Source organism: Dermacentor albipictus, unplaced genomic scaffold (assembly GCF_038994185.2).
Source record: "Dermacentor albipictus isolate Rhodes 1998 colony unplaced genomic scaffold, USDA_Dalb.pri_finalv2 scaffold_23, whole genome shotgun sequence".
NCBI classification, from domain to species: Eukaryota; Metazoa; Arthropoda; class Arachnida; order Ixodida; family Ixodidae; genus Dermacentor; species Dermacentor albipictus.
In genome coordinates, this window is record NW_027225577.1 from 2,286,920 (window position 1) to 2,521,230 (window position 234,311).

Genomic DNA, 234,311 nt, shown 5'->3' on the forward strand with positions numbered 1-234,311 from the left:
CATCGGCCAACCAGCTACGTTCCGCAAGCTACAAGAACGCTTCTGGTGGCTGAAGATGCAAAGCAATGTGAGCTCTTACATCGCCAGCTGCGAAGCGTGTCAACAGTTTAAGCGACTGCCGCGTTTTAAGCCTGGATTGTTAACGCCTGTGGAGATACCCAAAGACATCTTTCACGTATACGGCTGGCATCGACTATACCTATAGGGCCGCTATCCACCACCACTGCTGGAAACTGCTACATTGCAGCTGTGGACTATCTCTCCAAATACGTGGAAGTGGCAGCCGTACCATGCCTGGCATCCGCTCACTTAGTCAATTTTCTGAAAAGCAGGTTTGGATGGACGCATAGCTTGCCAATGAAATTGACATGAGATCGTGCTAAAACATTTGGCAGCCTGGAACTACGAAAGTGCCTTTCCACGGCGTGGGTTCAACATCATTACACATCCCCAAGCAAACACCCTTACGGAGCGAACAAACCAGATCCTTCAGGCAAGACTCGCTCCGTATACAGAAGTACATGTACAACAGAAAGGAGGTGCCGGTTGGGACGTCCACCTTCTGGCAGCTGGCTATGCGGTTAACACAGCGCTGCACACGTCTACCGGCGTGACGCGCCACATGAAATCATAAATGGGAAGCTGCCCCAGCTGAAAGCGGTCCTTAGGCTAGATGCTCCCGTTAGCGCCACAAGCTCTGAAAGTCGCACAGTCGCCTGCTGCAGATGATAAGAACGGCGGCGAAGCAAAAAGCCACGCAAGCGCAAGAAAAACAGGAGCGCTATTATGACCGTCGCTGTCGACCTGCCCGGGGACACCGGGGACGAGGCGTAGGTGTGAAGAGACGGCAACTGTCCGGGCAAGAAGCTGCTGGCAAAGTTCGAGGAGCCTTTCGCCGTTGCCAAGCGCGTGGAAGATAATACATGCCGCGTTAGCACCTCGGATCCAAGCGTCGGACTCGACTGGGTGAAAAGAAATAACTTCGCGGCACACGTGTCGCGCCCCGAAAGATTACGCGAATTAGACTCAACTGTCGTTCCTTTTTTGTTTGCCAGGTCCGCAGCGTGACCGAGTGTGAGGTGGAAGAACGGCACCGGGGCTTGGCGGCTTTTCCCCTCACTTCACGCACATACGCTTATTTCCTGTTAGACACTCCTGTCATGCTAACGCATTAAAAAGAACAACCAGAAATCGCTTTGCTTCGGTATCCCCTGCGGTTACGCACCATAGCTAGAGAGATTGTTTTAAAAGGAAGTGAAAGACCTGCTGACCACACTGCAACTGTCGAGAGTGCGTGGCAGAGAAGAGAAAGGAGGATGCAGAGAGGGAAAGCAAGGAGAAGGGTAGAGCTGGCAGCTGTGCTTGCTGGAGCAAGCCATAGCGCACTAAGTGCGCTCGGTAAGAATGCGGAATTCGAGAAATTCCGCTGCGCGAACCGTGTCCATCTCGCCTTTACGCAAAATGTTTCCCTGTTTGTTATCGCTTAGGGTGTTGTTGATTCATTTCCTGTCACTGTGGATGAAGAACCTTGCGGCAACTTTGCATCCCCTACTTATTATGCGCAAAAATTTCACGGACCGCTGACCGTAAGATTTTCGTTTATTGCACTTACCGATTTTGATTATTTGGAAACAAAAAAGCCGGCAGATCCCACGCCCTGTGAGAATTGATGTTATGCAAAGCAGTGTGCGGAGAGCCTGCCAAGTTAACGAAAGGACCATGAGAGTACCAAGACGTAGGCGGCTGTTTCATGACCTACATGACACGCATGTCATGACCTATCATTTATGTTCGTCACACACTCTTTTCATACTATGCCAGTTTCCGTACATACCAAGTTAATGAACCGACAATGAGAACACCAAGACGTAGGCGGCTGTTTCGTGATCTACTATGACACACATGTCGTGATATTCATGTTGTGACCGATCGTTTATGTTCGTCATACACTCTTGCCATACTATACCAATTTTGGTACATACCAAGTTAACGAAACAACCATGAGAGCAGCAAGACGTAGGCGGATATATAGATAGATACTGTCAAAGTGGCAAATATTTCCCAAGAAAAGCTTCGCAATTAATATAACGAACATGTTAACTCAGCTCTATTAGATCCATGCTTTGCGTAAATGTACATACCTCAATGAAAACAAGCGTCCCGCTTAGCTTTACCCACACGCGCATCCCGGTGCTAACTTAGGCTAGCTTAGCGCTTAGCTAAGCTAATAATCCAACCGTTTCTTGGCCAATCCCGCATAGTGGGCATGAGCCACGCGTTGGGTGGACAGCAACAACGACTTCTCAAACGCTGTTCAACATATACGCGGCTGATACATATTGGTGGGATGCAGCACGCAAGGCAACTCCTGCTGGGTAAGCTGGGGATAGCAGGCACAGCGCCAACTCAGCTACAAAACGTCCCGTTCACGCGAGAAATCCTTAAGGTTGTTCGATTCCGTCTGCTGAGGCAGGCGTCCGCGGCCTAATGTTTGAAGTATCGGGCTTCTGTGCTAGGGGACCTTTGCTCAAATCCGGCTGCCGGACAATTTTATTTGTGCTATTATACTCATATATATTCGGAACATCACGGCTACGGCAGAAATTATCCCATAGTATCCATGTATACAATTGATATTGCAAAAAGAAAAGGAAAGCCAGTATATGCCGCATCATTCTCTTAAACGTAGCTAGCGCACAGTGTTTCGCGTGACACGGCACCTATATCGTCAGTAATCCTCCTTGGGCCTGCCTGTTATGAATTGACTTGGCACAGAAACGACACCTCCGGGGTTGGCTCAAGCATACAGCAGTTTGAACGGCACGATATTTGTGGGAACGGAATTAAATAAGTCTAAAGTATACGTTATGTTGGTAACACGTGCCGGAACTGGTCAGTCGAACTATAAACGATGCATCACGATACGACGCTGCCTCCGACTAAGAGGAAGTGAGCTGCCTTGCATAACCTGATTGTGCTGAAGGCTTACGTCGTGTCAAGTAACTTTCTTTCTTCGCTGTCTCGGAAACACGTTTCTTTATCGACTTACGAACAAAACTTGTAGTTCAATAAGACAGCAACATGTAAACCGGTCCCTGATACCAAGGCTTTTGAGGAAATAAAACTGAACTCAGTATTGACATGGGCACTGGGTGAAACGCGTAGTCTTCGCTTCGGAGCTTCGTCTTGTTGTCAGCGACATAGTAACGACACACCGCCATCAAGGCGAAGCTTCGAAGCCAAGACATGGCCGCCTACAGAAGATTTGATGACGACACGTAACAACAACGGCACAATGCGATGCAACCATGATCCGACACCGCGACCTAACCGTAACGCAAGACAAAGAACCACTGACCTTGACGTGCTCCTCGACGGCCACGGAGTCATCGCGTTCGTGTACACAGGAGCCGACTACTCCATCATCCGTGAACCCTTCGCCACCAAACTGAAGAAAGACTGCGTGGGAAGGCCCTCACATTCGGACCGCCGACTGGAATCCGCACGGCAAGGATTACCGTTCGTGACCAGACGTATGCCCTGCCACCTTCGTTATCCAACAGCGTTCCCGAGACGTCATTCTCGGCATGGACTTCTTGAACGAACAGGGCGCAGTCATCGCCCTAAAGTCAGTCAGTAACGCTATCTGAAGATCAAGCGATACCGCCGGAGAGCGCTCGTATAGTCACCATGCTCGAAGATCAAGTCAGCATCCCACTTCGCTCCAGCGTTGTCATTTTCGACGGTGCGGAAACACCCGCAGACATAGAAGGCGTCATCGAAGGCGACCAACGTCTACTGCTAGCCATTGACACGTATTCATCTTTCTTGAGTGACCGCGTTTCACCGTCTAACAAATGTTATCGCTTAGCGCATGACGCGCCTTAGTGCATCGAAAGTTTCTCGAATGTTATCGATGGTTCTATCTGCTGCCTGTTGTGACCGAACCTTGTGTAATCTCATTACATGTATGCGCGACGCGAACTGTGTAGCACTTTATGGAAGGCACGCGGGCACCAGCGATTACTCTGGAACCTTCGATGACATTCAAGAAACTCCCTATACATGCAGGCGCGTCCTGAGCTGCACTTTAACTGTACACCCTTTGGATGTATTACGCCACACAACAATAATCGCCATCCGTCTTGCTTGCATTTCCTGCCTTGAAAACGCTTTCCTGTCGAGAATGCTCTGTCATGCTGATAAAGGCCGATCCACACGACGGACCAAGTCCGCGGGCCGCTCGGTCACGTGATGCGACGTCACGGCCCGCCGCGGTCCGGTCCGGCGCAGAGCACATCCACACGGCGGACCGCCATAGCAGACGGCAGAGCAGGCCAACCAGCTACACTCTCGGCCAGAGTGTTATCATTGTTATCATTCCGGCTCGAGTCCCACAAAGCCGGGAACTGCTCAACGAGGTATACAAAATGAAAAAACCTCCTCGTCACTCCAAGAGGACACGGTGTTTAAAAAATATATCTGCTGCACGCACGTATGGGCGGAACGGCGGACATAAAACGACTGGCTTGACTGGCTTTTGCTGAGCCGAAAACTAGGTTGGATTTGGCTGAAGACACTCCGTTGCCGGACAACATTCGTTGGCTAAGCCAAAATCGCTGCTGTTTGTATGCGGTCCGCCGCCAAAACGGAAGCGGGAAAAGCCTCGGCGATTTGTTGGACCGCGAGGGCCGCGGTCTTGCGCGGGCCAATGGCGGTACGCACCAACTGGTGACGTCCTATCCCGTGATGCGCGGACCGCGGTCCAAAAGAGCAATTTGGTCCGTCATGTGGATCGGCCTTAACACGCATGCCGTTCGTGACTTGGAAGTACCGGCCTGACAGCGTTAAAAAAAGGAAACGCGGACAAGGCAGATGACGATTATCGTTGTGTGGCAAGATAGGACCCAAAGGGTGTAATCTTGCTTAAACGTTTGAGCAATAACATTCGTTAGACGGTGAAACGCGGTCCCCCAAGAAAGATAAATAAATCCATGGTCTAGTATTTAAAGCGCGATAGTGCTAGTTAATAAACCTACACATGCTACCTGAAGGCGTCAATGCTACTGGATTCGAGGGATCGCTACGTAATGAAAGAGAACAAACCGAGGGTCCGATTTTTATTAGTCATATCATAAGAAGCCTACAAATAAGGACACCAAAGACAGAATACGGGTAATTAGATGTCCATGGTATAATTACATGAAAGTGAATAGGAAAACAGTGCCGCGATTGCTCAATTGATAAGATCATCGCACGCGTAATGCAAAGACGTGGGCTCGTGTACCAGGCATTTTCGTGTCATTTCAACAGACTCCCATACAACTCTTTTGTACAGGCTTGTGCTGGATTCATCGAAAAGTGGGAGGCTGTGCTGTCCAGCTCGGACTCGCGGGACCAGCAACAGCTGGCGTGGTGGGCCCGGGAGGCAGCGAAAGCCGCAGGAGTTCTGGACAGAGGGCCCCTCCCAGGCGCGAGTATAGGACGACCAGACGACTTGCGTTTCTTTAATTGTCATCTAATTCTCAATAAAATTATTTCATCGTCGTCTTTCTCCTCCTCAACTGCCGCTAAAGGTTGTTGAATGGTTAGTCGTGATTGGACAGGTTGGCCTAATATCACGCACTCTTCTCTCGTGCGCCGTTTCTAACCACTGCCTATTGATTCTGCTCGTATCGATCTTAATGTGAGTTAGACGGTGATACACATCGCTTGAACACTTAGCTGAGTACTTAGCATTTGACGTTTCATCGAAGTGAATGGCTTAGTCAGAATTATGGCTAGAGTTCATTTCCAAGCATACTTCTTCCTGTATATAGATACGCTGCCTGGCCCTGCCCCTTGCAAAGAGAAGAACGAATGTCTACCCTTCCTCAGAAAACAGGCGTAAGTATATAAATGTTTTGATTACATTGTCATTCTGTCAGACGATAATCGACGCTCATACCAGAAAGTACGACTTATAATAGTCCAGAAAAAAAGGCAAAATACAAGTAAGCGTAAATTTGGAAGGCTGAACCCGCCTTGCTGCCTTAGTGCCTTTGGCGTTGCCCTACTAAGCACGAGGTCCCGGGATCGAATGCCGGCCGCGGCGGCCGCACTTCAACGGGGGCGAAATGCAAACATGCCCGTGTCCGTTGCATTGGGGGCCCGTTTAAGATCCATTGGTGGTCAACGGCATGCCTCATAATCATCTCGTTGTTTTGAGATGTAAAGCCACAAAATGTGCTTAATTTTTTTTTTCTAGAAGACTGAGAGAGAGATAGCCAGGGAGGTCAACCAGACAAGGTCCGGTTTGCTACCCTACGCTAGGGGTAAGGGGGAATACAAAGAAGAAAAGAGGAAGGAAAGTGATGACTGTGTGCGCAGTGAATCACCGTGACACCAAAGTGGAGTTCCACAGCAGGTGACCTGCGTCGATCACATCACGGACGAGTGGGAGACTGAAGCTCACACTATGCAAATGCTCTGAAGCTCGTCCGAATTCTTTGCGAACGGTGTTACCATATACGTATGGAGTGACGTGCACATCGTCTTCCCTCTATTGTCAGCGCTGGTGGATGTTATTGCGCCGCCAGACAGGATTCCTGCGACCCACGTGGCGGACGTAGTTGAACCGTATCCGAATGTCTTCGCAGAACGCGCCGATCGCATGGCGGAGACCGAGATTGCTCCGAGCGTCATTGTCTTTCGCGGTTGCCTCGACCGGGCAATTCGTACGTTCCGAACGTCATTCCCAGCGCACCGCTCTCGATGGGTGCTCCAAGCACATGGCCACCCATTGTTGTTCCCGGATGGAGCATATATCCTGTTATGACTCTAGGACCCATAGGCCTATCCGCAGTGGCTCCTTACTGCTACCTTTAATTTCCTCCCAGCATATCTGATGGCACGTGTGGTCTCTTTCGTTTTATTTCGTTTGTGGCTGCTTCGTTCGCCGCAACCAGGCTACGTAACCTTGCAATCTACGCAATCAGCTCACATCGTAGTAGCCTCTATCGAAAGTCTATCTGGCAAGGGCAGTTCGGTGTTCTTTCTTTGTGGTCGGTGGCGAGCGTCCAATACGCCATTCTGTCGGTTCATATCGACACAGCTGCAACACTAAAAACAAAATAATAACAATGACTTAAGTGTGTAAATGAGCGCCAAGCATGCAAACGGGCGCCAACCTGTACTCCACCGCGGTGGAGTATAATTTCATGGCTCCAATTCTTGACCATGGTGACCGCATTCCTACGTGTGTTAAATGCAATAACACTCGTGTGTTTCGATTGGCATTTGCGTTGGAGAACACAAAGCAAATAAAGAAAGCGTGTAGTCCTTCCACTACGGCGCTGCTTATAGTCCAAAGTGGACCTTCAGCTAAGAAAGCCTCATCAGCAGAGATTAGATGAGTTTTCCAGAAGGAAGAAGCTGCTCTTACCGTAAGGACGCCATAATAGAATCCATTTCTCGCACCTCCGCACCTAAGCATCTCAGTCGTATTGTTCTTCACCTGGCGGGACTGCGCTCAGTGAAGAGCGAGGATTCTCACTATTTTCCCGGTTGAGACATAAAAAAACAGCTGACCCCTGTTTGACACGCGTTGAAACCTGCACGCGTGATCCCGCATTCTGATAAATGTCAGGCTTTGTCGCTAGAAGAATCGTGTTGCGAGAATTGTCGTCAAGCCAGTTCTCACGAACCTTCCTTTCTTTTTTTTGCCGGGACGGAATGTCGTCACATATTTCCTTTTTTTTCATGTTTTTTTCTGCTGCTCTTAATGCAGATGATTTTACGCATTTAGTGAAGGATAAGCGCTGTGGAGAACGAGGCACGTAGGCATAGGCAGCGTCGAAAGAGATCCGCACGCTACAATATAATAATAATAATAATAATAATAATAATAATAATAATAATAATAATAATAATAATAAACGATCGCTATTGCCTGTAGGCTTTAATACTTCATTTATACAGGATGTCCCACATAACTTGAGCCAATAATTTAAAAATGAAAGGCGCGTCCGAAGCGAATTGAACCGAACGCATACCATTCGCAATAGCCTATAGTAACTCAGACAATTTTCTTGTTTTCCCCATAGCTTACTAATTAATTAAGTTTAATTACCCAACTTTTTAATTATTGGCTGAGGACTCCAAGTATGATAGGAAGATTTCTAGAGCACCTTCAGAAACCACCGATCGAGTTGTTTCCTTTACGGTACGTCTCACGTAGTCCTTCTTTCCGGGTTGCAAAGAGAGCCCGCGAAATATGAAAAATGCCACGTGACGGAGCGTTAGCGCCGTGGTATTGTGCTGCTCTCAAGCGTGCGTTCGGTGTACAAGGTCGGCCCCATCGTGACTGGCGACGACGAAACGGCAGGGCGTTATCTCATCGGCAGCGCTCGGCCAGTAGCATAGCATGCATTTTCGCCGTCATCTGACGGGAACTAGAACGTACTAGAATTATCGATACGTTTGCAGAGAAAAGCTTGCGATGGCGGGCGTCCGTCGGCTTCTGCAAATGTGCAGGTAAAGTTGAATCTATCTATACGCAAAAGGTCCGCAAAAAATTGCTTTATGAGGGCGGAAATAATAACGTGCAATGGTCACTTCGGCATGGACTGAGAAGGGGGGGGGGGTACCTGGGGGGGGGTCCACTAATCCCCCCCCCCCGGTCGTTAGTGGACGAGGAGGGATGAAGTGAGCGCGTTCTAATTAACGAGAATGGGAATAGAAATGGCGTCCAGAAGGAGGCGGGCCGTAATGGCGGCATGATAATCTTTCGCGGGGAAATTTTAACAGCTTCACCGGGCTTTCCTCAATCACATTGCCAAGTCGCTAATGTGTGTTAGGTGTTTTACATTTCTATTTACCATTCTCTATAAATCTGCTGTCGTTATTAGTTTACAGGGAAACTGTTAGAGCGAACTAGTTAGAGAGGGTTTTCAAGGCGTCCTCCGAGAACTAGACCGTCCGTTGAGTTTTTATTTGGAGCGAATAGGGTCAGGAGTAACCTGCAGGCAAATTTTGAGATGTGGATGGGTTAATTAGGGGCTAAATAAAGATTGCTAAACTCTGCCTTCCCGCCTATTTAGAGACGTTAAGTGGAACGCTTACAAGGTTTATCCGCTGCCCTTTGATATTCAAAATTGGCATCAGTTTATGATTAGACAGTATGGGGGCCATGTCATGGCTGACATGTACCTAAAGATATGTGTATACTGGATTGATTACGTGCAATAAAAAGAATTCCTGAATGCTCATTTCACCCCTAGTTTTATTTGTTACATGACGACTGTAGTTGTTTTTCCACGGTCTCCATTGTGAACTAAACAAGGCACATTCTTTGTTTCATCGAAGTAGGAAGCATGTGATGAGGACAACATGCAAAAACGCCGTGTACCGTACATCGCGTTCACGTTAAGGAATCCCAGGTGGTCAAAATTAAACTGGAGTCCACCATTACGGCGTGCCTCATAATCAGATCGTGGTTTTGGCATGTAAAACCCAAGAATTTATAAGTTTGTTCTTAATTTAGGAACGATTCTTTTGTGTGATGTATGATAAAGGTTTAAAATGCGTAGGTTAATTAGTGTCTGTATAAAATTAGGTATGCAACTATTCCGTTGTTTTATGCGCGTATTCGGACCGCGTGCGAAGTTTGCCTAGTATCCTGAAAGAACTCAATGGGCCACAATGTTGAGATTTCGGGACAATGTTATGGGCGATGTGGGAGCGAAACTTTAAGAGCATCAGAGCTTAACTCCTTGTGTAATTGCTCGAAAGCGTTATGCGGCAGTTATTCGCAATGCTTCCCAGTGTCCTAATAGAACTATTCGTAACACCGAGTTCCCCACTCGGTGAGAAATTTGGTGGTTACATTAAAGATAACGAGCTGATAAAGCTAAAGCTTTCTGGCTTTAAAGTTGTGAGCTTTGCAAATAATTACGGAATGCTCGTTGACTCCTTATTTTCATGCATTTCTCGAGAAGCGCGGTAGGTTTTCCCGGTGTCCTCGGTGAACTAATCGTGGCACGTTGTTTATATTTGGTGAATATAGATGGCAGGCTGGAATAACTGATAAGCGTTATTGCAATAACTTCCTTAAGCATGTGCTGGAAAGCAATATACTGAAGCCGCTTTGTGCAATGTTTCCAGTGTCCTGAGAGAAGTACACGTGACACCGAGTTCACGTTTCGAGGAAATGCAGGACGTGTTAGATGTAATGCGTGGCAAAGATTAACGGGGTCTAGCTTAATTATGAGCTCCGGAAGTAGTTACTGAATACCTGTTTTCTCCCTATTTTTCTGGTGTTATACAAATAGTGCAGAATGTTTAACCACTTTCTTAGGATAACTGAGAGTGGCACAGGCTGCATATGTATTTGATGGAAACAAGGGGGTACGTTATGTCTGACGTTCGGGCAATGTTTAATGCGTAATCGTGGTTTATTCACGATGTCACACAAGCATTATTTGTATGCTTTCCCGATGTTTTGAGAGAACGAAATCGGACGCCGAGTTTAAATTTGCACGAAACGAAGTTCATGCCATAAGTCTTATATATGCAGGCAATCTTTTAAAGGTTGGAGTTTAACCACAGGCAATTCAATTCTCTCATGCAAGTGCTAGAAACAGCTTCCCTAGATATTGGACTGTGATTCTGCAAGCTCGCATAATGCTACGCCTCCTCCACTCCCGCCTCTGTTCACACTCTTGAGATGCCATGCTATATGAAATTTGTGTCGCCCCCTTTCCTTTACGTGAGATGCATCATCTGCTACTACTACTACTACTACTACTACTACTACTACTACTACTACTACTACTACTACTACTACTACTACTACTACTACTACTACTACTACTACTGCTACTACTACTACGACGACGACGGCCACAACGATCACGACCACGACCATGACGAGGCGAAATGCTAACGTGGACACAAGGCAGAGATTTCGGTTCACCGTGCTTGCGCAGTGGCGTCAGGCTCATCGACCGTATAAGTTCGCATTTAATCGAAGTAAGTCACCTCCCATCTCTCGTCTCGCGAAACTGAACAAAAAGTTGGCTTCACGGCACGGCTTTTCTCTAGTGCAAGCAAGCGCGCTTCCTTGACACTTTGAAGATACCTTTGTAAAAAAGTAAGACGTGAAATAATGCATGGCTGTAGACCCACGAACTTGCTTGAAGCAAATGAGCTTGCTCGTAGCTCAGTAATTTATGGTAATGCAGGAGTGAGTTACCATCACGTGTCACTAGGAATAAAATTGCGTGATTCCACCATTTGTTATAACGTGGAGACAGAAACATACGTATCCTTCTTTCCTATTGTTCGCAGTTCTGAGCTCGCCGCCTAGACTTCTGCACAACCGAAAGCATGTCATTTCTGTCGTAATTACAAACTTACAATCCTGTCTTGGGCCAGTATGCTGACATTTCAAAGTGCTTTACTGGATGTGGCTTAAAGCCGTCTTGTCTGCTTCAAGCCACTTTTGTCGTACAGCAACAGCCCTGTCTCTCCTACAGCCCGGAAGTCCTGTTGCTATGACGAAACCAGTCCTATTCCAATAAAAACACATCATCTGTAGGGCATCAAAGTCCTAATTTCTATGCACTGCACCAAAAACGAATAAGAAATATGACGCCATTCTAATTTTGGGTATCCTATCCGGTATGTCCCAAAGATATGGAATCTGGACCTTACTAGGCTTGCGCATTTTGGTATCAATAAAAAGCTCGCAGAAAGGCTTGATACGTTCAGCTTCATTTTGAGAGAGATGGGTATTCCGGTGGGTTCAGTTAATGCGGAGCCATCATATCTGCAGCGGATATTAACACCATACATCGCGTATTTTCCGACAGTATTGAGTTCAGAACTTTAAATAGTCTATTACCACGCATGTGCTTAGCGGAAGATCTAGAAGACGCGGCCAGCCTAATACGTACAGTTCGGCGTACATGCGTGTGCCCAGATGCCATGTATTTGAACTCGTTGAGTGACCGTACTCCTCACACAATGCGTCCTATGCAAACGCACTATTCAATACTAGCTTTCTACCAAGCACTATGCAAAAAAAGGGGCTCAGGCCTACCCATGAAGTGTACTTAGCATGTTATTCAAGCACATTCGCGTAATGTCGACAAAATGCGAAAACTGCGTCTAAATGACTGTGCGAGTGATATACGTCCACTGGATGCATTCAGCTCATCCCTGGGATATTTATATTGTTGAATTGGATGTCATTGCGGTCATTTTGTTCACAACTTTCGAAAATTTCACCGTTGTGATAGGTGTACGATGACGAACGCTATAATTTGTGGCTTAAGGATTCACCCTTTATTCATTCAATTGCGCAATGCCGTAAGGTGCAACTCTTGCGGTAATCCATGCAAAAGCATTGCAAGAGCCTGATTTTTCGGCCCGGGACCATCCCGGGCCCCCTTTACGAAACCTGAGCCCAACCCGGGCCCGTGATACCAAGCCTGGGCCCAACCCGGGTCCGTGATACTAAGCCCGCGCAAGTTGTTTATTACTAAGCTTTGCCAAAGGCCACGTGTGCATGACTAGGCCCAGCCTGTGCACGCTGGCGGAAATTTGTTGATGATGATTATTCTTGTTGGTTCCTTACCCTTTGCAGCGGGCGATCAGACGGAAAATCTGGTGCGTGCATGACGTTGATCTACCCGCAGTGGCAGCACAGCGGTAAAGCTGTTGCGCTGCTAAGCTCTAGGACGCGGGTTCGATTCCCGAACATGGCGACCGCATTTCGACGGGGGCGAAATGCAAAAACACCCGTATACTTGGATTGAGGCGCAAGTTATAGAACTCCAGGTAGTCTAAATCAATCCGGTCCCTGCTATGCCGTGAATCGTAATCGTATCGTGGTTTTGGCACGCAATACGCCGGAATATAAATGAAATGTTGCATATGCGGTACATGAAAAGTCATTACAATAAAAGTACAGCACTAATAAGGCATATCAAAACGTTGTTTAAAAATAAGTGTTGAACTATAATGAAAAAGGGGATGGAAGCAGACCCAGGGCATCCTCTTTAATGCTCTTGTCGAGCACTTCATGTTGGAAACAAAAATGATTACAAATAGTTTCAAGAAGCTCCTGATTAATAATTTGTTGCGGAAGATAAAAACAGCTTAAGGCTATATATGGGTAACAGCAAGCAAAAGCAGATGAAATGTAAATCTTTCATAGTCTGACTTCGTCACTATAACGCAATCACGACGCCCAATACAAGTGACATAATCAAGCTGTCACGCACCATGCTTCTGCAGGCTATCCCAGATAAAAGGTTCCTCCCTTTTTTATGAAATAAGGATAGAAAATAAGCTTAAATTAACACGCAGTTACGCAAACAGACTTCACCCCGAAACGATGCCACAAGAATTGCGAAGGCCAGCAAAACGCAAAACTCTACATGTTCTTGAGTAAAAACATCAGGTTGTCCAGGCACTCCGGCTTCAAGCAGGTCCTTCTCTCTTGGAGTACGTACCCAGCTGCATTAAAATTGCGTTCGCTACTTATAGAGTGTACCGTACATTTCAGCCTCACCTTTTCGTGGTCCAATCAGCTACAGTGTGTAAACAAGAAAAGACCGAAATGGTTGTTTCTCTCATGGGAACATCGGTGATCTGGCCCATTGCATGTGCTGTACTATTCCGCTGGTGCGCATGCACGTTTGCGTTGATAATACTATTTCGTCCTATGAGGCCATTTAGCATGCGAATATATATATATAGATTGTCGGAAAATTAGCTAGCATACAACTTAAAATAAACGCTTAAGTTGAACGAGACACCTTTGCGTTGCGCTAAAATAATATATTAGTATTGAGGTTGGTAATAGAGCAATCCCAAAAGCGGTAGCAGCAAAATGGTATGAAGAGCGGTTCTTCTTTTTTATAATTCATTTTTCCTTATTGGGAAACAATGCTCGTATTTTTTGGGGAAAAATAAGAACTTCATCCATTTTTCTAATTTTTTACTAAGGTATACTAAGAGCAAGCGTTTTGCACGTGTCACTTCAGCTTGGCACAGAGAGCCTTGAACCATGCAGTGCATAACGTTCACGTGCGCTCAAAGGCCGACTTACGCCCTTTAAGAACTGGCCTTAGTCCGGCTCGGGCCCATGGCTTCAAGCCTGAGTGCGGCCCGGGCCCGGGCTTTCGGGTCGGCCTGGCCTCGTGCAGTGCTCTAATCAACACACTTGTTTGTCACACCCTACTCATCTCATTGATGATAAAACTACGTTACGCAATTTGTAACCAGCTCTCTACGAAAACTCAATGTTCCAATATGGTGTTTTCAAGATTAGCGGACGTTTCTTTTGCACTTCTGGCAGTGTACGCGGCCAACATAGTTTCGTTCTCGTTTAGTGGCCACAAGCTACAACTAGGCGGATATTCGACGTTTTCGTGGAACCCACATCCCGTAAATATTTGACCCTGCCTGTACATGCCTCGACAAAGGTTGCTTTTGCAAGAATTTGGAGTTTTTAGAATTTTTAATGACGAATATACCTTTACATCATGGGATCTTGTTTGTTCGCTGCGAATATAGCGCAAATGATATGTTGCTACGGGTCTGCAACCTGTTTGAATTACGACTAACGGCATGTGCGGGCTACATCACGTACAACACGTGGACTGGTGCCGCCACCTATTGGGTTCCGTCAAAACAAGTGCCGTCCTTCGTTTTAGCGTGACCCGTAGGACGGCGCCGCCGTCTTTGAGACGGGAAGCTTGACGCTTCTGCGCACGACAGCTAAAATCGGCCGATCATCTCATTTCCCGTAAATACCGCAAGATCTCGGGCGCCTCTACCATTGTATTATAGGTTATGACAAATTCACTACAGGCGCACTTAAAACGCTACTTTCCGCTCTCTACATGTCGCCTAAAGCCAGATGTAAGAACAACGTAACAAGAGAAATCGCCATGGAAACTGACAGACGTGCTAGGCTTTTTCTTTTTTGTCGTGACCTGTATACAGGTCTTAAGCATACTGTCAGCCCTGGATCATTCTGCTGAAATCGTTTGTCATGGATTGTGCAAAAGGCCTAAATACGGTCTGATATTTGCAATGGTTAAAAAAAAACTGTGATTTCAAAAATCTGGCAGGCCCAGTCAGCTCGAACCTGGAAGACCAACTCTGGGCAGTCCAGCGGGCCAAGGAAGCCGCCGAGAGGCAAGAACTCTTGGCCGTAACTCGGCGGGTGCCCCAACCCACTAACTCACCGGACGCGAATCGTTCTGATTCAAAATAATGTTTTCTCACTTACTCACTCATAAATCTGCGACGGAACATTTTGTCAAGCACTTCATTCTGTCTCAAGACTCTCCACAAATCCACCTGAGAGGACGGGCATACCTAGAACATTTTCTTAGAAATTTCTTCCAGATATCCTCAGGCCGAAGACAACAGATTTGTACAGCTAGGTTTACAACTTTATATACATATACCTTGGAACTACTTCATTTTTTATTTCTGTCCTAACACGCACATCCAATGGTGGATATCACCTCCCAGTATCAGTAGCAATTATTGTCGATTGCCATGCATTTTGAATGGAACGTTGTATAGTAAGTAACCAATTGTATTGTACATCTTATGTTGTATTTGCGAACTTGCTTTTGTTAATGAATACGATATCCTTGTGTTTTTCTTCTCGCAGCTAATATTGCATAAGCAACCACTACCAACTATTTTCATGTATTATCTCGTATTAGCCGTTCCTCTTTGTTGTGTCATTTTACCGTGAGGGTGTTTAAATAAATAAATAAAATCCTAAAACCTAGCAGCGTGTTCCCGATCTCCTCTCCCCTATCACTTCGGTCTCCGGCACAGCTAACACGTCGAGGTCCTCGTCGGCCAACAGGCGGCAGCCTTCTTTTACCGCGATAGCTCTGTGTTACAGCGATAGCTGTTAAGGGCTCACTCCACTAGACGTATTGATGTCCACCGCTGGCGCCGATCTAATAATACACTCTAGTGCTGGCATTCACCGATATCCGTCGTATACTTAATTTCTTTGTGAGAAGATTGTAAGGAAAGAAAATGCACAGTTGTGCGAGTGGATTCGAAGTCGGGTCCGACAATCGGAGGCTTTAACTCTCAGCTACTAAAATACTGCGCCTGGAGAGAGCGGTCACTTCACTAGTTGTTATAAGAGGCCGACGCCGCGCCAGCCGCTCGCCTATACATTGGCTACTTAATTTTCGGGTAAAACCTATTATTTCTCGATTTTTTCCCCGCGAACAAGTTTTTTTTAAATCGTTTTAAACCTCATTTCACCTCGAAGTACAACGCGTTCGTAAAGAGTAAGATGAAGTGCAGTCATCTAAAAATCGGGCCTCGTCTCCGGGCCACCATTCTGCGTTGGAAACGAACGAGTCGACGTGGAGTTGTACGTGCTGCTCCATGGCGCGAGGAACGAAAGAAAAAAAAAGTAAGAGGGAGCGTGACGTCAGCTAGCCTGCGTAAGGCAACTTCCTCTGACAGCGTTCTCCACCTGTTTTCACTCGCCCAATGCGGGCACGGAGTGCCTAAATCCTGGGAACAGCACACCGCACATTGTTTCCAGAATATTCGCTACGTTGTTTAGACCGTGGTGGGTTTTAGTCGTTTAAGTAGCACGGAACGCCCGAGTCGCCACCGCTACATGACACCCGCTTTCGACTGAGCCATAGCAGGGGCATGCGGACCAGGACATGGGAGCGAAATTTCCTTGAGAAGGACATTAATCAGCTCAATGCATGGCAACTCGCGCAGGTTTTGGATACCTTTCGGAAAAGCCAGTTCAGTGAATAATTAATCGATGACGCCCCCTCTGCTGAACTAGTCCAATACTGATGTGTCGTTCTTTAAAGGATGCATATTTAAAAAATACCATCTCAACACTTCAACTTGGGCTTCGTCCATATGAAGCTCACCCATTTCCTCCTTTGCTGCTGGCTCTGTCGCGCTCGCGTATGTTCTTGCGCATTGGGGCTCGTCATGCCCATGGCGACGGGCAGAGTGCACTAGGGTGGTTGCTTGGGCTAGTTGGTAATTCATGATCAAAAATAACGTACAGCGCAAAGGACAAGGACAGCGATAGACGACATGCACAGCGCTGATTTGATCATGAATCACATACACAGCGCTATTTTTTATCATGAATTACCAACTAGCGCAGCGCTGTGTATGTCGTCTATCGCTGTCCTTGTCCTTTGCGCTGTACGTTATTTTTGGGCAGAGTGCGCAGCGAAGAACGCGACATTCATGCAGATATGTCCCGTGTTGCGGCACCGAATACAAAGCGTTGCTGTGCCTGTTGCGACGACGAAGGCCTGATCCGCCACGACACGGAACAACTACGGCACGTCATCCACTGTCGGGCCTCTCCGCAGAACCAAGTTTGGTAATAGAAATGAAATTTGAGTTTATTCACTCACCAAACAAACACATAAATATAGTATGCAGACGAGGATACCAAAAGTACGAGTATTAATACTGAAAACGGGTCCTTCGGTGAGGAGCCACAACAAAATTGTATAATTGTTGGCAGCATAGCAGTGAGTGACGTTACAGTACATTAGATCCGAGAAAAACAAATGTTAATAAAGAAAACTCAAGATACAATGCTCTAATGCGATTTAGCGTAACAGAAATAACAACGGAAGTGTAAAAAAATTATACAGTTTTTAAAAGTCAGAACAAACAAGAATGAACAAAGCAAAACAAATAAAGAATCCGCGGCGCAGTATGCACACTGCAAAGACAAAAAAAAAAGTTTTGTGATGGGGGTACGAGGCAGAAATAATAGTACCTACTTAAAAATATAAATATTTATTAGGGGAAATGATCAGAAGTGAGCAGAAAATATTTTAGGGAAATTTGAAACAACGAAATGTAGGCAGTATTTTGAGTGAAGCAGGAAAATTATTCCAGAGTGTAATGGTAGCGAATGCAAATTTTTTTTTTTTACCATAGTTACTGCGAACGGATTATAACAAAAAATATATGTAGTTAGAAGCGATACTAGTGGCATTGAGATTCCTAAGGTCGCTACTTTGAATGTATTGAAAAGACATTTGAAATTAAGTAATTTATAAAACATCGTTGCTAAATTCTATTTAAGTAACACACACACACACACACATAATTTTACACAAAATTTTGTGCGGCTCAAATATGGGGAGAGCATTAGAACGGGGTGAACTGTGGGTGATGCTTGGTTCGTATTGCTTGATCTTGTATATACTGTGCTGAAGAGAAGCAACATAGATATCTATCAACCCAAGTGATTAATCCGCAGTTAGTGTGCGAAAGAATGAACGCAAATCAGAGTGAAAACATCGCACAAGGAGAAAAGTAGTGGCGTCCTTTGATAAGCCCACAGATACCAAAAGCGCTCTTCATCTTGGAGATTGGAATAGAATCATATTAGAATAGTTTTACGTTATAGGGCCCAGTGTTTACAAGTTCCTTTAGGAAGCCCCATAACGGTAGTTCTTGAGCAAAGTTTGTCGGGACAAAAAGAAAAGGGAGGTGTGACGAAAGACGTGCTCGATTAACTGCGAGAAGGAATGGATGACGGACATTTTTAAGGTAAAATAAGTGCATGAACAATTGTCGAACAAACAAATGCACAAGACCCAAGCCTCCCTTTTAAAGCGGGAGAAAAAGGTTGTCCCTCCTCATGACTTCCCATGATGAATGCCGAATAAAACATGCAAATATTCTATGAAATGCCTGGACATGGACATGTGAGCAGTGCGAGACCTGCAGAACATAAAAAAGCTTAGAAGCGAGAAATGTATTGCATGCCTTAGCTCTCCCAAAAATGGAGAGATCACGTCCCTGCCGGGTTGTCAACTTTCGACGGATAGTGGTTATCGTGGACGTTCAGTGAGGTCCACTATTACGGAAGTTATCGAGAGGTACTCCAAGATATCGCAACGGAGACTGATTCCAATGAATATTCGCGAATACAGAGGGATTGAGCGCCCACATGCCTAGCCAAAAGCCTCTACTTTTGTCAAAATTTACAGTAGCTCCTGAATCTCACAGAAACGCAGGGTAGCGTTTATTGCCCTGGCAATGCTTGGCTTATCGACGCAAAAGAAGGCAATGTCATCTGCATAAGCTAGCACGTTCATTTCCTCATCGGCATACCTGTACCCTTTAATGATCGAGTCGCAAAGCACGCTTAAGCAAAGCGGTTCTAAGTATATGGCGAAGAGTAAAGGCGAAAGCGGACAAACCTGACGAACGAATGACTGTACTTTTATTATATCTGAGAGGGTACGGTTCACAATTAACATTGAAATGCAATGTTTATAACAAAGTGTTATACCATTGTATAATACATCCCTTAACTGAAGATGTCGCAGTAATTGGAACAAAAATTCGTGTTGAACCTTGTCAAAGGCTTTGGCGAGGTCAATCTGGAGAAGAGCTACTTGATCCGTACTATCATCTATGCACTCAAGGACTAAACGTGCGATATGAACATTTGTCTGTATAGAGCGGCCTCGAATTCCACATGTTTGATGATCACCTACTAATTTAGTAATGACTGTCTGCAATCTATTTGTCAGTACTTTTGCAAATATTTTGTAATCCACGTTACATAACGATATCGGCCTATATCCGTTTACCCTCTTTATTATTTCATCATCAGGGCTCTTTGGTATTAAGGTTGTGTGGCCCTAATAGAAAGATGGAGGAAGCTCACCATATAGATAGGCTTCCTCGAAAAGCTGCTCAAAAAAAGGACCCAGGAATTCCTGAAATTTTGTATAAAATTCAGCACTAAGGCCAACAGGACCAGGCATCTTGTTCTTCTGCAGCGTTTCGACGGCAAAATTAATTTCTTCTCGCGTTATTGGCCCACCAACGCTGAGTCGATCATGTTCTTCTAAGTGTGGCATAAGCGAAATAAACTGATCAGCGCTTTCTTCGTATCCATTCTGAGGCTTAACTGCAGTGAAAAGATCTTTATAATGAGCTTCAAATAGGCTTATTATTTGGGACGTTTCTGTGTATATAGACCCACCAGACTCAATATCCAATATTTGCTTGGAAAACGCGTATCGCTTTTCATCACCGAGAGCCCTTTTTGTGGGCTGCTCCTCTGTGAAGCGAGTTGTGCGTGAACGCACCATTGCTCCTTTGTACACTTCCGTCTCATATTTCTGTATTTGTGCGCGAACTGCATTTATTTCATCGCTATACAACCCTGGTTCCTGGCTTTCGAAAGCGTGCAGCTTGTGAAGTAGATCATGAAGGTTTTCAGCTTTTTTCCTTGAGACAGCTCACATGAAATGGCAATCACCTCATTTTTTACTCTATTTTTGAACATTTCCCATTGGGCAAACAATGGAAGCTGTTGACATAGCGCTATTTCTAGCCATAATTCTTTCACTTTGTTTACAAAACTTTCCTCTCGCAAAAGTTCTGTATTAAGTTTCCACACTTCCCAGTTTGGAGCAAACTTGCGAAATTTTCGGGGACCCTATGAAACAGCTACTAAACAGTGGTCTGTGAAAAATGCAGGCTTCACGGCGTAGTTGTGAATGCGAGACCAGAGATTCGTCGAAACATACACACGATCAAGTCGAGCGTGGGAGACACCTTCAAAGTGCGTGAACCGCACCCAAGAATGTGTGTAGGCTCCCACGTCTATTAGATTGTCCGTGAAAATGTCGAATGAGACTCAACAAAAGAAATCCTTAAGGAACACAAAAATATACGCGCATTGTGCCGGCCAGGGATCGAACCTGGGACCTTCCGCGTGTTAGGCGGATGTGATAACCACTACACCACAAGCACAGCTGTGTGCGAAAGTGTCGAACGAGACTTAATAGAATAAATCCTTAAGGAACACACAAAAGAAAGAAACCGGCATTGTGCCTGCCAGGGATCGAACCTGGGACCTTCCGCGTGTTAGGCGGATGTGATAACCACTAAACCACAAGCACAGCTGTGTGCGAAAGTGTCGAACGAGACTTAATAGAATAAATCCTTAAGGAACACACAAAAGAAAGAAACCGGCATTGTGCCTGCCAGGGATCGAACCTGGGACCTTCCGCGTGTTAGGCGGATGTGATAACCACTACACCACAAGCACTTTTTTTTTCTTTATTGCCGACTTCAACACGTCAGTTTACAAAATCAGTCCGCGCGAAGAACACAACACGTATGTTAAAAATACGTCACCCTCACTTGGGGTTACGTGATGAGATTAAAATTCACGCATGTGTAGCAAAGCTTCCATTCTTGGAAGCCACTCAGGCACTGGGTCTTGTATCTTGTATCCTTCAATAGCTCTGCTAACAGATTCACAAAAATACTGTCTTATGGGCCTGGCATCAATGTCTGCGTGGCTGACCGCCATCCTGGATCGCCAAATACTGTGCAGGCCCAATATCATAATCATGTCAAAAGGAATCCCGTCTTCACTCTCGACGGGCAGAAATCTAATTCCGAAAGCATCAACCGGTAAGTCTTTTTTAATCGTGCGTTGGAGAATGTCCCAAAAGAAAAGGGCTTCCCAACAATCTAAGAAAACATGTTCGATAGTTTCCGGCTTCCGGCATATGAAACAATGATTTCCCCAAGGCACAAAGAAACCCTTCGCTTCCAAATACGTCTTGACTTCAAGAGTGTTCGTATGGAGCTTAAAGAAGAAACTTTTAACTCCGCCTGGTACAGTCATTCTTTTCACACGTTTTAGAACTGACTGCCATGGACCTGCACAGTACAACGACCTGTACAACGGTACCGGCAGAAAGACCTCACACAGGTCCTTATAAAGTTTCTTTCGCGACACCACTGACAAATATTCAAACGAAAATCGCACTTGCAAGACGCGACATGCCATGTACACCTCTTTAAGGAAGCCAAAAATGCTCCCTTGCATACTCTCCGAACTAACAACCAAATTTGGCAAAACCCTGCCCAACCTAACCTGACACACAGTTCGCAAAAAGGGGTCATTCGTGTCACGAAAAAACATAAATCGGTTAACCAACTGGCGCAGATATAGATGGGCCAAACCTAGTCCTCCAGAGCGGACGCGGTGAAACAGATTGGTGCGTCGTGTCCGCTCCCAAGTGCTTCCCCACACAAAAACCGCAAATACACGGTGCAGCTTCTGCACATTGACGCGAGAACAATGAATTGCTTGCAAGACATACCACAGCTTGGTTACAAAAAAAAGGTTACAAATTGTGGCACGCGCGAAAATAGACCAGCTGAAGCCTTTGAGCCTGTCGGCCTTCTCACGCATTTCAGCAACTTGGCATTTCCAATATGGCTCACTGTCGCGATAATTCTCCAGCGGCACTCCTAAATATTTTACTGGGGTTGCTGTCCAAGTCATGTTTGCGAAATTCGTTGGGGTTAAGGGCCAGTCGCCGTGCCAGAACCCCAAACACTTAGCCCAGTTCACAGCACTCCCGCTCACAGAACAAAAGTCTTTCACAATTTGAACCACAACACGAACGCTTTCGTAGTCAGCACAGAATACGGCAATGTCATCAGCATACGCGAGAATGCGGACCTCCGCCGCATGCAAACGAAAACCATGAACGCTGTTGCTTTCAATAACGCTCAAACAAAAAGGTTCAATATACAAACAAAAAAGCAATGGTGACAGGGGGCAACCCTGACGCACAGAGCGTTGCACTTGGATGCGCGCTCCCACCCCCTTATTTACTAACAACCGCGTCGTGCATCCTCTGTACGCCATGGTTACGCCTTGGCAGATGACTAATCCAACATTAACGTGCTCTAAAACAGAGAACAAGAGGTCATGCGGCACCCTGTCGAAGGCTTTCTCTAAATCGAGCTGGAGCATTGCGATGCTTTCATGCAAAGCATCGCAACACTCGAGCACGGACCGGGCTGTGTGTATGTTGGTATATATGGTGCGACCTTTGATACCACAGGTCTGATGTGGTCCCACTAATTCTTGCATCACGGCTTGGAGTCTTTTAGCCAGAATTTTCATGAAGATCTTGTAGTCTACATTAGTCAGGGATATGGGTCGGTAGGCGGTAACCTGTCGCAGTCTAGCTTCATCTTCGCTTTTTGGTATTAAAATTGTATGGGATGTTAAAAATGAAGGAGGAAGCATATCCTTGTCATAAGCCTCATTAAACAGTGTAGCCAAAACCGGTGCTAAATCATCTTTGAATGCCTTATAAAGCGGTGCTACTAGCCCGTCTGGTCCTGGGGACTTTCCCGGGTTGAGGTCTTCTATGGCTTTCCGCACTTCTTCTGTTGAAATGGGCAGTTCTAGCCGCTCTTTCGTATCATCACTAAGCCGCGGCATTAAAGAGAGGAAACGGGTCTTGAAGTCTTCGGTTCTTACTTTGGTGTAACCAAAGAGCCCGCTGTAGTGTTCATAAAAGGCCCTTTCTATATTTCCTTTGTCTACGTAGATTACACCGTTCCACTCTATTTTTGGTATGTCATTCTTGCGGGCGTGCCTTTTTTCCAAGCCGAGAGCACGTTTTGTGGGCATTTCGCCCGCTATCAGCCGCTGTGCCCTCGCCCTCACGATCGCTCCTCGATATCGCTCCGTATCTATTGCCTCTAGTTTCTGCTTGACGGTGCGCATTTCTTCGGTGCAAGTGCCTGGCTGCTTTCCTTCTTGCATTATCAAAAACTTTAGGTCATCTCTCAGCGTGTTTTCCTGCAGCCTTTGCTTTTGCTTTATAGCGCACGATCGTTCAATTGCCATCATTTTCATTGCCTGCTTAAATCTTTCCCACTTCGCTCCCAGAAGTTCGTTGTCCGCCATTGGCAGTTCGTGTATCGCCGACGTAACGCGATCCACGAAGATATCATCGTTTAGAAGCTTCTCATTAAGTTTCCAGTTTTCCCACACAAATTTGCTTTTCGTTCCTTTTCTTTTACCTACATGGAAGACAACAAGACAATGGTCACTGAACGGCACTGGTTGTACGCTGTATTCGCCGCAGTACGGTATCAGTTCAACAGATACGTACGCCCGATCCAGACGCGCGTGACTCGTTCCTTGGTAATGGGTAAACCGAACGCCAGAACCACATCCGAGACAATCACCAACATCCTCTAGATGACAGCGATCAATTATGTCACTTAAACAGGCTGTACTCGCATCTCGGTAGGGCGTCGCACTGGTTTTGTCGCGTGCCATGCTTACGCAGTTGAAATCGCCAAGTAAGACAAGCAGACGGTCTGTGTCACAATGGTTGCCGACTGTCTCAAAAAGGTTTCGCCTCTCTTCCGTGTTAGTGTGTGCGTAAATACAGATAATACGCAATTCCACACCAGCAAGTGTGATGTCACAGACAATCCATCGACCGAAAACGCAAGTCTCAACTCTTTCCACAATCGCTCCCAGAGACTGGCGAATCAACAGCATGCAACCTGCCGAGGTACCCACGGCATGAGACACGCAAACATCATACCGACTACTGAACGAGAGCACCATTCTGTCGGTCTGGTCTTGACTCTCGATTTTGGTCTCTTGTATCGCTACAATATCCAATTCCTGCTCAGTCACGAGTCTCAGCAGCTGATTTTGCCTCCTCCTGGATGAAAGACCCCTGACATTAAGCGTGGCTACAACGAGGTGTCCTTCAAATGCCGCCATCGTTAAGCAAGACCAGGCCGCCAGTACGGCGCTTACCTTCATGCGCACAACGCCGCGCCGTGTAGTGCCGTCCCTCCATTATTAGGTCTTCGGGTTGTCGTCGCGAGGAAGCGACGACGATCGTTGCCCGCTGGTGACACGCTGCTTTTTCCCTTCACCTACGCCCCACTGGCGGTCTAGGCGACGCAGTCGTTGCTCCTGGCTCATTGCACTGACATCGTCGTGGCGTCGTTTCGCAGCCGCAGGGTCAGACTCCATGGGTTCCTCGTTGCTTTTTTCAGAAGGGCGTGGAATATCTTGCGGCGAATTGGTATCCATGCTCGTGGTTGCCGACTTGGGGGTGCTGGGCGCTGACTCACGAGTCCCAGGCATGGCGCCTTCCTTTTCATCGCTCAGCGCTGCGGCCGTTGGGCTCTCGACCACTGGGTTGGAGGCAGCTTGCTCAGCTTCACCCTCGTCCATGTGCAGCTCACTATTATCGCCGAATGTTCCTCGAGTCGCGGCGCGGGCGTATGACTTCGTGCATTCAGCCTCTTCATGCCCGAAGGCGTGGCACTCGCTGCACTTGGGCACCTTGCAGTCCCGCCTAATGTGGCCTGTGTTGCGGCAGCGGAGACATATCGGCGCACGCCCGGGCACGACGACTAATACTGTACCGTTCCCGATACGCAGCTGATGGGGTATGCGCTCGAGGCTTGCACCTTCTCGAAGAACCAGCCGCACACACGCCGACACAAAAAAAGAAACTGGCATTGTGCCTGCCAGGGATCGAACCTGGGACCTTCCGCGTGTTAGGCGGATGTGATAACCACAAGCACAGATGTGCTTCAAAGTGTCGAACGAGACTTAATAGAAGAAATCCTTAAGGAACACACACAAAAGAAAGAAACCCGCATTGTGCCTGCCAGGGATCGAACCTGGGACCTTCCGCGTGTTAGGCGGATGTGATAACCACTACACCACAAGCACAGCTGTGCGTGGAAGTGTCGAACGAGACTTAATAGAAGAAATCCTTAAGGAACACACACAAAAGAAAGAAACCCGCATTGTGCCTGCCAGGGATCGAACCTGGGACCTTCCGCGTGTTAGGCGGATGTGATAACCACTACACCACAAGCACAGCTGTGCTTGAAAGTGTCGAACGAGACTTAATAGAAGAAATCCTTAAGGAACACACAAAAGAAATGAACCGGCATTGTGCCTGCCAGGGATCGAACCTGGGACCTTCCGCGTGTTAGGCGGATGTGATAACCACTACACCACAAGCACTTTTTTTTATTTATTACCGGTTTTCAATATAACATCGTACATATGAATTTCACACTCATGACACAAATGCAAGCTTCTTGCAAGAGCAAAAGAAGGCAAGAAACAAAAAGCGCTACAAAGTCCTACAAATCCGCATAGGACTGACGTTGTCAAATTAAAATTCCTTCATGACTGTCAGAGGTTCGAGCCTCGACAGCCAATCCGGTGCACACTCTTGAATTTTCTGCGGTTCAATAAATAAGGACATAGACTCTCTGAAATATATACGCGCTGGCCGAGCGTCGGCGTCGCAATGATATCCGGCCATGCGAGCTCGCCATATAGAGTGGAGGGCATTCAGCATAATGAGATCATACGGTACTCCGTCTTCATCTTTAATTGGCAGATACCTGATCCCTTGGGGGTCCACCGGTAACTCCTTTTTCAGCGTTCGCTTTAACACGTCCCAAAGGAAAACAGCCGCCCAGCAATGCAAGAAAACGTGATCAATGGTCTCCGGCTTCTGACAGATCAAGCAGTGGGATCCCCACGGCACAAGACAGCCTCGTTCTTCCACAAACGTTTTCACAGAGAGTGTTCCTGTGTGGAGCTTAAAAAAAAAGGTTTTAACCCCTGGTGGCACCTGCATTCGTTTCACCCGTTTAAGGACGTCTTGTCCTGGCCCTCCACTGTATATGGTTCTGTATAACGGCACTGGGAACACAATGTCGCACACATCATTATACAGTTTTTTCCTTTTAACTTCAAACAGATAATCATTGGAAAAACGTACTGACAGGAAACGCACGCTGTCGACCACTTCCTTAAAGTAACCTCGAAGTTTTCCGGTGATGCTTGCCGTACTAACAACATATGCAGGCAATGCGTCGCTCAACCTGAGCTGACATACGGTGCGCAAAAAAGGATCGCGCACATCGCGAAAAAACAAAAAGCGGTTGACAAGCTGTCGAACAAAAAGATGTGCCAAGCCCAGCCCCCCTTCCTTCACGTGCCTGAACAGATTTGTTCGGCTACACCTTTCCCAGGTAGAGCCCCAGATAAAAATCGCGAACACTCTGTGCAGCTTTTGCACGTTTACCCTTGAACAGTACAACGTCTGCATGACATACCACAACTTCGTAATAAAAAACATGTTACACACCGTTGCCTTAGCGAAAATGGAGAGGTTGATGCCTTTCCACCTTTCTGCTTTTTCTCTAGTTTCTTTTGTTTGGTTCATCCAGTACTCGTCGCTATTTTTGTAACTGTCCATGGGAACACCTAGATACTTGGTCGGGGTTTTCATCCAGTTCACATTTGCAAAATGGTCCGGGGCGGAAGACCACTCTCCGTGCCACAAACCGAGGGACTTCCCCCAGTTCACTCTACTGCCCGTCACACCACAAAATCTTTTCACTACGCTTATCGTTTCCGTTACACTTTGTTTGCTTGTACAACACACTGCGATGTCGTCTGCATATGCTAAGAGCTTGACTTCTGTGTCTGCCAAATTATACCCGCGTATTTGATCATTTTGAATTATGGCCAAACACAAAGTTTCTATGTCAATTCCAAACAAAAGAGGACTGAGGGGGCAGCCCTGACGCACAGAACGCATGACGTTAATGGGGGCCCCCAATGATTTATTCACAATTAAGCGTGTTGTGCAGTTCTGATACGCCAACGCCGCTCCCTCAGCGATGATGGAACCAATATTAACGTGATCCAAAATGGCAAACAAAATCCCATGCGAGACACAATCAAAGGCTTTCTCGAGGTCGAGCTGAAGCACTGCGACTCCGCCTAAGGTGACGTCGCAGCACTCGAGCACGCACCGCATCGTGTGAATATTCGAAAAAATCGACCTTCCTTTGATCCCACATGTTTGGTGATCTGCGACAATTTCCTTTATTACACTTTGAAGTCTGGCTGCCAAAACCTTCATGAAAATTTTATAATCTACATTGGTTAAAGATATCGGCCTGTAAGATGTCACCAGCCTAAGTTTCTCTACTTGATCACTTTTAGGGAGGAGTATGGTATGCGCTTTGCCAAAAGAAGGTGGCAAAGCTTTGTTCTCATACGCATCATTAAACAGCCGTGCTAGCAACGGTGACAGTTCCTTCTTGAAAGCTTTATATAAACAAGCGCCCAGGCCGTCAGGTCCAGGTGATTTGCCTTGATTCAAATCCTCAATTGCCTTTTCAACTTCGCTTTCTGTTATTTTCTCTTCTAATCGTTCTTTTGTGTCGTCACTCAATCGCGGCATGCGACCGAGGAAGGCCTTTTTGAACTCGTCTACATTCGCTTCTTGAAACGCAAAGAGGGACTGGTAATACTCTAAAAACGCTTGGCCTATACTCTTACTGTCGTCGGCAGTTGTGCCATTCCATAGAATCTTATCGACGTGATTCCTTCGATCGTGAGCTTTTTCAAGTCCAAGCGCCCTTTTAGTGGGCGTCTCTCCAGCTACTAATGCATTTGTTCTTGCGCGCACAAGCGCACCTTGATACCGTTCTTTGTCGAGCTGCTCGATTTTTTCTTTAATGGTTCGCACATCTTGTTTATACGCCCCTGGCTCTTCGCACTCAAGCGCTATCAGCTGCTTAAGTGTCTTTCGCAAGCTCTTTTCTTTCATTTCCTTCTCAAACTTTAAGCAGCTCGATCTTTCACAGGCTTTCATTTTTACGTTTTGTTTGAACCCTTCCCATTTCTCTGCTATTGTTTGACTGTTATCCTCACAAACCTCCCTAACGGCCTCATGAACTGCCTCTACAAATGGTTGGTCTTGTAGTAGTAAGGCGTTCATTTTCCATAGGTCCCAATTAAAAGATTCTCTCTTCTTCTCCGTGCCTATGTTACATTTCACCAAGCAGTGATCTGAGAACGATACTGGTGCCACAGAATAACTATGGCACTTTGGAATCATTTCTTGCGATATGTACATGCGGTCTAACCTCGCATGACTGTTACCTTGAAATCGCGTGTATATTACTTCCCGCTCCCCCTCCAGGCACTCGCAAACATCGTCCAGTTCATTTTCACTTATTAGTTTAGTCAACACCGTGCTGCTTCTATCACGAATACCGGCATTATTGGCTCTATCCCGAGCACTCAAAACACAATTAAAATCCCCCAACAAAATCATGCACTTATCGCTGCACATATACTGAAAAAGGTTCTCAAAAAATAAGGTGCGCTCTTCTACAGAATTCGGCGCATATATGCACATGACTCGAAATTCAATTTCACGATAAACAAAATCACAAAAAAACAATCCTTCCAGACTGGCATGAAAATACACTTTGAACAACAAGATCGGGCAACTTCTTTACAAACAGAACACAACCGGCGGACGTCCCTACCGCGTGACTCACGACCGCATAATATCTAGTCGTGAAACGCCGCACCATGCTCCCGGTCTGCTCCTCTCCATCAACCTTAGTCTCTTGGACGGCTAGTACGTCTAGGTTGTGGTCAGTGATCAACCGTAAGACCTGACTTTGCCTACGACTAGCCGCCAACCCTCGCACGTTCAACGTTGCAATAATAAGGGACGGTATCTCAGCCATCTTAAGCTATCGAGAAAAGCAGGCCCGGAGCATGGTGCTTACCGTTCACGACTAGCCCTCGGCTAGCCGCCTCCGGGACCTCCCGGCTTGTTCGTGTCGTTAGGCGAGACCGTTTTGCCCACAGGCTTCCTTTCAGGTGGTACATTAGGCTTTGGCTTGTAGCCCATCCGTCTTCCTTGTGGCGTCTTCGTCGGCGGCCCCTCGCTGGTGCTGGTGGCACCACCGTCCCTGTCCTTAGTATCGTCGTGGGGTCGTTTGACTGGGGCACCAGGAGTCCCAGTCCGCTCATCGTCGTTGACTTCCTTGTCCTGCAGCATTGCCGTCGTGTCGTTGTCGGATGCGTCTTCGTTAACGCCCCCCGTAGCAAGGCTCACTGCAGGCGGGACCTGCACCGGTTTGTCCGTCTTTTCGTCAGCCTCAGCCACCATGCCTTCAGCACCGGCGGTAGATGACCCTCTGAGTGTCCCTGTCGAAACCGAGTCTCCGGTTCCTTTGGCGGCGTCTTCCGTCTCGACCACGTCCATGACGTGTTCAGCCGCAACGTCCCTCGCTGTTGGTCCTGTCACGGCGGCGTAGGATTTGACCCAGTCAGCGTCAACGTGCCCGAAACGTTTGCACCTGGAACAGCGCGGGACTTTGCACTCTCGGCGGACGTGCCCCGTGCCTTGGCAGCGCAGGCACTGCATGGGTCGACCGGGCACGACCACCAAGGCCAACTCTCCGCCGACGCGGACCTGATGAGGAAGGTCCTCAACTTTGACGCCGTTCTTTAGCTTGAGGAGCACCGTCCGCGTGGTCGACGTCTTGTTTCCCATGCCTTCGACTCGCCACCGCTCCCGGCTCACCTCCTCCACCTTGCCGAAAGCCGCGAACGCTGTCCGGACGTCCTCGTCGGCAACGCCGTACAGCAACCAGTGAAGCCTGAGCTTCACCTGCTGGTCCTGCGGGTCCACGATGACGCACCGTCGTCCCTTCACTTGCAGGTCCTTTAGGGAAACTAATCTTTTCGTCGCAGTCGCATCATTCAGGGTCACCGCCCAGACGTGGTTTATCTGGTACGCCCCTATGCATACCACGTCCGGTAAGAGGCCAGTCGGCAGTAGGGCGTCCCTGAAATCTTCGACCTTGTATGGTCTCGCACGCACATCACCGTGCAAAAACACGGTGTTAATCGCAACTCGTCCCTTAGGCAGTTGAGGCAAAATGAACGGATATTCCTTATCATCTTCCGTAATCCTGTTTCCGCGACCAAAAGTGGCCGCTGTCGCTGCCCCAGAAGAGGCCATGACCCTACGATCCGAACAGCTCTGCTGCCGGATGCAGAATGCTACACCACAAGCACAGCTGTGCGTGAAAGTGTCGAACGAGACTTAATAGAAGAAATCCTTAAGGAACACACAAAAGAAATGAACCGGCATTGTGCCTGCCAGGGATCGAACCTGGGACCTTCCGCGTGTTAGGCGGATGTGATAACCACTACACCACAAGCACAGCTGTGCGTGAAAGTGTCGAACGAGACTCGCTTGGAGCCCGTTCGGCAGCGGCGTCTGCCTTTGCATGACCGGTCGAGCCGTTCTGAGAAGCGATCATTGCAACGTGCCCCGTATTACAATGGATTAATCGAAGTCCTTTCACGTTTTGAAAATCGATATTTTGTCTTAGGAGCGGGGCTTCCTCTCAGAATCGCCGCAATTTTTGCTTGGTATGAATTCTTTCTGTCCTATATAACTGATCGCAGTTTTCTGACAAATGGTCAAGTGGTCTTGTACGGATAGAATAGGTAAGTAATGTATCCAGCACCCGCACTATTCGCATGCAGTTCATACGTATCGCAAAGCTGCTGCTCGTACAGCTAGGCCCATGTTATGGCATCACTCGTAGTTAAATGCGTCTTTGTACGGAAATGTGTCGTACAAGGACGTATCCATGGCATATCTATGGTTAAGATTCGTCCACGAATCTCGACATTAAAGATTCTGCCGTCAAAGGTTTCCGTGGTCGTGTGCGCGGGTATATCTATGGCCTCAGGGAAATAGCACGCTCACTCACGCGAAAGCTTTGTGGTTGACTGTTTACGTGCTGTGGTCCGTGGTGGCAGGCTGTGTCACGTTTCCTCGCCGCCTGGGCTCCCGATTACGATACAATTCGCCGCCAAAGTGCTCGACGCGTGTTTCGTCTAGGCGCGCCGTTTTGCTTGGAGGGCTGCCAGAGCTTCGCCTAAGCCGATTCTCACAGTACGTGGTATCTGCACGATTTTAATGCCAACGATGGTCGGAGGAATATCTGGCCGCGATCAAATGAACAAGTGGCTACAAGGCTTTCATCGCAACATGAGCACTAGAGCCAGTAATTAAGGTTTAATTAGCAATGTTATTAATTGAGTGGGAAGAGGCTCGCAGAACTAATTCCGCAAACTTAAGGTAGAACTGCTGAATGTCAAATGTACACGCGAGCTTGCGCTTGAACACTTCTCAGTAACTAAGCAGTAGGTCGTGGGATCGAATCCCGGTCACGGGGGCAGCATTTCGATGGGGGCGAAATGCGAAAACACCCGTGTACTTAGATTTAGGTGCACGTTAAAGAGACCGCAGGTGGATCAAATTTCCGGAGTCCCCCACTACGGCGTGCCTCATAATCAGATCGTGGTTTTGGAACGTAAAGCCCCATAATTTAATTTTTTAACTTCTCAGTAACTCTGTTACACGCACAGCACGCATACTATAGAAGAAGTAGCAAATGTGAACTAAACATAGGCACGCCCACAGCGGCATTTTGCGTCCTTGCCGAATTGCACTACAATTCCCAGCGAAGATGTTTCTTTCGAACAACTGCATTAATGATTTCAATTGCCCGTAATTAAACCGCACACAATATAAACGTTGCCCATATCTATTATTCGTGACATGTACCCCACATGGACCTCGAAAACATGCGGATTACTTTTCTGTAACACTGTAATTAACTAATGTGTACATATTAAACTTTGAACGCATACCAGACACAACGTGCCACCATTTACGTCAAAGAAGAAGTCAGTGGCACTCTCAGTTCCCCGAAAACAGACGGCAAGCACATTAAGTGCTCGCCTGAATATGGAAAGGAAACGAGTATTCAGTAATTATTCGTAGATTGCGTAATTAAGTCAGAAGCTTTAAACATCCACCACACATTAGCCATAACAGCTCTCGCTCCACCTTTTCCACCAGATACATCTCTCTCAAGGCAATGCGAGATGTCGCGGGTATAATGGCCACACAAGGCTTTCAAGCACAGACCTAAGGGATTCATTTTTCAGAGGCAGTAAATCACTCACACACATTTAACTTTATATGCACATCACACACGCCATTCTCTCTATTTTCACCAAATTTGATCTTGGTGGCGGTTGTATTTCTCCGACCTACAGGGCACACTCAGCCGGGTTCTTAAAGAAATACTTATTAATACCCTGGAGCGCTTACACAAGAAATTTACTGCAAAGACTGCAATTATCCCACGCACCATAATCCTCACCCATGCATCACCCATAACCTGCCATCTGTTTCCCCTACATATAAACAACGTGTTTAATTTAGTTCACTGAAGACACCAGGAAAGTCTACTATGTATCTCGTATATAGCGCGAAAAAGGAAAGAAATAAAAATATTCAATAGTTATTTGCAAACCCCGTGATTACAGAAGCGTGCGTCGCATTTGGACTGGTTGATTTATGGCGAGAGTAGACACAGCGCAAAACAACAGGAAGTTGGGATTTCACTCCTTCCGAGGGCAATGTCATTTATGTGGGAGTGATTAAGCTCGGTGTTACTATACCACGCATGCTCTGTTTTCATATTTTCCCATTTACTTGCGAACTAGTACACTGTATGTGTGTATATATGTCTAGAAAGAATTCACAATTAGTTGTCAGTCAGCGCCGTTGTGCGTCCTTCTTTCGCCGTCCTTTTCTTTCGCGTTCTCTCTGCTCAAGCTAATGATAAAGCCACAAAGGTTAAACTTTCTCCCCACACCGCGCCTAACATGTATCCCCCCATTTCCACCGAAGGGGAATTTCGTGCCACGCACGGTTGACCTGTAGGACACTGGTAGACTCTGTGAATAACGGCCATGTGACGCTTTCGAGTCGCAAACTGAAGCCCGTTGCAAACTGACGCTCTTGAAGCTTTGCCCGAACATCGCTCATAAAATTTTCCCTGTTCCTTCGAAATGTAAACCTTATGGTACCTCAAGTTTTATTTCAGTACATTGGGCAAACGCGTACTTACGCGATTACCAAAATGCTCTTGCAATGTTCTGGAACATTTGCACAAGTAATTTTCTAGAAACTATACAACATGCCTAAACTTTGAACTTTGATCGTAAATCACACAGCATGCTCCCTATCCTAACTGAACATAAGGAAGGCACCCTCATTAGTTCACCTAGGACAACGGCGAAATCTACTACGTGCCTCGTCTAACGCGTAAATATAGCGAACAAATAAACACTCAGTAAATATTTTTGATGCTCATAATCATCCAACACACGGCGCCCACCGCTCATAGCATTACACCCATTATGCTAGAAACAAAGCTGTTGTCACTTTGGTTCTCCCAAACAGCGTGAAACCTTTGTAAGTATTCCATATTATGCATTAAAACGGGCAGGATATGCAAGTTTAGTCACTTTCCTACATTCAGCCCCTAATTAACCCACACGCTTAAAACATTGCCACATATCACCCACTGAAAAGCCCCTCGGTTTCTATTCTTGTGAAATATAAGCTCGGTAAATGATCTCTTTCTTCCAATGCACCTGAAAAACACCCATATAACGTTCTCGAACGCTTATAATCGCATTAATAGCTTCGCAGAAGAAAAATATTACCCAGTACATGACCTCCACATGGCATGCGATTGTGCACATCTGGAACCATGTTGCAGGGACTTATAGCGTCGTTCATTCGACCCGCAAGCTGTCGCTCGCTTGCAATGAAAACTTAATAGGCTCTATTGTATGCAGTGAGCGTATGTCGCCTCGAAGAAAAGTCAATTTGTCCGAAACGTTGCCTCCTGATTTGATCTTTTTCACGTTTTGCTCATCGTCTTGAATTTCCATCTCCCGAATTCCCCATGTTTTTTTTTCATTTCATTCATTTGGGCAACACAAATACAAGGTTTGCCCGCAAGGTAAGGCAAAAGGAGGGCGTAATCCTTATGACTAAGGCCTTTACCTCGCTAGAGCAGCAGAAGTAGCAGTCTACTGATAAAACAAAGTACAATGATGTTTTCTCTTGATTGCTATTGTATACAGATAGATGACCGCGGAGGTTGTTAACTAGAATTCCTATGTGCTAGATACGTTCTCTGTGAGCTACCTGCCTTGCCGAAAATCCCACGAAGAGTGCAGACGAAAGCAGTGGGAAGTCTCCCGTCGATTCCTTTCAACGTAGCTTATAGTTCACTTTATTGTCTTATTTTTGAACAACGGAGCTTCGCTTGTCCGCCACTGTCATAAATGAGGTTAAGATCTGTAGGAGTCAGTTTCTTCCGTACTCCTACCTCACCCCCCCCCCCCCGCGCTTTTTCTTTTCTTTTTCTTTTTTTTTCAGAAGAGGACTCCACCGTGACTTTCATTGTGCTGCGTCAAGCTAACATAGTAAGCTCGGGACAGGGCTACGCAACGCTGTCACGTAACCAGCGTAACCGACGAGGCGCAACCGAGGAGCAGCATAACAGTAGGCGGTCTATCTGTGTGACGATTCATGTGTGGCAATCATAAAAGCCTGCACTGGGAGGCTCGTGTCGTAGGTCGAAGCGATATCCGTCTCACTTGCAGTGAACTTTTGATAGACAGACACACCGCAAGCGATGTGAGTGCATCGGCACTAATTTTACTTTTCCACTGAAGAGCTGATCGTCAACGACAATCGCTCATGCGCTTATAAGCATAAGCTAAGCGATTGAAATAAATACATAGCGACCAGCCGTTCATTGGTGAAAAAAAAATAAATCTGACAAGCAAGCAGCAAGTCGGCACTCTCGGATGCGCGTTTTGGGAAAGACATGTTGTTGCCTGCCATAAGTTCATAAATGGAGCGCCGGCAGAGCGTCGCTATTAGCCACTCCTGGATTCTTCAAAGCTGCATTGTTCAGGAGGGATAGAAGTACATACCAGTTCGCAAAAGGCTGCCCACATGACCTGCAAGAGCCCCATGCAGCAAAGACATGCGTGTGCAGCTACTCTTCGTTATTTTTAGAACGAGACCGAGGCACACTGATGTACTAGCTGGCTAACCACATATATTTGAATCAGCAGTGCGCTATTGTATAGGTATAGACAGGAATCACTTGGACAGATTTTTAGATTTTTCAACTAGGGTATATGCTTATCGCGGCGCTTCTGAAGAGTGACCTCATGGACAGTCTGTTGCTGCGACAACTTCGTCAAGCGCATCGCCGAAGCGCTTATCTCGTGTCTTCGCAAGAGGAACCATTCTTGTTCACCTGCGAGTACAGTATCTTGATGGTGCACTTGTAAACCCTGCCACTCACCACTGTTCTCCAATCCCTAATCTGTCCACATGACGAGAATGCGCTGACGTCGACCATTACTCGTTGATGTGCCCCGAATTGGGACAACTGCAAGGAAGCTTTCTTACACGAAAAGATGGCATGAGCATCACAGATTAACTTTACGAATATAGGGTTCAAGAATGCCAACGGTTCTTCAAGACGAGGTGACTCATTGAATCCATACTTATGAGGGACTAGAAAGCTAACAGAATACGGAGGAACTAGGTTAGGCGGTTTGGCTGAGGCGGGATGAACATTATGGAGAGGTGATACCCAATCCACTTGGCCCACTCCGCTTTTCTTGGCCGTCTTCCTTTGCTTCATCTCTTGCATTCGTGGAGGTAGCCTACAAAGACCATTTTCTCCTTGTGTCTTATGGATCCACAGCGTATACTTTGCACTTTTGTGTCGAGACACGTTATATTATGCCATTGAAGATGAAATCCACCAGTCATCAGAATTTCTTAAACGGAGAAACTCCATAGTATTGGCACTAAACGAATAAAAAAAAGTACGGCACTGTTGCGTATGACTGGGCTAGTACTCCCGGTGTGGCACACACAGCACGAGTCCCTGCAAAACCACTGCAGAAGAACATCATTGGAGGAGAAAAAACAGCATCCATGCATTTGACAGCTCTCGTAAGTCGTGGTGCGAAATCACCACGTCCAACTTGAAGGCTCTCTTGTGGTGAGCAGCACCTCTCACATTCATTCGGTTGCCACGCTGGCGGAGAAATTGGCGCCATCGCCTTACACGAGGCAATATCCGCTCACAGCTCGACACTCTCCACTTGCATTAGTCAGTGCAAGCACACATGTCCTGGTACATCCTTTCATATGGCTAACGATAGCACATAAGCTATAACGATCATGACAGTGCAGGTGGCCACTACGTCGATGGCTCCAGCGGTGGCTCTGCGCAGGCGCGTGTCCTGTGGCGCCGTGAGGGGAGTCAGAACCGAGGCGACACGATCGGGAGAATCGAGAATGGCCTGGCGAGCACCTTCCCACGAGTGGGGCCCCTCAAGGCGGAACTGGTAAGGCAGGCAGGGCCCGAACACGCACCGGCGGTACAGCACCGGGTCGGTGATCGCCAAACGGCTCAGGTTGGGCTTCACTCCGAGCAGACTTGCCAGTTCGTCCATGTACGCGATCCAGTGAACCTGCGTGGGCAGATGAGAGCACACGATACGAAAGCAGAAGGATGGATATATTCGACTAATGTTGCTATTTGGCTTATTGCCGTCATCTGTTCGAGCAAAAAAAGGCAGCGCGTCTCGAAAAAAAGACAAAACTAAGAAGTAACTGAACGCGCTGGACACGCAAACGAAAAAAGTAACTGTAACTTGTGCCAAGTGTTTCTGCTCTTTACTGTGTTCACTGACAGCATTATCGGCATCAAAAGTCAGCGGGGAGTGGTACTCAAGAAAAAAAGCTGAACACTTCCGCGGCCCTGGGCACGTAGCCTGGTATTCGGGTTTTCAGTATATGCACTAATATATGCCAACAACACGGTTTTGCACTGTTTTGTTATACAGGCGGCGAGCATGAAATGTTCGGAAAAGGAACTTTTTTCGCAGAACCTGCGACCCAGTAAACTATGAACATCGACCGTACATTTTTAGTGAAAGCATTGCTGGGAAAATGAAACACGAAGAGACTGGGGAAAGCGCTCGTGCGTTTGCGCTCTTATTTGTGCCTCGTTGCCTAATCACTACATTCTCCCTTATAGCAATGCCGACACCGTGCGCAAATTCTGCCATATCTTCATTTACTACAGCATCGAAACTTCTCGCTGTAGACGCGTTACGGATGTCTAAACCACAAGCTTGCATGCTCGGAAACCCTGGGGCCCATTCTTGGGCGGCTTTCTTTCTGATGTCTTATACCCATTTTACTGCTTTTCTGAATGATCTGGGTAAGCGTAGGAGTCACACAATGAAGAGAGAGAGCATTTATTCGAAGGAAGTCAGAGAGGTCAGCCTGATCTAGATGCTTGTCACTGCTTCGAACTGCAGCACCTTGAAGCGCCCGAAAACATGGTCACCGTAAGTTTCGCGAAGAGTTTGCACAGCGAACGGCTTTCTGCTCAACCAACAAGTGGCGAATACAGGCAGCTCAGCCGTTCCCAGAAACCTGACCACCAAGTGGTGTCAGATAAACTTAGAGTGGAAGGAGCAACAATTACATCAGGCTGTTTGTGAGGTAATTAGCATCGGAAAAGTTATGATTGGATCAATGCTATGGCGAATAAATCGCCGCCCACTCCTTGTTTTCCAGGCAGCTGCCACGTTTATATTCCTAAAGCAAAAAAAAAGAAAATATGCAGACTAACATCGTGATTGTGTTGTAGGTGTGCTGCGTGAGCACGTTGTTTCTTTAATAACTTTTATTTAAAGGAGATGGCAGCGCTTTTAGGTAGCGCCGGCTGTTCCTCGTAGCAGAGCGAACAAGAAATGGATGCACGCAAATGAAATTTCACGAAAACAATACGTTTATCGCTTCGCGGAGAACCAGATAAATATGTAAGCCCTGTGAGAAGTAGCTGCCCTGAGCAGTGCCTGCTCTGAGGAAAACAAGTTTATCTAAATGTATCCAGTGACATTTCTTGTTTGACGACTTTTGATCATCGCAAGTAGTGCGAGGTTCACAAACGTGCTGTTGCTGGCGCGTACTGAAAAATTACGAAATTTGAACATAAATGCACACAATGGCGTATTTCACCGGCACCAGATGGTTTTGTATATGAGAGAGAGAGAGTTGAAGATGTCAGCCCTGCTACATGCAGGGCTTGAGTTTTTTTAATTGACATGAATATACGTGAAAATACTATCACAATCGCACTTGCAAACTAATAAACTGCCCCTTAATAAACTGGTGCATGCAAGTCCCACAATCTTAAGATTCCAGACTGATGACTACACGCCATTTTTGTGACAACTGTGCAAATGTAGTCTATCTCGTACACAAGATTGTATTGCGTTCTCAGCAGCTCATTCAGGTACGACCCGGTTAAGCTTCCCGAGTTCCCTTCCCCTTCGCTTTCCCTATTATTCGTGTGTTACCGAATCGCGGTCTAATAAAGTGCGTCTTCAAAAATGGGGACCTATTTTTCCCAGTTGAGCTGCCTTTCCATTGTTATTGTTGCGGACAAATTGAGCAGCTTCCGTGCAATGTCGGGGGACGTCCAGATAACTTAAATGTGGTATAATAGATGCATGGCGCAAAAGAAAAAGAGAACAGAACATAAATCCGCGCAAACTATGCCAACTAGCTTAGGCATCGCTAATATTGTATGCCGTATAGTCGTCGCCACCTTGATGACGCTCTGAGCTTCTTTTGCGTGGAGGATGAAGGGCACCACGCTCTGCAGCAACGCCTTCGTCCCTTTTGCCCGCTCGCAGCAGCAGCTAATGTCATGCACAGCGTCAAATCTCTGCCTCTAGCATTTCGCCGTCAAGCAACTGCAGCCAAGGTGAAGCGTTTTCGTTGAAGCCGCCAAACGAGGCTTATTTTGCTCCACACGTACCTGCACGGCGTAGCGTGCGCTGTCGACGGCCAAGGCGGACGCCCTGCGTGCCGCCTCTTTCCTCTGTCTCTCCGCGTCGGGCAGCGGTAGCTTGCCGGCGAGCACTCGGGCCACGCAGCGGGCCTGCATCTCGGCCACGGGCCAGAACCCACCGATGGGATCCACCAGGCCCACGAATGCGAGGCTCGGCTCCCCCACGGGGAAGATGAACTTGTAGAGCTCGACGTGCTCCTCGCGCACGTATGGAGCTACCTCGGGCGGCAGGAACGGGTAGTGCTTCAAGTATCCCGTCGCTACGATGACGTCGTCGATGACCGCGCGCGAGCCGTCGTGGAACTCGGCGTAATCCGGGCCCAGCCGAGCCACGCTGCCTCGAATCTGTGATGCCAGAAAAATATACTGACCGCCACTCTATTGGACGTAGTTACGAACACCATGAAATAAAACTACGGGTTAGTATGGTGAGTAGTTGTACATAACAACGCACGATGTTTTATCACATACCTCGAGGACGAGAAAGCTGTAGCAGCGAAATTAGGTGCATTATTATTCGTCTCTCTTTTTTCAAAGTAAAAAAGAAAGTTACAGCGTTCAACTTAAGAGAGCGGTTGAGCCCTTATTGTAGGTCTTTTGCACAGAAAAAATAAAGAAACCGATCAAAACACTTTACACCGAGCCCTGTGTGGTTAATGCAGTCACATGTGTAGTCCGGATCACGACCTTTATGCACAGAGCCACTACTAACCTCCCATGCGTACGTCATTATTAGCTGCCTCTACATAAATCCCTATATGCTGGCCATCCAGCGAGCATCATTTGTACTTACAGAACCGCCTCTATTTTGTGAGTACCACGACGAAGTTTCCTTGTTTCGTTTTATTCTTACGAACAAGGTCGTGAACTGTAGCGACAAGAATATAAAACCTGCCGCAATTGGAGTAATGAGAAAGAAAGCCTTATTGGCATCCAGCGTCACCTGCACCGTTCCGGTGAGAATCCGGGAAGGGAGGACGTCGTTGACGAAGAGCTGCTGATTCGTGGCGTGGTGCGCCGGCTTCAGGCCGTACATCTTGTGGTCGAAGTGGCCGTTGAGGACCCGCTCGAAGGCTCGAGCTCCGAGGTCGAACGGCAGCAGCGAGCGAGCAGTGTTCTTAGCCCTGGTGCACATGGTGACGTCCATGGGAAGGCCACCCGGCGCCAAACGAGGGGCCACCCAGGTGCCCCGACGAGTGCTCATGTACACCTGCGTCCGCGGCGTGTGCCCATGAGTTCGCTTTTGAGTGGACCGTGCAATTTTACAGAAAGCGCGTACCTTGCTTTCTACCCTAAAGCCTTCCAGTGATTCGCGTGTTGCGCGGTAAGAACCACTTGAGAATGGTCAAAGAGCGACACACTTTCTGTTACGTACATATGGTATGACATTCGGTGTAAGCGCGGCAGTCAATGCTGTCATACCGAATGGTCCAACACTGCCAACAGCGATTTTTTGAGGGTATGGCGGTAACCATGACGTGTGCCTTAATGACCCCTAAAAAGTGAATTATGTAAGTGGCACGGTAACGAGAATAAATGCATTAAATGCTGTTCATAAGGCAATAGTGCGTAGTGCAAGGCAAGTTCTTCGCTGAATCTATATAGATGTACTGAAGAAGGCCGCCACATCGCAGGAAAAGCCATTCCCACCTGGCTGTTCGAAGAAGAAAAAAAGCGACCGCACACGCACACGAGTGCTGACTGTATACAGTTATAATTAACACTGTTGCGCAGAGTGACGATGGTAGAGGTCTTAAGCGAGAAAACAACACACGACACCTGAGCGCAAACTATCAACTGGTTTATTTTTATTATTGTGTCGTGTGGTGTTTTCTCGCTTAAGTCCTCTTCCTTCTTCGCCATGTGCAATAGTGTTAATTATATAGAACGAACTAGCCCACTGCGGAATTTTCCTTAATTACATACAGTTAAATGAGTGACCAGTGCGCGATAATATACAAGACCGGGGGGTAAAATATATACTGTGCGACGCAGTACAGTGCAGACTTGTACGTAATGCATTACATGTAAAACTTTACTTGTAATCAATTATATTCCTTTGTATGTTTATAGATGATGGATTAAATTATTTTACTCGGTAACGCTAGCTTTAATTCAATCACATTTTTCAGTAACTAATCACAGGTAAGCAGTTACATTATTGATGAAATAAACTGTAATGGTCAACGAAGCTATGAGGACTTCAATTTAACGGAAACTAGAGCAGAACGCTTCGGTTATGCCACGCAGCAACATCGAGGATGCGCAGGTTTGGACATGCACCATCGGGCGCTCAATATTTGTTTCACCTTGAAGCTCCGCCAAATGTTGGGCGCCGAATTCAACCAGTGCTGTTTGGATCCATTCTTGCGCCAAATAAATGGATGCACCGGACTCTCGAAAGATGGCGCTGGTCGCGTGCGACGATCATCATCCTCCTCATCATCGTCATCAACAACAACAATAGCAGCAACAATAACAGAAACGGTGGCGAGGGGTGGTGTTGGCTTCCTCACCGGCCGTCTCTCTTTCTCTCGGTGTACGATTATCCTCGAAGGGAAACGCTTTAAAAAAGGAAGAGCTGGCCGATCTGGAGAGGAGCTGGGTAGTTAGCTGCACCAGGGAAGTCGAGGCACGACTATGCCAGCCAATCCTGCGAGAGCCGGCGCAACCAGCACTCAGTGCAGCGTAGACGTGCGCAACTGCGCCAGAGGTCCACACACGTTACCACCAACGAGCTCAGTATGCGTCGTTCTTGGAGGCAAAGGTAGCTCGGCCGAGGCACGACCCGCCAGGCCGTCTGCCCCACCCCTCCTAAACGCCGCGTCATCGATCGACAAACCCTCCATTGCTACAAACTACGGTCCCAATGGAGGGGTGGTCGGTCGACGACGCCGCGGCGGTTAACAGTGGTTTGGAGATGACTTCTAGTTTATTGCTTTTAAGTTAATTCTTTTTTTCTTCGTATCTATATGTGAAAAGGTGCAGCCGGTGCCAATTAAAGGCGGCGACACCTTCTAAACGCCATATAATAGAAAAAACTACAGTCCCAAAACAATTAACTAACAAGTGTTGGAGGTGCGGGGTGCTGCAAGCGCTAGTCATTCATCTGCAGAGAAATTGACTCGCCGATACAACGTTTCCTTGATGAGACGAAAGGCTCTTGCCATTCTTGTAGCCTTCTTTCTAACAAGCTATTCCGGTTTGTGGAGGTGGTTATTGACTAGCCATAGGAATACATCCTCGCTTTGGAGTTTGCTAATATCATCTTGAGATATCATGAGGAGAAGCAGTTCCTATTGTTGAGCTGGAGCCGGGCCACAAGGTGACTGGGTGAGTGCGTGTGCGTTCGTGTTCTTAAGCCCTGGTAGGTGTTTCAGTGTGATGTTAAATTCCTGCAGCAACGACCTATACAGCGTATAAGCCGGCCTTAGGGTTATTTTACTGTCATCGCGGCCAAGTGAGGCTGGCCAGATCTGTGATGACCGTTTTTTGTGTGCCGAATATGCATGATCCAACTGTTTCGTTGTGCAGACGACGTTTAAACATACTTGCTCAGTCATACAGGAGTTCAATTCTGTTTTGTTCAAATGGGCACTTGCGTAACCGATGACAAATTCTTCCGTACCGTCTCTCTGCACGAACACGGCGCCGATCCCACAGCCACAGGCGCCTGTGTGCATCTTAATGCGTAGGTCAGGGTTGAACAATGGGAGAACCGGTCCACTAATCAGTCGATTCGGAAGCGTCTCAAAGGATTTCCCACACGCCAGGTTCCAGCAACATTTCATGCCAGACGTGGTGAGCTCTTTTAGTGGTCATGCAATGCGTTCGAAGTCCTTGGCCTTTTCATGTGCTGCAGAAACTATTGGTCCGGAGGCGACTTGATACGGTGACTTGCTCCGTCATCTCGGTTCCTATAGCCCCCCCAGCAGATTCCAAAGTTTCTCTTTCTCCGGTATCCCGTCGTTTACACGGGCACGGAGCTGCAGAAAGCCCGAGATATATTCTTGTGGCGTCTTCCGGATTGCTGGCGGCGTTCTCAACAGTGAAGTTCTCCTACAGCATCTTTCGACAACCGTCCCTTGTTTCTAACGTCTTTGTTCGCCAAGTCGTTACGTACTACCGTTCTCGAGCGCGAATGCCGAGTTGTCAGCCTTTCGCGCGTCGGCCCACGCCAGTGATAGTCCGTAGCGCTAGTCAAGATTTAACGAGCCGTCTAAATCTTCCTCGTATTTTCCTCGGAAAACGGGTGGTGGAGCGAACGGTTGTCAGTGCAAGGTAACTGATATTAATATCTCGTTATCGTCGAGATCCGACTGTACTGTCCGATTCCGCAGTCTCCTTTCCGGCACCAGCTACTTATTAGCGGCGATGTGCTATTCACAGAGGTGGAACAGGCGCTCGAAAACATTGCCCTTTGTTTTCCTCGCCCTCTACTGCGTTCCTGCCCTCTCTGCGCGTCGTTGGTTTAGTGGTTCTTTCCTCCCCCATTGTGTGCGTTACCCGGCACCTCCCCTCCAGATGGGCGGAAGCAGCAGCGACGACCGAGATGAAGGTGGATTCGGTTGCCAAGACCTTCTTGGACACAGTCGCCCTTCGGCATGTTTCACCGGAACGCATCGTCACTGGCAGAGGCCGTCACTTTAGTGCAGCGATGCTGGAAGAATTTTTCCGGCTAACAAGTACCAACAATCCTCGCACTACTATCCAAGAGCCAACCGCCTCTTCGGGAGATTGAACCGTACCTTAGCTGTAATGACTAGCAAGTATGCTTCATCACACCACCCAGACGGGGACCCGTTTCTCCAGTACTTGATTTCCGCCTATAACTCTTCGGTACATGAGACAACAGGTGACAGTTCGTAGCGCTCGTCAAGATGTAACCAGTCGTCTAAATCCTTCTCATATTTTTCCCGGAAGACGGGTGATGGCGCCCCCCCCCCTTACCCGGCCTCCAAAAGCACAGAGGCATAGCCTCCTCGCTCATCTTATAACATTATCAATAAATAAAATCGTCATGCGACTCCCTTTTTGCTCCTCCATGGAAGAGAGCCTACATTTCTCATCGGCGTGGCCATCGGACTCGGGGCTTCGAACTGCTGACGTCATAGAACGTAAGCGTTGCAGTGCGACAAGAAGAGGTCAGACGACTTGACACCAAGCGATATCTCCGGAGTAAGGAAACGTGTACTGGGTGTCACGGCGTAAGCAACGGGCACAGAGCTCCTTCTCACACGACCTTATTCAGGTACGAATGCCAACATGGACGAGTTGAAAGACCACCTAGTTCCTACACACATATCACGGACCTTTTCGTGTAGTGAGGCAAACTTCGGCGAATGACTGGGAAGCTGAGATAAGACGACAGCGGCGGGGCATAGTCAACGTGAAACAGCTGAACCTGTAGGTCTCCAGGAAATTTGGAAATTCGGTCCCTGAATACACTTTAGATAAAGCCGAAGGCTAGACGACAGAAGCCATGCAGGTCGTCAACAGCACACGCGCGAACGACGCAAAATTCGCCAGCAGAAGCCAAGGTAGCAGACGGAGACAACCGGGAAGCTCTCAGAGCAACCACGAGGTCGAGGAGACAGGCCTAGCCCACAACGAATAACCCCGCAAAAACTACCGAGAATGCCGAAACCCTAGTAGTGCGTGAAGGCTCAGCGGAGCAAATCAGTGGCGATACAAGTGCCGGCGAGTCAGTGCGTAAACGCCAACCATCAGTGTCAGTGAGCGCTAGCTTGATAGTGCTGCTGACCCAGAATGGTGTAAAGAACCATAAGCGCAAATCAGTGACAATGCCAGTGCCGTGAAATCAGTCTCATCAAATCAAACTGACGATACCACTGAGTGATAGTGATAGTGCTGCAGCGTTGACTATCTGTGAAGAGGCATCAGCACAAATCAGTGATAACGCAAGTGTCGCAGAGCCAGCGCGTGAACGCGAACTAAGTGACGGTGCCACAGAGATAAGTAATTTTTTAACGCAGCTGACATCATCGCACGGGCACCAGTTGGGACTGAATAACATAAATGGACACTAGGCCACGCTGGTTGTACAGAAAGCCTTGGCATGAGGATTTTATTTATTGATAATGTTATAAGTTGAGCGAGAACGCTCTGTGCTTCTGGAGGGGGAGGGCGGGAGGGGGTGATGCTACGCGAACTGCACAAACTCTCGAAAGATGGCGCTAGTGGCGGGCTACGATTATCATCACCATCATCATCAACAACACAAATGGTGACCAGGCGCCATTGCCTCCTCACCGGCCGCCCCTCGTCTTCTAGCTATCCAACTGTCCTATAAGGGAAACCCCTTAAAAAGGAAGCGTTGACCGCTCTCGAGAGCAGTTGGGGAACTAGCTCTCATCAGGAAAGTCGATGCACGACCCACCAGCCAATCCTACGAGAGCCGGCGCAACCAGCACTCAGTCAGCGTATAGTCACGCGCCACTGTGCCAGAGGTCCACGCACGTTACTACCCACGAGTTGAGTACGTGTCGTCCTTGGAGACAAAGGTAGCTCGGCCGAGGAACGAGCTACCCGGCTCTGTGCCCTGCCACTGCTCAACGCCGCGACGTCGACCGGCAATCCCTAAGGTCTCACAATAAAGAAGCAGCACCGAATTGATGGCCACTTCGGACGTAGATGCGAGAATATCACACAGCCTAGGGATGTTTTGTTTTTTGTTTCTTCAGATCTTCATTAGCCTTAACAGGAGCGTTTTCTCCGGGCCACAACAAGAGTGAAACGCTACGCTTCACAGAGTGCCCATGTGCCAGAATCGAGGCGTTGATTAACCGCAGTCTTCTGCGCAAGGTGTTTGTATATTGCAACACCGCTCTTCCCTCCCGCGTGCACGTCTAGCGAGTTTTGAGTATCGGTGCTGGTGTCCTCACAAGGAAACGAGAGAAGATGACCAACGAAAAATTTTAAAAACAGTTGTTAATGAAAATAAACAACTTGCTAATAGCTCGAGATGAAGCTCTGACAGAGCTAGGTCGACTCATTCTATTTACTGGATTTGTGCAATATTAATAAATATGAAAGAAGTGACGTAAAAATTATCGATTACAATTTACTAATTGCTGAACTACTTTACGGGCAGTAATTCATCACTTTAATCGATAAAATTTTGCATGAAGTAATTGTAATCACTTATTTGCCTTTCTGAAACGTATATAAGTCTAATACAGTTGGATAAGGTTTGTGGAATAATAATCTTGCCGTTATAAAGCGAGTGTAAAGGGTTTGCATACCAGAACCTAGCTTTAAAGAAGATACGCTATCATATATGAAAATTATGTGTGAATAAACTGGATGGCTAATATCCAAGAGAATCATTTCCAGCAGATAATTTCAACAGAATCATGGCAACACTTTACTTCAATCAACCAAGAGAACAGGCTAGCTTGAATCATTTCCATGTCATTTGAATCATTTCCATGTCAGGAATCAAGTAATTCAGAAATTTGCGGAGTACAATCAGCCGGTTCAGGTGGCTTTCATAGATTATGAAAAGGCGTTTAAATCAGCAGAGATACCAGTAGTCATGGAGGCATTGCATAATCAAGAAGTACAGGAGGCATACACGAATATCTTTGAAAGTGTCTACAGAGATTCCACAGCTACCTTGCTTCTCTACAAGAAAAGTAGAAAATTATCTATCGAGAAAGGGGCCAGGCAAGGAAACACAACCTATCCAATGATATTTACACCATGCTTAGAAGAAGTATTCAGGCTATTAGACTGGGAATGCTTACGAGTGAGAATCAAAGGCGAATATCTCAACAAATCAATTTGCAGATGACATTGTCCCGTTCAGCAAGGATCAGTCGCAACAAATGATTGACTACCATGACTAAGAAAGTGTAAGAGTAGAGTTAAATTGAATTCTGGGGTTTTACGTGCTAAAACCGCGATTTGATTATGAGGCACGCCGTAGTGTGGGTCTCCGGGTTAATTCTGACCACCCGGGGATCGCTAACATGGCCCCAATGCACGGGACAAGCGCGTTCTTGCATTAGCCCCTATCGAAATGCGGCCCCCGTGGCCGGGATTCGATCCTGCGACCTGGTGCTTAGCAGCGCGACACCATAGCCGCTACGCCACCGCGGCGGGTGCAAGAGTAGGGTTGAAGATTAATATGCAGAAGACGAAGGTAATGCCCAATGGCCTGGCAAGGGAACAACAATTTATTATTGCCAGACATTCTCTAGAGTCTGTGCAAGAGAACATTTATCAAGGTAAATTACTCACAGGGGGCCCTGATCATGAGAAAGAAATTTACAGAAGAACAAAGTTCGGTTGAATTGCATACGGCGGGCATTGCCAAATCCTCACTGGAAGCTTACCACTATCGTTGAAAAGAAAAGTGTACAATAATCGCATTCTACCAGTGTTAACTATGGGGCAGAAACGTGGAGGTGATTGGTAAGATGATGAAATTAGGAAACTTGTAGGAGCAAGTTAGAATCAGCAAGTACAAGATCGGGTAATTGGAGATCGGTAGGAGAGGCGTTCGTCCTGCACTGGACATGAAACAGGCGGTGATTATTATTATTATTATTATTATTATTATTATTATTATTATTATTATTATTATTATTTAATATATACGTTAAGGACATGTGCAACGTGCTATCTGTCTGCAAGTTATTTCAATATGCAGACGACACTGCAATTTTAGCCACACATGTGAATTTTCCAGACGCATTCTCAATTCTTCAAAACGACGTCGGGAAATTAATGGATTATTTTGGTGCAAATGTAATTGACATCAATCATTCTAAATCAAAGTTGGTTTGCTTCCATAGCCCTCTGAAACGTGTTTCACTTTCCTCTTCACTTTATCTGCACAGTTCTCGATGTATTAATTGTTCCTGCCGTCCAATAAACTTTTCGGACTCTGTGAAGTATTTGGGCATATGGTTTGATTCTAGTCTTCTTTTTTCTACTCACTTGTCTTACATATGTGCCAAACTTCGTAAAATTGTCTGTTTACTGTACCGCATCAAAGTGTTTTTACCCTTGTCTGTTAGGAAACTTTTGGTCCACTCGTTAGCCTACAGTGTGCTCAGATATGGTATTACAACATTTGTACATTGTTCTAGTACCTGGCATCACCGTGTAAATAGGTTGCTAAAGTGTATGTTAAAAAGTGTTGCTTATGATGTACACAGACCACAAGGGATGAACCTTTTTCAGATGCTAAAAATGCCGAATATGCGCTCACTGTTTGTTCAAACAGTGGTATTGAAACACTTCTGGTCCGATACCTTTAAAATCCCCACTCTGCCTTGCCGTCCTTTACGGCGTGCACCTGCTTTTTCAGTTCCTCACACACGAACCAGATTTGGCAGATATACTCGAGCCTTTTATGTTCCAGATATATTCAATGCACTTCCTTCTGAACTTTCTTCCTGTAAGTCTGTACGCGACATTCGCAAAACTTTAAGGGCTTTGTACACAGAATGATTATAGGTCTCGTATTTTTATTTCTCCTGTCATTGTTGAAACATGTTTTCGCTCTGGTCGTTTCTTCGCTTCTCTTTTTCTTTGTTGTTGTTTTTTCGTGATTCTCTTCTTTTTTTTTTTTTGCCTTGTACTTTATCACTCGCTACCTTAGTTTTCAATGTCTTTTTGTTTTGTTTTTCTTGCAAAAGAAAGAAAACTCAGTTTTTGGGTGAGTCTTGCTATTGACTGCCGGGTTTCGCGTGACAAGCCACTGTGATGGCTTAGGCGAACCCGATTTCTGTACTTACACTTGCAGATTTGATAATAAATTATTATTATTATTATTATTATTATTATTATTATTATTATTATTATTATTATTATTATTATTATTATTATTAGATGGATGCATAGCTATCTTTAAAACAAAACACCCACATACCCGATACCAAGACTCCGTATAGATCAGATTGATTATTATGTACAAACATAATATTCTATATTTTGAATCTTCGACATGTGTGATCGCATGGTTATTACTTGTTAATATTATTGGTGTATATGTAGCCGCATGAGTCGAAGACGAAGTGGTGTCAGCGGAGCGAACGAAGAAGAGAAAGACGTTTTTGTCCCGTCTGAGGCGATCGTCTTAAAGCCTATTAAATAAATTCCGTTCATTTCGCACCGTAACAATATATTCCGTTATTCGTATTTGCATCTGCAAACCTTTTATCGCTAAAGTGATCATGTTTTTGTTTCCCGCTTTTTACTGTGACAGTGGGTCCTGGGACGCCTACAGTTGTTGAATCATGGGACCTTCTACTGTATATGTAAACCATATGGAATGTTTCATGTAATCCTTTGAAAATGCTATCTTTGAAACTTGAAAAAAAAGGGGGTGCTTTACACACAGATAGTAAAATGCGAGAGAAAGAGAGAGAAATAAAGTTCTTGTTCTTGTTCCCTAGTGAAATGGCGCAACCCACTCGGGGGATCGGCCATGAATCGGGCGGTGAATGAACTGTTAACTTTTTTTTTTCTGAATACATTAGAGTGAAATGAAATAAGTGTCTAACCATAAAATCACCTCGTTAGTTAAACCCTACCCTGGGGGACAGGGAAAGAAGGAACAGAAATATGAGCGAGAGAAAGAAGGGAACGATTCATTGAGCGCATGCGCGCGTGCGGTGAACGTGGGAAGCGTTTTTGCCTTTCGCGCCCATCGAATTGCGACCACTGTGGCAGGTATCGATCCCGCGACCTCCAGCTCAGCAGCGCTACCCCATAGCCACTGCATGGGCTACCGCGGTGGGTTGACCACTGTTAGATATGGAGCTGTTTCCTGCGATTACTTCGAGTTCCCCAGACCACATCGAAACGCAGCACAGCTAATTGAGGAATGCAGAAGCAGGAAAGCACATTCCAGAGGAGCGGCCGAGCAAACAAGTTGAAGGCAACAAGTTCACGTGCCAACAAGTTCGTACGCCGCCGGGATTAGAAGGGGGCCTCGGACAATGGAGCATGAGCAGCCCTCCCCTTCTCCTCGTTAGAAGAAGTGCATTGCCAGTCTGCGAGGCAAGACCGCAGAGAGCCGCCAGGTGTGACACCGCGACACGGGCGCCTGCCATTGGCTGAAAGTGGCGTCATCTGAGCGGACTCTCCTATTGGTCAAACATGACGTGACTTACAGTGCTCGAAGGGTTTATAAGAAGCCTTCGAGAGAGACCTGAGCATTCTGGAACATGCCCTGATTCCCTGATTCACCTCTCTCGAACTTCTTGCCGCGGGCCGCAGCGTCCGAGTTGCTGCCGGCCCGTAATGACTGTACTACTGTTACTTGTCGCTCACCTCTCTTGTACATAATGTAAAATAAATCCTCCCAAGTTTGGGTTTTCATCCCGAAGTCCGTCCTTCAACCCCTACATCTGGTGGCAGTGGTGGGATCGCCTCCGAATGCATCAGCTGGTGGCAGCGCTACGGATAAACCTTCGTCGAGAGAGATCCTAAGGAACCGGGAAGAGCGAAGAAGAGAGAGCCTTCGTCGAAAGAGGTCCGAAGAAACTGGGAGTAGCGAAGAAGGAGCGAGCCTTCGACCCAGGGAGTCCAGAGGAACCGGGAACAGCGGACAAATGAACCGGATGGCAGGGTGCTGCAACCGTAAGTGAGCGCGTGGTTTTTTTCCTTATGATTCGCCAGACTCAAAGGTTGTGTGTTCAATTTTGATAGTTCTGGGAATCGGGAATTTGTTGCATTGTGTGTTTGCACAAGTTAATTAAGGAAAACAGTTTTAACCACCTGTCGGGGCAGCTGCCATGGATCTTAGAAGGTTGACGAGGTTAGACTTGTTGTTGGTGTGCGACGATTTGGGAGTTGAGGCGGACGAACGGATGGAAACGGCAGCTATCATAAAGGCGATTCAAGATAGTGGCAATGATGATGAAAGCATTAGGCTTGCTTGGGAGGTGATACAGGAGCCACGGGAGCGTGTGCGTCGTGTACGTTTGCGGGAGCGTCGTGAACTTAAGAGTAAGAGTAGGCGTGAAAAACGCGAGAATGAACGGAAGCAGGAGCTTCAAGAACTTACTCTTAGGTGTGAGCGTCACGTACGTGAGAATGAACGCGAACGGGAGTATCAGGAACGTAAGCTTGAGCGTGAGCAAAAGTATGAGAGAGAGAAGGCAGCACTGATCAAAGAGATACAGCATTGTGATCAGTTATTGGCACAGAGACAACGGCTGTCTGAGAATTCTGTAGGTAATACAGAGCGAAAGAATGAGGCTGCATCGAGCGGATTTTCGCCAGAAGCCGACGAAAAGAGTAGTGCCTGTGAGATTAGCTGCAGAGTCATAAGTGAAGGGAAAGGGCTAGCTGCTAACGATGCCTTAGTGGCAACAGAGGCCGTTAAAGGCCGTAGTGAGAGCGACGAGGTGCTGTGCCAACAGATGACTGTAGAGACAGCTAGGCCAGCTGCGAACAAATTGGCACAGTTACCGCGTGTGTGCGTCGCTGGTAATGTTAGCGAGGTTGCTAGCGAAGAAAAGGGTACTGCTGACCCGAGGGAAGCGTGCACCCATGTAGAGCCAGATCTGCGTGCAGAAGTGAAGTGCGAGCTGGACGATGCAGTTGAGAATAGTTCTCGGGATGGCGAGCTCCGTAGTCCACGAGAGAACAACTGCATTGTTCAGGGATCGGTGCGGCTCTCCGCCAGTCTAGATAGCCTAGATAGGGATGGTTCAGTTATCAATCATTCGGACTGTGCGCGTGAGACAGCGATCGATACCGACGGGCTGTGTGCCGATGCACAGCGTGAGCTGGGCAATGTAGTAGAGGGCAGTTCGCAAGAGTGCGAGTTGCATAACTCGAGTAAAGCCTGCTGCATTGTTCCAGAGTCGGTTGGGCTGTCCGCCAGTCGAGGCAGAGAGAGGGTTGATTTAAATGTAAATCACTCAGACTGTGCGGGTAAGAGACCGATCCGGGCCGACGAAATGTGTACCGGCCAGCACGAGGCACGAGAAGGCGACATGAAAACGAGTGCAAGGAGAAAGCGCCGTAAAAAGAAGCGCGGTAAAGACCGAAAGACGGTAATTAATGTAACGCCGCCAAAGATGGCGAGAAACCCAAATGGGCAGGGCGCGAGGAAAAAGATGCGGTCGTCTCGGATGATGTTGACGCATCGAAAACGTTCAAGCCACCGGTCAAAGGGGGACCGCGAAGAATGTTCTGCACGGACGCGGACAATGGGCACAAGGCAGTTAAGCTCCTCGTCGTTCCGTAGTTCTTTTCACAGCTCAGCGTGCAGTTCGAAGAAACGCAAGGTGGTAGGACGAGACCAGGTGGGGAGTAGCGACGCGGTCAATCGAGCTTGTGTTGAAAGCGGGGCGCGGGGACGCAAATTGGCAGGAGACCGTAACGTCTTGGGGGAGCTGTTAGTGATTCAGCCCTTTTGTTGTTCCTCCGTAGCCAGAGTAGCTTTGAAACGGCGACCGCCTCGGGGACGGCTCAGAGTATGAGTCAGTCGTAAGCAATCGGGAACGGGAAGCCAAGAGAGCTTCCGGAGAAGTGAAATGTTATTTTGTTTTATTTTTGAGCATCGGAAAGTTTTCGCGATTTGAGACTAGGATTTCTTTCAAGGTGTAAGGTTTCAGCTTTGTTTATGTTTTTGTTAGAGATGCTCGAGCTTTGAAAGACGCGGTTTTGTGTAAACATGTAGTCTCGCGAGATGCTCATTAACAAGTAGATAGGCTTTTTTTTGTGTGTGTGAGTAACCTGAAGGTCAAGGTTATCGTTGAGAGGCCTATCGTAACGCGCGTGTGTGTTATTTTAACCTTCTTTCTTTTTAAGTGTTTTTGAATTTTGTAAGGTTAAGCGCGTAGGTTTTCAGTGAGTGCATGATTTGCACGGAGAAGCGTTCTTAGTTCCATTAGCGCGTGTCCTGTGTGGACGGAAGGAAGCAGATTTATGACTGGGTTGCTAGTGTGTGTGGAGGGCAGCCGTATTCTGACTTCTTTAGTGAGCGTGCGTGGAAAGAGTTAGTAGAAGACGCATCATTTTAAGAGTTCTGCGGAGTGTGTAAGTCCCGCGAGTTTAATTGTTCGTTTAGGTCACGTGTCCTGTGGGACCTTCAGGAAAAAAAAACGTGAGTAAGCGTAAATGCAAAGTTTGCCTACAACGCAAGTACGCGTTTTGTTTAGTGACCACAAGGCTAGTGCGCTTGTGATTACGTACTTGTGAGGTTGACCAGATTGTTCAGTGGCACCATTACGTGCGATAAGTACGCCACTGCGATAGATTGAAAACATGCTGTTGGTGTAGTTAGGCCACTTAAGTTATGTTCGGCTGTTTTCATTTGTTGTTTGCATCGTCAACGACCCTTTTGTTTTGCAACAACAATAGTACTCTGGTCTTGTCGGCATTCGGGGAGAAATGGATAGCTGTTTGGAGGGGTGGTTGGAACTGCTTTGTCAAAATTGGGGAAATAAAAGATCAGGGTTCATTTTGACTCAGTAATAGCCTGGCGAGTCAGGGGTGAAGAGCCTGCGCTTACACGTGGGGCAGCGCTGTGTTGTTTTGTTTGTTTGACGCCTGTTCTCCAGGGCCAAGGATCCCGAGGGTTGTCAAACGAGGCTCTACCCCAGTACCCTGCAGCTTCTATCAGCGTTCCTCATGGCCAGCGAATTGAGTTCACCGACCATTCAGAACAACCGGGGCGAGGACGAGCTGTTAGATATGGAGCTGTTTCCTGCGATTACTTCGAGTTCCCCAGACCACATCGAAACGCAGCACAGCTAATTGAGGAATGCAGAAGCAGGAAAGCACATTCCAGAGGAGCGGCCGAGCAAACAAGTTGAAGGCAACAAGTTCACGTGCCAACAAGTTCGTACGCCGCCGGGATTAGAAGGGGGCCTCGGACAATGGAGCATGAGCAGCCCTCCCCTTCTCCTCGTTAGAAGAAGTGCATTGCCAGTCTGCGAGGCAAGACCGCAGAGAGCCGCCAGGTGTGACACCGCGACACGGGCGCCTGCCATTGGCTGAAAGTGGCGTCATCTGAGCGGACTCTCCTATTGGTCAAACATGACGTGACTTACAGTGCTCGAAGGGTTTATAAGAAGCCTTCGAGAGAGACCTGAGCATTCTGGAACATGCCCTGATTCCCTGATTCACCTCTCTCGAACTTCTTGCCGCGGGCCGCAGCGTCCGAGTTGCTGCCGGCCCGTAATGACTGTACTACTGTTACTTGTCGCTCACCTCTCTTGTACATAATGTAAAATAAATCCTCCCAAGTTTGGGTTTTCATCCCGAAGTCCGTCCTTCAACCCCTACACCACGCACAAAGGCGCTCGCACACGCCACTCTTTCCCCAAAAAAGCAATGCCCCCGACGATCACCCGCCCGAAAGGCGCGCAGGCACTTTTTTTTTTATGCGAATCATATTACTAGAGCTCAACCCAGCTCCTCAGGCGCGGCGGTGTCGCCTTCAATACTACGTGACACCGTGACGTCACGACAGAGGAGAAACGGGGCTCCAACTCGCGCCGTCGCTCGCGGCGTCGCGGCGGTATATAAGCAGCTGCGCTTGCCTCTGCTAGACACTCACGAGGTGAGATGCCTCCTGGAGACAGAGCTGCTCGTTGGAATGAGAAGCGAAGGTTGCGGCGTGCTACAGAGACTGTTTCTAGGTGGCTTTGCTACGGCGCAGCGACTACGCGCCCCGCATCGGACGCGGTGAGCGTCGAGCAACGCAGCGTTCGGCGCGACAACGAAATGTGCGCCTGAGCAAGCGCCGCAGGCCTGAGCCGACGCCGACGACACCGGCTTTTCTGCGACACGAGCTCCTTAACGCTGTCGCGTTAAAATAAAGACTAGTATGCTTCGCATCCTGGGCTTAACCTTAGCTAAGCCACAGCCAGTTTTTTTTAGAGACAGTGCTTGAATACTGTAACAGTTTCTACTGAGCTCCCGTGCATTCTCACCTGTGGGCAGACGTAGCTCAGCTCGACGGCGATGTCCCCGCCAGAGTTTCCCATGCCCACCACCAGGACGCGGCGGTCCTCGAACATGGACGCCTTCCGGTATTCGTGCGCGTGCACGACGCGGCCGCGGAACGTGTCTCGGAGGCCCGGCAGATCGGGCCAGTTGGGCACCGCGTGGTGGCCGCTGCACACGACCACGGCGTCAGCGTGGAGCGTGAAGTCCTCACCCGTGGTCGCCTTCCGGCCGGACACTGTCCAGCGACGCTCTCCGCTGTCGCCAACGCCGTCAGTCTTGTCGACTCCATCCGCCGACGTTCGCCGCACGGACTCCACCACGTGGTTGAAACGGATGTGCGAATCCAGGTCGAAGTGCTTGCTGTATCGCCTGCAGTCAGGAGTGCACGTGCACGCTTCAATAAAGACAACGAGAATGAATTCCATTTTTAACACTTAACCGGTGTTCTTTTAAGAATGCGTGATCAGCGTTACTGCGTGTAATGTAACAGAGAACTTATCTTCCGCTTCAAACGCAAACAAGTTATATCCGCTAAGGTGCTCGAACATGAAATTACGAGCCCACAGTCAGGAAAATCATATCATGGATGATCCACTAATGAAAAAAAAGTGTCCTGACACACCGTCTCCAGAAGCAGTATGTGATGTGGGTTTGTCCTCCTAAACAATGTCCACCCATACAATGCAATCTGGGCTGTGATGAGGGAGGGGAATAAAATTCCGCGTTGGCGCCACCAAACGTATTGTCATCTTTCCCGCTGAAAACGCTACTGCCCAAAGCGCCCATCACCTTCCCGTCGTCTTGCCTTGGCTTCGCCGGATTCCTGCCACAGGCCTGCCACCGTGTTAAAGAGAAGCAGCAGCGCCAAAGAGCGTCTACTACGAAAGAGAAGCGGGTCATTGCTCTTACTAGAGAGATTTCGCAAAGATTACCGCTTGCTGTCTCCGCTCCCGCCGCGATAATCCGCCCGACTCCTCGTCTACTCACCTATCGGCGATTTTTGTACGTACATGTATCCGCCGTAGTGAAGATGAGGATTAGCTGACACGCGCAAATGCTGGCAGGTAGCCATGATGGTATTGATAACTGTAAGTAACAGCATTACACGCCTATTAGTTTGTATTTTCCCTTTACTATTTATGCTCAAGGTTTCTTCTTCGTCCTGATGAACCACTGAAAGCCACCATGCCACTCCCATGCCACTCCCGCGTCACAAATTGTGAGCAGCTCCATATATTCGGCAGTGGCCTAAGTTTTGTTCCAGCTGCGCCAGGTATATGTCTACGTGCGCTTAATATATGCCTTGCCATTGTTCCCGAAATACGCGCTCACAGAACAATGGTTTCTCACGTGTAACTCGCATGCTGCACCCTGTGTAAGTTGCAACTGTAATAAATACTCAGTACTGAGCGCGCATGGCTGTCAGCCATACGCGCTGAGCGCTGGTATTTAGACTGGAAGCCCGTTAGCACGAATGCGAATACTTAGTTCATTTTGATACTTACTATATAGTTTTCTTCAACAGATTTTTTTTATTTAACAGCTTTCGTTGGAATATCTTAAGTCTTTCAGATGGCCCTCATATGTTTAATGAGCATATGATGATAAACGGACTTCGTCGGAACGGAAATTTTACCTCGAAAATGGCTCACAACGCATGAAACCTTCACCTCAACAAAAGAGAGCTTTATTATTTGCTGCACTGATTATTCATAAAGACTGGTCGTAGTCTGCACACAGCGCGCGATGCAACCCGTACAGATCATAGCGATCAGAACACGGCGTCCTGTGGCCTAAGGAGACAGCGATCTGTCCAGAAAAAAAAGAAACCACAAGAAGCGGCATTGAAGGACGTTTGTCATCAAAATATGTCCGGTATGAGGCATTTAAACAAGCATGCTTCTGACAATTCCCACATAAGAACCCGCTGTATACTGTGACATTACCCTCTCAAGTTTGCATAACTTTTCTGTTTAACAGGCACCACGCGTCGGCGCCGTCCACACATGCACATCGCCTTGGAAGATTTATTTTACTTTACAAGGTCGCCCGCTACGCCTCACAATCGACGTCGCTCATCAAAGCGTCAGCAGCATGGCGCGCCTGTCGCGGTGAAGCAGCCTGCACAGCAACGCACGCAACGCGCTTAATGCCGGCTTCGTGAAGTGTAAAAACAAAGTTTATGCAAGTGCGTCGGCCAGTGAAGAAGTACGACGCTCGTTCAGCGACGAGGCCGCGGTTCTGCAAACAGTTGAAGCGGATGGCGACAGATAACCGCGTGGGATAACTCAAGGTCGTTGGTGAACGATTAGAAGGAAAGAACGGGAACAGAAGACGAAATCAGTTGTCGGCCTTCTCTCAAAACGACCCCTTTTGCTTGCCCAGCCGCGAGTGCTAAATCGATAACGGAAAAAGGAGAAAAGAATAAGGACTACTAACCGGGTCGTATTGTGTCATTTCACGCAAAAGTTTCCGGTCGGTTGCAAACGGCTCCAAAAGTTCTCTGTGCGCGGGCTGCTCGGGATGTCTGAATTGTCGCGCGGTTTCGGCGTGCAGCCCGTGAAACAGGACAGGAGTGGGTTGGTTGCAAATATGAATCCATGGGTAGAAACAGAGCGTTATGAGAGCTACAGAGGCACCTAAAGTGGTCGTGGTACTTATTACATCTGCACCTCGTTTGCATAATCTCTCGCACCATTCTTCCTCGTTGACACGGCGCGCTCCAGTGGCAACTGGTAAACATACCTTGAAAAAAACAAAAGAAAAAGAACGGGAATGCAACCACTCGGGAGAAAGCTGGAAAGGGAATCGGGTAACGGAGCCGGTCGAGCTCGCTTACGTGAGGTATTCCAGCATGCCGGAGTGGTGCATGAAATTCGGGCTGTCGGCGTGCGGCGGGAAGTCGCTGTAGGCCGAGAACTCCTTGGAGCTGTTGAGCATCGTGTTGCGCGCCACGCTGCCGCACCCTTCCACGGGCTCGTCGGTGTAGCGCCACAGGCCGCCCACGGCGCCCGTGCGCTCCAGGCACACGACGCGGAGCCCTTCCTCGAGGCACGACTTGACGGTGGGCAGTCCGCTGCTCCCGGCGCCGATCACCACCACGAGCGGCGGAAGGGACTCGCAGGGCCCGCTCGAAGCTTGCCCTTCCACGCTGGGTGCCATCTTGTCTCCCGCGACTGCGCGCATACACCGGCAGAAGAGAAGCTTTTACTTACGTAGAACGTGCACACAGTGTTACTTTCTACGCCGGTATAATAGCTCCGGGGTTATTCCGGTCGAAGCAACGATAACAAACGAGTCAAAGCTGCTCTCGTATTGCACGTCGACTAAGGTTACGCAGCCATTCGTGAACTGCAACAGTTAAAGCACCCCCTCCGGAGCCCTTGTAGCTTCTCGTCGGCATTTACGGGATGGGAGCACCCTTCGCACCAAGTGTGGTTCCCGTTATGAGAATATGAGTATACCTTTGATTGGTTCCTTTCAAACGCGCGCTGTTGTATGGTAGCACACTGAAAGGGCTTGTGAAGAGCGCAAGATGTTGGAATGCTTCACGTATACTTTGATCACGAATCGCCGCCCTAAAGGGATAAGAATTTGAGTTGTGTAATCTTGTCCAGGTTCGTTAGGAAATTTACCCGAAAGTGTAGCAAGGTCTAAGCACAGAAATAATCCCCAGGCTGTAAGCGACTCGAAATCCGTTCAGTTTAAGGGTCTATCCCAATTTGATTCCCGCTATACGACAACTGAAGTTCTCAGGTCCTCATTGACCACGTCCACAGAAAAAAATGTCACAAGTCTGTTCTGAACAACAATGAGTAAGGTATAGAAGCGACGCTATAGCGGCATTCTCTTTGTGAACTAAAGTCGCATTGTTATTACACTTGCGCAACAATTACGCGCGGATAACTTACACATTTACAGAAAGCGTTGTGCAGTGAAGACCATTACCTTTCTGCAGGGCAAAGCAGATGGCACTCACGCTCTAGCTGTGAACTTACGAGACGCTCGAAAGACCGCCCGACATCTCCAACCCTCAGAAGAGGCCCTGGGATAAGACGATTGCGCGGAAACAGGATCCGCGATTCCCCAGCGCGTATGGACTGCAAAGCAAGTGCTTATCGAATCGCATGCCCTGAACCCGTGTCCCCGCAGCCTACCAGCGCCTTATCTCTTCCGCTTGCATCGTTTTTCTTTCTTTTTGTGCATTTGGATAAACTGGGAAAATATAAGACACGAGCTGATACGGTAACTGCGATAGGGCATACTTGAAGTGAGCTTGTTCACTACAAGAGTCGGGTCTCGACAAAGGCTGCGGCAATTGAGCCTGTATTACGAACCCCGTGGATACTGAGGAGTCATTAGCTGTACAGTGCCGTCTACTGTTAAACCAAACAGTCTAACGTGGAGCCTTCACTCTGCTGGCGCTACAGCCGAATGCACCGGCATAAGTTATGTCAATAGAACGAACAGGTGTGCACAAAGTTGCCAGCCCCCCCTCCACCTCCCCCCCCCCCCAAGCAAGCATCACCTGCAGTAAGGCCGTGCGGTTTACGTTTGCCAGAGACGAAGCAAAAAATTAAAAAAAATATGATCACAGGTGTTAATGTGTCTTCTGTAACAGTGGACTGCAGTGTTATTTCCTGTTACCGCCCGCTATAAATTGTGCGCTGTCGTTATTTCGTGTTCTTCTACGCATTTTGTAACTGAGTGTTTAACTGACCAGGTTATCAGTATGTGCGTGAATATTACGATTATGCATGATATTGTTACGTGTGGAAAGACACAGATGACAGAGGCTATAAACAGACTATTTACACTGGAGCCAGACCACCAGGCCGACACTCGCTCGCGCCAAGGGCACAGACCCACTTCGTCGTCGTTCTCGCGGCGGCTCGTCCCTTGAGCATTGCTCGATGATATCGTAATACTACCCCCCGGCGGGAAAAGCGCCGTCACGGTGCTGTTAAATATCCAAGGCGCGTGGAAAGTTGTAGGGTTTGACTCGGGTGACGTGGAGAATGTCACTGGTTGTCACAGCGGAGGACGTAGTGGGCATGGCTAGAACGATTTCGTAGGTGACATCGGTCACTTGGCGGAGCACGCGATATAGGCCTGTGTAGCAGGAAAGCAGTTTTTCACAAAGACAAACTTTACGCGATGGTGACCAAAGCAACACGAGGGTGCCGGGCACGAAATGAACATCACGCTGACGGAGGTCGTAGCGTTGCTTTTGTTTGGCTTGAGAGACTTGTAGACGAGCGCGCGCAAGTTGGCGAGCATGGTCAGCATGGGCGATAGCATCACGGGCATAAGTGCTAGTTGAAGCTGTGGTGAACGGAAGCACAGTGTCCAGTGGTAGCGTCGGTTCACGGCCATACAAGAGGTAGAAAGGCGAAACGCCAGCAGTTTCGAGACGGGATGAGTTGTACGCAAAGGTAATGTAAGGTAGAGCCTGGTCCCAGCCACGGTGGTCGTCTGAAATCTATTTGGATAGCGTGTCTGTAAGGGTGCGGTTCGAATGCTCAGTTAGGCCGTTCGTTTGAGGGTGGTAGGAGGTGGTAAACTTATGTTGTATTGAGCAGGCACGCATGATGTCGTCAATGACTTTGGCTAAGAACGTACGGCCATGGTCTGTTAGCAATTGACGAGGAGCACCATGAATCAAAATATCATGCAGGAGGAAGTCTGCAACATCAGTTGCGCAACTGGTCGGAAGAGCGCGGGTTACGACGTAGCGGGTCGCGTAGTCTGCCGCGACTGCAACCCACTTGTTTCCTGATGTAGATTCCGGAAATGGGCCGAGAAGGTCTAAGCCGACACGATGGAAGGGCTCGGCAGGGATGTCGAGCGGCTGCAGGTAACCAGCGGGGAGCTGGGAAGGCTTCTTGCGTCGTTGGCAAAGTTCACAAGCGACGACGTAACGTCGTACGGAACGGGCAAGGCCCGGCCAGAAAAAGCGGCGACGTACGCGGTTATAGGTTTGAGATACACCGAGGTGTCCTGCCGTTGGTGCGTCGTGAAGCTCTTCTATAACGGTGGAGCGGAGGTGTTTAGGTATTACAAGTAGGAACTCAGAGCCGTCCTGATGAAGGTTACGACCGTGCAGAGTACCGTCGCGGAGGACGAAGAGGTGTAGAGTGGTGTCGGCCGGAGAGTGTTCAAAACGGTCGATGAGTCCTCTGATGTAGGCGTCACGACGTTGCTCATCGGCGAAATGAAGCAGCTGCGACACAGAGAATATGCAAGCAGCACTGGTAATATTGGAGGAGTCAGGGTCGTCAACAGGGTAACGCGACAAGCAGTCAGCGTCTTGGCGCAGGCGGCCAGACTTGTAGACCACGGAATATGAAAATTCTTGTAGCCTCAAAGCCCATCGACCAAGCCGGCCTGTAGGGTCTTTTAGCGATGAGAGCCAGCAGAGATCATGATGGTCAGTGACTATACGGAAAAAGGGCGACCATAAAGGTAAGGACGGAACTTCACAACCGCCCAGACTAGAGCAAGGCATTCTCGTTCCGTAATGGAATAGTTGCGCTCCGATGGTGTGAGGAGGCGGCTCGCATAAGCAATAACCCGATCCTAGCCACGCTGACGCTGGGATAAGACGGCACCTACGCCACGACCGCTGGCATCTGTACGCAATTCAGTAGGGGTATCAGGGTCGAAGTGGGCGAGAATGGGTGGTGAGGTGAGAAGAGTGACGACACGAGAGAAGGCGGCGGCTTCTGCAGTACCCCACGAAAATTGTACCCCTTTCTTCAAAACATTAGTGAGGGGTCTAGCAATTGCCGCAAAATCTTGAACAAAACGACGAAAGTACGAGCATAGCCCTACAAAACTTCGAACGTCTGTGGCTGTCTTCGGAACCGGAAAGTCTCGAACAGTGCGAGTTTTGTCAGGATCAGGCTGTACTCCGGAAGCGTCAACGAGGTGGCCCAGAACAGTAATTTGGCGGCGACTGAAACGACACTTGGGCGAGTTAAGTTGCAGCTTCGCCTTTCGAAATACATCAAGTATAGCTGTTAGACGCTCAAGGTGAGTGTCGAACGTGGGCGAGAAGACGATGACGTCGTCGACGTAGCAGAGACATGTGGACCATTTGAAACCTCGGAGCAAGGAGTCCATCATACGCTCAAAGGTGGCAGGGGCGTTGCATAATCCAAACGGCATTACTGTAAATTGGTTAGGCCATCATGTGTGATGAAAGCGGTTTTTTCTCTGTCCATATCGTCAACAGCTTACTTATGATGAAGGATCGCAGAGCGTTAGTTGTTCTTCTCGTGCAGTAGTATGTGGACAACTAAAGACATCGAAGCTTTCGCTTTTACGAGCAAGAGGGAACCAAGAAGGAAAATACAAGCTGCATTGGCAGTACGTAGACTTTCGCAGTGATCGCTGTTAAGCCTGTTTATGACAATGCAGTGAAAGGGGCGACTGGCGAGGGCGAATTCTGTGGCACACGTCGTGGGTATCGAGCACCATCGCGTTGCTTTGGCAATATAAATCTCCGGAAAGATTCTCTTCCGTCCTCTAAGTATTCTATCCCTCGCATGTATATAGTTAGCGGTCGTGTTGTCCTCTTGCTCACCGCTGCCATCGTCGTGATTGTAATCATCGTTACTATAGATCAGTAGATTTATTTGATGATATTGAAAATGTTAGAAACTTTTGCCGCCGGCCTCTCCCACGTACACTTTATTGTCAAATGCGTTATTAGAATGACATGAGGAGGCAAGAAAATGAAAGCACGCGCACGCTAGCACATGCATACGCACACTGGAGCAAAGAACAATTCATGTTTTCATTTGCTTGTTCGCTTATTTATGTTTTCCAGCATACGTAGTTTGTATCACGATTTGTATCACGCATCACCATTTCTGTACATTATTTGCGCGAGTGTCGAGGCTTCCCTAGATTTGTTACTGATACTTACATATTTATGGACCACCATTCTCTTCAACAGCTTGCCTTTTCTGCCTGAACACTTAGGTGCAGGCTCCGCAAATTGTCTTATACTACATTGCTCATCGATTCGAGAGCGTCCTTGCCATTCTACCGTCGTCTTTGTCGTCGTTGTAGCTACAGCGTCGTTATCGTAATGTCTTCGCCGTCGTTGTCGAACCAACTACAAGTGTTCTCGGTGGCATCTAATTCTCAAAGAAAAGAAACAAGATCAAAAGAACTCAAAGGATCATCGTGTGGGTATTGCGGTGCACAAAGCTATGGTCATTCTAGACCACCCCGGTCGCAAAGAAATAATGAATGTTCGCCCCGTCGACAACTTCAGCGGACAGGACGTCCTGTAAGCGGTTAGGTCTACATGAGCGTCTACAGGAGACACGAAGTGCTAAAGGCAGTGACCTGTGACTATCGGATGCCAAACACAGATATTACCATTATCCCGCTCGAATTACACGTGTAAATTATCGGTAGAAAGTTCGCTAAGTTATGCGAGATGTAAATGACATAAGGTGAGCAGCTCCTGATCCGTTTATTATTATTATTATTATTATTATTATTATTATTATTATTATTATTATTATTATTATTATTATTATTATTATTATTATTATTATTATTATTTAAATCCATAATTGGTACCGTTCTCGACGCGCTCACTTTCAGGGGAACCGTTTTCTTCCTGCATGTTTCCTGCAACAATAACGGCATGTTTCTTGCTGATAACCGACCTGAGCACTTCCCATGCTACATCTTGATCAGACTGTCGAAAGCTCGGGACGCTGGGACATGAGAACTGAAATCGCGCAACTTTGTCATAATACGGAGGAATCAAGTTACTCTAAATCGGAAATTCGTATCTACGTTTCGCTAAACGGCTTTGTCATCCTTTACATTGTTGATCTCTTGAGCAAACGTCTATAACGGGTCATTGGTTACTGCTGCGACAATACCTTATCACACTAATCCTGCAAGATTTGCATGAAAAGTACGCCATTACCAAGATCGGCAGAAACAAAGGTGGCTGGCTCTGACGTTGCCGCACGACTATCACGGCGCAAAGCTGCGCAGTTTTCGGCGATCCCCTTGTCCGATATATAATAGTCCCTCTTAATAGCTCACCAATTAGCGTGAATGGCATCACATGCAAGCTAAACATGTATAGCGAAGTGTGCGATCACTTGCCTCAGTGACGTCACATTGATCTAGCTGCATTCCTAACAGTAAGCTAAAAAGAAGTATGAATTATGTGGGCTTAACGCTCCAAAGAAACACACAGGTTATGACGAACTTCGTATAGCGGGTGTCTGCGGATGAATTCCAACAGCTTGAAGTTCTTTAACGTCACTTCAATCGAAGTACGCGAGCGTTTGCGCGTCCCGCCCCCATCTGAATGCAACCGACGCGGCCCGGATTCGAACCCACGGTACCATGCTCGGACACAAAGCGCATGAAGCCAATAGAGAGTTTTACATTACGGGGACGCAAGCATTTGGGGCCCCAAGCGCTAGGGGTCCCCAAACAATGCCATCCTCCTAATCTGGAACTCACTGATAAGCCACTGTGGCGGGTCCTCACCCCAAAAACACAATGTTGTAGAATGTTCGGCAACAACTGCAGCATGTCGTCCAACTACTACTTTGAATGCGATTACAAATAACTCACCGGTTTCAGCTGGCAAATGAGTTAGGCAAAGGCACGTGTCTCTAAAGGTTGCGCGGCAGGCAGCCTGCTCCCGTTCCGTGCCAAGCCCGCGACGTCGGTGTTGGGGCTGTTATTTCGAGGGAGCGATTTTTTTTTTGTCCCCGAGGGCCTTGGAGGCTGCGCCGAATACACCGCGTCGACGGGGACTCCGAGGCGGAGGAAGGCACCTCGCAAGACAAGTGTGCGGTCCGAAGACGAGGGTTCCCATCGCGTCACCGTCGCCGAGGCTTTCTTTCGCTATGGCGCGCGAGGCTTGAAGTGCTTTCGTCATACTGGCGCCATGCCGCTTGAGAACTTAGGCGATTCGGCGCTGAGCAAACACGAGAGGCAGGGAGCGTCGCGCGGACACCTGCAGCTTGCACGCTTGTGCCAGACTGGCGGGGAAGGCGTGCTATTTGCCTGGGCGTCCTACTTCCTTGGCACGCACCTGTGACGCCATTCCATGCGTTCAGAGTCAGTTATTTTTATCGCAGAAATGGGTTTAGTTTTCTTTTTAATTCATACATTTCACTCTCCCGCACTATTTCTCTATTTTTCTTTCTCTCTCTCACGTATGCATCAAACAGCTTCCTCTAATTTTAAGTTTTTTAATGCTTCTCCACTCCCAGCTTTTAAGATATCCTTCCTCCGTTTTTAGCTAGCAAGCGAGAGCTCCGCCATGAATTTCGTTTATCTGCGCTGCATGCTTGGTATGCATTCCTCGCGCAACCATACGTCCTAATTCGCTTCATCTCCTTGCTTCTCGATAATCCTTTTATTTAAAGCTATACCTGCGAAGACCCTCTCACGCGTTAAGGTTTTGTTCAGAGTGCAGTCGCAATTATTGCATAGTATAGGTAAGTGTTGCAATGAACATCGTTTCAAGAGTTCCCGTTGGCACACACCTACATCCATTTCTTAAAGAAGTTGCGCCAATGAAATAACCGACAAACGCATGAGGAAGCAGCGGACAAGCACAGTTCGTGGGCGTACGAAGGCAAACATTCATAAGGCAGTTGTAATCTTCCGGTGGCGTCTACTATACAGTGCTTGCGTAATTTTTTTTTTAATTGCGAAAGCGTCGAACGACCCATTGAGCAAAAACGCCTGCATCTGCGGTCTTTAGCAGCGAAACGGGACGCAAAGTACCATTGGCTGCGACACCACATCACGCGAGGCGCCTCGACAAAATCCCATTGGCTGCGAAGCGACGTCACAAGCGCGCCTCGATGAAGCAGAGCGGGGGAAAGGGAACACCTTGTGCCGGCGTTAGCGCCAGATGTTGCGCGAGGGAAGAGGGCATCGCCGCGACGCCACGTCACCCTCGCTCTCGCTCCCGGAAACAGGCGCGCAGTGCCCGAGCCAGCACCGCAAGCTGTTTTGCTTGTTGGCTCAGGCAGCACGTAAACTGCTATCGCCTGCCAGCCTTGGTGGCCCTTGCTGCTTCCTCGGTCTCTCGTCGCGCAGTACGTTGGTGACATGCGGTGTTGGCAACGCAGGCTGCTGCTGGCTCGGGCAGCACGTACCACTGTGATACATTACTCGCAGTGCAAAACTCGAAGGACCGCTCAACGGCGTTCCAACTGGAAATTAAAGCTTTCGCATACATAACTCGTAAGAAGTGCTTAGCTGTCCTCGGATATTTTTTTTTTATTTCGAACTTGTTCTTTTCTCAAGGAAAGCCCAGAGACGTTACTCAAATTACGTGCACTACAGATAAACTATCTGCCCAGGCAGATTCGCAGGAAAAGCCAAAGCAATTCATTTGCTAATGAAACTAATTGTATTAGCATCCTAGTTACCAACTTTACGGCACATGTTTATATTTAAAAGTAGAGGGAAATTGTCATAGAAATCTAATTCAGTGTTTCTGTAACTTCAAGTAGACACTTAGACCTAAATCATCATCATCAGCAGCAGCAGCAGCATCAGCATCAGCAGCAGCAGCAGCAGCAGCAGCAGCAGCAGCAGCAGCAGCAGCAGCAGCCTATGTTCATGACCACTCCAGGACTAAGGCTCCCTGCGCTCTCCAGACCGAAATTAATGGCGTTAAATTATTCGTCGAGTTTGCCTGATTGCGCACGCGGAAATGCGAAGCGTGGTTCTCTGTCCTTTCACTGCAAAAAGCGTGGCGATCTTATTCGATCGTCACGCTTTTACAGGGATCTTATTCTGATTGACATTGTGCTCAACACCCAATGTACGCATAGTAACTTTAGCAGCAGGGGCGAAACGAAATCCTTTATGATGCCGTACAGCCAAGCTTCATTTTATGCCGCTAAACTACGTCACAGGCGAGCTCCACTGGCTACGAGGCGTGCTTCAAGGTTATGCCTGCGTAATCGGGTAAACGTAAGTTATTCCGGTCTACAATGGTCGTTATGAAATGCAGAGTTACGAAAGTGGACTTTTATGACGATTCCCTCTAAGATTTATAACATGAACATGTACCGTAAAGTTTATAAGAAGGTGATAAATGTAATTATTTTATTATTTAGTGGATTTTTACGATTTTTTTTGCAAGTGGTGTTCGCCTGGGGCAGATAAATAAACTGTACTGATGTGGTTCTAGTAGATTTTGTGGGCTTCTTTTTTTTTAACTGTTCCACTAGAAGAAGGAGAAAAAGCACTGTATATCTTCAACACGCCGCTGTAGCGTCCACAGCCCGAAGCGAGTTTGTGGGTTGAATTCACGGCTGGTGATGGGCCGCATTTAGACAATACAGAATGTGAAAATACCCGTGCATTGTTACTTCTGTGCCCGCAAGAGAATCTCGACAAGCCAAAACTAATCCGATGCCCTGTACTATGACGTACATTATGTATAGTTTGCGCGTTTTATGGAGCACGGGGAGTGCGATGGCAGAGAGAGAGAGTGAAATGAAGAAAGGCAGTAAGCTCAACTAGACATTATTCATGAAGGGGATGGGGGAGTGAAATAGTCATGAGTCTATGTCAGTCCCGCGCACTAAGCAAGGTGCAAAGTACCTACAGACTGGCGCTCTAGTTTGCCACCTTTGCGTATTCGGCAGTACAGTCGGTGTGGCTTTCTGGGCTGAGGAGCTGTGAGCCCAGGCGCTTATGACCTTCGCTTTGGTAAAAAGACCGATTGCCCAGTCTACTAACGGCACACTGGAGAGCCTGGCGCGGTTTGTCGAAGCCAGAGCATTTCGTCCAGCAAATTTTGCCCGTGCAAACCCTTTTGCAGGTTCCTAACTAATCTGCACGCATCCAACCAAAACGTTCAAGGGAACAGTCGAAGAACGCAACTGTCATGCCCTGCCATGAGTGACGTCACTGCTCGCGGCTCGCCGTCAGGAAGTATGAAGCGAGCGATATTAGGGCATGAAAAAGACGCTCGCTATCGGTTAAAAAGATAATTAGTCGAATGAACACACTTTTTCGACTAATTACTAAACTGAGTCATTTTCAAATGTGTGGTTCTGTGGTAAAAGCAATCCAGAGTCAATCATTTGAACACCTTTTCCTATGCTTAGGTAATTTCAAACGCATTTCAAGGACACCCGGTATATTGAAAAGCTGGCCATTGCTTCGACTTTTTCTGTGTCCTGCTGTCAAAACTGTGAAATTAGATACACCGCGACTAGAACTGTGGATATCCCCTCTATGCCACCTTCCATTTTAACCAAGCCCCTCTTTGTTCCGACTACCGCTGCATGTTCTACAGTTTCGCTTAACTATAGGTAAATGAAATTCGAGCGATAATCTAGGTCGAGTGTAGTGGCCTCCATCGCCGCATTCTATCTCTATTCTTTCCCTTTCTCTTTTACGAGATAATTGCCTATCTCACGCACGCACGCGCTCTCACGCCTGTGTGTCTTCAGATACGGCTTTCAAGAGAAGACCTATTTTCCTCTTGCGAGTATCGCATGAAAGGCAAACCAGGAATACCTCATCTTTTCGTTTCATGAACCTTGCTTTCTCTCCCAGATCTTCGCGGAACTCATTAGCTTAATCTGGGCACAGAGAACTCCAATGAGTGTCTCGCTGTGCCTGCACCGGATGGATGGATTTTATGAGCGTCCCCTTTGGAATGAAGTGGTGGGTTGCGCCATTAGGTAAGCTCTTGCAATTATACTGCCTAATGTCCTACCTAAGTTAAAAAAAGAAAAAAAAAGCACGATGAACTCCCACAACCACATTTTCTGACCCCCTACTGCGAAGTTTGCTTTTGTACGTCTTCGTTTCTTGTCGTTTCCCTACTTTTCTTCCACCAATCTTCCAATTGCCTCTTACCGATGGCTGGATGGATGGGTGGATGTTATGAGCGTCCCCTATGGAATTAAGTGGTGGGTTGCGCCACCAAGCTCTTGCTGTTATAATGCCTATTGTCCTACCTAGGTTAAACAATAAAAAGAAACACTATGAACCCCCCCAGCCAAACAATGCATCTACAGCGCTCTCTCTCGTGGATTTTCGTTTTACCCTTGCAGGAACGGTCTCCTCGTTTGAACACGCACAGCTACGGATATTGCTCTAATATTAGCGTCACAAATGACTGAATCCGCTGCTTAGTTATAAAAACTATTTTCGGTTGACAGCCAGAGAACGATAAGAACTAAGAATTCTAGCAGAACCGATAGTATAGTATAGCATAGCGTAGCGTAGCATAGCATCGAGTAGCATCGCACGGCATAGCATATAAGCAACGCAGACAACCTGGTCGCAGTAGCGGCTGGAGGTTTTCCTCATGCATCTCCAGCTGTTTTCACAGTGATCGCCCGCGAACTGCGCAATTGTAAGCCTCGCCACAACGACGGCCTTGTCTCTAATCGACGTGTGTCCCATTAATTCCACCCTGGGCCACTAGAAGCCCGTCAAGAAATGTCACGTCCACACGCATACGCACAGACAAAGACGTACGCGTCTCCGCGGAAAAATACTAGCACCACACTCTCATCGAGGTCGTCGCTGGAGTCGCCGTAGCGCGAAGCGTGGAACCCGTAAAGAACAGATTTTTTTGTCTTACTTTGCGCGCAGCGCAGCTCCTGGCTTCGTATAGAAGAAAGCCAGCTTCCCGCAATTTTGTCGTGTTCGATAAACGAAGGGCCGTCCCATCGCTCAACCGAAGGTCGGGATGCATGCATGAACGGGAAGGCGTTACGCTCTTTCCAGACAAAGCCGCATCCAGCACCCACGGGGCACGCTTCACGTCGTCTTCGTCAATTCCCGAGGAGTCAGCGAACGCCGCGAGTAGGCTCGGCGCGTGCACGCAGAGTGGCGGCGCCTAATTTGTCACCCAGCGACAGACGACAGAGCCGCAGCTCCAAAAGAAGGCCCGCCGTCAGAGACGGAGCGAGATGGCTGCCCACCAGTAAGTATCATTCACGTAATGAATATCGGTGTGCAGAGTGCCGGAAAACTGACAGAGAGGGAGAGTGGGAATAAATATTTAAATGATGGCTCTAAAATTTCACTTGCCCGAAAGAAAGAAAAGAAAGGCTGAATATCGGTCGATCGGGGGTAATTAATGTTGTTTGCATGTTATGGAATGCATTTGCATCGCGCAAATACTAGTGCAACTACTGCTGAAAGGCGGGTTAGGTATTATGAAACATGGGGCGCTGTAACGTAAAACTATTGCAATCTGTTTTATTCCAATCTTCTGACGCCAAATTTGCGTAACCGCCGACGCAAGCACTGGACGGTGACCCGCAGCATTGACTGAATAGCCCAATCAAACGCTCTCTCGCTTGTAGAAGGTCACATACGTTTGCTTTAAATACGAATCACATTGCCTATACATTGGGCGGTTTTTCTTATCTAATCGCTGACAAGAGGCGAGAAGCATGCTCAAGTGGAGAGGGTATCGATGAGGCCGAGCCAGTGCAGTGAAAATAGATAACTGGACGAGGAGGGTGGTGCCGGTGTGTGCGATTGGTCCGCTACCCCTTAATTTTCTTGCAGTGGCCGGTCGAAAATCGCGGCGGCATGCAACGAACAGTTAAGAATGCTGCTAAAACAGATCCTCCGCAAAGAAGAGTTGGCAAATTGACACTTGTTTATACGTGCTTAAAGGGTTCGCTAACGATATTATGCCACATAAAAAGTTTTATTGTTTTATTATACGCAAATAAATCCATGCTCTACAGCATGTGCGAGTAGGCAGTGCCTGAGCGATCGGAGCGCAGCCATCTTCTATTTCCTTCGGAACAAGGCAGTGTCCAGCTAATCAGAAAAAAATAATTACCTTTTGTTCGGCATATTAATGCATCTTTAACGCGTACACGTCACTTCGACGCAGTCAGTTTTCGCGGTCTTATGACGTCGCGTGACAGACAGGCGAAGTGGGCGCAATCCGAAAACTTTTGACCAATATCAGATGGCTGTAGACAAAAGTGTCAAATCGGAAATAATATTTTTTTTCTTTTGTTCGACCTAACCATGCATAATCAGTGTGCACATATCATATCTGATGGGGCGTTTTCGCGGTTTTCGTGACGTCGCGTGACAGACAGGTCAAGTGGGGGTGGCCCGAAAATTTTGTAACGAATCGTGAAGGGCTGATTGCAGAATTGGAATAGAAAGGTTTGGAATAGCTTTACATTATAGAGCCCATGGTTTGCAGCGCTAAGAAATACGAAACACAAACCCAAATCGCACAGGACAAGCGTTGAATCCAGCAACGTGCATTTCGTGTTTGTGTTTCGTACTGCTTAGCGCTGAAACCTTGTTTTATAATGCTTACTGCAGAATGATCGAAGTGTTTGCTTATCAAACTGGTAAAAAAAAAGAACGCTTCACACGTAACCTTACGTCCATGCCTCCCGAAGACAAAATAGGGAAAAAAATGTATATTAAGTAATAAATCAATGTCGCCACCATAAATTGCGACGCTGGCCCTAACGTGGCTTTCCAGCTGTCTTTCGACAACAGTTGTAAATTGATAACAACAAAATTGGTCTGCTGTTTTGAGCTAGGAGCTAAACCATCAGCCACAATGGTAACCGATGGAAGCACTTAGAGTGCCTTATTATTCATGTCATATGAGTCATATGCCATCTGCTGCAGTCACAGGAAATCTTGCGCTGTTTTCATTGATTTGTACGCTTTCTGAATGTCAGTAGTGTCCACTGCTAAAGAGAACACACAATTAGTATTTACTTACTAATTACACTTAAATTAGGGCGTGAATGCAATTCTCAATACGTAAATGTCAGATTGTGATGTCAGAATGGCCTCCTATCTGCCATTCTTTTTCTCTCGACGAAGTAGAACCGTGTCACTTATATTGGCTTTATTACCAGGTAGGCGTTCTTAGTGGATAGTGCTGCACATAGCGATGTCTTTTAAAGTTGTTTACTAAGTTTTACAAAAACATGTACATGAGGGGTTGCTTTAAAACAGAAATGTTCACCTTTTTTCTTTCTCTTTTTTTCTCTATTTAAAAGCCGTTTTATAGCGCTAGATCATAATACGCGATCACGTTCTCTCAAGCGCGAAATGGAGGCATCTATTGACGCAATTCCACAATGTTGTTGCTTATCGCACAAAGAATAACGACGCCAATCTCTAATATAGAGTCAAGTAGCTGTATGCTAGAGCGTGTGTCCTTTCTTTCTTTTTTTTCCTACGGCGACAAACACGTAGCATAAGCTAGACGAATCGTTCGACATTGCCACTGGGACTGACTGAGGGCTGAAAAGGCCCTCGATCTTCAACAGGTGCTATACTGTGGGCTGGTTTCAAGTGTGTGTTCAAGTTCAAGTTTATTCATCAGCGATGTCAGTTTTACAAAGAATTGTATACAAAATTAGTACTACACAGGGAGCCCCCAAAGTTAGAAACTTCATTCCAATCATGCAAAGAAAAATGCAAAGAAAGCTTCTGCGATAAACAAGCAATGCAAGTTTACAGCACAATAAAAGTAGGAATAATTTAACATGTAGTGTTATAGCTAAGTCAATTATTATTACAATCACAAAAGTCAGTTGTTAGGATGAAGAGAGTTGTTGCATAAAATCTGTCTTAACTTGAGTCTTGAATATATTATCTGTGGGTGTTGATTTAATGGTATGTGGAATATAATTCCACAGTTTGATTTCGGCAAATGTGGCAGTGAACTTACCATAATTTGGGCGCACTTTAGGTAAAAGACTATTATCGAGTTCAGAGTAGCTAGTAATGTTAGTATTTACAAGAGTTTCAATGACAAAGCCATCTATATGTGCAATAATACTAAATAACTTATATATCACGATTGTTAACTTAAACTGAAAGAGCTGATGAATACGATGAATGTTTAAACTCCAATAAAGTGGCGCTGCATTGGATAGGAAATGGCTGTAAGTCATGAGACGAAGCACCTGATTCTGCAGGCATTGAAGTTGGCTGAGGTGTGCGAAGTACGTGTTATCCATACTCCTCCTAACCAAATACACTGAGATTTTCAGCGTTTCTTTTCTAGTATAAAGAAAGAGAAACTGAAGACTTAACTTTCATCTTTATTGCTTTCCATGTGCCTTACGTTGTTCTCAGGTAGTTATAGTTGTTTACAGTTTTGCCCGACCTCAGGCCCGTATGACCTGTTATGTACTAGTCCGTGACAGTCTGCGGCTCGAACTATAGCAAAGCTGAGAAAAGCTGATCACCCCAGCTTCTAAGTGAAGTATGCCAATGAGGGCGCCTCCAGTAAAAAATGAGGGAAACCTTCACATTTTATTCTTCTTAAATATAAACTAAATGGTTCTCTCCGTTTCAAGGGCTCCTGCGTGCGTTCTTATCTTGGGGTTTTATTTATCAGTTCTAAGCTTTATATAGCGCTATTTTGCTGATACACAACTATGTTACCACATAATGTGGTCCCCGGTTCTATACATAGTTCTTAACATTTCTTTTTTTCCCTCTTGAACACAATGCAAGCTCTGGTATAACGAATTGCTCCGTCACTATGTATAACAAATTGTTCCGTTACTACGTGCTTTCAAATAGTCGCAGATAGGGTACACAGGCACTGAGTGCCTCGCCGAAGCAACGTCAGGTTACAACCAATGAGAACCGTCATGGCAGCGTGTTTAGATTTTCGTCGCGTAAGGTTACAGCTTCGTTAGCTCACACAATTAAGAACATTAGAGCTGTGAAATTAACAAGAAACACCAAAAAGTCTACGAAGGCGTATTCACAACGCGCGCAGTCACATAGCATAGTGGCTATGACGTTGCGTTGCTACATGTGAGGTCGCGGGATCGAATCCCGGCCGCAGTGGCCGCATTTTGATTGGGGCAAAATGCAAAAGCTCCCATGTCCCATGCAATGTGGGTACGTTAAAGATACACTGGTGGTCAGAATTATTCCGTAGTCCCCCACTACGGCGTGCCTCATAATCAAATTGCGGTTTTCGCACGTAAAGCTCCAGAACTCAATTCATGACATAGCAGGGGAATCCTTGCGTGATATTACTCTCCTAAGGCCACCAAAGGACTTCATCGAAATGTTTCGACGCTAGTGCTCAATCTCTCTAAAGACTAACAAGTGGAAGTGTATTTCTGTGCAAACTATAACTTTAATAGCGCCAGTGATATATAGGACGCAAGGCCGGTGACTGGTCATGCCTGCGCCACGTAACTTTTCCATGATGCATAATATCACTTCATCTTTCCCCAAAAACCTTTCCGCGCCAGTTTCGCATTTGGGGAACAGTTTCTTCGACCTAGTGTCCTCATACAAAATAAAATCTCGCTTCCTTATTTTTTATGGACCTGCTGCCTAGCATGCCACTCGGAGGCGAATCCACTTCGCTCTGAAATGAACTCACTGATACAGCGGCATGATACCGCCTTCTTTCATACATATCCGACAAGATGTTTGTTTCATGTCTTCATTCGTGCTACAGACGCTGCAAGCGTAGCCACTGCCACTTTCCCCAACGCGCAAAATGCGGCGCATGGAGATTCGTGGTCGTTGTCAGCTACTGCTGTTTGTGACTCTCCTAACTATATTTACACATTACTTGTCAATGCACGGCCTATTCTTATACATCACTTGTTAACGCGTGATGCATTGTGCTCAGTCAAACGAAAATGTTTCTTAGCCGTAGTAGTAACTGGTACTAAATGATCCTATAACTTAAACAGTGGAAACATGACAAAGCGCGTTTCAGTGAGCATGAGAAAAAATATAATGGTCATGAGTCAGCCTGATGCCTGTGCTGAAAGATGATGTGTTTATTAGAAATTCGTGTATGAAGACGACATGGACCGGATATTGCTTCGACAATCTTCAATGTCAAGTCGGGCTGTGAAGGTAACTGTATCGTGTCGTGGCCGTTTTTCACCTGAAGCTCTGCTGCGCACAGAAGTGTATTAACGAATAATTTACAAGTCAGAGCTCCTCACCTGTGTCTTGCTACGCGCCCTTACATTTTATCATTTTCTCACGTTTATGCTTGAATGACCCCACCTGACTTTGATTTCATACATTTTATCATACTGCCGTGAGATGATGATGATGATGAAAACGTTTTATTTAAAGAAAAAAAAGGGAGAGGGGAGTTAGGAGAAGGGTGGTCGGATTCCTATTCCGGAATTCCGTTGGCTAAGGCCGCCGCCCTAGCTCTTTCCACGAGGGCTCGCTGGTCCTTGAGGGTTGAGCTGGACAGGGCTGCCTCCCATCCTTCCCACGTTGGCTGTTTTATACTTTCTAAGAGACTATTAGCCTGGCAGGCCCATACCATATGGTACAAATCTGCTTTCTGCCCGCAGAATTTACACTCGGCCGAAAAAGATTGTGGCTCAATAGCATGTAGCTTCACTAGGTTATTAAATGACAGGGTTTGTAACCTTCGTAAATGGCATTCTTCTGATTTGTCTAATCCCTTAAATGGGCCCGGGTATTTTCGTCGCGATAAGCGCAAGTGTTGTAATACGTCTGCATAAGTTATTAATGGCACTGGGATGTCCGAGTCTTCGGGGAGGGAGGAAGAGGGACCCCGGGGGAGAAAAGCTCGGGCGGCAGCGTGTGCACGCTCGTTTCCCTCTATACACCCTCATGACCTGGCACCCAGACCAGCTCTTTGCGCGAAGCGAAGACCCCAGATTGTTTGAGGATCCTGCAAGCTAGCGGTGCAATTCGGCCCCGCGTGTAATTTCTATAGGCAGTTTGCGAGTCTGTAATGATGTATTCTGAACTTGGATGCGAAGCCGCCATGGCGATCGCCGCCTCTTCCAATTCTGCAATTTCCCCGTGCCGAACAAATAGTCCATTGACCGTCTGCCCTTGATGCACTACCGATATTGTGGAGACTCTTCCCACCGGACCCGCAGCATCCACGAAGAAGGCCCCTCTAATTTAGAATAGATCTGGTCCATCTTCTTGGCTCTTGCCCTCCTCCTTGCTTGATGATATTCTGGGTGCATGTTTTTAGGAAGGGGCAGTGTCGCGAATTTGCCCCTCCACTCTTTCGGAATGTCTTGTCTTGTTGCCGTACAGTAAGGACAGCTGATATTTAGGTCCTCTAGTACCTTGTGTCCTGTTTTCGTTCCTGCCAATCTGGCATATTGACTTAATAGGTGGGCCTCAATTATCTCATCTGTTGTATTGTGCACCCCCAACTGCAATAAGCGCTCTGTAGATGTTTTGACCGACAGTCCTAGTGCCTTCTTATATGCTGTTCTGATCATGACATCGAAATGTTTTAAATCGCACCTCCTCATCCGAAGGTACGGAGCTACGTACACAATTCTGCTGAGTATAAAGGCTTTGACCAACCGAAGAGTGTCGTTCTCCACCATCCCTCTCGTTTTACTGGTGATACGTGTGATCATTCGCATTACTTGTTCGCATGATGTACGGAGTTGAGTAATCATTGCTGCGTTGACACCCTTGTTGTTAACCAGTAGTCCCAGGATACGCACTGTCTCCACTTCAGGGATCGCAGCGTCGTGCACCCTAATTTTGACCGGGGCTTCATCTTCTCGTCTGCGCATGATTAGAAGTGCCGATTTTTCCGGAGAGCAGCGCAGTCCGCACTCCTCAGCATATTTTTGGACTGTCGAAGCAGCCTCTTGGAGCGCCTCTTCCATCTGCCCCAGACTGCCCTTCATCACCCAGACCGTGATGTCATCTGCATAGAGGGCGTGCCGAATTCCTTCTATGCGATCGAGTTGCTCAGGCAAATTTATAAGAGCAATATTGAAGAGCAGAGGGGAGAGGACGGCTCCTTGTGGCGTACCCCTGGTGCCCATAGGGATTGGCTGGGACCTAAAATCTCCGATTTTTACATGAGCCTGTCTGTCTAGTAGGAAGTCTCTGATGTATTCAAAAGTCCTTCTTCCACACTGTGTCTTCCGCAGGTTCTCCAGGATCTTTGAGTGCTTCACATTATCGAAAGCGCCCTTGAGATCTAGGGCTAAGATGGCTCTGCTACTGCGTGTGTTGGGTGGGTCAATAACTTCCATCTTGAGCTGCAGCAGTACGTCTTGCGTGGATAGGCGCTCCCTGAAGCCAAACATGGTGTGGGGCATGTAATCGTTTTCCTCCAAATACGCTGAAAGTCTGGCATGCACTGCTTTCTCCATCAGCTTGCCGGCACATGACGTGAGTGAAATAGGACGGAGGTTGTTAATATTTACCTCTTTGCCCGGCTTAGGGATAAAGCTGACGTCTGCCGATTTCCACGCCAGGGGCAGCTTGCCAGCTCTCCAACACTCATTGATATAATCCGTCAGCTGGCCTAGCATCTTCTTGTTCATGTTGGCGAGCAAGCCGACTGTAACTTTGTCCTGTCCTGGCGTCGTACCTCTTCTCATGGTTAGTAGCGCCGCCTGTATTTCTTCTACTTCGAAGTCTCTGTCGAGTTCTGGATTATCTTTGCCTTCATACTGCAGCACAGGCTCGTCATCTTTGGTCGTACAGAGGTATTTGCTCGTCAGGGCTGCCACCAGCTGCTCATCCGTACCCTCATAGCCGTGGAGGGCTCTCTTGAGGTTCCGCTGCTGCTCTCCGCTCGTCTTGCTGGGTTCGATGAGGCATCGCAGTAGGCTCCACGTAGACTTGACGCCAAGCCCACCTCTTAATGAGTCGCACTTGATTAGCCAGTTGTTTTTGGCTAAGGTCCACGCGTATTCCTCCGCTTGTCGTGTAATTTCAGCAATCTTGATTTTAAGCTTGCGATTGTGTTTTTGCTTTTTCCACCTTCTGGTGAGGCCTCTCCTGGCCTCCCAGAGGTGGAGAAGGTGGTTGTCGACTGCCGGGACATCCTCTGAGGTGTGTAGCGTTCTCGTCACTTTCTCTCTGGCAGCTAGAAGTGACTCAGCCCATTGCTCATAATCCTCAATAGGCGAGTCGAGCTGAGGACCCTCGAACTCTCGAAAAAGCGACCAATTCGTAAGCCGAGCTTGTCCCCTGTGTTTACGATGCTTGTTGTGGTCTAGGCAAATTCGGAGTATATAATGATCACTGCCTAAGGTTTCGTGCGTATTTTGCCACTCGCAATTTTTAACATTTTTGACTAGCGTTAAATCTGGGCATGTGTCCCTTGAAACGCTATTGCCTATTCTTGTAGGATGCTGCGGGTCCGTCAGAATAGTAAGAGCCATATCCGATATTGCTGCTGCCAGTTTCCTGCCTTTTACGTTTTCGTTGTTGTAACCCCAAAGAAAGCTGTGCGCGTTAAAATCCCCCACTATAATGAGAGGCGCAGTTTTTGCAGCCTCCATTGCTTTTCAAAAAATTTCGTCAAAGACTGCTGTCCTGTGTTTAGGGCGGCTGTATATGTTAAGTACGTACGCCCCTTTACTGGAACGAGTGTTAGGGAGGATACGAATAAACACATGTTCTATTTCAGCATTAAGTTCGAGGTCTACAGTTGAAGCCGTACTGTCTTTATGTACAAGTATGCAAGTCGAAGTGTTAGTTTGATGCGTACTGTACGACCTGAGTTTAACTGCGGCATTAACGTCCTGTAACGCGATTACATCCGGTCTCTCATCTAGACAGTCCACATAGTGTTGCAGAGATTCCCGCTTACGTTTAAAACCCCTGCAGTTCCATTGTAATATTGTTAACTTAGTTTGACGAGCCATATTGCAAACTGGAAGAGGTCAGTCCTTGTTCTTTACTCAGGTCAAGCGCATCATCAGACATAATCTGCCTGGTGCCCATTTTTCCTGTCAATCTGGGTGTCTTAGTGCGCGAGCATTCAGCGAATTCTTGTAACTTACGGTCAATCCTAATCTCGTAAGCATGGAGTTTTGAGAGATGCGGCTCTAACATTTTTTGAATTGTCTGCTCTGTCATTCCTTGTAAGTTCTGCTCAATTTTTTTGCTTAGCGTCTCTTCAATTCTTTCTACGCTAGCCTGTAGGCTTGGTAGCATGCGACATTCCATTTTCTCGATTTCCTCTCGCATGCGCTTTTCCATGCTTTCCATCCATGAACTGAATTTATTTGTAATTGCGTCCACATCTGCGCGTGTGGTACACTCCTCTGTCGAGGGTGCAGCCGCCAACGCTACGCTGCCGCCCGACGCTCCTCGGCCGAATTCTGACATACGAGGGGGTGACTTAGTCGCACTACCTGACGGCAGCGGGGGAGGGTTGTCCTCCTCCATCGCCTGAGCTGAGGGTACCTGAAGTGCTCTAGAGTTTCCTGTATCGTCCGCTGCCGTCTTCTCTCTAAGTTGTTGTATTACTAGTTTGAGCCTTTCGTTCTCAGCCCTAAGTCTCTCATTAGCCAACGTGAGGGGAGGGGAGGCAACCACACTGGCCCAGCTCACCTTGTTGCTGCTCGTTTTGTTCCCGGGACTGTGTTCTGGCTCTGGCCCATCGTGCTTGTCTGCTGGACGACCGCCTCCTTTGGGGCCCCCTCTGAAGGCTCCTGCATGCGGTCGAGGCGAAGGGGTCGCCCCCTGCGTCCGAGCTTGCAGGTCGGGGGCTTCGCTCCCTCCAGCGTTCCTGGAGTGATGTTGCTGACTGGCTTTTCCATGGACGGGCTTCCGCTTGGTCCCAGTTCCAGCACCGCCTCTCCTGTACTTTTGCGTGCACTGAATTGATCCCGTGGCATGAGGGCCCCCGCAAATGAGGCAGCTGGGTTGACACTCGTGGCCCTCTTCTATATCCGTCTCGCCGCAAGCCTGGCATCGACCGGCCTGTGGATTAGGGCAAACATCGGCGCGATGTCCGATCGTGCCGCAGCGGGGACAGGCTGGCGTCGTCTTGCGGTAGAGCCGAACCGGCACAGCTTCGCCCCAATAATAAACGCTGAAAGGCACCCTCCGGCCCTCGAACGTGATCGCTGCTACGTTGGTCTCTCCTAATTTTCGGACTCCTACTACGGGAGCCTCTGGCGAATAAATGGCTTGAGTAATATCCGCTTCAGTGGCTGTGGGATCCACTTGAATAACACCACGGCTTGTGTTGTCCGATGACTTGAGGTAGGCTTGAACCGCTCGGGCCTGTCCTCCGAGTTGGAGCTGTCCGATCGCAAGGACCTGACGAATAAGTTTGGCGTTCTTGATGCCAATAATAATTATATTCTGGTCCCAGGCCGGCCAAATTGCGAGATCCTGCGACGCCCGCGGAATGCCGGCAGCAGCGTACGTTGCTTCCCCGATCTGGTTGCTGCCTTTAAATTGTGCGAGGTTCAGCGTTCCCTTTGGCTTGATGAAGACTACAGCGTCTTCCGCTCCGAATTTCGGCATGACCTGTGGCTTCCAGCGCTTACTTTAAGCGTGCTTGCCAAAAGCCAGAGTGTTGACGTGGCCGTCACTGCCGCCACCGTGGCTGCGTTGATGTTCGGAACGGGCGCGCGTCGAGGTTGCACGCTCCCATTGTTCTAACTTTTTCTGGATGGTATACTCCGTAGTTTCATCAAAAACTGGCGTCTCCGCGGTCGAAAGCTCCATTTCTCACATGCTGTCTGGGTCATAGCCCCGTACGAGAGCCATGGAGGTCGCGTCTGGTGCCGCGTCCGCGGCTACCGCGCCTACGGCGTTCGCGTGGTTGAAGAAGAGAGTCCCGTAGAACTGCCAAAAATTGGCCCACCTGGATAATAACGATGTTCACGGGTTCCTGGTGATTTCACGGATGTAGTCCAACTGGTTTCGGGCGGTGCAGAACAAATTTTTGGCGGCAGGACATGGATTCGATGGAGCCGACGTGAAATGCGTCCACTCTCCTTGACAGCTCGCAGCGCCCCCCGCCGTGAGATGAGAAACTTCCCAGAGTTTTATGACCCGTTTGCAACTGTTCGCTTTGAGCCCTGCATCCAACCTGTTGTGTACGGTTATGCTGCCTAGTTTTACTGTCCTTTATTATTTTTGCCTTGCGTACACATCTACGCTTCCCGCAAATTCATTCACATACGGCTTGCTCAAGCAACAAGCTGGGTATCTGAAGTTAGCAATGCGAACAATTTCCTCTCGATCGCCCACGCGCGCTTCAAGCATAGCTGAAAACAGGCTGCGTTGTGGTGCGCATCAAGAAAAAAAAATCGTCTAATCTTCAGTTTGATGCTTGACGCATTCGACATAAGAGTGCAGTGCGACAGTTCTTCATACACAAGCGCACAAAAAAGAACAAAAGAGGACAACTATCTTCCTTTATATTAGCGAGGATTATTTTATATACAGTTCGCATCAAAAGCGGCAAATACGAATGCGACAGCTCAAGCTCTCCGCACACTTTGTGAAATTTCTTATTATTATTACTTTTTTTCCTTGAAAACATATAAACATGGAATAGAAAATAAAGAAAAGCGAGCTGGCATTTGTTTATTCACACGGACATTCCCTGTTTCATTCAACTGTATTTAACCAACATGTGTTCAACTTGTTTTATATATTTTACATTTAAATATGCTGTTTCCTACATCCCTCAGCTTGGGAATGTGCCAGTGCCTCATCAGGGACTACTATTATACTCTGCTGCTATACTAAGCGCGAACATAAAACTTCTAACAATATAAGCTATATGAATTGTACGAAGTGTAATATAAAAAAGTAAATGACAACGGCCACTCGATCAAAGGGGAAAAGACAGAAACTGAGGAAGTGGAAGGCACAGGACAACAAATCACACGCCGACACTAAAGCAAAACGTCCGTATTCTGTAAGTGACCTCTTGTCGTCCGGATTGCGTTTCTTTCTCCAAAAGGCAGAAAGAGAGAGAGAGAGAGAGAACAACTTTAGTGAAAATGCCTGCAGAGTTGGTTAGACTACCTCCACGCAGGAAGCACAAGCTTTTACCGCGACGCGGCCACTACGTCAGTCTCGTGCATTGTGCTTCAGAAATGCAGAAACAAAAAAAATAGAAATACAAAAACAAAAATGCGTTCCTGTATGGCCGATTAATAATTTACACTACGTGAGCTCCTTCAGGCTTCGGTACTATATATAGAGTCCGGTAGGTTGGTGGCCGCGGTAAGTACGTCCTAGGACATTTCTGCTCGATCGCTCTACAGACAGCGTAAACGTAGAGAAGCGCAAACAAATCTCCTCCCTAATGCAAGGTGACAGCCGCTCTTTTTGCGTTCACATTACGGATAGATGAACGACAAGCGGCGTGCCTTAAGCAGGGAATAAGCTAGCTCCCGAAAGTGCACGCACCCACCTCCGTTACTCAGTGGCTTGGATTTCCTGGCGCCGTCATCCCCGCGTCGTCAGATGACCAACGGACTCTCTTCTGCGCCGTGCGCTCCCAGGCCGTTGACCACACGGACCCCACCGGGCTCCTGCGAAGTCCCGTTGCATCGTCGGCCTGATGAGATTCCCTTGCACCTTCCTCTGCCTGGAAAGCAGGCAAGGGGGACAAGTATAAGCACAACACCAAAGTTTCAAAGAGACGGCAGTATAAAATAAAAGAAGAAATGAAGAAAGCATCAGTATGGTGACGTGAGGTGGGAGGGAGAAATTGCGCACTCTCACTTTTCGTGATCGGGTAGTGAAAGTGAGAAAGCGAAAGAGAGAGAAAGTGTACAACTCGAAGGGAGCGCAGACCAAGGCAAAGCGAAAGAAAACAACCGGTGGGAAGTGGAAGGAGGAAGCCGGTGGGAAGGAAGAGACGGGCAGAGTGCGTTGGTAAACAGAGTGCGGCGTGGTATAGTGCCATCGCCCTCGCTGACTTGACCCAAATTTGGGCGGCAGCGGCGGCGGGCCTCCTCGAACACTTTCACCCTTGGCCGCGGCGAGTGGGCCGTTGCAGGAAGGGAGAGCCCCGGACGAACGGTCGGGTCGACACTGACACGCATCGCCCGGCTCGTTCTGCCTGCCAGAGTCGTGGTGTTAAGTTGCGCGCCTCTGTGAACGGTTAGCGCTATCTTTAATTACTGGTATTTGAAATTTCCCGCACGTCTTCCGATCTTGAAAAAAAAAAACGATGTCCCGATGGCAGTGTCAGCAACATACGTGCATCTACAAAACTGCTTGCACGTGGTTTTGAGCAACTTCTTTGTCCCGAAATGTTCTGAGTTTAAGTTGAGTGTTCCGGGAGACTGTGCCAATTTTTTATGATGCTTACAGTGATGAAATAGAGTCGCTTGTACTCCCTTTGGCATTCGACTGCAGATAATCTTTTGGCAGGGAGCTATATTGGTTTCCTCTGCCCATGTCTCCATGGTGTCCGAATCAGTTGCGCTGTAAACTGTCGTTCGCTGCTTCAAAATTGCGAGAACTTCGAAAGTGCCACATTTATTTCATGTGCATCTGGCGTCGCGTGCCACAGTGGTTCGTGACGGGTATGCGTCCGTTTTCAGAACAGTTCTTCAAGTGAAAGGTCGACCTTATCGCAACTACATAGTCTCATTTTCGTTCCAGGCACCCACCTACGAGACGTCATAGATTTGCCGTTAGTCCATCCGACTATTTTTTGCATATTGGCACACAATATATTGTGTCCTGTATGTACTGCAGTGTATGCTACATGGAGTTCACCTATATCGGGGCGTGAATTGATGCAAAAGCTATCGACGGTGCTGTGTATCGAGTCTCACAATGTTGCATACGCCAAGCCCATATGCGAGAAACAAAATCAGCATTTGTTTGGCTCCTTTACAGACTTCTTAGCTCTTCCCGTCCGATCATTATATGCGCTTGACGTGTGCCGTAACACTTATGCGGCTTCTGGGCCTATTGATAAGTATTGGAGGCCGTAAACAGCATGAATTGGCGTCGAGGCGTAGATACACATATTATATTCTGTTGCAGAAAGGTTGAACGGACCTTCTAAATTAATACTTGCTAGGAAAGCTACCATTGAATGAATGTGTTCGCCAAGAACAGTGGATGAAGATTATGACTTGCATATAAAACGAGCACTCACGATTTTACCTTTCGTCTCTGTAGAAGTGGAGCTCTTGTCCTCGAGCCGAATTGCATAATATAAGAAAGGTGGAAGACACAGGTTGGGCTAGCAACCACTTGAGGTGTTCTTGACAATTTAATTCGGCAACAGAGAATAAAAAGAAGAATGTGTTTACCCTGGTGGTTGAAATGATTCCCGAGACCCCCACTACGCCGTGCCTCATAATCAAATCGTGATTTTTCTACGCAATACCCCATAATTTAGTTAAATAATTCTGACTCTAAAAGCGACCCTGTCACGCGAGGAGACACAACGCGCATATAGGGACACGTGCATTTGTATGTTGGCACAGATTGACTGACGCCCGCTGTGCCGCATAATTTTGAGACACAGTATGCATACGTACATTATGAAAGGGCATTTGATTCAGTAGAGATACCAGCAGTCATAGAGTCATTGCGTAATCAAGGTGTACAGTTTATTACCCCTTACCCTTCCCCCAATGCAGAGTAGCGAACCACAATCTTTTCAGGTTAACCTCTTCTTCCTCCCCGTTTATCTCTCTCTCTCCCCCTCAAGGAGCACGGGAGGCATACGTGCAATCTTGGGAAATATCTACAAAGATTCCACGGCTACCTTGATTACCTACAAGAAAATTTGAAAATTACCTATCAATAAAGGCTTCAGGCAAGTGTTGTGTTTCGGCGGTAGCCGCAGATGAACCACGAATACAGTCACGGCCGCAACGGAACTAGCCCTCTTTATTCAGAGGCATGTATATATACAGGTGGAAACACTGGCGCCACTGGCGGCGTGTAAGGGCAAACAGAAACTGAAACTAATATACTACATATTCCCCTCCTTACAAGAACAAGGTAACAAGAACAACAAGTTACAAGAACAAGGTAACTAATAATAGATTAGTGTTGTTACACATATATACAGTATTTGCAATTAATTACAATTATCTTCACTATACATGTCATGTGCTCAACATTAATAATACTGTATCGAATAATTATACAGCATGGCCTAGGACAAGCAACGCCAAAAAGACAAAGCAAAAACGACAAATTGCTCGCAGAAACACAGGCATGTGCACATAGTTCGTGCAGCACTCAAGTTCTGACACTGCACCCGTCTGCACCTAGCACCCAAGCTACATGTGGTCCCGGTATCGATCTGGAGGCCTTCTGTTCCTCGGTGGTTGGACCCGACGTTGAAGCACACGGTCATCCGGCATAGCTGACGCTGGAGCTCGTAGCGTGGGCGTAGCTGGTGAGGCTTCGGGACGAGCTGTTGAGGCGTAATCGTTGGATTGCCGAGATGCCGACGACGGAGTCACGGGTTCGGAAACAGCATTATGCGGCTGATTCCATGTGGCTGAAGCTGCAGGTACCCTGGATAGCTTCGACGCGTTCCAGGTTCGTCCATCATCAAGCCGAAACGTTGATGGACCTTGTTGACTGATTACCTTTCTCGGGTGGCTAAACGCGAGGTCTCCCTTAACCGATATTCCAGGTTTTCTTATTCTAACGTAATCACCAACAGACACTGTTGTCTTCTTCGCGGCCCTGCGATGGTCTGTGTACTCTTTGCTGTAGTCTTGCTTGCTCTTAACTCGTTGGCGCAGACGATGAAGTTCGGAAACAGGATCGCTGAAGAAAGCTGGTGACGGGTGACCCACAACGTCAAGGCGTGTTCTCGGTCGCCGTCCGTGTAGGAGAACAGACGGTGGAACTCCCGTAGTGGCATGTGGCGTGCAGCGATATATGCCCAAATACTCTGTAACCGCTTGGCGAAGCGGACGCTGTTCCAGCATAGCGACCTGCACAAAATTCTTGAAGACCCGGTTAAACCGCTCGACTAGTCCGTTCGCTTGGGTGTAGTAAACGGAAGAGTGCACAAGGCGGATGGCGCGATCTTTGAGGAACTCAATGAACTCCCTAGATGAGAACTGGGGCCCGTTGTCGCAGACCACCACGTCCGGATAGCCTTCACGGGCGAACACGTGAAGCAAAAAGATGATGACTGTGCGGGAGGATACTTCACTGCAGAATTGAACATCTGGCCACTTGGAAAAATAGTAGATGAGCGTAATGGCATATCTGCAGTCATGTGGGGCTCTCTCTATAGGGCCGACGATGTCAACAGCAAGCTTCTGCCATGGACGCTCTGGCAGGGGTACTGGCTGCAAAGGGGTGGCAGCAGTCTTCGTACTTTTGTCAGCCATCTGACATATGCTGCAGTTCTGGATGGAAAGCTCCACTTGCCTGTCCATGCCTGGCCACCAGTACCGTTCTCGTAGCCGAGCTTTTGTTCGAACAATACCAGGATGAGCTTCATGGGCAGCAGCGATTACCTGCGGTGTGAGAACCAAGGGAACGACGATTCGTTCGCCGCGCAGGAGCAGATTGTCAACGACGGACAATTCTTCACGTACCAAGAAGAAAGGCTGAAGTTCGCCCGAGAGCGTCTTATGTGCAGGCCAAGATGTGGCGACATAGATCTTAACTTGTTCTAACATGCAGTCATCACGAAGGGCCTGTTGAAACTGCTCTTTAGTGAGGCACGGTAACTCAACAAAGGACACAACCTCATCAAATGAGACATTTTCCTGCGGAGACGGAACTGGAAGGCGGGAAAGGGCATCCGCCACCTGGTTTTGAGACCCCTTCCGATACTCTACTGTATAATTGTAGCGAAGCAGCCGTTCGGACCAGCGTGCAATGCGAAGGGGGCGGCGCCCAGTGCCTTGAGAAGAGAGCAGCGAGACCAAAGCTTGGTGGTCCGTGCGCAATGTGAAATGCCGTCCCCACAAGTACGTATGCCAATGCTCACAGGCCCAAACACACGCCAGCGCTTCACGCTCTCCAACTCCGTATTTCTTCTCTGCAGGTGAAAGTGTGCGTGAAGCAAAGGCAACAGTTCGCAGCATGTGGCCATCAACCTGCTGGAGAACAGCACCCAGTCCGCAGTCGGACGCGTCAGTGGACACTACAACCGGAAGGGACGCATCAAACATGTGCAGGACTTTGCTGGAAGAGAGCAGAAACTTCACCTGGGCGAAGCTGGCGTCTACAGCATCATTCCATATGAATGGCTGGTTCTTCCGGAGAAGAGCTCGCATTGGTTCTACCACATCAGCAAGCCTGGGAACGAACTTGGCATAATACTCGATCAGTCCGAGGAAAGAGCGCAGACTAGTACTATCAGTGGGCGCCGGAGTATTCATAATGGAAACAATTTTCTCTGGCAAAGGAGAGATGCCTTGCGATGTGATCCTGTGTCCCAAGAAGGAAAGTTCCTGTACGCCAAATACGCACTTGTCATTCAACTTGAGCCCTGCTTCCTTGATGCCCCGCAGTACAGCGGTCAGGTTGGCCAAGTGTTCCTGTTCGCTCTTCCCGAAAACAATGATGTCATCGATATAGAACAAAACACCAGAACATCCTTGAAGGATTTTCGACATGATTTGTTGAAATGCAGCCGGGGCGGGTGCCAACCCGAAGCAAACGCGCTTGAAGCGGAAGAGGCCATCGTGAGTTATGAAAGCTGTCAAGTCACGGCTTTCAGGATCGAGCAAAACCTGGTAATAGGCCGACGCGAGGTCCAGCTTCGAAAAATGCGTTGCCCCATAAAGACTGTGGAGGAGTTCTTCTGTGTGTGGAAGAGGGAAACTATCCGTCACGACAGCTTTATTAGGCTCCCGTAGGTCCACGCAAACACGAATGCCTCCATCCTTCTTCTGAACAACAACAATCGGAGACACCCATTCTGAAGCGTTAATGCGCTCTATCACGCCCAACTGCTCTAGCCGACGAAGTTCCTCAGATACCCGAGCTCGGAGTGAAAGAGGAAGGCGGCGAAGTTTTGCTACAACGGGCGGAATCGAGAGCCTTACTTTGACACGATGCACAAACCCATTTGCTAGGCCGAGGGCGGAGTCGAAAAGACATGCAAATTCATAGCGCAACTGTGCTGGAAGACGTGCAGATGAAACCGGTTCCTGAACTGGAACTTGTACGTTGGTAGCACTGCTAGTTGACGTAGTAGTCTCAAGGCAGCGGAGGGACGAGCCATCAATCTGGAAGTCAAGAGCCATAATGGCGTCGATACCCAGAAGCGATGTACCTTGGGAGACAACGTAGAACAGAATGGACGCCTCGCGTTCCTTGTATGCGACTTTCGAAAGAAAGGACCCTCGCACTGGAATAGGCTTTTTTGAATAATCTAACAGCTGCACACGGGGCGCGGACAGCAGCACCAGTTCGGCAAAATGTTTATCAAAAAGATCCCCCGCTAGAATGGAGACTGAAGATCCCGAGTCGATAAGGAATGTTAAAGTCGTGTGACCAACTGCTACCTCCACTAGAATTCCGGCGCGGCCGGACGCGGTCACACATAGAATGCTCACAGCTTCATTGTCAATTTCACTGTCGGGCAAGGTTTCATTGTCGGGCAATGCCTGTTCGCTAAGCTCACGAACCGCAACGGCCCGTCGCTTCTTGTTGCATACCGCGCTGAAGTGACCAACGAGACCACAATGATAGCAACGTTGGCCTTGGGCTGGGCAGCGGGCTGATGCGGCACGGTGCTGGCGCGAACCACAACGATAGCAGTGAGAGGACGAGTTGTATAGGCGCAGATACGAGGCAGGTTGGCGGCTGTCGTGCTGCAGGCTCGCCTCGGTACGAGGTTCACGCAGGGGCGCGTCGTTACGCGGAGTGTGGCGCGTTCCAGTGCTTCTATGGTCGTATAGCGCCATGCGAGAGTGCCCTGATATGCGCTGCACATTGCCGGAAGCAAATTCTCGAATGTCCTCATTGGCTTGTTCGACTTGTGAAGCTAATGACACTGCTCGGGGGAACGAGAGGGTCGAGCCCTCAAGAAGAAGGCGTTCGCGAAGATGCTGGGACGCGACCCCTTCCACGAACTGGTCACGAAGCGAGTCTTCCAGAGACACATAAGAACATGCTACCGCGAGAGCACGTAGTGCAGCAACGTACTCCTGTACAGACTCCCCCGGTTGTTGCATACGTCGGCGAAACCGGTGCCTTTCCGCGACGACATTGCTTGTGCTTGTGAAATGTTGCTTTAAGGCTTCGATAGCTTCGTCATAAACGGAAGGCTGAGCGGCGTCTTCGCTCTCCTTACTGCGTTTACCGCCGGCAGCTGACTCACCGCTCTGGGCGGCATCCGACGTAAGCAGTAGGCTGGAGAAGATACGTTGACCCTCAACGCCGAGGCTGTGTATCAGCAGGGCCTTGCGACGTTCAGGCTTGAAGTCGGATGCTCCTGATGCCAGCAGAAAGTTCTCGAACATCCGGTACCATTGCGGCCAGGGAACAGGAGGGCGGCCGGGTACAGGCAAGAATGGGGGCGGCGGAGCGAGCCCGATACAGCTCATGGCGTAGTAAAGTTGCAGGCGCGGTTACGCCCCTCGAAAAGATCCCATCTTCGTCGCCATTGTTGTGTTTCGGCGGTAGCCGCAGATGAACCACGAATACAGTCACGGCCGCAACGGAACTAGCCCTCTTTATTCAGAGGCATGTATATATACAGGTGGAAACACTGGCGCCACTGGCGGCGTGTAAGGGCAAACAGAAACTGAAACTAATATACTACAGCAAGGAGACACAATCTCTCCAATAGTATTCACTGCATGCTTATAGAAAATGAAAAATGAAAGGCCTTAGACGGCAAGCATACTTAGAACAAGTATTCAAGCTATCATACTTGAAAGGCTTAGGAGTGAGGATCAATGGCGCATATCTCAGCAACCTTCGGTTTGCAGATGACATTGTCCGGTTCAGCAACACTCGGGACGAATTACAGCAAACGATTAAAGACTTTAACCAAGAAAGTGTAAGAGTGGGGCTGAAAGTCAACATGCAGAAGACAAAGGAAATGTTCAATAGCCTCGCAAGGGAACAGGAATTCATGATCGCTGCCCAGCTATTTAATCACAGTCAATTACTCACAGGAGACCCTGATTATGAGAAGGAAATTTACCGAAGAAAAATAAGTTGGAGTGCATACGGCAGGTACCTCTGGCAGCTTACCAAATCCTGACTGGGAGCTTGCCACTGTCGTTGAAAAGTGTACAATCATTGCATTCTACCGGTGCTAACATATGGGGCAGAAACTTGCATAGCAACAAAGCAGCTGTATAACAAGCAAATTAACGGTGCTCCTTGAATTTCAACTTGTCAGCCTCAACCTCTTGACACGGAATAGTTATAGACATTCACTTGAGGTGTCTCACTGGAAAAGGGAATCACGGGGTGGTGCCTTGACCATGCGCCGCGAGCAACTAAGGCAGCCTCACGTTTCACTGTGGATCACACACAATTGCGCTCCTTACGCGGACATGTTGCGCCATCTGGTAATCTTGCGGAACTCCGAAAGAGGCTAGACAGCCAGTCACCTGCAAAAAGTTTTGTACAAGATTGATTCCCACAATGCGTGGGATCTGCGTATTAAGACATCTTGCAATACGCAGTACGCGTCTACGTGGGGCGTCATCTCTCATATGGAGGCTCGATTACACTGAAAGCTATTCGCCCAACAGTGCTCCTGCCACAAGGTCTCTCGTCCGATCTCTGTGTATGTGGCACATGCAACTTTTCACGTGCACCACTGTTGCAGCGCTGTGGGGGAAAACGGTATTGCTAGCACTGAAAACTATCGTGACACGCGCTATGAATCGGACAGACAAAACGTGACGTACTTCTACAAAATATCACAGTGAGCGATACTGCCTTGGTCTCGTCACACAGAATTCGGGACAAATTAGTGGTACTACAATGAAGCCGAGAGTGTGTACTACCTGTGCACCTTCTTGGGAAACCATGCCAGTTACTCTATATATAGTGATCTCAACGGCATTTTACAGAGAAGATGTTAAAGGTAGCTTCGCAGTCGTTTTCGTGCGCTGAATGCGGGCGTGGGGTGGCGTGCTCACTAGCGATCAGCAACGTGACCTGATTTAAAGTGCCATATGATTAATTTGAAAAGTGATTATGAATGACTATTAAATAAAGGTTAGCTTGCGTACACAAATGAGAACACCTTATTAGCGCGATTTTATTATTATTATTATTATTATTATTATTATTATTATTATTATTATTATTATTATTATTATTATTATTATTATTATTATTATTATTATTATCATCTGTTGCTTTAGCCACTAATTTGTAATTTTTCTTTCTCACGTCTTGTGTTACCGGCTCCCAGTTGGATATCAGCTAGGCGTCTGCACTGTTGCGGTGGTAAAGAGCAGCACAGCCTCCGTGGTATCCCCGAAGCGGCCGTATATATGACCAGGGCGTCGGTGATGAACCATCATAAAAGCCGCCAACAAACATCCCTAGTACTCCTGACGAAGAGTGTAAAGACTTGCTTACATACTGCTTCGCTGCCTTTGGTGCATGAGTTGTTCAGATTGACTTACATCTGCGAAAGGTTCTTTTTTTATGAATATCGCTCCAAACATTGCTCAAAACTCTTATAAAGCTCTCGAGATGTTTCAGCAGCACCCCATGCATATTTCAGCGAAGCATCTGTAATGCAACGTGCAGGTGGTGCAATTTGTCCCTCTCCGTCGGTGTCACTGTCGTATACGGTCTCTCGTTTTTGCAACTCGGGGATTTAGGTTTCCTTCCCTGTGCATGGTCCCATCGCGTCCACCTAGAGAAGCCCGCTACAGATTACCTTGACAGCGACAAAATATTTCTGCACGTGTAATGTGCGATGGCATGTTGTCGCACCATGGAGACTCGATGACGCACGAAAATCGAGCGCAAGAGACACTGGAATTCGAGAAGCAACGACCCTGCTTTAAGATGACGAAAGTCATATATCCTGCCGCAGACGCCGCAAAGCAAGGGGTCCGTCGTCTTCTGGCTACGCCTGTACATCACGCCATCTTCCGGTTGCACTCGGAGACAGCATTTCCCTCTCTGTTACCAGCCAAGAGCAGTTTGCGAGGAATAGGCATTCATGTATACATTGTGCCTTCTCGCGTAGTTTCGCAAAGGCCTGTCTTGCGCAACATCATTGTGCGAGTGATCGATGTTCGTGAAGGACGTCGAGGTTGCACGGTGGCTCACTTGGCGGCAGGACCTGTGTCTTGTTGCGCTGCCGCGGCTTATGAACCAGCGAAATGCTAGTGTTCTCGGACCTGGATGAATGCCCACGAAACAGAGCCGCCGAACCGCACACGTCGACGTAAAAGCATCGGAACGAGCAGGCATGACCATTCTTGCTCCATACACAAGCGCAATGACATCGCTCTGAAGAGGCGTCGTCACAAGCTGCGACCGTAATAAGGGAGTCGTAGTAGAGAGGACGCCCTCGACTTCTCTGAATAATTCAATCTTGCCCTGCTACCACCTCCAGGTAGCAGACAATCGCATGGTATGAATCGGTGCACAAAAAATTAAGTGCTGCGAATTTATGTGCCGTAACTACGACGTAGTGGGACGCTGAGGACTAATTTTGAACACCTTTCCCTAACGTGCACACAAAACTAGGTACATGAGCGTTCCTGAATTTCGCCCCCATCAAAATGCGGCCGCCACGACAGGAATCGAACTGGCGACCTCGAGTTCAGCAGCGCAAAGCGGTGTTTCGAATTCTATGCACTGTAAAAAGAAAATATTTTTCCATAAAGAGAAGGGGGTGACAATTTTATTAACAAGCCTTATCTTGTTCTTCTGGTTTTCACATGTTCTTTAATTTTATTAACATTTTGCGCTGATTGCTTTTCCCGTCATTTTACACAAAATGCTGTTACACAGTTTACTCTCTTATGGAAGTAACTTTACTCTCCTCATGACTGCATCTTTCATCTAGTCGAAAGCTGGGACGTGGTTGTGCAGATAAGCACACTGTATATAACATCTCAGATGTGACAAGACACTCGGGGACAAGATAACTGTGACTACGCGACACCATCTAAGCATCAATTCTATCTGCTTATATATATAGCTATGCTCTGAGTGGCATGACTCTTTGTGAGGGCAGCTGTATCTTTTTTTAGAAATTGAGGCCAACTAGCTGGCTCGCGCATACAAGATATATCTACATACCCTGACGTGGCTGGTGTAGCGCCACACATATGTTAATTGATGATAAAAAGAGACGAATGTCATTTTGCCGACAGTATTGATGACAATTTGTTTCCATCATGCTATAGGGATTAATTATATTATGGTAAATCCAAACTGTCTTTCAGCATAAATGCGAAAGAATCGTTTTCTAAAGAACGAAATCTAGGTTGTTGTTGTTTTCCTATTGAAACTTTCTTATGCTAAAAATACACGCTTTTCATTTTTTAAATCCTTTTTCACATTTATTGTTTACAGTGTGCACATGTTAGACTAAATGCGAGAACTGCGCATGAGCACCTCAACAGCGAGAACGGCGATATACCGGACTGCCGCGTGAAATTTTGAGATTCGTGTCAGTGCCGCCAGGCATGCAGTCCGAGCTAACTCTGCCTGCATCGGTCGGTGCACAGCAATCGACACCCTGTGACACGATAATGGGGCGCTATAGTTAAATCTGCAGCTGGCGTCAAGCGATAATGAGCGCGATAATGCGATAGTGATGATACGAGCGGAAATGGCTCTGACCCGCTGTATGTAAAGAGGCTTCGTGGACAGCGCTTGAGCTTGCTTGTCTGTGAAGTCTCCCTAGTGGTGTAGCTTTCGTGGTGCCTCTCGACGGCTGCTGAAGAAACTATTTCTAGTGTCACGAGGCAACACAAGGCTCTGGTGTGCGCGCTCTGAATTCCCAGCTGACAGCATTGGCCTGCTAGCATCACCGGAAGAGGATACGAAGCATTCCTTGTCTCGTACCAGGTACAAATTGCAAACATTGTAATCTAGAAAATATTTTAGATTGCAATTTTGTGAAGGAACCTTCGTTTCTCATGGCATGGATAGCTTCTACCTAGAGGATAAAAAATGCGTTGTTAAATGTTCACATTGCTTCTAGAATTTCTCTACAAGTTTTTACAGTGAAGGCGTTAGTACGACTAGCGGCACCCAAAAACGTTGTACGCGTGTTTTCACAGTGCCCTGCATGGGAGACTAGAGATTTCACGGAGCTTATATTTAGAGAGCATGGTGGGAAATGTTAGGAGTGATGCGCAGAGAAAAAAAAATTCAAGTCTGTGGGTTAAATATATGCTAAATGAAACTTGCTGAACCCTCGTGGTCTTTTTTCGTTTTTATTTCGGTCTATTTAAAGACTCTATTGAAAGGCTTACAAAGTTCCTTCGCTGCACTTAGAAAATCAAATTGAGTAACAATTCAATATATTCAGAATTGGGGCCATGTTGCGTGACGCGTGCCGAAAGTCTTTGTAGAAAATTGCTTATACAAGCGTTCCAGAGCTTTACAAACGAATTGAGCAGGAATTTGGCCCAGGAGACAAAGGAGGGGAAAGACAGGGAGGTTAGCCAGTGTAAGTACCGGCTGGCTACCCTGTGCTGGGTAAAGGGAATAAAAGGAGAAAGAAGAAGAAGAGGAAAAAAAGGGAAAAAAAGAAAATTCACACAGTAACGCGAACCTACGCTCTACAACGTTCAAAGGCGGTCACACAATTCGCATGTCCTTAAAAACTTCAACAAAGCCCTTAAGGCCTTGAGTGCCGAAGCCCGTCTGGACCAATGTCCTAGAGCTTTTTCCTCTGTAAAGGGGCGATTGTCCAGTTTTGCGAGAGCGGTCACAAGCACTGTTCTTCGCACTGCGTAACGGGGACAGTCACAAAGGAGGTGTTCAATCGAATTTGGCCCAATGTCCTGAAATAACTCAATGTGCCACATAGCTATCATTTTAAAGCAATAGGAGGAACCTTATGCGCGATGGATGGGCAAAGTTTTAAAAGCGTCCGTTAATTACAACTTTTGCAAAAAAAAGTTCACTAACCAGGTGCGTGAATGTGCTATATGGCCGCTATCAGCATGTTTCCCAGTGTCCCGAGGGAAATGAACGTCACAATGAGTTTATATTTGGTGAAAATGTCGGCAAGTTAAATTCGTTATTTGGCGAAACTTCAGCGTTTCTGGCTTGTAAGCTTTGGAAATAATTACTGAACCCTCGTTTTCTCCCGGTTTTCATTCGTTATATACGAAGTTCGTGGTCGCTTTGCCCAGTGGCAGTGATGAATTAAAGAAAGTACCTTATCTATAGTTGACTAAAATGCAATGAATTTTAGGAGTAATGTGCACGCGAAGTATACCATAGGTGTGTGTGTTATCTACAGTCTTTGCAGTAAAATACGTATTCAAGCGCCCTGGAGCGTCATAGGTGCGTCACAAATGGCTCAGAATTTAGCCTGCTTTCCTCAGAGAACTGTAATTGTCACCAAGATTAAATTTGGTGAAGATGGGGGTAACATTTTGGCCAATGAGCATGGGAAGTTCAACGTGTGTAGTTAAATAATTTGGAAGAAAAATTCCTTTAACAAGTATTTGAGAGCATGAGTCGAGCCTCAATCGCAATGTTTCCCAATATTCACCGTCCTAAGATAATTGTACATTACACCAAGAGAGAGAGAAAGGCAAAGGAAAGACAGGGAGGTTAACCAGAGATTATCTCCGGTTGGCTACCCTGTACTGGGGGAGAGGCAAAGGGTGCGATAGTTGGGACAGAGAAATGGATTTTAAAAAATGGGAAAAAATAATGAGAAAAAAATAATGAGAAAAAAACGTACACACACACACACACACACACACACACACACACACACACACACGCACACACACACGCACACACACACACGCGCGCGCGCGTGCGTACACATGATACACACGAACGGTTTCTGTGGGCGCTGTCACGCAGCCTGCAAAAACGTTCCTAGAGTTACGCAGTGTCACTGTACAATCCTACATCACACATTGTACAATGCGTACACCAAGTTCGCATTCAGTGGAAATGGAGGCCATGTTTGGCGGGATGTGTTGGGAAAGTTTGATGTTTCTGGCTGAATGATAGGATTGTTGCAAGTAATTACTGAATACTCGTTTTCTACCTATCTTCACGCGTTCTGCGAGACACGTCTACTTGACGCCTTCGGGGCCGAGAAACTTGGTTTGTGTTTGTTGAAGATAAGGGTCAATGTATGGGTAAATTTGCATTATTGTTAAATTGGTGGCACGATATAGGTAACGTGTATTATAGCTCTGCAATGGCTCGGGCCTAACCGAAAGCCCGGGCGAGACCCAGCCCTGAGGCCAAGCTTCACTCTAAAAGAAGTTTGCACCCGTTGGGCTGTATTTTGTCCCCAAACAACAATCTTCATCTGTCTTGTCCGCATTTCCTTTAACATTGTGATCCCGGTGCTCCTTATAGTCACGAAAGGCTTGCGCGTTATCAGCTTGACAAAGCACGCTCGACAGGAAAGTAGCGAGCGCCGAGTTTTCAACAGAGGAAACGCAAGCAAGGCAGACGACGATTATCGTTGTTGGGACAAGATAAGCCCCAAAGGGTGTGAACTCTTTTTAGAGTATTGGGCCGGATGAGCATGGTTCTGATGCGGTTCGATTCTCATGCGGTTCGTCGAAAATGGGCACAAGCATTACCCCGACCTGGTTCTCGGTTGTCTTCCGCGGTGATAGCTTGGCAAGGTGCCTGCGCCCTTAAAATTCCGTCTAAACCATCGAGGGCGCAAACACGTGACGGTGGTGTTGTGTATTAAGGAATGCATGGATACACACGCTAACACAAACCGCCGGCCAGCTGCCGTTCCGTGCTTGTGCACGGGTGCGCGCGCCTCGAAATTATCTTAAACTGCACCGATGGCGCAATTACGTTTGTTTCATGCACGCTTCAGCGCAAACCAGAAAGGATGGGGCAAATCGCAGTGCCCCGTCCTTTCTGTCTACGCCCGCGTGTAGTTCGCGCTGAAGTGTACATGAGGCCGTACCAACTAGTCCAACAGCCTTTTGTACATGTGTGCGCCGTTATTTTTTAATATATCTTGTATAAAACCCGCGTCATTGAAGTAACACTTTCCCGCCAATATATGTTTTGTACGATTTATGCGCTCTACAACAGCTGTACATTACAAAGTGATGTTATTTCGTTATCTCTTAATTTAACAATTAACTGAAATCTAGCGATTCCCGTTGATTTGTTTTCATTAAATCAAGAAATTTGGGAAATGGCCTAAATTGCAGTTGTTCTTCCATCAGTCACCACATCGACTTCATCTCTTAGATGCAATAAGGTTCATTCGAATCGGCTTAATCGGTATGCTGCTTAGATTTCATGCGTTCCACACGTATTTGAAGAGAAAAATCAGGGCGTAGAGTGCAAGATTGATTGTCCGGGTTTTACGTCCTAGCTGAACGGGCTACGAGATGCTGTTGATTTCAAGTGCCTGTCATTCGTTAATATCTTAGCGCCGAAGCGTTTCTGCATTGTAGCGCAACCTGGTCGCAGCGGCCCGGGATTCAAACCCGCGACATCGCACTCGGCAGCAGAACGCGCGCCATAGCCGCGCAGACAGCACGGCGTGAACGCGACAAAGGAACGTGTCGTTTTCTAGGGACCGAAAGCCACGATTCTTCTTTACGCGCAAGCATACATGCGCCATCTGCGAAATGGGAGAGATTAAGTCGGAGGCTGCGGAGCTGAAAGAGCGAAGCGAGCGCTGGAGGAGGAGGGCACATGGAGGTGGAGAGGAGAAGCGCACGCCAGGGAAGGCACGGAGAAGCGCTCGGCGGAGGGGGGAGAAGGAAAGAGGCAGAGAGTCGCGGAGGAGGAGAAAGGCAGAAGCGCGCTAGGTTCACGTCCTCTGGCAGTTGCTACGGGCTCTGTGTGCGCCGTGTATGTACCGGGTTCGCCTGGCAATGGAGCGACCGAGCGAGAAGGACCGAGCAGCAAAGCAAGCGGTGGCATACAGCTGGAGCGCGAGTCAACCGACTCCCGAAGTCGTGGGCAAGCACCGGGCATCTGCTGAACAAGACCGGCAAAGTGCGTGGGTTAGGCGTGCTTACAGTGGCTTCGACCTTTTCTAATGGCGCTTAACACTATACAAAAATAAAAAAAAACGGACATCTAACCTACAGAATAAAAATAAGCCTTAGAAAACGGCAATATTTACACACAACCAAAGCATTTCTAAAGCATTCTACGCGTAATGCACAAAAAGGTAACACCATCCATGCGCATGTACCTGACCCGCTTTCACGAAATGAAACCTAACTATACTTTTAAACTGACACGCGAGGTCTTCGAGTCTTCAGTTACAGTGAAGACAACAAACACGCGTGTGAGCCAAGCTTCCCTGATTTTGCACGATAATGAGTTGGATTTCTTGCAGTCCGTTTGGGCAGGAATTCTAACTTAAGGAAGGCGATTTTTTCTATGTAGTCTCTGCTTTCGTCCTAGCCGCTTACAACCTATTTTTTTGGCCTGCGCATTGCAGGTCAGCCCCTGTCCCCCCCCCCCCCCCTCCCCACACACTCACATACATTATATCCATCTATTCGTTCATTTATTTACCGAAATTTTTTCAGTTGATAGTAAGCAATCGAGTTATTTAAGTAAGTCGCCTCTGTCAATTCGCGCTTTCCTAACCGTTAACCCACACCGACTCCCAGTGGTGGTGGTGGTGGTGGTAACAACTTTATTAACAATCCGGCAAATTCGTGGCCTGGGCCTAGGCCGCCCCCGAGGAGGTCCGGAGATCCTGTCTCCTCGCAGTTCGCTTTTATTATTGTTATCATTATTATCATCTCTTTTTTTTTTTTGTATGTGTACATGCGCGGGTCGAGAGACGCCTGTCTGAAAACGTCGCGTCGGCAAGCGTGGCAGCCTTGCCGGGCACGCGTATTTGTTTTTCCGCTCAAACGCACACAAGCACGACGACGCCCGAACCTTGAACCTCTGCCCCCCCAGGATGCGGCGTGCACCCGCGATAACCACGCCACCTTGCACAATGCACCGCGCAACCCGATGCGCGCAACGCGGTCGCGAGTGCGCGTAACCAACCCGACGCAAATCGAGGAAGGGAGAACCGAGCGGTGGCCCTTTTTTGTCCCGGGACGCCCGTGACAGTGTTAATGACTTCCTCACGTCTTGATGCGTGTAGTACATATACACTGCTTGTTTTGACTTTTGTCTTCTTGACCACACACCATATAGCAGGTCCTTCGCGAGTGTTCATTTTTGTTCCCGAAGACGCCTTGCTCACTGAAGGCACGCTGTACTTACCTGCTTGTGAGCGCTCTTATGTAGCGTGCCCAATTAGTGTTACGATGAGATCTCGCAGGTAACGCTGACTGCGTGAAATTTGCTTGTTACACGCAGACTCCGAGATTTACGGCAAACGCGTATAGCTTTGTCGCTTTGGTTTGTATGAATACGCGCATGGTGGGGTATAGGCGGCGTATCATTCACGCGATTTCTATTGAAAGCCTCGATCCTGCCACACGATTTTGCTGCGAGCCATATTTAAGAGAAAACTTGAAACTAACTAGCCGTCATGATTCATTAATTGATTCGTTGGTTGTCGTGTAAACTGAAGCCTACACATGAAGGACAAAATAGCGGTGGGCAACGGATTAAACTTGAACACCTGGTTGTTTTTTTTTTAATGGGCACCCAAACGACGGTACACGAGCGTTCTTGTATTCCGCCCTCATCTATACGCGACCGCTCGTGCCAGAAAACGAACCTGCGTTCAGCAACAAATTGCCGAATCCATTGAACGGTCTGTTGTTGTTATTGTTAAAGGCATTTCTAAAGAAAAGGAGAAAAGAGCGGAGGTATAAGGCGTGGGGGTGGGGTGGGGTGGAGGGTCGGCGGGCTGATGGCGAGGTTGAACCGGCTTTAGATTTACTTGGGTGAAATACGGAATATATAGATGCACGTTATAGCATGCAAACACGAAAGCACTGTCGCAATATAAGAGATACTAAACTAATAATTAAAGTACAAAAGTGATTGCGACGTCCGCATACTGTTGGAGTAGAGCAGTGCATTAAACCTGGGGCTCTTGAAAAAGGCAGATGATTACTCTTACAGCCAGGGGCGTAGCCAGGGGGGGGGCTTATGGGGCTTCAGCCCCCCCCGAAATTTTTTCGTGCTGTCCATGCACCGCTGACCAAAGCGACCCCCGGCGCCGGAAATCACTCTGGATTTTGTCTAGAATGTCTTTTTGACGCTCGAAAAGACATTTAACCGCGAAGATTGCGAACTCGGGCTGGATTTCGTGGCAATGCCTATACACCGGCAGTCACATAACGCCAAGCAGTCCCATACGAACACAAAGTTTCAAGGGCGCTTTGATGGTGAGCGGGCTCGCCACGGCATCTCACTGAGGCCACGGAATCTATGGAGCGCATGGATATCAATTGCGGAACTTTATGGGTATAAATCTCATAAGCTCTTGATGTGAAACGTGCATTGACATTTCCAAAGTTGTGCTTTAAATTTTCAATTGCGGAACTTTGTTGGTTTAATGTTGTTATAAACATTTGACGCCAAAGGTCCATTGACTTTTCTAAAGTCTTACATGGGAACCAGGGGCGTAGCCAGGGGGGGGGGGCTTATGGGGCTTCAGCCCCCCCCGAAATTTTTTCGTGCTGTCCATGCACCGCTGACCAAAGCGACCCCCGGCGCCGGAAATCACTCTGGATTTTGTCTAGAATGTCTTTTTGACGCTCGAAAAGACATTTAACCGCGAAGATTGCGAACTCGGGCTGGATTTCGTGGCAATGCCTATACACCGGCAGTCACATAACGCCAAGCAGTCCCATACGAACACAAAGTTTCAAGGGCGCTTTGATGGTGAGCGGGCTCGCCACGGCATCTCACTGAGGCCACGGAATCTATGGAGCGCATGGATATCAATTGCGGAACTTTATGGGTATAAATCTCATAAGCTCTTGATGTGAAACGTGCATTGACATTTCCAAAGTTGTGCTTTAAATTTTCAATTGCGGAACTTTGTTGGTTTAATGTTGTTATAAACATTTGACGCCAAAGGTCCATTGACTTTTCTAAAGTCTTACATGGGAACATACAACGGGACAAGCCAAATCAACACACTAGCAGACGAGTTGACAAAGCACGCAGCGAGGTCCAATGAGACGATGTGTTGGGGTGGTTCATTTGTGCCGTCATGTCACATAAAAAAGTATCAACACTTTTTAACCTACGCCAGAACAACCATGTCAAGACACTAAAGCCAGCCAAAGTAACTACGTTCTTATTTATTTTTTCTACTTTGACTTTTATTCGCCGAGAACACATTGAGCCTCTTCAATTTCTTTGTTCTCGCTACCCTACCCGCGGGCTGCCAGAGCGAGCCAGAGTGCATATGTTTTTCTCGTACGGCCCCGACCACCGCGCGGTGCACTTCGGTGGGCATTCGGTTTGCTCTGGCCGAGCGGATTTTCACCTGACAGAGTTTTGAAAGCTTTCTGGCTAGCAGACGAGAAAAAAAAAAAACAATGGTCGCTCGCCGCCATCACTGTGGGGACTCGAAGGATTGCACCGCGTTCCTTGAGCGGAACCTTTCCGGAAAGTCTTGTTTCGCCGGTGTATGATACTGAGCAATATGCGTATGGATCTCAGTGGGCCAATCGTCTCATGTTTTCTTCGGTATTAATTCTGTAGCCCCATTAGGTGCCCGATGTAGGCATTCGATTCTGACCAACATACTTTCCTATGCGTTTTTTTTTCCATTTCGGTGCCTCCGCCTCACAGAAAAAAATACATTGTTGCGGCGCAGCGAATTGTCGCATGGTGAAAGTTCGATTTTGATACTTCTTTTGCGGAAAGTAATGGGCGACGGGACGCTTCAGTTGCCGGATACGTTTATTATATTATTGCGAAAGCAATTATAAGGACACTCCAGGCGCATTCCTGCCGTCGCCGTCGCCCTCATGTTTCGTATAAAGTCCAAGGGGGATAAAATCGTGACCACGCGCTGCATGCTGTATGTGCGAATGAAAGCGTAGGGGGGGGAGGTGGAATGGGTGAGCCGACGATGGTGGCTTAGTCTTGTGTGCGCAAAGGAGAAAAGCGGGGAGCAAGCGCGCCGCCTTCCGTCGCACGCAATACATCGGGGGGAGTGGATGGAATCGGGGCGGAATCCAGGATTCTGTGTATCTATGATTGTGCAACATGTTTATTTGCCTTGTTTGACGCATTACATACAGTTACTTTTTCTTACATACATAGACTCATCGGAGACTTATACGTATACTTAAATATCTTGTTGCGATGTTCTGTGTATACATGCAGTGAACTATGTTTCCAGTGACACTTTTTTTGTCCTTTATCAAGCCGTATTTTCACATTTGTATATCCCATTGTATCTTTGCATTTCTAATGTACGAGGGCGAGTCAAATGAAAGTGCGCCTACCCTAACCACGCAATAATGGTTCGGTTCATTATCTGCGAGGCATGCGCGTAGGAGAACGGCATGTCTCATTTACAAAAGTGACACACAGGTGTGAAGATAAATGTTCTTTAATGCTCTCATACACTGGGTTGAATATGGTTGCGTCACATAATGGGCACTTCAAAAGTTGAACAGCTAGGTGTCGCGAAGTTTTTGACAGCTAAAGGTGCTTCCGAAACAGAAATTAATCGCCGTATGGCTGCCGTTTACGTTGAACACGGCATTTCATTGACCACTGTGAAGCGTTGGAGCAAACGGTTCAAAGGACGTTGTAAAGACATTCCAAGGCCGGGCCATAACCATCGTGCAATCACCCCCCACACAATTTCAAAGGTTCATGAGCTGATGAAACAAGAACGGAGAATAAGCATCGATGAACTGGCAGACCGTCTGAACATCAGTCACGGTTCGGTTCACGCCTTAATTCATGAGCTTCTCAGTTCTCGGCTCTTTGGAGCGCAATGGATCCCCAAGATTTTGATCCATAGCGAGAAGACGGAGTACTTTCGCGCTGCCTTGACTCATCTGATCGGTTATCACAATGAGGATGATGAATTCATGTTTGCAATTGTGATCGGGGACGAACCTTGGTGCCACTACTACGAGCCTGAAACACGACGGCAAAGCTTACAGTGGAAACATTCGAATTTACACGCCCAAAGAACGCAAAGGCCATCATTTCCGCTGGAAAGGTGTTGTTGACTTTTCTTTCGGTCGTCAGGGTCCATTACTGATAGAATTTGCTAAATCTTGAGAGGCTATCAATTGTTTCCGATATTGTGAAACGCCAGAACGGCAGTGTGTCGCAATCAAGAAGGAACAACGTGGAAAATTGACGAATGGGGTCATCTTGTTCCACGACAATGGCTGTCCCCAGGTCGCTTATGTGGTTAATACAAAACTGGCAAAATTCAAGTGGGAAACGCTTCAGCATCCGCCATACAGCTCAGACCTGTCACCTTGCGAATTCTACATTTTGGGGCAACCAAAAAAACAGCTCAAGGGAACCAGATACAGACTTTTTGAAGCAGCAACCCAAGGAGTTTTATAAGACGGGAATCACGCGACTCGTTAGTCAATGGGACAAATGTCTAAATTCTCATGAAGACTACTTTTAAAAGAAGTACCTCGTTGTTGGCTCACATTTATTTGGCTTGCCCTCGTATATCTTGCAGAATTCCTGCTTTTTATACGTGCCCTCTGTTGCGACTGATTTCGGTGCAATTACTCACGATACACGACCGGTGACAGCTGCTTCTGCGTAATACATTAAAACAAATTACAGCGTCATTGAGATTTTTCACTGGCCATTGCATATATACAAGAATGTAAGCACGGTTTTTGCATGACAAAGTTTCATTAACATATTTGTCCTCAACTTGTTCAGTTCATTGCCTTTTAATTTTTCATATCAGTGGCATGCACTGCTTTCCTGGTTTCGAACTGATATAGTTCTAAAGTTCGTGTGATATTTTCTTTACTTAAATAGACAAAAATATGGAAGCATTGATATCAGTTATTTTGGGCAATATTTTTGGCACATACGAGTATATTCTTTTATGAAGAAATACACATTTTATTGTTTTGACTGTGCGTAGCGTTCAAGAATTCGTTTGCAGCATCTTTGGCAATGACAATGCAGTTATTCATGTATTTGATCCCTTGACAAATTGTTTAAGAGGAAGCTTTAGCTCGGGCCCAATCCGACGCGACCTATTCAAATACTTGTAAAACGCAGAAACCCTTTTCTTAGATAATCCTGCTAATCGCTATTACTGAAATTCGTTGCATTTGAGAGAGAAAGTTAAATCCTAGTTCTGTTGGAAATACAACTTCGATTTAGGGCCTGAATGTTGTTTAAAATATTTTGAAAAATTCGAAAGTTTGAAAATATAGAAGCACGACGTTTACAAACTAATAGCTATGCATGAATAACAGACACTGTGGTTCTGTAAACGGCATCTATTATAACAGTCAAAGGGGGCAAGTTTGCTATGTCAATTTGTATTTTACGTGAAGTGGTTACGTTGTGTACAAGGGTTCTGCACAAGCCGTATTTCCACAATATTAAATTTTTTTGAGAATCATGTGTAACATATCCATTTTGTCCGCTGTAGATGTAATATTAGATGCAATTCACAGAATTGTGATATCATTTTTCATTGTTGAGTCACGGAGTTTTAAACTTGATAGCTTCGTTTGCTGAAAATTTTCGATTTGGCCAATTTTTAATAAATAATTGACCACCTAAATAAAAAATTTGAAAGCAGTAGTCACTAGAATTAAACTTTTAAATGCAACAACAAAATTTCTGGCTACGCCACTGGCCCCGTATATATATATATATATATATATATATATATATATATATATATATATATATATATATATATATATATATATATATATATATATATATATATGTACACACGTAGGGCCAGTGGCGTAGCCCCCCCCGAACAAAATTTCTGGCTACGCCACTGCTTACAGCATGAAATGCTTGCACATCATCTAAACAAGAGTAAGACCAAAGACGTTACTTTCACTGTGACTGTAGGGACAGTCACAATGAGAGCTTGACACGTGGTTTACTATTTAGCAATAGTTTCGACCGTTTGTTACGAGTATCGTGAAGCGTGAAGCTGTAGCCGCGACTTCGAGTTTTAGGCATATGACACGCTATATCCGCGGCATGAATTTTCTCGAAGTTCTGCACCTATGAGGACTCGTATAGCTTTAAAGACAAATGAATTTCGCATCCATTTGCCCAGAACGCGCTATCAAATACGGTATTACAATGTTTACCTTATGCACTTGCTTTCTTTGAGTCGTTATTCCCTCTACAGGCACAATAGACATATCACGCCTTGGGCTAATGAGTCAGAACAGGCATTGACTTATTTGCTGCCGCTTGAAACTGGCAATTCGCAATGGGCTCATTATACTGGACGGGTTTCTCCTAAAGACTCTGGCATAGTAATTAATAATACGAGCGAAAAAGTGCCATTTGCCTTCTTTTAATCTTTACCAGCCTTTGTATGCCGACTTTGGTCTGCTGCGCAATCCACAGGAAGGCTATAGCGCGCACGAGTTTACTTTGTCTCGTCTGCTGCACTCACGTTGGATATTTACTTGCACGCAAACTATCCTTCGCAGACGCCGTTCCTAAAACCATAACGCAGGATTACTTACCGGCTCGAATAGCCAAGGCTATCGAGGCATTTTGCCTTACGAGTGTCTTTTTGCCAAATCCGAATACCAGATTTGGCAACATACGGCTTTCATCACAGCACAAGACAGTAAACCACTATGTTAAACACGTTCGATCCTGCAGTTTCCTCCTGGTAAAGTACAGTCGCACTAAGCTCTAAGCGGTGAAATTAGGCGGAATTAACGACGTCAAGAAAGGAAAACGAAGTCAGAGCACAGTTTACGACATATATCATTGGAATTGGAAACTGAGCTAGTTGGTACTTATTCATCTTCTGGTTCGTGCAGCACTCACAAAAACGCCCATCGTTCTGAGGACGATGGACGCTTATATATATATATATATATATATATATATATATATATATATATATATATATATATATATATATATATATATATATATATATATATATATATGTGTGTGTGTGTGTGTGTGTGTGTGCGTGTGCGTGTGCGTGTGCGTGTGTGTGTGTGTGTGTGTGTGTGTGTGTGTGTGTGTGTGTGTGTGTGTGTGTGTGACAGGAGAAGGAGGTTGCGGACGGAGAGAAACATGGTCGCCCGGACACTGGCTTTTATTCTTCGTCTTTCTCCTTCACCCCTAATGCACTGTACCGTCCTTGTGCGGTTCGCCGCATGCATCCCGCCCCCCGAGAGAGTCAGGTACAGGGGCTGCTGATCCTCACATGAATGATGTCAGTCTGGCAGTCCGGTGATGTCCAGCAGAGCTCAGGTGACCGAGGCTGGCTGTTGCACCCCGGACACATATGCATGCCCCGATGAAGGAAGGTTTGGACACATGGCAGCCATGGGTCATGGTGTCGTTGTGACTTGTAGACACGCGGTGTCTTCTACTCGAACGTTAGGTCTATCGTTAGGTAGAGACGTCGTTGAGGCGACGTCTCTGTTGCTCTGGTACGCCGGGAAAGTTCCCGTGTCATTTCTGCCGGCGCGTGCGGTGTCGTCGCAGTTGTCCTCAGAATTGGTGCACTCTTGACTGTTGGCGTTGAAGAGGCCTTTTGTGACGTTTTTTTTTTCCCCCAGAAAAACAACGTACTTAGGCTTGCCTCGTGTTTAGTTGGTTGGCGAGTTCACCTCTTTCTTGCTGTCGCATTCGTGTTTTCGGCGACGCTCTTCGTCGTCGCCTGTGCCGAAGTCGCCGTGGTCGCTGAAGTTGTTGAAGTTGAGGATGCTGATCTTTGTGATGTTGGGACAGTTGTTCAGGTAGCGTATCTGTCGGAATATGCCTTTGATTGCTGGCGCTAACTGATGTAGAGATGAATTAGTAGCGTGTAAACTGCTCCTTTTCGTGAGATTTGCCTCGTGGCGAGTGCAGTGTGGCAGCCTTCTCAGAAGGCTCTTCCGAGGCTGCCGCAACGACATGACGAATGGACGCTTCTGTAATTCCACAGTGCGTGATGTTGCTCTGCCTGTGCGACACTTCTTCACTTGCAGCGTCTTCTTGAGATGTAGTACGCAGAAGAATGCTTGAGAGTCGCGAAGCAGGTAAATCTCTAGATGAATATGGCTCCAAATTGTTTTCGCCTTGAAATGTATGTGCGTCGGTGCTGGTATTTGTATTATGATTTCGTCCTGGAAGTAAGCAACTTGGCTTCATTTCATTAGAATAAGTAATAGCTGCGCTTGAAATAGGGCGTTGTTTGACAGCCGTTGAAGTGTCACGTGACGAGAAACCCGGTGGCGGGCAGTGAGTGCAAGACAACGGTGTGAGCGCGTCAAATGTCGAGAGCGTAGATATTGAAGATGGTTGCGCGGTCGTCATCATTATGCAAGGCATGCCTTTGTGCGTCCTTTTCTCGGGAGGATCATTGTATGGGAAAGTTGTTGACGATTTCGTCATACGTGGCTTTGGTTGCCACTGATGATGATCGTTGCGTGTAAACTGTGGGTAACTGCGGCGAACCACTTCCGATGTCTCCAGCTGTTGGATAATGAGGGGGTCTGCAGTCTATACTTAAAATCGACTGATCATCTCTTCCTTGATTTTCTCTCCCGATTCATTGTTATCAAATATGTGCGTAGAAGCGAAATGCCTCACCTGTGACGTACTCATTGAAGTGTGACTATATCTCGTTCCGATCATGATGCAGCGGATGCGTGGAGCACGAAGAAGTGGAGCACAAGCTTCCATTCGTCCATCGTTCGCTGATACGGTGCACTTAATTAGGTATGTCCAAAGCATTCGATGATGTGGTCATGACGCCGGTCCCTGTAGGGGGTGGACCTCTGCGCCTGGGGTTCAGGGCGTGGTGTTAAGTACTTGCATGATGATGTGGCGCCGATGAGATTGCGGCCAGGTCTTTACCCTGCCGACTTGTGTGACGCGAGCAGGAGGTTGCGGACGGTTATTGAACTAAATTAGTCTTTGAAAGTAAATTGCGTCAGAAAATGCGTAAAGTACGACTTAAACACAAGTTGCAGAAATGATAGTTTCGGGTTGTTATTCGATCATACGAGAAAATATATACCTGTTGCGCGGAAACTGAAAGACAAAGCCCTTTTCCCGCTGCCTTTTGAGGTCTGTATGAGTGGCCGCGGCCGCTAGGTGGCGCTACCGCGAGCATACAATACATCCTCATTTTCGTAGGCCCTTCGCCTGCCGCAAATGCTTCATTAAACTAACTGAATTTCTCAAAGTAAAATGTGTCAATAAATGCGTAAAATACGACTTACAACCTACAGATATGATAGCGTCGGATTGTTATTCGACTATACGAGAAAGCATAAATCTGTTGCGCGGGAACTCAAGCACGAGTACCTCTTTTCCAGCTGCCGTTTTCCGGGTGAGCCCGCCATGGCGCGAATAATCCCGACCAACAAGAGGCTAACAGCTTCGCTGTAAAACGATAGTTGACAGTCAGCACATGTGTTCTTCTCCTTGTCCTCGTTTTTCTGAGCGCTGTACGAACAAGACGGTGAAGAAGAGTTGAAATCTGGGCCAGTTGGTACATACTTGAACGAAAAAAACAGTCAAAAACACAAAGGACAAGAGGAGAGGTTCACTAGAATCGGTGTAGTCCCAGCAAGGCCAGCAGAGCATGCGCAACTGCATCATCGCTAATCACATAGCATGAAAAGACAAGAAACGCTTCTATCGTGGCCGACTTAGAAATTCAAATTCTTTTTCAAGTAAGCGCACCGAGGTTGTACTAACGCAGTCATCACCTAATAAACTGATGTAGTACGCTTCCAAGATTTCTCGCTCTTCTTTGCCCTTGCCCCTGCCAAGAATCGTCACATTGCTAAACAAAGGATGTGAACCTCTCCTCTTGTGCTTTGTGTTTTTGACTGGTTTTTTCGTTCAAGACGGTGAATATATTGGTTTCCCGTTCGCTCCAGCTGCGAGTGATGCGGTGAGCCGTCGTCACGTGAGCCGTCGTCACGTGAGCTCGAGACCAACAGCGAGCGGGGTGCTGCATCATATAAGCACAGCGTTCATTTGATCAGCCTGCCTCTTCTCCGTTAACCCTTAACTGGCTCACTGCTTTCGTTTCTCCCACATTTGTGTAACGCGCTGCTGCACTTCCACCCACATCGCGTGTGTTCGCAAAACAGCAACAAAGAAAAGAATCGCCACGTTGCGCAACGGCGACGAGGCTTTTCGTCGTTGCGGAGCCCACCGTCCGAGAGACCATCATCATCATTATAACCTGTCTGCATAGTCTCGTCGCCGCACACGGCATCGGTGACACGTGTGGAGCGATGCAAGGGCAGCTCGCTCTGCTTTCCTTTTGTCGTTACGCGAGTAACGCACTCCGGCCACGGCTGCCATTTGGTACCGCGCCCTAAACTAGGGGTCGGCCCTTTTGTGTCTTCTCCGTTCCATAGCTCGGCGCGGAACACATTGACGTGAGACACGCGACGCTCGGCTACCCGCCCTTTGCGCTTTTGGTATAGCTGTCTGTACGGTGCCGTCGGAGAGGAAAATAGACGCGGGGCGTATCATCTGGCGGACCCGTTGCACAACTTACATCAAGGAGCAATTTTTTTCTTTCTTTTAAGCCTCCTCGGCTCGCATCGCGCAGCAAAGGCGCGCTTCTTTGGCGCACGGTACTCGTTCTTGAAGGTCAGGAAGGAGTCCACTCTCTTGGCAAACGTTCTCCTCGTGAGAAATTTCGCCGTCCCTTGGTCTCGGGCGTCTTGCATATGCTTCGCCATTCGCGGTGCATCACAATTTTCAGAGACAAGTGCGAAGCGACTGGCCCAGGTAATCGGCCTCTGCTACACGCCTCTCAGCAATACAGCATCTTCCCGTGATCCATACCGTGTCCACCTATTTCGCAAGCGCGACAGCCTGTGCAGTGCGTGGGAAACACTTAGGTTCCATCGACGTCCGTGCGTTTGTTCGTTTGTCCGGGGATGAAGGGGGCAAAAAAATGCGCGGCTTTAACGGGCGCCGGAAATAGTGCGGTTGGAGAAAAAAAAAGAAACCTGCAGACAATCTCGGGTACTGTCCAAATTACTGTAAGCGCGATTGCAGCACATTCATGCGACCATGCGCAAAATACATCTGCCCATTGCTCTGCTAATTTGTACAAGTCACAGCTTCCCATTTAATCTGAAAGGTCCTGTCCACAACATCGGACATATGCGGCTTTGTCACCACGCTCTCCCAGTGCGTAGCCATTTATGTTCTATTTACAAGCAAGTGAAGTGAGCAACTGCGGAAGGTTTACGTGCCTTGCCCTGTCCCATTCTCTGCTTATGCGCCCGTTACAGACGTATGGCTTAAATTCACGACTGTATAGGCTGACGTAAGTATAGGCGCTTTAGTCTGGGCTGTGCACCCGTTGTCGCTATAGCCTGTCTCTTCAGGTGTACCATAATCAAACGAGCGCGTTCCTAGTTGAATTTCTTGCTTTCTGTACCTATATGAAAGCGTTCACCTACTGCTCCGCGGATTCACCGACCTGCTTGCGAACTCCTCACCTTTCTAATGTGAAGTTTTCTTATTGCCTCAAACCGTGTCATTGTTAACACGGTTTTTTCAACTGAGGCAGAAGTGATGCCTGAGGTCACTTTTAGTGTGTCTGGTATTCGAAAATTGTTAGGAAGTGTCAAACCAGCTAAAGCGTGTGGCCCAGATGATATTCCAGCAGCGATAATAAGGAACAGTTCGGCAACGTTATCTTTGTACTTTCACTGTTTATTTCAGAAGTGCTTAGTTGAGAAAGCACTACCTCGTGATTGGAAATTGGCATGTGTTACACTTGTTCATAAGGATGGACCAAGAAATGACGTTGAGAACTACAGGCCGGTGTCTTTAACTAGTATAACATGTAAAATATTTGAACATGTCCTTTATAGCTGTATAATGGTACATTTGGTTAAACATAACGTTCTGCATCCTAGTCAACACGGACTTCAGCAAGGTTTTCTTGCTCAACGCAGCTCGTTGAGTTCACACATAATTTGGCTCTAGCAATAGATAAGCTTAAAGTAGTTGACTGTATTTTCTTCGACTTCAAAAAAGCATTCGATGTTGTTGCTCATGACCTTCTTATTAGTAAATTACGGGGCTATAAACTGAATGAATCTGTTATTGCATCGATAGCCGAGTATCTCTCTCTAACACGGCAGTCGGTCGTTCTCAACGGTTGTTCTTCCGAATGTGCTCCTGTGACCTCAGGAGTTCCTCAGGGCTCAGTTCTGGGCCATCTTTTGTTTCTGTTGTATATAAATGACATTACTATTGGCCTCAAATCATCGTTCAGAATGTTCGCGGATGACTGTGTAGTTTACGAGACTACAGAGAATGAACGTGATTCCAAATACTTGCAGCATATTTTGAATGTAATAGCATCCTGGTGTGCCCACTCAGAAATGCCGTTGAATGTTAAAAAGTGTGTTCATGCCACCTTTACAAGGAAACGTTCATACCAGTTGAATACGTACACCGTAAATAACGCTGCTTTAGGCACGGCCAGGGAATATAAATATCTAGGAGTATATTTAACAAGTGATTTGAGGTAGGGTAAGCACGTTCACCACATCAAAGTTAAGGCTGCACGTGTTTTGGGTTTTTCAAGACAAAATTTCAGCGAACTTCCACCTAACTTAAAAGAAAACTGTATTTCACTCATGTGCGGTGATTGTTAGAGCACGCATGTGTTTTCTGGGATCCGTATAGCAAAGAGCTGGCTGCTACGCTTGAAAAAATACAGAATAGGGCAGTGCGATTCGTTTTAGTTAATTGGTATCGTCAACTTAGTATATATGAGAGAAAGCAAAACTAAACTTAAATGGGAGGACTTGAAAGATCGTAGCCGAAACCTCAGGTTGAAATTTTTCCATAATATCTACCATTCCAAAACTGGAATCGATAATGAGAAGTACATCCAAGCGCCGTCCTACATGTCCCAAAGAAAGGTCCACAGTCTCAAAGTAAATTAATTTTCCTTTAAAGGTGACGTCTTGCGCTATTCATTTTTTGTTAGATGCATAAGAGAGTGGAATTATCTTCCGCCTACGATTGTATCCATTGTCTCTAATGACGATATTTATCGCGCTTTGTGTAATTAGTTTCTTTATTGGTTTCAAATATGATGCTTATTTTTATGTATCCCCCTGCTGCAATGCCTGCAAAGGCGAAGCAGGTATCAAATAAATAAATAAATAAATAAATAAATAAATAAATAAATAAACTGGCATTGTAACATTGCGTTGAATATTTAGGATTTTACATGCAGTGTGTTCTCCGCGCCTTTCCTGTTAATCTACCTCCTGTAAGAAACTTTAACGTCGATATCAATGTTAAGGCAATTGTATCAGTCACCATTAAAGTGCTAATTACTGTTCTCCCATCATTAATAAACGACAACAGCTCAAAGTAATGCATCGGGGTGAAATCGTCATACTATCATTATTGCGGTCATCCGTTTAAGCGCCTACTTGGATCTCCTCTCAACTAGAAATTGCCACGCCGCAGCTTAACCAGGAACGAGTCCGTTTGGTTAAGGTACACGTAAGGAGACAGATAAGCGACAACAGGTGCGCAGCCGACACTCAAGCGCTTATTAATTCAGCCTCTGCAGTAGCGCATTTGAAAGCCTAAGAATACAGCGCACACGCATAAAAATCATTTGATTTCCGTGAACGTCGAAGGGAGCTCGCGTCTTTGCGATTATAGTGTCCTTCTCCCTTTCAATGCGTCCTCGTTACGTCAGAGAATCGATTGGTACCCGTTAGATTGGATGGTCAAACTTTCTTTTTACATCACGTTACGTATAACTTACCACTTCCTTTCCTTTTTTTTCTTTTTTTTTCAACTTTCTGCCTTATCTCTTCCGCCATTTCTGTTTTCTTTCGGTCCCTCATCCCCTTCCACATGCTGAGTAGCATGTATACGATGCTGCAAGAAATGTGTGCGTTTCATTAAATCTATCTATCTATCTATCTATCTATCTATCTATCTATCTATCTATCTATCTATCTATCTATCTATCTATCTATCTATCTATCTATCTATCTATCTATCTATCTATCTATCTATCTATCTATCTATCTATCTATCTATCTATCACTTCGATATGCGTTTCATGGTGACATCCGTATCAATTCCTGCATAAATACAATTTTTTTGTAGCTATCAAGCTTACCTTTCCAGCAAGCCGCGAATAGATCCGCATGCCAGGAGCATGCAGTGCTGCTTTCATGGTCACCAACATTATTTTTTTTTCACACAGCGCTAGGGAGCTGAGAGCGCCTGCAAAGAAGAATAGAGATAATGACACCGGCATACTTTCTCCATATGCTTCCAAGAGCCCAGCAAGTGCTCATCTTCGCTTGGCTATGCGATTTTAATCTGATCGGTCCACATTACTCTCTGCAGCTCCAGACTGCAGTTCTCATCGCATATCTCCGAGTGATTTCCTTTTTTCTAAGTTTTGTTTACTTCCTGGGATATTGTTTCGTCACAAGGCCAGGCTAAGGAGGTCAGTGGTCTCACCCGTGGGCTTCTTGCTTATAAGGGGGCCAGTGGGCCCCGATGGGTCGTGCACGTTTTGCAAAGAAAACACGGTGCTCTCATTGTAAGCAGTGGCTTTGCTGTATAATTACTCCAATGCAGAGAAACACAAGACACTTGTTCCGCATAGCAAATAACTATAAAGAAAATCAAAGCGTGTCCAATCATCTGTGCCCGACGATGAGACGGTCCAGGAGTTCTACCTCTTCTTTGTGCAAGTTTACCGAAGGCTCTCTAAATCATACTAAAGCTTGTGACAGGCATCAGACTCTGCGTCAATTGATAAGTGGCGCTTGGAGGGGAAAAGTGCCGAAAGCTTTTGTGACGCTAGGTCCACCGGCATCTGGCAACACCCTTTCTCCTCCTCTCACATTTAAGTTCCCGCTCTCTCAAATTTTATCTCCCGCGAGCCCTGATACTGTCGTCCACAAAAGTTTACGGGACACGTAATTTGCCAAGCCCAATTCTCATGAAGCCTGGGCACAGCTAGAGCCTTGAGTTCAATACTACGGGTTGTGGTAGTCTGTGCGACCAACACAGTGATCGAGTAAATTACGGAAGGTTCATGCCTTAAAACCGTACAGAAATTCAGATTCGCCATGAAGCACGTGTCCCGTAAACTTTCGCGGCCGACTGTACTTGTATTTGTTCGCGTAATTACGCACCGCGTGGATCGCCTCGGCATACTGCGTCAATACGAAGCTTCCGGGGCTTACGAGTTAGCGCCGATTTACGCTCGAGCCGCCCATCGCCGCAAGCCGCACCGCACGCTTGCGGTCGCGCGAAACATTGCACATATCCAGCACTTGTGCACAAATTACCATTTACACTGTGTATACCTTACACATTGTAAACCGAAGACGAGCTGTTACGCGTCCGAGGAGGAAATCGGCCGCCCATCACAACAAGCGTCGTCGGCTCTGCCCCTTTCCTCGAGTTCGCCTCACCCACGGCACCGCGGCGTGCCCGTCGGCCGATCGGCTAGCCGGGCGGCGGCGGCGGCTTGCGTAATGCAGCCCGCGCTGCAACCGGCGACCAGCTGCGAGAAGCGTCGAAGGCGGCCGGAAAGTGGAGAAAGAGGTTGCCGGGTCTCCGCCGGTCGCACAGTATGCTTGAGCGCCCTTGCCCCTTCACTACCCGCGCTCTGCGGCTGCCGCGATCCAGTCGCGCTCGGGGCCTCTCACTGGCTTTGTTCGACGCCGAGTGACGTGTGCTGGTTGTTCGAAACTTGTTCGAGTGGGTTTCCCTTCTATTTCTTTCTATCTTTCTTTTCTTTTTTCCTGTGCTGCGCCTGGAATTTCCAACGATCACTGACGATCAACAAGCCTGCCTTTAGACACTGGCCACACCTGGCTTTCTGAGCGGCGGGCGGCTTCGTATCTGCAACAAGCATCGTCTCTTGGACCTCGCCTCGAGCCGTTGCTTCTCGCCTCGAGCCGTTGCTTCAAAAATCGCTACTGTGTTTATTGGAAACGGATGCTACAGATGCAGGAGGCATGGTGCGACTACTAGCCACTGAATTCGACAGTCGCGCTCTTTTCCCAGCCTTTCGTGTTTGAAAGACAGTGAACAAGAGGCATCGTTCGGATCCACCACAAAAGCGCAACCGAATACGTCTGAATCTTATCAGCTGCCCACAGGAAGTTCGGTGCTCTTCCACTGGTACGCTGAAAGAGCCGCTGGAGCTTCGGGCCGGAAGTTCTGCCTTCGAGTCGGAAACGTTGTCAACTATGGAGACGAATTCGTGAGTAGTGCTACTCATTCTACAATCATTTTGGTTAAGGAACTGCTAGGTATTGCTACGCTTGGGGGAATGCTATGCTTGCTGTGTTTGGAACACGCTACAAAAAAGAAAGGGGGGCGGGGGAATGCGCGTGGAACACACAGCAGTCTTCCTGTATAGTCCAAGGCCTTTTTGTTTTTCCTGTTACGTGTTTATCTCAATAGGGTCTTCATTCGGCCGACGTTTCTTCCTTCCTGTGTCCTTGTTGTATCATTATTAACCTCGTCAATGACGCGCTGTTACCATGTGCTGCACAGCGATCAGCACGCAGAACGACAAAGAAAAAATTGTTAGCGTTCATTCTACCGTGGCCTCCTTAAATAGTAGGACTCTTTAATTTTTTTTTCACGTGTGAATGGTGCCATCTGTTGCCATACAACTATTTAACCACAGTTCTTTAACAGGTGTCCTTAAGGAATGGTGCAGCCAGCGAATACCAAAGACGGCTCTTGCAGATGACAAATATTCCGCAGGTGCTCTGACCTATTGAACGCATGGAAATTAAGCGGCAGTGATATTAACGACAAGCCCTCGTGATTTAATGCTTTTGTCTGATAAAGGTAAATATTAGCCAAAGTTCACGTTGCCGCAATAATAATAAAAAAAGACTTCTATCTTCGCGCTGCCTCCCAAAGCTATGAAAGAACAAGTGCTTCTGCGCTGAACACACATACTTTATTTATGATATGGTGCTCCTGTTCTAGGCGCAGTACGTTCGTCGTAAACTACGTAGAGTTGTGTGACTGCTTTTGACAATGGCGCATACGATGAAGGACGCTGTCGAATGAGTATTATCGAGCCTGGTTGTCAGTATTGATGTTTTTATTTCGCTACATTTGTCGTCCCGACGTGCATTTCAAGAAACCCTAAACATTACGCCCCTCAGCTTACTTACACCAACTTCATAAGCGTTCTAGTTACCGCCAAACTTCCGTTCGCCACCTCGTCCCTATAATTTCGAGTAAAGCTAGCAGCGAAAAAGGCCACGTGAGAAAAAGAAGAAAAAAGTAGGCCAGAACATGAGGCCCTGCTGACTGTCTAAGTGTGTGATATCATAGTTAGATTGTGATGTATCGACAGCTGTGCACGCGTGCGTCATGGGTGACCTAGCGCATGCTGTCATTTATCAAAGTGACGTTTCTATATATAGTATCTCTTTTGCGATACCGTGCATACTGCAACGCGATCGCTCAGAACGTCTCGAATTTTCTGTCAGATATATTCAAAGTGGGTGGAGTCCGCCCATAATGCTATAAAAAATGCGTGACCGAACCTACGCCTCCCAGCACGTAATCCTGATGTTCTAACCGTTAGGCCACTATCGCAGGCATGCTTCTCTTGTGCCAAAGCCTTTCTTCGAAACATCTAGTGCGTGCGTTACATGCCAGTTTCTCGCATCCTTCACTCGTCACAGCTAAATATTTGAGACGCTCTGTTAGACTGTGTATTGCTTTCGGGTTGTGCCACATTTTTGGACCACACGGACCATACCTCCAAAGTGGGTGAAGTCCGCCTATAATGATGTGACATTTTAAAAAAAAAGGCGTGTGACTACGGATGTTTGGCTATGGGCTACGCGATCTTCAATACGGTGGTTTTCGTCAAATGCCAGCAGCTGAGCACCACGGAGATAGACGAGTGCTTGGCAGGAAGATTGGCTGGGAACACCTAGAGCTGATGACTTCGTATATGCAACGGTAATAGATCAGCTGTCAGCCGCTCGCCTTGGGCGGAAGAACTGCGATGTCTGCGTTATGAGATTCATTTCCACTTAGCAACACCAGGTGAATTCGGTCGAGGCAATAGCCGAGGCTGTCAAGCATTTACACCAGCTCCGACTATTAGAACCACGATATCCGGTCGCAGCATCCTCTCGCTTCTTCACCTGTCAGTCCCCTTCAAGCCTCTGCCTTGTTCCACTGCTCCGTAGGGTTGTCCGATGACCGGGGACTTTACGCCTATTCCCCAAAACGTGAATGCCGACCCCGCAGAAATGCAGTTGTCTTTCACAAGGTGGCATGAACCAGAAATTTCTGACGCTCCTCCCCGTCACCACGCTGTCTACACCGACGCCGCCCTCAGTGACGAAGCTTCAGCCATAGCGTATACAGCACGACCACGGACTACTACTTCTACCGCCTTGCCTGCAACGACCCACTAATGACGGAACTGCCTGCGATATCCGCTGCAAGCGACGCCGTCTTCAAGCCTGCTCTTGCACCCTTCACTCAGCATACTATCTACATGGACTCACAGGCCTCCATACAGCCCTGCGCCCGGATGAACTGGCGCAATGGTGCTGCACACTCGATACACCTGTCGATACTAATCGCCAAAGAGACTGGCCTCACTGTTCGCCTCACATGAATGCCAGATCATGCTGGGGTCGCTGGCAACAGGAAGACCGACTCCAGGGCTGAATGGCCAGGAAGCTTGTTTCCTGCCCCTCGGAGACTCGACCACAACTGCCTGACGACCCATACTTGATCGACCTCGACACAGTCCTTTAGGAGGAGGCTCGAAGGGCCGCACACCGGAACCTTCTCCATGAAAATTCTGCACCTCTGCCAGGGACGTTCACCCGTGCTGAAATCACGCGCCGGCGGCGCATCGTAACGGAAACAGCAATCATACCAACGCGCCGCGCCAGGATGCACCTTCAAACCGGGCAATCAGTCACTTGCCGCTCCTGTCCAGTGTTGCGGCTTGGGGAACGAAGAGAAGGAAGACTTAGAGCAGGAGGTGAAGAGAAGAAGAAGACGTTGTACACTATTTACAGGATATATCAGGGAAATAGCAGTCACAGCAGAAAATTAATGCAGCTGCTAATACCCGCGAAATAGCCTTCACATTCCACCAGACTGACCACGTCGACTGGTGGCGACTTTTTCTTCTAGCGCCGGTTTTTCCTTAACTATATCTGTGGGCGCAGGCTTGCCCATCCGTCGTTGTACGGGACAAGGCGGGGCATGTGGTGACGTCACCCGCGTCGCAACAATAAGTTCTTGAAGGTTCCTTATACCGTTCCTCGTTTCACGTCGAGCAAGACACTTTCGAGTCATTAGCGCTGCCTGCTGGCTGGGTCCTTCACCCGTCTTGCATATATGGCTGGGCACCAGCAGCATGCGGGCAAGCTCAAGTAACTGCGATGAATGCCCTCTCGAAGATGTGTCGCACAACACCAGAGAACCAGCTACTGGATTAGCAGCATGGTCTGCTCGGCTCTCGCTGAACACCGGAGAAGGGCGCTAGCCACCCTCTCCCCTATGCTGAGGTCTCAGGTTTTGGACGCCTGACCTCTTCCCACTGGTCCCCCCAAGAGACGGCGCCTGACATTCTAGTCATTACTTCACTTCTACAAGACTCAAGAATGGTCGACACTATCTGAAATTACCACGTCCCTTCATCACCATTATTATTATTATTATTATTATTATTATTATTATTATTATTATTATTATTATTATTATTATTATTATTATTCAACAACAATAACACTTAGCAACCACTACAACTCCCGCCACCAGTATCGGCGAAAAAGTGAAAAAACTATACGCGCAATCCTTTTCAACAAGCTGCACACGTGATTTACCTCCCGACACATAAAACTTTCTTTTGAGCAGTCATGCAAAAATCGGCATACTTCGGACATTCACCATGCAGCTTTTATCTAATGGCGACTGTAATTAAAGAGCGAGTGGTATCGCGCTTTGTAATTTGAACAGCGATGCATAAGGCGGAACAATTTCCCACACTGACGGCCAGGCCAACACAGCCTGCATCAACAACAGAATCACCGCCACCATCACTGTCACCGCCTGGCTATGAAATCATTTACCGCAACTACAGTCATTCATCATTCGCTCACGACACCTCAGCCATCGTCAACTTCGCGAAAAACTTCTGCAACCCGTTGCAAAGGAGCCCAACTGAACTCCGTGACAACTGCATGACACTCCGTGCCAACGGCGACGATGATGGCGACGTGGTGTCGATAGTGACGGTACCTCAGAAACGTCGTTTAACAACATGCCATACACCAAAGAGTCATCTTAACAAAAGGAACGCTGAAAATGAGGCTGCGTTTGCGCAAAGCCGCACTGCGAACGACCACATCAAGCATGAGCTATTCTGTTTGAACATATTGCCTGCCTATGTGTTCGAACACATGAGCACAGACACCACTACTCTCAGAGTATGCGTCGCACACAGCACTGCTCATGAACAGCCAAGGGGGCGAATATTGCTTGACTACAGAAGCGGCATCCCAGTGGCTACGGCATTGCACTGATGATCTCGAGTCGGTGGGTTGGATGCCGGCCTTGTTCCCTTGCTGTTGTTCCCTTGCCAGGCTACTGAGCACTATCCTTGTCTTCTGCATATTAATCATCAACCCTACTCTTGCACCCTCCGCGGTGGCTTATCGGCTATGGTGCCGCGCTGCTAAGCACCAGGTCGCGGGATCAAATCCCGGCCGCGGCGGTCGCGTTTCGATAGGGTCTAATGCAAAAATGCCCGTGTCCCGTGCATCGGTGCCACGTTAGAGATACCCTGGTGGTCAAAATTAATCCGGAATCCCCAATTGCAACGTGCCTCACAATGAGATCGTGATTCTGGCGCGTAAAACCCGGAATATAATTAAATTTTTTAAGCTTTGCGCGACAGCCCATCGGCGAGCGTGCACAGCTCCCTGTCGCGTATTGCCGCTGTGCTTGAGATCGAGCCCCGTGAAGTCACCCTTCTTCTCGTTAAGTCATTTCTTCTCGTTAGCAAACAAGTTCTTGAAGGTTCGTTGCCCTTCCTCGTTTACGGAGGGCAAAGTTTGGTTCTTCTGCAGCGTGTTGTGAGGGTTTATGTTGAGGGCGAGGAGGACGGCATGATAAAGTCCAGACGACGACAGCGTACCGGACACAGCAAACCCGTTCTTGAGCTTTAAATACGAAAGTCTGCGTCTACCTTAGTGGTTTCTTGCTCGTGGAAGTGAAGCGTCTGTACATAGTCGTAACGTGACATTAATCTAACTGTTAGATTCACCTTCATAAAGCAAAACATATGGGATGTACATGTCCACGAAACGTAACAAAGAATGAAAAGGAAAATGATGTCAAACACCGCATGCTCATACGCAATCAGTGGTGCTTTCCTGGTTTTCTCCAGATTAGGCAATGTTATGAAGTTCTTTCCTGACCACTCAGCGCTTGCTGTGAAAGGGCGCAGGCTACCTGTAACGCTTTACGGTGGCCTTTGTTCTTACAAGCGATAGCTTCGCCAGTGCTATAAGCGAACGCGTCCTTATCCCTGATGTGAAACTGATGTGAAGACTATAGTATCCAGCGTTCCTTGAAGCCCAGGGGCCCATACCTTAGGAAAGAAAGTTTCCTTACGGCGCTGTTGTGACAATGTGGTCGGCCCCTTTCCTGTAGTTTAAAGCCCCTCGTGCCGCGCCGTGTACGGCTCATCTACGCGGTAACAAGTTTTTCCCTTCCTCAAACCACGGAAACTTTCATTTTCCTTCCTGAACAGCCACAACGTCGTTGCGCAACGCTCACGTTTCTCGGAAGAGACAGAGTGAATGGAATAATTTCCCTGCACTCACTGAGCTGTATAGTGATGGCAGACTCTAAGACAGCTGCCTCTTTGGTTTTACATGTTAGCTTTGGGGGTGTAGAGGGAGGGGGGTGTAGGGCATGGTCTAGATTGCATTAGGTCATGCGAGTGCTTGACTCAGCTATCTTCGGCTTTCTTGTACATTTTCTATTTGCTACTTCTTTTCTGTTTTCCACATTGAACGGTGCAGATAAGGATCCTAACTCTCCTTCCATTCGTTACTGCGACGGCACTTCAGAGCTCGAAATTAGACTTGCTTTGTGCACCCTCCCATCCGTTCGGTTACGCATTTGCCGTCATGCCACCTCCTTTCCCTCGTCTGTTCACTACGGGGCGGAGAATAAAAATGACCACTACCGTCACTGGGGATCGCGCTCGTGACACTACAGCAATGTGCAACTGGAAGAAAGGAGGCTAAAGTTTTTCTTTAACCTCCTCGACTGGAGTGTGAGTGAAAAACTTTATCAGCTCTAGATTCGCTGGTATTCTGCGGTCTTCAGATGGAATCGTCCATCTTCTAACACAACGGTCGGTTGCCCTTAGTCCAGGGCTCCGCTGGATGCTGCTGCCAGTTGTGCTCGCCGAATCAGACCTTCTTGGTCGACCTGGCGATCGCTGGAGAGCACTCCCTCCCATTGTTCCGCACTCGGGTTTGGTATAACGGGTGCCACGTCTATCTTCTGGCATGCCCACGTTATGTGATACAGCGTGGGTGTTTCGTGGCACCAGGGGCATTTGTCATTGTATTGTGTCGGATAAATTTTGCTGAGTACGTGTAGGTTCGGGTAAGAGCCCGTTTGTAGCTGCCTCCACGCGACAGAGTCCTCTCTGCTAAGGGAGCTGTGCGGTGGTGGATACCGCTTTCTGCAGCCCTTGTAGTAATTTAGTATCGCCGAATAGTCTTGGGGTACAGGTTCGGTCTCCTCGAGGTCGCCTACGTGGGATGCTCGGTAATAAGTGTGCCCTCGAGCTATCCTGTCCGCCTCTTGGTTCCCTGCGACTCCCGTGTGTCCCGGCGTCCATACTATTGTATGCCTAATTGGTTCAGATGCGCTATAACCACTGATTTGTCACGCAACTAGCGCCCTTGACAGGTTGTATATTGTGCGCGACGCAGACTCTACGAGTATATGTATGTATATACAAGACCCAACTTCTCAACACTGTACACACACTGTGGAGTACTGGGGTGGTATACGTGTTGAGCCCAACTTTCTTCTACCTTGTGCTAATTGGTCTCACAGAATGCCTACCAAGTACGATGCGCCTGTGTATGTTTTTCGGAGGCAACAGCAGGCAATGCGCTCGTGAGGCGTATCAGGGGCCCTGTGTAGTTTCCGTTCACCGCGCGCAATGTTCTCAACGTTCACTACGCAAATATATATTTTCGCTCTTTTCAATTTGAGTTCTCTAATAATTAATAGTAGTGTCACATGACTATAAACTCTGAAATGCCATGGTGTGCTACTTTATCCACAGTGGCATACAAAATATCATGGTATAATAATTGGCTCACTCAGGTCTGTACGCCTGCGTGGTCTTAGTGCATAGCTAATCGAAACATATCGTACCCTACTCTAACGCACCACCTCTGCGAAAAGGAAAAGTACTCAAGGCAAGGCCGCCCGCATCTGTCGATGCTGACACTGCGCACAAACTTATCCTCAAGGAGTCCCACAGCGAACGAGCACAAGTGTTTGTATACGTACTCTAGCCGACACGCGAGGGATACGGCCCAGTTCGCCTTCGCCTGTCTGCTGCGATGCTATCGGAGGCCGCAGCTATATCAAACTAGCACGGTTTTCTATGTGGCGACTGAACTGCCGGCGCTGTACTACTTGGTTTTACCGTAATCGTGGCAATCGAGCAGAATTACCGAGGCTCGCTCTAGATGTCGGACTGAGCTCGAAACTGCAAAGCCCGCCCTGTGACGCCGAGGAAAAAGCGGCAAGGGGACACATTCGCATAATCGCGCTCCTGACTGTCTGACGCCAGCTGGAGCTTCTGTGCAGGTGACATCTTGTAACCCGAACAGACGACTTGTAATGCTCAGAGCAGTTAACCGGTGGTCTGTTAAGGGCGTCGCCTGACGCAAGACGGGAGTAATTGGATTCCACTGGGAGAGGCGTTCGTCCTGCAGTGAACATAAATGATGATGATGATGATGATGATGATGATGATGAGGAGGAGGAGGAGGAGGAGGAGGAGGAGGAGGAGGAGGAGGAGGAGGAGGAGGAGGAGGAGGAGAAAGAAACTTTAGCGGTAGTTGATGCTGAACCAGTTGCCCAGTTGGTTATAACGTTCATCTTGACGACAGAGAAGCCACAAGAAGGCGAGCTAAACGATTTACAGCTAAGTGGGTGAGCCGTGCTCTGTTGTATTTGTATCTTTGGCTATTGTGACAGCCACATAGGCTATCAGCAAGCCGACTAATTTTCCGGGAAGGTGCATTGACCTGCTGCACACATATTCAGTGCTTACAGTTCGCGTACGGCTGGGGTTTCCAATATTTGTCTATTTTTCGGTGCGAACTATAGTTCCTTGATTTTTTTTTTATTTCTTCCTCACCTTTGATGTCAGCGGATTCGGTCACGAATTACCAGTTTTTTGGAATTCACGTCATATGTCGGTGTGTGTTGTGTTGAGCGAAACGGCGCATCTTCCTGCTTTTAAAGCGAAGCTTTGTTTGCCTGCCCTGCCGGGTTTGGCATAGCTGTTGTCTACTGCTGTGTTGATCGGTATCTCGGTGGATATATATGTGCATAAGTATACGAAGTTATGTGTGCGCAGAAAGCAAGTACCAGAGAACAGGCTTACATAACTCCTGTGTACTGACCGACAAAGTAGTGCCAGTAAGCGCACCTCTGTTCTGCACAACAACAACAATAATAACAACAAGATCCCTACAGAAACCTGGGTATATAATGTCAGTTCACAAGTATCTCTAAATCACGCCGGCCTCTCAATGAAATAGCACGTTATATTGAACAGACTCTTTGATTTACTTCATTATTTTGGTTCAGTCATTCGGTATGTGCCACTCACTCTGCGCGTATGTGCCACGGTGACACAGGAAACACATAATACTTAAATGTGGCTAGATATGTGTAGTACTTCTCAGGGCAGACACTTACCATCACGATTCCTCCTTCGGCATGCATCCTGTATGATATCCGTCCTTGAGACATTGCTGCGTAGAAATGTGACAATGTGCATCCGCCTCATTTGATATTTCCATTTCGGCATATATTTTGCCAGCGGTGTAGTGCATAGACATAAAAATTGCATGAGGATAAAGTTGCGACCTTTGAGATGGATAAAGATAAATATTTCATGTGATTACATGTCATATGAGATGACAGTAAACACATTTGTAAGCATCGCCGTTAGTTGTAAAAAAATTAAGTAACCGCTTCCCTAAATCTTCTCCTCACGTAGGTGCCAACATATGCGTTGGATCTGTTTAATTTTTTTTCCCATTAGAGTAATGCATTTGCCAATTTGTCCTAGCCAGCCCTGCAGACACTCTTATTAGCTCTGCGCCGCAGCCCACATGAACAATTGGTAGCAGAGATACGGTTACCCATCATCACGTGGTTGACAAAGTATACGGCATTGTATTTCAGTGGCTACCTGGGCACTGCAACATCACTGGCAATGAATGTGCCGACAAAGCTGCCCGGGAGGAACATGAAGTATGTGAAAGCACCTCGATACCATTCTCGAGAACAGATGCAGCGTGGCACCTCAGCGGGCTTGCCCATATTATTACTCTAAAGAAATGGAAGACACCGGAATTTACCAACCGACGCCGATACGCCACAGACCCACATATTAAATTACAACTATTAGCGGGCTTTAACAGATGGGAAAAACATTACTGTGCCGCCTGCGAATAGAAGTTTCTTTTACAAACGCATACTGTTAGATATGGAGCTGTTTCCTGCGATTACTTCGAGTTCCCCAGACCACATCGGATTGCAGCACAGCTAATTGAGGAATGCAGAAGCAGGAAAGCGCATTCCAGAGGAGACACGTGCAAACAAGTTTGCGGCCCCCAGGTCGTGTGCCGCCGGGATTAGAAGGGGCCCTGGGACAATGGAGCTCAATCGTCCCCCTTCGCCTTTGAAGAAGGCATTTGCCACCGCTGCGGAGCCGAGTCACCGGGAGCAGGTGGGCCCTTGTACAATGGAGCATGAGCGCCCCCCCTCCTTCTCCTTCTAGAAGTGGATTGCAATTCTGCGAGGCAAGAGCGCAGTACCGGGAACAAGTGATCAAGAGTGGAGGACCAGGCGCTGACTCTCTTCGCCGGGTATGACGCCATCGCACGGGCGCCTGCCATTGGCGGAAAGTGGCGTCATCGGAGCGGACTCTCCTATTGGTCGAACATGACGTGACTTTCAGTGCTCGAAGGGTTTATAAGAAGCCTTCCAGAGAGACCTGAGCATTCTGGGACATGCCCTGATTCCCTGATTCACCTCTCTCGAACTTCTTGCCGCGGGCCGCAGCGTCCGAGTTGCTGCCGGCCCGTAATGACTGTACGTCTGTTAGTTGACGCTCACCTCCCTGTATATAATATGTAAAATAAACCCTCCCAAGTTTTGGTTTTCATCCCGAAGTCCCGTCCTCCAACCCCTACAATACTCATTCCTAAGTGGAGTGGCGAACAGTGCCAATTGCAGCGTATGTGGTGTTTAGGAAACCACCAAACATCTCTGATGTGACTGCCCCACACACAAAGATGAGAGGAGTGCCCTTCGGACAGCTTTGGGACACTTAGATGACAGGCCCTTTACAGAGGAGAAGATATCTTGGGCCAATGGCAACGTACTCCTGTTATGTGCAAAGGCACTGCTGCGTTTTTTGCAATGCAGCAGCTTGTATAACCGCTGGTGACGAACTCAGCGACGAGCGCTTGTCTGTCTGACTGTGCAAAGTGTGAACTTCTCCCTTACATCTACTCTTTCAATCCCCTTTCCCTTTTCAATGCTGCGGGGTCGCCTACTGGACTCAGCCTGGTTAACTTCCATGCCTTACCCTTATGGCTTCTCTTTCTACCTCCCTCTCTGTCCAATTTGTCCTACATAACTAGTGAGTGAGTGAGCGAGCGAGCGATCGGAGCGACTGGAGCCCAATTTTTGTTAGCCGCTACCATATGAAGCCAACAAATAATGAAGCCAAGAAATTATACCAAGGAGGCGTGTGAGATTAAAACCCCACAAACGAATATCCATCGTACTCTGCGTGAAAAATAAATAAAGAAACAAAAGTCTGCGATGTGCTAGAAGATATGGCATGAGAGAAAGCTAGCCCAAATACCCGAATAGCTTACACTTCAAGTTGTCCGTTCTTCTGCTACTGCTTCTTTACAAATTTCTTCACTTGCCAATGAATTTGTCCGCGTAACACTGATGTCCGCTCGCCGTTATTTTGTGTAGATTTCATCTGAACCAGGCAGACTCCAAGAATGATAGCGTCTGTGCAAGCATTTTTTGAGGCCACAGTAGGCAACACTGTAGCGGACGAAGACAACGTTTAAGCACACTGCAAAGAATTTTCTTTCTTTTCACCTCCGTGTTACTTTTCCTCGAAATCTTGATATTTTTCCTAGTCATTTCATTGCTCGGTGTGGCCGATCCCGCTCGTGTGCTTGTGTCATGTATGAGGGAGGCAACACGAACAATTTGTTCTTAAGAAGATCCAAGTATCCGCTGCGAGAATCTGATGCTGTCGCACTAGATTTGTCCAGAACCACCGAAGTGTGCTGAATTTTCTTTTCTTTTCAACTACGCTGTGTAATGGGAACCGTTCCTGTGTGTGCCTCCGGATTAAGTGGTGAGCAGCATCGCTTGACAATGATGAAGCAAAAACGTACACACTCTTGGACTTGAGCGAGGAAGTGCGTTAGATCCTAATTTAATACGCTTGACTTGAGGCACTAGCTTCTCCTGAGGAAAAGAAAGAAACAAGACAGTTATTTACGTAAAGCCTTTACGGCTGCAGTTTCGTGCTCATACGTTCACGCCATTTATTCGCTTCTGCGTAACCGAAGGGGGCGTTTTGTCGCTTCCGTGCATTAAGAGCTGCTAATGATCGTTGTCTTTGAGTATTCACATCAACCAAATATGGCCAGGTCGTTTCTATAGGCACTGACATCTATGTGCCCGCGTTAACAACACCTAAAAGAGAGACGGATTACTTTACTTCTCCGTACAGAGCGTCAGGATGTGTTTGTCAGCTCCGACCGGACTCGCGAACGAACGCAATTGGCGCTGCACTCCGTGAATTTACAGGGCCCTCCTTAACACCGGTCCTCGTCAAATCACTGCCGATCGGCTAGAGCGGATCGCTAGAGGGTCAGAAGGTTGGCATACGGGGTGATTGCGAGTGCATAAGTTGGCAGCGAAATCCGTCTCGAATTCAGGGGCTCCAGCGAGGTCGTTGCGCTCCTCAGGGGCATCTTTCTGAAGCGTATGGTCCCCAGTTGTCACGCCACCCATTTATATTCCATTTTCTTTGTCTTTCTCGAAGCACGAACAGAGAAGCACTATCGAAAGGATGACCTCGGGGATTAGGCGAGGGTTGCGTGCCGCTTCCCTCCGACGTTGCTAGCTCCTAGCTTTGCCTAGCCTCGAAGTCGCGACTGATTCGTATCTTCGATATCACGTACGAGCCGTGACGGTGGCGAGATTCTATATTGTGATACTGAGCTGTCCCTGCCGGGACCCTGTTGAAAATGTCGAACTCGCACGCTTTACGCGATACATTACTCTCAACTCCTACCGATGAACACTTTCTGTCGACGCTTACTTATTATTTATGCATTTGTTTATTTGTTTCTTTATCTTTTAACCTGTTAGCGTATGTCGCAAAGGTTCAAGCAACGTGAAGTTGGATCAGGTCTGTTGATTAGGGATCTAAAGGCCTGCTTTGCCGCGCTGTGCTATTTGGAACACGTTACGTAATTGTCTGGTCTTACAGGTATAATTGCAACACAACTTCGTGACAACATCAGCAACCGGCAAGGACGCTATGACTTGGAACAACTTGTGTAAGCTCTCTCCGATGCAGTGCTTTCATAACGACATCACTCTTCTATTACACCCTGAGTTTTTACTCTCGTCGTGGCTAGTTACCGAGACTAGCGACGTGGTACTTTCTATGGTATGCCAACGAAAATAATGCGAAGCGCAGACACTGAGACGCACTTATTTCCACAGCAGCAGTGTTCCAGTTAAACAATGAGGAAACTGATACCCTCTAAGACCGGCTCGCGCATCACGTCTTCATATTCTTGGACATGAAGAGTGTTTTATCGGCCTCGTGAAGTCGTGATCAACACGATAATGAAGTCGTCAAGAGAAGAGCACTGACATCTGTCGTTTGCGATGGTCCATCAACTACGGCTGCTGCATAAGCAACTTGTATGCTCAGGACGCGAAAAATGATACAGTATTTCGTCCTTGTGAGCGTTTAAAAAACAGTTCGGTAAGCGCCACAGTGCGCAAAAGTTTGTAGCCCTGAACTTTGCGACGCCAACGGCTTCGATCGCGCAGCGCGTCCGGATACACAAGGAACCGTTTGCTGAACTTCCTTTTTTTTTTCAGCTTTTATTCAGCACAGATTGCGCAGCCAAACGGTACAGAGTTCCATGTGCTCTTTCACTTACTTCCCTCGGCTTCTTTTCTCACCACCACTGGTAGAGCATTTGACAAATTTCAACAATTAACCGTCGTACGAAAAAAAAATTGCTTAGGACCTTAACTGGAACCTTGGTCGTCGTCAGCGAACTGCTTCTAAAAAATATTGTCTCGAGAATCGTCCCGATTTGGATAAGTTTAGTGCTATGTTTAGCCGTGTGTTTGTGTTTCGTTTACGTGAAAGACCAGAACCACACTTGGGTTTTGTACATTTCTTGCATTTCTCTGTACGCACGACTGATAGAGTGCTCCAACTAAAGGTCCCCTGTGTCTAGTTTGACGCCTAGTTTAGTCCTTGTCTAGTGATTCCTAGTTTAGTACGAGTGCAAGTGCGATTTATACTATGGTCAAGTGAATTTCATTGCAAAAGAAGGGCTGGTTTGATTTTCTCACCGGCACACTCGTGACTGTTACATGTCTGTGTACATACACCCTTGCGGGTATACCTCCAGCTACACTCCAATGGAGTACACCTCCATTACTTCACATTGTGGTGAAGAGGAAGACGAAGAAGGCGCTCTTGTTGCGGCTGTGCGCGTGATCAGCGTTTGTCGACTGCCAGCGCTACCAGACTGTGCCCAGTGCCTCTTAATAAATCGCCTTATTACATTTGGTGGAAGGTGCTCCACTCCCCGACCTCGCCCTGGAACTTCGCAGCCGAACTTTAACATCCGCTCCAGCCGCTACTATGACCGATGCTCCCAACAATCCACTCGGCGCATCTGCCGCTCCTGTCATGTGCGGCGCCATGCAACGGCAGCGGGACCCTCCTGTTTTTAGCGGATCAGGTGAGACTGACGTAGAAGACTGGCTCTCTACCTACGAGCGCGTCAGTGAACACAACAAGTGGGATGACCCGACGAAGCTCCGTAGCGTCATCTTCTATCTTGCTGACGTTGCGAACCTCTGGTTCCACAATCACGAACGGGAACTGCAAACCTGGTCCGCTTTCAAAACTGCCTTCGCGGAAGTCTTCGGTCGCCCAGCCTTGCGAAAACTCCGTGCAGAACAACGCCTCCGCCAGCGCGCTCAACAGCCCGGCGAGACTTATACAAGTTACATAGAGGATGTCGTCGATATTTGCGCCCGCGTCGATTCCACCATGACTGAAGAGGACAAGGTGAAGCACATCCTCAAGGGCATCGAGGACGACGCATTTCAAATGCTCCTGGCGCGGAACCCTACTTCTGTGGCAGCTGTCGTCACTCTTTGCCAGAGCTTCGATGAGCTGCGTCGACAAAGGGTCCTTGCGCGCAGCGCTCTCGCACCTGGCGACTCTCTCTCGGGCCTCACGCTTCGCTCGAACACCACGCCAGCAGCATCGCTCTCTCTTGAGATTAAGGATTTCATTCGTGAGGAGGTGGCACGCCAATTGTCCATGCTGCCTCTCAATGATGGACCTCCCCAGCCTGACACATCTCTGGCTGCTCCCATTAGGCGGGCCATTCGCGAGGAACTTGCTGGGTCTTTACCTTTCGCCCACCCCTGCCCTCCCGTGGCTGCACCTCTGACCTATGCCGAAGTCGCCGCGCGACCTGCGCCGCCGACGTTCTCGTTTCCGGCGCCAATGCGACTTCAAGCTGCACCTCCTCCCGCGTCGCCTCCCGTTCCATCTCGACGCCCAGTTCAGACCCCTTGGCGCACACGCGACAACCGACCCATATGCTTCGCTTGCGGTGTCGCCGGCCACGTTGCGCGCTTCTGCCATCGTCGCATGCCACCTGGTAACGCTACTTTCGCACCGCCTGGATATGCCTATTCCCATGACACCACCGGGCATGCGGCTCTTCCCGACCACGAGTTTTCGCCGCCTCCTCGACGCCCTGTCGGCACCCATCGTTCGCCATCACCACGTCGTCGCTCACTTTCCCCCTTACGTCGCCGCCAGTCACCTAGCGAGGGAAACTAGTTGCTGCAGTTCCGCAGGCACGAACTGCAAGCTTCGCGACTTCTACAAGGCCTGCACAGTCGCCACGCAATTTATTGGACGTTTTGGTCGAAGGAACCGCCGCAATTGCGCTTATTGATACTGGGGCTGCAGTTTCTGTTATCGACGCAAAGCTTTGTCGCAGCCTCCATAAGGTCACAACGCCGTTGTCTGGTATGCTTCTAAGCACCGCGACTGCGCAGCATATAGCCCCGCTCGCTCAATGTACTGCCAGGGTGGTCATCGACGGCATTGTCTATGTTGTTGAATTTCTCGTGTTGTCATCATGTTCACATGACATTATCCTCGGCTGGGACTTCTTGTCTCATCATCGTGCCATCATCGACTGTGCCCGGGCCGAAGTAGTGCTTTTCCCGCTTGCCGATGCCCCACTGCCTGACCCTTCTGAACAGAAAGCCTCCAAGCTCACTATTGTGTCCGATACGGACATACCACCCGACATGTGTGCGCTTGTGCCCGTCTCTTGCTCTACCGCGCCAGACGCTACAGTGCTTTTTACACCGTCGCCGATTTTTCTCCGTCGCAAGGCCCTACCTCTCCCATTTGCCGTCCTCACCACTGCGTCTGGATTATCCTCAATGCTTGTGTGTAACCCGTCTCACTACCATGTGACGTTACTGCGCGGCGAATCACTCGGTCGTGTTCAGCCCCTTGACCCGCTTCACATTCTCGATGTTACCGACGACACGGCCTGTTATGAACTCGACGCCCTCACTTCTCCCGTGCCATGCGCATCATCATCATCATCGTTGTCGTCATCGTCGTCAGACGTTCTTGAATCTGTCGTAGACGCCGATCTGCCGCCTCCATATCGCCAGCAAGTCTTCGCGCTTCTTCAGAATTTTCGCTCGTCGTTTGACTGTGACCAACTATCTCTGGGACGTACGGCAACCGTCACTCACAGCGTACACACTGGTTCCCATCCTCCTTTACGCCAACGACCATACCGCGTATCGGCAGCCGAACGCAAGATCATTAACGAGCAGGTCGACGACATGCTGCACCGTGGCGTCATTCGCCCTTCCCACAGTCCTTGGGCGTCTCCTGTAGTATTAGTACGCAAGAAGGACGGGTCAATACGCTTCTGTGTGGATTACCGTCGACTCAATAAGATCACTCGTAAAGATGTCTATCCGCTGCCTCGGATCGATGACGCCCTCGACTCCTTGCAAGGCGCGGAGTACTTCTCATCTTTGGATCTTCGCTCCGGCTATTGGCAAGTGCCCATGGCAGATGATGACTGTGAGAAGACAGCTTTCATCACGCCCGATGGCTTGTACGAATTTACCGTAATGCCATTCGGGCTCTGCAACGCGCCCGCTACTTTCGAGCGCATGATGGACACCATCCTTCGCAACTTCAAGTGGAAAACATGTCTGTGCTACCTTGATGACATCGTGGTGTTTTCGCCAGATTTCCCGACGCACCTCGTTCGCTTGCGTGAGATACTCACCTGCCTCACCTCTGCTGGTCTCCAACTTAACATCAAAAAGTGCCGTTTTGCTGCTCGCAAGTTGACAATATTGGGTCACGTTGTATCGAAGGACGGCGTGCTTCCTGACCCAGCCAAGCTTCGCGCGGTCGCAGAGTTTCCGACGCCCACTACTCTTAAGGCACTCCGCAGCTTTATAGGGCTCTGCTCTTACTTTCGGCGTTTTGTGCGCAATTTCGCGACTATCATCGCACCACTGACCAATTTGCTTACCGCTACTAACGGCATCTCCGCGTGGTCAACTTCCTGTGACGAAGCCTTCCAGCAACTACGTCGCCTACTTACTTCGCCACCGATTCTTCTACACTACGATCCCACAGCGCCTACAGAGGTACATACGGACGCCAGCGGTATCGGACTTGGTGCAATCCTCGCACAACGGAAAGACGGCTATGACGAGTACGTCGTCGCGTATGCGAGCCGCACCTTAAAGAAGGCAGAAGCCAACTACTCAGTAACAGAAAAGGAGTGCTTGGCCATTATTTGGGCGCTCGTCAAATTTCGTCCATACCTATATGGTCGCCCTTCTGACATTGTCACCGACCACCATTCACTTTGCTGGCTGTCCTCGTTGAAGGATCCGTCAGGTCGCCTAGGGCGATGGGCACTCCGCTTACAAGAATATGATATCCGGGTTGTCTACCGATCGGGCAGAAAGCACTCTGACGCCGATGCGCTTTCTCGATCGCCGCTACCTTGTGATGTGGCTTCATTGTCTCCGCTCTTCGCATCCATGTCAGCCTTCAACGTCGCTGATATGCCGGACGAGCAGCGTAAGGATCCCCTGCTTTCAACTATGCTGAATTTCCTCCACGACCCATCCGCCACACCCTCTTCTCGAACACTTCGTCGCCAAGCCGCTCACTTTACTGTCCGCGACAACGTTCTTTACCGCAGAAATTATTTGCCTGATGGTCGCAAATGGCTCCTGGTGATACCACGACACATGCGTTCTGACATATGCGCTTATTTTCATGCTGCTCCTCATAATGGTCACGCCGGTGTTCTGAAAACGTATACTCGCCTAAGGCAGCGTTTCTACTGGCACGGCATGTATCACTTCGTGCGCCAGTACGTACGCGCTTGCACGGCGTGCCAACGGCGGAAAATTCCACAGCGCCCACCTGGTGAGCTACAGCCGCTGCCCTGCCCGGCTCGGCCCTTCGATCGCGTCGGCATAGACCTGTACGGGCCACTTCCCTGCAGTTCCTCGGGTAACCGATGGATAATTGTAGGTGTCGACCACTTGACGCGCTACGCCGAGACTGCCGCACTCCCGGCAGCCTCTGCGCGCGAAGTTGCGTTCTTCATCTTGCGGAACTTCGTTCTTCGACATGGCGCACCACGCGAACTGCTCAGCGACAGGGGCCGTGTCTTCTTGTCCGAAGTCATCCAAGCCCTTCTCGCTGCATGCAGCATCGTTCACCGCAAGTCTACAGCCTACCACCCGCAAACGAACGGCTTGACAGAGAGGTTCAACCGCACACTCGGTGACATGTTGACTATGTACGTCGCCTCGGATCACAGTAACTGGGACACTGTTTTGCCGTTCGTCACGTATGCCTATAATACGGCCACACAAGCTACCACTGGCTTTTCGCCTTTTTTTTCTGCTGTATGGACGAGAGCCCTCGTGTACTATGGACACAATGCTCCCATACCGACCCGACGCTTCCGAATGCACGCCTGTGTCTGAAGCAGCCAAATACGCCGAGGACTGTAGGCAGCTCGCGCGAGCCCTTACGACCGCTGCTCAAGGTCGTCAAAAGCTGCGGCATGACAGTGACGCGCTTACACCAGTTTTCCCGACTGGTTCCCTTGTTTGGTTGTGGGTCCCGCCTCACAGCCCTGGCCTTTCGACCAAACTCCTCGCACGCTATGATGGCCCCTACCGCGTCATAGACCGTACCTCCGCTGTCACCTATGTTGTAGAACCTGTGACACCTTCACCCGACCATAGGCATCGCGGGCGTGACACGGTTCATGTCAACCGACTTAAGCCGTACTATGACCCCCTCATCCTACCTACGCCGTAAGTCGCCAGGATGGCTCCTCTTCTCTCCCGGGGGCAAATGTGGTGAAGAGGAAGACGAAGAAGGCGCTCTTGTTGCGGCTGTGCGCGTGATCAGCGTTTGTCGACTGCCAGCGCTACCAGACTGTGCCCAGTGCCTCTTAATAAATCGCCTTATTACAACATGAATGTTTTCGCCGCGCCGGGTGGGTAATCCATGACGTGGTCAGAGCCTCCGATCCATGGAGGAAGATTCCGCCAAGGCACAAACATTCGCAGTATACGCTAACGTGCTATCGACACGCCCTAGTAGATGCAATAACGACGATTTCTAATTGCATCTTCTCTGAAATGAGGTGGCGACAAGTAGCCACCTAGAGCGCATGCGCTAATGCGGCTTTACTATATCCACTGCACTCCAGCATTTTACTTACACTTACTTTTACTTACACTCAACTTACACTGTAAAGTTACCTATCCTTATGACGATCCTTACCTATCCACTTTGTCTTTTCTTTTTTTGTGGTTGTTGTTGTTTTTTCACTAATACTGTAAACATATATTGCTTATCTCGACCGTTGGCCACTTAACACTTCCCTCAGCTTTGAACTAAAGCACTTCTACTTCTAGCTGGGTAACTATCTTGGTATATTATTGCAATGTGCTGAATCGTCCCCGAAACATGACTTACCCCCTCGCGAATATTTACTTCTGTATTGCCCTCACGCAGCCAGCTCGGTCCTCAGAAAGCAGGAAATTACCCTTTTGGTTATCGTACAGATCTTATTTCCTAATTTGAATTGAATTCTGCGGTTTTACCTGCCAATACCACGATCTGCTTGTGACGCACGCCGTAGTGGGGCACTCTGCACTAATTTCGACCACCTGCGGATCTTTAGCGGGCCCCCAAAGCATGGGACGCGGGTGTTTTTACATCGTAATTCGGTCGCCATCTCGAGACCTCGTCCTTCGCAGCGCAACATCATAGCCGCTAAGCCACCGCGGAGGGTATTTCCTCATTTGTTCCTCGCCTTTGTGGAACTCCGTGGACTATTTCTGTTTACATACATTGTATACAATTTGCCGTCTATGTTTCTCTTTTGATGACCCCGGGTTCCGTCTTCTGGTGTCATATGTGTACTTTCAATTTTCTTTTTTTCACTTTGTCAGCAAATTTTCTGACCTCTTCCTCCAATACGTGTCTGCACTTTTAAGGCCAAGATATCTCTGCACTCCTAACCGCCCATTCCATTTATGTCCTTGACTTTTTCCTCCAAACTAATTTTCTTCAGCACTTCTCGGACTTAAGTCTGGGAAGATATTCCAGCAAAACTTTTTATTAGGCTAGTTGGTGCATTACTGAAGTACTATAGCGCCAAACTTAGCGCTCGTCTGTGTCTCTTCTTCCCGTGTCGTCTGTTTCGCGCTATAGTACTTCATTAAGTCTGGGAAGTAAGCTTGAATTCGATAACTATTGAATTCAATAGTAGTTGCGTGACCCAGACACGGCACCTCCAGGAAGCTTATGCTACCATGGTCGCCCAATGTTTCTGAGCGCTCGTACTCAGCATACATGCCGTCACACAAACACACCATCTGTCCCGGTATTTGGCAACAAAATTTAGCAAAGAAACTTTCTCCGCCATTTTCACCGCTTCAATGGGGGCGAAATTCAAAAATGCCAGTGTGTCATGCATTGGGCGCACGTTAAAGAACACCCGGTGGTGCAAATTAATGCGGAGTCCTGTACGGCATGCCTCATATACAGATTGTGGTTTTGGCACGTAAAACCCACAAGTTAATTTAATTTTACATCGAAGCTGTTAGCCTCTAGTTGGTCGGGATTTTTCCCGGAGTGTTCAACCAAAAACCCGCAGCTGGAAAAGGTGCTTGTGTTTGAGTTTCCGCGTAACAAAGTTGTGCTCACACGTATATCCGTATTACAATCCGCTGCTATCATGTCTGTAAGTTGAGTGTCGGTCGTACTTTACGACTTTTGCGATACAGTTTACTTTGAAAAATTGAATTACCTCATTAACACGTTAGCGCCAGGCGGAGGGCCTACAAGAATGAAGATTTATTCTGCACTGCTGCACATGTGTGCGCACGTGATGAACGTGGGCACACGGTGTATCTGACGTTGATGTTTTGGTGCTCTACCCCTTACATTTGTCGCTCACGGTTAGCTGCGACCGTAATCGGCATTATGGCAGACACTGTCCAACAACAGTATACCGCAACAGCAGCTAGAAAAGAGGCTTGTGTTTAAGTTTCCGCGTAACAGAATTATGTTTTCTTGTGTACTCGAATTACAATCTGATGCTGTCATGTCTGCAGGTTGTAAGTCGTGCTTTACGTGTTTTCTGACGCAATTCACCTTTAAACATTGATTTAGTTCAATAAGGCCCTTGCGCTTGGCGGACGGCCTAGAAGAATAAGGAAGTATATATATGCTAGAGATCAGAGCAATATATGTAGAGAACAACATAGAACCGTACGTTCTCGAGGAGCGATGGCTAAACGCTCTGACTAGCTCGGAACTACACGACCAACAATGGTCTATCCAGGGGGCCCGGGCAGCAGTGGAAAGGCTATGCCTCACCGCACATAATGCCCGGGTGGCCTGAGCCCGGGCTGGCAACCTCGCAGGTCCCCTTTTCACTAAAGTTTTTTTTTCCATCCGTCCGTATGTTGCACTTCCACACACGTGCATGCGCACATGACGTACGTCGATTGTGGTGATGGTGCTTAGTTAATGCCGCCTAACGTCAATTAGGGTGGTGGCACTTGTCTAACGTCCGCAGCAGCTTTTCTGTACATCCACGTTCACGGAATGCAATCGAGGAAGACTTTATTTTATTTTATTTTCGCCGCTTATAATCAACATTATTCCGACAAACATGAACAAGAAAAGTTGAGGATGCATAATCTGCCGCTACAAAATCATTTAATGCCTTTCTTGAACGTTTCTTGTGTCTATATACAAAGAATTATACCTTTGCCGCTCGAACTTTCGATTTCGCGCTCACAGCCGCGAAGCTCAGAGAGCCCAGGGCACGTCAATGATCTTAACGAAAGGTGACGAGCTATGCACTCACAGCCGTCGTGGGTCATGCTGTCCGAAATAACCCTGCCCAGTGGGTCGCACGAACGGCGGCCTAATCTAATTCGAGCGAAGGCATGACACGCTGCTTCCCGCTGCGCGCGACAGTCGTCGGATACCCAAAATGAGCGGAGAAAGTAAATAGCGCGCACCACTTGGTTACAGAGACACGTTTCCACGCTTATGCAAATTCAGCTTCGTGTGAAATGCGTTGGCGAGCTAATAATAGCACTAGTGCAAAGTCATAGTTCGTCCGTTCCGTCATACTTCACTTTCTAGCCCGCATACTAAGACGACTGTCACGTTTCTTGGTGTGTGTTTGGTTCCTTTAGAGCTGTCACTCGGTCGCATACCGGTCCAGGTGGCACACGAGGCAACGCTTCTTCTTTTTTCCACGGCGTTTCAGCTGGCAACGTTGCAGCAGCCGCAGGCAAATGCCTAAAGCGTTTAGCGTGTATGGGCAGCCCAACGTTACTAGCTAGTCTAGTAACGTTGGGGCAGCCTAGCAGGAACGCCACAGACCTCAATTCACGTGGACCCAAACAATCGGCTGAAGGAGCACGCAATCAGCGTCGACGGGCCATTTTACACGTCCAGGTTGTATGCGCTCGCGGGCATTTTTTGTCCGGCAGCCCTTCTCGACTTCGATACACAAGTTTTTCATTCGCGTTTGCTGAAATGGGACGCGCATTGATGGTATGACGGAAGACTTTGACCTTTCTGAGCAGCTGACCGAGTCTTAAGGAACGCTGAAAGCTCGTCGGCCAAATTCGGGAAGGCACCGCTTCAAAAACAGCAGAAGCTTAAACGACGTGGTGGCGGCGAAGCCAAACTTTAGCGTTCCGACGAACAAATTGGCACTCAAGAATTGGAGGCGCACGAAGTTTGACCAAGGGTCCTCCCGCGAGCGAAAAAGAGAACGCAAGAGTGACGAAGCCTTGCTGCTTGACCGAGAAAACGGGCTCCTATTTTAGCCTGAGAGCCAAACGCTATCTTTAGACTACTGAAGGCGACTAAAATACACGATGGGTTCATTGAATGTTTGTCAGGATTCAACATTTACGCTGGGTCCGTCGACGTGCAGCCGTTGTAAAAGAGAGAGAGAGAGAGAAAAGCGAAGCCTCGGTGCGCGTGACCGCAGCTGACTTCAGAGCATCTAGTCGGCCTCTTGTTGTAGTCGCTGCTGAGAGAGGTCAAGGCTAACTCGTCCTCAACCACCTGAGCGTTCAAACACCAGGAGTTACACCCAACCGACATTCAACAACAGTCATACTTCTAGCGTGTTAGTTTTATTTATTTATTTTGTGCGATAGCAGTTACATGGACAATCCAATCCAAGCTAAAAAAGGCACCCTGTATAAACTGATTGAAGGCAGACGCGATAAAGAAAAAGGGGATTGGGGGGGGCGAGATACAATAACTAGTGACGTGACATTTTGTGCTCGCGTGTCGGAAACTCTAACAAAACGGTCCTCATTAAAAGCTTAACCAGTGGGTCGTACAATTTCATAGTTTGTGTGTAACCATGCACTCGCATGTCAAGATCGGTACAATAGCGATAGGTTGTGTTTCCATGTTAATTATTCGCACGCCAAGAATAGCACTGCTGCGTCTTCATTTCATCATTGCGGAGTAAGCGAACCTATCTTGTATAGGTTATTTTACAGCAAAGCGGTTAAACTGACTTCCACGACCACTTTCGTGCGGCGACAGTAAAAGCCGACGGAGGGGAGGCGTACTCCGCATCAAATTGTAATCAATGAACAGCCGGCAAAGTAACCTGAGTCTGAGTCTCAAAGGTTTGTTTTGGAACGTAATTGTCAATAATTATAAAATGGTTATTGCAGTATTCAAATCTGCCGTCGAAAAAATCACACACATTCACGTTAACCCATATGAATATAGTGTATGCTGCTACGCATCGTTATTATTTTATTTATCATGCCCTGTATTCACTAACTTACTTGTATTCATTTGACCTGCATTCACCCTTTTTTACTGTTATATTATATCCCCTGTACCTACCCCTCATGCAAGTTCTCTCATGGGACCCTTGAGGTATAATAAATAATAGAATAAAATTAAAGTGATTGTGCGTATACCTCACTCAAATAGACAACTTCTTTGTGCGTTTGTGTGTGCGTGTTTTTTTAGGCAGTAAATCGTAATTTTTGTTTCTCACGTCGCGTATTACCGACTCAATGTTGCAAGTCAGCCAGGAGCTTGTAAGGCTGCAACGGTGAAAGCTGACGGCGTAGTACAGCAACACAGCTCGCGTGGGAGCGCCGAAGAGGCCGGATAACCCGGACGTCGGCGATAAGCCATCGCTAAGAACAGCCAGCAAGCAGACCTCTGGGTACTACCGATGAAGGGTCTGAGAGCTCGCTTATACAGCTTCGCTGTCTTTGACGTATCAGTTGCTCAGATCAGCCCACATCAGCATGCGCAGGATTTTTTTGTATCCGTACAAGTTACGGACATACGCACACCTGCACAACAAACCTAAATAACCCGATTTTAGGTCGAGCAGTGCCCGGCTTATAACTAACGTTTCCTCCCAGTCTCTGACACGATCATGGCTCAAGATTTAACCATTACTGGACAGAATGGAACAACGCGAGAGCCATGACAGGAAGTGCCGTGGCATTCTTCGGAACCTTCCGCCTGGTTCGGCTTTTTCACCTGCGAGCTATTCGTTTTTCCCGTTAACTCTCTTCGGCGCGGACTCTTCCGTCTTTACGAGTCAAGGCCTCGGCTCACCCTTTGGCGAATCACTCTCCCTCCGTCTGGACCAAATCTCATCCTCCTCTCTCCCCCTCTCTCTCTCTCACCAGCCTGCTTTGCTTTCTTCCTCGAGGCACTACTCACCGTGGCCTTCAGAGCGTGCGCGGGGACAGTGACCGCGTTATTCGGCCGGCGCTGTATTGCTGGCCGCGATTTCATCTCCGCCTCAGCGAACGCACTGAGGAAGGGCTCAACGGCTGTTGCGGAATCGTATACTAACGGGTCGCGGATGCTAATTCTTCCCAGCGGACTCGCGGCTGCTTGCGCCACCAATGGCAGACGGACGATAGCGTGGGTTCTTTAGCATAGCTTTTCAGCTTAGTCTCGTTATCTCTGTATTCCCCTCCTCCTGCCCCCTTTTGCCTGTCTGGGGTAGCTAACTGTATTCTTTTCTGATTAACCTATCTGTTCTCCTCTCTTCTTACTCTTTCTCGTTGTTGTTTCTTTCAGCCCTCTTTCTTTTTTCTCTCTCTCTCTTTAACAGCTCAAAGCTACGTTCGCTGTGTCAGTCCGTCCATCATTGTCAAGTCATCGTCATCAGATCACCTACTGAGCTTAACCATCGCCATAGTGCAGAGAAAAAACAAAGTGTTCCGGCAAACGCTACTGGGATTTGAGCTCGTGCTCCAGCGGCAGTGTGCACTTTGGAGGTGGACGGTCTAACCACAGCGTTGCGTGCTCCATAAATAATTTATTGCAGAACAAGCTATTGCAGTTCAGAGCATAAGTTCAGGACCAGATAAATCGGTGAAGTCTGTTGGTTCTTTTATTTCTCTCTCAATAGATTTCAACTCACGGAACGAATTGTCAGGTTGACACCAGGTTCAAGATATGTACCGTCAAACTTGCGGTAAAAATACATTGTTGTTCCACTTACATTTTTCTCAAGCCGCCCTTTTATGCAATGAATCACAAAAGTAACTGGATTGCCCATGTATTCCGTTGCACACTTTGGGAATAGATATGTCGAAACCGGTGCCATCCTGAGAATTCCTTCCAAGTGGATACGCCTTGCGAACTCACTAACTACAACTCCTAAATTGGAACGTTTTCACTAACGTAACTAGCTGAAACCGAAATTAGTGATTTTTTAAATTAGTATATTATGCATTTCAACTTCTAATGCAAGCAATGTACGCCTCTTCGAGTAATCCAGCTCAAAGACTGAAAATGTGCGATGTGCCACAGGCGAGCTTTAAAGACTATGTATAGTTTTTAAGAAAGCTAGTAATATAAGCAGTATTACTTTTGTTTTTCAGTCAAGCAGTCAATCACAAACTTTATTTTCCATAACAAAGCGCATATACCCATGGTGTTAGGATAAATGTCCCCAGAAACGGTTACTTGACTAGTTCTGATGGCCGGGACAAATCAAGATGGCAGCAGTCGGTACAAAGTATGTCGGAGACGACAGAAAAAGATAACTACGAACCTACCGCCTTTCTTTCTCCCAACAAGTGCACACAATGTATTTTTATCTAGCATTAATAAGGAAATTCACGAATCTATACCACAATTTTCGATAGATCAGAGTAATGACAAGTTGGTTTCCCGAAATATGGTAGAGTGGTGGCTCGCAGAACAAACCTAATTCGTTCCGTGGGCGAGTGTGTTCTGATGAACGTCCCTGGACGTTCATCTGCTCACGGAGTGTGGCTATTGATGCGAGAACGCGGAGGTTATTACTACACAATAGAAAATAACTTTGATGTTTCACCAAGAATTGAGGGTTCTCTAAATCCAGAGAGAGAGGGGGAGTATTTACACCAGTGTTCACACGCATTCGCACAGTGCACTGTTTTCCGTTATTTTTACTTCGTCCTCTCTGAAGCGCTGTTCGATTACCCTTCTAAAATTTAGAAACACACTCTATTCTCAGCTAGGTCTGCGTTCGTCCCCTTCAGCAAGACGAGGCGTAATGCTCTGCTCTGAGAAACATTTTCTTGTCTTTGTCGCGGCATTCCTTTCTTTAAGATTCAGGACGGAAGAACTGCTCTAAAGTCACCTGGCCCTTCCTCCCTACAGCCCACTTCTGAAGGCATGGCGACAACTGCGGGAGAGCGAGGTTGAGCGAGGGATAATGATGGCCCAGGAGTACGTGGCCCAAACACACGCAGACGGTTCGTTCGAGGAACCGGGTTCGCAAAAATTGCGAGCGAGCCCGGTTCGCTCTCCGAAATGTCCGGTGAGCGAGACGCGTTCGCTCATCGAGGCAAAGTGTGATATAGGGGTCGGGTGGTGCTCGGTTCGAAGGACCGTCTTTCTTCAACGTTTACTAGACGCTTGCCGCAGTCGTCGCGAGTTTCTTAATTAGTCTTAGCCATGCGCCGTGTACTCCGAGACGCACATTGCACACACTCTGTACTCAACACTTCTCCGTGGCACACCCATCCACACCTGCCGCACTAGTATCTACAGGCGTGCCAGAAATCAAACCTTCGACAGCTTATAGCGAGACAATTAAACATCTTCCCAGGATTCCAGTATATGAACAACATGCAGAATGCTTCAGTGATATATCAGGACAAAAAATTCTAGTGTGTGGCAACACAAACAAGCAAGCATAAACAAAACGCAGCACAGCTTAATCATATCGGTGAAGGCCGACCGTACGCCCGTACACAGCAGCCAGTGCGTCCTCTGGATAATGAAATCATTTCCAAGCGATTTCATTTGAAACATTGCAGATGGTTTCAAACGTAAAAAAATACTAAGCTCATTTATGGCGATGGGTGCTGCGTGTACATCCCAGCAGCATTCACAGCGTTGCATTCGCCGTAAACGTAGCATCGCAAGAGATCCAGCGATGTCGTCCTCCGTTCCAATTACAAAAGAGCACGTCTTGTACAGTCATCGGTTCTCTGCATTATAGCACAGTGAGGCTGAAATGCCCGCGCATATGCTGAAAAGAAAATACTGCGCCACTGCCGCAGATCCACCCTCTTTCTAAGATGTTGTAAAGAAACGTTTTTACGAAAACCGCAGAAACATTTGAGAGAAACTACGCTAGTTGACAGCAGTGTGTGGTAGACGGACAACCAAAATATGGCTCTATGTCATGAATTATTTAGAGCCCTTCGAGGCTTGGCATGTGAGCTCAGCCGGTGGGCAAGCGTAGAGCCGGGCCAACAACAATGTTCCTTGGTGTCAGACTTGCCGGCTACGTACAAAGCCCAACTTAGGCCCGACAGTGCAATGTAGACGACCTTCGTGCAACTGAGAACGTTTACTTGTTATACTTCTCGAAAAACTGTGATTCGCATTACGTGTAACATTGGGGGCCCCTGTGTGCCTCCCATGCTCCGGCTGCGCCCCTGTGCTACAGCTCTGCAAGCTATATACCTGGAGATCCAAAGCCCTAACCCACACGGCCGTGAAAACGCCAGCTGCTTCAAGGCCAGAAAGCGGCCCTGCTACTTTCGCTTTGTTCCACCGAACTGCTCGCGCCTTCGTGAGTGAGGCAAGCACCTCATTTTGGCCAGCGGTTTATTAATGCCTACACTGGAGGACATAACGCAGTCCATAAAAAACGCAAGCAGAGGCACTCCCGCACAAGACCTTTTGGCCGTTCCCGGCCGGTTATGACCGCTTCAGGATATATATATATATATATATATATATATATATATATATATATATATATATATATATATATATATATATAGCAAGCAGCTGTATTCCGTGCACCTCAGTGTCCACTCATCAGAACTGGTTAAATCGTTCTTTCCGTATAAGTATCGCGGAAAGCAGGGTTGGACCCCATTCGCTGAAAAGAGGCGCCTGCTGCGGGCAGCGTTTATCTGGACCGGCGGCTCTTGTTTCCACGTTGCAAAGACTGGCAATATCGGGCACCCCGTCACAACGGGACCCGCGGCTCCAGCGCGCACTACGCAGCGGTGCGATCCCGCGGCCACTCCTTCCGTGCCAGTCAGCCCGTGCATCCCTTCCCTCTCGTACATAGCGGGACACGCTCGGTGGTTCCTGCTTCCACCGCACCGCCTGCCTGGCCGACCGCCTGGGCGGAAGATGAAGCAGAACCGGCATCGCCGACGCCGAGCGCCGCGGCCGCCGCTGCCGCATCGCCGAGGTTATTCACCGCTGCCGCCGCCGTGCGCGCAGGAGAAGAGAAAGGCGGCCCGCTCCTGCTGGAACAAGGCCGGTGTAGCCGCGGAACCGACTGTCGCTTTTGAGCGCGCCGCCCCGACGTCGCTGGCGACCAAGATGGCGGCGTCGGATCCGCAAGCCGCGGATGCCAGTGGCGACGAAGACGATGCCCTGCGCTGCGTCACGCCGTGAGTGCCGTTTCCTTCCATGCACGTAACCGTGGCACTTGCACGCGGCGTGACTGTAGCGTGCGCGCTGTTGCTGCGTAGTTCCGCATTTCAACGGGACACCGTGCAGCTCCGGCGAGTCGTGCACCTGAGCTACGCGCTTTGTCGTCGTCGTCGTCGCCTGCGTCGGGCGTGGCCGTGAGTCCGTGGGCGTACTGCAGCGAAGCGTATTCCGAGACACACATTTTCGCATAGACTTCGTGCGACTCAACCTTCCTCCATGGCATACCAACCACAGCTACGCATAACTACCGTCTATCGGTCTATTAACTCTATGATCGGAAAGCTTCGTACTGTTCTAGGTTCCCACGTGTGGCAGATAAAGGTGATAGCCCATTTGTCACCGTCGGTCTGCTGCGCCTCTTCGCAGGCAGAATGCCGTGCGGTGTTTACGGCATGTGCGAACCGCGCTATAGCGCCCCAAGCCGCCGATGTCGCTATTCAGAAGGGAATAGGTTGCGGTATGCTGGTAACTAATCTTAATACGGAATACATGGCGCAGTAAGTAGAAAGGGCAGGCCTAGACAGGACAGCGCTTGTCCTGTTGTGCTCCAACAAAAGTGACGGGCATATATATGGACGTATACCGTAACGTTCAGAGAAAACGCAAAAACATGCGCCCGCCGGCTCCAGGTATAGGCAAAACGAGAAGTCAAGGTTGTCAGAAGAAAAGAATGGAAAGAATAAGGAAAACCAGCTACAAAGTAACACATGGCGTTTCAACCACTGCAGTGCGGCAGGCGAACAGGAGTCGGTAGTGATCGAAGAGCGACGCGGGGTGGGCGGCGACGATGGATAATGACTGCAGTGACACGAACACATTCGCAAGGGGCACAAGGACGGCGCCGATGCACGCGAGCATTCACTCAATCCGGGAAAGCGTAGATTCCCCCTGGATCCTTCCTCTGCATATTTTTATTTTATTTTTGCGTCACTCAGACTGAGCGTCCATTAACATAAACCCAACAAACTTGAGTTTGGAAGAGATAGAAAAAAAAACAATCATCACTAGGAATCGCGTGAGACCCGCTCTTCAAGGTGACATCCCACCCCAACGCGCACGTTGCAGTCTTTCATACACAAAAACGCTGCATACTTGTAAACAGATGCGAAGACTTGTGGATGCATCGGTGCTGTCGTATACAGGTCCCACCAGTTGTACAGCGACGCTCCGATTGCTTGTCTCGGATTCCAGGGGGATGCCCCTGGCTTCGGCGCCCAACGCAGTGGCGCCTGTGTTTTGTCGTTTTTCGACCGTCTCAATACTGAGGACGAACAAAGCCGCGATCATGCTTTACGTTAAGTCGTTGACCGTTTGAGTACTGCAGCACCTGACCGTTCACGCAGATTGTTCTGGCTGCACACGGTGACGACCTACATCGCCACATTATGCAAGGTTGTCCAAGGCATGGCCGCTATACATCAGATTGTTTGCAACAGCTGCTAGCAGGGGGCGATATTCGGCGTTGGTGTGACTGAGGGCGAATGGTGACATTTAGTAAACGAACAATTAGATCAAACGCGTGTTTACGTAGAGCGACTTGTTCAACGCCGATGTGTAGTATGCACGCTGCCTTAAAGCATACTATTGGATGGATGTTGGATATAAACAATACTTCGAAGGGATTACTCCTTTTCAGGAGAGATCTCCGTCGTGTGAATTCAATTAGTATGTCAACTCTAACCGATCGTGAGCTTCATACATAGCCTTTTGATAAAGTCCTGGCCATGTTTTTCAAAGTAGAATATTTGTGACGACTAACGTATTGCACTTTTTAAGGTGAAGCTGTTAACGGGGGTTTCGCGACGGTTTTCGTGCAGCGTGATCGATATCGAATGTAAGTGCAACGCATCGCGTGTCGGAGCACCGAATTCGCCTTGAAATATAAAGATCAATAATTACAAAATAAATACATCCTTCCATGTATCTCATTTCAATGCACAGCAATTTATTTCCCCGGTATCTTTAATTGTTCATCCGTAAATCTTGTTTCTCATATCGCGTTATTCCGGCTCCACGTTTGAGGCGAGCTAGGAGTTTGTACGGCTGTGGCAGTGAAAGGCTGACGCCGTGGTTCTGCAACGTAACCAGCATGGGAGCCGTCACAGCAGTCAGTTTATACAGGCTTGCATACCGGGTTTGTTCGAAGACTTCGAGTGATGTTTAAACATAGCCGTTTTGAACTAAAAGAACGCTTACTTCGGAGACGTGCCGTCAGTGGTGGTGACCACGGGGTGACGGGTGACACGTGGTAACACGTGGTAACAGCGAAGAGTACGGAGCCGCAACGCGCTGGCTGACTGCTGCTGGGTGGCGCAAGCATAAAGTCGCCTCGAGGCACACGGCTTGGCGCTCGCTGCAGCCTTCCAGTTGCGCTTTTGCGAGCGCTCTGATAGCCGAAATTTGTCGCGCCGCAGTTCAGCGGATAATCTCACTTTTCCATATCCAAATGTTGATATGGCTGGTACGGAGAGCTCGCTTCGATTTCCCAATTGCGATGAGCCCGCTGAAACTAAGTTTAAAGGTTAATTAATTATTGTTAATTAGCGACTAATTGCCATGTAACACCCGTCACCCCGTGGTCGCCACCACTGACGGCATGTCTCCAAAGGAAGCATTCTATGATTTCAAAATGCCTATTAATAAATATTACTTAATCTCTTCGTAGAAGCACCCTGTATTGAACTCTGCTGTCTTTGTTGTATCGGTTGTCAGATTAGCATACACCTGTGAAGAACTTATTTTGATGCGAAAGCGTCAAATGGTACACTGAGCGAAAAAGCCGGTGTCTGTCGTCTGTAGCAGCGAAACGGCAGGTAATTTCCCATTGCCTGCGACGCCACGTCACGAGCGCGCCTCGACGGATGTTGCGTACTCCAGAGCATGAAGAATTTAAAGTACATTTCATCATCATCATCATCATCATCATCATCATCAGCCTGGTTACGCCCACTGCAGGGCAAAGGCCTCTCCCATACTTCTCCAACAACCCCGGTCATGTACTAATTGTGGCCATGCCGTGCCTGCAAACTTCTTAATCTCATCCGCCCACCTAACTTTCTGCCGCCCCCTGCTACGCTTCCCTTCCCTTGGGATCCAGTCCGTAACCCTTAATGACCATCTGTTATCTTCCCTCCTCATTACATGTCCTGCCCATACCCATTTCTTTTTCTTGATTTCAACTAAGATGTCATTAACTCGCGTTTGTTCCCTCACCCAATGTGCTCTTTTCTTATCCCTTAACGTTACACCTATCATTCTTCTTTCCATAGCTCGTTGCGTCGTCCTCAATTTGAGTAGAACCCTTTTCGTACATTTCGGAGCCCCTTAAATAGGCTCTCTACAAGTGTGGGCGGGATCTTGCTTCCGTCGATGTCACGTGACAGGCACAGAGAGAGGGCCCCTCCCCCTCTGGCATTTCCGAGCAAGGAAAGGAAAAGTCCCGCCTCACTTCGACGAAGCCTGGTAGAAGGCCGGGTGGCAGAAGGCCCTTTGTGCGCAAGGTGCGTGACGTTACCCATCGCAGGAGAAGTCAAGCCTCATTTCGACGAATCCTGGAAGGTCGGGTGAAATTCCTGTCGCCACGTGGTGTCAGACGCCAACCCTAACACGGAGCAGATCGGGTGAAAGGGCCCACCTGCTGTGGCGCTAGCGCGCCAGGTGTAGTGTGATGGGAGAGGGCATCGCCGCGACGCCATGTCACCCTCGCCCTTGCTTCCGGAATCCTCTATTGCCGCCCGTTTCTTGTTCGTGCAAGGTCTCGCCTCCGTGTTAACTGCGCCTCGGTAAGACCAAATCAAAACTCGTCAAGCATCTTAACGCGCTCGCTTGCCCGCGAGGAGTTCGTAACTGAAAAGACCGCTCAGCGGCGTTCAAGTGGACAATAATGCTTTCGCATTCACTCACGACTCGTAAGAAGTGCTTAGGTGTCTTCGGATTTTTTCACCTCAAAGAGATTTATACAACGCAAGATTGCGTGACATTGATCGAGACTTGCGGGAAAGTTCAAAGCTGTTCAGAAAGTCATAATTGCATATGGATATAGATGACAGGTAATTGCAACTGGTGATTTTGACTGCGTGCATGCCAGGATTTCAAGAGCACTAAAAAGGTTCTTACTATTTTTTTTCTACGACGAGAACACTAATGCAATGCTAACGACAAAATGTATAAACAACCATACACCCTTATGCACCCTTAACTCGCAAGAGTACAATGCTACCGACTGCGAGGATGTCTGTGCCGTGCAAGCGAAAGACGGAATTGTGATATCCACTATGTATGTATCTCCAATCACACCCAAGTGTGATACCGAGAAGTTCGTGACCACGCATTTTGCATGGGTTAGCCGTGATCACATTACCTCTGTGATCATCCTTGGAGATTTCAATGTGGAGATTTCAAAACCAGACAAGAATGGTTCACATATACATAGTTCGGTTTGAAGTGCCACACCGATTCACTCAACTACTGAACAACGGTCGTGTATAAATTTAACTTTGGCCAAGATTCTGTCTAAGGTTTTAACAAAACCAATCAGTGTATGTCACAGTAATCACAACGCTATCCCTACTTCCGTTACCAAATGATGAAGATAAATACATGTACCCTTGTTGTACCCAATTACTGTGTTATGTGCTACAGAAGCTGTAGCGCATAACACGCTGGTCATCTACCTTCACAAAGTGGAATGGCTCCTCAATTTTTTTTCCCCGCCGACGGCAGTGACCCGTGCAGTCAGAGAGGACGATGAAAAATGACTAGTGGCTTGTCTGCCGCATCGCGGCACAGGGAATCTCAGCGCGGAAGGCGCGCACCGCAGCCGAAGCCCGTCAACCGAGACGACCTGTGGCGCCACCAACACCCGTCCGTCATTGCGAAACGCATTCGGTCCAATTAGGCGTTGCCAGCGCTGCGAGTGCGAAGGGCAGGGGAGTGAGGGCACGGCACCCGCGCACGCAGGGTGAAGTGGGAAAGTGCACGCACGTCACAACGAAAGCGAATTCGGAACAGCGCGCAGTACAGCGGCAGCAGGACGACGACGGCGAGCAGCCGGCGTCCTACATACGCTCGCTGCGCTCCGCCCGGGTCAGTGTGCCACGGTGCCTGGCCGGTATACACAAGAACACCGTGAATTCAAAGGGCGCCGCCATATTGATGAGCGCCGGTCGCGCCATCTATCCCAAGCGCCGCGAAGTAGCAGGCCTGGGCTGCCACGCCGGGAGATGCGACCCGGCGCGAAGGCGAAACTTGGGCTTTTTAGCTGGGCGGAAGGCGTATTTCGCGTTTTTTCTGGCCTGTCACTTTCGCTGTCTCGATTCAATCAAACTTCAAGACCTCATGCAAATCCGCAATGGCCACACTGAGTGATGTGCAGACCGCAGACGCGAATACTTCGGGTAACCACGTAAGCACGTAACCTGTGAAGGATTTTACAGCACTGTGTTGGTGACATATTAAAGAACGCAGAACATTGTCCTCTGCACTTTCAGTTTGGTCTTGTTTGTCATGGTCACTACTGGGTTGGCCGTGTTTGGCAACCAACTGGCGAGGTCGTTTGACTGCCTGATTAGCAGACGCCAGCCCTTCACCACCTGCACATTGAAAACAAAATAGATGTTATATTAAGAAGGGCTGTAGTTCTTTCCCATGCCATCACTGTTGCGAAGATATAAAGTCCTCGCAAAATGAAATAAAAAATGCACCAGGCCAATTGTATCGTGCAACCACTTAAGAGTACAACATTCAGAACACAAGCCTACAGCACCCGAACAAGCAGCATATGATGCTAAACCTGCACTCATTGGAAAATGAGGAACTACAGTAGTTATAATGTTCAACTACATGTGCAGTCAAAGCCCGTATAACAGGGCGAGCATGACGGATGCAGGTGTTGTACAGTTGCACAAACCATGACAGGGCACATAAAATTACCACCCCTACTTAAAGCTGCATCATCAGGGAAACCTTTGGTGCAAGACAACAACCGCACCTGCATTCCAAAAAATTAGCCCCACCAACTGCAGCTACCTGGTTTCAGACCTGTTTCGCTTGTACGAGGCCATATCGGATTCTTAGCGCTCCCTTAGAAAACAGTAAAAAAAAAAAACTGGTGTGAACGAGCAAAATTTTTTTACAATATACAATAATAATTACGCACCTTATTTTCCTCGCCTTATGAACGGAAAAATTTTGCGCTTTGCCCCGCATAACAGCCCGCACGCTGTTTAGAGCTCAGGAGGCTCAAGTGAATTCGTTACGAATGACACCTGCAACACCAGCTCGTAAAGACAGGCGCGCTGCAAGAACGCCTTCGTCGACGAGCAGTCGTCGTTTACGTTTTTGTGGACGCATGCTACGTGACGAGCAGGCTTCGGTTTACTTTCATTAGCAATAACGCTCACCAGCAGGGCAACATACTATCGCCTACAACTTGTCGTTCACGCTTAATGGTCATGCCGTGCACCAGCTGCAAGTATCGCTGACCGCAAACTCAACTGTTCCGCTTAACCGTCGGGAGCTCTGCCTGAATGAAAACACGAAAAGGCTTGCCTTCTTGTTATAGCCAAGGCGAAGCACCGGCGCGAAATTCTGCTCTGTGGGCTTGTCCAGAAAGTGCTCAGAGCAAACCTGCGTGTTACACATATTACGTTCGTAGGGCGCAAAGTTGAACGTGGCACCAAAGTATACGCAGATCGAATACTCACTCGTGCATTTTCACTGGGTTGGTAGTTCTTCCTATTCACTGCAGCTATCCACCGGTGGCGCAGCTTGTCATTCTTCGTTGCGGATGGAAATCGGTGCAGGCTGAAAACACCGCACCGGCACGATTCCCTACGTGTATTGTGCACTTCGCAAGCAGCGCTAAGCAACCTGCTCCTTTTCCGCTGGTTATTTTGGCACCCAAACACGACGCAACGATGCCCAGATGACTTCTTGTACTTAGGATCCGCGTGAACAGGCACATTTCCGCACTTTGGAGTCCTAGAGCTAGCGCTAGCCATGTGTGCTGGTCGCCGGCGAACACACTTTGGCAGCCCAGAACAAAATGGCGCTGGTCGACCGGGCAATCCGGGTGCGAGAGTATGCGTTCAAATAGTCTGGGCGCGAGGCTAGCGTATTCTGGTCTATATACGGCGCCGAATTTCGCCCTTTTGACTTGCGCTTTGCCCGCCGAAGTTGTGCCGTAAAAGCGGGCTTAGGTAAAGTCGTGGTTGATCGATTAATTCATTCATTTAGTCAAAGTCCCAAAGCAGCACGGTGGCTTTTAGAGACGCCAGGTTGCTCAGATAAAGTTCCTCTAGCTTGGATGATGATGATGATGATGATGATGATGATGATGATGATATTATAAGGCATTGGTCACAACGTCATTTTCCAGCGCGCGCGCGCGCGTGTGTGTGTGTGTGTGTGGGTTTGTGTGTGTGTGTGTGTGTGTGTGTGGTCGATGAATCTCGCAGCACCTTCTTTGCAGAACGCCTTAATTCCGTCGATCGCAAGTGAATGGGAAAATCCCATTTGTGCCGACTTCCGTGAACCAACTCTCCTCCTCACCCACATCCCCTTGGCTATTTGTCTGTCCTATTTCCCTTTCTCTTCGCAGCCTCTTCTAAACTCACATGTCTGAATTGCTTCCTCAACGGTCTCGAAAGCCATGCAAACACAAAACGAGCTCCATCTGTTTGTACGGTTGCGCAGTTGAACGATGTCTTCAGCGCTCGCCTCGACGTCGTCGACCGAATGCATACTCCTCGCCGTGCCGTTGTCATTGTAGAATTCGATAGGCGTACGTGACGTGACGCACAACGCCTAAAACGCCTTTGAATCGGCACGTTCGGCTCAAAGCGTCCCATTTATTTCTTCTTCAGGGTGTTGCGACTGTCGATAGCCTGCGAGTCCACGGCAAACCAGACTTACACTAACGCGATTGCAGGACAGAGGTGAACGAGTCGCAGGTGTATTTCCAAGGCCGATTCTGTCTCCCCTCGCCGGATACCGCGGGATAATCCCGTCGAATCCGCAGTCAAGTGACACCATTTGATTTGAGGGTATAAAAAAAACAATGTGAGGGCGATGATTTGCAGGTCATTTGCCGGCAGCTATTGTACGCGATGTGTGCCCTTTTCTCGCGAGCGTATTTTATACAGATTTTATTGTTCATTTGTACCAACGCGATAAATCGATTTGGCATCTGCAAATTTCAGGTTCTATCTATTCATATATTTAGCTTACTCTCTCTCTCTCTCTCTCTCTCTCTCTCTCTCTCTCTCTCTCTGTGCGTGCGTGTGCGTGCGTGCGTGCGTGTGCGTGCGTGTGCGTGCGTGCGTGCGCGTGCGTGCGTGCGCGTGTGCGTGCGCGTGTGCGTGCGCGTGTGCGTGCGTGTGCGTGTGTGTGTGTGTGTGTGTGTGTGTGTGTGTGTGTGTGTGTGTGTGTGTGTGTGTGTGTGGAAATAATTTGTCAAAAAAAAAGTGTCAAAAAAGTGTGTAAAGTAAAAATAAAGTGTCCTTCCACTTTGTGAAGAAGGATGACCAGCGAAGCTGTGTACGGAACCCCTTAATGGCGAACTTCAACCGCCGACGGCTCTTCCGGATCTTCGGGATCGGCCCACGTAATTTTGTTCTAGTAGGTCCGCATCAATCACGGCTCGTATTCGAAGGCACGAATGCACGTAGCGTGTGACGTGGACGCCGGATGAGAATAGAGAGAAATAAACTTTACTGCTAGACCAGGCTTCTTGAGCCCGAAGGTGCGGCCTCCTCAGTCCAGGTAGCCATGGCTGGCTGCCGCTGCCCGAGCCCTGTTCACCAACCGTAGCTGGCTGTCAGGGTCTTGCGTCACCAAAAGAGCCTTCCACTGGTCTTCCGATTCTTACTCTGAATCCGCATCTTCCTGCATGTTATCGCCTGGTGGCGATGATGACGGTGTTTTTCTGTCGACACACGGACACGATCCTGGGAGAACGAACCCTTAACAGCTTTGCTGTAATAAAAATTAAATTCTGTGGCTTCATGTGCCGAAATCACAATATGATTGTGAGGCACGCCGTAGTGGGGCACTACGGATTACTTTTGACCATGCGGGCTTCTATAACGTACACCTAAATCTAAGTACACAAGCGTGTCTTTTTTTTTATTTTATTTGTTTTTGCATCAGCCGCGGCCGGAATTGAACCCGCTACATCTTGCTCAGCAGCACAACGCCAAGGCCACTGGACTGCCTCGACGGCTCTCTCTGAGTAACGAGGAGGAAGGCGATATGTATGGTGCTGGCCGAGGAAAGAATGTTGATGGTGGGCGCATACACAGAGGAGTACGCGTCATATCTAAATACATTCAGGGCTTCCCGCGTCTTGTGTTACAGTGGGAGATTGAGCGAAAATGGAAACACACCCAGTAGCGCACATCCACTGACCCATGTTGTCTATCTATATCCATAAATATATCCTGCGAGAACCCAACGACGAGCGCCAAGCCCCGGATAAGGGGCAGAGAAAGTTTCACTTTAAAAGATTCGCGGCGCCAAATGACTTCATTATCGTTGAATCGCGCCAGCGGGCTTGTGCGACACGAATAGGTAATGCTTGTGGGACTTTTACAGGTTAATTAATTTGCATAATTTAAGTTATGACGCAGGCTGTAGGAGGGACTCCGGATTAATTTCGACCACTTGCTTTGCTTTTTTTTTACGCGCACCCAACGCACGGCACATGTGCGTTTCTTGCATTTATCCCCCGTCGAAATGCGACCGCCGTGGTCGGGATGTGATCTCGTGCTCGAGCCTTAGCAGCGCAACGCGAAAGCCACTACGCCACCACGGCGGTTCTTCTTTACCGGTTATATTATAGGCAAGTATAGAATCACGTCGCCGAACCAAACTCTTGGTATTATGCCAGCGTATTTGAAACGCCTCATTCGGAAACGGCTAAATCTTTTGTTGAGGATGAATGAAAGCAAAAGTACATAGCAACTCTTTTAAAACAGACTACGCTCGTGGAGTTCGCTAGAACGGTAAGAAAAACAAAATGGTACTGTTAAGCAAAAAAAAAAGAAATAGACCTGACCGCGGGATTGGCTTCAATAAAAAGATACAACGCAGCTAACATTGCCAAATAAGTTCTCTTAGCACTGTTATATAATGCAATTGACCCTCACGTGTGCGGTTACCCTGTTACTTATACAGATGCAGTTTCGTGTCCGCTTACACTTAGTTTTGCAGTTTTCTCTTATTGATTAAAATTGTCTGATTGGTTATTTAGTGTGACAAGCACGCACTAGAACCTATGCTTTACGACAGTTATCAAGCAAACAGTCACTCATAATCCTACGCGTCCGTGCGAATAAGCCTTTCTCAGCAGCAACAACAGCAAAATTCTGCGCCACTGACCTAGATAGACGCATTTGGCGTCGACGGCATCAGCTTTCTGGGGCAAGGCTGCGTATATAGTGGCGTCTCCCAAAATCTGATTACGTATACGGCAGCGAAAATCGTGGATTGGGCAGATCAGGCGACCACATCATGAGTGCTCGGGGAGCACTCATTTTGCACAAGTTAGCTGAAGGAAGCAGGATTAAACTGAAAGACAGCGAACTTAGCCAGCTCTCAGACTGGCCGGCTACCCTGTGCTAGGGAAAGGAGTAAGGAGAATAAAAGATAATAGACAAAATATGTTGCAAAAAGTTTGAAGAAGAGCAAAAAGGAAAGGGGAAAAAGAAAAGAAGAATACGGCACTGCTTAAAATCTGTCTTTAAGACCAGTTATCCGCAAGAAGCGCAACAACGCTTTCAAAGCCTTCTGTGCTGAGCACGGTCTCGGCCAGTGTCCCAGGACCTTTTCCTCCGGGAAAGGGCGTTTGTCAATACTATCTAGCGCTCTTGAAAGTTCTTTCCTGGGCGCATTGAAGCGGGGACACTCACAGAGAAGGTGGACGATTGTTTCCCCACACCTACAGTTATCGCATCTGGGGCTGTTGACCATTCCGATCCGAAATGATACGCATTCGCGAAGGCCACGCCAAGCCACAAGCGGCACAGAAGCGGCTCCTCTGCTATAGAAAGTCCTGACGGAAGATGTAGCCATACACTCGGATCCAAGTTGTGGCAACGAGCGTTGGTAAATTCTGTCAACTTCCACTGTGCAAGTGTAAGTTCACGTGCGAGCGAACGAAGCCCTGTAGCTGCGTCTGTTCTGGATAACGTTGTAGCTACACTGTAATGGAGGCGGTCATGAGTAGATCGGGCAGCCTCATCTGCACGGTCGTTTCAGTAGATACCACAATAGTCTGGTATTCACTAATAAACTATGTTGTGTTTTTTTATCTCTCTATTTCGTGGTGATGAAGCAATCTTATGTTAGCAACTTATTGTTCATTCGGTCCATGATGAAATGGTCACATAATGCACTGGAGAGCGGCCTTGGAGTCGGAGATTGACGATGTATGTGACGGTTCTTCAATCACGAATTCTAAGCAGCGCGGAGGGCGTACGCGATGCCTTGGATTTTATGGAGACAGACTTTGCGGGAATAACCACTGCTCCTGTTGAGCTTGCAGAAGAAACTGAACCATCCGTGTAAATGTGAAAGCGTCCGTTGTGTTTCTCATGCAGGAGCAGCAGTTTGGCTTGTTGTAGGGCTAAGAATGACGATTGTGTTTTCTTTTGGATTCCAGGAATGGCTAGGAGGGCTTCCAGGTGACGTAGGCACCACAACATAAATGGTGGTCTTGCTGCAGGTGTAAAGTTCGAGAAAAACACTGAACGATGCGAAGCAATACCGCTGAATGCAAAGTGTAGCCTAGAAGCAGAAAGTGAGGCGAAGTGGTGTGGTGGAATCTGGGCGAAACGCCTAATGTGCATTCTTAAGGCATCGACGCAAATATATGTTGTGATTGGGTGATCAGGCAAGATGACGACAGTCGTTGCTGAAGATGCACATCTCGGAAGGCCAAGGCATACTCTCAGTGCTTGAGCTTGAATCGACTGGAGTGTCCGTTTGTTCTTCGGGTCCTGCCCAGCACAGGTAAGCTGTAGCGCATGAACCCGAGGAAAAGTACAGTATAAAGTTGAAGCATCGCTCGTACGGATGCACCTCACGACCTTCCCGCAAGAAATCTTAGCACGTGAGTGATCATGGCGAGTTTCTTTTTTATGTGGGCATTATGAGGAGTCCAGGACAGGTCGCGGTCTATTATTACTCCCAGAAAGCGGTGGGTCTTCTCATAACTAATAGCCTGTCCATTGATTTTAATGACGTATGGGTCCGTCGCCTTGCATGCGAAGGCAGCCAGCGAGCACTTCTCAGATGACAGCTCTAGTCCCCGTCCTTGAAGGTCTCTAGTTTGACGTCAGTGTAGCCGCTCTCTGAAGCATGGCACGTACGTGTAGATACGTCACCCCTTATGCCCAGATACAGGTGTCGTCTGCGTATATTGACAGATGCACGGACCGCGAAAGTACATCAACAATGTCGATAAGCGCAAGGTTAAAGAGAGTGGAGCTCAGGACTCCACCTTGAGGCTCAGGACTCCACCGCGACAAGTACAATAAAGGACAAGCTCGGCTGGACTCAATTCAAGGCTACGTCACATTGATCTGTCGGATCAGATGATATCACAGCTTCGCTGGCCACAGCGTGGATTGGAGCCTTATTTATTTATTTATTTATTTATTTATTTATTTATTTATTTATTTATTTATTTATTTATTTATTTATTAGGAGTGTCAAAGCGGAAAGAAAGTGTACGTGTGTGAAGTGTGGGAAGCTGGTTACGTGGTAGAGAGGGAATGGAAGAGCTTAGGAGGCAGTGTGATATGTAAAAACAGCTCCTGAAGAACACTTTGCTTTGTGGTGAACGCAGTTTAAACCATGGATCCATCCAGGACTTCAAAGAGGTGCGACGTATTATCTAACCCATTTCTCTCGCATTTACCGCTAAATCGCCACTGAATTTATTTATTTATTTATTTATTTATTTATTTATTTATTTATTTATTTATTTATTTATTTATTGCAGCGTAGCTGTATATGGCTAGCCGATTCGTCTGTCCGTCTGTCCGTAGCCTGTACGCCGAAAACTTCTCCGGCGCAGCCCCATGCGCCTGCGCGAAAACAAAAAGGGAGAGGCGCGTGATTAGCTACGCCAGTATTGACGTCGTTGCTCTCCGTCGCAGCAGAGCGCACTCGCAGCAGTTTCTCTGCGGCTCCGATATGAGTAGGCCACGCGTCATACGTACTGCTGAGGAGCAGGCAGCTTTCGATCAGCGACACCGCTAGCAGAACCAGGAACAAGCTCGTCTACGCTGTGCCGATGCTGCAGCCCGGGCACAAGAACAGGCTCGTGCAGCCGAGCGCAAGCATCAACTTTGCACTTAGGATCCGGCTGCCCACTAAGCCTTCGTTTAATGAATCGTCGGTATTAACTCAGTGATTACCATCGGGGCCGCAAGTTTCAGCTTCCCTGGTTAAACATCTTTATGGAGTGCGTGGGCGGTGATTTCTTCATTTATACATACTGTGGACACGAGGTCCATTCAGGGAGGGCCCAAACAAAGGAAAAAAGAAAATAACAACAGATGTGATAACAGCAGGCACAAAAGTGTGACTACGACTGCCACAAAGCCAAGCAAGTCCAGTCATCAATGGTGCGAGTGAAAAAAAAAGGTATTAAAATGTGTTAGTACGGACAAAATAAGGGGTTAAAGCATTTGGATGATCGTGGGGAGCTGGTCTCGTCATTGGTGAATTTATATAGTTGGAAGGGTCCAGTGCCACTTCTTTATTGAGTGGCTGGAAAATAAATTTCAGCCGCATTTTTTTCCCTTACACCGTTCAAGTAAGCCATATTTGACTTGGCGACTGTAATACGACGGGTTTCGTTAGCCCGGCGAGAAAACCGGCATCATTTACCGACTTTCTCCGACAGCGGCAGATGTGACCCACAGGACGTGTTCTTACTTTGTCTTCCCATTTTCTGATTCTTCGCCATAACATGTCCCCATCCATAGCTCCCATGTGTGCCTTGCTTCTATAGTCCAAGGGCACAAGCCGCGAGTTGCCGGTGTTTCGCGACCAGAATACCATTTTGTCGTCACGCAGTCGACCACGCATGCTGGGGACTCTATACGATGTCGCAGCGCTCTTCCGAAACGCATGCACCTGGGTATTGGCCAACTGATTTCCGAGCGGAGAGGGGTCGCTCACCGCGAATGCTACAGCGGTACGTAGTGTATATGCACCTTATCACATCTGGGCAACCAGCAAGACCTGGCGGTGTCGCTCAACCTCTCGAGCACGAACCGTGTCAAGAATGCACTGCATGCAGGAACGACCGTTTATTCGAGTTTCTTCACTCCTGATAGGCGATCGCAAATTAGTCCAATGCCGCGGGAGCCACCCGTGGTTGCGATATTGCCCAAGCACCGTATGTGCCCAAGCACCGATATTGCCCAAGCACCGTATTGCTCGCCGGGCATCCGCCGCTGCCGCAAGCCGAGCCTGCCTGGCGCGAGAAGGCGCCGCCACTCGGCGCCTTATATCGTCTCACCCGCAGGGCAGGTTGTTTACTCGTGTACACGCGGCGTCGACGTGCATGCCAGGGGTGTGCAGACCAGTTCAGGCGCACAGGTAGATCTTATCGGGCCGGTGAATTGATAAGGGACCTATACCAGCTAGAAAACTATACACCCAGTTGGGTAAAAGAAAAGGGGGGGGGGGGATTATATTGTCTGAGCGGCAATATCTGCCAATTCAAGGCCGCACCTTTACTTTTTAGCTCTCCCTCGTCCTTAAGCTTACATAACGTGCGTAAGAGAAAAAAAAGAAAGAGAGAGATATAGAACTGTTCACCTGGTTGACCGTGGACGCCACATTTGCTTTGCCTCGTGATCGTATCTTACCTGGCAGCTGCAGAGAAACCTCCGATGCAGCTCCGATTGCCATGCGTTCACTTTGGAGTAAGAGTGGAACTGACTGGATTGGTTATGCCCGTTACGGATTTCTCGTCAGCCATGACCGCAAAATGTTTCATTCTTTTTCTTTTCCTTTTTTTCCGTTCTTTTTTTTTTCTTTTTTGTGTCAGCAGTGGAACGTTCAAGGTACAGTTACGATATAGACTATTACTGGGCTCCAGGCTTCTGGCTGCTGGAATAATACTGCGTATACTTGCTACATGTTCTAACAGCCAGCAACTGTATGTTTTCATAACTTGCTGATACTTTCTTAGCTCAATGAGGTCTGCACTTCCCAGCCAAGTCAGCGAATCGACAAGACATCGAATACAGTGGAACTCAAAAATTACGTCATAATTAAGGCCCAGGCGCAGAAGTTCGCAACATGGGTGTTGGTAGTGCCATAGTACGCTGTCATCTTTCCAGAGTTTTCGAACTCACCAACATATTTGCTATTTTCGTTTTTCTATAATTTTACGATCTTGATGGGACACGCCGAACATAGCTTGTCCCTTTGTCGACAATACTTTACGCCATCGCACTTTCTTACTGATCATAACGTAATGACCGTTCTTTTAGACGGTTGCAAACACGCGCACTCAACTATTCTAATTCTCCAACTAGCATTCTATCAAGTCTCGCGTTAACTATGGCTCAAGTCCCATTGATTGGTCTGTCGAGAGGTCTATCTATGGGTGCAATTCACTCATCTTCAGCTTAACAGAAGACAAATGCTGGAGAGCACCGCTCTCCACGCTGATATTACAATTCTGCCGCTCGTGTCACCATTCTTGCTGCATTCAGTCAGGACTACACTGTGGCGTACTCGTGTTCATTGTAATTAAACTGTGCCTGTGGTTGTCTCCCGTTGCGTCAAATGTGTTTTGAACACTCCAATTTACTGCTATAAACGCGAGACTGTGATTGGGCACCGTATGGCTGCGTCTCAGCGTTTCGGGTACCTGAATTATGCGCTTTAGCCACTCCTCTCAGGACAAGGATGTCGCAAGCGGTCCGGTCACGCTAGAGAATTTCCCGCTAAGTCCCTTGAGTGATCAACGTGGCCAGCGATTGAGGAAGCGCGTGTCCCTTTCAGCGGCAGTATGCGTTCGGAAGTTTTTCCAAAGCCTAAGGGCAGTCTGGCTGTCTACGTACCTTGTGAAAGAAATTCCTTGACAGAACCGCCCAACTGCCATCGCGGAACAGAAGAAAAAAAAAAGAGAAATCGAATTGCACAACCGCTGTGTACCATGGTTTGGGTGCACGTTTGAAAATCCCATATGACCAAGATTAATGCGCAGCCCTCTACTGCAGCGCCCCTCATAGTCCATTAGAAAAGGGACGCGAACTGACTCATAAACACAGAGAAGCACTATCGAAAAAAAACCCATATCCGTTAATTCCATATAAACAAATGGAGGTACCATATAAAAGCCTGCACTCTTCCATGTAGAGCATATCCCACATCCCCATACGGACTTATGGGGGTTTCATATTTTTAAAAAAAATCACGTATGTTCCCATATGTCACATGGGGCATGTCGGATATAATCCCCATATGATCCTCACATAAATGCCCCGTATGTTCCCATACATGGGGCAAGTTCCATATATCTAAATACCCGTATTTTCATATGTATTACTGGACATAGGGTTTATGGGTGTCTTCGATAAGGTAAAGACAGACAGGCCCCCATCTCGTCTGTACGCTGTGCCTGCGTGCCATATTGTGCCCCTCTCTTCGCCAACTAGCCCAACACGGAATACTCCTCAGCTATCGCGACGTTAAATCCCAAAATGGAAGAAACGACATCCACTGCCTTTTTTTCAAAATGACTGCGCACGCACACGCGCCTATAGAGTGTTCCGAACGTTCACCGCCGCCTTCCCCTCGTGCACGCAGGGACCAGATGGCCATGGGTCTTGGAGACCGGGGCCGCAAGCGCATCGCCATCGTGGGCGGCGGCTCGGCGGGCATGGCGGCCGCCAAGTCGTGCCTCGAGGAGGACCTGGAGCCCGTGGTGTTCGAGCAGACGGACGCCCTCGGGGGGCTGTGGCGGTACCGGGAGGTGCCCGAGTACGGCGTGCCGTCCCTCATGAAGGCCACCATCATCAACACGTGCAAGGAGATGAGCAGCTTCAGCGACTTCCCGCCGCCGCGCGAGTTCGCCAACTACATGCACCACACGAGCCTGGTGCGCTACTTCGAGCTGTACGCGAACCACTTCGGCGTCACCAAGCACATCCGCTACAACACCGAGGTGACGCGAGTCGCGAAGAGTGAGGACTACGACGAGACCGGCCGCTGGGACGTCACGTACAGGTAAAGCGTCGACGTGGATAATCCGACTGCACGCGCGCAGCTGTCACTCATTCTGGCAGGAGAAGTATCGCTGTGGCCAGTAATCAAGCGACCCAAAGCTGAAAGACCGTTCGGAGAAAGCTGAAAGACCAAAGATGAGCAATACCGCGCGCTCGAAATGGGGCAAACTTTAAATCAAAGAAAAAGTTAGTTGAAGGAAGGAACATTCTTTTCCCTGGAGCTGCGGTAAGATTTTACACTACACTCAGATGGTAACGCAGCCGCACATGGGGAGAGGGAACGGCCAGTAAAAAATGTCCGACCTCTCCCACTTTCGGAGCTGCGTGTAGACGCCTTTATTTGAATGTAAACTTTAAGGTTTTGTAACTATTCACTCAATGCTTCCCAATTTGCCTTACCGAATTACATATATCTTTGTAAGGCTTCAGGTGGATTATTTTATTTCTAATGCCGTTCCCTATATTTCTGGAGATTTTCGTTAAACTGTGGCTCAACCTTTAGGAAACTCTTCCACTGGAAAATAAAAGCGTTTTATCGCAACCAAACTAAACGCCAGAATATCGCCGTATTACGCAGAAGTCAGGACACTATTGTCGGTGGTTAGGTGCGAGCAGAGTCCTTTAGTACTTTTCTACCTGCCGTGGTTGCTCAGTGGCTATGGTGTTGGGCTGCTGAGCACGAGGTCGCGGGATCGAATCCCGGCCACGGCGGCCGCATTTCGATGGGGGCGAAATGCGAAAACACCCGTGTGCTTAGATTTAGGCGCACGTTAAAGAACCCCAGGTGGTCAAAATTTCCGGAGTCCTCCACTACGGCGTGCCTCATAATCAGAAAGTGGTTTTGGCACGTAAAACCCCAAATATTATTATTATTAGTAGTACTTTTCTGGTGCGAGTCAAGTAGCATCATGCGATGCTATAGGCCACCCGTCGTTGCCTTTCTTCTTTTTTGATTTCCTCTTTTTCGTTGGGCAGTGTGGCAGGCTTGCGTCGATCATCTTAAATGTTCATGAGTGAAGGGTGCGCTACTAAACAAGATACGGTTTTCACCGTAGAGCGTTGCCTGCCGTCCTGCTTCCCTTAAAATTCGGCCATCAACATGTGCGCGCTTGCTCTACCGTGACGCGCATGCGCACCTCGTGCCTGGAAGCGGCGTCAGCAGTAAAGTCCCAAAACGTTCTAGATTGACAGCCTGCACTTGTTGTTGTTATGAGTATTTTGTGTATCTCTGCATCTAAAACACTTCTATTGTGGCTTATCTTTTTTTTTCAACGGTATTTACTTTCCCTATAAGTATTGAAATCGTAGCGATCGAGTATTATGAGCGACGCCTGTGTATCAGAGGTTTATTATCCACTAAATATATCGCTCTGTCTTTCTTCTTTCTTCTATCTCCTGCCCGACCCAAAGGACAAAAGGCCAACCTCCTCGGACGGAGACGTTTGACGGCGTGATGATCTGCTCGGGCCACCACGTGATCCCCCACGTGCCGACCTTCAAGGGCCTGGAAAAGTTCAAGGGTCAGGTTCTGCACACGCACGACTACAAGATCCCCGACGGGTTCCGCGACAAGAAGATCCTCATCATCGGCGTCGGAAACTCGGGTGCAGACGTCGCCGTGGACCTGTGCCCTTGCGCTGAAAAGGTTTGGCGGAGAGCTCGAAAGTCGCTTCGCTTAAGACACATCGAAGAAGACCTTCAAGCGAAATTATGTAATCGGGCCATCTGAGCGCCTCCCCACCCCTCACATTCTGACTGATATAAACTAAGATGGATAAACTCGCGCTACACGCAAAGCGGGGCATGCAAAGTACACGCGTCCTGCACGTTGTGTAGTATAGTGTCACGCATTAATACACTTTATGTTGGTATAGTGCCGTACACTCTTCTTGCCAAATGTGCACAGAACATGCTCAGCGTTAAAACTGAAGTTGACTGCAAACCGCGTTTAGCTGGTAACGAAGCAAACGTCCCGGGTACCCTTTCTTTCCTTAACTTTTTAGACAACCTTGAAGAGTCGCGCCACACCAGGGCGCTCCTAGCCCGTTTACGTCCGACCACATTGTCAAAAGATGTAGCAACCAGCAGTGCTGTTGCCGAACACGTTTTCCGGTAATCTTATGTACACGTACGCACATGCCAGTAATTCATTTGTATGAGAAAGCTCTGTATAGTATCAGAAGTACTGGTTCTGGGACACCGGTCACGACAGGCGTCTGCGCTGAAGGACACGAACGCGTTGGAATGTGCCACTTGCGCTCTTTCGGCTTCCATTTTGTTTTCCTCTCTCTACGCGTGCTCCTTTTCCCCATCCCCGCGTGCATGGTAGTTGACCGGAACTACCTGCGAGTAACCTGCGGTCCTTTTGTTTGCCTCCTGCCCTCCGCATCGATATCGTTGCCCACACGTGCAATCCGCGTGAATCCGCAGGTGTACCTGAGCACGCGCCGTGGCTGCTGGGTGATTCGGCGCGTGGGCCTCTGGGGCATTCCGGCCGACTCGTTCCTGAACCGCCGCACGGTGAACCTGTTCAACAAGTACGCGCCCGAGTGGCTCGTAAACCTCATGTACGAGACGTACTCGAACGAGGCGTTCAGTCACAAGCTGTACCGGCTCAAGCCCAAGCACCGCTGGCGCAACCAGCACCCGACCATCAATGACGCGCTGCCCAACGGCATCCTCAGCGGACGCATAGTCATCAAAGGCGACGTCGAGGAGTTCACCGAGACGGGCGTCATCTTCAAGGACGAGGAAGGATACGAGCAGAAGTTGGACGTCGTCATACTAGCCACGGGGTACCTGGTGAGTTCAGAAGCAACGGCAATATGTGCAAGCTTGTATTTATGAAGACACCGAAAGGCACACCCAGACCCCGAACGAATATTTTAATTTACCACTGTCAGAAAGCCCATAGGCACTTAGCTATCATCTAGATACCGTCTACAGAGACTTTACTTAGAATGCCTATAATCCATAAGCCTTCACAGGAAGTCTATAAGCCCACCTTCTTAAACGTTCTATGAACCAGTGTCGGTAGCACTTCTATGTGTGATGAATAACACAATAAAAAATCTGTTGGGTTCCGAGCAGGTGATAAGATGCGTATATAGATACTATAAATTATGTCAGCCTTTCTTAAAAGTGGACGAATAGCTGTATCTCGACGTGAGTGCCATGTGAGCTAGCACGGTTTAAGCCCTCGCCCACTAATTTAGCATGTTTTGCCAGGTCTCATAGGGAGCAGGTGGTTGCGAAAGCAGAGAAATTTTATATTTCCACAAAAGCATCACAGAAAAGCACCTTGCTTCGAGCACCCGCTACCAAACTCGAACGCTATATACCGCCGCTCCTCCAATTTCATTTCGCTAGATTTCTGTTCGTGACAGCTACCCACCAACACTGTCTTTTAAAGCTTCACGAGTCGCAGTGACGCCCAGGAAAGGCGTCCTTTGTCGCTACGCGTGCACTACGCTTGCTACACTTATCGCACCCTATACACTACGCAGTGAATGACCTGGGGTGCCATGGAGGATGCCCCGAGTTTCTCACTCACCTGAGACTGTTCGGCGGCAGTCGGTGAACGAAGATAGCGCAGAACGCGCGAAAGCGGCAGACAAAAATTGGAGGACGCTTAAGCTTCGCCTTCAAGAGTGGGACGCGACAGCGTTCCCGTCGACCCGCCAAGGGGTATAAGACAATGCGCTACGGCACAGCAATCACTTACGATGCGCCCCGCATCGGAGTTAGCGCCCACCTATCACGCGGTGAGCGTCGAGCAACGCAGCGTTCGGCGCGGCAACGAAACGTGCGCCTGAGCGAACGAAACGAACCAAAGAACTCAGTGTCTCGGAGGGGAAACGATCTACGCCAGCCAAACGTCGTGATCGGCACGGGCAGAGAGATAGATAGTAATCTAAACCGGGAGCACGGCGAAGCGTCGTCAGGGGAGAGGGAGTCCCGCGACGCGCCTAACAGCGGTCCCAATGCGCGCGCGGCGCGCCTCCTGTCGGGGCAGCGCCGTACATTGAGAGGAGGGGGTCTTCTGTGTTTGCCGCAAGATGGCTCTGCGTGTGCGGAAAGTGCAGAAGAAATGCAGCGGAAACGCACTTCGCAACTCGTGTAATTGTGACTTCTGTACGTTACATGTTCATAATTACCGATATACACCGCAGTATAACTTTCCACGGCTCGTTTCGAAGGCAACACCGCATTCACTAGAGGCGCGTTTGCACCGCTTGAAAGCATCGAACTCGTGGCTGAGTGGTAGCGTCTCCGTCTCACACTCCGGAGACCCGGGTTCGATTCCCACCGGGCCAATCTTGGAAGTTGCTTTTTATTTATGAAGCGCCTGCCGTGATTTATCGCTCACGGTCAACGCCGCCGACACCCGACACCGACGACACCGGCTTTTCTGCGACACGAGCTCCTTAACGCTATCGCGTTAATAAAATGTCGAGATAAAGCCGCGTATGTACGTCAACACGAGCGCACCCTGCGCATGCCGCTTCCTCGTTTCAAACGCATAAGACGGGGAAATGTTACGCGCCAACGTTATCAACGCAATGTCGCAATACCATGAATGTCCCGTTATCTACACATTCGGCACACTCCATTTGTCACGCCTTTCTGGGGCGCGTCTCCCTTTTCAGACATTATGTGTCCATATACGTACACCGTCGAATGCGAACAATGCAGACGTGGCGCGCATTCACACGCCAACCCTTTCCTTTTTTTTTCGCATATATTAAAAGATAACATTCTTTTTCGATAACTTACTTGCACAGATAGTGCACTGGGTGGAAAGATAAACAAAAGAAAGAAGGCACCGATAGTGCGAACACGTGACTTCTTTTTCAGCCGCCCATGAGGCTGAAAAAGGTGATGTGCTAACCAGGTGATATGATAACCCAAAAGTGAATCTAGAGATAAGCCAATGAAACTGAAGGCGCACCGAAGGTTGAATTTCATGTCTCGATACCATGAGCTCATTCATCCGAGTGAGTCGCCAAGCAGATCTCGCGGAGAAGCCGAACTTTGTCAAACGTGGGCTTTCCTGCATATATATAGCACCCCTGTCTGATCTGTCTCGCTGCATGCGCGCCCTCACATGGAGTTGGCGATTCTATAGGGAGTTGGCACTGCGTACCAACCCCCTCGAATTAATAGCCACATTTAATGAATGCGACAGTATAGCGCATCGCAATTCCTCGCGTATCCCCCTGATGCGATGTGCCACCGTTTGCATGTGGCGCATTAACAATCGCGCAATGGTGTGCGAAACGAGGCCGCGCCTTTCTTGGTGAGCGGCGCTCGCTCGAAGGACAGCCAACACGAGGCGTCGCTTTCATTCCTATACAGATACGATACACTAGCCGTTTGGATTAATTTGCTATGGAGGTGTCTTAACCCATTAAAGCTTCCTCCGGCTGGCGCGTTAAAGCGATGCGTCTTCCTGTAACGCATTATTCACGTTTGCCATACTGCGCTCTAGAAAAACTGCTCGATATACACTTAGTGACCAAGACCGAGAGCGGCCTTCAATTAAACCTACCGTTTGAATTTTTCGGCACCGATGCATTTCGTGTTCATGTATATACCAACAATAATGACATCGTGACCTATTGTGCGAACGCGTTCCGATCGTCCTGTTTTTGTTTTTTTTTTCGCTTTTGACAAGTGCGCCACTTTCCTTCATTCTACCTGGCTCGCACTTCGCAATGCAGGCGACGTTCCCGTTCCTGGACCAAGATATTCACAAGACGGAAAACAACAAGGTGTGCCTGTACAAGTACGTGTTCCCGCCGCACCTGCCGCACCCAACGCTGGCCTTCATCGGGCTGCTGCAGCTACTCGGGGGCGTGTTCCCCGCCCAGGAGGCGCAGAGCCGCTGGTTCGCGCAGCTCATCAACAAGAAGGTGTCGCTGCCCTCCTGCAAGGAGATGCAAGCCGACTACGAGCGCTGGCGGGCCAACCTTGAGAAACGCTACGTCGACAGCCTGAGGCACACATTCCAGGTATACGCCGATTAAGAAGCTGACAATGATACCACACTTTCTATTAGAACTGCCCACGTACGCGATAAAATTACTGTGCGCAAAGAACATGACTCATAGCCGTCGCCATATAGTAAGCCTATAACGCTTGAGAATTCTGCCCGGTTTGTTCACGCTGTTTCTCCTGCAGGCCGACTGGGTGGACTACATGGACGACATCTCATCTCAGATCGGCGCCAAACCGGACCTGTGGCGCATGTTCTGGCGGGATAACGCGCTCTTCTGGAAGTGTTTCTGGGAACCCTGCCTGCCCTACCAGTACCGTCTTCAGGGCCCGCACTCCTGGTCCGGGGCTCGCCAGGCTATGTTCACGATGAAGGACCGCCTCAAGGGGCCGCTGGACACACGCAAGATGCCCCGGGATTCGAGAAGCGCGCGGGACCGCAAGGTGCGCCGCGTCGTTCCAACATTCCTCTGGGTCGCCGTGGTCGTGGCCATCCTCATCTACCTGTTCACGCTCCTCTTCTGAAGAAGAGCGTACGGAAACGCTCGAGGCTGAACGTGTTGTGGCAAACGTGTGCTCGTCTTCCACTTTCTAACCTGCGGCCTGGAAAGGCGTGCAACGAAGAATTCGCGGTGCCTTGCTCATAGTCACCGAAACATAACCTTCTGAGAAGAACTGGACCATCTGGGAGCATACACATCCCCAGCTTGTGGAAGTCACGTTTCGGGCCCTGCCGTAGTTTTGCCATAGCGAGCTTGATTGTTTAGCTCGTCATCGCCTTTGTCTTCAGAGATCTGGAGAAACGTGGCTCCCAGTCTCGAGAGTTCGTGGTTTCCTTCTCATGGCCACCGATACATAGCCGTCTATTGAAGGATTTCGAACAGTACCAGCACTTGACATCGCGGCTTCTGTCTTACATCGGCCGCATTCCTTTATAGCGAACGAGCGAAAAAGAAGGAACGAAACATGGTGCCTTTCGCATTTACAGCTCCCAAGCAAAAGAAGAAGAGAAATGTTACCGTAAGGCACACTGATGAGTGCCATCAACACACTTCCTCTTCCAAGGAGACCGGTGGACACGCAATAATTGACAATTGTCAGAGGTGCGTGTGGCACACGGCCACATCTGTCTTCTGGAAAACCGGAAACAAGGGCGCCTTCGGCTCCTGCTTATCTGATTGTTGTAACCTGAGCGCTGCAAACACATAACTTCTGATGTTGAGGAGTACGTCCAATCCACCAGCCTTTCCCTTCGAAAGACGAGATACGATAAGAGGTTGAGTGCTATTTGTTATTAATAAGTTAGCATTGTACAGGTCAGCCGAGAGGTCCAAAATTCAACGCGTTGACGCGTTAGAGCAGAAGGTGAGGATGTCGGCTCCCAGCCAACTATGGCAGCCACTGCCACCAACGAGGAAGGAGTGATGTCACGAGTCATGTGATTTGGTGGAGTCGGCGGCGATGGAACGGATGCACCGGCGACGTGGTGCCCTCGCGGTAGCGGTGCATAAAATCACTTGTAATTCGAATTCTTGTTGAGTTAACGAAACCAAATTTTAATTACAGGTTTTTCTAATTAACATAACCATATGTACAGTGTGTAAATAAGGTTCTGAGTTATGTACGAAGTAAAGATATAGACAAAGGGTAGAAGACGTCAGGACAGAGGAAGCATACAGTTCCTAGGAAGTCATAGATAGGAGGAGGAGTCTTATGCACAGGTCGGCGGACAATCATCGAATCATAGGAAGGCGCTGTCGCTAACACGTCGTTCAAATTTAGCATGGCTACCTACGTCTTAATTTTGTAGGTACATTCCCGCGTTCATTTTCGAATCAGACATGAAAACTACGAATAAGCAATGCCCTCACGCAATTGTCGCACCGTTTTCGTTTTTACAAGCACGACGTTGAAAATAAGATAGCGCCGTGTCTGTAGGGATCTTTAAGATGTGCTGTTGATGTTGTAGCAGTAATAAAAAAAAATACAAGTGTATATGCTATAGCCGTTGCACAGTGGTTATGGCGTCTGCTTTGGCTGTGGGAGGTGGTTCGTTCAAAACCCACTTCCGGACACCCACCGGGAATACAAATCGGGCACAAACGTGTAAATGCGAGAGCATTACTTGTCGCTGAGTTTGGTGTTGTGGCGAAATGTTGCTGAGTTTAGTGCTGCTGCGTTAGTTCCGAATGTAATGTTGCTGCTTATGAGGTCGCAACAACGCAAGACGACAAACCGGCCATATTACGATCTCTCAGCTAAGTTTTATTGGCGGAGTTCTCATTAAAGTAGTGTTTCACGCCCATTGCGTTGAGTGTTCTTTCTTCATGACACCGTTTTTCATCACGATGACACCACTTTTCAGCACGATGACTATGAGTACTTTTCCGGGCGGGCACCATTGTGTTGACACTAGATTCCTTCATCGGGCTCGTACGCGAACTCGACCTCATAATCTGGGGGGGAGGTCGTAGTCGTTGTCCGAGGGGTACCTGAAGCGCATTGCATCTTATTCGTCGTCCATGGCGTCTGCGGGTCCAAGTTGATCGGCAGTAGCATGGCCTTATAGCTTGCGCATACGTACCGCAATTCGAATTCATTCTAACCTCGATCAGGAAGCGTTCTTCATTGCCGTGCAGCCGCGGATGCGCGATGGCAAGCTTTTTTTTTTCCTTGCACGGTCGACGCCGCCCCTGCCGCGGATGGGCAGAGGCGAGCGCCACCTGGTGTTTTTTTTCTTTATTGATGAAGATGACGTAATTTGTCTACCGTTTTTCTGCCAAGGCTTTCTGATGACGGCGGCGTCGCACAATGAGCCCAGAAATGCTCGCGCAATAAAACCCGGTGGGTATCCGGCAGCACCGGAATTTTAATCCAGTACCTCCCGCATACGAGACTCTACCACTACAGGCCGTCGCTGAGGCGTGTTTTTTTTTTTTTCTCAAGATTATCAACCAGCTCGTCATACCAATAGTTGCAGACTGCCGTATTTCTATTGTTTTCTTGCTCAGAAATTTCCCACTGAATTGGCAGCCTACCCCTGTCAATAAATAAAAGAACAACGCATTAACAATCAACACATGTACAGCATATTTCATGCAACCGGAGTCTGTGCAGGCGTATCGCTGCTAAGAAAACTTCATAATGGCGAACGGGGTGATGTTGTCTCTCTGTCTAAGCAAGATCTCTTCCTAGCTTTTCACACGCATAAGAAAGCAAAAGTACAAAGCAGTTATTGGCAACTGCTTGCCAAAATAAAGCGAGGAAAAGTGGGAAGCGGGAACGGAGTCGTTGCGTTTTCTTAAGCGCCATAGTCTAAATGGAGCCTGGCGCCCATCGCTTTCTCTACTTTTTTTTTATTGTGATAGCAATTATAATACGGACATTCCAGTCGAATTCCAGCCGACGGCGTCGCCGTGAGATTCTGTATAAATTCCAAGGGAGATAAAATCTCACTCGCTCGCCGTATGCTGTATGTGCGAGCGAAAGCGTGCGGGGATGAGCCGGCGATCTCGGCTCAATCTCGCGCACGCATTGGTTGAAAGCGAGGAGGAAGCGCGCCGTCTTCCGTTGCGCGCCGCTTCCGAGGGTAGTCTAGGGACGCGAGGCGCGTTCTAGACCGGGCGGCCGCGCACGCCCGTCTGGGCCGCTCTGTCTTAAAGGCCATCTGCGACGGGGGCAAAGGCCACCGTGTGCTGTGTTTTCGCGGCTTAGTTCGCGTTGATACGAAAGGCAGCAATAAGATCAATTCGCTCGCTGCTGCTGCCGCGCTTCCTCACTCCAGCATTTCGACAGCGAGTTTCCGCGGTCATCGAGCGAGACATACCGATGTTTGCTTATGCTCGCGTGACACCATGCTTGCTAATTTAATTAGTATGCTGTGTTCACAAGTTTATACGGCCGATAAAACTATACTATCCTTACTTCGTATAGCTGCCCACTAATTTGCTATCGCAATCCATGCTTCGCCTTTCGGGCGAAACGTTAAAGGCACACGTCATTTTCCATGAACAGTTAGCCGCGAACATTGGAATACGATCAGCCTCCAGCAATTTGGTCAAACGAGTTCCATGATATGACATTTGCAACTTGTCCATTTATTGCGTTCATTGAAAGCCCACGTTATCTAAACACACGCACCAGAAAAGTAGTAAGCACCAAAGCACCCTCGGTAATCTACTATTACACTCATTCCTGCGAACCATTCTTGGTTTCAGTAACCATGTGGTGGGTATGTGATGATACAGTGGTTCGCTCCGTTTCTGAAGACCAAATAACATGCATTACACCGCATTCATTATTGAAAATGCTGTTCTACACAAAAAATAAGCAGCGGCAGTGCAACTAATTGGTACGGTAGTGGAGGGAGAATGGACATTTAGCTCTACTGAACGGGCGCGTAGCCAGGGTATATTTTCGGGGAAGAGGGGGGGCTGAAACTCGGTCAGCGACTCCACCCCCCCCCGGCTACGCTACTGCTGCTGAAGCTCCTCCCCCTTACCTAATACAAATATATTCACGATGAACGTCGCAGTGTCTCCGGAAAGGCAAAGCATCGATAGCGATGGCAAATTAGTGGACAGCTAGCTATATGAAGTACGCGTAGTAGTTTTATCGACCGTAGGAACTTGTAAACATGGGCATACTAACTAAATTAAGAAGGATGGTGTCACGCGCGCACAAGAAAATATCAACACATCTCACTTGATGACCGCGGAAGCTCGCTGTCCAAACGCTGGAGTGAGGAAGCGCGGCAGCAGCAGCGAGCGAATTGGCCTTCGTGCTGCCTCTCGCCTCAACGCGCACTAAGCCACAAAAACAGCGCACGGCCGGACTCTGTCCGCTTCGCTGGTGGCTTTCAAGATACAGCGATACGGGCGGGCGAGCGCGGCCGCCCACAGTAAAAATTGGAGGACGCTTAAGCTTCGCCTTCAAGAGTGGAACGCGACAGCGTTCCCGTCGACCCGCCAAGGGGTGTAAGACAATGGGCTACAGGGCAGCCATCACTTACGAGGTGCCCCGCATCGGACGCGGTGAACGTCGAGCCATATGGTCGAGCAACGCGGCGTTCGGCGCAGCAACGAAACGTGCGCCTGAGCAAGCGGAACGAACCGAAGAACTCGGTATCTCGGAGGGGGAAATGATGCACGCCAGCCAAACGTCGTGATCGGCACGGGCAGAGAGATAGACAGATAGTGATCTAAAGAAAGGAAGGACGCTTGATTCTGCTGAGGGAGCAAGGCGAAGCGTTGTCAGGAGAGAGAGAGTCCGGGCAACGACCCCCCTCGCACCGGTCCTTCCACAGCTCCAATGCGCGCGTGGCGCGCCATCTGTCGAGGCAGCGCCCTACATGGAGAGGAGGGGGTCTTCTGTGTTTGCCGCAAGATGGCTCTGCGTGTGCGGAAAGCGCAGAAGAAATGCAGCGGAAACGCACTTCGCTACTCGTGTAATTGCGACTTCTGTAAGTTACATGTTCATAATTACCGATATACACTGCAGTATAACTTTCCACGGCTCGTTTTGAAGGCAACACCGCATTCACTAGAGGCGCGTTTGTACCGCTTGGAAGCATCAAACTCGTGGCTGAGTGGTAGCGTCTCCGTCTCACACTCCGGAGACCCTGGTTCGATTCCCACCCAGCCCATCGTGGAAGTTGCTTTTTATTTATGAAGTGCCTGCCGTGATTTATCGCTCACGGTCAACGCCGCGGACGCCGACACCGACGCCGACGACACCGGCTTTTCTGCGACACGAGCTCCTTAACGCTATCGCGTTAAAATGCGCCCCCTCCACCCTATCTTTCCCCCGAAGCCTTGCGCGCGACGGAAGACGGCGCGCTTCCTCCCCGCTTTCCTCTCGCGTGCGCGAGATTGAGAAGCGATCGCCGGCTCACTTTCGCAAGCTTTCATTCGCACATACAGTATACGGCGCGCGGCGACGATTTTATCGCTCTTGGAGTTTCTACGGAACCTCACGGTGACGCCGACGGTAGAAATGCGCCTGAAGTGTCCATATAATTTATCTCGCAATAACAAGCAATCGCTTACTAATTAACAAGCACGACGTCGCGCGCGCACAGGGAAACTTGAACACATCTCACTCGATTACTGCGAGCACTCACTGTCATAACGCTGGCGTGATGAAGAACACCAGCCTGGAGCGATCGTTTCGCGCTACATCTCGCTTTAAACGCATGTCCGACACTTGAGATTACGCGACCTCCAACACTGGGCGCGCCGAAAGACAGCGCACCCTGAACCGGCCACGCAGCCCTCCCGGCTCGCGGGAGTATTTGCACCCGCCGCAGATTAGTTCCAAGATACAGAGAGTGGGCCGCTCGGACAGCCGTGCGCAGTCGCAGCCTGGGTAGAAACACGCGCGCTCACCTGTATTGTTAGTGCACGTATTGCCATTTCACGACGCTGCGTTCGAAAAGAACTGGAACCTCGCTTCGCACATATATAGTTCGAATCTAATTGTCAAACAATCACCACGCTTCATCAAAGACAATTCATGAACCATAAAGGACCACGAAGCTACTAAGAAAATAACGGCTTAATCACTTCAACATTTATTGCAAAGCATCCGTTTGCTACTTCCCTGTGTTTATTGTGTCGTCGTTGGAGTAGCCTTCACACCGCAGCAGGTTATATGAGTATACTCATATATTGCGTCGCGGCGAAACACCTGTGTTTCACCGCGACGTAATCTGTCTTCTCGTATGTGTACGCGCCATGTGGCGTATATGCCACCTGGCGCGTGGTACCCGCTAACAGAACTGACGAGGGCGGAATACAAAAACACTTGTGTACCGTGCATTGGGTACACATTCAAGAACACCGGGTTGCCAAAATTAAATTAGAGTGCCCCACCAACGCCGTGCTTCGTAACCAGACTGGATTTGGTAAGCATATATAACCAGGGAATTTGACACTAACAGAAGCTTAAAATTCGAAGTGTCCCTTGCCGTTCCTTGCCTCTTCTATAAGAAAGCATATATCCAATAGCGGCTATTGAAACAGGGCCCAAGAGAGAGAGAGAGAGAGAAGGGAAGACGGAAAGTCAGGGAGGTTAACCAGACTGAGTCCAGTTTGCTACCCTACACGTGGGGAGGGGAATGGGGAGTGAAAGAGGAAGAGAGAGAACCTAGTGTAGGACGTCTATAGTCGGGCACTCAAGTCTGTTGACCTCAGGTAGCGAAAAAGCGCTCTAACTACTTTCTGGGCCAATGAACTGTGAGGCCAGGCTCCCAAGATCTTCGCTTCCGTAAATGGCCTGTCATCCAGTCTATTTAAGGCACACTGGAGAGTCTCACGTTGATAATCGAAGCGAGAACAGGGGCACAGAAGGTGACTGATGGTCTCTTCACAGTTGCACTTAGCGCACATTGGTGAATCCGCCATTCCATTACGATAGCTGTAGGAGTTGGTGAATGCTACTCCTACCCACAGCCGACACAGCAGTGTTGCGTCACGTCGTGGAAGGTTTGCTGGTAATGTAAGTTTCAGTGATGGGTCGAGGCTGTGTAAACGACACTTAGAGTTCTGTGGTGTATGCCAGCAACCTAACGTGATTGCACAGGGCCCAAGGTAGATAGATATACCTGGTAGATAAGCTTCCATAGTGAGCCCATACGTTCGAAACTTCGCGGTTCATAGCGCTTCATGAGGATTAGCGTCATCAGTGCGAGGAGGGAACACTTCCGGCGAAATAAAACATAATGTGACGTCACATCCGTTGAAAACAGAAGTGACGCCATTTTGCTCTGAAAGGCGCGAAATTTGTTTTAATGGCCTACCATTAGTGGATATTCACATTCCCCGCCACTCCACTTGATGGGCATCCCGAGCTGGCAGCGCGGAAAGCGATCCAGTAAAACGTCAGCCGTGCGGGTGTCGAAATCGTACCCCGGCACAGACCATACTTTATTTGAAGGCCGACGATCGAAAGCTTTGGGACTGCTGCTCCCATCGTTGGACGCCAAGCCCGTCGGCCAGCGCAGTCGCACGAGAACAGCTAAAGTAAAGAACTATCTGGCGGTCGTAACTCACTACTTTTGACTGGACAGGTTAAGAAACGATGCAACCACCCCCGCGCCACCAAATTCAGACAAACGTCGACAAGCAAAACTGCACAATGTATAAGGGGGGCGTATTTTAACAACTTAAGTTTACAAGCACGCCTTTCTGCATAGTTCAAGAGGTGCATTGCATTGCAAGTGATAGCGGCGAGGATCAGCGGCGGATGGTGTGCGCTGAAAAAATAGTATTCATTGATAATGATAAAGTAAAATAGACATGTCTTTTCTCGTCACGCGAATTTAAAACTGAAAAGGAATTTTGTTTTCTTTGAATTAATCTAACTGTGTCTCGTTTTATTTAAAAAACGCCTTTTTCTTTCCAAATGTTTTGATCCCTCCTCACATAGTCGTGCCTCAATCGCTGTTCCCATAATTACCCTTGCTGATGTCGGTGACAATTTATTCTGAACCACTTCTCGCCCGAAGTTTCGCGACCTATTTTGGACCGACCTTGCAAGGCCCTTCAGTGCAACAACCCAGTGCTCTATCCATGAGGCCTCAGACTATGTACAGAATGTGACAACATTCTTACCCCTTCTTCCTTTGTGAAATCTAGCTGCTCCTGATGCTATGTGACATTGCACCGCCTTCATTCAGGATCAGCCCAAGCCGGCGGCAGAAAAGAAGCGCCGGCTATTCCGTATAGTATAACACTACTATGGAGATATAAGAAGCCAACAAACACTGACACGAAGGACAACATAGGGGAAATTACTTGTGCTTAAAAAATGAAATAAAAAATGATAACTTAATGGAAATGAAAGTGGATGAAAAAGCAACTTGCCGCAGGTGGGGAACGATCCCACAGCCTTCGCATTTCGCGTGCGGTGCTCGGCCAATTGAGCTACCGCGACGTCATTTGCCCATTCACTTTCTCAGGTATTTATGTTTCCCAGTAGAACCCTGGGAGTGTTAGCCAGCGCCACCACTTGCAGACCTTGGCGGTGGATGCGGAACATCCCTTCTGCTGCAGGTGTCACGAGAACGTGATCTTTTTTTGGATGAAGACAACCGGTCAATAAACCCACGCATGCTACCTGAAGTTCCAAGGTTCAGTGCTGCTCAATATTCATGCAACATGTTAAGCATTGCTGGTTTCTCAATATCTGGCTGAGAATACTAGGTACAGTATTTAGAGCTAGTTTTCTTGATCGATGAAAGTTCTTATTTTTCTTAAGGATTACGCAATTGAGCGCTCTAATTACCTTGGCTTGATTTTTCTGCAAGATAGACACACGAGCAAAACTAACTTCCAATAGTTTAAAGCTGCTGGGCAACTGAGCCTTGGAATTTTTTCTCCGGAAGAATTTCTGCTATAAAGCGGCAAACCAAGCTTAGGAAGAAGACAACAGCGCACGGCAAGAACTAGCTTCGCCGCGTCGTATACTCTAGCGCCAAGGGAGGCGCGACATTTTACGAACGTGAATCCGGTCATTGTCAGCGAAAACTGTTCGGCGTTTTTGTTCAGCCTATAATCGGGAATATCGCGCCCCGCAGACGAGCAAGCGATGACGAGAAACTGACAAGCAGGCGGTTTGTTGGCGCAAGCGCAGAGAATTTCGCTGCGTAACGTCACAGGGCTCCCGTAGCAAACGACGAGGAAAAGACAGCGCTCGCCGTGCTCATGGCACTCGCGCCGTCCCCTCTCAGATGTTATTTGTACGAAAATAATTAACTACAGAAGTACAGATTGGCAACCACTAATAACTGTTTTTTTTTTCTGTTTTGCTGAGCATGAGGGCGCGGGTTGAATCCCAGCCATGGCGGCCGCATTTCGAGGGGGGGGGGGGGGGAGGGGGAGGGGAGGAGTGAAATGCGAAAACACCCGTGTACTTATATTTAGGTGCACGTTAAAGAACCCCAGGTGGTCCAATTTTCCGGAGCGCCCCACTACGGCGTGCCTCATAATCAGATCGTGGTTTTGGCACATAAAACCTATAATTTGTTTAATAGGTCGTTTTCCTAACCTTCATCGATCAGCGACCGCTTTTCCAATCCAACAGTTGGCACAGCCGACCACGACAGGGTCGGCGTCGTCCCTCTGAAGTGGTCCGAGCAGAGGCCGTAGGCGTTATACATCTGCTCCCACACTCTTAAAACTGTTGCACCCTTTGGGGTGTAAATTTGTATCACAACAATAATCGTCATCTGCTTTGCTTGCGTTTCCTTTCCTGAAAACTCGGCGCTCGCTACTTTCCTGACGAGAATGCTGCGTCACACTGATAACGCGCATGCCGTTCGTGACTGGGAAGTACCGGGCTCGCCGCGTTAGAGAAAGGAAACGCGGGCAAGACAGATGACGATTATTGTTGTGGGACAAGATAAGCCCCAAAGGGTGTAAATTTTTCTAAGAGTGCATGTCAGCCCCGCCAGGACTCCCCATTTAGCGCCATTTCGCCATAAGTACCATCTGAAAAAAGGGCAAAATACCGCGTGGTCATGATTAAAGAGAGTACGAAGAAGGGACTAAAGAATCCTTCGAGGATTCACTCTAAAAACAATTGCAACCTTTGGGATGTATATTTGCCACGCGACAATAATCGTCGTCCGTCTAGCCCACATTTCCTTTCTTTAACGCTGCGAGCCCCGTACTCCCAGGTCACGAACGGCAGGTGCGTTATCACCATGACAGAGCATTCTTGACAGGAAAGTAACCAGCGCAGCGCTTTCAAGAAAGGAAATGCGGGCAATTCAGATGACGATTATCGTTGTGTGGCAAATATACATCCCAGAGGGTGTAAACTTTTTTTTAGAGTGTTATAGCAGCAGAACTTAAGGGAGACGGACACAGAAAGAACGACTAGACGAGGACGTAGCTGCTTCCTCATCTAGTCGTTCCTTCTGTGTCCGTATCCCTCAAGTTCTGCTGCTACAATCCTCGAAGAATGAACCAGCTAGCCCAGTTAAACACCCTTTTGAAAAATTCTGCCCTTCTAGACGAAAGTTGAAAAGTGAAGCGAACCTATGTCGTCACATATAGAACTCGAACTTGTAATTCAAAACGCAAATGGTGACTGCTACGTAAGTAATTTTTTTTTTACTTCTGCCGTGTTCATGACCATTCAAAGTTGGTAATGAAAAAATATGGTCACCGGAATGCTCTGCAGCGTAACCCCTTTGTGCAGCAAGCATTCAAATAACTTCGGCAGATATGAATTGCAAGTTTATCTGCTGGTGTAAAAAATGAAGAGTAACCGCTAACATCTACCGAAGCGAAATTACCGTCTGCGCGTCAACTTGCACCAATCAGGAAAACAGCTTCAGTTTTTAACTCCACCGCAGAAAAATGCGCCGCGCCAATATTCGCTTTAAAAAAAAAATGCGCGGATGATCTTTCGTTTCGTCCTAAGCTGTTTTGATAAGCGCAGCACTTGTTTCTTCATAACGACTGTAGAAAATGTGTGCTCACCTCTGGTCCGCTGGGAAACGGAATAATTTCGCCCTTGTGTTGCTCCCCGAGTTGCCACAACACACAGCTGCGCAGCAAGTCTTGTATCCTTTCTTCAATTTTTTCAACGTTGCCGAAACATTCGCAGGCACAGAAAGTTCTAAACTGCAGAGCATACTAAAAAAACGTTCACGTGCACAGAGAGCGGCAGGAGCAGACGAAGAGAACGGCAGCCGAAATGATAAGAGTGACAGCGCCGCCCGTTGGCGCATCAAATGAGGTGACCAAGTTATAAGACGCCGAAAAAGAAACAAATATCCAGAAGCATGCTTTATTTCTACACATAATTGCATCCCTTCACTTTATTGTTATGTGGTTAGAAAAGATAGAGCCCCATATGCAACAGTTATTGAATTTTCCTTTGGCTACCAGTGTAATGGCGACGCTTTATTGCCAATACCGAAACTAACCCTACTGTCTACCCACTGTACAGATGACGCGCGCTACTTTGACGCCATATCGGAGCCACCGTCGCCGCACATTCCGGCTTGCGCGGCACTACTCTTTCCTTCACACGGTTTCACTAATGGCGAACGCGAGCCCTTCGTCATGGGGAAATAGTGCCACAAGTGTCAGCCCCGACAACACCCAAGGGAGCGTCACGTCGAGCTACTTGTAGCCGCTCGCCAACGCCCCTTGCAGGAGCAGTGATCCCCGCCACACACGCCGGTACCGTGGACTGACCTCAGCAGCAGCTAACGCCGCGAACGAGCATAGCTCTCTCTCACAGCACCTGTCCTCCCCCTTCACGTCAGCCCGCCTCCCTCTCTTCGGAAGCGTAGATGAGATCGCCCACGCGGCTGAAGTTGTTGTGGCCGCCGGCAACTCAACGCATGCGCAGGCAGTCTCCCGTCCACTCTCCTCCTCGCGCGCTCTTCTTTCATCTGCCGCTGCGCTCCGCGTTCGCTCGGTTACGAGGTACAAGACCGAGGCACGCCTCTACGCAGGAACGGGCGGCCCAAAGGGCCCCTCACCAGGTCTGACCATTTTGAGCTGACAAGCGCAGAGCATACAATGCGCGATAAAGATCGTGTCTGCAAAGTATTACATCGCTATGCGCCGCGGAATAGTCTGAAATTTCAAATCGAAGGCCATTTATCCTTCTCCTCGTAGCCGCCGCGATCCAAGCCTGAGGATAACGTACACGTGCTAGTGCGCCTACGTACACGTGTTCGTGCTGTGACGTCGCTCGTGGTGACACGTGATTTCGAGAATTATTCGAGCCAACATCTGTTATTTGTGTAATATGTTGCTAGAATAGACGAATTAAAGCTTACAGACAGACAGACAAAGAACTTTAATTAAAGCTTAGAGAAATAATAAAACACACAAACCGAATGTGTGCATGTTTTTGTTTTACTTCGCACAGCAGCAAGAGGGATGTAGTTCCGTTTTGTCTGCTTGTTCCCACGTCATGCAGTCGCGCGCGCAGAAACCGAAACTATGTGATTTTCCAACGTGTTTCAGCGCGGGATCATGCTCTGTGATCCGTTTGTGTCTGCCTCAGTATTCGTGTCGCGCAAACTTATGCCGCTACTCAGGTGTCCTCGTGCTCAGCGCGCAAAATCGTGTGCTGCGCGAAACGAGGTAATCCATAGGTAATCCACCTTTTTCATGGCCAGACGGCGCATGCGCCCTGCGCCAGCGGATTAGTCGCGAAACATTTCGGAAGAGTCGCGCGCGGCTACGCGCGCCAAAATGACCCCCGGAAAAAAAAAAACGCTTGGACGCGCAGATGCAAACACTCGTGACGTGTTGAAACTCCAATGGTAGCTCGACATCACTGCGGTGCCGAAAACGTGGTAGCGTAAGACTGCAACTTTAAAGGGACCCTGAAACGATTTTGACAATTTTCTACAAACGTACTGAGTCGTTAGAGTAGGTCCTTCTAATCATTAAGCGACGCATCTAAGTGCTCTGCGTAAAGCGTGTAATTTATTATAAGGTTCTAAAAATGCACATCACTGCGATCGCAGCACACTGCGCGGCGGAATTTTAAGCCGCTCCTAACCATATGACGCAAATCATCCGACGTCAGAGCGGCGAGCTTGGCGAGCTATCCGATTGGCTGACCAGGGCGGGTGATCGATAATTTTTTCAACTTTATGGTAAACAAATGTTCGTAATGGTTGGAATGTTAGTTAATTTTTTTTGTAAGAAGAAAGTAACATAAAGGAAATGCACAAAAACAATTTTTCAGTACACTTTAGCACTTCCGGCACACAGCAAGTGTCGTCTCCGTGCGTTACAACGTGCTCCGTCATCGACGAGAGCTCCGCCATCAGTGTCGGTCTGTCTTTTCGCGAGCGCTATGATTCGACTTTGTTGCGTTGTGGACTGCAAACGTAGCGATTGGCAATATGTGAAGCTGCGACATCCTGTCCCTCTGCAAGCCAGTAGACGAGCGGACTGGCTGCAGCGCATCGGACTGCCGCTATCCGATCGGCGCCAGGATTTGCGCAACTGCGGCCGTCACTTTACACCGGAAGATTACTAACGCAGTAGCGTTTCGCGAGTCCGATGTACGGGTCAGCGCGGCAGTCGCCGTCTTCGATGCAGAACTGCCGGCGTTCATGTTCGCGGCTGCCGTCTTGCATTTCCCATACACGCCCGCGCGCCCTTACGCACGCTCGCGCGCTGCGTATACCCTCCGCTGGGGAGTGCTTTCCAGCGGGCGTAAACGCTGCTCCGTAAAACCGCTGGCCGCTTCAGCGTGGTGCGCATGCGCAGTCGCGTCTCCGCTCGCCCGCTCCGCTCCGCTGGCCGTAAACCCGCTGGGCTAAAACTCTCTATTAGGGTAAACGCAAGTGCAAGGGGATAGGGCCTGGCCATGTCTCTTTGCGTGTCGTTTTATGGGATGAACAGAAGCGCAGATGTGAATGGTCTGCCCGGTGCGGCCACCTGGTGGCATAGAGCTCAACCAGACACAGTAGCAGTAACAAAATGCATTCTTCTTTGCTACTCGTGTAAATTTTTCGCAGGAGTGTAATGTTAACACGTTGCTTTTGTAAGCGTTCAAAATGTTTCACATTTGTTAGAGCAATATTTGCTCTTTCTTTGGCTGGTTATGCTCTGCGCCAACAGGTGGCTGGACCGTGGAGATCTATCAGGCAGCTCACGTACGTCCACACTAAAGTCGCTAAAGTTCCTTCATCAGCTTGAGTTTATGCCTCCACCGTTCCGTCGAAACGTTCGGCTAGTGTGTGGTTACCGGAATACCAGACACGCTCGGCGCTGCGACAGAATGCTCGCAACGCACGCTGCTTCGATAGCTCTCGCTTGGGTCGACGGCCAAGCGGCTAGCGGTGAGGTTTCGCGCGGGCGGGGCCGGGCTCCAAAACAACCGAAAGTGGACGATGTGACGTCGCATCGTGACGCAGAGCCAGTGAAGGCGGAGCTTAGCCCTGTGAGCTCGGCGAACGAGTTGGAGGAAAATCATGGCTAGGGAGGAGGGTAACTTGTAATCACTCGTAGCTTCATTAATATGTAACCCATCACTTAAATTGCGGTGCGGATGTTCTACTTATGTTGTACCCTACGCGTCTACAAAATTTGTACGGACCTTTCAGGGGCCCTTTAAAACATAAAGCGGCCAGGGCCAGGGCTACGCATAAAAACACCATGTTGCTGATGAAGTGTTCTTGCAGCGTCGATCCTAACTTGCCGGTTTGCTGGTGGTGGCAGCGCGTGCCTGAATGCACGTGCTAATTTAAGGCGCGGTAACACTCGGTCGATACGAGACCGACAAAACGCTCACACCAACGATGGATCGACTTTTGTGCGTCACTGAAAGCATTTCACCATACCAGGCCGACAATGACGCAACTGACAAGCGCGAGTTGTACTGCGACAGGCTTCCTTGTCGACGGCACCGACAAAATCAGCGTGCCGACCATCGTTCGACCGAACCCCGCGCGATCGACCGTCGAACCGATAACGGGACAGCGTCTTCGCTTGTATATAGAATTAATCGCGCTCACAATGAGTCAAATATGCCCACCAAGTTGAAATGCACGAGCTTCAACCCTCTCCACAGCAACGACACCCATTCTTAGCCCTAGCCGTCCATCAAGGCCGCTCGCAGGTCGATATAGCCGAAGATTTCTGTGTGAAGATTGCGGGCAGTGTGGTCACCATCAATAGCGAAATTCTGGGTGAGGTTCCTGCGACACGCTTCCCAGAATTGAATGCGTCCTCACATGAGGAATTGGACCCTGCTGTGGCCACATGCAGGCGTTGATCATCGCCAGGACTAGACGGCATCACCTATGCTGCTTTATGCCACCTAGGTGACGATGGCCGAGGTAGACTTCTGGGATGTTATAACCAGTCATGGAATGATGGCGTCGTTTCTGAGCAGTAGAACTCCAGCTGCTCTATACCACTCCTGAAGCATGGAAAGTCGCCACTTGACCTAGCATCCTACCGACCCATTGCGCTGTCCAGCTGTGTTGGGAAGGTTATGGAAAGAATGATTCTCACCTGCCTAGAGTGGTATCTTGAGTGCCACAACGTATACCCTGAGCCCATGGCTGGGTTTAGAAGAGGCCGTTCCTCTATTGACAATGTCATCGACCTCGTCATGTCTGTACAACAAGAAAAACACAAGCGTATATCGGTTGCACTATTCCTCGATGTGAAAAGCGCTCATGATAATGTAACGCATGAAGCCATCCTTGATGTCCTGAAAAATAATGGAATTGGTGGACGCATGTTTCGGTGGATTTGGAGCTATCTATTCAAAAGATCCTTCTTAGTGCGCAGTGCAGATGGCTGAACCGTTGACCATTACACTTGCCGTGGTGTCCCTCAGGGTGGGGTTCTTAGCCCCACTTTGTCCAACCTTGCAATCCTTGAACTTGCCAACGTTCTACCACATACAGTAAACCTTTTCATATATGCTGACGACATATGCATATGGGCCTCGGCAGTTACACGTCTCCAGGTGCATAGGGCTCCAAAAAGCAGTGACCCTAACATCATCGTACCTGCGTGCTCGAGGCCTCAGCATTTCGACCGAGAAGTGCACCTTAGTCGCTTTTACCCACAAACCCATGACCTGGTACACCATTTCTATTGACCACCAACCAATTTCCTACGCAAAAACTCACCGATTCCTAGGCGTTATCGACAGAGACCTTTCATGAAGCCCCCACATCTCATACTTGAAGAGGCCTACTTCTATCTCCCACATACTAAGATTTCTTGCCAGTAAAATGTAAGGTACATCCGTGGCATCTATGCTTCAGCTATACAGGACGCTCTTCCTAGGATACTTGCGATATAGCACACCAGTGCTGTCCAATACTAACAGAACATCCATCCTACAGAGCATTCAAGGCCAAGCCCTCCAAACATGTCTGGGGCTACCTCGAAATGCTTCAACTGTATTAACAATTGCCACCGCGAGAGACCACCCAATAATGACCTATATAGCTATCGACACACTCCAGGTGCATGTTCGCCATATATCCAGAGTCCCCGACCACCAACTCGCTCGCTTGCCTGAGAAAAGACCCAAGGCAGCATTCTCCAGATCAATTGCGGCAAAACGGCACTCCTTGTCCTTAAGGCACTCAGCCGCAACAAGAACGCCATCCCCTATGCGGTGCTTGAAAAAACCTCCTATGTACCTTGCTGTTCCAGGAATAGTGAAGAAAGCTAGCCTGACCACCGCGGCTCTCAAGCAGATCACATTGGAACTTTTGCATTGTTCATACGTCAACCGAATCCGTGTTTACACGGATGGTTCCGTCTCGGAAAATTCTATGGGCGCCATTGTTCTGCCATCTCAATCGGTCGTCATCAAGTTTAAGACTTCACACCTAACGACATCTACAGGTTCCGAACTGGCCGCTCTTCACGCTGCTGTCGAATACATTGAAAAAGAATCGCCCAACAAATGGGCAATATTTTGTCATTCGAAAGCAGCCCTCCAGAGTTTGCGAAGTTTACAACCTGGCAATTATGAACAGCTGGTGTCACAAATCAACGAAACCTGCCATTGCGCTTCTGAACGAGGACATGATATCATATTTCAGTGGCTGCCGGGACATTGTGGCGTCGTTGGTAATCGCCTTGCCAATGGCGCTGCCCGACGTGCCCACGCTGGCACACCGACACTCCTTATAAACCTTTATCGAGAGCTGACGCTGCAAGAGCTTCGCAGTCTCGCTTGTACCATCACGTTAAGTTACTGGCATACACCACTGAACTCGAAGTGTCGTTTATACAACCTCGACCCATCACTGAAACTAAAATTACCAGCGAAACTTTCATGACGTGACGCAACACTGCTGCGTCGGCTGTGGGTAGGAGTAGCATTCACCAACTCCTACAGCTATCGTGTTGGAATGGCGGATTCACCAATGTGCGCTAAGTGCAAGTGTGTAGACCATCAGTCATATTTTGTGCCACTGTTCACGCTTCGATAATCAACGTGAGACTCTCCAGTGTGCCTTGAATAGACTGGAGGATAGACCATTTACGGAAGCGAAAATCTTGGGAGCCTGGCCTCACAGTTCATTAGCCCAGAAAGCAGTTCGAGCGCTTTTTCACTACCTGAAGGCAACAGACTTGAATGCCCGGCTATAGACATCCTACACCTGTTTTCTCTTTCACTCCCCATTCCCCTCCCATGTAGGGTAGCAAACTGGACTGTCTGGTCAACCTCCCTGCCTTTCCTTCTCTCTCTACATACCTGCACAATGCGCATGGAGCTGTTTGCTAAAATGACAAGTGTCTGAGTAATGACACATTAAAATAAACGTTCATGTTAGATTTAAAATAGTACACATTACAAGATGTTTGAGTTTTTTTTTTTTCTTTTTTTACACAGGTGCTGCCATCTTGGGTTATTGCATGATCAATTTTTCAATATTGTGCAGCAACTGCGAGTCTAACAGTCGCGAAATATAGAACACATCCGTATAAGAATTAACATGCAGATGCGAGTCAATTGTAGTAGCGTGCATTGGTTGTTGGTGCTAGAAAATGCCCGAACAGCTCATGGTATTGGCATGGCAAAGCTTGCATACAGGTCTGTAGAAGCTCCCTTGGTACGAATTTCTAAAGTGCTGCATTCATGGTCCACATATATTGTAGCATGTTTGCTCAATTGTATTATAATTGAAATGCCATATTCATCACATATACAACAATGCATATTTCATGATTCAAATGGCAAGATATGTACTACCCAAGTAGAGATCAGTGCCAAGAACTTACAGCTGTCTGGAGCAATACCCTCCCAATGTCCACCAGCATGTGCTATGCTAGTCATATGCGGATCATACACTTTTGCTCTGCTGATACTGCTTTTAACAGAGGCAACCAGCCATGTATATCAGCGCTCTTACAATTTCTATTATTGCGATTGAGCAAATTGGGTAGGGCTCTCCCATTAAGCGATGTGCTCAGCCATATAGCCTATTACATAGGCTGTGAATATACTGAAACTGCATGCCATCTATGATGAATTATGCATGAAGCACACCTGTGATTCAGGTTGTAATCAGCCACTCATAAATTTATCGCATGTGCACATGCAAAGCGAGCTGTTTGTATTCATACCATATGCGACCAATGAGTGTGCGTGTGACTGAATAAAGAACCAAGTGCATATTCATCCCTTCAAAGCTTATTTCTCCTAATAATATTGCTGTCATCTGCCGAGCTTTGTCTATTCCAAACGTTTTTTTAACACTGCTTTTCTGCGCAAGTTGAACTAATCAGCCCAATGTGTACACTTAGACAAAGTTGGACTGCTTTCAGCTATTGGAAGTCTGATGGGAACCCACTTGCCAAATTTCATAAAGAGCTGAGACAAAGCTGCAAGATGCCATTCTTCATTCTCTAATGAATAAAGACAGACATGTCAACCATCTACAATGCTCTTACGCAACATACCCTCATTGCGTTTAATACGAGACTGCTCAATGGCATGGATTTGTGACCAGTCGCAGGACAAATGAATGCATACTTAAGAACATCAGAATTTCAGCTTGCTAATTCAACATATATTCAGATTTGAACAGTGGCAATCATAATGTGCCTTTTAGTCCTTGTTCTTTTGGCTTTGTTCAGATAAAAGTTCATACTGCTGATGAACCTAGTCAGACATCAATTAGCAGACCAGCCACACAAAGTAAGCAGTGTCCCAAGCTGCCATTTATGGTAGCACAAGATTTGTACTCACTTGCAAACCCAAAGAGTGAAAAAGGCCAGTCAAGGTAAACATAATTAAAAGAACATTTCAAGGACTTGTGCTTTAGACCCAAATTAGTAAATGATAAAGAAATAATGGGCTGCAAACAAAACTGCACTGTTATGCAAGGTGAAGCATGAGAAAAACCAGAAACGGAAGGCATGTGTGCAAAAAAATGCCCAGTTTATTGACTCCGGCATGTCTAGCATTACAACAAGGTTTCTAAAGAGCATTCCCAAAAGAGGAGAATAATTTACACAATGACCAGTATGTACACAGGTTCTGAAAGATGGCACAGCCACATGTCCCCTCCCCATCCTTTCCTGCACGTGTTACGTGTAAAAGAAAACAATGAACACCCACGAAATAATGAAGTGGTTTTGCCCACAGTCTTTCCTAAAGTTCAACATGCTTCTTGACCTGGTCTTCAGGCTCCAGCTCAACATCGCTGAGGTCAATGTCTTCAGGCTCTTCCATCTGAAAGATTGAATGATGCAAGTAATATAGTAATCCACAAAACAAAGACTCAGTAGCCACAAGTCAATTACTGTACTGTGTAGCCAAACTACAATGTATACCTGTCCACAGCTAGCAACCCCAGTCACAGTCATACAACTGAACAGACGTTTACATAAAGCAATGCTCAAAGTTAGTCTTGAATGCCACTGTACACTGCTCAGTAACTGCTGTCCTTTGCAACAGGCAGCCTGCAAGCGTGCAAGTTCATCCTAAGTGGTGGTTCGGGTTATTGAAACACACTGCAATTTGCAGTCCTCTAGCTCGTCAGATGCACGAGTCGCGAACAGCTACTCCAAAGGTGCACACCTCTATAGCAAGCACGTGACGCCTCCTCAGGCATAATGTTCGTTCGCCGCCAGGCTCGGTGGCCTGCCAAGCTCGGCAGGCAACATTGGTCACCGCACCGCAATAAACACCGACGAGCACAGCTGCTCGGCGGTCAGTCATCGTTCAACACCACCACGCTGCGGAGTGTGCGTCTAACGGAGGGTGCCTCGAGCCCTCCCTTATTCACGAACCTGGGTGGATCGTGACACTGGCGACGAGGATGAGATACTCGTGACAACCTTGATGACAGGACATTACAGGAGGAGGAATCGCGATAGCTGCAGATTCTTACGTGGGGCCTTCGGTTTCAACTATGGTCCCTAGAATAGTTTTGCTAGCCTGCCGTGGTGGCTCCTCTATAATGCTTGCCATAATGCATTTGCACTGTGACGCCAGCGCATTTTTAGAGCTTTTGGAGGTGGATATATCAAGTATAAGCAGTCCTTGCCTTAAGACTTCGGCTAAGTAGACATGAATTCCCTGTACTGCTCGACTTTAAAAAATTAGGTTGCCTATGATCCAACTGCGAAATTATCAAAATAAAGCGCTCAATTGTGTATGTTTTTGATTAGCCACCTGTACACTGTGCTTTGTCATGCAAGTAACATCCATGTCTTTTATGTATAATCATGACCGTAGGAAGCGAACAGATAATGCAGATTAACTAATAGTGTGTGCGTGCATGTGTTCTTTGGGTGACTGAATAATTTGGCAAAAAAGCATACTGTCAGCACCTAGGTCACAATTTATCAAGATGCAAAACGTCAGCTAGCTTCGTCTAAGGCGAAGGGGCCTCGATGAATTAACTAATGGCACCAGAATCACTATATAATTGTCACTCAGGTATACGTGGAATTATCGCAAGTACTATTGACATTTGTCACATCAGAATTGATGTTTCGTTTCTGCAAAACTTGTGGTGGTGCCTGATTACATGGATTGCACTACTTTCTCTTCTGAACAACAGGTTTCGATATACTTTAGAGCACCAGGGATGTTTGTTGACACCGCACATCGTTTTATTGTTAATTGGGGCACATTACATGAAATTTTGACCACCTCTAGTTATTTAACTGTCCTAAAATTCCTTTCGTTGAAATACACTTGGTAGTGTTAATCCTAGACTACGCTGGAATCATCTAATCCTTGTCACCACGTTTCAGATGGGTTACATCCACTGCTGCAGCCTCTCCTTATCTAGTGCATCCGAAAATGAGAATTTTGTTGTGCATGACCTGTAGGCACTTAATGGATGTGCGTGTCATATAAATTCTTGTTTTTGCGAGGACATACGATGCCAACATTGACACTTGCTGGGCTAAATATATATTGTATTTACTCGCATAATGATCACACCCCTAACTTGCCGCAGCGATATGTCGTGTGCCAAGTCTAGCTAAATATGATCGCGCTTACCATCTGTCGTATGCTACGCTAACGACTCAAGACAACCAAGCGGTGTGCACGCACCGAACATTCTTAAGTAGATGCCCCATTTCATCACTTTCCGCACTTCCATAACAAAAAGAGCTACAAGCAAACTTGCCTTTATTAATTGTGTGTAGGCTTTATAATGGTTGTGGTCAACAACAAAAAAGGCGTCTTTCGGTTCTTCTCATATGCACTCGAGGGCACGCAACAAATTGCGAGCGCCAATGATAGTAGCCACGTTTACACCGATACGTTAAAAATGTTCCCTATTCATACACCGACGCTTGTAACACAGCTAAGATATTCGCTCACCCTTAGCGGAAACGTGCCGTATTAGGATAGTAGTGAAGACAGATGCCACAGTTTCCGCAGCATGCCTGCCATGTGTTCCTATGTCACTAGCAGCTAAGCGCACCCATCTGTTTCTGTCCCCTCAAAGTGGACATGGCTACGTTATTGCCACAAACTTGCCGATATGAACGATATTATTCATTCCTGATACGAAAAAAAAAAGAAAAAACTTTCTATGCACGTAATGTACTCACGAGAAGAAAAAAAATAGTGTTCGGCGCGTTCGGCTTGCTCCGCCGACTGCCATTCTTGTTTTGGTGAATTTTTGTTTTTTCGGGTAATTTAACTCTCGTAATGATGGAACTCCTGAATTTGCGTCAATTTCTTTTTTACAAAAAAGTGCGATCATTATGGGAGTAATTACGGTAAACAGTTATACAAAAAGTAAGGGGTTTTATCGGCCGTGTAAACTTAAAACATTCGCTTACTAACTAAATGAAGCATGGTGCCACACGTGCACAAGCAAACCTGAACACGTCTCACTCAATGACCACAGAAACCTTTTATCAGAACAGTGAAGTGAGAAAGTGCAGCAGCAGGAGCGAGCGAATTGACTTTTGTGCGGCCTCTCACTTCAATGTGAACTAAGCATCAAGAACACAGCGTGGTGTGCCTCCAAAGCAGCTGCCAGAGTATAACCCCTCTCTTGTTGTCGCCAGCCACGCATGCAAGTTTCAGGAACTCCGAGCGCCCATGATGCGGCCAGATTTCCGCCTGTCACCGCACACTTCATCACTTGATCACATCAAGATACGGCGACCACTTGGAGCGCACACTTTGCCCGCATCACAGATCGTTTTCACGATATGGCGGCCGTGCCGTAAGCAGCCACCGCCGGAGAGCCCCCACTCTCTTGCTTCCTTCCCAGCCCTGTGCCTCGCGCGTGAAAGCAGAGCGCGAAAGAAAATGGCATGTTCCCCCCCCCCCCCCCCCTCCTTCCTAGTGTGCACGATATTGACCCCGATCGTCTGCTGACTCTCGCAAGTCAGTTGTCAGCCCGTATGGACACGGCAAAAGTGTTTTCTATGCCCAAATATGATAAAATTGATGCTAATTTCGTCCGCTGTAGCGGATAGTCCATTGTAATGCGGTCCGTTAAAAGCGAGCTTCGTTGGATTAATTAAATAAGTAGAGTAAACTGAGCATGAAATATGGTCAGTTATATCTGAAAGTCTGCTGTATGCGGGTCTCTTGCAACGAGTATAGACTGTATAAAAAAGCATGAAATATAACTCTTGGAGCTGGCTTGAATTTTGAATGCTGTCTTGCACAAGTTTGTACCACTACAGCATTCTAAAACTACAGATACTAAACAAAGCTATCTACCGTATTTACTCTAAGCTAGCGCGCACTTTTCCGTGATAAAACGGGCCCAATAATTGAGTGCGCGTTAGAATCGAGTACAAACCTAAATCTGTGCTACTGTGTTGCCTCCCTCTCGCATCGCATGCAAAGACATGGGATGGTTCCCCACTTGCGGCAAGTTGTTATTTCAACCCCTTTCATTGCCATTAATTTATCATTTATTTAATTCAATTAGTAAGTACAAGTAATTTCCCCTATGTTTTCCTTGGTGTCTTTGTTGGCTTCACATGATATGATTAATGAAAATCAGGCCCCTCGGTTAACCCCCTTTCTTCTCATGTCGCCATCAGCATTTCAACATGGCCACCTCGTACACGCTTCGAGCCTAGCTGCCACAGTTTCTTCGATGCTGTAGTATGTGTGCTTAGGTTAGTCCCCCATCCGTCTTCCCGTTGGTTGCGTTTACTCTGTTAAGATGGAAGCACCGACTCCAAAGACATGCAGAGTTCATCATGATGCTGCAATTAAATGAAAAGTGATCCCATGTGTGGAGAGGGATGGAAATCAGGCAGCATCACGGGCATTCGGAGTTCCCGAAACTTACGTGCGGGACTGGTGCAAACAGGAGAGGCGTCCTACTCCGGAGGCAGCTTCATACAAGGCGGCTGTGTGGCCCCTATCTTGAAAGCGATATGCGATGGAGACAGTTTGCGCAACTAGACGCACCGCGTGGTGTTCTCATCGCTTAGCTCGTGTTGAAGCAAGAGGTTGCACAAAGGTCGTTTCACTCGCTCCAGCACTTCCTCACTCCTGCACTTCCTCGCTTCAGCATTTTGATAAAGAGTACCCCTGGTCATTGAGTGAGATGTATTCATGTTTGCTTATGCACGCATGACACTATGCTTGTTCATTTATTTAATAAACGAATGTTTAAAGTTCATACGACCGATAAAACTACTATCCTTACTTTTCGTATAGCTGGCTACTAATTTCCTATCGCAATCTATGCTTCGCCTTTCAGGTGAAATTGCGACTTTCTTATTTATCGCAACTTTAGTGTATTGGGAGTAAATTTTTGTTTTTCCAAATGAAAGTTTTATTTCTGCATGAAAGAATAAGGTGCGTGGTACTATAAGAAACTTTTTTTTTAGGTCACGGAAAACAGGTACGCGTTACAATTGAGTGAATATAGTATACCTTACGCCAGAGACACATCATTTGGTGCAAAAAGATAGTGGCGAACTGCAGCAGAATCCAAACAATGTGAAATGGCTTATCCAAACTTAGGAGGCATTCAAGTTAGCAGTTCGGTCTCATCAAGGTCATGTGCATTTGAGTAGCCAAAAACTTTGGCAATTTAAGCCCAGCGAGACAAAATTCAACTTGAACAATGCCCACAATCCTGTTGCAAATTGCTTCCTATAAGAAGAACTAGTAGCAAGGAGGCTCAGCGTGCTACTGGCCACTGCATAACTATAAAGTATGTACAATATACAAAGGAATCAAAAGACTACACGTCTCAAAAAAAAAAAAAAACTGCTGAATGTGTACATGCGCACCTTGCAGCCTGAGACATGACCGCATAAATGAAATGCATAACTGCAGCAGCCGCAACATGCGGCAGCAGGTCTTCAGCGAGGAAAAACCGAGCCATACAAAACACATGCTAGTTCATTTATCAAGCTACCATAGACATCTCTCTTATGGGTAGGCGCTAAACTGAGGTATGCTATCATAGCCCAAAACACTACTCTAGAATTGGCGACAAAAGACTACTGTCCACATACCTTTGCGTCCTTGCCGTCCCAAGGCTCGGTTTCAACCACCTCCGGAAGCTTGGCGCCCTTCACAGGCACGCTAGAACCACGCCCCACAGCAACCTCGCGAAGGAATTCATTGATGCCATCATAGCTAAAGGACCCACGAAGGAGCGAGTACTTCATCTTGCGGCTGTTGAGCACGGCCAAAGCTGGGTAGCCGAAGCCGCCAATCTCCAGTGCCTCCTCAAGCTTCGGCTGAGCCAGGGCTTCAGACCAAAGCCATCCCCAACGGTTGCGCTTGTACTTTTCGCCCAGGCGCTTGAGGATATCCAGATAGCTCTGACGGCACTCAGATTGGCAGTCATAGATGTGTGGAAGAACGCTGACCACACACAACTGGCTGTCTTGGCACGCTTCCTTGAGCACAGACTCATTCGTGACCTGCAGGTGAAGCACACGTGGAAGGAAAGTCAGTGCTTTAGTTGACTGCAGCTATGCACGACAAGAGCTTAAACTAATAAGACGAAGTTCCCTCTTTGCTATTCTTTTCACCAAAACAACGTAGTGGCATTTGTTTCAAACCATAGCAAAACACAGAAATATATAGAAGATAGGAAATGTCCCGCAAAATCCTCTCCTGCACCTTTTGCACCGATTCTTTCGAGCCATTGCATTTAACCGCTTTCTGCAGAAACACATTAAGGGTAGGCTAAATGCAGTTAAAGGCAGCCAGATTTAAATAGGATGATGAAAGGCAAACATACATACCATGTTTTTGCACGTATAAGTTGCACAAGAACCTCCAAATTTAACACCAAAGTTGGGATGCTGGTTAGACACGAATTTCATTGTAACTTTTGCATTTCTACACCGATAGAAATTGATCAATTTGATCAACAGTTTTCTTATGTGTTGTTAAACATTTTCAATTAAATTCTTCTAGTAGAGACACCCTTTTGCAGTGACTGAAATGACGACTGAACTAACTTTTGTCAGAGATGACAATTTTTGTCAGATCGGGACGTCCAGAAAAATAAAAATTCGACTGGAGGTACCACTGAAACTATCATCCAGTGCTCCTAGCACCTCAATAAAAAGAAGCAAACAGTAGACGCTCATGAGTGCATGATATATTGATAATTGTATTTAACCAATATCAAATGCAATTTTATTTTCCAGATTGTGGGTTGCCTTTATCCATCAGCACTTTGACAATGCATGCACATACAAATGATCACAAGCAATCCTTCCCACTGTGTGGCGTTTTTGTTCACACAAGAGCATGCAGTTGGCTCCAGACCAATCTTTCACTGAAGCTTGACTGGCTGTCTAATCTCTTCCATTTTGAACACCACCTGTACAGGCGCCCTTATTTATTACAGTACAATACTATGCAACAGTCCCCACTTCTAAGCATGCAGAGACTTCAGCGCCAATTGAAAGCCACCTTGCTTGCAGAGAAAAGGTAATCAAACACAATCAGGTACGAAGGAGGTTTCTGCATGTGCTCCATGACCGACAACCAGTCCTTCACGAGCCTAAAGTATGCAGTAAAACACAAACCAGGCGACTGCTGCAATGAGGAAAAAACAAATGCTCCCTGTACAGTAAAACCTCATTAAACTTAACCCGCTTAAACAGCAGTTTTGTTTTAAAAGTAGTAAAGTCAAATCCCTGACTCAGCGGCCATTGAACACAATGCGTTTTGTATCCGCATAAACCGTATCTGCCTAAACCGTAGCAGCGTATTGCATACATATCGGTTAACACGTAGCGTTTCCACTTTTCGTCATGCAAACACAGCGGTGCGGCGTCTCCCTCAGGCAGCCCGGCAGAACAACAAGACTCAGAGATCAGAACAACGGCCTCCAAGTGCCCTGTAGTTTGCGCATGAAGCCACATCAACATCATTTCGGTGCCGTGCCAGAGAGTGTTGTGGCGTCGTGCAAACAAGGACTTGCGTAATGCCGAAGCTGGGATAAAAAAGACGCCGGGTGTTCAGCAAAGAAGAAAAATTAGACATCGTTCGTACTATCGAACGTGGCACGAAGAAGTCGGCACTGGCACGTGACAGGGATCTACTGTTGACTATGGTGTGTGGCATTTGGAAGGTGAAGAAGTTGCATGGCAGTGCAGCTGCGACCGCAAAGAAATGTCGGCTATGAGGTTCGACTTTTCGCCATCGTCGCCTCAGTTGCTGCCGAAGTGTCGCCTAGTGACAGTGATGCAGACGACACGAAAGCAACAGCACGGGCGATTCAAGCCCGACAGAGGCACAATCAGCGCGTTACGCCCCGCAATGGAAGAGGCGCCCTGCGACTTCTGCAGCGCCATCGCCCGTGTGCATGGAGAACATGCAACCCCAATGAGGAATCTGCCATGCAAGTGTTTGCCGAGAAGAGGGGGCTGGCTGAACAGCTGACTCGCAGCTTCAGCAAGATTGAGGCTGCTGTCGTCGCTGCTAGGCCACCGCGGCATCAAACGAAAGTAACACTTTTCTTGCGCAAAGTGAATAAATACTGCATGTTTTTCCCCTTTCATCGCACTCTCTCCGAGTTCCATTTTTGACAGGTAAGTGGGCGATCTCATGCTATTTCGGTTAAGCAGTACTACCGTTCAGTACATACTTTTTCGGAGCTCCAACCAACTACAGTTGAACTAGGTTTCACTGTACAATAGTAACTTATTCATTTTCCTATTTGCGAAGCTGCTTTCTCGAATAGCATGGGCATCACTACGGCTAGTATCGATGCCAACAAATATGCATAATTTTTTGCATTATCTGACCTACAAAAGTTGGGAAATAGGAACCAGGTGCATATTTTGTATATTTCAGATTTTTTGTTCACTCTCAGTGTTTATACAGAAAATAGCAAATAACTGCTTTCATTTGTGTTCTTTGAGGTATTTCTTTGAGGTTTCACATAAGAATTCTGAAAAATTATCTGAGCAATTATACTGCTACACATCCATTCAAACTACCAGTGATCAAGCTATAATTTCATGTATCACAGCATACACTATGGCTACTACCTCATGAAGTAAAACCCAAAACTTAAAGGAACTGAACATTAGCACGTTTCTAAAAGAGTTGAGGTATTGGCGGCGAGGAGTTACGGAGTCGCCCTCTATCGGAAGCGCCTCGATGCCGTAGTATGAGGGATCACGTGACGCGCTCCTCATAGGTTTTGCTGTCAGCGCTCACTGAAAACACCACGCGCGAGCTCTCCCGGACATTTCTGTAAGTACTTCCGAAACGAGAGAAGTTTCTTACTGTCTAAATAATAATCTTGGGCAAGCTGAAAGCACACAATCGTTTACAGCCGCTATCTCTTTACCGAATACGTACAGTGAACGCCACTGCGCGCGGTCGCCGCGATGGAGTCTCCCGAACCGGCTTCTTGCGTGAAAGCTAGGTAAACGCCGAGAGCAAACTATGTAAAATATGTTCTTATAGTGTTTGTATAACTAAATGGAGCGTAATAGAATTAAGCCTCAATGCAGCGATCGCGCAGATTCGCAGCGACCGACTGCGCGTCTGCATGCTTGTCCGCGCACTGTTTCGCTTTCTCCGCGCGTGCGTTTTCGCACCGTGCCATGAGCTTTAGGCCGCAGAATATGAGCATTTGACAGTATACAGGCAACTATTGTTGCGTGGGCGCTATCAGAGCTGTTCGAAAATAATTTCATTGTAGAGACTTCGACGCCTACGGGGACTGTGATGTGCCGTCGCGACGATGCAATCTTTTTTTTCTTCTAAATTCTTTGACCTTTCAATACTATTTCTCGAGTTGCGTCGCACTGTATGTTTATCGGCGTTATCAGCGTGCAATTTCCCGCTGCTCCTTTTTTGTAATCCAGTGCATTATTTCATAACACAAACATGACCATATGCCATGCTTTCTTTAAATGTGCTTCTCACCGCTGCCTTTCCAGTCCACTGAACTTGGCAGTATCTATAGTATCGACAAGTTCATAGACCAAACCGTCATGACATTAGCCGGGTAGCGGACTCAGGCGAGCGTCTCAGTGCGCGTTTTGAGAACATCGCAGACCGGGCGCCGTAGCAGAAATCTTCCTCGCGTCTGTGCTTGCTGCATACCCGAGTTGTAGCCGATGACGGCCGGTTTTATGTTTCGCGAGCCAAGCTTCACACAGCTTCTTGTCCTGCGGCTACGTGTGAATAAGGCCGACACCGGCCTCCGTTACGTGCGTCCGGCCCTGCGGCACCGAGCAGTAGCCTACCATGTTGCGCGCCTTCAAAGGCAGCCACTACCTATTGTAGTGCTTTCAAGCGTTGTAAAGGAGACACTCGAAGCGGGAAAATTTCGCCACTAAATGAAAACCGCAGCGTACGAGGGAATTTAAACTCGTTTTCAGCTCGCTTCGGCGCGCCCGAAGCAGCCGACGCGGCCGCTATGTCCACGTGATCCCTCCTAGCACGTCACGCCGACGGTGGCGCCAGCTTTTCCAGTGGTGGAGCTCGAGGCCAATAGCTTCACGGCAGCACACTGCGTGAAGCCACACTTAACATTGTGCTCAGCCATACAAAGTTGCATTATCTCCTCACTTCAAGGCAATGTTCTCAGTCACACAGAGTTTTGCGATCTCCTAAGGAACCTGTACTTCCTCTCATCCCAAGCTCTCTTCTATCTTTCATGATCGCCCATTCTCTGCCTCGGTTAAAGTTTCCATTTTGCATTTATGCCTGTGTTATAAGTAGTATTTAGCGAATAGTTCACAAGGCACCAACAAACCAGAAGTCCCAAATAAACATAAGCCAAGCTTGACAGCAGTCCTTTACAGCACAGCAGAAGTTGAAGATTATCAGTGTCGGCAAAGACATGAGAAACAGAGCCATTGGCTGAAGATATGGCATAGAGGAGTCGTGCGTCCGTAAGTCTTTTTTACAAAGTATTGAGCGCCGTTGTATGCAGTAATTTTCTAGGGATACAGGCACACTTTTTCCACGGTGTTGTAACCTGGGCTGGGGTTATATGCAGCAGTCACACCCAATGAACTTTTGGTGGTACTGAAGCAAAAGGTAAGAGGGCAATGCACTTCTGCACATGTGTAAGATCGTGGGGTAGTCAGAATCAGCTTCTAACAGCAATCAGTTCAGACTCCCACAGGATTTAAAAAAAAAGAAAGCTCGTAAGGAACTTGATCATGCATTTGTTTATTTTCAACTCCAACAAGCAAAACAAAGCAATGAATGGCAAAAAGTTGTCACAGTGCTTACTATAGGTCTGGCTGCTTCAAAAAAAGAAGCTTGTAAGCTTTGACGTCCCGCAACTTCGAACATGTTTACATTGTGGATCCTGCATCCAATATTGTTACGCAATCTTAAGGAGGCCTTTTATCGCAATACCTTTGCTGCCGAGCTAATATTACAGAAAGCGAAAGCCTTCTGTTTCACTCAACTGCGCTAAGTGTAATTGGCAGAACAGCAAATTCATGGTGAGGCAACAGGATTGGGTTTGCTTTCCGGGACACACACACAGACGTCTGCGTGTCTTCTTAAATTTTGCACTGCAAATATGAGTGCAGTCTCTAGCAACATACTAGTGCATGTTAACACTTTGAGAGTAATGGGTGCCTTCCTGTTTCCTGCCCTACAGATATTCTATGCATGCCTTCTGTATAAATTTATATTCGGGCAAGAGACGCATTGGTGTGTATATATTCCCCTAGGTTTGTAGATTAGTAAACAAAATTAATTTTATTTAATACCTTAACACACCCATGAAGTCTGGCACTACATGCAGTAGTAGTGTTCGCACATGTGCACTTTGTCTTCGCTCCTTTGGCTGCGGTGGCTATGAAAGTTAGCCGGTATAAAGCAAGCGACTGCACTCCTGAAAGTTTGTCACAATATGTTCTGGGCAAGAGATGCCAAACAGAGAGCATATCTCTACTTCAATTTAAATCAGCTTAAAATGAAACACCACATATATCATTAAGGTATCTCCCAGATGATGGGGTGCACCGATTTTGCGGCCCGCCAGTCCAGCTCACCACTCAGCGGCATTACTTAAAAAAACACCACCTCATATGCAGCTACAGTGCAATCCACCTATGAGTCACGAGATGTCAAGAACTGCAGCTTCCACACTTCCTTAGTGCAAAATAGAAACAGGGTTTGCAGAATTATCCTACTGTACTCTGCATTTTACTTTTCCTAGAATTATGTAAGCCACATCTTTCAACCAGAGCTAAACAGTGCTGTCAGAGCCAGAATTCATTCCTTAGGGCTGAAAGGAAGCCTACCACCCCAGAAAACCTGGAGGCAAGTGGACCACCCATGTACAGCCCTTCCTAGAATGGATTAAGGGTCTCATCACACAGCTTTACTGGACTGCAGACCTGGTATCGCTTCTCGATATACAGTGCTGTCCACTTATAACAATATCAAAAAGAACACAAAAATCTGATCGTCAAAATTGATGATGGCTATATATGGACTGTCGTAAAATAAAGCTGCTGAACAAACCTATGTGATTCTGAACCAAAATTTGCCACCTGTGCTAAAAAACAGATGTAAAAGAAGGCTGTGAAAAATAAAAACATCTTTTTATACCTCAAAATAGCGTGTAAAGCGTTAGGCATACTGGAATAGTCAGAAAGCTGGACTTACTTTCATATCAGTTTCAGGTTTACAACTGCAGTGTGCATCGCGTCCAGCTGCTGCATGAACACAGGCAGTATTCCTTCAGCGTGCATGAAATCAATGAGTGACTCGCTCAGCAACAGTGCACTTTGCGTGAGCATCGAGGCAGGGGTCAAAGACTCATCATCACTGCCACTGCTGTAATGATGGGATCTCCATGACAACTGTGCATTCACAACAACGATCGCATTTTTTCACAGAATAAGGCAGAACCGTCTGCACTCAAGAACTCCTCCATTGAAACACCATCCGTTTCATTGTCAGTAGCAATGTGCCCCCAGAGCTCAATAATGTCAGTGGCTTCCACCGTGTAGGTTCCACAATCACAGGGGTTTTGCCATTTCACCTTGGCGCACGAAGCCTGCCTTTTTCATCGATTGGCATGGCCACTGGTTCCAACCTTTATGATGACAGCGCGCCCCATTTTTAGAGCTCATACTTCTTTGAGTTTTGCAAGATTTTCTGCTTCATCAAGTGACGCAGCTTTGTGCTTTGTCAGGGCCATCTTCTACAAACTGGGCTGCCCGCTGCTTCAGGGCTGCTTCCACGGAGCATTTTCGCACTCTCTGAAAGACACTGAAGGAACGAGCTCCATCGGGCCGCTTCGCTTTTCACTTTTAAAATTTTTTCTTTCTTTCTCTCTTGTTTGGATGCACACGGAGCACGATCGTAGGTGATCTGGATGTGAAGCAGCTGGCGCCATCTTGCGGCGCGCTGCGGGAACTCGTGATGCTCTTACCAGCTTTCACAATCGGCGCACAGGCGGGACACACTGTGCGGTAATGACGGCACACACTAATTCGTGAAGGCGAACTTTTTGTCCCGTCTTGGCATTGTTCATTTAAGGGAAACATAGCAACACAAATGTCAAGCTCAGTCTGCGTAGAAAACACCGCCCAGAAGGCAAAATTTTGATCATTGTATCCAACACACGGTCATAACACATGTTTCATAACATATATGTTTTTTTCTTATAGCCCTAATGCATCAGCTCATACCCTTAAAGGGAAACTAGAGGCAAGTACTAAGTCGACGTGGACTGTTTAAATACCATTTCAGAAACCTCGCAGTGCTTGTTTTGTGCCAAGAAAAGACTTAGTTTGTAAGAAATTTGATTCTGAAGGGCCCGAATACCTTCTTCGAAACTCAAATCTCCCGCCACCCTACTGGAAGAATGGTGATGTTGCATACGCCATCACCGCCCTTTGCTGCCGCCGATGAGTAAAGCAGCACCCGACAGACAGTGGCACTGAGCCAAGACGGAGTGGCGGATTCGCCGCTGCAGCTGCTGTTTGGTCACGTGGCGTAGACCGTTCGGGCATCCCGCAACATCACATGGAAGCTGAATTCATTGTTATTTGCAGTTTGTGAGAGTTTCGCGAGCCAGCTAAGCCAGTACAGCACTAAGCGATAAAGAAAGTACTGAAACGCGAGAGTGTGGGCCGCGCAAAGTAGAGTGATAACAAAACCTTTCGAATGCCCGCGTCGTTGGCAACAGTAGTTTCAATGACTTCTTTTTTCTGAACGTGAAATGGAACTGGACAAGTAGCATTTTATTTCATCTTATAATCTTATATCAGGATGTTTTGCAACGTGTAGTTGAGTACTAATGACAGAATTTAACTGAGGAGCGCTTACGTCATTGGGCAAGTGCTTGAATGTCTCGAGGGAATCTCTAATCATGTCCTCAATTTACCCCGATTTCTCTATTATTAAGGCTCTGTTCGCTACAATATTGAGGCCTTAGAAATTCTCGAGCACTAATCTATCACTTTAGCTTGGCGTAGTATTTGCCTTTAGTGCCCCTTTAAGTCAACTCATTGTTGCACTGATATATTGTTATATGCGGGATCACTGGAAGTGGACTGCACTGTAATACATCGAACAAGTAGTTAACCATGCCAGTTAACTGTCTGTTATCAATCTCAGCTTCAGTAGGCTTTTCCTATAAAAAGACAAGGCTCAAGGACTGAAGTCTAGGACATTGCAGAAATACCGTATTTACTCGCATAATGATCGCACTTTTTTTGTCAGAAAAATTGACGCAAATTCAGGGGTGCGATCATTACGCGGGTTAAATTTACCGCGGAAAAAAAAAATTTTTTTTTCGCCCCGCGTTTGCTGCGGGATGCGAGATTGCGGGTGCGGGACACCAAAACAAAAATGGCGGCCGGCAGAGCAAGCCGAGCGCGCCGAACGCGATTTTTTTTTCTTCTCGTGAGTACATTACGTGTATTGAAACAGTTTCTTCCGTATCAGTGATGAATAATATCGTTAATATCGGCAAGTTTGCGGCAGTAACGTAGCCATGTCCACTTTGAGGGGACAGAAACAGGTGGGCGCGCTTAGCTGCCAGTGACAGAAATGCATGGGTGACGTGCTGCGGAAACTGCGACATCTGTCTTCACTACTATCCTAATACGGCACGTTTCCGCTAAGGGTGGGCGAATATCTTAGCTGTGTTACAAGCGTCGGCGTATGAATAGGGTACACTTTTAACGTATCAGAGTAAACGTGGCTACTATCATTGCCGCGCGCGATTTGTTGCGTGCTCACGAGTGCAAAAGCAGATGAAAAGAATCGAAATGCGCCCTTATTGTTTTTGTTGAGATCAACCATTATAAAGCCAACCCATAATAAAGCCAAGATTGGTTGTACCTCATTTTGTCATAGATGTGCGGAAAGTGATGAAAGTAATGAAATGAGGCATCTACTTAAGAATGTTTTGGTGCGTGCAGGCCGCTTGGCTTGTCTTGAAGAGTCGTTCGCGTAGCATTCGACAGATGGTAAGCGCGATCATTATTAGCTAGACTTAGCACACGACATATCGCTGCGGCAAGTTCGGGGTGCGATCATTACGCGGGGAATAAAAAAAATCGAATTTTGACGACAAAATTTAGGGGTGCGATCATTACGCGAGTGCGATCATTATGCGAGTAAATACGGTAATGCTAAAGCCCTGGTCCTTGTCTGAACCAAGTCTGGTGTTCAACTGCAAACGCTAAGGTAATACTGGATCTCGCTAATACCACAATTATCAGCTGCAAGACAAAGGCCTCACAAACAGAATCACACCTATCTTGCCTCAACACAAATCCATATATGTGAATGCCATAACCTCATCACTCCATTGAATCCTCCTTTAGACTGGAAGTAATAATAAAAAGAGCCAAGTTTTACTTGTGCCATCACAGCATACCAAATTTCTTGTTTGGAAGCAAGACACCACTTCCAGTAGCCAAATTTCCGTTCAGTGTCTTTTGAAGTTCAGCAAAAAGAAGAGGCTACCATGGTTAATTTTGCATAATGAAGAAATTCCTGTGCAGCCTGTGGCTTACCTGAAGCAGCTCCGGTGCCGGCGCACTTTCAGCAGCCTTGTCCAAGGCCCACTGGACAATGTCATCAGCTGTTCGGCCACCATTGTACTCTTCCGCAGAGTGGCGGTCCTTCTTCCCAGCTGGGAAATACTTGATTGTTGGATAGCCCTTCACCTGTTTCAAGGAAAGATGAGAAGTATGCATGCGTGACCATACATTCAGCATTGCGCCCATTTTCAATTTCTGGCACAGTTGAACCTCAATATAACAAACCTCGACATAACAAAGTAAGTAGCTGACCATGCTTTATTTCGATGAGTATTGTACTGCTGTAACAAAACTGAAAATCCAAGGTCAGAGACAATAAAGTTCCTGCAAAGCAAACACAGTGGAACCTCATAGACAAGATCCTGTTACGTACGATTTACCAGCCCCAACCCAATTTTCACAACTGAGTCCACAAGAAATTATCCAATATAATTCACTTCTTTTTTTTACCGGTTCATGGCACCAGGATGTTTTGGCACCAACATTCAGTACATCGTCAAACCGCCCTCACGTGGTGCATTTTCCAGCTGCTAAATTCCAAGTAAACAAGAAAAGGCCCAAGGCACACACAATCAAGAACAGTACCTGGCTGCCACCGCACCTTTCCCGTAATACTCGCCCGTACATCTCAGACGAAAATGCTGGCACACGCTCAGTTTCCTACTCGGGTACCAGCAAATCTCCTTCCAGGATTGGTGCATGGAACATACACAGCTACTGCAGCCAGCCCTATAGCAATAAGTATCTTCACTTATCCATCTCTTAGCATGTGTGGCGTAGTGCCATTGTAAGCATACTGCACAGCTTTGATAGGCAACAAGCCAAATGCACCACACCGCAACACAAAGTGAGCCTCACATTTCGCTATTTCACTCTGGAGGCATCATATAGGCATTGTATTCTGGCATCACCCACCAACTCGATTTTGTTTCAGTCTCTCATCCCTGTCTTAATGCACTATGCAACAGGAAAACGACAATGTTAATCTTCGGTAATTATGGCCTCACCAGCTCGATGCGCATCGGCATCTTGTGCCGCAACGATTTGTGAAAAGTGACCATGTCACAACTTCCCGCCAAAAAATGCCTAGCTCGAAGAAGCTGCCTATTCAGGCCAAATTCGAGGAGTGCAAACATAAGCTTGCCAAAGCAATAATAACGACAATGCTATGCAACACTTTGCATTACGCAGATGACTGCTACTGAGCCTGTCAAACCTTTAGTCACTTCGGATCATACATCTTCAAAGTTGGTGCATCTTCAATGTAAAATTGCGGTTCTACTGTATTTATTTCCTCAGCCGTCCGAAGTATGTGGTATTCTGGTGGCTAAGATCTAAAACACTCGGCAACTGCAACTTTAAACAGTGCATTCTGGACATGCTTGCACAGTTTTGCCAATGGCACGGCTTGGCTGGCCTGCAGCCAGCAAGCCAGGCCATATGTGAAAGTTGCTTGCCTTGTTTCATGGGGCACTAATGCACCCATATGGGTTCTGGCTTTCAAGGTCACCTTCACTCACAGTTTACCTATGTGCCATCAAATACATGCGACTATGGAGACGAATGTCTAGGAAGAAAACATCTCCAAACATAATATAGTGTAGAACCTTTAACACAATACAGTATAACATTGTTAGTAGATACCTACTGAGAACTGGGCACACTTTGTACTAAATGGTACCAAATTTACTTGAATGCAACGAATTCTTTTTACCTAAACTAGAAGTGAAAAGTCACCCCCCCCCCCGTATTACATTCGAATGCTAGGTATAAAAATGCTAAGAAAGGCACCAAACACTCATCATTAAGCTCGCTTAATGTGCCACACTTACGTGTGTACCGATTGACCTGCTCCTTCAAAGTCACGCGCTCCAAATTCAGCGGTCAATCAATACACGAACCGCAGCCAGGGCAAGTCGCGAATGCGGTGCAAACGTGAAAAAGGCAGAGCAAACGACACCAATGAGAGCGCACCAGCGACTTGTCACCTTGGAGGGACAAAATGCGTGCGAGTGTTGTACGATTGGAGCACAAAATGGACGTACCTTTTTCTCACCACTAAGTGATTCTACGACAAGCATTCCCGGCACGCGAAATGAATGTGCCTTTTTCTCACCACTAGGTGATTCTAGTGACATAGCGATCCATTTGAGCCACTGGCGGTGCGTCCTAGGCACTTGTTTCCACGATAATGCCACGTGACCTATGCCACCGACTCCTCAGGCAGTGCATAGCGGCATTGTCTGTTCAGCGCTTCGACACGGTCTGTTCCTGCCTGCTTAATGTGCCTACATCCGAAATGGCGTGCTCTCGCACTCATTATACCATTGCCGTCAAACGCAAGGCTATTCTACTCGCCGAAAAAGTCGGTAACTCCGCGGCTGCAAGAAGCCTGGACATCAATGAATCGACGATAAGGGGGTGGAGGAAGCATCGCCAGGAGTTGTTCAATTGTAACAGTCATAGAAAAGGTTTCCGTGGGCCCAAGAAAGGCCGCTTCGCGGGTTTGGAGCATCGTCTTGCGGACTTCGTTGGTAAACAACGCTCCCGGCTTCTTGGTGTGGGCATTGAAATGCTTCAGTCCAAAGCACGTGAACTTGCACGAGACGCGGGTTCGGCGCCAAACCAATTCAAGGCATCGGGCAGCTGGACACAGAAGTTCATGCGAAGGGCCAGTTGTTCCCTTCGACGCACGACCTTGATTTGTCAGAAACTACCCAAGGACTTCGAGTCGAAACTTCTCACGTTTGAGCAGTATGTCATTGACCTCCGCCGCTCTACCAACATGCCACTTGGACACATCGGGAATGCGGACCAAACTCCGTGTACCTTGATATGCCAATGGTTAGGACAGTGCATAGGTCTGGTGAACACACACAAGTTCAGATTAGAAGCACTGGAAATAAAGAATCTGATAACAGTTATGCTCGCATGTTTGGCTGATGGTCGCAAGCTCCCTCCCTTCATTGTTTTTCGCCAGAAGACTATCCCGAAAGGAACATTTCTGAACAATGTTGTCGGATGCTGCCACAAGAAAGGCTGGATGGACTCGGGACTCGTCATAGATTGGATTTCCAACATTTGGGAGCGAAGGCCAGGTGCATTGCTGCATCCAGAATCAATATTGGTGCTGGGTTCTTTTAGAGGTCACCTCACATCTGGCGTGAAAGAAAAGCTGCAGCGTGATCGAACACATTTGGCTGTTATACCGGAGGAAATGACATCCATTCTTCAGCCCTTGGATGTTTGCTCGAACAAGCCGTTCAAGACAGGCTTACGGCAGCTGTATTGGGACTGGATTAAATGTGGATCTACATCAACACCTGCAGGGAGACTGAAACGCCCGAATGCATCTACTGTTGCCCAGTGGGTTTCAGCTGCTGGTATGTGCTGTCTCATGAAACAGTCTACCGCGCATTTAAGAAATGTTCTATTTCAAATACCCTCGACGGAAGTGAGGATGATCTACTGTGGGAAATAACTAGTGACAAAGAGGAGTCCAGCTGTGATGATGACAGCGATGGCGACATCAGTGGCGAGGATGAAGATAAGGCATAGTTTGCAGGTACTTCAATAAAGCTGCTCTCGACTTTTCCTATAGTTTGTTTTCTGCGTTTCATTCGTGTTCTATAGTTTCGGTTTCTTGCATTACATTCGCGTTTTTGCATCTTTGATCTTAAGCGTTCGCAAAGTTGAACCTCGCATTACAATTGTGCTCTTTCTTTCCCTGGTTTCGCCCTCGCAATGTCGACCCTCGCGTTACATTCAGGTAAATACAATAATATGCATTAACCAGCAACTACAGCTTTGCATCTCCTTAGTGCAGTGCCACAAATAAAGAACAGAGTAATGTGAACATCCTCTTAAGGGGAGATGCAGGTCGAAAATCGCGGTTTTTCTCGAAAATTATCCATTTTTGGTTTTTACTTGTTTTGTCAAGTTTAGTACCTCTACTTTTATGAAAATAAATATCAAAGCTGAATTTAAATGGGAAATGGATTAAAAATGCATTTAAAAAGCACAAGGTGGCTATTAAAAAAACCGAAAGTATGCTGTCTTCGAGCGTCTCGCCGCCGCCATGGCGCGGTTCCTCGCTGTTGCGGATCGCGTGAGATCAGCCAAGCCTCATTCTCTGAATCGCCACGGTTGCCTGGGCGTCTACAGCGCTAGAAATAATAAAGAAAAGCATGTTATTGCCGCGTTTTCCGAGCGCTGCGACCGATTTTTAAATCACGTGGTACGAAGCCGGAAACGCTATTGGCCATCATGCGCGTACATGTGGCGAAGCCTACTTGCTGGTTCCATGTTTCGTCGAGGTGCGCTTCACGGTGACGATCATTCGGCAACCAAGCAAGCGCACTCATCATGGAGTGAAACACCATGCGGTGCGCAAATATTGAGGTCGCCGGCGGAAATCTAAGGCAAAGGCTCAACCAGCGACAACTCGATCCATGGCCGCTACGGCGGTTAGGCCTAACGCAAGCGGCGCCGATCCCGCCCGTGTTACGAATGCCTCCGGCGAGTTTGAAGAGGCCTTAGAATACGCGAGTGCGTCGGAAAAGAAGATTGGACATTTCCAAGATGAGCAAAGAGCGCGTGATGAGGTGTCATCATTCATTACTGATTTGACAGCGCTCAACAATCTTGTGAGCGGCGCGATTTGCCCAACATGCCAGCGCTCAGAACTTCGTGTCCGGGAACCGGCCATGAAGCGCAAAGGACTCGCTTCGTTTCTGGAGCTACACTGCGAGAACTGTGCGTGCCCAAAAAGTGTTCTTTCCACAACTTATTCATCGCGGTGAATTGCGGCGTGCAGGGACACCAGCGAAGGTGCGCGCCGAGACTATGACAGCGGGAGCTCGCGTGAAAGATTCGCCGGCAAAGCTACTGTGGCAGCCCGTCCGATAGGAATTGGGTATGAGCAGCTCGTGCGGTTTTCATCAGTGATTGGACTCGCAAGGGCCGTGAGGGAGAGACATAAGCTGCAGGAAGTTTCTAGTGACAGTCGCTGTTTTATGAACAATTTTCTTCTTTTATGTCAAAATTTGATTGGAATTCAAGCCCTCTTTTGTAAATAAACATGCAATTAAAACTTCAAATGCGTTTTTCTCAAAATGAAATTTTGGGCAATTTTTTTAGTTTGCCCCTCACGTTTTTGGCACTTCTGATGCTTGGATTTGAATGAAATTTTGCACACATTTTCTCTGAAGTGTGAGGAGTGCCATTATCTCTCTCAAACATAAATATAGGTCAAATATTTACAAAAAAATTTAAATTTCCACATGGTGGTGTCATGAAAATGTAGAAAATGTAGACTTGCCAGGTTCAAATTTTTCACGTCATTAGCATATTTTGTATGCACTTTATAATTTGCTTTTGGCACTCTACAGTTTATATGGATCAAAATGAGCCATCAATGACCTGTGATTAGGGAAGTTAAGTGTGACAAAAATGGGGGCTAAAAAGGTGCAATTTTGCACATTGGCATCGAATAGAACAACAACTATGCAACTTACAGTGAAACTAATTGCAGGGTTGAAATCAGCAAAAAAAACTAAATTAATAGGTGGAGTTTCATAGCTCTAAGTCAAAAATTAAAGGAAAAGTGTCTTCGAGTAGCATCTCCCCTTAAGTGTCACTTAAATGTGCACGATGAGGAACCTTCAACACAGCCACAAAGCCTATGTGGTTGTGCTCTATGCTGCGGCTGCCACCCTTCTGCACATTTACAATGCTTATGTGAAGAGCCATTACCACACCCACATCAGTTTTTGCAATTTCCAAAAAGGCTGGAAATCTTCTGCAGCACAGCTCCGTGTCAGCTTCACTGTGACTCAAGGCAGCAATGTTAGATCTTACATGACACGACGTGATTTTGGGTATGCAATGACTGGTAGCGATACAAGAAGCCACTTGGGCTTTAGCAAATCCAGTATCTTACTCTATGGAGATGGGATCACGTATTCATCACAACTACGAGGTTATACCAAGACAGGTCGGGCACCAGAACTTGGAAAAAAAGTCGCTATGCACCACCATTTCAGAAAGTGTCCCTTGCAGCCCTGTGGGAAGTACCACGCACATGGAGTGCTGTCAGAGCCAGACATCATTCACAAAGGCTGAAGAGCAGGCCAGCTGCCCGAAAACCGGGATAAGCCGGCTGCTCATCCACAGCCCTTCCTAGAATGGATTATGGTCTCATCACACAGCAGTACCACTGACTCGACAAGGCTATCAAGATAGCACAATAAAGCAGTAAAAGTAAGAACTTTGCTGTGTCAAAAATTTTGTTCATGGTTTCCCCGTTAAGTAGAAAATAAAATCATTAAATCATGAATTACTACAACAAAGTTCACTAGGCTTACATTCAACTAGGCACATATTGGTGGACAAGCAGAACACCGTACTTACTAGAGTGTAATGCGACCACGATCATAACATGGGGGTCAACTTTCCAGTCATGGAAAATAAAAATAATGGTGTGAATGTAACGAGATGAAAAAAAAAAATGATGTACATCTATTGAAGTACAATTTGGAAACAAGTTCTTTTTCATCCGTCGTCGCCGTCGGAGGGGGTAATGGAGCTTTATACTTAGGCAGTGTTCTCAGGCGATCACTTTCGGAGAAAGTTCCACTTCCACAAAATTCCACAAATGTTGGGACAAGCCTAGCCTTCGATCTCCGATAATGATCACCTGAGAAGCCATCTTTTGTACCATTGAGCTCGTTGGGACACTAAAGGCAATATTAAGTCAACGTGGACTGTTAAAATACCATTCCAGAAACCTCACAGCACTTGTTTCATGCCAAGAGAAAACCGTGTCTGAAGGGTTCGGTTACCTTTAGCACAATTCATATTGCCCGCCCCCACGCGGAGGAGTGGCGACGTTGTACACGGTATCTCCTCCCTTTACAGCCGTCTGCGAGTAAAACAGCACCCGGATGATGGCACTAAGGTTTCTGGTGCAACACGTAAACCCACAAGCTTTGGAGAAGCCTAACCATGACAGAGTTAGATTCGCCACTGCAACAGCTTTTGCTTAACCCTTTGAAGGTTTTTGCCGTACATGTACGGCGGCAGTTTTCTGTCCCGCAAGGTCTTTGCCGTACGGGTACGGTTCCAACCCTCCGTTTGAAATTTCGCGCTATAATGACGATGCGTGCTCACAGTGAGGTGCTGCCACCTCTTAGCACTTACAAGAAGCGTGTGAAATTTGTGCTACCTTATTGGGGAGATAAACAGAACCGAGTGCTAGCTTCAGCGCGTCGCTCAGACTGTGGCAACGCCTCTTTGGCGGTTTCGGTTTCGCTGCGTGATCGCAACGGAGGCGTGCGAAGCGTCATTTTCTTTGTCGGCACTCTCTTGCGGGGTGGTGGAAGTTGATTTCGCTCTTGATTGGCACTGCTCTTAGCTTGTTTATCAGCGCCGTTCGCGAGGTATTCTCGCTCTCAGTGGCAACGCGCTTTTGCCGTTTCGGTTCCGCCGCATGATCGCAACGGAGGCGCGTGAAACGTGGTTTTTCTCTTTGTCGGCACGCTCTCACAGGGGCGGCGGAAGTTGATTTCTATCTTGATTGGCACTGCTCTTAGCTTGTTTATCACCAACGTCTTAGCTTGTTTATCACCACCGCTCACAAGGTATTCTCGCTCTCTGCGGCAACGCACTTACGCAAGAGGGTGCATCAGACCTTTGTGCGAGGCAGCCGCACGCAGATATGTCATGTGTGCGCCAACACAACTCCTCGCTCCAAGAGAACAGACACGCATTTTAGGTGTGCAGACTGCGATAAGGCGCTGTGTGTAGACCAGTGTTTCAAGCAGTACCACGCTCGGAAATACCATTGAACATTTTGCAGTTCAGGGTGATGCCGACACCAAAATACTGTTCCTAATTATTTTTTAGTATTTATTCCCGACTTTCTACATTTTGTACATTCAAGACCCGCAATTAAGTAATTTGACCACCTGGGAAAGTTATTTTCAAAATAATTTGACCCTCAAATGGTTAAGTGGCGTGGACAGTTCGGGCATCATGCGACATCGCAGAGACATGGAAAAATCTCCGATACTTGCATTTCGTAGGAGTTTCACGAGCTAGCAAAACCAGCGCAGCACTACACGATAACAAAACTAAACGCGAAGGCATGGGCGGTGCAGAGTAGCGCAAAAACAAAACTTTTCGACCGCCAGCATTGTTTTAGTTGAAATTAGTTCTTTTGTTTCTAAACATTGAATAGAACTGGACAAGTAGCATTTCCTTCTTTCTTATAACACAATACAAGTATGCTTTTATTACAAGAAGTTGAGTACTAGCAACAGAAAAAGAAGTGCCTTCGTCAGCTGGCTAGTACTTGAATGTCCCTGGCGAGTCGCAAATTGTGTCCTGCATTTACCTCTATTTCTCCATTACTAAAACTTTCTTCGCGATAATATTGACGCCTTAGTCATCCTCAAGCATTAATAGATCACTTTAGCTTGATTTATATCTGCCTTTAATGTCTCTTTACGTACTTTTTAAATTAAAATACCGCACAACCATTTCATTCGGGTGCTGTACCAGGCCACTACAAGGTCCACAGAGCCTTTCCAACTGGCCTTGCTTTTAACCCTTTCGCTGTCGGACCTTTCTGACCGTGACGCACCCCCAGTGTCGGCTTGGTTTCAGGGAACGAGCATAACAGGGAATGAACATAGCAATTTATTTTTGATTATGATTGGTATACAAATAACAGTCAATGCAATATGCACATTTCAGTGTTCTGCAGCTGTTGTTAGTAAACATCATCAGCCTGACTATAAAATCCGTTCAACATCCGAATCTGACGATGCGGAACCCTCTTTCTCGCATGCGACTCTGTTCGAGTCTGAATCCGAGCTCGGCTCGTATTCTGAATCGGAATTGAGCCACCGCTCCAATGAGCAGACGAAGGTCCCGCGCACTCAGCCATCCGAAAGTAACCGCGTGCAGGGAGGAGGATGCGCGTTCAGTCGCCCGCACAAGAGAAATGGGACATTGCGTGATCAAGAAGACAAAGGGAGATGGAAAAAGGCTAAACAAAGTTAGAAGGGCTTTATGTTTACTGCTGCAAGTCGGAAGCGAGGGTGCGGCGAGAGAGCGAAAGCAGCAATCGAGTCACCCTTTATGGAGAGGCAACGGCACGTGCGCCTGAACTTGACGCGCCGTAGCAGACACACCAACAGAAGAAAAATAAAAACCTTCAAACCAGCGGAGAAGGCAGAACAGCCCTTGAACCCATAACCACACGCGCGCCACTCAGCAAAGAGAAAGTGGGGAGTAGCAGTCGCACCATACTCTTCAATACATGGATGTCGGGGCGAATATACGAACTTGTAGAAAGAGTCAACAGATAGCGTGGCCAATCCAGGAGCGCCAGCTTTGCGCTCAGGCGCGAAATTTTGAACGCACGATAGAGAACGTACCGGTACGTCAGTGACGCTGTTGGGGGGGAAGCGCGATGACGTACCGGTACGTCCGTGACAGCGAAAGGGTTAAAGAGGGCTTCCTGCTGGTACCTTCATCTAAGAATTGTCGACCTCTAGCAGCTGGGCCATGGCGGAGTTTCCCAGCTTCTCGGTCATAAAAATTGCTCTTTTCTCAAAGTGGGCGTAATACAGAGCATCATAACTTCATTAATGAACAGTCTAAGCACGAAAGAACACAGGGTACAGCAGCACCATAACTAAGATAAGCACACAAGCACAATGAAAATGGCATCAATTTGCAAAAAAAATTTTCGACTTTGGTTGACTTGTCTGTGGATAGGATTGAAACAAAGGTGCAGGTTGCCACCGTAACACTAAAAACTACGGGATTTAGAATATTTGTCTTACAATTATCATTTTTGCCATTATTCAAATGTAAAGCGAGGGTTGAGTATAAGCAACAAAAATAATGGGGGGAAAACTCGTTACAATCGAGTAAATATGGCACATAAGTAAGAGACTGGCTCACAGCAGCATTGTCCACAAATGCATAAGCCCTGACTGTCTACTATGGAACTTCATTAGAGACTGCAGTGCGATTTTGCATGAAGCAGCAGTGACCTTGTAGCAGTCATGTTTTGCAACATTTGAAATTATTTGATGTCCCTGGCATCCGTCAAACAGAAATTCAATGCTGCATGTACAGCAAGACTAGACATCCCTTTGAGGAGCCAATCATCGAGTTACCATATTATTTTTTAATTTCCAATTTGCCTACACAAACAGCTTATGGATACATGCAAGCACTATGTTAACAGCAGATGACACACCTGTACCTAACTCGCAGGTTTGTCACAGCATTCATTGGAACTGCTTTGTATGTGCTCATTAGGGAGCATATCTAAAGTCAAACAATGAATATCAGTAAGTGCAGTGGGTACTAGGCAAAATGACCCTATACAATAGATTAGCCATTCTAGAATGGTGGCATGGTACTGCTGGAAAAGAGCAAAGCAGCAGCAATACAGCACTCACGTCGTACTGGGAAGCAAGCCCCTGGTGCACAGTGGCGTCGACAGCACCCAGCTTGACCTTGCCCTTCAGCTCAGTAGCTGCCTTGGCCCAGTGGGGCGCCAGGTTCTTGCAGTGGCCGCACCAGGGGGCAAAGAACTCTACCAGCCAAAGGTCATCACTCTTCAGCACCAACTCCTCGAAATTGCTGTCGTCCAGCTCAACCACGTCACCCTGGAAGAGATGACAAAATAATGTCGCTAAACGCCGAACTCCTCCCTGCAAGGGTGACCAGCATGGCTATTTGCTCGCTATTAACGTGGTTTCACTGTCCCTACAATGTTATGTGCCACATTTAACCAGAGCTGAACTGTGCTGTCAGAGCCTGAATTCATTCCTTAGGGCTGAAAGGGAGCCTACCACCCCAGAAAACCTGGAAGCAAGTGGACCACCCATGCACAGCCCTTCCTAGAATGGATTAAAGGTCTCATCACACAGCTTTACTGGACAGCAGATCCGGTATGGCTCCTTAATATACTATGGCTGCTTGTGGGGTGTTCTTAACCAATTTCAATTCTTTGTTAGGGAACATTTTTCATTTAACAGAGAACATCAGCAAATTCAGTAATATCGCACAAAAGTTCCAAGTAATGAATGGCTAATATAGTCCCAGAAACAAAGGCCAGGAGGAACAAACCTTTCCACTAGTGCCACTGCCTCCAGAGGTGCGCTTGCCGAGCCTCTGGTCGACAACCTTGCGAGCTTCCTGGAGGGCAGCCGACGCAACACCATCGGCAGTGCGCGGCCCGCTGTAGTCCGTCGGGCTGTGCTTATTGGCACCAAATATTTTGACCGTCGGGAAGCCCCTGACACCATACTGGCCTCCGAGAGACTTGTCCTTGTCAGCGTCCACAGCACCGACCTTGACTACACCCTGGGTGAACCCGGTCAACAGCAAACAAAAATGTCAGCAAAAACCAGTACCAAGCAAACGACTCTCCCATTTCCACAGCATGAACTGAATGAACACTTTTGCACAAGTCTACCACGGCAGTTGAACTCTTTCAAACCAAAATAAGCTACTTGCCCACAATAGTTTCTGAGGACATTAAAAGAGCCGAATTTCCGCCTTGCCTAAACATCGTCAACTGATGCATGCTCTATGCAGGCTCATGCACAATTTATGAAGTGCCTCTACAGGCTGTGCACCCAGACCATAAAAAGAGTACTGCTTTTTATTTTTAAGAACTTCGCTTTCCAAGAACTTTACAAATATATGCGTGTTTTCTCCATACAGCATAACAATATCTACTTTCTCCTTCAACACTTGCAAGTTTGAACATAATGTTTCTTCTAGTCATTCATTGAAGATTACCTTCAAGAAACATGGAAGAAAGAGGCACTGCCTTAACAAGGACTAATCAGTAGTAGGTAATGGCTGCCTCGCTAGAGTACTATGCAATCTAAATTATTACTACAGAAGCTGAAGACAGGCAGCGAAATGGCTTGCTTAAATTTTTTTTGACTGGAATATGAAACTGGAAAGAGCCCCATCTACGACAACAAGGCTTGCTCAATTTCTCCAAACAAACCATAATGACGAACAGCACCAAGGTTCGATAAGTCATAGATAACTGACACCTTCATAAGTTTACGGTTTTGAGCCATCAAGCCCGAGCCTAGTTTTTCCAACATAATGGAAGTAGAACAGAAATTTGGACAGAGTGCTACTTATTTGTTATTAATATTCTTCCTTGAATTTGGACATGAATGTCCAAGGATAATGTTACAAGCTATAGCTAAAAACTACAATTTTAGCAACAAATGTAAATTTCGAAGTGCACTGAACATAGAGAAAAACTGAACAGAAGTCCCCAAATTGTCAGCTTACTAGCCGATTACGTTAGGGCCGCAGTTTTAAAATGAAATTACCATACTATATCGGAAAATATTCATCCCAATCCTGCAGCACTACAATGACGAAACATGCCACACTTCATATTTTCCACTGCAACAACTAGAGCTTTTAATAGAGATCCCATGCAGCGTGTGAGTAGCGAAGTTCTCTACAAGCCATATTCTTCAACTACAGAGGCAGAAGTGTGCTTCAGTAGTGCTGTCAGAGCCAGAATTCATTCCTTAGGGCTGAAAAGGGAGCCTGTTGCCTCAGAGGACCTGGAAGCGGTCGGCCACCCAGACACAGCCCTTCCTAGAATTCAGAGCCAGAATTCATTCCTTAGGGCTGAAAAGGGAGCCTGTTGCCTCAGAGGACTTGGAAGCGGTCGGCCACCCAGACACAGCCCTTCCTAGAATGGATTAAAGGTCTCATCACCCAGCTTTACTGCTCTGCCCGGCAAGTCTATGTGTGCGAACCATAACAACGCCTCCCCAGTTGGAATGCCAGGTTGCGAACGTATGTGACCCGCTATATTATCGAAGTGTCTGAAATCGCACATATGTTTTAAAAAACAAAGATGTGATGAAACTTCCCAAGTCACTTTATCAGCACTACTTCCCTATTACTCGGGCTGGCCAGTGAACAACAAAGATGGCAGTTCACTGGAATGATTAACTAATACCCCTGTCACACAGGCAAACTAAAGCGCAATTTGAGCAAGGGCACTTCAACGCGCCGAGTGTCATGTTGGCGGCCCGCTGCTGCACAAGAAAGAAAAAAAAAAAGTGTTCTTCCAAATTAGTGGCGTGGCAATTGGTGTGGCTGTAAACAGCCAGTGAACAATGGTAGCTTTTGCTGTTTTTGTTTTTCTTTGCAGTGTGCCACATTTGTTTAGCTTGTAACGTCACCAATTTTTAAAATATGTTATTAAATATTAATTCTGACTCTGCTTTCCATATTACTTGGCTTACTTTTTACACACTGCTAATGAGGCTACGCACTTCGCCACCGTGAAGTGTGCTCGCCGAACACACTCGCCGAAAAGTATGCTCTGCAGCAAGTGTAACTATGAGCTCCCATGTGGCAGCCTGTGAATGACACTGGCGGCGAAATGCAATCGCTCAAAGTGCACTTAAGTTAGCCCATGTGACAAGGGTATAACACTTCGACAACCAGAAAAACAAAAATCAACAAGGGACATCCCCGTATTGCATGTACCTTAAGTGCAGAAGCCGCCTTAGCATATTCAGAAGCAAAAGACTGGCAGTGGCCACACCTGAAACAGGAAGAGATAGTGTAGGAAATTAACAAAGCTCGGTTCTAATTAGACAGCTGATTAATGTGTAGTTATTATTGCAAAACTTAGCAGACAACAAATGTAGATTAGTGCCAAACACATATTGCATATGCTACTCGTTCCCTATATATATCTCCAGCCTTAATCTCAAAGGAACAAAACATTCTTGCCTGCGAAACACAAAGGCCAACTGCAATGATCTGTCACTGTATATATATACATACATATATGCATATATATATAGACACACGCACACACACACACACTATTGAAGCAGTCTTGGAAAAATTGCAGGACGGGCAATCGTCTCACCACCATTACACCAAGTATTTTTAGAATATAAGAATATTTAAATTGCCTGTCGAATATAATCATCACCATATTTATTTTACAGTTGTATTATTTACAACACAGCTGTAATGCTTGAAACTAGAGTGCACAAATAGGCAGAGATCGCATGCACACTAGATCAAGATGCATAATGACTAATTATCCAGTTATCACTAATGAAGCTTTTACCTAATTCTTTCATAGCTAATTGTACCCAGTGAGACTTTATGAATTTTTTTGGTCTTTATGCCATAAAAACGGCTGTACTAGTCCATGCTAGACTGGGCACCCCATATTTCCCATACAGGATCAAAGGAAGGATGTCGTATGCTATATTGAAATTATATGCTCACTACGAGTAAATGTCAAGGCTAACACAAACAGATGGTAAAGCTATGGCACACAGACAAGCCTCAGCTATTGCTCAGAAGCTCAACCTTGAATTGGCCAACGTCTAAATATATTCACTGCATAATTCTCATGACAAAGGCTAAAGAGGCACAAAAGGCCAATACGTTAAGATGTGCAGTATTGCTAGGTTATAGTTCAGACAATAAACAGGGCACCTTTCACAGCAGTAAATGTCTCACACAAGCCAAAAAGAAAAGTGAAAATCTAGTAGTGATGCGACATTGACATTCTTGCCTCTTCAGCTCGCTATGATACCAGAAAATGCAAGAAAGATTAAACATGGACTCGTTCAGCAATTACATATATGTTGAGAACAAGTTCAATGCTGGTAGCCTTTGTAGACTTTTCTCACAGAAAAGTCAGAACCAGCAAAATAACTTAAGCGTAGGTTGCTGCACAAGGGTACTATTGCTGCCATAGCCAGATCACAAAGATTGAAAGCCAAGTTGGGGCCTCTGCTGCCATATTCTGGGATAAATAAGCTCAAATGTGCAAACTCTTGGGATTTTAAACATAAGCCAAACAGCCCTTCTAACTTTTTCGCATTGATTTTGTGAATTTTCACTGGGTATATTAAAGCATTTATGAATAGCTAACTACGATTATTCACAACTGTAAGGAAAAACTACTTTTCCTGCACAATGACATAGTTCCTACAGACATTTTAGAGGTATGGCTTATCATACAGCTTTTGCGACTTCTACAGGGAAACTAAAACTTAACCGAAGTTACGAGCTGAGAAAAAACACCTGTAGCACAAGTTCCTTGTGCACAGATTATCTGGTCAACCTGTAAGTGATTACAAGTTTTTCAACTGAAGTGTTTGGAAAATGGCAGCAGCCTACTGCATTGGTGATAGTAACCAGGACAGAAAATTTACTCCAGCAGAGCCTTTCCCTTTTTTTTTCTTTTTTACTACAATGCAGATAACCTGAACTAATGCAGAGGACTGCCACAGTTGCCTTAGAAGTTTCATTTACACGGAGCCCTAAAATAATGTCTGTGCAAGAATGGGCATTGACAAACATTGCGGACCTTACAGTTTCAGAGTCACCCCCCCCCCTCCCCATCAGGCCCCTTTGCACGTTTTTGTTGTAAGCCGCTATCTGGGGAGTGTTTTATAGAAATAATTTTTCATGTCAGTTCATTATTAAAGGAGATGGAAAAAATTTAGCTGTCCTGTTACCATGCCAACAGGAGCACAGCGTCACTGCCAATGGAGACACCTTCTTTGCCTTTACAAGCTGCCACAAGCGGTGCTCCTCCCCTGCCCTCTCCCATACCTGGGCTGAGGGACCAAGTCATGTTTACAAGAAAAGCCCTGCCTCCATTTTCTTTCTTCCTTTTTTGCCACATAGTGTGCTTCCTGAGGCGGCAGTGAGTGTTCCCCATTGGTTGATTAACAGAAGTCATCACGTGCCATGGTAGGTGACGCTGCAAGCAGTCCAGTGCATCTTAAATGAAGGCATTTGTGTGCATCTCTCTCAATAGAAGCAGGGCTCCCTCGAGAGGTTGGCGCGTGGCCTTTTGTTTGAATTTTCAACCATTTCAGCACCACGTACTTGGCAAACATTATCACCACTGAGTTATAAACGTGCCGCACTTTTCTTTGCAATGCCCAAGCCTAGTTGGGTGTACTTTAAGTGGGTACTAAAGAAAAACTACATCAATTTAGGCTGAAAGAGCATTCTTTTGGGACTTTCATTGATGTTGTAGCATAAGTTGACTGCTAGAAGTGAAAATGAAGACCAAAGTACCATTTCTAAAATTTTACGCTGAAAGCCCAGCACTGGTACATATTATTTAGGCCATTACAGCTCAGCAGAAGTTCTTGAAACTTGCTAGGTTCAGTCGATGGCTCTTCTAGAATACAATGTCATCCATCTCTACCGATAACTAGACGTGAGGAGATGCTGCTAAAATCCATTACGTCGGGTGTGGCTGGTGCGGGAAGTAAAAGGCAGCCACCACCACAAGTCTCATTTTCGCATCTTTTCTGGCTCGCCATGCCACCTCTGGCTACCGTAATGGTGGCTTTCGCGGTAATGTAGACACATACTGTCCTAATACAGTTCAACTTATTTTTCTTTTAATGTCTCTCATCCAGCTGGCCAGGACAGCTAAGAGACCAGGAGTAATATCTCACCAGGGTGCATAAAACTCAACAACCCAGACTTCGTCACTGTCGATGACCCTGTTCTTGAAGTTTGCTGGGGAAAGATCCACAACCTCCGTGTGCGGCCCATACATACCCAGAGCCACAGAGCAGAGGACTGGGAATATGGCAAGAACCGCTAGAATACACGAAAAAGAAAAAAAAAATATTATGAAGACACATGCACAATCCAGTCACTAGTAGTACAGAATCCACAATTACTTAGTTTAGCGCAAAACAATGGACACGAGAAAGAAGACCCCCCCCCAGGACAAGGCGCTACTCTCAACTGACATTTTATTGAGTCACTGCTTTATAGAAAGCAGAATCCAGATGAACTTGCGGTACAGAATGCTTAACGAACATCCTGGAAATGAAAAGAGATTTGTCAATCAATCGCTCCCACTACGAGTTGACAATACGCTTGAAACCTTTCATGCCCAATATCTTTCTGTTGGGACTTCAAAAGTGGAGTTAGGAATTATTAAACAGTGCTTATTCAAAAATGGGGGTTACGTGTGTGGTGACTGATTATCGCAGTTAAGCTGGCTTTTAACCAGAAATGAATTGCCAGAACTGCAATCTTTGAGTGTGCAAGGTATTATACCTGCTGCACCAGAATTGTAGCCCAGAGAGCAGTACATGACTGTGCTTCGGGGGTAGATTCTGTATTCCCCGCAATAATGCGCCAAGCTAACCATGGACATTCTTGGCTGCCTCCAGATTTATTATCTTGATCGCCACAATGTTTCCCTCGTTCAGGCAGCTTATATTTGTGCCATTGACATGTGCATTATGTTTAGCACTGTTTAGAAAAAATATGTAACTAGCCCATCATTCAACGTGGGTCTGGTCAAGTATTGTTCCCTCTCTACCCTGTTCATTACTTGCACTATAACAATCTATTACAATTGCACAATCTCTGGTGACACTTTACTCTGTCAATTTACGCCATGTGCAGATGGAGAGTCCCTAGAACACAGCAAAGGTTGGAGGGCAACATTTTAATTAACCTTCCCCTCCCTACGTTTCCTTACTCCACACGTTAAAAGCAGAACACTAGTCAACATAGCTACTCAACCTAGCAATTACATTACAGCTCAAGAACCCTGCCAAGCATGCAAGCTTCCATCATTAATGCAAGACAACCTATCCATTTCACGATGCAAGTAGGCCCCGTCAATGTACATACACAATATATCCCCCAGCTGGATGACGAGGACTTCAGAATAATTTCAACAGCAGCTGTGGTGAATGCACGGGCTTCAAATTATGGCTGAACCCAAGAGGCCTGGAGTGGCAGGTTCTAGCTAATTCAACTTTTTTACTTCAGCAGTGGAAGTCTTTCCAGTGAATGAAACCATGCATTCCCAGAAATTTGTAGACATTCCCACTGCCACCTTAAGGAACCATTGCAAGCTGCTGGGGCTGCCTGCAATCAATTATATGACAAGCTTCATACCAATTCCAGTAGTCGAGGGAAATTTTGCACTGCAAAGTTTCAATCAATCACTGTAAACCATGGCAACACATAAATGCTACCGTAATTTCGTACAGCTCCACCAGAAAGGCATGTGGCAGCTTTACTTTCTCCCTCTTCGACGTTCCATTATGTTGTATGCTACGCCTGCAATGTTTCTTTACAGATGGCTAAGTTCATTTAATCAAAGTTTTCACTAAATAACTAAACTACGACATGTTAAAGCATATGCTTGCACATGTATTCAACTAGATTAGATATTCAGACAGCAACATTCACCACAGTTGCTTCAGTAATAGAAGCAATCAGTTTGATGTGCAACATGTTTATAATAGCCATATTGTAGCAGCTTGAGGCTAAAAAGACTAATTGGTACTGAAAATGAACTCAGAAGGGTTGCTGTAAGAGGCTGAAAGTGCATAACATGGCAGCTACACCAAGCCCATTCTTGCTTAGTGGCAATACTGTCAGTATGTGTCAACACTAGTGATCTTAGTATGAAGCCATGGAATGTGTCATGTTTTTGTTCACGACTTGCTGACATCAAAGCCACATCAAACATCAAGTAGTACCATAGCATTGCGTTCCCAGCACAGTTATGATTGGCATTAATTGATCCACGCCTTTAGTCTTAATTCTGGTACAAGTTTTACTTCACACTATTTCAAAAAGTCAAATAATGTGGCAGCTGCAACCAATGAAATTTCTGTAATAAGTCTGCATCCAGAAGAACAAAAAAGTGACCCTAACTACGGCTTTTCTGGCGATTCGCTTATCTGCAACATTAAGTCCTCTACTAAACTGGCATAGAAGTATTCATAAAAATGATCATAATGCCCTTCGTTTCATCATGTTAACAGCCCCACCCCTTTGTCGTGCTGGCAATCCACATATCCCCGGCACTTTTATGAAGCTGCACACAATATATTCACGTGGCTTGGCCAAGCATTAAATAGTTGTAGCAAATATTACCGAACTGAGAATCCCGCAAGTACACCATAGTCAACGCCAGATTTGAAACGGAAATCCTACATAGCCTGATGGTATCGGTCATCCAATGCCCTTATCTCGAGTTTTCACTAAAGCAGGCGACAGTTCTGTGCTTCGGCTATGTCCGACGCCAACGTGACCTTGACTAATTTTACACAATTAGTCTGCCGCGCGTTAACAGGACACGGAACGCGCTGCAATCTGCACTTCGTAGGGCGGGTTGCTTTTTAGTCACTTCGAAGACAGAACGTGGGAAAGCTACACGTAGCACTAGGCGTGACACTTGACGCATCCCAACATGAGATTCTCAAGTCCACACCACGTGGCCTGCGCTGCCTCGAATGCGTACATTTACTCAGTACTCCCAGCCGAAATTAAGATGATTTGCATAACATGCGAACCACGCAAGTTTGTTCATTCAACGAAAATGCCCTTATATGGAGAACACAGTGGGCGCACACGACCTGTTTCGTGACCAACAACGGTATTAAATAGGGGCGTTACGATTTAGCTGCAATCAATATAATGCCAAATTACTTTGCTGACGCGCGCTTTGCGACGTACGAACGGTGAAAAAACAAACGTGTCAGCGGGCTGACAATGCGCGGGTGGACACACAATGCCCCGAGTGACACGCACATAATCACGCTATGCACAAGCCGCGGCCCGAAGTTAAATTGACTTTACTACGACGAGAAAGTACGTTATTTACATCTTGGTGAACTGGAGAAAAGCACATTTACCATACGTGCGGCGATCGCATCACGACCACGCCACGACATCGTGAGACAACGATGGCAGCTCTGGCTGCCCGGCGCCGTCTTTGTTCGTAACAAGATACGATCGTCATCATCTTAGGAAAAATGTCTTACCTATTGCCATGGTGACCTTGTGAAATAAGTTAGTTTTGGTTAAGTTTTGCAGAAATATACAAACTAGACTTGACGGAAGAGCGAAAATGACGAAGAGCCACGCATTTGGAGCGGCGGTGTTTAAAACCGCACCGAGTCTCGTGGCCGATGGTGATTGGCTGGCCGGCAGCCTACATGCTGACAAAACCAAATGACAAAATACATTGCGTAAAACTATAAAAACACTGCTTATAAAACAAAAATAACGTTATTTTACCTAAAAATGCCGTCATTTATGGTTTACCTTTAAAGATAATTTGATTTTTTTTTGTAAATGCGTTCGCAAGTTTTAACAGGTGGCAGCACACAACAAGAACCAACGCGATTGAAATATAATGGCGCGCGTTTTGAATACGCGAAAAGCCGCCGGTTCAGCATTATCGGTGTAAACCGACAAGGACGGAAAAAAGTATTCCGAATTTTATGGGGCTGTATTCGGTTTTAACAGGAAAGGGTCTGGGAAAGCAATTTTACTGAGAACTAAGATGGCAATCAGCTGGCATCTGCGACCTTTATCTGATCCGATGTAAGGAGCTACGTACGCGAAATCTGGGTCACGCCTCAGCCTGCCTCCCCCCCCCCCCCCCAAGCAATATTTTACTATATTTTATTTATTTGCTTCCATTTTGCCTGCCGCTACAACGACAAGGAGGAATGGGAAGGGGGGTATGGATAGGGAAGCTAGGTAACCCCAGGGGCTTAGAGGGACACTAAAGGCAAATGCTAAGTTGGCGTGGACTTTTTAAGTACCATTCCATGGTGTTGGGCTGCTGAGCACGAGGTCGCGGGATCGAATACCGGCCACGGCGGCCGCATTTCGATGTGGGCGAAATGCGAAAACACCCGTGTACTTAGATTTAGGTGCACGTTAAAGAACCCCAGGTGGTCGAAATTTCCGGAGTCCTCCACTACGGCGTGCCTCATAATCAGAAAGTGGTTTTGGCACGTAAAACCCCATAATTTAATTTTTTAAATACCATTCCAGAAACTGTGAGACGCTTGTTTCGCGCCAAGAAAAGACTTAGTTTACGAGTAAATTGCACCTGTAGGGTCCGAACACCTTTCTTGAAATTGAAGTCTCCCGCCATCCAGTCGGGGGAGTGATGACGCTGCATACACCATCATCACCATGATCACAGCCATGGATGATCACCACCCTTTGCTGCCGTCGGTGAGTGAAACGACGTCCGACAGACGGCGGTACCGAGCCAAGGATTCGCCGCTGCAGCTGGTGTTTGGGCAAGTGGCGTAGACCATTCGGGCATCCCGCGACATCACATGGAAGTTGATTTCTCTGCTACTTGCATTTTGTGCGAATATGCGAGCCAGCAAAACGAGCGCAGCACTACGCGATAAAAACACTACTGAAACGCGATGGTGGCACCACTAAAGACGAATTTCATTGAGGCTGTGCTTCAGTGTCCGTTTACGTTCTTTTTTTTTTCTTTTTCGAACTGGCTTTTAGAAATGTATGTATGGTGGTACAATTAGTGTTTCCGTGTAGTTTACTCTATGTTACATAGTGCATTCACGTTGTTTACAAGAAAGACACGTACAATCGCTCCACTTATAATAGCTTTAGTTTTTTGTAGGTGTAAGCGAATGTTAGAAGTTTACAAAACGAATCGAATATTTTACGCTAACCATTAATTCTTAATATTCGTACTGGAAAAGCAACTATTCCGTCTTCTCGAATAGTCGAAACTAACCACGTATTTCGCAACAAATGATTGTTCAAGTCATGGTTGCTGTTCTTCGTCTGCGCTAAACAAAGTATCACAAGCTACCAGAAGAGAAACAACGGCAAAATTTTTTAAAAGAGGTCAGAAACAAAATGGGTCGTGCAAGCTTTCTTTTCGATGTCGCGGCAGAAGCCTACATGACAGCCTGCGGTTTCTTGCTTGCGGTCTTTAATTTAGTGTTTTTTATCGCGCTATGGCCAATAATATTCTCTATGCAACGGGCCACTTTATTTACACGTACACAAATCCTTCATCAGCTTTTAAATGCCTAAGCATTTCTATGCTTACCCAACGACAAATATGTCCGTCCGTCCGTCCGTCCATCCCTTCGTCCATCCGTCCCGCACGCACTTCGTGGCGGCGACGGTAGATGGCGCAGCGTGTCCAGTGAAGAAAGTTGGCAACCAACTACAGGGTAATCGAAAGCGTAAACAGACAACCGGGATTCATCGCAAAGAAAGTGAGAGAACACTAGACCGACCCGACACCGATTTCGGTCTGCCGACTGTCGGCGACAGCGTTTTCTACTTCGTGTCGGCGCATCTCTCGCACCCTACCGACGCCGACAATCTGCCGATGGTCGGCGGAGAGCTCGGCGTTGGTACAGTGTGACAGAGGCGCCGACGCGAAGGCCAAACGCTGTCGCTGACGGTCGGCAGGCCGACATCGGTGTCGGGTCGGCCTAGTGTGAGGGAGCCCCAAGACGATCGCTTTCACGACAAACCCGCGCCGGCGAGCGACTTTACCTTCATGCTGCCTGTCGCTTCAACGCAAACGAAGCGGCGAGAACGCACCGCTCGTGAAGTTCTCAGCGGCGCGGAGATATCAGCACTCGCCGCACTCTCTGCCCGCATCGCAGATCACTTTCAAGATACGGTCCGCGCGGCCGTGCCAGATATATATGCAGCCGGCCGCCGATGCATACTTTTGATTACGGTTCATGATGGTTTGACGCGGATGGATAAGACGCTATATGGCGATAATGGCTCGTAGTGATCGGAACGTCATCAGCACCACCTGCAGTACTTTTCTCGCGTCATCAATGCACCTTGCGTCGCCGTTCGCACCAGGTCGTGTAGCCGCAGCGCTGTCTTTTCGTACTGGCTGGATCAGGTTTCATAACATTGATAATGACGCCGAGCTGCGTGGAGATTAGCATGTGGCACAGTGCTTACGCATACTTAGACAACTACTGCAGAGGAGTTCCTGCGTGAATTTTTGTTCCTCTTCTTTTTGCACAACTTGTGATCTTTCTTTTTTTAGTCAACCATTTATTTAGCGTTTTGTGGAAAAGTATTAATGTAGCAGCCATTGATACCCAGAAAACTTGTTTGCAACCAGACTCTAAGGATGCTGAGAAATATTTCAAGCAGACTTTCTTTTTTTTTGTCAAAATGACAATCAGTGATCTTGTGTTTAACGCTGATCTTATGTCCCTGATAATTAGTTTTTTCTCACAAGTAAGTTTAAATATACATAGAGGTTTAATTATGCTGTAAATATACACGTCTCTGTTTGACTATTCAATATTCGAGTCGATATTCGATTCGATATCCCATATTTATTATTCGTATTCCACTTGTATTCGAAAAATGTTGTATTCGCCCACCTCTAGCGTTCTTTATTTTTTCGAGGGGGCGGGGGGGAGGGTGTCTCTCTTCGGGGATCACTTTTACTATAGCGAGCCTTACCATTAATATCCAGCATAATACATATTGCGCAAGCGCTGCTGCGAGAGCACTATTGGCTTAAAAAGCAATGCTCTTTCACCAGAATTATATAAAGTGCTGCTAGCGCTTTACGATTGTTGCAATAGTTGCAAGAGCACTTACGAGGTTACGTAAGTGCTCCATAAATTGTTCCATAAACTAAGTTTGCCTTGTCCGTCTGTGTGCTACATATATGTAACCACAGATGACCTCAACTATTTCCCCGATATTTTGTTTGCTTTGTGAATACTATATGAGAAATTTTGGAAGTTTTGCGTGACGTTTAAGTGTAAGAAGCGCCGCTGTCGAACAATCACTCTCGGTGGTTCTTACGGCAATCTGACCCAACCGCGTGCCGATGGGATTTATTTATTCGCGAGACGAGACTTGTGTCTCGCCTTCGTCGGAGCTGGGCGAAATTTACCTCTCTTAACTTCCAGCATTCCCTCGACCCACATCTTCTGTATCCATACACTTCATCCTCAGCCCACTTTCCAAATGGGGACATAGTGAAAGAAACGTAAGCTCACCTGGCAACCACAAGTAAAAGCACAACTACAACTTCCAAGTTTCAATTTGTCGTAGTTAATCGCAACTCATCTCACCGGACTTCAAGACGAAGGGAAGAATTAGAGTACTGTAACTCAAGATGAGGAGAAAAAACGTGTGTATTTACTTTTTTTCAATAAATCCCACTTCCAGGCCCGTTCCCTCGGCTGAGCAGCGCGATGGCACGCCTTTCTCCAGTCCTCCGCTTACCAACTTTCAAATTCCTTTTCAGGTTCTCCACCTTTATCTCCCACCATAATATATTTCTTTTAAATATTCTTCACTGCGTACCTTATAACCTTCGATTACTATACTCTTACTTTCCCTTTCTCTCTTTCACAGCTGCGATACATTAGTGTAGCAGGGAGGCTTCCTGCTACACTAATTAGCAGGGAGCCTCCTTGCAGAGTTTCCTCCTTCGCCTCACTCACGTTACGTAACCATCTACTTACCATCTCAGTCACTCAGTCAACACTCTTCGCTGCTGCCGTAGGTTCACGTACTATAATCCTCGCGCTGAAGTAACTTTGCGCATACATGCTCGTTGTCAACTGCTCACTGTCACTGGATGTCATTGCAGCAATCAGGTCAGTCATCATTGTAACAAACAGAGAAGTGGCTACTGTGCTCCCAGAGCCAAACTTCCGTTCTAATTCCTCCTAACAGAGATAATTCCCTCTCAAGAATTCATCACTAAAGAACCTGAAGGCCAGGCTCACGCGCTGCTTTTCAAATCCATTTGGGCTACAAACTGCCATGGATACGTGAGGCATCACTCTCAGTGTGGCAGTGCTTCGGCTGTCGCAGTGGAGTGCCTCTCTCACATTTACGGGGTGAGGAAAGTCAGAGCTAGAGAGAGAGAGATTTATTTACAAAAAGGCTGAGAGGTCGGGAGGAAACTCAGAAACAATATGGAGATAACGACTTGAGTCCACTGGGTGTTGCACTTTGCACACGGTCTTTTCCAATTTGCCAGTGATGCCAAAGATTCACCACGTACTCCTGTTCCAACAGGCACCATCGCATGTGACAAAGTCCACAAAAAGGCCACAGTTTTCTGCACAAATCACAGCATCCAGGATAATTTTTGACACCACGTCAGCTTTTACATTGCTGCGAGAACCAAAAACTCCAAGAATCTGTTGCCAGTTAGTGGCTGAAGAAGGAGAACGAGGCCATGATCACACACAACTCATTCTTGGTCTAGTGAGGTGTAGGCTCCGAGGTCAACAAAGCCATCAATTAGACCCTTCTTGTTGATAGCCAAGCTTTCCGACAGTTTGATTTCATCGACAAGTATACCACCATGTCGGTGGCAAGGTTCAATGTGTTTGGCCTTCTCGGCAAGAGCAGCCAGTAAATTTTCATTAAATCCAAAGCCACATTTGCACTTCCTGACGTACATCAGCAGACAGGAAGGGCTTGGAACTACCATGAGTTCGTGTGTACGGATATGCTGGTACAGCCGCGAACTCTTCACGTGCATGATAATGCATTCAAGAATCCGCCGTTTGTCAAATTTCATTCCGTTTGTTGCTTTTCTCTTGGAGCTGGCTCCAAAACATGCCCGCACTTGCATTTGCTGCTTAGTCGTGAGACTTTTCAGTATGTCCTCAAAGTGTTCTTACAGCACTCATGACTTCGTTGTCGCGTTTAGTCTTCTCTGCATCTTGTTCAAGTTTGATAATGCTGCGCCTGTGCCCTCGAAGTTGTGCATTCTTTGCTACCAGTTTGCGCGACTTGACGACAACATTTTTAAGCTATTGTACGTTTATGGGAAGCTTGGCTTAAGAGCAGCTTGCGACTCACTGGCACAAAGCAGAAAGTTGCTTCAGCCTCCACCAATCTGTCCGTGGTGGTGGCGGGAATCAGCGGTATACCATCCGTGGTGCAAGTCCTTTAGCCCTCTACAGTGACTCATTCGGTAGAAAGACGCCATGCATGCATATGCAATAGCGCACCTATATTTCCCCGTAGACATATACTTGGCATTTAGTCTGACTGGGCCAAGGCGGAGCTCCACCTCTCCTTATGAAGATCCTTTCACGATTTTGGTAATGTTCACCGCTATATATGGAATACGCTTGAGAAGGACAGCTTGTGTTCTATGCCTGCACTGGGGCGGAGTGCACGTGGCAATTTGTGTATTTGTATCATGCACAACGCTCAGACAATATGAAAGGGTTGTTTTGGTACGCGGTCAACATATGGATATACAATGTTATTCGTAACATACAGCCGTGAGCAAAATTGTACGTACCAGGCGTATACTTCGGGAAAACGGAATTGTTTCGTTGCTCAGGCACGCGGTCGAGAATGGAGAACTTTATCCTTGACAGTCACATCCTGAACACATTCATCAACTCAACTGCATTCATTAAGATGCATCGGCGGCTAGGCTGGCAACGGAGTTATTCCGTGTCATTATAGTTGGTGCGTGTCATTTTCCTCGCTGGTGCGCATACTGTGCAGATCACGACACGGTGTTTCCCCTAACTTGAGCCAAACTCTAAAAATATGCAAATGCCACGTAGCTGGAGCGAACCAAGGTAATGTTATTTGCCGTCGCTTGGAGATACTCAAATCATTTTTTGTTAATCCCACCCAATTACAAAATTCGTCTTAATTAATCACTTTCTCAATTATTAAAAATATTATTAAAAGCTCGCGAATACACGCAAAATTGCTGCACTATAAACCGCTCGAGGCACGCTGCATGAATTCGCTGGCTTCTTTCACGCTCGAAAAAAACATTAATGTAGCACGCACTGAGCAACGGAAAGCTGTGTCGGGAGTTTCTCATGTTGCTCTGCAATTTTCTCATTGACACTTTTAATCTAAGTGTAATAATTGAGAAACTGATTAATTAAGACAGTAATTATCTGATCAGGCGGAATGCAAAAAATAATCTGAGTATCCCCAAGCGACAGCAAACAATATTACCTTGGTTCTGTCCAGCTACGTAGCAAATGCACATTTCTTAAAGTTTGTTAAAGTTTGACTTCAAGTAAAACACACTGTATGCCGGGTGTTTCAGCGAACACTATCATATTTTTAAAGGTTGCCTCTGGCAGATAACACAATTCTAGTTCTTGAGCTGGTTTGCTCTAAGATGCGGACAATGCTTGCAAAAAAATTGCAATGCATAATCACCTAATTAACAAAGAACGCTAATTAAATTTCTAAGTAATTACCCTATGGCCCATATTGCAATTCACGAATTCTAGCCGTAGAGCTCGCAAGCTCACAGCTTTGCGGAGAACTGCATTGACATTCCAGTTACTTTTGTGCTTCAATGCATAAAACGGCGTTTTGTTAAGAAAGTAACTGGAACGTCAACGCATTTCTCAGCAAAGTTCGGAAATTAATCTATCGAAACTGGTGTCATGCTGGGAATTCATTCCAAGTGGATCCGCCTTGCTAACTCCACGGCTAGAATTTGTAAATTGCAATATAGGCCATAACGTAATTAGTTAAGAACTTAATTAGTGAAATTTTTTTCGTTAGTCGATTATGCATATGAATTTTTTTGTGAAAGTATTGTCCGCCTCTTCGAGCAGATCAACCCATGAACTAGAATTCTGCTATCTGCCACAGTCAACCTTTAAAAAAGATTTGAAAGTGTTCGCTGAAACACCCGGTATAGCCTATGTGCTCTGTAAGCTACGCATGTCAAAGGGTGAGTATAGATTATATAATTCGCGTAATTATTATTTTTTCCATAGCTTCCCATATGTTATGCTAATTTCTCTATCTCTCTGCTCAATCATCATTAGGAGGCTTACAGTAGTCGACCCTTTGTATGGAGTCAATCTTTTCACGTATAATAAACATTTCTCCTAATGTGAAGGTAAGCAGCAATGTTTAAGAATGTCCGTGTGACGAAGGCTTCGGCTGCTGTTATGAAAAGAAAATCAGGATCATACTTACACGGACTTCCCCACGAAAGCTGACTTCGTGGAGTTGGATTCTTCGATGTGAACTTCATATAACGGCATTAAATGTGCTTTCGCACAAGATGTCGACTTCTGTAACTCTGCATAAACGTGTTCTCACAGTTGGCACTTAGTTAATTTGCGCATACATTAGCGAGACGTTCCGCAGTCCCGCAAAGAACCACATAGCTTGTTCGGTGCATTAAAATCACCACGAAGACAACACCAGTAGGAACCCATGTACAAAACATTTTATTCAACGCTGTTAACGTTCCATGTGTTTCGTAGGAAAGACTATGTACAGGAGAGTGGACAAAAACATTTTTGCGTACTAATTCTAACCGACAAAACTGTCATCGGTCGTGACTGCCTTCACAGAAAGTATGGCATAATCGCGTGGACAGTGTGCCCATCATAGAAGAAAAGATCAGCAAACACGAAGGCCAAGATATATATATATATATATATATATATATATATATATATATATATATATATATATATATATATATATATGCTGCGCCATGCATGTTAACTTCACCATGCCCCGGAGTCTCTCTAATTTCAATCGAATCTACTCTTCAGAAAATCCTCCAATCCACTACATTTGAGTCAAATATAACTTCCATTTTCTTTCACGAAAAATATAGTGCAGCGTATTTGACTGTGCGAATACGAGTGCAGAAGCAGTTTCGGTCACGACAGTTGCCTGTCGGGAAACATACCTTTGTGGCTAATTTCCAGTGACTCATCATGGACGGTATAGTGTATGGCCTTGTTCGCAAAGAAAGCTGACCCTCGGCGTTACGCTAAAAAAATTATCTTTATGTCGCGATGGAGGTTGCCGCAATTCAGCTCACGCAGTAGACTACGCAAGAAAAAAAGCAGAAGTCAAAATGGGTTGGATTACATTGAAAAACTTGGAGGAAGGACCCTTAAGGTTCGCCTTTAAGAGTGGAACGCGATAGCGTTATCGGGCGCCGTTGACACCGACACCGGGTATTCCGCGACACGGGGCCCGACAGATAAGAATGGTGGGCTGATCCATGGCGACAGTGAAAGGCACTGCAATGGCCCTTACCTACGTAAGGCGTAAGTAACTCGTCAATGGCTCACAACCCCATAAGCAAGGAAAAGAGGGGTTTGTCTTTGAGTTCCCGCGCAACAGAATTATATTTTCTCGTATATTCCATTTATTTTCTCGTATATTGAAATCACAATACGACGATATTTTGTCTGCATATGTTTAAGTCAGACTTTACGTATTTTCCGACGCAATTCACTTTGAGAGATTCAATTCAACTTCTATGCGCCACGCGGAGGGTCTGCGTGGTTGTGGTTCGGGATGACCTTATCTGACGGACAACGCCGCCGACACCGGCTTTTCTGTAACACGGGGGCCCTTAACGCTATCGCGTTTAAAACGTCTGTATTGCATCCCTATAGCACAGCTCTTGCCCTGTACTCTTAAGAGAAACTTGCACCCTTTGGGGCCTAGCTTGACCCCAAACAAAAATCGTCATTCATCTTGCGTTCAATTCGTTTCGTTAACGATGCGCCGCCAGTGCGAGTTTTAAGGTCACGAGTGGCATGCGCGGACGGTGTGACATTGCGTTCCTGAAAGAAAGCGTTGGGCGTGCGGCGCTAAGGAATGGAAGTGCACGTAAGACATCTGACGATTTTTGTTTCGGCACAAGGAAAGTAGAAGGACGGCAAAAAAATGTTAGCGTGTACGGCAACCGTAGTGGCAGGTCTGTAACAACTGCACACGTGACCAACTTGCTGCGTAACAGTCTGTGCTATTCGGATGCTATAGAGAGAAGCCGTGGCGCTACACACTTTCCGTGGTAAAACAGAACGTATAGAAAACACTATTTGCTCGTCAACAGGCTATAGAATAAGGCACGTTTGAAGGCTCCTTTCACGCATAAGCCCCCGTATTCTCTCAAACAATCATCGGCAGCTTCCTCCCGTCGGGGATGATGATGATGATGTGCGGGCATCCTCTTTGAAACGGCGCGATGACAAATAGTCGCCTAGCCTGCTCGAGTTAATCGGTTATGCTATACATGCTTTTCATTCGAGCGTTTTTTTACACACATCATCTAATCCTTTTTTTCTCTTCCTCTAAACGAAGCGCCACCTATCGACTGAAGAAGACACTATACGCTTCTCAAAAATTGTCCAGAAGTGTCTGAAATGCGGTGATTATTTCTGTCGAAGTGCGGCGGCGGCGCTGCCGTCAACTTTCTTCAGTCGAGCACAAGCGTTGAGCGGAGCAGCGTTCCATGGAATACGGGGGCAAGTTGTTTAGCGCAAAGATGTATAACATAAACGCATACCGGAGTTCTACTAGAGGCAGATTCGAGCGTCACTGTTGGCGCTTACGCCATCTTCCCAATGCGTGCAAGAAGGCAAAGTGAAGTTGTACGCGGTGTTTGTTATTGCATAGCTATTGCGTGGCGTTACGTTTATTTTTTGTCTTTGTCGCGACTACAGATATATAGTAAAACACGAAGGTACGCTACACTTTATTAATAGAAAACGTATACTCCACACTGCTTCTATATCAGCTATAAGCAAACATCATTGCTCTTTGTGTGCGTAACTTCGTAACAACATAATCTCTCCTAACTTCGTCCTTCGGTGCACCTGTCGTGTTTGCGTGTCTCGCCTTAACAATGCTTCTTAAGGTAAAGGAAAGTATAGAAACATACTAATATATATTGTAAGTGCTTGTGGCAGTTCCTCAGAACTTGCGAAATCTAAACTGAAATTATTTTAGCCTACTATCTACAGCACTATATGTACAAGACTATACATGGAGCTACGCGATTGTATAGTGAAGAAGCGACTCGATGTCATCTGCTGAAAAGAGGTGCCTACGTGGTGACCTGCTATCGCTGCC

The 234,311-nt window shown here is 47.5% G+C and overlaps 3 protein-coding genes and 7 non-coding genes across 16 annotated transcripts; 1 reads left to right on the forward strand and 9 right to left on the reverse strand.

Moving 5' to 3' along the window:
* Positions 1 to 20,750: 20,750 nt before the first annotated feature.
* TRNAV-AAC (transfer RNA valine (anticodon AAC)) lies at positions 20,751 to 20,823 on the reverse strand. The gene has a single exon. It is a non-coding gene; the product is annotated as a tRNA-Val (tRNA).
* Positions 20,824 to 20,899: 76 nt separating this feature from the next.
* On the reverse strand, positions 20,900 to 20,972 carry TRNAV-AAC (transfer RNA valine (anticodon AAC)). Its single transcript has one exon. It is a non-coding gene; the product is annotated as a tRNA-Val (tRNA).
* A 76-nt stretch (positions 20,973 to 21,048) lies between these two features.
* On the reverse strand, positions 21,049 to 21,121 carry TRNAV-AAC (transfer RNA valine (anticodon AAC)). The gene has a single exon. It is a non-coding gene; the product is annotated as a tRNA-Val (tRNA).
* Positions 21,122 to 25,533: 4,412 nt separating this feature from the next.
* TRNAV-AAC (transfer RNA valine (anticodon AAC)) lies at positions 25,534 to 25,606 on the reverse strand. The gene has a single exon. It is a non-coding gene; the product is annotated as a tRNA-Val (tRNA).
* Positions 25,607 to 25,684: 78 nt separating this feature from the next.
* On the reverse strand, positions 25,685 to 25,757 carry TRNAV-AAC (transfer RNA valine (anticodon AAC)). Its single transcript has one exon. It is a non-coding gene; the product is annotated as a tRNA-Val (tRNA).
* Positions 25,758 to 25,833: 76 nt separating this feature from the next.
* TRNAV-AAC (transfer RNA valine (anticodon AAC)) lies at positions 25,834 to 25,906 on the reverse strand. Its single transcript has one exon. It is a non-coding gene; the product is annotated as a tRNA-Val (tRNA).
* Positions 25,907 to 30,875: 4,969 nt separating this feature from the next.
* Positions 30,876 to 30,948, reverse strand: TRNAV-AAC (transfer RNA valine (anticodon AAC)). Its single transcript has one exon. It is a non-coding gene; the product is annotated as a tRNA-Val (tRNA).
* Positions 30,949 to 35,303: 4,355 nt separating this feature from the next.
* LOC139052441 (flavin-containing monooxygenase 5-like) lies at positions 35,304 to 179,713 on the reverse strand. 4 transcript variants are annotated; one of them, XM_070529542.1, is made up of 7 exons: positions 179,568 to 179,713; positions 82,733 to 82,909; positions 58,364 to 58,700; positions 55,509 to 55,893; positions 40,520 to 40,786; positions 39,544 to 39,921; positions 35,304 to 37,177 (listed from the first exon to the last, which is right to left on the reverse strand). In XM_070529542.1, exons 3-7 carry the CDS (start codon positions 58,684 to 58,686, stop codon positions 36,848 to 36,850), a joined length of 1,683 nt encoding a protein of 560 aa, XP_070385643.1. In that variant the 5' UTR covers positions 58,687 to 58,700; positions 82,733 to 82,909; positions 179,568 to 179,713; the 3' UTR covers positions 35,304 to 36,847. The 4 variants fall into 4 exon arrangements, with proteins under 4 accessions (XP_070385643.1, XP_070385644.1, XP_070385645.1 ...); XM_070529543.1 differs by lacking the exon at positions 179,568 to 179,713 and adding an exon at positions 178,126 to 178,227; XM_070529544.1 differs by lacking the exons at positions 82,733 to 82,909; positions 179,568 to 179,713 and adding an exon at positions 65,149 to 65,529.
* LOC135898891 (flavin-containing monooxygenase 5-like) lies at positions 69,050 to 170,383 on the forward strand. Of its 4 annotated transcripts, XM_065428089.2 has the most exons (7): positions 69,050 to 69,245; positions 70,303 to 70,501; positions 161,663 to 162,082; positions 163,492 to 163,726; positions 164,512 to 164,883; positions 167,805 to 168,095; positions 168,265 to 170,383. In XM_065428089.2, exons 2-7 carry the CDS (start codon positions 70,488 to 70,490, stop codon positions 168,601 to 168,603), a joined length of 1,671 nt encoding a protein of 556 aa, XP_065284161.1. In that variant the 5' UTR covers positions 69,050 to 69,245; positions 70,303 to 70,487; the 3' UTR covers positions 168,604 to 170,383. The 4 variants fall into 4 exon arrangements, with proteins under 4 accessions (XP_065284161.1, XP_070385641.1, XP_065284160.1 ...); XM_070529540.1 differs by lacking the exons at positions 69,050 to 69,245; positions 70,303 to 70,501 and adding an exon at positions 94,144 to 94,296; XM_065428088.2 differs by lacking the exons at positions 69,050 to 69,245; positions 70,303 to 70,501 and adding an exon at positions 115,114 to 115,801.
* Positions 179,714 to 187,978: 8,265 nt separating the features above from the next.
* LOC135898890 (protein disulfide-isomerase A6 homolog) lies at positions 187,979 to 223,590 on the reverse strand. Its single transcript, XM_065428086.1, has 8 exons — positions 223,430 to 223,590; positions 220,079 to 220,226; positions 217,113 to 217,170; positions 214,695 to 214,931; positions 214,022 to 214,231; positions 203,514 to 203,666; positions 193,533 to 193,946; positions 187,979 to 188,289 (listed from the first exon to the last, which is right to left on the reverse strand). The coding sequence occupies exons 1-8, from the start codon at positions 223,437 to 223,439 to the stop codon at positions 188,209 to 188,211; spliced, it is 1,311 nt and encodes a 436-aa protein (XP_065284158.1). The 5' UTR covers positions 223,440 to 223,590; the 3' UTR covers positions 187,979 to 188,208.
* Between the last annotated feature and the right edge of the window lie 10,721 nt (positions 223,591 to 234,311).

Bases quoted from the DNA above. Each gene is read 5' to 3' on its own strand.
- LOC135898891 (XM_065428087.1), top strand. From the start codon at position 144,512: ATGAAGCAGAACCGGCATCGCCGACGCCGAGCGCCGCGGCCGCCGCTG. The intron at 144,778-161,662 runs GTGAGTGCCGTT...TCGTGCACGCAG, and splicing joins GCCCTGCGCTGCGTCACGCC to GGACCAGATGGCCATGGGTC. The intron at 163,727-164,511 runs GTTTGGCGGAGA...GTGAATCCGCAG, and splicing joins TGTGCCCTTGCGCTGAAAAG to GTGTACCTGAGCACGCGCCG.
- LOC139052441 (XM_070529542.1), bottom strand. From the start codon at position 58,686: ATGGCACCCAGCGTGGAAGGGCAAGCTTCGAGCGGGCCCTGCGAGTCC. The intron at 55,894-58,363 runs GTAAGCGAGCTC...TCCTGACTGCAG, and splicing joins GGCATGCTGGAATACCTCAC to GCGATACAGCAAGCACTTCG. The intron at 39,922-40,519 runs GTGACGCTGGAT...CTGGCATCACAG, and splicing joins TTCTCACCGGAACGGTGCAG to ATTCGAGGCAGCGTGGCTCG.
- LOC135898890 (XM_065428086.1), bottom strand. The intron at 203,667-214,021 runs GTGAGTGCTGTA...TCCTTGAAACAG, and splicing joins GGCTTGCTTCCCAGTACGAC to GTGAAGGGCTATCCAACAAT. The intron at 193,947-203,513 runs GTAAGCCACAGG...CTTCACCTGCAG, and splicing joins CGGCACCGGAGCTGCTTCAG to GTCACGAATGAGTCTGTGCT.